Source organism: Astatotilapia calliptera, chromosome 2 (genome assembly GCF_900246225.1).
Source record: "Astatotilapia calliptera chromosome 2, fAstCal1.2, whole genome shotgun sequence".
Classification (NCBI taxonomy): domain Eukaryota; kingdom Metazoa; phylum Chordata; class Actinopteri; order Cichliformes; family Cichlidae; genus Astatotilapia; species Astatotilapia calliptera.
The window spans coordinates 28,000,655-28,278,134 of NC_039303.1; the positions used below are offsets into that span (position 1 = coordinate 28,000,655).

The 277,480-nt window shown below is 40.5% G+C and overlaps 5 protein-coding genes and 1 long non-coding RNA gene across 10 annotated transcripts; all 6 read right to left on the reverse strand.

Moving 5' to 3' along the window:
* Nucleotides 1-550: 550 nt before the first annotated feature.
* Nucleotides 551-18,442, reverse strand: gfpt2 (glutamine-fructose-6-phosphate transaminase 2). Its single transcript, XM_026192167.1, has 19 exons — nt 18,315-18,442; nt 17,200-17,307; nt 14,561-14,668; nt 14,225-14,350; nt 12,764-12,822; nt 12,205-12,339; nt 11,128-11,189; nt 9,191-9,270; nt 5,782-5,899; nt 5,514-5,677; nt 5,160-5,255; nt 4,776-4,873; nt 4,486-4,606; nt 4,138-4,295; nt 3,854-3,968; nt 3,604-3,731; nt 1,982-2,149; nt 1,654-1,815; nt 551-711 (listed from the first exon to the last, which is right to left on the reverse strand). The coding sequence occupies exons 1-19, from the start codon at nt 18,319-18,321 to the stop codon at nt 667-669; spliced, it is 2,058 nt and encodes a 685-aa protein (XP_026047952.1). The 5' UTR covers nt 18,322-18,442; the 3' UTR covers nt 551-666.
* A 7,727-nt stretch (nt 18,443-26,169) lies between these two features.
* kiaa1191 (KIAA1191 ortholog) lies at nt 26,170-36,409 on the reverse strand. Its single transcript, XM_026192180.1, has 8 exons — nt 36,186-36,409; nt 33,937-34,058; nt 33,619-33,803; nt 33,326-33,437; nt 32,991-33,118; nt 29,753-29,892; nt 29,455-29,630; nt 26,170-27,364 (listed from the first exon to the last, which is right to left on the reverse strand). Exons 2-8 carry the CDS (start codon nt 33,962-33,964, stop codon nt 27,159-27,161), a joined length of 975 nt encoding a protein of 324 aa, XP_026047965.1. The 5' UTR covers nt 33,965-34,058; nt 36,186-36,409; the 3' UTR covers nt 26,170-27,158.
* A 3,616-nt stretch (nt 36,410-40,025) lies between these two features.
* Nucleotides 40,026-41,222, reverse strand: LOC113029375 (C-X-C motif chemokine 10-like). The gene is made up of 4 exons (XM_026180218.1): nt 41,047-41,222; nt 40,810-40,930; nt 40,500-40,577; nt 40,026-40,334 (listed from the first exon to the last, which is right to left on the reverse strand). The coding sequence occupies exons 1-4, from the start codon at nt 41,108-41,110 to the stop codon at nt 40,277-40,279; spliced, it is 321 nt and encodes a 106-aa protein (XP_026036003.1). The 5' UTR covers nt 41,111-41,222; the 3' UTR covers nt 40,026-40,276.
* An 8,906-nt stretch (nt 41,223-50,128) lies between these two features.
* LOC113029384 (uncharacterized) lies at nt 50,129-52,441 on the reverse strand. Its single transcript, XM_026180228.1, has 2 exons — nt 52,212-52,441; nt 50,129-51,217 (listed from the first exon to the last, which is right to left on the reverse strand). Exon 2 carries the CDS (start codon nt 51,213-51,215, stop codon nt 50,448-50,450), a length of 768 nt encoding a protein of 255 aa, XP_026036013.1. The 5' UTR covers nt 51,216-51,217; nt 52,212-52,441; the 3' UTR covers nt 50,129-50,447.
* A 7,917-nt stretch (nt 52,442-60,358) lies between these two features.
* Nucleotides 60,359-199,326, reverse strand: LOC113036107 (A disintegrin and metalloproteinase with thrombospondin motifs 2-like). 5 transcript variants are annotated; one of them, XM_026192216.1, is made up of 24 exons: nt 199,094-199,326; nt 197,089-197,495; nt 140,209-140,383; nt 95,472-95,677; nt 82,245-82,328; nt 80,397-80,553; nt 79,450-79,555; nt 79,031-79,174; nt 76,997-77,129; nt 76,280-76,312; nt 75,067-75,180; nt 74,803-74,948; nt 74,448-74,623; nt 71,545-71,678; nt 71,340-71,463; nt 70,752-70,832; nt 70,494-70,657; nt 70,198-70,354; nt 69,979-70,114; nt 69,595-69,802; nt 69,358-69,487; nt 67,529-67,615; nt 63,249-64,317; nt 60,359-63,188 (listed from the first exon to the last, which is right to left on the reverse strand). In XM_026192216.1, the coding sequence occupies exons 1-24, from the start codon at nt 199,179-199,181 to the stop codon at nt 62,732-62,734; spliced, it is 4,716 nt and encodes a 1,571-aa protein (XP_026048001.1). In that variant the 5' UTR covers nt 199,182-199,326; the 3' UTR covers nt 60,359-62,731. The 5 variants fall into 5 exon arrangements, with proteins under 5 accessions (XP_026048001.1, XP_026047986.1, XP_026047977.1 ...); XM_026192201.1 differs by having other exon boundaries at nt 60,359-64,317; nt 76,280-76,309; XM_026192192.1 differs by having other exon boundaries at nt 60,359-64,317.
* Nucleotides 199,327-260,862: 61,536 nt separating this feature from the next.
* Nucleotides 260,863-262,722, reverse strand: LOC113029388 (uncharacterized). Its single transcript, XR_003273402.1, has 2 exons — nt 262,275-262,722; nt 260,863-261,351 (listed from the first exon to the last, which is right to left on the reverse strand). It is a non-coding gene; the product is annotated as an uncharacterized LOC113029388 (long non-coding RNA).
* Nucleotides 262,723-277,480: the final 14,758 nt, after the last annotated feature.

Sequence of the window (277,480 nt, forward strand, 5' to 3'; positions counted from 1 at the left end):
TTCTGTGAAACAGAACAGAAAGATGACATATTTTATATTAAGATGAAATTAAAAAACAAAAACAAAAAAAAAACAAAGTTATGGGTTACTGGCCCACCAGGCACAGTGATTTTATGACTTTTCATGATATTGCAGCCTAGAGGTATGCAGCCCCCGGTTGACATACGAAACTCATAAAATAGAAATTCTGAATCAATCACCTCATGATTGTGTACATTCATAATGCACATTTGGTCCCCGTATTGCACAACTGTAAACACTTCAGTATACCATTTCAATGCTAAACTTCTTACACGGTTTTGGCTCATCTCGTGACTAGAAAAAGGCACAGCAGCTGTGTGAATGTCGTTTTCATAGATTGTTCTGCAAGGCCTCATCAAGTGATACCACGGCCATTCTTCAGCAGTGTATTGGTCTGATTTCACATTTGGCTTTTTTTTCTTTTACAAGTTCATTGTACAATAGACAATACCCCTCTCTCCTCCCCCCAATTCAACACACACACACACACACACACACACACACACACACACACACACACACACACACACACACACACACACACACACACACACACACACACACACACTTAATGTTTGATTGCACTATTGCACTGTTAATCTCCTAAAGAGCTGTCTCTCCTCTCCAGGGCTTTGTGAACTGTAATTATTCCACTGTCACAGACTTGGCCAGGTTTCTGGGAAAGTCAACCTTTAAAAAAAAAACAAAACAAAAGAAAAGAAAGTTTGTTATAACACATTCTCCATGATCAATTTAGCAGCACTGTATAACTTTTTTTTTGATAACACATTTCCCAACTCATTATATTAGTGTACATGGTAAAACAATTGCATCCTGGTAAAGATGTGCCATAATAAGGATTTGGCTATAAATGTTATACATTGTACATTGTTGTGATCATGGACTGTAAATAAAGAGTTCACAATTCTGACAGATAAAGTCTGTTTGCACTGTGGTGAGTAGGGAACATGAGCTGCCTTCTTAGTAAAGTAAAGCATTCACAAGGAAAGAAAAGATGAATAGACACAAGCAGAACCAGAGACATGGACAAAGCATTGGTATTCATGGGCACCACTATCCCTAAAGCGTATGTACAAGCTTAGAAGAACACATGCTGGCTGCCATTACTGTCTTTTTCAAGGAAATCTTTTTCAAGGCCAAATTCTGCACATGTTCGAGTGCCATGACTGTACCATTAGATTTAAGTTTTGTAATCAGTTTAAATCAGTTTTAAATCAGACAACTAGATGAAGTATCTTAGTGTGTTAGTGTGGAATTGAAATGAATGTGTGACAACATCAAATCCACATGCAAATAGATTCCACTGCAAGCATTTGAAAACCAAACAACAGAAGCACACATTACATTCATAATTAGCTGCTCTTAGCATTGGGTGAATTTGAACAAAATCAATATTGCTATAAATCTCATATTAACATCAATATGTGATTACTGAGGTATTACAGACATCGCAGTGACTGTGCATGTGCTTGTGTTTTGCTAAAACGATGCCCATTATTAGTCTTTATGGATATCTATTATATATCTAAATATGAGGATTTGGTCATGATGATTTCTTTATTCCCAGGACTCTTGTCAATAATCAAACCAACGGTTGCATTGAATACTTACATCATATCCTCGGAGGACAGCCAAGTGAAATGACATAAGCTGCAAAGGGATGACGCTGAGGATACCCTGCAGGCAGTCCACAGTTTGCGGCAGTTCGATGGTCTGGTAGGCATTCTTAGTCAACTCAGTGTCATCCTGGCAACAGATGATGATGGGCCGACCCTGATGAAAACAGACATCGAGAGGGCAAGAATATTAACATCAGTCTGTCTGTCCACTCATTTCTGTTGTACTTGGGACTTTCAAAATTTAGTATTTGTGTCTGTTTGTCGTACTTTGAGTGTGTGCCTTGGGTGGATGTGTAAGATGTGTTTTGTTAAAGACCTACTGATCTGGCGGTGACTTGCTGCAGAGCATTCTGGCATTTTGTGTAGCAGGCGTCCCTCATGATGATCATGATGACTGGCATGTGTTTGTCAACGAGTGCAAGAGGACCGTGCTTCAGCTCCCCAGCTAGGATGCCCTCCGAGTGCATGTAAGTGATCTCCTTAATTTTCTGCATCAGAATAAGAATAGTAAAACTTGCTTAGGATGAAGATTAATAGTAAGAATGAAGACAAATTACAGCACAGCCTACATTCCTTGCATGGTATGAAAGCTGTGTGAGCAGCTTTTTCTCATGCGATTTCAACTTAATTATATTCTTTCCTTAAACTTGTTTGGATTATATGATAGTTAGACATCTTCTGTTCTGCGTGTGTGCTCTTTTCAAGGACAATACTGTTGCCCATCAGCTACATGCTTACACTCTTTGTATCAGGGACCAGCTGATGATACTGAAGCAAGCCCACACAGCTATCAGCTCAACAACAAATATCCCAGAAATCAGAAGGACATGCAGATGCAACGTCGCCTCGGCAATGAAAGAAATCTGAGAGTGGCAAATAAGATGTTAGGGTGTTCATGTCAGGTGACAGGAAGGAGATTAAAAACATCTAAAACACTCAGTGAATCATAGACGAGGGAACACCATGGCACAGACGCTGCAGAGCCAGAAAGGCATGTGGATTGTCCATGGCTACAAGGGGTGGCTGTAGCTCAGGTGCATGGCAGAGCAGGTCAGCCACTAACCAGAAGGCTGGTGGTTCGATCCCAGGCTGCTCCAGTCTGCATGCTAAATATCCTTGGGCAAGATACTCACCCCATGTTGCTCTCCGATGCATCCATCAGAGTGTGAATGTGTATGAATGTTGGATACTTAGCACTTAAGACCTTAGAAGAAGTGCTTGTGTGAATGGGTGTGATTGGGTGAATGAATTAGTTGTATAAAGCGCTTTGAGTGCTCAGACACAGTAGAAAAGCGCTATATAAGAACCAGTCCATTTACAAGGCCGGAAGTCGAAATGTAGATGGGGACATCAACAGAGCCAGTGCTGAATGATTTCTTCAACAGATCCTGGACGCAGTCACCTACTGACTACTTTTATAAGCTATTCCTTCATCGTAAATGTCACAGTGTTGATGACGTTTCCTGAGCCTTTGATGATTAGACGTTTTTTCTGTGTTGTGATAAATTAGAGCAAAGGCTTGACGGTGCATGATACGAAAAACCTCAGTAAACTTGTTCAAACTCGGCTGAGTCTTGTGGGTGGAATTGGACCGTCTACATGTAGTAGCAGAGAGGAAGCTGTTGTCAAAACTCCTCTGCATCATAGACAATGTTCCCTTCCCTCTACACAGCGTTGTGGTTAGCCAGAGGTGCACATTCAGCCAGAGACTAATAATGACTAAATGCTCCACTGAACATCACTCCTATGGCCATCTAGTTACATAACTTCTTTTAGTGTTGCCATTTGATTGTTTATAATTTTGTTAGTCATTATTTAGTATAGCTTTTATTTCAGGAACTGTTACAAAACAATTTCCCTGTAAGGATTATATAACATGTCCTGATTCCTAATTCCACTGTACTCATTTTACGACTGATATTATGGCTTTTTTGTAACTCACCAGTGCCCCCTCAAGGCAGGTGGCATAGTTGAAACCTCGACCCATAACCAAAAGAGACCTTTGCTGATACAGTTCATTGGCAATGGCCTTGATCTTCTCATCCAGGGACAACACCTTCTTTATCAGTTCTAAGAGAGTAAAAGAACGATGAGTGAACGATGCATTAATGTTGTTTAGCTTGAATCTCCACATCTAAATACTTATTTTGAATCCACAGAGGCCTTTTTGTAAGATTTGTTGGGGTACTGACCAGGTAGCATCTTGAGGCTGTTGATGATCTCTTCTCTTCTCTTCTGTAGGGAGAGTCTGTCCTCACTCATCATCAAGCCAAACATAATGAGTGAGACAAACTGACTGGTGTAAGCCTGTGTAAGACACACACACACACACAGAAACACTTTATAAGCCCCCCTGTGCTGAACAATGAGGAAGAACCCACCAATTTAGAATCGACTCAGGGAGGAGCAGCCATCTGCCACAACCGGTTGGGGGTAAAACCAGTCGAGACAAGTATAGACCATAAACCAGCCATACCTTTGTGCTAGCCACTCCTATCTCGGGCCCAGCATTTATGTGGACTCCACAGTCGGTTTCTCTGCAGATAGAGCTGCCAACAGTGTTCGTTACACCAACTGTCAGAGCTCCCCGTTCTTTGCAGTAGCGCAGTGCCATCAAAGTGTCTGCTGTCTCTCCTAAGGAGCACAGAGAATGAAAACATATGTTCATAAACCACAACAATGTTCCTGTTTCAGGAAAAAATGAAAAAGGCACTGAACGTGGATAGGTGTCACACAGGAAATTACAGTGTAAATAAAGCTTTTCTTTCTAAAGCCACTTTTAGGAAAGTGAAGATAAAAAAGTGCTATTGTGCAACATTATCACCTGACTGGCTGATAAAGAAGCAAACATCATCTCTGAAAACAGGTGTGATACGGTCCAGGAAGTCGCTGGCCAGCTCCACCATGACAGGCAATTCCGTCAGCTCCTCGAGGATCTGTCTGGTCTGTAGAGCAAGTGAGTAAAAACAGAGGATTAATTAACACTGCTACACTCTATCCATACAATAATTTAATTCTTTGAACTCGTCTGTTACTAATGATTGCCTTCTTTACTGCAAAATGCCATCATCAAGCATATACAAGCTAAAATAATGATGTAACTGCTGTACTCACAGCCACCGCAGCGTGGAAACTCGTGCCACAGCCGATCATGATTAGCCGTCTGCAACGCTTTATTTCTTTCAGGTGGTCCTTCAACCCTCCGAGAACAACTGAGAGAACAGAACGTGAAACAGTTAGACCTACTGATCACTCACTGCATCACAACTAATGTCTGTCATACACTTTAGTGCCCAGTCATCATGTGTTTACCGCCTGCAGTTATTAAATAGTGCATTTTAGGAGGTAAATAAGGCTCATAAAAACACGTTTTTTGCTGTAGCGATCATAACATACATGTTTTTATATCTGAGAGTCATTTTTTTTTTAATTCCCAGTTATATTAGAGGGTAGTGGGACATGCTAGAACATAGGACTGGCTATCAGTTCACTTGTCACCTTTTTTGGTGTCAAAACAAATGCGGCCCCTCATCGTGTTGACTACTGACTCCGGCTGCTCAAAGATCTCCTTCTGCATGAAGGCATCAAAGTTTCCTGCAAAGGACAACAGGGGCATACATTACCATCACATTCTCTGACACACTGTGACATGCTGAATGCTTTCCTAACAAGAAGTGAGACAGAAAATAAGGATGCACGGAGTTAGTCTTGTGGCTTTGTTTGCACGCATTCAGCCAGCAGAGGGCGAGCATGTGTAACTGTTGACTTAAATCTGCTGCACTGCATGCACAGTACTTGCAATTTGAAATTAGCTACCTAAGAGCCACAAAGTAATTTCAAATAGTTTCTGACCTTTCATGATCTGCTTCAGCTCCATCTGTAGGGTCATGATAGCTCTGACTGGGTCTTCACCGGCCTGCCGGTTCATTCTGTGGATGGAGAGTTTCCCTCCGGTCACTACTGCTATGTCATCATCCTCCATGTACAACACCTTGTTGGTGTGCTCAATGATGGCACTGTGGGTAGACAGAAAAGGTCATTTGGGGAAAAGAAATGAATGAGTAATATAAATTAGTAATATTATGTTTTTGCATTTTGAGTCACATAGAAGAGGCCTCACCTGGCGTCAGAAGCAAAATAGAACTCCACAGCCCTGCCATCCCCCACAGAGTTGATGGCGCTGGAGCTGTCAGCTCGGTTGCGACTGTTCTTCTCATGGACTTCCTCCTTGTGTTGAGCTGCAGGTCAGAAGTCAAAAATCAAGGTTCAGTGACATGCTGCTGTTTTTGCCATTTAGTCTTTTTACTAATTGTAGTCAACATACCCAGCCATTTATCCTTGTTGTTATTACTTATTAAGTTTCAAGCAAGTTCCTCTTACGACTAGACTTATCTTGGATTTTGTTTGCTTCTGTGCAAAGAATGGCTTACTTAATAATATCTTGGATTTTATTCCTGTATCCTTGGAGTTTGTTTCACTGTATTTCCTTTGTTTATTCATTTGTGGTTTGCACGTTTGCCTAATACACAAAAGTTGTCCTGTTTGATTACAGGGAGGAGACATAAATCCCTCTGGGGCTATGTCAGGAAGGGCATCTGGTGTTAAAAAAAAAAAAAAATCTGCCAAAGCAAACATGTGGAGCTACCTGCTGTGACGACCCCATTGTGAAAAAGGGAGCAGCTGAAAGTCGCTTTTATTCAGCAAACATTACATTCTCAGCATTAGAAACCTGCACATTGCAAAGTCGAGGAGTGGCTTTGCAGCTCAAAAAGATACTGTTTTTTTTTTTTATCGCAAATCAAAAGATTCAAAAGTATGCAGAGAAACAAAAAAACAAACAAAACCCCCACAAATTTGCTGAGGGTTGCTGAAGCCCCACACAAAGTGTTTATGCAGGGTGAAAGAGTGGTTTCCATCTGTGAAGTCTTATTGTGTACCTAAGACTGGGTTATTTGCAGAGGCAAACCATCCTCCTCCTCACATTATACACATACTCTGAATCTACTCAGAGTATGCATTCATGCCTCTACAAACAAATCAGCCTATAATTTGTTAATTTCCAAGTATACCTGACTTTTTTACTCATATCTGTCTGTTACTTTTCTAAGATGAAGAGGGGCTTGCTAAGGCTGGGACGTTTTCTAATTCTGACAAGGCTTGAAACTAAAAAAGAGAAATTTTATACATTTAATGTGAACAACAGACGAAGTGAAACACCGATTTTGTACTTAATATGTCTGGTTAATAAATTACTCTTTGCCTGTTAGCTAATCTGGGGATTTAAATTTGAGTCACTAAATTCAGAAAATATCTTATATGTAATGGTATATTTAAATAAATGACCCAAAAAGGACTTATCACGCCATTTTTGAGGTCATTTAAAACACGACACTAAGCTTTTCAGTGCCTGCCCTGGAAGTACCTCTGCCTTGAACTTTGGATGCCTTCATTAACAACCGCAGATAGATAAGATACTGCGGACACAGTCTACAGAAAGAAAGAAAGAACACCAGCAGGGCGGTGTGATCGTAGCAGCTGAGGATTTCTTTGTAAGATTCAATATCTGGACATTTAAAAAAGATACTTCAAGTTTTAGATTTTAGACATTCAAACTGTGATCAGTTTGTAACACCTCACTACATTTTCCTCTTCGTTCCCTCCACTATCTGCAGGTTCTGTGGGTGAAGGGCTGTGTGAATTTGTGCCAAGCAATCACTATAAACCAATGTAGCCACCTGAATCATCATGCCAATTTAAATTCAAACTCATGCCTGGCTACACCAAAATGCAGTTTGCTATAGCCAGGCAAGTAATACCAGTTCAGCACGCTTCTCCATCTCTCATTCAGCAGCAATGACTGGGAGTGTCTAAATGAGATCAGCAGTGGTTTTTAACAAATCCCTGTTGTGGTTTGACAACGCCTGACAAAAGCTTTATCAGGATCACTTTATTCAAAATGGGATTATTATTCAAACTACAGTCATTTATATTTAGCTCTGTATCCAGGATCTCCCTGCTCTTTCGTGTGCCGCTGTGGAAAGCACGAGGTGGGGAGAGCAGGAACAGCAGCAGCAGCAGCAGCAGGACCCACTCACAGAACAGAGGCAGTCACAATAATGAAGCCAGAAATAGTGAGAATACCATGAAATTGAGGAGTTGGGGTGGAGGTGCGTCTGCAAAGCAGCTTGCAGAGGCTGCAACTGTATATAGCCCCAAAATATATTAAATAGCACAGCACGTATGAGAATTGCAAATGAGAAAGATCCACATCAGCTGATCTGATGTGGATTAGCTGACCTGATATGGCCGGCTGAGCTTCACTCCACAGCCTGGCAGAACTCACGCTCAGATTAAACATCGGTGTTATTCTTACTCATGGAGCATAGGGACTAGTGGTCAGCCTTCCCGCTGCTCTCACTGGACTGGGGTTTTTTAACAGTGGACACTCTATCATGTGAATACGCCACTAGAGTCAGTGAATGCACCAGGGTGGGTGGTTTCAAAAAGTTTGGACCCAAACTGGGGAAGTCTCGAATTTTGTTAAACTAAATGTTTCTCAAGATGTCATTCAATTTCCAAAACACCACTGCCTTTAAAACTTGACACAAAGTTTCCCTATTACACTGTAAGAAATGTTTTATTTTATTATTACTTTACAGTAAAAAGTGGAAAGCTGGTATTACTTTGACAGTAGCTGGGAAAATTATTTTGAGAGTGTGGGGTTGTTTCTGTAGGCTATACATGAACCAATCTCTATACCTTCTTTAAACATAAACATAGGCGTTGTATCTTAATTTGACTCTGTCCCAAATACACCATCCTGCTGCTATAAATACTAACTAGTGCATCTTATTAGTGGCTAAGAGCAAGGCCGAACAAATATTTGCTCCAGTATGAGTTTGCTCAGAATGACAGTGCCAAACTGTCACAGAAAGCATTAAAAACGTATGAGCTCAGAATATTTATACAGGTTTAGCTAAATTAAATTGGACTGACTAACCTTGGGACTGAGAAACACACATAAGTAAGAAAATGCTGCTAATGGTTTGGGTTTTCACCTCATCCTTAAATGAGCATTTAAACTTGGTACTAGAAACATGAAGAAAAAACATTTTCAAGCTTTAAATTGGTAAGAATTTTACCACACAGTTCTTAAGATGCTTCTTAAGCAGTGATGAAATAGCGTTGCTTAAAAAAAAAGGCGGGGGGATATTTATATTTTAAACTTCACAGCTCTGTTATAAGAAAGCAAATTGCTTCAGGGGGACTGTCCCAGTCAGTTGAAACTTCCTTGAACAATAAAACTACAACTGCTTCCTTATAGGGGTCAGATATCCATATGATAACCAGCAGGAGTGAGATCATGTTAGATAATTTAACAGAGCGTTTATCTTGACATTCCAAATATTTCATCATGTCCCACTTTTCTATCGTGCAGTAAATCTTCATATCTACAGTTAGACTCTAGGACGGGCAGGTTTAGGGTGCAGTGTAAGTGAATATGGCACTAAAAGAGGAATAGAGCTCACCACTGTTGTACTGCACGGGGATGTGCTCGGTCAGCAGCTCATGCTCACTTCGCACACCGATGACCATAGGACTTCCTCTCCTGCCAAGATAAGGGGTGGGGGGGGGGGGGGGGGGGGGGGGAGAGAGATGGGAGAAAGATTAGGTTTCACATTCATCGTCTGCTTTGCAGGACATGTCCTGACATTCTTTACTATAATACTTCTAAACAAAGCAAAATATTAAAGAAATCTTTTTGTTTGTTCTTGCTTATACTACTGCACATTCAGTGTGTTCAACATTAGTCCTCCATATTTTGTACATATTTCCAAGACTGCTTGACTGTTCCTGGAACAAGTCACTGGGTCCGCATTGGCCGTTGATGCCATGTGGACGTCTCTTATTGGCTCAGGAGGCAGAGAAAGTGTAAACATGTATCACAGGTGGGGGAGGAAGGTGTGAGGATGCCAAGCTTAAAACAGGAGACACCTTTACACGCACTTTAGTGATCGCAGTGCAAACAGTGTGTCAACACAAAACCACTTCATTGTGAGTTAAGAAGCCGTATTCTAAAGGCCTCTCCTTACTTCTCCTCCTTCTCTTGTCTGCATCTTTTCTCTCTGCTTCGCATGTCTCTGGGGCTTTGCTGATGTAAGCACGATGGTTGTTTTAAGAGGCGTGGGGCTTGAAAATGGAGGATTGCAAACAGAAACATGTGGTGGCCATCCAGTACAATATTGTAGTTTCGCCAAAGAAGGGAGAGATGGGAAGAAGTGAAATCAACGGAGAGCCTTATCATGATAACGATGTTTAAAGGACCACTTTGGCTTGTTTACACTAAACCACACCAAGCACACTCTAGTGTGTATGGCATGCAAGCATAGCAGAATCAGAGGGGTGTGACGTCTAACACAACAGCATCTGCATGGAATGGTGCTGGATCTACTTTCGGATTTGGTTAGATTCAGAGTGTTACAACTTCCTCTCCAGGCTGAAAGGCACAACAATAAAGTGCCTGTTACAGAGACCGGTGAGGCAGAAAAATGGCGCAATGCTACACCTTCAACAGGGTATGACAGGGACTTGTATTAAATAAAAGACACGAGTGGAAATGGCAGAACAAAGTCCCAGAAAGCAAAGCCGAGGTTGTGAGAGTAAAAGTTTCGCTGTGAAGGTCATCCATGATGGCAAAGGGTGGGTGGTGTCTAGCATCACTAGATAATTGAAAACATTCCCCTTTTCCCTCTGTCTTGGCAGACAATGCTGATTGTTAAACATGTAAACCACAAAAATACATCGAGTACGGCCAATGACATGCGTTATACTGATATCGGCTTTTAGAACGCAGGCGACAGCTGAGACAGCAGAGATTCATCTTAAATTCATCTTAAAAACACGGTGAGATTTTACGCCCACCTCTCATTTTGCCGCCCTCCTCATTTCTCTCTTCCTTCTTAACTTACTCCAGTGCGCTGCCTTTTCCCTGATCTCTGGCAGGGTCACTGAACCAGGAAAGGTATGAATAAACTGATGAGAAACAATTAACCTGGAGTTTCATGCGACCCAGCCAAATTTCCTGGAGCTGAAACGCGAACCCCTCATTGTTAATAAATTACAGAGAAGGTGGCCCAGGGCCAGGGGCCCAGAAGGGGGGGGAGGCTCTCAATTCAGTCTCTGGTCCTAAGATGCAGGTTGTACTCACACATAGCCGAACAAGAATTTCCTCAGCGCATATATCCACTATTATAAACAAAGGAAGTTCCAGAGTCCTGTCATAGTAAATGTAAGCTCAGATAAGCCACAACACATAAATCTAAGGAGCCTCCTAAAATCATATTGTATTGCTTTATTGTGGTAACAACAGGAATGAGTCACTCCCAGTGAGTCTGGTTCATATTCCTGGGCGGTATGTGTGAAAGACAGTGTGTGACTGAGTGTGCGTCAGAGCGTGCATACTAACCTGGTTGCCACGGCCTCTCCGGGGAAATGACGGCTTTTAAACACGAGAGCAAAGGCCCCCTCCTATAACACAGGAAAAAAGCAATGGGAAAAAAGAATTCAGTTAAGCTTGATGAAATAATTCAGTCCAATAAATGATGAAGAAACGAAGGGTGAAGAAGAAGGATAATAATAATAATATCAAAATAAAATAAAAAGAAACATCTCAAAAAGTTAACGTAAAGTCAATTAACCATTCCAGGAAAGTGTGGGACCTTTGAGAGACACAGAGCACAAACAAATGTTTCTCCTGGCCCTACGGGTTTTAAACATGTGTGTGCGCATGTGCGTTTGTATGTGTTGGAGGGGGGATGTTAAGGTGCAAGGTGGTGGGTGTGCGTGTGGAAACTGGGGGGGTTAAAAGAAAAGAGACCCCTATTGTACAAGATCAGCTGTGTTTCGAAAGGACTGACTTCAAGTCTGCCTGTGGTGGTTATTGAAGCCAAACTGGCTGAGTGTGTGGCTGTGGTGGTGAAATATGGGGTGGGGGTTGAAGGATGGGTGGGTGGATAGTGGGTAAGCAAGCATTCAGTAGAGGGCGAAGGGATGGTGTCATGATCCGGGATTTGTTTAGTGGGCATCTCAACCGTCTGGTTCCCATTACTCAGAATGGCCGCCTATACTTCCTCTGTTCTTCTACCCTGCGACTGTGACATTAAAGCGTTACTCACATGATTAAAAACTGACGTTTTTTATTTCATTTTATTTTTTCCCTTTTTTCTGTGACTAATGATGTCACTGATGATGCTGTCCAGGCGGTTGCCATAGCATGTGTGTTTGTAATGGAGCGTGTTTTTTAATGGACAGGAAATCTAAGCAGTTTCACAACAAGTAAAATAAGTACATGAGTGTATGACTGTCACGGATACACTTTATGACATTCAGTGACAGTCTTTTAGCCTTCATGGTTACCAGCAAACTCGCTGTAAAACTTTTCCACTGCTTAAACTGAAGCAAAAACTGGAGAAGAAAGCAAAAGAGTGCATCTGTGAAGCCATGAAGTAGGCCATTGTGCATTGCTGCTATGAGAGCAACTCACCAGCTGTTTAATCACCCTCTCTACTAGCTTGGAGAAAGTGATGCTGTCATTCTCTCTGTTGTCATAAACATATTTGATCAGCTTCGGGATCACCTCTGTGTCTGTCTCTGACTCAAACTCGTAACCTTTGTTGATCTGAGGAAGGCAAAAAAAAAGAAGTTAATATTAATTTAATCCACACTGTTGAACTGTTTCTGTATTAAAAGCATTTAATGAATCTTCCAGCAACACACGCATGCTCAGTAGCTCAGAAACCTCAAAAGAATTAATGTGGAACAGATTAAAGTTTTGACTTAAGACTGAAGTCCATATTTTCTTTATGTAGACGAAAATTAGAAGAAAAATCCAATCAGATTTGTAACATCTAGTATCTTAATACATACATATATATATTTTCTTTTATTTGCTTAAGTGATGTGACAAATTGACTACCAAACCCATCTACATCCACAATAACAGTGTTATAATCAATGGAACAAATGGCAATGACAATAAGGCCTTTAGCATAGGAAGTGCGTTTACGTCAAGAGGATTATTTTCTAATGAGATGATTACGTACCAGGTACTTCTTCAGCTCTTTGTAGTTGGTAATGATGCCGTTATGGATGACGACAAACTCTGAGAAAGACAACAAGAGTGAAAAGATTATAGAAGCTATGTACCCGCTGCACCTTTAGGACAACAATGTTAAGTATGCGCTTAGGCAAGTTTAACACAAAGCACTGGATTTAACAGATACTCAACACTACTATCAATACAAGGTGGACAATTTAAAAGAGTACGAACAAGTGCAAAAACATATATTATCATAATGATAACAACATAATAAGACTGCTATATTTTTTTGCAAACTAATTTTGAGTCAGTTTTGTAATTTTCTGTCACACTAATTCTGATGAGCATGTTCTAAAGCCAAGGTACATAACTGACACACCTGTAAACGTGGCACACTTAGGACAAACGTTTTGGTTTCAGTTCATGAATAGAAGGCGTGCCTGTGCACTAAAAAGGTAGGCAGCATGGTAATTTGTTGGGCATGGATGTTAAAGCAGTAGTTGGAAGAATTCTGAGGGAATTTGAAAACAGATAGTCCTCAACTCATCGTTCTAAGCAACTCTGACCAAATAAGCAAAGAGGGCATTTGCATGTGCTTCACATGGAAAGGAGAAAAAAGTGAGCCAGCGCAGAGTTCTGACGTCACCCTGGACGTGAACCCAACTTCTTCCATGTGAAAGTCTCTCGTCAACCCTCTACAACAGAGATGCCAAACTCATTTCACATATGTACAGCTCACTTTGCTTTAATGCAGGCCGACAGAGTCAAAGATATTTAACCTCCTGAGATCCGAGCTCTTTCATGGCATGCACCTAATTTTGGTTTCTGAGAAAAATTAGATCAACATATGAGGACATTCGTTTAAAATGTTGATAGAAAAGTGTCAGTATAATGTCCTCATAAGTGGATATCAGCCCCTTGTAGAGAAAAATTAGGTATTTTGGTCTAGACATCCCAAAATGTGATGTTCACATATGTGGACGCCAGGTCCTAGGAGGTTAATGAAACATTTAATCCCCGACAAGTTTTAATATAAAAAAGACAGTAATCTCATTTTTTAAATTATAGAGATGTAAAATTAGCAAAAAAGATGTGGTAGATCATTGCCCAGGCTGGCCTGTATTTGTAAAACGCAGTTTTAGTTAAATCACCGGATTATTTTTTCCATAGTAGGTAGTGAAAAACAGGAACTTTATTATTTTGTGTTGTGTGAATGGCATTAGGGAGCTCTTTATTGGTAGGAAAAAATGCAAAAGTTACATTAATTATTCGTACACCTGTGTAGACTTTCTTGCTCTTTATTCTATTTAGCTGATTTGATCTAAAAAGATCATGTAAAAGTAAAAACCAGCCCCAAAGAGGAGCAAGATGCTAATTATTAACATGCAGTTATTATGGATTTGTTTTTCAGTGACTTGCTGTCTATGAGGATCCCATAAATATATACTTTGTGAGTACATCTTACCATTATCCTTATCAGAGCGATGAGGATGGCTGTTGAGAGCGCTCGGCTCTCCGTGGGTGGCCCATCGGGTGTGAGCGATGCCAAAGTGTGTGCACAGTTCTTCATCAAGGTTCAGCGAGTCCTTCTCTGGACAAGCAAAAACACAAAACCAGCCCTGTTACTGACATGACAAGAATTCAGATGATTTTTAAGCTTGACAAATGCTAAAGTTTTTTTCAGAATTCCTTCAATTGTTTTGTACTTTTAAAGAGGACGATGAGAAGGTTTTTGAGCTAATCAGAACCAAGTGAACAGACACAGAAACCCCCCCCCCCCCCCCCCCCCCGAGAAACCTACTGTAAAGCTCCTCGTCCAGAGCCTTGACCTTCCCTGTCTTCTTGATTAAACAGATGCTGTTATTGTTTCGGTCACTTGTTGTCTTGCTAGGGCCATCCACAGCAATACCTGGTAACAGGGAGAGAGGGTGGAGGTGAGGTGTTAACTCATTTTTTCAAACAAAAAGGCAGCAAACAGTAAAGTGTCAAAATGCTGTGCTCACTATAACAATAATGCTCACCACAAAAAGACATGAAAGATTTTGAACATGAGTTGCAGCAAGATAAGTTAGGACAATCAAAGCAACTTGAGATACAATACGTTATTATAGGAGGTACTATTTCTGATTTTGCATGTGCGTGTTTGTTTTACAATGACCTTCTGATTCTGTTGCTTCATCCTGCTCTAACAGGATGAACAAATACGAGCATGTGTTTGTATGGGTGTGCTTTTTGTATGGGATACTATAGAAAGGCTCTGAGTTAGATGTCACTGTCAAAAGATCATATTGTTTTCCAGCCCAACTATCCCAAACATGACATGTTTCTCTTTAATGAAGGTACTGCGGCTTCGGATCATGCTTACAGACGACAATAAAATTTAATGACGAAATTTCCTGTTGACTTAGTGGTTTGATGTGTAGCAGGAAGTGGAGGAGGAGCTCAATCAAACTGTAGAAAAGTGTTGGGGCAGGAAGGCAGAAAGAAAAACACACCTTTGGAAACTGGTGGTATTCCTGTGAGGGCTGCTATGATATGCCAGGTGAGGGGGAAATGGTTTTGATGGAAATCACTGTAAAGAGTCCCAGAAAGTCGATTCTGTTCATCTGGATGTAGCATTTTCAGATGAACAGAATCGACTTTCTGGGATTTCTTTCTCTGGGTGATTGAGCATGTATCGAGACACCGGAAAGAGTGGATCGTTCCCGATGCCAAACTTGGAAAATCTTTCTTAGGAATTTGGAAGGTTGAAATAAATTTGAACGATTAAAAGGCAAAAGATTTTATTTAAGCAGTGCCTGAGTAAATGGTGATACTTTCATTTTGGTTTTTAGAAGTCAGGAGAAGTTAATCTTCATCACTGTCACTGCAGGCGCAATGCTTTTTGTACTTAAAGGCTTCATGCTTATGTAAATGAAAACATTTCATGATGTTATTAAGTAAAATATAATATGCATCTGTGTGCTTATAGAAGAACATTTGATTGCGATAGGAGAGCTAGTCCACATACTCGGAGCTCACCCGTCCACAAGCAGCTCTAAGTGTTTACTGGGCAATAAAGTTGGGGGCGGTGAGCTGTAATAATAAAGTCTGTAGGAGATTAGTGCAGTACTAACAATGTTCATATCCTTGAGAAAGAGGACACAATGCAATATGATAATATTCCTCAGCTTTAAAACGAAACAATCACACAGTTGTCCCATCTCTCGAATTTCATAGTTGAATCAGAAATTATACCAAGACTCCTCATATGAAGGCGAATGTTGTTTTCTAGGACCTTACGTAAGTGATTAAACTTGCAGTGTCATTCAAAGAGTCTAAAAAATCTGCAGTCATATCAGTCTTCAAAACAACTAATAGGACCTTCAAGTAAAGCACAAGCAAGTAGGCTGGAAGATGAGGAAGAGGATCTTTCTGCTAAGTATGAGGCTTACTTAGTAGATAAAGGCTGTGTCTCAGAGGCCAGTTTGATCTTGGTAAATGCTAAATGGACTGATTCTTTTATAGTGCTTTCTGCTCTCCCAGAGCACTCAAAGTGCTTTAAGACAGTTTAAAAGAATCCAGTGGTAAACTGCACAAATACCACTTTTCCTCATCTTTGTGCAGCCTGTAAGTAGGTGAAGTCGTGTCAGATACTATTATGTGGAACCTGAGGCTTAAGTTGTTATTGTCTAAATAGGTTTCCTCTGGGGCTATAAAGGCAATATCGGAAGGATATTAGTGTTGGAGGGTCCATACTTTGTTTCTATCTTCTAAATTCAGAATGTGGTCCAGTGAGCTTATTTTTTAAAACAGAAGTTGACCCAGAGTGTTCCGAGATGTGTTTCTGTTGTGTTGACTCATTATTGTGGAATGTTAAAACCACAGTGGTTATTAAAATGTGTTCAGAATTTGCAAATTGATGATGATCTATCTTTTAAACCACGATGCACTGCTTTCTCCTACAGCTGCCTTTAGAGGTTGAGAGGATGGGTACTGGTATCCGCCATACTGGCGCTGTATTTACCTGGTATAGGAATGATAGCAAAATGAATGACACCACTACCAGCTAGAAATGTATGTAGGTCAAATATGCTTTTAGAAGGAAAGCTGTGCTGACACGTAACTTATATCACTTTGCTAAGAGTTACAGGTATCGAATGCTACACTGGTTCTTCTATACTTGAGAGTATTTCATTTCTAAGTTAGCCTACATGTGCTGGAAGCGGTTCAGTGGATAAGACTGTGCCTTTATAGAGATCACAGTATTCACTGCGTGCCTGCAAATATTATAAACAAGGGTTCAAGAGCAAATCCTGATATATTTAGTTAGTGTTTATGAATTGAATTCTGTGAAATGTTTCCTTGATTTCATACAGGGGAACTAAAAGCATCTGTGGTGCGTGTGTATACGTGTGTGGGTGTGGGAGTGTGTGCTAACTGTGAAGTTAAGTGTCTCACCTGCTGAATCGTACCCTCTGTACTCCAGTCTCTGCAGTCCCTTCACCAGCGTCTCAAATATCTCCTTTCTGGTGCGAGGCACTTGGTAATTCAGGTAGGCAAAGATCCCTTTTAGAGAAACAGAAACAGAACCGGAATCTTCTGAGAGGCTCAATGCTGCAGTCAGAGTTGAAACTGCTGTCAAAGTTCATTTAGTTTAGACAATTTATTAGGAATACTTCTTGCAAACAGCATCAAGAAACACACAGTGGATAGAAAACATTACTTGGTGAGTTTCATTAATAGGTCATTAATAAAGAAGATAAAGCTGCAATAAAGATTCACTATGACCTTCATCAAACTTAAGCTGCTCTACTTGATATGAGCAACTACAGGAAGAATAATCATCAGAGGATCTTTATTTTTGCGACAACGAGTCTGTAAGTAAAATGTAGTATAAGGACTTGTTGTAAGGTTTAGGGCATATGTCCTCTGAAGTGGTGGAAACACGACTGCGTGTGTGTCTTTGCAGGAATGTTCCGGGCAGCTCTACTCCCGCAGGCACACAGCTGGCCATTGACGGACAAACATTGCACGCAGTGTTGTAGCAGCCAGGTAGAGAGGGTAAAGTAAAACTCCTGCAATATCGGCCTCTTCCTTGCAGGCTCGGGGTGAGGCCGGAGAACTGTTAAACATTTACTTCAGACTGTAAACGCTATTCTTTAAGAGCAATAAAATAATAAAAAAAAGTATTACACCTCAACCTTCCCGGGACAAAAGCGGGTCGCTGTGAATGAAACAGACCGATCTTTTGACAGTTGGATGACTGGTCTAACTGCTCTGACCTGTCCCTCACACCCGTGAGTAAAAACACTGACACGTAGCAGCTGAGTCTGAAACTTTTCAGGAATCCACACAGAGTCGAAAACAGAGCTCAAACTACACAAAGTTCAAAGTGACTACATAAAACCTTGACAAAATGACACGTCCGCCAGTATCTTGCTTTGTAACTTGCATTTAAATCATCGGTAGTTTCACTGGCCACTGTCCATCAAAGCGACTCCCGTGAGTAATTGCCGCAACCTTTCCAACATCTTTCTAAAAAAAAAAGGCAAATTTACGAAGATAAGTCTTACCGCACATGGTTCAAGTTTCGTCCTCACGGCTCCGCTGAAAAATGAAAGAGAACGTTTGTAATTTCCCGATCGAAGTGATGCTTCTACCGCTTCTACATTAAATCCAGACGGACTGCGCTCTCCAGTTCACTCCCCCTCTCTATTTAACTACTGAATCCTGGAGAGGCGGCTGCCGCACCTCCTCTAACACCTCCCCCGTTGCCTGCTCTGTTAACCCCGTCCTGGTGTCGGACGCAGGTGTTCACTACTTCATCAGTCGAAAGATGGATGAACTTGGTTTTATCCCAACCCACCTGCCAGCGTCAGCCGGACTCAGGAGTTTGTAGACTTTGACCACAGTGTGAATAATAATAATGGCTTTTCTCTTTAGTTATGCATTTGGGTAAGGTGGGGCCCTGCCTTCTCTAATTCAGCTTCAACAGTTTTCACGGCACTTCTGGTTCTGAATGAAGAATCAGGCCTTCGCCATCACTGAAGCATGCAGGCTTTAAAAAAATCTATTTGTTAATCTATTTAAATGGAAAAACGATTCGATTTAAATCCAGACTCAACATTTTAAACAGGGATCCGTTTATAACCACGCATTACTCTAAAATGACGTCTAGTTTTCTGTACTTATCCCCGAATTAGCAGAAACTCAGGAATCAATCGGCACAGTTCGTGATAACGAGGTGTTTGAAAAACTTGCATTAAGGACCATTGTGTAAGGGTGTCTACTTAAAAGAAGCAAAAATAGAACATTATCAGGAATGGTGATTCATTCATTCAGTAATATGGCATGTCAGGAATGTTGTCTACATGCTTCAGAGATCACTGTTTTTTTCTTTAGCTGTTATGAGTGTGTTAGCGTCCATTGCTTCTTTGTAAAACAACTTTTACTTCTTCAAGCGCTAAAGCTGCAGGTTTCCTTACATTTCTTCCCTTGTAGGTGTAAACCTTGCTTTCTTGGATTCCTTAGAGACCTTGTGGTCAGTGTATTCGGACTGGACTTGCAGTCCTAATCCTGCTGATTGCATATCCTACAGTTGGAATAGTGTAATAGTTAAACAGTAACACTCCAGTATTTATAGCCAGTGTCATAGCTAATCATCCATTCAGTGACTTAAGCTACCTTAATGCGTTTTCCTGATGAACCTGCATTTGTAGTGAAAGGTGACAAGTTGAGTTCTTCAGAAATGTCCAGGAGTGGCTGTCTTTTGAAATGTCAATAAAGCTTTATATTTTTCTGCACTTAATGTTACAAATAATGTACGGAATAATCAAGATTAACAAAACAAAACAAAACAAAACAAAACAAAACAAAACAAAACAAAACAAAACAAAACAAAACAAAACAAAACAAAACAAAACAAAACAAAACAAAACAAAACAAAACAAAACCAGTTGCTATCCCAGGGCATATTTACATCAGTTATCCATAATTATGTAATTTCTTGCAGAAACTGAGATTTTAGCACATAGCCAGGCTGAGACGATGTCGTGTAGAAGTATCAGCATCTTGCCCAAAGATACTTCAGCATGCAGACTGGAGCAGCCAGGAGAAACTACCAACCTTTCAATTAGTAGATGACCTGCTCTACCTCCTGAGTCATCCTGAGTCACAGGCGCTCCAGCAGCTCAGCTTGTTAATAAACTTAGCATTTTTAAAAATTGTTGATAAAACTCTTTTTAGATTAAAAGTTGCATTGGTAACAAGAAGCATTCAGTTTTCAACGAATAAATCATCAAGTTAAGCCAGAAGACCTTGGTGGATGAATGACAACGCTATCAAAAACATAGCCTCCATGGTGTGGGCTGTTAAATTGTAATCATATGGAAAAAAAATGACTGTTTATTTGGTGGGAAAATAATTCTTTGTGAATAGATCCCCACTTCCATGAGTATGTGAATAGTTCCTGTTGTGTTATGTGGCCAGAAAAGCAATTTTTCTAGTCCCTGTCATAAAAATATACTTTGATGAGTTCTTGCAACTGTGTAGTGACCATCTGGTGAAATGGTAAACGCTCTGATTTCTAAAGTCTTAAAAAAAATAAAAAAAATAAAAAAATAAACTCATTTCACAACTGCCCAATAATTCAGTTTTATTTCTTATACTGTAACTTTAACCCCTATCAGTTTTATAGTTCCTACTGCTTCTAGTTTTCTGTGGTGCAAAGGTCCTCCAAGTGCTCTGAACTGACTCCAAGGCAACATTAATTGTTAATGAAGACAATAAATGAAACGACTGACAGGTTTATGTCGATTTATGTACGATGTTATTTAGACAGAGAGGCAGATATGAACTTATCTGTGCCCCGGCATGTAACTTGGTTGCATACGTATCAAAAGACACGGAGTAGGTAGTGTGCATGTGTCCACCCAGTTAAATTAAAATCCCAGACTCAGAGAAGTATGAAAAAGGGTGTTCCTGTGTTCCTTCTGACCACATCATATCCACAGTCCATGGCTACTTTTAAGGAATGTGTGACGGTCTGGCCAAGTCACACGCCTCGCTTCGCTTTTTCCAAACCCCATCAGCCCACACTGAGGGAGAACTATTTTGAAAATGGTGTTTAATTGAAGCCTATTGCGTACAATCCTCTTCCCTTTTTTTTGTACTCTCTGCCAGCTCATGTCAAGGTGTTCTGCTGTAGAAGTTTGTGAGTGAGAATCAGTGACAAGAGCCAAAGAACCACATTCCTCCCCTGGCTTAAGGGATTAATAAGTATAATTGTCTGTGCGATTTGACACGGTTATCCAATGAGATTCACCCCAAAGATCAAAGGTTCTTTAATGACTACAACGATGTAAAATGATGGGCTCAAAGAGAGGTTTGGCCCCAGCTTCAGTCAAGCTTTAATTCATTTTCACATTGAGGGTTTGAACCAATAACCCTTTAACTTATATTTGTCTAGTTAGTCAGTCTTTGATTTATTGATATTTCACTGGTGATTAATACCATCTAACTCTCTAAGTGCCAGAAATATTCATTAGGCCACACCCACATAAACCTAATAGCCATAAAAAAAATACCATAACCTTATAACCATATAAAAACAATAGTAAAACAACAATCATAAATTATTAACTGAACCTGTCTGGTAGAAAATGCATGATATGCAATGTTGGCAACAGTTCTTGTAATTTATAGTGTAATATTAATGAAGTTTGTGTAAACATTAGTAATGATAACACCTATATCAAGGTGATGATAACACCTGGTCAGTAGCCAACTCACATAGATAAACGAAAACGAAGACGCATCAAGCTTTGGAGTAGATTATATAAGGAAACACTGAAGCATGGGTGGAGTGATTGAGATTATAAAATATGATGTACTTTGGTCAATTGCACAATACGTGTCTTGGGTATTAAATTCTTCATTTATATCAGGAGATCCAATAAATGATTCATCTCTACTTTTATATGTTTTGCTTTGACACGCGAACACACACAGCAGGGGCTTCGTGGAAATGCTTAAAGTGTGCCAGACATCGTCACACTCTCCGGGCATTTACAGGCTCTGAATGAATGTTTGAGGTCTGAGTACATTAACCGGATGTGGTTCTTGTGTATTGACCAGCTAAGTCTGACTGTTTCAGACACAGTTTGTAGGGGATTCTCCCCTCACATCTGTTTCGAGTTAGATCGCGGAGGCCAGTACAGGAGAGCCTAACAATCTTTGTGGGGGATGGCAGGAAAATGACTATTGAACTGCACAGAAGAGACCAACAGCATGAGGGCCTGAGGCTGGAAGCTGGCTTATAGGAAACAGGTAGCAACTTTAGATCCCTCTTTCTTTGATTTGTTTTCCGTGAAAGCACAAAGAACACAAAGAAAGAAAAAAGCCATATATATATATATGTGTGTGTGTGTGTGTGTGTGTGTGTGTGTGTGTGTGTGTGTGTGTGTGTGTGTGTGTGTGTGTATAAAACCCAGAAGAACTGCATGCCTTAAATTTGTGTACTGTGCTTTACACTGCGTACAAACAGCAATACCATTATCTTTTATACTGCCTTAGATAAGTAGTGCAGTAAACGGAGAGTCTTTTGGCAATACAGAGGTAATTCAGCTCTCTGCTGGAACCAATATTGGATCTTGATAGTTTAAGAGGGAAGTGATCCAAGATCAAAGCCTATCAAGAAGAGACAAAGCTACTAAAATCAGATACCATACAAATTTTGCACATTTAGCTTTGAATACATTTACAAAAATCACAGCTGCAAAGCATTTGTTACTCAGACACTTGCGTTTTGTCTTTTGTGGGGGGCTCTTTGGGAACACAGAGACGCAGCAAGGGGTCATGTCTTCACGATTTCTGAGGAATAGAAAACTGTTATTGCATAACACAAGCACAGTGATCTGATTTGTACGCAACCCACATCTATGGTAATAGCCATACAAGTTTAACCCTATCCAAGAGTTGTGGACATGATTGATATTTATTTTCACAGGATACCTGAGGACAACCTGAGGGTCTGATCAAGTCCCGGTGGTCAACACCCAACCTCACCAGCCCCTATCTCTATCTCTCACTCACTCAGCTTGGTGGGTTCACCTCTGGGCCAGCTCACTGTAAATCAGTCCCAGATGTGACTCTGGAGACAGATGGCGTAGCGTACGACACAGACAACACCCAACAAACGTCAAACAGACCCCCCCCCCCCCCCCCCCACCCACTTTGTCTCAAAAATCCCTCCTTACATTTCGTCACCAGCTCTGTGAACAGCTACATTACCCCTGCAAAATGACACATTACTTATCACCATTATTAATAGTTAGACGGATAAGTGGCAGTATATATACAGTGGAAGCTACAGTATAAATGAAATGTAACACCAGTAATAAAAACTTCTATGACGTGGTAATACCTCAAAACTTTTAGTAATGCACCATAAGATTTTTTTCTCAAGAACTTCAGTGAAGAACATTTTAAGTACAGCTGAAATAGAAAACACATGCTTTATGCCTTAATTCCTCTGTCTAGGTCACGTATCAACAGCCCAACAGTGTTTCATTACAAAATCCTTCCATTTGAGAGCATGTGCTTAAAAGGATTTCCCAGAATCTCACCGGAGTCAACCTGACATAAAGTGCATCTACCACTCCTACACGTATTAGATAAAAGTTCACCTAATCTTTCTCCAGGCTGACCTTTATGCACATTTAAACGTTAACAATGTTGTCCGGGTATACATAAACTTGCATTACTGGAGGTAGGCGATCTTCCAAAAAAACAAACCAAAAAAAAAAACAAACCCTGGCGTGGTTTCTTGTATCTCTCCATGTCGAGATAGTATAGAGGCCGGGGTGGTGAATCTTAAGTTCTGGAGTGTGTGGAGGCAGTTTTGCCAGACGAATTTTTCGAAAATAGATGAGTCGTGATTGTTTTTGTTTTGCTTTGTGGTTGCCATTGCACATCTCTGAGTAAATTAAATGATTTTCGCGTGATCAGGGCAGAAGTCGAGCAACAGCGTCAGGGTGAGGGGGCTGCTCGACTGACTAACGTCATGTCGGACCCAGTGAGAAAGCCATCTGTGTTATGTCATGACTGCTGAGGCACTCCACCCTCTTCTCTGTTTCCCCATTTCCCCGTGTCTTTCTTTTTCCCTTCCAGACTCCCCCCACCCACGGCTTGTCTTGCCTTTGCTGTATTGCTGTGTGTTCTTGGTTTAGTGTTACAGACACGGTTATTGTGTCAGCTGTTTATGTATTGTATTGCACATCTCTAAACAAATGTGGCTTAAGACTGAAAAGGCTGACTAGCTCCACCTCGGTTTGTAGTTTTTCCAAACTCTTGCACCTAACCCTGTGTTCTTGTGTCCCCTCTGCCACCACCCCCACATTTTGTTTTGCTTTTAGTGGTTGACCACCTTTAGGTTTTTGACTATCAGCTTTCTGTCCTCACTTGTCTTTCTTATTCGATTTACAAGCCTGTTCTTGAGCACCACCTGGAAACCACATGTGAATTGTTTACAGCCTTTCATTAAGCTGAGGAGTGCTCCAGTTAAAAGCTCCAGCTAAAGTGTGAATTACCTCAAACAGAGCATTGTTAACACCTAAATTACAGCACTAAAGCCAAAGTAAGACACTGTATTTCTGTTGGTAGCCAAAATATTATTGAAATGCTGTGAATTTCAACCCTGCATACTATTCTTATTAAAAATAGAAGGTCCGTCCTTTAATAAATCTTCAACATGAACATACAGGACATTTTTCTGTTGTTTCACTCCCTCTCTCTCCTACACACACACAACATACCGGACATTAACCACCAACTACTGAGAACTTTAACAAGGTAAAGTCTTCCATCACACGGTTGAGCTTTCAGGGGAAAAACTCTGTTTGCTTGCTGTAATATGACATGTTTGCTTTAATGTGGTAATAATAGCTTTGGAAATTGAAATTTGACAATTGTGTGGAACTGTCAACAGTAGCATTAGTGCAATAAAACCAGGCTCTGTGACTACGGGACAAGACTAAATCAGTGTGTGCACAGTAGATGACCGGAGACAACAATAACCTCCCTCTGGCTCCTCAAAGGCTTTTATGCTTGTGTGGTCAAATTCATTATCTCATTACATCCCACGAACTGATTACTACTACAGTGTAACTGCAGAATTTGTGCATCGCTTCTTAACTTTTAATGCAAAGTAGTCCGAGTAACATCACAGTGAAATTTGAGAGTCAAAGTGAGGAGGAAACTTACAGCGATCCCGTGAGCTCATGTTGAAGTTGTTGCTCCATCTTGTGGTGAAAAATTGTAGGTAAAACATTTGTGCCAAGTTGTTGCGCCACAGTTTATATCTTTATATCACTACAGTAATGACTGTAAATGGTGCAATAGCAAAGGAAATGATGAACAGGTTACAGTGCGTTTATGCATTTCACAATGGATAAATGGGTCATTCCAGAACTGGAGGACAATTTATGTTTCACAAATGCTAAAAAACATGAAGTTTTTTCAATGTAAATTTCAGTTTTATTTAAATGAACCACCAACAATGAGATGCTTGGCACAACTGTATCACCAGCACTCGAAGTAGTAACTATAAAAAAGGGAATATATTAAACCTTTGTAAGCTAAAAAAACAAAACAAAAAAACATTTAGACTAATTTCATAATTTTTATATTCTTACATTTTTTAATTTAAATGTCTTCTGTTCTTATCAGGGTTGACTGGATGCATTAGTTTTTTGTAGACTGACAAAAATACTTCTAATATATATTTGTAATGTTTGTTTAATAGGGTAACATTAGCATTTTTGTTGAAAAATGAAAGTATTTCACAGTAATGGACTGTGAAAGTTGAGGATGAGTATAGTACAACTAAATGTAGGAAACTTTAAATGCATCTTCTTTTAGTAGCATAGTAAGAGGGTTGCACTGTTTAGATATACTCTGTCTGAAAAAAAAATATAGAAAATATAAAGATAAGGACTCATCTCTGGTCTATCCATGAATTAGGACAACGTTTAACAATTATAAAAGACTTGTAGCAACAAAACCAAAAAGAAAACATTTTAAGTGTTATATTTGAATTGGTTATTAAGAAACTGGGACAAAAGAAAACTGCCACTTTAGATGCTCAAGAGCAGTTTCATATTTTAATCAATATTTTACATTTTTAGCACAATGCAAAGTACTACTCTAACTCTGGCAAATTGGTGAGACAAGCATACATAGATTCGTGACTCCTGTATTATTTTCAAATTCATGACTGGAATTCTGGCACTGAATGAGATGCATCTGGCTCGGAGCCTCTGAATCACTTCCTGTTTGAACAGAGCACTGAATATGAAATACCGGGAATAGCCGCCGCGGCCCCCCCCCCCTTTTTTTTTTTTTTTTTTTAAAGAAACAACCAAAAAAGAATTTAGTTCCATAATGAGATTTATTTACAGATGAAAGTGGGAGAGCTCCCTTGTGCATTTTATTAGCAGAATTCATCAGTTTCCCCCCCCAAACAAAACAGCAGGAAAATTCAGTCACACACACACACACACACACACACACGCAAAAAAAGTTGAAAAGTTGACAATGGCCACTTCAGTCCTACGTTTAAAAGAAGAAAATAAAAAGTGGCAAACCCAACAAACTGCACTACCTACAATTTAGAAACCTTGATTTAAAGCAGAATATACATATAAAAAAAAAAAGAAAAAAAGAAAAAACTTCAGGTCAGCAGGCACATGGTCACAGATGCTCTTACATATAATGAAAAAAAAACAAAAAGAGAAAAAAAAAAAAAAAGCTGAAATTTGATGCCAAAAGCACACCCATTGCAGCCTTAGGCACAATATCAGTCATATACCACGATACTCTGCATGCTGATGAAGAAAAGCACTACATAACTTTAAACCAAAAACTATTAAAGACAGGAACCTGAGATATAAATTGAATTATCTTGCTACTTTAGCATGATCAGCAGCAAGATATTTCAACGTTAATCTCAAGCCATCGCTGACAATGGAACGAGGACATCTAGGCGATGCATACCAACGCACCCATTACGTGACAAAGCAATAGGAAGCAGTACCAATGTTAGGGTTACAAATGAAGTTACTCCATTTGTTGCATTATTTGGCTAATAAGATAGAACGAGAGGAGGGGGCATAGACAGCAGACAGCAACTGATCTGAATCTGTGAGCTGGGGAGGAGAAGCAGTGCAGTCTGCTGCTAGTTAGCTAATACTGTAGGTACTATGGGCCCTCATTCCCCCCAGCTTGAGTGAAATTGCATGGAGGCAGAGGGAACAGAGGTAGACAGGGAGGCAAATGTGGAACAAGAGGACAGACAAAAAAAACAAAACAAAACAAACATTGAGAATGTGGAATCGGAGGAATAGCTACATAGCTGGTCTTCAGAAGCCCGATGGTGTCAAAACATTCATGTCCCGAGGTTTGAGTTTATGCGGCCGTGGGTTTTGCCGCTTGGCTTCAATGTCTGAGATTTCAATCTTGGGTGGCATAAATTTTGTAGGGTCATCAACCTTGAGGTTGACCTGGGTGTTGGTGCCATCCATGGTTGAGGATTTCTGCAGACCAAAATAAGATTGCAGAGACAAACCTGCAGGAGAGAGGTGTGGTAGATGATGCCATTAATTACTTAAGAGCTGCAAAGAGAAACACACAGCATCACTGGTGTACCGTGTGAAATTTCCCTGAAATATTCCACCTACATGCCGTTATAGCTTCTATAAGAAAACTTTTAAATTGCACCTTATTCTGCATTTAACCATGTAAAGCCTGAACCACGAAATAATTGCCAGAAAATTCTTCTTTAAAAAACAAAACAAAAAACTGGAATGTTTATTGAACTTTCTGACAAACTCAAGGTCTCAAAAAGGTCTAGTCTTTTACAGGGTTAAAATATGCATGTTACTAGGGCTGAACGATATATCGCATTTGCGATAATATCGCGACATGATCAAGTGCAATTTTCTAACCGCAAAGGCTGCGATTATACTCTGGACATGTCCAAATTCATGGGCTGCATCCTCCTGAGGCCGCATTTGTAGACCGATTACGTCACAGCGACGCGCCGAAGGCTGTCCAAATTACTACCATATCCCAGAATTCATAGCGCGGCCCAGCCAAACTCCAGTTTCCAGCAATGGCGGCCGCTACTAAGTTTTAAAATTACTCATACTAATCTTTCTGGGTCACAAAATAAACTTTTAACATATTTTCAGGCGAGAAAGTAGTTGTGTAAACATCAAATATCTGCTCGGTTTATCAAGATATCCCATATTTGCAAAAGTGCTTCGCCGTTTTCAGAGGCGTCTGCTACCCACCAGCTCGATAGCTAGCCGGGAGCTCGAGGGTTACTGATGCGGCCGAGAACGGCACAACTCCCGGCACATCATTTTCAGATCACCGCGGAGTTTCGCTGCTCGGGTTAAACGTAATATATAAGTCACTTAGACAACCTAAAAATGTTATTTTTGGGCTTTTTTCAGTGTTTTGTTTGTTCGTGAGTAAATCGGTTTGGCTGAGATTAAAGTTATTAGATTAGATAAAATAAAACTTTATTAATCCCCCGGGTGGGTTCCTCCTTGGTTTTCACACAGCTGACTAAACGTCAAACAGAAAACTTATTAAACAGAAGTATGAGACAGTCGAGAATTTACACCAGTGTCTGGTTATATTTTCGATAGCAAGAAGCAGACGGCCGAGTTTATTAAACTCCACCGAGACAGCGGTGACGCTAATCAGAACTAGACCGTCCAATTTCACGCCTTTGTGTGTGTGTTTATACAATTGCTATTATGTTTGCACTTTATGTGTAATGTTACTGACTGCAGAGATCAGTAAGATGTGTGTATTTTTTATTTATTAGTTTTATTTATTTAATATTATTTTTTAATTGAATGACTGTCTAGTAGTTCACAGATGTCGAAAAACTGAGTGTGGTAAAGCCACTGATTTTTTTTATATATATTTCTGCAATCTGCACATTGTACTGACTTTCATTTTAATGTTTACATTAGGGTTCCTTGTCAGCACTTTATGCTCAGATGTTTGTAAGCTAAAAATAAACTATTGTGTATGTTCAAATATACTGTTGTGATTGAAGAAGTTAAATAAAAATGTCAGTCATCAATTCATGCATCACCTCATGTCATCATAACAGAGGTCTGTCTTCCAGGAAAGAACAGTTTAAAATTAATGTAATATAGTATTGGCCATACTATATGATGTATTGCTTGTCTTTGTTTAATAATACAGAAGACAAAGACCTTAAAAAAAATAATCGCATATCGCATCGCAATCGCAATATTGGGGCAAAAAAAAAATCGCAATTAGATCATTTTCCATAATCGTTCAGCCCTACATGTTACAGTGAAAACAAGCTATGTTATCACATGTGATTAGGATCACATTTTCTGTTTTGGTTTCTGTGATGCGAGGCCTGTCTTTGTAAACAGTTCTGCAGGTTGTGGTTTCAACATGGCTGTGGTATGACTAGAAGGAAGTAGTTTCAAATGCTATCAATTTACAAACTTTTTTCTCCCCCAAAAATAAAAGGGAGGGTCAGTGCAGTTTCTTTTGATGTAAGGTTCAGGGGTATGACAATTCACCCTATTCGCAGAGTATCGGCATAGAAATGCTAAAAGACTGAAGATACAGAAACAGGCGTGAGCACAAATCTTTTACCTGTGCTGGTTTCAGAGCCAGGATCAGTGGGGGACTTCTGTACCACAGATCGGATTCCGAAGAAACTCCACCTATCACCTCCTCCTCCTTCATTTCCTCCCATGTCTGTGCTTGGGTTGGGACTGTGGGTCTCAGGTGCAGCAAGGAAAGGTGCAGGACTCAGATGAAACCAGTTCCTGTATTCCCATTACCCAAGAACAACATGAACATACAGCCAATTGGAAATTGTACAAATGTATAAATATAAGGGGGTTTCTTTGCTGAATGACAACTGGCTTTACAACAGTACAGTTCCTACCTGCGATGAACACTCGGTGAAGAGTAGGGACTAACGCAGGGGGTGATGTTGGGAGTAACAGAAGGGGTGCCACTTGGGGTGGTTGATGCTGATGTTGTAAGCCTGTCCTCCTTAAAGTTTCCACTTGGCATTCTCAACTTCTGCACAGCAAGAAAAACAAAAACAGTTTAAAAAAAAAAAAAAGTCACAAGCTCCCATCTGCTCCACTGTCAGTGTAAATTTATTAAACAGTTTTAATCTTCCCACATGTGTCTGGCCAGCACAAAAGCACAAACAGTGCTGTTTTGTTTCCCCCGTGACCCTGTTTGTAAGTTTGTTGTTTTATGATCTTTTGTTAATCTGTCAGTGAAACAACTAATTGTATTTACAGAGCAAACATCCCTAAATACGCAATGCACAAGGTCAACACTGTTTTACTTGGTTTGCAGATCGAAAAATAGGACGTCACAGGTTCTCAGAGCCTATTGCCATTGACTACGTTATGCAGGTGGGAACACAGATCAAAGGTTAGAAACAAAGTGTGCAAAAATTACTCATCTTAATTTATCATTAAACAGCAGTAAACACATTAAGAACCACAGAACTGTTACGCACCAAATTAAGCTTTCATTACATAACTTCGACTTTTTCACAAAATTGATTGAAATCCCTGAAACACCTACGAAAAACAACAAATCCATGTTAATGTATTTGTCAATCATCAGTCGTCTTCAGTTTTAGTACAGAGTAAACAAAAGCTACTTTTTGACTAAAGGCAAAAAAACCCCAAAAACAAATCCAAGTTCCACTATACTTGCCATCAGACTTAAATTGAGTTCATGACTAATCTCTTGAAAAACATTTTCAGTGCCCAGTTTCCATTCGGTATGGGCATATTCCCAATCATATGGCAAATGCCCTTCCAAGCTCATATCTCCATTGTGCATGAGGTCCTGCTTTCTACTCTGGGTAGAGTCCATTTTGCAAATGAAGAGCGCAAAGCAACGTAGTGGCCTTTTAAACACATTACTTGGGTCAGTAACCTAGTTCGTCACTACTTGAACCCGACTGGCCCTCAGCCAGAACGATCAACATGGAGGTCATAACAACAGCCTGCCACATGCAAACAATTCTGTATAGCTTATAAAGTGTCAGAAAGCTGAAATAAAAAATAAAAAAAATAAAAAAAAGAGTAAAGACATACAAAAACCACAAATACACTAACACAGCAAAAAAAAATAAATACACATATCGCACGGAAAACCTCTGGTAGTCGATTTGTTCCTCGTGTGTATATAAAACAAGACAAAACCCATTTATTACAGTTACGTAATAAATAAAACGCTTTTCAAATAACACCACCTAAAGTGGAATCTGTGTGAAATCTGGTTTCAATACAGATACAAGAGTTTAAAAAAAAATAATGTCAGCACCAGTCTGTGCCTCGGTCATTTCTTAGCGTTAGGCCTCATGATAGTAAAATGATGATAGTGCGGGGCAAACAGAGTAATTATCCAAGTTATATATTTACATCACGCTCACTTAGCAAGTGCGAAGGGCTTCCCAAGCCCCTAAAGTTACCCTTTCAGGTTATTTTATTTACCTGAAGCTTCCACTCACGGTAAGCAACACGGCCTTTAAATGTCTGCTGGTTTCTAGTTAGCCAGTGCTAACCAAGGCCAAGAACCACACAATGGTTAACTAATTTAACCCATCAATACGCAAACCATCATCCCCTCCTTTGTATTGCGAGATTCACGGTAGTTGATATATGCCGATCATTTATTTTTATTGTTCCGAATAAATACGTTTGTTTGAATGCTAGCTTCGCTAACGGCGTACAACACCTTCGACCTGACTGTCGTCAACTAAAGCAGCGACGTCTGACTAACCTTTTTATGATAACTTTTCGTTGACGCCTCGGTCCGACAATTTCTTTCACTTTGTCCATAATTTCCAGTTTAACTGACGATTATTTTTCACAAAAACGACGACGATACAGTCTATGCAGCAAAGTAGGCCTTTTCTGGTTTTGGTAGGAGCTCTGTGATTGGTCCGTCTCGGGGAACAGGAAAAAGGAAGGGGTTTGGTTTGTGCAGGGGCGTTGCTTGGCAACAATACTGCAAGAACTACAGCCTATGGAGCCAGCGCAGAGCTCATTACGTAATTTGTTTATCAAGACGTTTTGCCATGTTAACAATATGTTGTTATGTAATTAGAAGTGCACATATCAAGTTTCTTTAAGTAAAAGTTTACTTAGCTTACCTTACTAAGTGATCTTTACACGTTAATGATATTCAGTAACTTTGTGAGGTCAATAAGAATTAGGTCAGTAAATAGTAAATTTGAGGACCTGTAGGTGGGTGGCTAGTTGTGGTGAGGGATATATATTGTCCTCTTCTTTCTAAAAACTAATTGCTCATGCATGTATGAAAACTAAAATCCAGCCGATAATTCATACAAAGTAGATGTTAACATTTAACATGGGCAGCACGGTGGCACGGTGGTTAGCACTGTTGCCGCACAGCAAGAAGCTCCTGAGTTCAATTCCAACATCAGGTCTTTCTGTGTGGAGTTTGCATGTTCTCCCCGTGTTTGCGTGGGTTCTCTCCGGGTACTCCGGCTTCCTCCCACCGTCCAAAGACATGCAGCTTGTGGGGATAGGTTAATTGATTAATCCAAATTGTCACTAGGTGTGAATGTGAGTGTGAATGGTTGTCTGTCCCTATGTGTTAGCCCTGCGACAGACTGGCGACCTGTCCAGGGTGTACCCCGCCTTTCGCCCTATGACAGCTGGGATAGGCTCCAGCGCCCCCCGCGACCCTGAAAAGGATAAGCGAATGGAAGCGGATGGATGGAACATTTAACATATACTTCTTAATTATGCTAATCGGGGGAAAGACAGTCATTGCAAGCTATTAAAAAACTAGGTCTCTAATTTTCATGATAATCTGCCCCAGAGTAGGTCACTTTCACAGCATAAATTACTATGGTGATCTGCATTTGGAAGAAAACCCAGGATTAACTCTGCAGTTACCCAAATAAGATGAAATCCTGCCTTGTAGCACAGGCTTTAAATATATATCTGAGCCAGTCCATCAACTTAATTTGATAAGGGTCAGATTTATGATGTGTTTTTTTTTAATGTACTCTTTTTAATAATAATAACAACAACCTTCTGACAAATGACATTTAGGTGTGCATTTTCTTTTGAGTTCATTGTTACTTGCGGTCAGTGATTAAAACTGTTAATACTCACCGGCAGTGTGACATCACCTCGTCTGTGAATGTGGGTCTCTTCAGCAGAAAGGCCCTTGTGAGGGTAATAACCAGACTCTGTTAGTCCAGCCTGGTGCTCAAACTCCTCAAGGCTCTTGTGGGATTCCTCTGAGAGATTATGGGAACATTGCAGACAACTAGTCAGTGTGTTTAAGGTGCTGCACTCCAGCATAGCTCCACTAACACTCTTAAGATTGTTTAAGTGGGAGCCAAGTCGTTCTGAGCATCATAATTCATGTAGTGGACAGTGGCCTTGTTAAGTAACTCTATATTTTTAAATAAAGTTGTTTAGTGAAGTTGCTTTCGTGGACTTACTGATCCTTAGCGAGCTCATTAAAGTGGTGGCTTTGGCTTTCACCACAGGCCCAGGAGACTTGGCTGATGGTGCTCCCTCAACGCTCAGTAACTTCTCACCACTCTTCCCTTCCTAGTCACACAAATCCTAAGTGTTAGGCTGCACTTACAAACTATTAGAAATGGAGCAAATCAGAAGTGCACGCACCTAACATTCAAGAAGCATTTACACGCAACTAATACAAGGATCATTTTGTTCCGGTAACCAATTCAAAACAACGTGGGTTAGAAAATAAGGGTAAACACGGGAGCACCTCAGTTTTCCTGAACCTGTTCTGTGGGATAACAGGTTCTTTCCACAGGATGTTGACAGTCAAGTCAGAAGGTGGGGAATGCATAGGGCCATCCATGTTCTCATCATAGCTGATATTGTGTCGTTGTATTCCAATTGGAGATGATAATGCACCCATGAGGCAGGACGGCGTGCCGGACTCAAGTACTGAAATGAAGGAAAAGGACACATTACTGTGTAAATAAACAAACAAATAAACAAGAGAAAAAACTTCTGTTATCAGTACAAGATAATCACTTGTCTCACAGTTTAACTCTGCCATATCTCAAATCTTGTTTACCTGGAATGTCTCCCCGTCCTGAGGCCATTATGTTCTGAGCAGCTGACTGCAGGAAACGGTGGGGTCTGACAGCTTGGCCGTTAACCTGACACTCAGCTTGATGCTGGACTCAGATCTGACCACTTCATCACATGACACCAGACACGGAAAGTTATTAGGCTCACAGAAACGAATGTAAAACACTGCTCACTAATGTCATTTCTTTTACCTGGGGAAGAAGGTAGGCCTACACATGTACTCTATGCATATGTTTAACAACATGATTATGGGTAAGTGCAAAAAATAAACACAACAGACATTAATTACTGAACACAGTGCAAGATGTCCTGACCTGCCTTAAATAGAAATACAGAGTCTGATTACAGCAGCGCCATTAATATCAGTCACACATAAATTTCTGCTGATAGCAGAGGAGTACAGCAGAGGTGGCCAAATTTACCCAAATGTCGATAGTACTGGTATCAGATTAATACTAGCGTGACAAGATTGACACTTTTTTCTATCATTTAAGTTCAGTATTCAGCCCAATGAATAATTTCAAAAGATTTTTAATACAGTTCTAACACATCAAAGCATCAGAAGCTGACCCAAAGTGTTTAGAGACAGGAATATTTACATTTCAGGTAAAAAATAAATAAATAAAAAAACAGTTTTGAAAATGTTAGGTATTTTAGTACCATGGTAGCATTTACTGGATATTGTTTTATAGTGACATTATGCAGGAAAACTCTGTCATTCAATAAGGCCCCTTTGTTTCAGTGTTTTTCTCTTTGACCCAAGAATTGATGTGTGAGAATCACAGGCTGGTACAAGGTTGAAATACCACAGAGATCACTCCCTCAGCTACATTAGTTTCTTAATCTTTTAGACGCCTGTTGAAGGCCAAATGGTTTGTTTCAGATTTCACTAATGAAAGAACTCTTTATTTTGTGCCTTGAAAATATGTCGCTGAGATAATCACAATTGTAGCTGAATTGATAAACTACACAAAGGATGCTTCTTCACCCAAGGGCAGGAAGACGCTGCCTTATCTTGGTCTGTACTGGTTTAAACTGATAAATCTGCTGTCTCATGAATTTTACCCTCTATATAAACTGTTGTACTTGTGAATAAAGTTGAGTCACTTTGGGAAGACAATCTAAAGCAGTCTCTGTTTTCTTGTTCTCCCAAGCTGCTCCCGAGCTCGTACTAACACGCTGAATGGCATGCTTGAATATTACTTGAGAATATATTTGACTGTGTTACAGACTAAGGGACATTCTCTGCTGATAGGTGAAGGTACATTCTCTGCTGATAGACGTCCACGCCTCGAAGGAAGTCGATCCACGGATTAGGCCCTGGAAACCGTTTCCTTCAGAAAATATATGAAAAGTTGAAAGGTATGCTTTTATTTTGCTAAATCATTATTTTGGAAAGAAAAAAAGCACAGTGAGTATGTAGTGAATGTTAAAATGTGTTTAGAAATCGCAGAATAATGATGATCCCTTTCATAAATCATGACACAACTACAACATATTCGGCATCGGTATTGACACTTTATATAGTGTATTTTCTTGGTAGCAGATTGATATCACAATCTGTAGTATCGCACAACACTACAACACAACCGAGCTCTGGATTAAACAAAGAAATGACACTTTTTCATTTCCGTCTGACAGCTGATCCACAGTTAGTTAGTTCCCTATTCAGTCGAATAAAACCACACTCAATCTTGTTTAGCTCCCAATCGCCGTGATCTGAGCTCACGTTCCAGCTGAATGCGCTCTTAAATGAACTCAGAATGTGACATGTTTCTCATACATATTGCAGCAGAATTCAGATTTTGCAGACACGGGTCGGTGGTGTTTAGTAGTCCGGTCTACTTTCCAGACAGCTGACATCGTGCTGTTCACGTCGGCGCTCATGGAAGCCAGATACAGTGACTTGCAAAAAGAAAAAAGAAAAAAACGCACACACCCCTCCCCCGAAAGAAAAGAAGTCATGGGGATGTTTGACTCGTGTCGGTGTAGGATTTAAAAAAAAACGCAAACTAGCTGTAATGAATGAGGAATGACACATGACTCACGCTGCAGTGTTTTCCGAGAAAAATACATGTATGTAAAAACAGAGAAGCCCATTCAAACCACTTTAAAATGATGTGATTTGCAATAGGCTATACATTTAGTCTGTATATACATACAAGATCTACATTTTAGGTTGTCCAGAATTTGCACGATCCCTTCATCGTATATTTAAAACTTAAAACTCACCCGTGAAGAATTCTCTCACTGTCCCTCTGAAATTACTCCACAGCTGCAGTGATTTCGTTGCCACTGTCGCGCCGATTTGGGATAACGAACAAAAAGATATTGTTTGTTTGTTCGCCGGCTAGTTTATCCATGACTTTTGGACATGCAAACAGAGTCCATATGCCCACGTCACGGTGAACGTACCTCCTTGGCAGCAGCCTAAGCCGCCGCGGAGGGATCCGCTGAAACTTGACTCAGTATGTTTTGGTGTGGTGCAATAGATCAAGATCGTTACTGTGTATATTTTATCACCTCATAACAATCCTGAATGTTATACTTCAAAGCTGAGGCGATAAGGCAGGTTTGCTTGAATCTGCAGTGAATTCCTAATCCCCATTCATTCTTATCATTTAAAACTTTAGATCTTTTTTATTTTTAAACTTTAGCGTTTTACATAAGAGGAGTTGCAGTAATGGTGAAGTTTAAAGGGTTATCTGCAAAGATTAGACTTGATCAGTGTGATCAGCGTTGTGGGCCTTGTAAGATCCTGGCCTTTTATTTAAAAGGAACTGCAGTTTAAGACTTGGTTTCAAAGCTAAGGTTAGACTGAGGTCTAGCCGTGGTAAAAGCATTGGTAGATGGCTAAGGTCACCCTTGGGTTCAGGGAATGCACATGCAAATTATGTGGATGAGGGTGTGGTGGATAGCAGCCTATAGGACTCTGGAAAGTTCAGCCACCCCTGTCAGTGAGGACATTGCTGACTGCTGACTGGACCCTGTAATCCCAGTCTGTTTGCAGCTTCAGTGTCATGTGTACTATTTGATGCCAGACTTTAACTTCTTAATTTCAATGCTTGGCAATCTGCTTGAAAGTGTGCAACCACTTCCACAAATATCCCAGAGGTGAAGCTGTTCTGAATGGAGGGTTGGGTTGCAAGTCTTCTGAGTCAGCATCTTGGACTGTTCAGCATTTACAAGAAACATTTTGTAATAGTTATTGCAACAGAAATGGGTCATCACAGCTGACGCTGAAAGCACACACACACACACACACACACACACACACACACACACACACACACACACACACACACACACACACACACACACACACACACACACACACAAAGCTCTCACGGTTTTGAATAGTCAATGTGAAAGTTGATGTACTGTCTACTTGTGGTTTCTCCAGGAGAGAAATTCATACTATATTTTACATTTTTTATATGTAATATTCTAATTGGACTAGCTGTTGTGATTGCAGGAAAGGGAACCAAGTGCAGGAATCTGAAAGAGGAAGAAATAAGTTTTCAAAGACAGTAAGACAGGACTATTTATACACACATGTCAGGAGGTTGAAAACAGGAGGATAAACAGACACAAGGTCATCACACAGGTGAAGACAATGGCAACGAGCTAGGAGGTGAAATAAAATTAAACATGAAACACAGAAGACAAATTATTACAAAACTAAAATGGGACATGAATAAGAATAAGAAATGCTTACACATGAATAAACTTAACATGGGAGGAGGACAAAGTGGAATACAGAGAGTAAGATCCTGAAGGGACTAATTAAATATATAAGCAAAACGTATAAATAAAGCATAACTAGAACAGGACTAAAAAATAAATGAAAATCATCTCATGGGTCAAATTAATACAATTCAGAATTAGAGGGAACATTCATGCTCCATTCTTTGGTCTCATACCTTCATATTTCTAGAATATCATTTTTTTCAGCAACTCAAACCTGCTTAAAATCAACCGTCTTGTTTGTTTGTTTGATTTTGTCTCCTTTAGCCTCTACCTCTTGTTATGTATAGCAGGATTGTGTGTGTGACTGGCTGTGCTGTGCTATTTGCATGTGCTAAATGTTGCCACTGTGTTTCATTATGTTAAAAGACTAATTCAAGTGGAAAATTCTATAATATTTTTTCCATTTCCCTGAGACATATTTTAGTAATTTTTAGCTGATTATTTTTGCACTGATGTGCAATATCAAGCCATTTTCTTTAAAAATACTACAAATGACATGAAAGTCTGATCAGTTTTTAGTCAAATTAATATTCAAATTCAATCACTACTGCAAGAATTCAAAAGAGAATCTCATAGATTGTAAGTAAAGTTAGAAGCAACTGATTATCCATCCATTCGCTTCCGCTTATCCTTTTCAGGGTCGCGGGGGGCACTGGAGCCTATCCCAGCTGTCATAGGGCGAGAGGCAGGGTACACCCTGGACAGGTCGCCAGTCTGTCACAGGGCTAACACACAGGGACAGACAACCATTCGCACTCACATTCATTCGCACATTCACACCTAGTGACAATTTGGATTATCCAATTAACCTATCCCCACAAGCTGCATGTCTTTGGATGGTGGGAGGAAGCCGGAGTACCCGGAGAGAACCCACGCAAACACGGGGAGAACATGCAAACTCCACACAGAAAGACTGATGTTGGAATTGAACTCAGGACCTTCTTGCTGTGCGGCAACAGTGCTAACCACTGTGCCACCGTGCTGCCGCAACTGGATGGATGGATGGCAACTGATTATATGGACGATTTTTAATTTTTATACTTTGCATTACCAGCGCTGGTCCACAAGATAGCACTATTGGTGTAGCATATGAACAGTTACAGCCCTTAAAGAGAAAGCGCACACTTGAGTTTTAATCCTTTCATGCTGTTTGGGTCAAATTTGACCCATTTTCAATTTCAACAGATGTAAAAACAACTGAAATTCTTTTCTTTTAGTCACAGGAATTTGATGACTGAAGTGACTGAAAATACACACACAAAAAAAAAAAAAAAAAAAAAAAAATATATATATATATATATATATATATATATATTGTATAATATATATATATATTTACACTGGTGTAAAGATGATTCAAATTTTTATATACCGTGGCTGTTCAGAATCAAATTTGACCCATACATACTTCATACTGAATATTAAATCCACCAGCGTGGGTCAAAATAAGGTAAATGTTGGTTTTTGGGAATACTGAAATTGTGAGACTGCACATACACCGTCTGCATGTTTTTTTTATGGGACAGGCCTGTCAGAACTCTGTCGCAACGCAAGTGCTCTAACTGCAAGTCACATTTTTTTAACCATACATTAATACACTCCAAAAATAATTCTGCCCAGAAATACTGACTTTAACTCATTTATTTACATATAAGTTTCCCCATTTAATGTTACTACATAAATAAAATGTAATATGTTACATTTTGGTTGCATTTTGCTTAATTGTTACTTTTAAGGATGAAGAACCTTTTATATTTGAGTGTACAGTGTTTTATTCTGTACAATTCAAACACTTTAACCACTTCATGTAATTTAGAACCACGAGTTTACCTAATACGCATGTCTTTGGATGATGGGAGGAAGCTGGAGTACCCAGAGAAAACCCACCCAGGCACTGGGAGGAGCTGCCAACTCCACACAGAAAGACCCCAGCTGAGGTTCACACTATGAAACCTCTTACTGTAAGAGGAAAGTCTTAATCATTCTGCCACTGTGCCATTTTAATAAGTGTGGAAAACACATGTGCACGTCCCACACATGCAAGACTGTTTTGAATGCGCAGACTGTTTTGCAATAATGCAGCACTTTGTAATGTTTTGTGTTTGAGGTGTTTATTAATGTTGAATTGATATTATTAATTATAGAGGATAGCTGCACATATGCTACTCTCTTCTTGCTCGCTGACCTCTGACACAGTAATTAATGATTAATCATCAGTTTATTAACGTCAACTAGGCTGTTTATACATTCTAAAGAGATCAGTAGTTCAAATGTTTGTATAGACACAAAATCCTACTGGCATGAAATATGAGGAAACAAATCTTTAAGAGCTAATAATTTTATTAAAAAAATATCAAGAAGTACAAAGAGACATTCATCTATTTACAAAAACACAGAAGAATAAAAACAGGATACAACGGAGTGGACATAAAATATAAGCACATATAAAAAAATTAAATAAAAAAAACTACAATCATTTCATGTCCATGTTTTTTTTTTTTTGTCAAGGTGACTTTGTTGAGAGTTCAGAGGTCATATGAGGTGCTTTTTCTTTCAGAGAGCTTAAAAGACAATTACATGGCAGCTGTGGAGGGTTCCACTGGGGAGGAAGTGGTCTTGTGCTTTTTATCCCTAAATTCACAAAAAACAAACAAACAGTGCACTCATTAGGAAAAAAATGTCATTTATTACTTTATTTCTATAAACTGAAGCGATTCACTAATAATCTAACATTATTATTTAGACAATCAGAGTACTGGATGTAAAACTTGGATGAGTGTGGTGAAGTGTACTCACATGATTTTAGTCAGGAGCCTTTTCACGTTTCTTTGCTCGGGGTTCAAGCAATAGCGGAGGCCACTGTTCAAGGTAACACTGTTGAAATAGAAAATAGAGGTAAGTTCAATTTAAATGGAAAAGCTAAGGATCCTACAAGTATTTTTCTAAAATCATTATCTACCTTAAAAAGGTATTTTTAGTTAGGATGCATTTAATTTGCACTGTCGTGCAATTTCTTGTGTGATGCTTTATTAAAGCTTAGCAAATCTTCATGTTGAATTTATCAAAAGTAATAATGAAAAAAAAAGTCATATTAAAAAAAACTTACACAATCTCCACTTTGTTGCAGAAGATGGTTGCTGGGTAGATCTGTATGTCCTTTATGTCAGTCTTCATGCCGTTAAGATTCCTGACACGGTGACACAGACACTGCTGTCCTGATTGTTTGACTAGAAAAGAAGGCAATGAAAAAGAAATTAATATTTGACGTGCACAAATTCAAGTTTGCGTAATTTCAACCAAGAATCTAAATCATCTAAAAGGACAAATAAAGAAAGAAACTTACGTTGGGCCTGGGAGATGCAGACCATGACAGCCAGGAGCAGAAACGCTTTGATGAGGGTTGACATTGCTGGTTTCAAGATGACACTGGTGCTGAAAACGTGCAGCAAAGATAATAATGAAGCCAGAGAGAGTCTTGCAACAATTAAAGACTGATTGTTGACAGGAGTGCTGTGAGGAGTCGACTCAGAGTGGGCTCTTAAATACTTACTTTGGCTGCATACGTAATCTTTCCTGTGACAAAGGGAAATTTTTGACAGTGGAAAGTGAAACTCAAAAATGCCACAAAATCGAAAAAGCCAACCCTCCAACCCCCCCACTCCTTCTCAGCTCTGTGTCTGGTGGTACAACATTTTGACATTTTGTGGTAATATGATAGATTACAATAGAACATTAAACCTTTTTGCATAACAATTACAAGTTCTCACACATATGAACTTGTATTCTGAATGTTTGTGTGAACAGGCAAAGACACAAGGACATTTATTTCTTAAACATTTTGCATAATGAATTAATTTTGATAAAAACAAAACAAAAAACAAAACAAAACAAAAAAACCCCACATCAACCATCAAAACATTTAGGTCATGTGAGAAATGAAACCTTTCTAACCTGTGAGAAATAAAAGGAAAAACACTTGGGCCATGTTAAATATTCATATGGCACCAAATAAGTGCATTTAGGATTGTAGACATGATTCAAACAGAACATCAGAATGAGGAAGCAAGGTAATTTAGGAGTTATAATGTCACATGTTTGCTGGTGCCTGTTGTGCTGATTTGAGTATTTTAGAAACTGCTAATCTACCGGGATTTTCCTGAGCAACAATCTCAAGGGTTTACAGAGAACGGCCTGAAAAACAGAAAATATCCAGTGAGCAGCAGTTCTCTGTGGGATAATTCCTTGTTGACGCCAGAAGTCAGAGGAGAATGATTTAGTCGCGTCGAGGTGATACAAGGCAACAGCAACTCATTTAACCACTTGTTACAATCAAGGTATGAAGAAGAGCATTTGTTGTGAATACACAACACACTGAACCTCAAAGCAGATGAGCTACAGCAGCAGAAGACCACAAGAAGTGACACTCATGTCAGCTAACAACAGGAACCTGAAGCTTAAAATTTACATGGACTCACCAAAATTGCATAACATAAGATGGAAAAACATTGACTGGTCTGATGAGTCAACATGTAGGTGATAGGGTCAGAAAGAACATGGGCACATGGATCCATCCAGCTCTGCGTCAACAGTTCAGGCTGGTGGTGGTTTAATGATGTAGGGAATCTTTTCCCGGCACTATTTGGGCCCCTCGGTATCAGTTGAGCAGTGTAACAAAACTCAAATCATCTCACATCAGTTTCTTGAACATTGCAGTGAGTGCACCGTACTCAAATGGCCTCCTCATCTGTCAGATGTCAGTCCAGTAGATCATCATGGATGTGTAGCTGGCAAATCTACAGCACCCGTGTGATGCTGTCGTGTTAATTTATGGACCAAAATCTGTGGGGAATTTTTTTGCAATGTGTTGAATGCAAACAATTACGGCTGTAATTGCTGAAGGTAGAATGAGGTCCTAGTAAGGTATATCTAACTAAGTAAGCTGTGAGTTTAAACTTAATGCAGAAAAGATAATACATTATAGAGCCCATTGCTGGAAAATAAGAGTTCTCAGGGGTATCAGTTGTCTCTAGAAGACTTAATGTGAGCAAACTGTCAAATATCCCAGAGCTGTAGCCATTCTAAATGGAGGGATAAAGTCATCTAAGTTACTGTGTTGGACTAAGCAGCTTTTACAGGAAACATTTAGTTGCAGTTATTGCAACACATCGGCGTTGCAGCGGATATTGAAAGCTCACACACACATGCTGTAGGTAAAATAAGCTCTCAAGGCCTTGGCTAACAAACTAGAAAGCTGCCACTATTTAGATGTACTGGCTATGGTTTTGTGAGAGCTGAAAATTATTTTGAATTTCATGTTCTTTATATCAAATTCATAATAGACTGAAAAAAAATATATATATAAAAAATGGGGGCAGATTAAAGGGTTTCAGAGTTAAAAAAAACGACAACTTCTGCTTCCATTAAACATACAGTTCACATACACGTGCATTTTCCACAATGCACCATTTCATATAATCCTAACATTTGCTTAAAAAAAAAGCTTACCTGCTTTATTCCTATAACTTTTTTAAAGTTATGTTTTATTTTATGTTTTTAACTTTCTGCCCAAAAAATAATAATGGATTTAACCTCCTTCATATCAAGCTTTGTGGAATTTTTAAATGAAATTATTTAATTGAATAAACCAGAAAAAATATATATCTGAGCTAAATAGGGAGCAGATGCACAAATAAAGTGAAACAAACTTTTTCTTTAATTATATCATTTTATTAATGTTCAAACATCAGAAAAATGTAATATTCCAACTATCACATGATAATACAATAAAAATCCTTCTCTTTTTATTGCTATCATAACAAAGGCAGATATTTGAACAACTTACACAACATGTGGGCTTTTTCTTTCTTTCTTTCTTTTTTTTATTTTGCAACACGAGGGCTTGATGTTACATGCATCAGTGGTTTGACACCTTTAGCATTCTCATCTCCAAATGAGAAAGGTGTGAGTGCTCGGAAAAACACGCAGCTTTGTTTTATTTCTTTCCATTTGTAGTAAGCGGTAGTTGTACATTTGTGACATTTCTGGTGTGAATAAATCGGTAATCTCTGACTTATCTGACTATCTGCCTTCTGTCTTTGGTTTGATGGTGACACACCAGATAAAATCTGATCAGATCTGATAAGAAAAGCCACCAAGATCAAAGCCTTGAGCAAATATGGTTTCAAAAGAAAGCTTCGGAGTTTCAGTTTTATTTCCCTTTTCATTTGACGCTTGGCAAACTGAAATTCAATCAACTTTTATTTTCTTCTTTTTTTTTATAACCTATTTTCAGCTGCAAGAAGGTCAGAAAGCCAGAATGAAACAGAAAGTGATGTAATAAGAAGAATTCACATTAGTTTCCTGTAAAAGCTGTGATGTAGAGAACCAGCAGCTTAAAAAAATGAGGAAAGGAGGATGAAACTAGTGTTTATAGTATTAATCAAAGGGGTTATGTCTCTAAAATGTCAACTCTGAGGACTTCAGAAACATGTTTGGCATTCACCCAAACTACAAAACATCTCGTTTGCAGCCATGCAGAAGGTTTTGGTTTGACTTACTGCAACTTCTGACATATCTGTCTACGTCTGGAATGATGTGGGTGATGTCCCGTGATGGTGGGCTGCTGCAATCCAAATCATTCACATCGATTTCAATACTTAAGTGTGAAAATCTGTTTTTGGGGGCAGAAATGATGGTTCAAGCACTGTAATGTTTAATTTAAAATTTAATACAATTTTAAAAGGGCTTTCTGAGAGGTTGCATGCAAAAAGAACTTTAAAAAACAAAAATCATTGGATTCGAAGATTAAATGTAAAATATTAAACCAAAGATTCAAACAAATGTCAAAGTGGAGGCATGCTATTTTAAGACACGGGGATCTTCCCTTCCAATAAAAAGCGAGAATGGGGACTTTTTTTCTTGCGGTGCCAGACTGAACACCAGTAGTCGCTTGGTCAGCAAGTGTGACCTCTCTAAAACGACACAGAAGCGCTTATAACGTGTAGAAAACTATAAATCAAATCAAAACCTGCTCTCACAGAGAGATTTAGAAATCACGCTTTTTTATTCAGTGCTTCCAACGCAGATTAACTGTATTTCTGTGCACTTAGCACGCTTGAATATTTTATATGTACTTTTTGTTAATATTTAATGGCTTTTCCCATTTGTGGGTACAGCTTGTTCTTTCAGATATTCTGGCACAGGGACAAAAATGTGGTGCAACTGCAGTCCAACGGAGAGCGGTGGAACAGATATGGCCAGGAACATAAATGGAAAGTGGCTTTTCCCCCTCCCTATTAGCCCTAATGGTAGTGGGGTTAAAGTGAGTTTGTGTATATAAGGGGATTGCCAACCTTACATATTAAGACTATATTTCCTTTTTGTGAGGATGTGTGCCGCTTTACTTGTGGTGAATACCACAATGTGTGACCCCGTATAGGAATAAACCAACAGGAACTAGCAACATCAGCAGAGTCTCTTCCTGTACAAATTTTCTAGACAAGCCCAGTGTGGTTGCACTTCTCATTTCATTTAAAAAGTGATATTTCTTAGTAGGAGTGGAGGTATGATGAAATACAAAGCGACTAAACAATATTTCTTGTTGTGGAAAAGGAAAGAGGAAACAATTTAAAGGGATTTTCAAATTTTTTATGCACATAAGTCATGCAGACTCCAACTCAAAGGCTTTGAATTAAAAAACTACAACTTTATAAAAGCTGTTGCTTCAGGCTTTGTTGTTTAGATCGTGATCTAAACTCATAAGGTTGAGAAGATGTAAACGAAAGTTTTCACAAGAGTTTATGTAGCCAGGTGAAAGTACACAATGGTACAACTTGACACTTCCATAGGAAATAAGATGCACTCAAGCCATTCATCATAAGCAAGTGCAGGCACACCTATAAAAGCGGACATTTTGAAAGTTTGCTGCTCTGAAGCATTCAGGTTTGGATTCAAAGAACAAAGAAAATAAGAAAGAAAAGTTAATGACAGCATAATTTAAGAAAAAGTGAACAAGTACGGCTTGTTTGGAAAGATTGCCTGGAAAAGACTGTTCTCTCTAAAAATCACACGGCAGCGTGGCCAAAGTTCGCCAAGTAGCATCTGAACAAACAACAAGAGTTCTGGAACAATGGATAGATGGATCTGGATAGATGAAACCAATAAAACCAAAGTGCAGACGTTGGGTGATAATGCACCGCACCACGTCTGCTACAAAACAAACGCATAACAGCACAAACACCTCGTACCAGCTGTCAGGCACGGTGGTGGAGGGGTGATGATTTGGGCTTGTTTTGCAGCCACAGGGATCTTGCTGTGATTGAATTGACCATGAAATCCTTGTATGCTAAAGTTTTATAGAGTCAAATGTGAGGTCATCCGTCTGACAGGCAAAGCTTGGGTGAAATTGGGTCACACAACAAGCCTATGATGCTCAAAACAGCACTGGATACCAACCCTCCCACCCTCCACCCCCACTCCTCAGCTCTGTGGCTGGTGGTACAACATTTTGACATTTTGTGGTAATATGATACATTACAAGAGAACATTAAACCTTTTTGCATAACAATTAAAAATTCTCACAGAGATGAACTTGTATGCTGAATGTTTGTGTGAACAGGCAAAGACACATGGACATTTATTTCTTAAACATTTTGCATAATGAATTAATTTTGATAAAAACAAAACAAAAAGCTGACTGAAAAAGAAAAGAATTGGAGTGCTCCAATGGCCCAGGCAAAAGCTAGACCTCAACCTGACTGAAATATTTCGGAGAGGCCTCAAGAGAGCTGTGCATGAACAAATGCCGACAAACCTCAATGAACTTAAGAAGCACTGTAAAGAGAGGGCATTGAAATTCCTCAGCAATGTGACAGACGAATCTTTCAAAAGTCATACCGAAAACCCGTGTCAACTTGTTGCTGTTAAATGTGTTCAACGAGCTGTTGAATCATGGGGAGTTTTTCACGAGTCTCGCAAAGAATCCTGTGAAAAGTTTCACATGTGTATGTGTGGTTCCCAAGTGTGGTGAACTTTTTTCACAACATGGTTAAGATGCTTCCTTATTTTTTAATTGTTTATGGATCAGTGGTACTATATAGTTGAAATATGTAGTAGAAAACAGTTTAGATAAGGAAGAGTTACCTTAGTCCATCCATTCATCCATTCGCTTTGGCTTATCCTTATCAGGGTCGCGGTGGTTGGGTGGGTGGGGGAGCTAGGGTGAAAGGCGGGGTACATCCTGGACAAATCACCAGTGTGTTGCAGGGCTAACAGGCTGCTGACCTGTTAACATAGTGTGCCTAAAAAACAAAACAAAACCTTAGTAAATTACTAAGGTATATTTATACTGCTCAAAAACAAGGGAAATTAAGGGAACACTAAAATCACACACTGGGTCTTGACAGTTGAAAATCTTTACTGAAACACTTGCTACGAAGAAAATAATTTAATATGATTTTGAAAACTAAAATCAGCAACCCTTTGAGGGACGGTCTGAAATATACACCAAAAATCTAAATAATAATAACAATTATTAATAATTTACTAGTAGTCAACTGTCAGTTTGATGCAAATAGATCTCATCTTCCTGTTGAGGTAAGTGTGAAATGCAGCTAAGAATATTTTCCTGCAACCACCACATCTTTCTCCCTCTTAACGCTGACACATCTTTTCTTTTCTTTATGGTTTTTATGGTGTTTTTCTTTTTTTTTCTTCCTTTATTGGCTGAAAGAATTCTTCAGTTATAATAACATTATAATAACGTTGTATCAACACCAGGGAAAGTACATGATACTGCATGTGCAACACTGAACATAGAAATCTAACACACACACTAAGCATTATATACAGCAAATATATATTTGATTAAAACATATCTCATTCTCAGGGTACTTGTGGTTCTCCCCCCAACAAATCTCTTCTTCTTTTACTTAAGCAATAATAAGAAGTGGCAACAGTAATAATAATGTGTATGCTAATCTTGCTGCAAATAAGGTTTCCCATACTACCAGTAAGTCCCAAACTCTATTAAAAAAATCTGATATTTGGTTTAAAAGCCATTGCTTTCAGAGAAATAAATAACCTTACAATCAGCAACTTTTTTGGCATTATTTTGCTCATATAAATATTGCGTACGGAAGAACTAAAATGATTTACTTCCTCCAGTCACAATAATCATATTCGGTACTCATAGTCACTGCTGCTACTTTCTAGTAACCCCGATTGATCAACAGAAGAAAAAACGCTCTGTGGAGCGTTTTCATTATGTGTTTTTACATTTTTACACATAATGTAAAAACACATAATGTGTTTTAAAGTACTTTCTTCAGCACTGTTCAAAAGTCTTGAGCCAACTAGTTTCCATACACGTTTTGTTAGGAAAATAGCAAATATAATATATAAGGCAAAAACTGAGTTTTTACAATTCTAATGAGCTTGAAAATTAATATTTCTTACGATCAACTTCAACACAGGCTGAACTGTCAGAAAAGCTTTCTTCTAATTTCTTTAATTACTAGGACCTTCAGAACTCTTCTGCCTTTTGTTCTCTTCTATGTCTATAAACACATCACATTGCCACACTGCTTCAAAGGTCTACAACTTCTAAAACACCCTCAGGAAGCCTGAGAAATATGACTCGAAACCACTTTAAAGCTTGGAAGGAAAATACGGTATAAGGAGACAAGACGCCCTCAGACGTCTGCCAGGCAAGCTCGCTCTCCTCATTTACGTCATTATTGTATTTTCTATACATTCATTTTGTTTTTTTTTATTCTTTTTAAAGATGCTTTAAGCAGATTGTAGTTCAGCAAAAACAAATGCAAAGTGCAGGCCTTTACTTGACATAGGTTTGAGTACCATTATTTTTTGTATTTTTTTTTTTTTATCTATATGGATATAGTACAGGTATAGAACTCATTAAATGTTTAGTAAAATTTATTTGGAATATTAATGATAAACATCAAGTGAAAAAAATGTTTTCATCAGAAATTTAATTTGTTTTTTAAGCATGTATAAGCAGTATACAAACAATGTAGTATATCTACATACTTATGCAGGAACATTGTATTTTATTGTGTTTAAATTGTAACCTGTTATTATAATGTACATATTAAAGTCATAATAAAGTAACATGATATTTAGAATCCACAAATATGATTCCCTATATGCTGACATGTTGTCAATACAAACAGTGAAATAAGAAACATAGTTTCAAGTAGCTCTATATAGAATTATTACTACTTTTACACTTAGATCAGTCTATTGACCTTCAAGGAGAGGTCAGAGGTCAGATAAGACATGCTATTATAGATCCTTATACAGCTCATCAGTCTTGTAAGAATCTAAATTTTTAAGTTATAAGGCATTTTTTCAATTTTGGATCAATAAATTATTAAGCTGACCTTGAAGACCTTGGTGGTTGTAAGCCAGGTTTGAATGGATTGTTAATATGACTCCTATCTACACCCCTATAAAGTCTTTCATTCAAAACTTTTTGAGTTTAGTTAAGTTTAGTTACAGGCAGAATGATGACATGAGCGCACACAACCAAAAACATAACCTTCTTGAGTTAATAATGAGTAGCTGGAGACTTTTTGCACAGTGCAGTACACTAATGAAGGGGGGGGGGGGGGGGGGGTTGCTTGGTTTAGGGGAACTGACCCTCTGCCCCTGACCTCAAACAATGGCGTATTATTCTACTTTATAGTCGCCTTTTAACTTAAGTTACAGATGGTGTATGTATTAAATATCAACACCCTGGCCTTGAAAGCATACAGCCTTCTTTGGATCCAACCTTGGACTCAAGTCCAAAACATTCGGTTGTTAGTACAGTTATGACTTTGTCTTTGACCCTTAAATCCCTAAACTGATAGTCTTTGAAAATAATTATTTACCATACAGAGAGTAAGAACGGCTTACAGGAGATTTACTGTTATAAAATGTCCAATGAATCAGTTATGCAAAGTGTTTTCTTGAGTAGTAATGATAGAAGCCTGCCCTCTAGTGTCTCTTATTTAGTAGAACAGCCATGGCCTGTTAAGTTTTTTCTGCACACGCCTCATTGAACCGTTTTATTCTACATGCAGATCATTTGTGCTTTGGAATGTGAAAATGTATTAGTGTGGCATTGCGTCCTTCAGCGTCACCTTTTCCAGTTATACCTTACTGCATGCATCGTTGTTGCTGTCGTACCAGTGCAGCAATAAATAACCAGCATCTTGCATGTTGAGGTTCACCGGTGCCATCTTTGCTCTGCCCGTGTCTCTCCACACTTGTGTTTACCAGTGCAGGATCCCATGACAGTTACCATAGAAACTTCGGCGCCTGGCACCAGCAGAGCCAAGAGTGGAGTTCATTTCTGAAGGGTCTCCGTGTGCAGGAAAATAAAGCCTGCAGCTGAGGGGAAAAGCACGTTTCACACGATCTGAGAGAGAGTATCAAAAGACTGCTTTATTTCTTCATGTCATTTACAAACACTGGAAGATATTAAAAAGGACATTACAGAATTGCTCATTTTCATGGTTTGTTATGATCACTGGCATACATTAAGAGCAGAAAGGTTGTAATAGTGAATATTAACACTGATATAATGTTACAGATGGACAATTGTAGTAGTCTTTACTTGTCTCTGTATCTTTTCAAATGTGTATTTCTATGTGTCTCCTAATGTCAATGTCTCATGCACTGACACAAAAGATTAGAATAATTTACTGGAGAATGTCACATTGACTGTCCATTTACATGCTACACCTCAGCAATGGCAGGAAGCATACAGGCTCGAGTGCGTGCCTCCCTCCATGCCAGCCTGCAGTCAGAGATCCACTGAGAGATGAGGGACTGTTTGATGGCTGGATTCAGCCTCTCTCCCTCTGCCTTTCTGCAAGCTATGCTGGCCTCTGACCTGGCCAAGGTGTGTTTTGGGGAGATGTTTGGAACTGAAGTGTCAGTTTTGCTGTTTAATTCAGAGCAACTGCTCTTATGTTGTTGTGGGAAATCTGGATTTGAACCAAGGGCAATGCTGTGGGCTCGCACGCACACTCTGCTCTCCCATACGCTGCCGTGCTGCCTCATAAACCTCCCCTCGACAAATGCTCTCCTCCTACCTCCTGAGAGGGTAGAGAAGCTGTTCTGGTGTCCATAAATATACTCAAGAGGGTCAGAGTTGCCAAACTTCAGCTGTCTGTTTAGTTCTTTCCCCTCTGCCTGCTGCGCATCAGCAGCACGTGCCTCCTCTTTCGAGTTGTATTCAATCCACGATGGCCTCAGCTTCTGCTGCGCAGTGTCCTGCTGCTGTGTGTGGAAAGTGTCCGGGGAAACATCCCGGCTGGGAAAAGTGGGGTGGGCCAGGTGGCAGATGGAGAGGAGGTAGTCCTCCGATGACAAAGCCTGGCAGTGACCAGAATTATGGAGCGTGTTGGCTTCGTTCAAATCTCTAACCGTCTCCTCGCTGCCCTCTCTGATTGTGGGCAGTGTCAGTCTCCTCTTGGAGAGCAGTCTGGACCGCGGCCGCATAGCTGAGAGAAAGACAAGACGGGAGAGGTCTCATTTAGATGGGGAAAAAAACTGTGTAATGTGAAATACTGCATCCAAGTCTCAAAAAAGCAGAATCCTTTAGGAAAATATAATCACCATTTGGAAAACTGGATATTTTGATAGATGTGACACATTCCTGATAGGGTCAGATGCAGCGTATGCAATCTTACTTCCTAGTTTACAAAGTGAGAGCCCTGTTTGTGTGTGTCATTTATGTCGAAACTTGCAATATGTGTCTCCACACGATACAAATAAAAAGATTAATCTGTGCACTATTATCTCACGAACTGACTTATAACTTCTGGAGTTAATTTCTCATTCGTACACACTGTTGTGTTGCATTGTATTTGCAAAAATTTTTCCTCAGTTTCTTTTGAAAAGCCTCTTGTTTAATCACCTCATCAGTCTAATGTGTTTTTCTAATGACATAATGTGCATCTGGACATTGCTCACATTGCCCGAAGCTCCCAAAACACAACCGACTACAACTGCTGGCTGTATCGATAAAACCAGGTAAACATAGAAGCCTCTCCTCTCCCTTCCCTTCATTTCAGGCACCGTGCGCTGCTTACTCTGGAGTTGTGTGTGTTGACCGTTCAATATACAAACAATCCCAGTGAGAGGCTGCACACACAGATGACTGTTTTGTGGGATCTCAGACACATAAAGCCTCAAACTGTTTCAGAGTGTGGAGCGCCGAGTTGTTATAACCCAGAGCGTAGCCAACAATATATGCTTGTATTGACCTCATGACAAAAATAGCGCAAGCCAAACCAAAATGCCAGCCTCTCCCAGTTTCTTCCAAGGTGTAACCACTGCTAAATATAGACCACACCTTCTGTATACAACAGCTAAAAATGGTTCCACGGCGGCAGCTCGAGGCTGAAGCACAAAACAGGCACTCTGTGTGTGTGTTCGTCATGCATTCTCAGGAATAATGTAAAGGTTTTCTGCTCAATTTGCCTTCACACTCACCTTTACGGATGATCTTTGTTGAGTCCACCGAATCTTTTCTTGTCTCTTCTCCTGGTGCAGCTTTAAATAGCAGCCTGCATCCGTCGCTCTCGTCCTCTCTTTTTTTTGTCTCCTCAATTTTAGTTACGATCCTCTGTTTTCATCTGCTGCTGCTTGTTAATTGTGCTGTGAAGCTTCAACTGTCTCTGACCAGAGGCAGAGGCAGAATGCAGGTTTATCTTCTCCTCACATCCCCCCTCCCTCTCCTCCACCTCATCCTCCTCCTCCCTCTCTCTCTTGCTCCCTCTCTCTCTCGCTTACTTTTGGTTTGCCCTCCTTCCCTGCTTCTAAAAATAGACACACCATCCATTTCCTCAGCCCCAGCACTGTCTCTGGCTGACTGTTTTGATGGAGCGAGAAAAACAGATGCAGAAGAAATAGGGAAGAGGAAGGAGACTCAGACACAGATGTAGCAAAGGAGGGGTGATGAGAGAGAGAGAGAGAGAGAGAGGGAGAGAGGAAGAGAAGAAAACAACAAAACAAACAAACAAAGTGGAGACAGGTTTATTTTTTCCACATTTTTTTTCATCTTATAAGACGCCATTTCTAAAAATGTCTCATTGTAAATGAACACAGTCAGCCACTGTAATTTTGGTAAAATGTGCCAAAATGAATGATTCCTTCTAAAAACAAAAATGGAAAAAGGACTGCAGAGCTGTAAACATGTTGTGTAAAGTTTGTGACATACATCATGCAGATAATCTGATCAGATGGGTACGTTTGCTCTGTGTATGCATGTGTGTGTGTTTATGCGTGTGCGTGTGTGTGCACATAATGCAAACAACACATTGCAGTGATCATGGGAGCACTGACTTATGGAAACCCGTCTCATGATTCACATGAGTCAACAGTTCCCCTCTGCAGATACATTTCTGACTCTTTAGACCTTTAAAAATTGAAATGCTTTTTACACCTGATTGAGTTTTCATAGACCGTGTTTTATTGTGTTATTATGTTTTATTATGTTTCATTAATACTCAGTGGCATGCACTAGCAGACTGCAGTTTACAGAAACAAAGACTCAGAGCCCACCAGGAAACAGTCTGAATTTCTGGTTAAAAACACATTTAGACACTCGTCCAAAAACACTTTAGCTTGTCTTAAACTGGACTATTTGAAAAAAAGAGCATTTCGAGGATTTGGAGCAGACATAAAGAGAGTTACGTAAACAAAAACAGTGCCTCCTCTGCAGTTCGTGGTAAACGGGGCTGCTATTTGTCACTTGGGTAAAGACTTCAAAACTGGGTCGCAGGTGGTGGGACAATACTTTTCATTTCTCCTAATCAGACTTTCATTGCTGCTAAAATTGAATTGATTTCCTTTTAATCTAGAAGCCTCTTTTATAGTTTATTTGGGTCGTTCATCTTAAACGATAATATTCTGCTGGGCAAACTTCTTGCTTGTAAAGAGGATTCAGTTTTTGTCGGTCAGTTGTGGCCATCTTCCTGATGTACTTCAAGATATTTATTGTCTCATCCTGGACTGTGGTTCTGACACACCAGTCCTCGGCTTTCCTCCTTACCGTACAGTCTCAGGGTGCTGGATTTGGGGTGAACCCTTCTATGCATGGTCAGAAGCTTCCTTATCTTGATATCTTTAGCTTCTCCTCCTTTGGCCAGCTTATTATCCCAGCAGGGTGTCTGATCCCTGGCAGGGCATGGGAGTTGATGAGCAGGATTTTGTTCTTCCCATTCAGTTTACTCCTCAGGACCCAGGTGGTGCACAGGTTGGTGAGTCTGGTTTTGTAGTCTCCAGGGATGGATCTATCTACCAGGAGCTGGTGTTTCACCCCTCTGGTATTCCTACAAATTCTTTGCTCGTGTATTAAATCATGTGCCTCTTCATCTTATCTGCTATGATATCTGTCTTTCTGGTATATCTCTTCAATCGACTGGCTAAGGCTGTAAACGTTAGTGTGGCAGTTTCCAATGCCTCAGGTATAAGCAGCTTGTACTTCTTAGGCGTCACTTTCTTCATTGCATGTTTCTGCAACTCTGATAGTTGTCCCTCTCTGCCACCTTGATCTTGGCCTCTACTATCCTTCTCCATGGAGGCCACTGCTTCTTCTGGCTGTTTATCTTTTTGCCAAGCATCTCTGTGATCACTGCTGCCATGGTGTAGATCAGCTAGTTGGTTTTGGTGATGGTCGCATTATGGATTGTCCATAATGCCGCATTCACATCTTCTAGTAGACCTTCGGAAGGTACTTCACTTTGTCTTGGTAAGTGGATACAGAGGGTCCAAGTTTCCACCTTCGTCATGATCCTGCATTTCAGGTCAGCTCGTCTTGCACTCAGTGCTCCTTCTTTCGTATCTCCCCCGCGACCTGACGTTCTGGCTTTCCCTTGCCGTAGCATTTGTGTTGTATCTCATCAATCTCCAGTTGTGATAGCAGTTCTTTCTTCCGAATGTTGGAACACTAAGCTAGTAGTTGTTTCGTCGTCAGTCTGGATGTCGGGTATTGAAAATTCCATAGGTCACACCTCCTCTTCATGTAACCTCTTCCGTTGGGGTTACTTTTGTAGTAGCATTCCAACAGCCCTGTTCTCATCTCTTGCCACCTTGTGCCTTCTTCTTCCAGTAGCCCACTTCTCATCGCCTGACGAGGACCTTCAATTATCTCTCTCTCACTCACACTTGACAAACCAACATGTATTTAAACAACAATATACCCTTGTGTTTGGGGGAAACACTTCCCCCCTTACAGTATTGATGACTGCACGTGTGTGTGAGGGCGTGTGCTGGAGGCAGCGTGACCTATAATGTATAAAATGAGTCACACATCTGCCTATATCAGCCTATAGAAAGATTTCTGTCTTTTTATAGACCTCTAATGAACTAGTCACAAGAAACTAAATTTGCTTCACACACACATGCACACAATGGTGCCTGGCTTGCCTCAGTTACATCACTCAGACTGTTTAATACAAACAGGCACCACACTGACTGCACAAGTTGATGCTTATTTTGCTAATGACAAACACTAGGCACATAAATGACCGAGCTAGTTCTTACAAAAACAGCAGCAAGCAAATTTCTGAAAGAAACAACAAACAAAAGATTATTTTAAGCAACAGCTGTGATGATATCTGTAGCTCTATGTGTGTTTACAGGGAAATAGCTGACTTATCAAGAGCATACCAGAGGCTATTATTCTCAAGCTCCCACTTTCTGATAGCTTTCAACTGTACATGAGCATAATATGATATGATTTGTGTAGTGTAGAACTGGGGTCGCTGTAGCTCAGGAGGTCGAGCAGGTCACCTATTAATCCAGAGGTTGGTGGTTCAACCCAAACCTCAATGCCAAATATCTTTGGGCAAGATGCTAACCCTCAGTTGCTCTCTGATGCCTCTATTGGAGTGTGAATGTTAGATAGTAAGCACTTACATAGAACGAGCATAGAAAAAAGTACTTGGATGAATGAGGCAAGTTGTATAAAGCGCTTGGAGTGCTCAGTTTGAGCAGAAGAGCGCAATATAGGGACCAGTCCTATTCAACATTCAGAACAACTTCCAATTAGCAGCTACATCATGATATTTTTGGATAACAAAATTCAAACTTAAGACAGCTACCTTGTTAGTTAGTCCAAAAATCCAAAATGTAAAATCAACCGCCCATTTCTTTCTCCAAGCTTTACAAAAATTTTGAATTACTTTTTGTGTTTTTTAACCAACATTTGTTAAAGGTTGTGGTTATGATTGCTAAAACCCATGGGCTTTTTACTTACTCTAAAATCTTTTTACAATACAGCTTTGTGCTTTTTAATAAATGTCATTTTAAAAAAAGCAGATCCGTATCTACCACAGTATTAAAGTTTAATACTTATTCATTCAAAAAAGTGAATTGTTCATTCATCTAACAGTTTATATGCAGCTTACAACACCGTGTGACTGGTTACAGATAATGTCAGCACTGTCACAACGCTGCAAGTCTGGACTTTTAAAGCTGATGTAAAACACATCTATTCAGTCTTGTTTTATGCATATCTTCTCACCATCATTAGCCCCATATTTACAACCACTTGTGTATTCACTAAGAATTAGACAGTCACAGGAGGATGGCTGTGTTTTGCGGCTGAAGGGAGCTTGAATGTGCTGCCTGAGGGATTCTTGGAAATGGTTGGATACAGCAGTTGTCCTCTGAAGGGCAGAGAGTGCAATTTTCCACAGAAAGATGATTATTTCCAAGAAAACGTTGTTTGCAAATTATTGAGAAAAAGAAATCAAATTATAGGGAGTGGACAAAATAACAAGAGGAGAGAAATAACACGTGTATAATGCGTACATCATTCTGCATACAAGCTGTCCGGTTTGAAAATGCATATTTATGTGGATGACTGTAATCTAATCAAATTCATGGTTCACAATTAACTGAAGTCTTACTTAATTAAATTTTCTTGTGTGGTGTTTTCTGTGATTTGCATTTTTTATTCACCACTTGTGATCTGTGGAGTACATTACTGAGTATACAGCACTGTAATGAGCCAGGACTGCTGTCATTTACTAGCTAGTCCCAAAGCCATGAGTCAGTTTTAAAAAAGAATCCACATAAAATATAACAAACAAACAATAACCAGGCTCAGTACACCATGAGACATATTTGTTCATGTCGCCAAATAATATAGATTTGGACCTCGAGAGGCTTTTTTGCTTGAAGCAAGACTTGCTTTGCCTTTAGTTCTTTTTCTTTATCACAAAATCTAAAGCGCTCTGCTGTTTTACAGAGGCCTTGTCAAGCTAAGGTCAGTCATATTTTTACTAGTGCTGGTTCAGATCCTGCTTAAACATTTGCTCAAACTCAAAAAAACCAAACACATCCTTCAGGAAACCTGTTTGGAAATAAAGGCTGTTGCTTTTCCAAACAGGAAATGTTGCCTACAGATACCCTCAAGGTGTCTTCTTAAAAATCCCAGGCGGTTTACACATGTTTATGTTGTTTCTCTTCATAAACATGTAATTCTGGGCTTCATCTTGCTCACTTAGTTTGTTCTTTATCTGGTTAACTGAAGTGTTCCCGGAACTCGCCCATCTGCTTTTCCCCGTCTCATTATGAACTCCTCTTCTGCACCTGTAAAGCTGCTAGTTTCTGGGAAAGATTCTGTTTGCACATGTGGTTTGTGTGCGTGTGGACCACAGCTGATTTGATTCCTCCTGAATGAAAGATTCAACGACCTTCTTTATCGATCGTACCAACATGGGTCAAACCGGGTCAGTTAGACAGTCTTAACGTTCTTTTGTTCAATAAATTTCCAAGTCTTACAGAAAACATTGAACTTAAGAACCATTTTGGTCTTACAGGGGCTATCCAGGATTACTTTCTGAAGAAATGGCAGGCTATAAGTTATAAGACCAAACTTGTCAAATTGATGTAAAAGCAACAACAAAAAAAAGTCATATGTTTGGTTCACAATTAATAGGCTGCGTGAACATGTTACACCATGCTAGGAGAAAAATGCTGACTTTTAAATGTCATATACTTGGAATAGATCCCATATGTTTTACTCTATTGAAGTGGTTTTGATTTCTGGAGGACTATTGATTGACTATTGAGTTCAGGAACGCCTTTCAACATAGACTTTCATTTGTGAATCATTTTGATCCAAAAATTTACTGGTGTGAGCAAATGAATAAATTTCATTATGCCATTGAATGTGGCAAATATTGACATTCCACTGTAAATTAATATTTCTCTTCTTTTCAGACCTGAGGAGGGCAACAACTGAGCCTACGAGGATACAAATATTACACTTAACAGCATTGCAAGCACACACTGTGCTTTTTGTTTCTCTCCAAGTGGCACAAAATGAAATCTGACAGCCAGCGTTGCTGACCACGCAGCCTTAATTTGATGCACATGCTCATGTGAAGCATTTATGAGTAAATTTAATATTCTGATGACAGATACAATGGAACAATGGAAATGACTGTAGCAAGAGTCGCGTGGGCACTTTATGATAGACTGTACAAGCCAGGTTTGAAAAACTCAGAAACAGAACAGAGGGAGCATGTAAATGAACGTTTGTACCGTAGTGAAGTTTGAACTTTGTTTTCTAAATCTGAGTATGTGCTCGATGGTATTATGGTTGCAGAATTTGCAAATGTTTCCCCCGAGAATTGTGTAAGTGTGTCTCAGTCCAGGTGTCTGTAATGTGATTAGAAACTCTGGATGCACACTGAGATTTCTAAATGTGTTGATTATTCTGCAAAATGTTTTCTCGGAATCTTGTTGCGTAATCATATTTTGACGTGTGTAGAAAAAGAAAAATCTCCCAATCCGTATTTCCAAGTATGTAGAGATTTTTCGGTGCGTAGAATGAATAAATATAAAGTACTGAGGCACAGTGCACACTAAGTGGGGTGGGGTCACAAATATGCGTAAACATTTGCAGCTCAACAAATGCATTTTGTCAGTGTATATTTTCAAATTTGTTCACACATTAGATTTTTTTCATGGACGTACATTTCTGCACCGACATATTCTGAAAATTTCCAAATTATTTCACAAAGATTATTAAGGACACAGTGGTTGAGACACAGTTTCACAGCTCTTCAGATACATTTGCAAATATCGCTAGAGTAATACTTCCTCATATAAGCTATTTATTTAAAAACAATTTTTACTGTCAATAAGACAGAGCAAATAAGTAAAAATGTGAATAAATAAATGTGAAGCCTAAAAAGTTCACTTTAATTGCTTATCTCTGTTACAAAATGTCATGCATAGCAGCTGTTTTATTAGCTTGGCCTGTGCACCCAGTACAGTATAGACCATATGAAATTTATAGTGATCAAAGTAAAACCCATATGACATAAGAGAGTCATGAATCTTAATTACAAAAAAGGAAAAAGAAAAAGGAAAGGTAATTCATGTCCTGGGCTAAATGTTGTATACAAGGTTGCCAGAGGTTGCCAAAGTCAAATATCTTGTAAAGTTCAGGTCAGTTTATTTCCTGGTCATGCTACACCAACACTTTTACCATGATTACTTAGATTTTGTCCATCTAAACTTTGTCTAAGCACCAAGTATTCACCAATGTCCCTCATCAAACTGTCATACTGTAGCTTTACTTACACAGGTAACACCCTGATTGTAATAACATGTAATAACATTTGTCTTGATGCATGCTCAATTATACAGGTAAGAAATACCAAAAGGTTGATTCTGTTCATCTGGACGTAGCGTTTTCAATGGGAGAAACGTTTCGTAACTCATCCAATGACTACTTCAGTCTCACCTGACCTTAACCTTATAAACAGTACATTTTCATAATAACTGAAGCCAACCCACTGAATGAACAATGGGCTGTGATGTCAGTTCTTTGATATTTAATATGAAATTGCTATTATCACTGATCAAAGACCACTGATCAATGATCAATACACCTACAGGCCAGTGGACACCCTTTCAATGATGAGGATGTACACATTCTAGACAGGGAGGAACGCTGCTTTGAGGGCGGAGTCGAGGAGGCCATTTACGTGAAAAGGGACAGACTATCTCTGAATCGAGGAGGGGGCCTAAGGGTACATCTTTTGCCATCTAACAGTGCTGTGATTGCAGTCATTCCCCAGCTCTCTGTGAATGGTACTCATGGCCATTAATCAACAGTCATGACAATTTGCATATTAATGATCAAGGAACTGACCTCACAGCCCATTGCTCATTCAGCTGTGCTAGTTTCAGTTATTGTGCAAATGTACTGTTTATAAGATTGGGGAAACCTGCAGTCAGCTGAGACTGAAGAAGTCACTCAGATGAGTGACGAAATGTTTCTCCCACTGAAAACGCTATGTCCAGATGAACAGAATCAGACCTTTGGGATGGAATAACATTACATCAAAAATCATGGCCCTAACATTATCAGATTTTGTTGTCATAAAGAAAAGCAAGAGAAATGTTAGTGCAATGTTGAGAGGAATTAGCTTCTATGTTTTGTATGTGTACCTGGTGCCAGGTATTGCAATTTTAAAAAGGAATATTAATAGATTAAAGGACAGCTTGTAATAATTCTGATGGCTACTCACAAATAGCTGAGTCCATGGCTGGTTTGTGTGTCCGTATTGTCATGTGCCACAATAACAAAAATCACGCTTGTGATTGCAAAATACCACAGGCACTTAGTCTTTAATAAATAGTAAACATTAACTTCTGTTTCATATATACATGTATTGTACAAGAAGACTTGTAGATGCAGTTGCCGCACATTAAATGCACAAACAAAACCTTTTATACAAAAAAAAAATAAAGATAACAAACTGGCCTTCAAAGTTTTTCTTTGGATAGAGATACCATAAAAAGCCTTGCATACTTTCCTTTTAAATTTTTGTAGTTTTCCTATAGAAATAAATGCATGAGGGACATCGCTTTTAGCAGCCGTGACAAACAAAGCACCCTTGAATGTAAAAATGTTTTAATAAAAATGCGTATTTTTTCTTTTTCTCTGGTTATTTTTTTGTACTGCTTACCTTAATGACATATTATAATTTACTATTTAAGCACCAAGTATTTGGCAATGTCCCTCATCAAACTGTCATACTGTAGCTTTACTTCCTGAGAGATAAGTAACTGCTCTGGAAATGACAACAGAATCCAACCAGTGTAAACTTTTGCAATTTAGTTTGCAGTTAAGTGAAATAGAAGCTAAATGTCTGCTTTGCGTATTGGCCACTCAACTGAAATGTATTCATATTTGTACTGTGCAAACTGCAGTCCTGGGCTGTAATCTGAAATGGGATGAAAATTTGGATTCTAGGTGGTAGATTTTGTTGCCGTGCGAGTGTCAGTACCACTGTCATTTTTTAAAATCTACATTATCACTGAATTCTTAAGCAAAACAAAGGGTGGTTTAGGGAAATAAAAGCCGAGCTTTGTAAAGTGCTGTAATCCTGGATGTACATTTTTTTTAATTCCTTCTGCTTCTCTTTATTGTGTGTGCACAGGCAAGGCGATTTGCAGCAATCGGTACCCTAAAGGGCTTTACTCAAAGCAACTGTGCAAACATTTGACTGATATGACAGCTTTTTTTTTCTTTCTTTTTTTGGTGGAACTACCCATTAGAAAGCATTGTGGCAGATAAGCGGTGTTTTCAGACAAAGTGTTCATCTCTATAAGAGAAATGATAAGGCTTGGTTTATTGTACTGCGTGGCCTCTCTTCATCCTCAAGAGAAAGTTTCGCTTCTCCTTTAGGAGCTCCTGAATGCGTTTGTTCCTGGTTCTTTCTCTAAGGTTGATCCGATGCTTTGGGATCAAGTTGTTCTGAGAGATGTCGCTCTCCGAGTTGATGACCCTGCTGTAAAAAACATCGATCGAGTTGTCTTCACTGTTTTTCTCAGCACTTCGTGGAGGTCTTAGAGTGGAGATGGTGGTGGTGAGGGTTGTTGGGTTTGCATTTGTGGTGGGAGGTGAGGCAGTACCTGTGTTTGAAGATGTTGTGTCAACAGGTATATTCGCAGGGATGTACTCCGCCTGATCCAGCCAGGATGAAGAGCTTAGCTCTGTCATGTCATCTCCATTTATGATTGGGAATGCCATGGTGAGGCTGTCCTCTATCACCATGGTGTTACTGACCACGCCCACATTTCTGTAGGACACGGTGATGTCATCACCACTGGGATTGCTACCATTGTCTTCTGAAGAGGGAGGGAGAGTAGTTGTGTAATAACGTGTTTTCTTCTTTGGATAAGTCTTTACCACCTTAAATCTACTCTTATCAACTTTGGCTTTTAAGTTTACGCCACTTTTGCTATAGGACACTGTAATGGCATCACTACTGGGATTGTTATCACTGGGGACTGAAACATCGACGCTTTTAGTCACTGGCACAGTGATGTAAGGCATGGCTTCATTGGGCGTGGTGATATCCTCGACAAAACTGTTTTCAGTTGGTATTACGAGATCATCAAAAGTACTTAGTGTTGTTGTTCCAGCATTTGCACTGTCATCATACCACGATTGAGTTTGATCTGTAGCTTCCATGCTATTACTGACATATGGGGCATTGATTCTTGATTTAGGGAAAAGGGAGATCATTGCTGTACCAGTAATGCTTGAAGAAATAGTAGAAGAAAGATCCTCTATTGGGTGCTGCCCACTTGAATAGGGAGGGAAAGTAGTTATGTAATAATGTGTTTTCTTTTTTGGATAAGTCTTTACCACCTTAAATCTACTCTTGTTAACCTTGGGCTTTGTTAATACGTTTGTGCCGCTTTTAGTGTAAGACACTGTGATGTCACCACCATCGCGATTGTTGCTACTGGTAACTGAAACGTCAACGCTTTTAGTCACTGGGACATCTATGTAAGGCACGGCTTCCCTGGGCATTGTGACATCCTCGACCAAACTATTTTCAGTGGGTATTACGAGATCATCGAAAGTACTGGGTGTTGTTGGTCCAGTATTTGTGCTGTCATGGTACCAACATGGAGTTTCATTTGTAACTTCTACGTTATTAATGTTGTATGGCACATTGATTTTTGACTCAGGGAAAAGGGAAGCTTATCGTTGTACAGGTAATGCTGGAAGAAATAGTAGAAAAAAAGTCCTCTGTTGGTGGTTGCTTGGTTGAAGGAGGAGTAGTTGTGTAATGATGTTTTTTCTTTTTTGGAAAAGTCTTTACCACCTTAAATATATTCTGATTAACTTTTGCCTGTGAGTTTAAGCCACTTTTGGGTGCTGGTTTTGGGTTCTTTGGTGGCTTGTGCTTTGTAACTTTTATCTTTGGTTCAGTTTTCTTTTGAGTATTGGAATTTGGTGGAGCATCTTTTTTAGGGGAAGGTTTAATTTTTTCCCCTGGAGTCTTTTTGGGGGGTTTATTTGCTGAAGTTGCCTTTTTGGGAGCAGTGCTTGATGAAGTAGTCTTTTTCACTGGAGTAGTGTTTGGTGGAGTAGTCTTTTTTGGAGACGTGATAGCAGGAATAATCTTTTTGAGGGTAGCGTTTGATGGAGTAGTCTTTTTGGGAGCATTGTTTGATGGGATAATCTTTTTGGGAGAAGATTTTGATGGAGTAGTCTTTTTTGGAGAAGTGGTCAATGGAGTATTCTTTTTAAGAGTAGTTTTTACTGGAGTAGTCTTTTTGGGAACATTCTTTGATGGAGTAGTCTTTTTCGGAGTAGTGCTCGATGGAGTAGTCTTTTTTGGAGTAGTGCTCGATGGAGTAGTCTTTTTTGGAGTAGTGCTCGATGGAGTAGTCTTTTTCGGAGTAGTGCTCGATGGAGTAGTCTTTTTTGGAGTAGTGCTCGATGGAGTAGTCTTTTTCGGAGTAGTGCTCGATGGAGTAGTCTTTTTCGGAGAAGTGTTTCCTGAGGTAACCTTTTTTGGAGTACTGTATGACTTCTTCTTGGGATTGAGCTTTGGTATAGAGGGTTTTCCTGGAATGCTTTTCGGGGTCGTATTCTTTTTTGGATTCTGCTTTGTTGGACTCATCTTTTTCAAGGTTTTCTTTGGCGGAATAGTCTTCTTAGGCTTGGAGTTCTGTAGGATGTCTGTCTTTTTACTGTTTTCTGCTGGCTGGGTCATTGGCAGAGTGGTTGTTGTTGTGTCCGTTTTCAAACCAAATGTTACTGGTGTATTTGTAGATGTGTGCACCAGATTTTCAGTGCTGTTGTTTATGTCTGGAGGAGGCAAAGGTAGAGGATATGTAGTAACACTGCGAATGGTTGTGGACTCCCTGGTGATTGCTATGGAAGAAGTTGTAGGGTAAACAGGGGCCCTGGTGGTAGCCGGTGAATGAATGGTAATCATTTGTGCGGTACTCAGTGGGGTGGCATGAGGAGCTGTAGGGGAAGATGTAGGAGGATGAGCAGTAGACGGTGAACTAATGGTAGAAACTGATGTGATGACAGCTTTGGAGGGTTGTAAGGTGGTGAAGCCAGAGCTTGGGATGCTTGTGGTTGGAGGAGATGTAACTGTGATGGATGTGGCTCTGGGGGTGGAGCTGGGGACAGGCACTATGTTAGGGACATTGCTGCAGGATTCGCAGCATATGCGCTGGTAGTCCGGTAGAGAGCAGTAGCGTTTCAGCACCTCCATGCGACAGAAGACAGACCGGTCTCCATGACAACGGCCTGTAAACAAAAAAACAGAAAGCTGAACAGAGAGGTAGAAGCTACGATAATATGTGTGTGTGAGATTGCTCTATGCTAAAGAACGTGAACAAAACTATATTGTTACAAATTGGCATTACTCTCATGTTACGCAGACATAAATCCATGCACATGTGAGTGAAAGTACATGTTGGTTTCACGCTGTTAGAAGTACAGTAGTAAAGCCAGACCACTAGCAGAGGATGCAGGAAGGAGAAAAAAGGAGAAAAATCCACACATCAAGAGCATTGATGAGATTCATCCAGAGCAACTGAAATGGGAAAATAAGGGTCGCCAGTCTTGTGTTGCACCTATAAGAGATCAGGATTTTTCATCTAATTCTGCTTCTGCTCATGTGTTTCTTCATTTTTTTCAGACGTGCAACATTTTCAGTTCAATATTAAGTCTACCACTTGACTTGTACCCTTTTTGTACCATGCCAGTCAAAAATAACTACTTTCTTATTGCAGTATATACCAATCTGACAAAAAAAATCTAACCAGTGAACATTCCCATTAGGAGAAAGATCACACTTTTTAAAACGATTTTTATTGATACAACTTTGCTTTTGAGAATGACAGGAACTGAAACAATGAGATGTACGCCCCGCCCTCCCCTCTCAATATATAGATATATTTTTTTTCTTAAGAAAAATAATTCAACTGTATCGAAAGTTACAAGTTCACAGTCACTTTGGTAAAACACTTGATTACTTGGAAATCAACCAGTCAATCTGTTTATCGATTGAAGAAGAAAAAGAAAACAAAAGAAAACAAACAAAGATGAAATACATAAATGATATTTGCTGCTTAAATAAAACACATAATTTTCATGTTGATGTAAAAACTGGAATGGCACATTAAGTGTCATATGAAACATTTACAAAACATTAATAAAATTTCCCTGATAAATCAAAGTGCATATAGACGCAGTGCACGTAGTCCATCTGAATGTTTCTTCAACGTTAGCCAAACGTTAGCCAGCCCCACGCAGCAGGCCAGTGAAGCCACGAAACAGTTACCCATAGTATAGAATATTATAGAAGAAGATAACAGTCATGAACATTATTAAATACAGTCAACACCAATGTTATATACAGTATCGCACTGCTAGGTCTGGCTTGGTCTCATACAGTCCAACTCCAGCAGAAGGAAACCTTGGATAGCTCGCTACATAGTCACAACAGAAATATGTGTTCACAATACAATGACAAGTCTGAAGTGTTTTTTTCTTTCTTTTTTCTTTTTCTTTTTTCTAGATGCCACATGTGTCAATACCCTAGGCCCTTGGAAACCCTTCCCAGTAGTCGGACATTGGTCCAACATCATCTTGGTAGGTTTGATGGTTGGCGGGTGTGAGTTTGTTACGTTGGTTTGAAGCTGCCTCTATTCCGAGTGAAACTTTGAATGAGTAAAGCCATCTCTTTCACAGATAAATGCCATTACATTCAATCCAAGATAAGGCATTGTTCATGTTTTCAATGTTCACCAAAATAAAATGAGATCATCGGACGCTCTAAAATCAAAGTTTATGAGGTATTTCTGTATCTGATCGCAATGTGTAAAAGCCCAAATGATGAAGCACCCTCTCTCTCTCTCACACACACACACACACACACACACACACACACACACACACACACACACACACACACACACACACACAACACGCAACGATTAAGGACGCTCATTCATCTAACGCATACATCCTCCCAAACACACATGCACAAAGACGCGCACCCACACACACACCAGTGCACTCACGCACGGATTGATACAAACACACAGGTGATGGACGCAAATGTGCATGACAAAACGTGATCCTGGCCGTAAAGAAAACGAGAAGCAACAGTAAACCACTGATCCATCTGAGAAAATGGAGAGGCAAATAACTGACCAAGTCCTGCATAATATAGGTCTAACCCTTTCCCCCAAAACACTTTACCTTTATTAAATATTCATCTGTATTCATGTAAAATCAATAAAAAAATACACATAACAGTCAAGGATCTAAGCGATCAATAGCAGTCCAAAGATTTTAGGCAAATAAGCTACAGCTTATTCATGGTAAAACATTATTAATATTATTGTTACTCATATAGATTTATATTTATAGTTATATATAAATACAAATATATTTATAGATGTATTTGTTTAAAGTCTGCAAGCACAAATAAGCTGCATTTATTGAACTTTTGTATAACAGTCAAAGAGAGGATGGCTGATGATGAGGTGAAATGGGAAGCAACCTCAATTGGTCAAACTACCCTGTTTTTTTTTTTCTTTCTTCTTTTTTCTTTTCTTTTCTTTTTCTTTTTTTTTGTGTCGTCACCTCAGAAGACCCTCCCACAAAAATCAAAAGGTTTACTGACTTCACTTCCTGCTTCTGTGCTGAGTTCCTGTCAATCTGAGAATGGAACGTGGGATGAGACACCACTCTCATCCCCAAATGGAACCAATATGTCAGATGAGCACTTTAGCAAAGATGTCCTCAGATCACATTCACAGTAAAGCTTTCATATTATATATATATGTATATATATATTTTTTTTCTATATAGATATTTATACCTTTTCTGTTTATTTTGACACCTGTTTCTCCCCCACATTGACAATGCGCTACAAAAAGAAAAAAGCGCAGCTGCATGATAGCACGCAGCTAGCTCGCGCAAATCACGGCCGCCGAATGCAGAGGGGGGGGGGGTCCCCTCGCACGTGAACGGCTCTTCGACACATCTCAGGAGATGCCAATGAAAACTTGTTCGCCTTGCCACTACGAAATCCTTTTCACATCAAATTTTTTGTTCATCTTTTGAGTTTTCGACTGGCCAGCGGTTACAACACAATGCTCCACAAAGGAGACAGAGAGAGAGAGAGTTAGAGAGAGAGAGAGAGCAAGAGAGAACCAACTAGCACACGCAGGAGCCAGAGACCTCCCCCAGTCAGAGCCGTCTCAGACACAGAGAGAGAGAGACAACATCCCCCCCACCCAAAAGAGAAGCGAAAGCTTTTGCCGCTCGCTCACGGGCGTGGCACAGGCACAAGGCTTGGGGCAGGGGGCGGGTCAGGGGGCCAGCCGGGGCCGGCCCTGCAGGGACAGGAGGACAGAAATGGGCAGGGCCCAGCAGAGGACAGACATGCAGCTGCAGCTGCTGCTGTGGAGGCCAGGCTGGGAACTATAGAGGGAGGTTTTACGTGAGGAGATCTTCGGGAAGTTGGGGTTGGGGCGTGACAGCCACTGGATCAAAATGTTGCCGTTCTTGTTGAGGTCTGGTGGGCCCTCTGCAGAGAAACATGGAGAGAGGCATGGAAACATTAAGAACGACTATAAGGGAACATGAGCAATATGTAACAATTTTTCATCCTTATCCTTTTAATTCTTTTAGCATCCATCACACCTAGCTTCTACACTGATGCCAGGGGCTAAATCTAGTTTAGTTTTATCTGTTTATTAAATATATTACGCCTCCAGAATGTGTCTCTGACATTTCAGCTGAAGCTACGACTAAAATCGGTTCAGTTTGAACTGACATATTTACATGCAATGACAGCGACCTTGTGACAATTTATTACATGGTCGCGACACATAATGTGTTGAAATTATATGTGTATTATCATGCCAACAATACCAGCTGAAGGCCAATTTCAAGCTTTACCAAATTACCTGTTGGTGACATGAGCAGAATCTCCATACTCAGATTACATGGCGCTTGTGTAATGGTGGCTCAAAGCAAGGCAAGAACAGGACTCTCACACTGTGGACTATTGCCCCTGTTATGCTGCCACTTTGTTAGATATTTATGACTTTCTATTTATTTATTTCTTACTTTTTTAATCTTGATTTGGTTAGTCAAGCAGTTTTACTTCATCTTTAGTTACATTTTTAGGCAAGTAGCTGGTTAGGAGGAGAATGCTGTCACAGAAATAACTGCATGTAAAACTTAAAAAAAGAAACATGGTGTTGTGGTAACCATAGGCACTATACAAAAGATGGACACAGCCCCTCACTGATTTGTGGAATACCCTTAGTGTTACCATCTTGGTTTTTTAAAAACGGAATGTAATCTATTTCCAATTCTGCATGTTCTACATGGAGAGAAACAAAATATATCTATAGCACCACTTCATTATGTACATCTTTTCAACTGCTCATTAATGCAAGTATCAGTTCAATGCATTTATGCATGTACACATGGTCAAAACCAGTGAGCAGTAGTTCTCTGAGAGAAAATGCTTTGTTGATGCCTTTTGACTGCTTTAAAGTGATAGCAAGGTAACAGTAACTCCAATGAACACTTGTTACAACCAAGGTATGCAATGAATACCTCTCAATGCATAACACATTAAATCTAGCAAAAGGGCTACAGCAGCAGAAGACCACACTGGGTGCTTCCACAAGTCACACAGTCTCACCAAAACTGGACAACAGAAGACTGAAAAAACATCAAACATGGCTGGTTTGTTGAGTTTCAATTTTTGTTGAAGGATTCAGATGGTAGGGTCAAATGTTAGTGTAAACAACATGAAAGCATGGATCCATCCGTCTTATATCACTTTTCAGGTGTGGCGACACCACAGCCAGTTTGAGTATTATTACTAACCATGACCATCCCTTTATGACAGCAGTGTACCCATTCTCTGATGGCTGCTTCCAGCAAAATACCGTGCCATATTACAAAGCTAAAATAATCTCAAACTGGTTTCTTGGATATATTAATGAGTACACTGTGCTCAATAGTTCTCCACAGTTACCAGATATCAATCGAATACAGCACCTGTGGGATGTGGCGGAATGAGGAGATCACATCATGGAACTGTGTGATGCTGCCATGTCATTATGGCCCAAAATCCCTGAGAAATGTTTCCAGCAACTTGCTGAATCTGTGCCATGAAGAACTAAGACAGCTCTGAAAGCAAAAAGGGGCTCAAACCAAGTTCTAGCAAGGTGTACCTAATGAAGTGAGTACCCTGGACATTTTAAACCTATAAAAAATACTCACAGGGTGGGCTCGCACAACACTTACTGGAACACGGTGTCAGGCGACAAACTCTTATGGTGTCTGGCTTACTGTCGAGACACAGGCCGATGGTGTTGTCCCTGGTGTGACACAAAGCCTGTCTCTGCTGGGTCCCATTACCACATGTCACTGAGCACTAGGGATACAAAAAATAAACACACAATGCAAAAAAATCATCACAAACTACTTACAAAATGTGAATAAAGTGCAAGCATCTTGAAGGCTCTAGTTTAGCCCACATACCTGTGACCACGGTCCAACTCTCCACTGGGTGGGGCAGGGAAATCGGTTGCAGGATCTGCGCGACTCTGGTCGGTTGTCGTTGCAGTGTTTGTTGTGGATAGCACGTGTTGTGTTGTCATCCGAAAGCTGGACGCAGCTCACCGATCGGACTTGCATGCCCGTCTTTCCACATGGCTTGCTGCAGTTCTGCCACTCGCCCGTCACCCAGCTGGAGAATATATGACAGCAAAGAGAGGAAAGAGCATCGAGGGACATCAAAACATATCGACCACAAAGGAGAACAAAGGGCGACCTGAATGCAGAAAAAGTTGCTTTAATCCGAGTGTGGATTCCTACTGTAAGTCACATTTTCACAGATGTTGTGCTTCTCATGTGAATACATACATGGGAGGAGGGCAGGCCTTCTGGTTGCAGTCCCTCATGTCACCTCTCGGTTTCATGTTGGACTTGTTACAGAACCTTTTATGAACCATCTTGCTGTCGACTTTTCTTCTGCAGCCGTATCGCAGGTACTGCTTTCCTAAAAAAGGGTGGAAAATCGGACATCATATAAGTCAAAGAAACAACGGTTTCACTGTGAGAATTTTCTTTGTTCTACTGTACCTCCACCACAAGGCCTGGAGCAGTAAGACCATTTCTTTGGGGCCCATTCATAAGCGCTGTCCTCCACTAGCATGTTGTTCTGAATTCCAGAGTCAGAGTCTGTTCTCATCAAGTACTTGTACGACAAATTCACATCCTCATCCCCGTGTAATTTCATCTAAAATCCGACAGATCATCATAAAATTAATGAAGGAATCAAGATAATGCATAATTTCAACCACAAAATGTGATATTATGAGATTATTATGAAATTTAGGTAACTATAGATTCAATTTTAAAGTCATGTTGTTGCACACCATGATCAGAACTCCATGTCTGAGAGGCCCGGTTGACTGAAGGGTCTCCTTGTCATTGTCATTCTCATATTCCCACTCCACCCCCTTCTCTATGACCGAGTAGGATTCTGGCTTCTCCATGTCCCCGTTTATGAAGAACTGTCCTGATGCCACATTTTTCACCACTGCAGATGGGAGAAAAATTGACAACACTGCAACGAGCAAATCTACATTCCAGTATCTGGCACGGAAGAAAAAAGAAGCTCGAATTTAAAATACCTAGAGTGTGCGAGGTGGCTTTCAGCTCTTGGATCAGTAAGTGCCTCGTTCCTCGGGGGATTTCGAGAACTTTAAAGAACCCTGAAATAAAACAGACATCTGGTTTGTGCCAAAAAGTCAATTTTACTGTTTCATACCAAAGAACTGCACCAAAGCCAGTAAAGCTCCCTTTCTAATTTCAATTAAATACCCTTGCGCACTACTGAAAATCCCTTCAGTCGTGATTATTTTCATCCAGGGAAAACATCTGATTCTGAGAATTTCGCTGTTATAACATGTAACTCTCCCAACACCAAGGGTTAGATAATACTGTCATAAATATTAGGTTATGAAGTGATTGTTGACGTAACTTCTTGGCAATGCTCAAATGGAAACATGTGAGCTTGGATTTTTACTGAGGTTTGCGGCAATTTTAAAACCTTGCTCTAGAGGGCGATGTTTAACCAAAAGATAAAATAAAAACAGAGAGTCCAGTCAAATGTTTATACTATGCTTACCAGAATGACAGCTGGCTGCTAGACTGGTAGGACTGAGTCAAGTCTCCTCTATGAAACAAATTAAGGGTTATTCAGTGTGTTAGTGGGTTACCTTGTTTCTTGGCGTTACGTGAGATGGTGTCTTTGAAGATTTTGCAGCTGGAGTTGTCACCTCCACACACTCCACAGTTGTCCTCCTGCTCCGAGGAGCCGACCACTCCGTCGCATCCCACTTTCTGTTAATAAAGAAACTTAGAATTTGACACATGCTGATCTCAGCACGTGTGCGGCTGTCTTTCCACGCGCATGCCCCTCACCTTACACTCCGCACCCACGCAGACACTGTGTGGGTCCTTGTATGAGCACCGCGTACCATCCAGGACCACTGTCTCCGTGAAGACTGCGGTTCTGGTCTCCTTGGACTGACAATGCAGGTAGCAGCGTTTGCTAGCTGGAAAGCGGACAAAAATGAACATAGAGAATGAAAACCACTATCCAAGTGATTGTCACAGAGTCACCCCTGTGGTCTGACTAGAAGATTTCATGTTTACAACCGACATGCGATTATTTTTATGCTCTGAATAAGCTCTCTGTGAGTCAGCACGACACTTTGTCTCATTGTGTCTGTCTGAGTGAGTCATACTACAACTGCACGAGCCCCCAGAGATGAAGCCTGGCAGATAGTCCGAGTGCGAACGAACACTCCTACTTCATCACATTTATTACAGATGGCTACAATCCAGAGACCTTGTCTTTTGGACCGTTGACACTAATAAACAGGTGGGAGACACGCAACAAAACTGCTCAGTTCGATCACGTGGAGAAAACACAATCTTGTCAGGTTGGACTGAGAATGCACAAACAATGTACAAAATCCCTCCTCAGTGTTCTAAGTCTTTTGCTGCTCTGTGGCAGTTGACACATGCACACACATTACAGTGGAGAAGAAGAACTACAGAGGCTAAACAACAAAATATATAACCTCTATTTTCTGGTTCTTATTTGAGGAATCACCAGTCTAAGCAGACATGCCTAGACCTAGGTCTCCCCAGCTACCTCCTTCACTTCTTCTGGGGGGACACTGAGCCAGCTGAGAGACATAATATGTCCAACATGTGGGGCCTGCTCCCAATTAGATATACCCACAACACTGCACCTAGGAGGCATCCCAGTCAGATGCTTGAACTACTTCAACTGCTTCCTTTGAATGTGGATGAGCAGTGGTGGCTTTACACTGAATCCCTATTTATGCACTGTGAAATGCACTACACACAGGTACACACACACACACACACACAGGTCTTTATCACCAGCTTCCACATTTATTTATAGTTTTCCCAGGTTATGATATGAACACAGTCTGACAGCTGTCGGTCCCAGCTGATTTCCCTCGTACTCCGCTCCTCTCTGTCTCACTATAAAAAGGGAAGGAAACCATTATCAGTCCAAATCGCCATCAGCTGTTCTCACCGGCATCTCCAGCACCACCCCGTTGAGCCCACTGCACCACTCCTCCCCTGCAGCCGCGCCCGGGACCACACCTCCGCCACATGCACCAAACTCTTTACCCCATCTCTAAGAGTGAGCCCAGTCGCCCTTCACAGGAAGCACATTTCCACTGCTTGTATCCACAATCTCCCTCTTTTGTTCACTTCTAGCAGGTCATGGCCATAGATCAGGGGTAGGCAACTCCAGGCCTCGAGTGCCGGTGTCCCTGCAGGTTTTAGATCTCACCCTGGGTCAACACACCTGAATCACATGATTAGTTCATTATCAGGCCTCTGGAGAACTTCAAGACATGTTGAGAAGGTAATTTATCCATTTAAATCAGCTGTGATGGATCAAGGACACATCTAAAACCTGCAGGGACACCGGCCCTCGTGGACTGGGATTGGGGACCCCTGATGTAGACTGATGTAATGGCCCACACCTCTTAATCCTTGAAATCAGGCGTTTGCCATTTCAGCAGTATAAAATGAAGCCCATAACTATGCAGTCTACCTTCACAAACATTTGAGAAAGAATCAGTTGTTGTAATGAACTAAATGGTATTGAGGATGGTACTGTAATAGGATGCCACCGTTGCAACAATTTAGTTCTTGAAATTTCTTCCTAACTTCAGACATACTGTTCAACTATGTACAATAATACATGCAAAAGCAAAAACACTCCGAATTATATATAGTGTTATATTTTAGATCATTTCAAAAGATATTTTGGATTCAGGTATTTTTTTCAGTTTGACATTGCAAGTATTAGAGTTAAGGTTAGCACATATGATGACTTAAACCTCAGAGGGTTAACACAAGAGATAAATATAGGTGAGGTTCTATTCATATAGACTGATAAACTATAGAAGAGAAACTAGAAGTTCACATTCAGAGCAGACACTGTACTTTGTCAGAGTCACAGTACACACACTTCTGGAGATGTCAAGCTATGAATTGAATTCAGTTAAACCTCAGTTTTTTTTCCCTCTCATAGAAGCATGTGTACATTAACACGCATGCAAACACGAGCGCACACATCGAAAAGTAATTTGAGATGGTAAAAGCTTTGCTGAAAAATTTGCCATTTGGAAATAATAAAAATGAAGAAAAACAATTTAGCAAAGCCTTCTTAGCTGATTTTGAGTAGCGTGACCTCTGTGTAGATAAAGAGACAGCTCAGCACTTTTCTCGAGGGTTGCCCTTTAGTTGGACGATAATTTAATATGTATCAGGAAGGCAGTGACATCTCAACTCAGAGGCAAGGGTGGAGCTTCACACTCACACAGTGTAGTGTCAAAGGTTTGGAATATTAATTGGATAAATTTAGGTTTGGGTTCTTTGTGAATATGAGAGTTTGTCCACATGTGCCAAATGTATGGATGCAGAAAAAGTTGGAGGAGGAGTTTAAATGACATCAGCAAAAGGGTGGAGAAAAAGAAGACACTGAGTTCATAGAAAAATGGTTTTAAAGTTGTGGCTTTTTACTTTTTTTTTGTGGGAGGGCGTAGCCATACTTCAAAGCTGCACCCACTGCCAGATGTCACTGATGATAGAAAAACACAACCTATATATATATATATAAACGCTCCACAACCCAACCACATTCAAGACTGTGCTTCCTTCTGTTGTTGGCTTTCATTTATATTTATGACTTCCACAGTATATCATCACTTAAGGTTTGTCTGGTTCATATCTCCACCCCAATACATTGTTTGCACGTGCATACTCACGGTCTGGGTGTTCATAAGGCAGCCAGTGGTGCTTGTTGGTGTAGATTTCAGACGGAAGGGCCCAAGCGTGGCACTGCTCTTCTCTTGGATCGCTGTAAATATCCTCACACTCGTTGGTGTTGCACATCTGGAATTGGGAATCCTCCCCCACGCATTTCCGGCCTCCGTTGTGCGGTCTGGGGGAGTGGCAGGTCAGAGAGGACGGGAATATTTTGCTCTAGATTATGTTTTACCTCTGAAACCTTAATCATTCACATTTTTTAATCATTTTTATAAGTGGCTCCTCTATCAGGAGTGACACAATACCTAAAAGTGATATTTGTTTTTATACATGCAGTGGTAAAGAGTTTCCTACCTTGGATTATTACAGCTGCGTGTGCGAAACTGTACTCCTCCACCACAGGTGCGCGAACACTGGCCAAACTCGCTCCATGCACCCCAGTTTCCATCTTGCCTCATGAGGTCGGGGGTCAGCCAGATGCAGTGACCTCTATAGCAATGCTGCAACAGTCCAAGCGCATAAGTTACCAATTGGAAATGTTGTACAATAAAACACATTTTCTTTGGCTTCCAGTAGCATTGCACTACACTTTATTGTACTAAAGCAGTGTATAAATACCTTCCCTTCCCCACACATGGTTCCATCAATGGGCGGCCCTTTCTTAGTCTTGCAGAAGAATGGATTGTCTGGGTGGCTACACCACAGCTGCTTGCATGGTTCAAATGTGCGATACTGTGGGACACAGAGAGAAACCCATTCTCATAGCTGAAAGCTCCAACTTCCAACACACGCTACTAGGATGAGATTAAACACTGAATAACGGAAGCACAAGTAGAGATGGGAGGAGAGATATCACAACAACAATAGCCACAACAATAGTATTATATCCAACACTAACAACACCAAACCTGTGCTGAGTCACTGCACTGTACATTATGCTCCACTGAGAGATACACAGCCATTCATGCAAACTAAACCAATGGATGTGTGTTTGCGTGAGAGAGACAAGACTCTCATAATGAGACAGCCTAGAGTTAAGAATGTCACCGCGGAGGGCAGAGGGCAAAAGGTTTCAAAAGCCATAGAGTGAGGTCTCAGTGACCTCTAAAAATGCCCCTGGACACAGATCAAGTCCAAATTCTCCTTCTTGTCTGATATGAGCCACAGATGAGGATATCAACCAACCAAACCGAAGTGAAGTCCAGTGTCTGAGGGGCGGTGCCCTCCTCCCTCCAAAGGCTTTTCTACCCACCATGACCCCAGTGGACCTTTACAGGTCTTAGTGTGAGTCACAGTCAGTGGGTAGACTGCGGTAGGTAATCAGCAGTAAGATCAGACTGGAGGATCCTAAAAGCTGAGGAGAAAACATGGAAAAACAGCCTCTGTTCTGGCTAGGCCCTTTCCCCTTGGATGGGAAAGGCATCTTTCCAACCTTTTCCGCTCGTTTAAGTCGCGAGAGTGCCAATATAATGAGGCTCTTCCTGCCAGGGCTGCAGTGATTTAACACAGATTTTGCAGAAGAGGACTCGGGATATGGTACTGTTCAACTGCTGGATTGCACCACAGCCAACCAATGAACCAGTAGCTTCACAGTTGTTTTGAAAGATTTTAGCGCCACTTTGAAGCATTTTAGAATCCTGCAGACTAACATCCAACGTTAACATCCAAACTATGACAATGGGTAGGACAGATAAACAAAGTACAGTAAAAAGAAAAAAAAATTGAAAATAAGGAGCAACATTACAAACAGTTACAACTTCAAATAGAAAAAGAAAGTCTGAGAAAATAAAAGACGAGGCCACATGTCTTCCAGGAGATGGGGTAACCTTACCTGCGTTCCTGCCTGCCCCGCCTTTTGTAGCTGAGGGGAATGAGTTTGACAAGAGAATAGAGGGTAATCTAGCAAGGTGTGCAAAGCCCCTGAACAAGCTGTCAGTCAAATAAGCAACAGCCTCCCAACAGCGTGCCACAGTGGCTTCACAGTCATAGAGCGGGTGAGGGTGACTGGGGTAAAAAGGCCTGGCAAGATGCTGCAGCTGGGTGAAGCTTTTCGTGTTTACAAAGAGCTGCTTGTGAGAGTTTCATGTAAAGGCACTGTGGTATCAAGGCATATGTAGTGTTATTATAAACAAATAAATAGTTGATTGCTATTTAACATTAACAACAGAAAAGAAGTATCTATCAAAACCAATTACCTGCTTTTAAGTAAGATGTCAATCCCACCAGAGGCCGGGAGAGGAAACAGAGGACATCAGAAGAACGTGAATAGCTGTGTATGAGTGACTCTCATTTCATTACAGTGTGGCCCTTGGTTAGTAAGGAAAACCTTCAGAGCTTAAGGGGTCACATAAAAAGTACATATGCCACAGTGAAATTCAGCAAACTGAACTGAATTAACTGATACAAGCAATTCAAAGCGAGCGAGAGGATAAAGCAATGCAAAGTTTGCAGAGGATGCCATTGTTGTGTTAGCGGAGTTTTCAGGTGTCCGTAAGCTAGCGACTGTATGCTAGTAAAGAGACTGTTTAGGACTACGCTGGTCTCTTACCGCGGTGCACGTCGTGTAGCCCACGCCAAAGTCAAAGCGGCACTGCTCGTTCATGGAGTAATGCAAACCAGGAAGTTGAGGCAGCGATGGCCAGTTGTGGTCAAAAGGGTCATCACGAAGACAGTCATAGGAACTGAAAGAAGAGTTTAAAAACGTGTTCATCTTTATTTTCTTTTTTCTTTTCTATGTACACTCTCGTCTGGCATTCTTTAGCCGTAAAACGAAGACTGGGACTAATATCATATTCTAGTATTAATAAATTAACAATTAAATGGTGTTATCACAATTTGGCAGACTTTAGTTTTCTCCCATTCTAATGACTTGAGCATGTACATCTGCTCACTGGATCACTTTCGCTCCACCAACCGGTTGCAGCAGATGGCACCCCTCCCTGAGGCTGGTTCTGCTGGAGGTTTCTTCCTGTTAAAAATGAGTTTTTCCTTCCCACTGTTGCCAAGCGCTTGCTCAAAGGGGGCCATTTGATTGTTTTGTCAATCAAAACGATCAAATGACGCTACAGCCATGGGGGTTTTCTCTCCACGATTGTAGTTTCTTTACAATATAAAGCACCTTGAGGTGACTGTTGTAGTGATTTGTTGCTATATAAATAAAATTGAATCGATAAAGTGGAATAAAACAGCAACTCTTCAATTTCAGTTTAATTTCGGGGAAGTAGAAAAATCTGGTGAGCAAAGACTGGTGTTGGCATGGCCCAACAATGTCTGCGGGTTTAAATGTGCTGTTGGGTGGCACGATGGCATGCGCCACATCGTATTCAAGCGATGTCTGAGGTGCTCTGTGCGTGACAGCTTCTTCCAATCCTCACCCGATGTGCTGCCTTCTCACTTGAACACTGGATTTTTCTACTAAAAGCTACTGTTTGATTTCTGAGGTGTGGCCAGAGTTCCAGCTCTCATCACCAGCAATGATCCCAAACATTAGAAGTGGATCAGTTTCACGCAGATGTTTCCTCTCTGTGTAATTTGAGGTCTACGATGAAAATCACAGAGCGCACATGCAAGTAATCAAAAAGGGACACTGAGGGAGTGAACTGGAAGAAGCAGCCACAGTGGAAGCAGTGAAGCTTTGCCCGAGAGAGAGGCATATAAAGGGAGATCAGTGATGAAACATTAGCAGAAACAAACAGTTTAATTGGTTCAGTGTGATTTTAGCACGACTTGTAGATTTCCATGCTGTCAAAGCACCTAAAAAGTGATGCAAAGAAGTAATCAAGTGCCTTTAGAAGTTTAGGATATCGCTAGTCTTTATATGTGTGAACATCATGGACGACATAATTTTATAGGATATTTGTACTTTGTAAAGTACAGAGTGTATCAAAAAGAATCATCTCATTCCAAAAGGCTATATCATTTAAAGCAGGGGTGGAGGAACTTCAGGCTTCAAGGGACGGTGTCCTACAGGTTTCAGATGTGTCCTTGATCCAACACAGCTGATTTAAATGGCTTGAAGTTCTCCAGAGGCCTGGTAATGAACCAATCATTTGATTCAGGTGTGTTGACCCAGGGTAGTATCTAAAACCCGCAGGACACTGGCCCTAGAGGCCTGGAGTTCCCCATCCTGACTTAAAGAAATGGAATTTTAAAACACATGAATGAATGCAAAGTTTTACATATAAAAAACTTACAATGTTTACAAGTGTTTAATATGCCCCCCTCCACACCCATAAGACAGTCAAACCTGTCCCATACATTTGTGAGCATGCAGCCGCTGATGTTGTTAGGCTACCTATCAGCAGGAAAGGAGGAAACTCACAAATCTGCTCTTTCTAGCAGTACATGTTTCCGTTGTTAACACTGAATGTTTGCAGAGTTAGAGCGCTTTGAAATCGGCTGATTCGGTTTGATACGCCCTGTATATTTTTTATTCAAACCTAATCTTAAAGACAGCACAGACTGGCAATATCCATGCATCAGCTGGATCCAAATCATACCGATGCCAGCACTGACCTTTAAAAAGCCCATAAATCAAATACTTCTGTACGTGGGGTTGCATGTGTATGTGTCTGTGTCTCACTGAAGGTATCGTCCCAGCTCCTGCATGCTACATTTGGACCACTGAAAGCGGTGGAAAGCAGCTTGCACCAGAGGAGCCATGATGCTGCCCAAGTGCACCTCGTCTCCGCAGCGGTTTCCCTGGCCATCATGCTCCATCCCCAGCCTACACAAGAGCGAGAGAAAGAAAAAAAATGAGACATCAAGAGAGAAGTAAAGGGAAAAAAGATGAACCAGTGGAGACAGATTGGGAACGTGTGGGAGTTAAAGAACATGAAACAAAGGCGGGAGGCAGTGTTAATTCACTCAACAGATATTTACTGAAGTGGACCAGCGATCTAAAGCTGTAATGCATCAATCCAGTTCTTCAAGTGACTGCTTTGTTTTCTTTTGTTGTGCCAAGTTAGCAGGCTCGAACCATCATCACGGCAACGCACTTACACATGTCCGGTCTCGTGTGCCACCACAAAGGCGGAGGAGAAACCGTCCTCGTGGTTCAGGGTGCAGCTCCTAACCGGGTGGCACATGCCTGTCACCGGAGCATAACCTTAGCGACAAGGAAGAGAGAGAAAAACTTGAAATATTTATAGACACACTAAAAGATTTATAGACGCTCAAACAATGATAGAGACAAAGCGTTACAATTTTGGACAGTCAAAAGACAATCTGTGACACCGCTCAGTCAGTCAAAAGTAGTGTTTAACCTCACACTAATCTATTACATTACATGAATTTTCACAAGAATTTTACTTATCAAGCTCATAATCACACTGGAACATTTCTGGTCAGTCACCAAAGTCATACTGAAATACACTGATTGGTGAGATGAAACCAAAGACACACTTACCTCTCACCCCAATGTCTGACTGCTATATAAAGATATATATGATGCATGATCCACACACCCAGAAAGAAAACTGTGTCACCCACATAAGAACAAATGTGTTTGGATTTGTGTATCTGATCCTAACCCTAAACCGTCCCCTCCCACCTCTGCGTATGCTAATCTCTTGCTCCCTGTGAGCTTTTCTGTCCTGAAATGCCTTTAATTGTGACTCTGTGGCTGGCCCTTCTCTGTTTATTGATTTTCTGCTGCTTAAGGATGAGCCCAAGGGCAGCTGAAGGGCTTCTGGATAGCTAGGCCACTGCCTTTAGAGGCCTCTCCCCTGGGCCTGACTGTTAGCCTGTACTCTGCTGCACAGAAAAACCACCAACCACCAAAGCCACAGCAGCACTACGCAGCTATATGAGAGAAAGGCAGAAAGAGGAGAGATTTCTCTGAATGATGGATTTTATTTTGTCAGGGGAGCAAATGCATTTGATTTGGATACATGTACCATTATGCTAAACACATTATGAAAGCTGATTGTGTACATGTCTTTAAGTACCCTGCATTCCCGTGGGGCCAAATTCCTGCCGTGTGAGGAAGATGGCGTGGTCGTGATACTCGGCATCCCCTGTGTCTTGCTTCTGTTGCAGAAAGGCCCAGCGACACACGTTCTCCAGACTCTGGGATGGGTTTCCAAGTTCAATCAGGCTCATGGACTGGAAAGACATTCACACGCAAAGGTAAAATAAGAAGAGGGATCAAAAAAATAATGTTTCTAGTTCTGAAACATTATCCTCCTCAGCCCTGTAGAGGGCAGTGTCACAATGTTATATATTGTCAGCATATCTTGTAAATTGCTGATGTGTACAACAAAAATACACACACACACACACACACACATACACTCAGGGGGAAGGACAGTACTTACAAAATAATAAATGAACTCTGAATTGATAATTTCAGTCATGAACATGAACTAGAACAAAAGCAGCCTGCTAACGAGCTATGCACTAGTAGTCAAAAACATGCCCAATTACAAAATATTTACTTACAGTTACTTGCATAATGCCAACACCCACACAAACATCCAGATGCTTGCAGTTGCTTCCACTCACCTTCACCTCACACGCTCTTTCTCATTAGGATCTCTGCTTATCTACACCCCGCCCCCTTCGAAGCTTTCCATGTCTGCCTTTGCCTCTTTTCTACATTCGCTCTCTGTTTTCACGCATGCACAATGCACAGCTGAGAGAGCGCGCGCGGTGTGAGTGAGTTGCACTGAAGACATATGGCCTGCCTCTGTACACATGATGAAGTGTGAAGCCTGCACGCTGCGTAAACGCCCCGTTAGACAACGCACGGTACACCTATGTGGTTCCTCATGTTCATCAGTTGCTCGTGAGTGTGTTTTGGGGGTATTTTTAATGATCTTTCAAAATGTGTTTGCAATGGTGTGTCGTGTGTAAATGTTGTGTTGGAGTGTGTGAAGTGTGGGAGTGTGAGTGCGCCCGCATTCAGGGTCACACAGCCAATCTGCAGGCTGTCTGGGTGCAGCTCTGTTGCCACGGTAATTGGGAATGATGGACAGCCGGAGCTTTGGCTGAAGCTGCATAGGGGCTGGCCCAGAATGACCAATGTAGTGCGGTGTGTGTGTGTGTGTTTGCACGCGTGTGTGGCGCTCGTGCGTGTGCGAGTGTGTGTTTCCAGAGTTCTACTGGGACTGTGGACATGTAGAGAGAAGAGAGGAAGAGATAAGGCTACAGCAGCGTAAGTATATCACAGAGCACCTATCCAGCAATAAAATCACTTGTATCATCTGTTGTGGTAATCCCTGCCCTACTCCATTTCTGCCATGTCTTGCTTTATCGCTCTTTTTCCTCTCTTCCACTTTTCTCTCTTCCTCTTTTCAGCACAGATGTGCAGATAGTGTTACAGTCAAGAAGAAAAGGATGCCCCCACCCCACCCCGCCACCCATTGTCCAGTCTCTCTCTCTTTATGAATGAGGGAGGGCTATCATTGATTGTTTATCTTTGCCTGGACTTCCCATGATTCTGTGCTGCAACCCACTGGGAAGGAGGCTGATTGCATAACGGGAAGAGCTTCTGTATGTGCTTTGGTGCTGAACTGTGAAGGCGTGCAACTTGAAAACACTCCCTTGGGATGCTGAATGCTTTTAGTTCCTCTTTTGCTCAGTCCACTGGAATAACAGGCTCTGGGCATCAGCGTGTGCTGATGAGTATGTGGGTGTGTCTGTGTGTTTGTTTATGACACTGTATGTATGACTTTGCCATGCTTTCTATAGGTACTTAAAGCGACTGTAGCAAAATAGAGAGACGAGGCGTTCACTTTCCAGGAACTGCATCCCAGTTGGTATTTCAGCAGAACTCGTGTAGTTTCAGGTCTTACCTTGCCGTAGCCCAGCATGATAATCCGCACCAGAACCACATTGATTTTTGCTCCTAAAGAACTGTCATGGTAGATGTCATTCACCTGGAATCATACACCGAAACACAAGGGAAAAAACAGCGTCAGTAGAAGAAATCAACCCTTTATAGAACACTTTAATATAACCTAAAAACAAACTCTGAGGTGTAACAAAGAACTTGGTTGATTGTAAAATAATTTGTCTGCGGTTGAAAATTTTAACAATTTTTCAAAGTTTCAAACAAGTTAACATTTTCATCAAAATGCTTATTTGCTGTCTTGGTAAGAATTGTCAGGGTGTCACTGAACAGTCACAACAGTTTTAAAGGTGTTGATGCTTTGGGATACACTCACTCGGTTCAGTGAATGCATCCCTACGGCTGTGCTGGATTCCCAACTGTGAGCTTATATTTGTATGAGTTTGGTACTAACACAGAAGGTCAAGTGGGATGTCCACCAATTAGAAGGTCGGTAGTTCAATTCTTTAATGTGCATGTCGAGTTATCCTGGGGCAACAGTATCCAAAGTATCCTTGGACACAGTACCCCAAGTGTCCCCGAGGACATCCATCAGATTGTCACAATGTGAATGGGTGAATGAGGCTTGTAATAAGAAAAATGCTTCGAATTACTGCATTTGCAAAATATAAAACATCTTCATTCAGTGAGCGTCTCCTCACAGGTGATTCCCTTCTTTTCAAAACAGTAATGCATATTTATGTACACATGACCTGAAGCCCAATACTTGTCTTTATAAAACAAAGCTATATGTGAAAACACAAATCAGACATTCAACAGTGGATAACTTCCTAACTCCTTTGTGCAACATCCATACTGTATGTTGCACATCTGAGAATAGCACAGGTGATGAAATAACAGCAAATGAGATGGCATCATGTGCCCTGCCTTGTGCTCGCTCTATACGGCTTCCTCTCCTATCCCAGGGTATTTCCAGTAATGCGAATGTAGACTAAATGTGGACTGCGAGCTTCTACTGTGTGTTACATGTGAAAAAAAGAACAACTTCAGAGAATTTTCCAACCTGATTCTTCCACCGTTTTCTGGAGGCTGTGTGTAAAAACAGCTATGCATACCTGCAATCCACGATTGGTCCATTCAGAACATGCATGCTTTAATCGAGGATTGCACTAGTCTAACTAATAAAGGATGTAAGAGTGAGCAATAATCGTATTTCGGATAAAAATTATTTCCTGTTACACTTTCAATACACTTCAGGCTGCTTGCGAACGGCTAAGATGCGCAGCTGCACTGGCCACCTGGCTGTCGGTTGGCTCCCCAAAGGCAGAAAACTTTATTCTATAGCGACATCTCGAAATATGGCATCTTCACAGGAAGCGTCCCTCAAGGTGCTCTCTCCCAGCTACAGCCATGTTCACTGGAACTCATGTGAAGCTGTTTTGGATGCTATTATTAGTAATGATCTGTCCCACTGCTGCTTTTTTACCCTTCATCTGTAAAAGGCTGATGGGGTATTGTTGATACATTGCCGGGCAGACGGGCAGCACTTACACCTACGTTTGTGAACGTGATAACTCGAGAACGGGATGACGTAGGGAGCTTTAAATCGATATTATAGATGCATCTACTAAAAATCTCGGACAAGTTCCAATCTCAGTGACCTTGACTTGAAGGTAAAGTTGTGCATGGGATAACTTGGGCACGTGGCAATGTAGGATTCTCAAATTAGTCTGTCTACCAGGAGGTAGGTAGCACTTTTTACACTGCAGTGTTTATGTCAAACCAAGAAACTGATAAAAGTTAAGTTTTCTTTTGGTTCATTTTACCATAAGGCAGACTGTTGTACTATTATGCTGCCTACAGATTGAGGTTTAGCACTATTTTGCTGAAATAAGCAAGATGCTGAAATCTACACTTTACACTCTACACTTTAATCACATCTTGACTGTTTTACTTTAAAGTCTGCTGTGGTGGTGTACAGAAGCAAAATTACATATAAATGCCATGTTTCACACAGCAGTGAAGCCCTCATCATCCTTAATTTGCAAGACTCTCCCTCTCTGGGATGGGAAGACTCTCTGCCTCTCTATCTCTCTTTTAACCCATCAAGTTGCTAAATAGTTGTGAGATGTTCCACCAGGTATTTTGCTGCCCATGCCCCAATTTTTCTAAACATGCTGCAGACATCAGTTCTGCGTTATTTACATTTTACTTACATTTGGAAAGTGGTTTGTGCCTCCAAAGAGCATATAGTGGCTTGCAAAAGTATTCGGCCCCCCTGAACTTTTCCACATTTTGTCACATTACAGCCACAAACATGAATCAAGTTTATTGGAATTCCACGTGAAAGACCAATACAAAGTGGTGTACATGTGAGAACTGGAACGAAAAACATCCATGATTCCAATTGCAGCAAAAGGTGGTTCTACAAAGTATTGACTCAGGGGGCTGAATAATTACGCACACCCCACTTTGCAGTTATTTATTTGTAAAAAATGTTTGAAATCATGTATGGTTTTTGTTCCGCTTCTCACGTGTACACCACTTTGTGTTGGTCTTTCACGTGGAATTCCAATAAAATGATTCATGTTTGTGGCTGTAATGTGACAAAATGTGGAAAAGTTCAAGGGGACCAAATACTTTTGCAAGCCACTGTATTTTTACCTTCTGCTTTATAACAGGGTTTTGATCTAGATGACCTGTAGATATTTTGGAAAAGTAGAAGTAAGTGAAAGAGAATTAACGCCTAAAATCTGTTGTTTTTAACCGCTACACATGCTTATGTTCTTATGCAGTCTTAATTAATTTATGAAGTCTCCTATGACCTACAAGTCATAAGCTACAAGTGACAATTATGTGACAGCACAGTGTTATAGTGGTCCTCAATGATGGCACACAACAAGAGGGGTTTTAGTTTAAACCTACTCTGGGGTTTGTACAGTCTCCCTCTTTCTCTGTGGTTTCTTTCCAGACTCTCCAGCTTTCACCCACAAAGACATGCATGTTAGGCTATGGTGTGAATGTGACCATGAATGGGTCTATGTCTTTTTATGTTGGGCCTACAATAGACCTACGACTCTGGGTGTATCCCGCCTCTTGCCCTGTGACAGATGGGATAGGCTCCAGCTCGCACTCGGATGGATGGGTAATTATAGATTACAAAGCTGATATAAAAAGTGCTTCATTAGAAAGTTGTAAAAAGGATATATTTATTAACTAAAGAGTGAAACAAACAAAATAAATAAATAACTAATAAAGATATGACTTTTTATAACAGGAGCTCAACAAAAAGATAGAGGAGAGTGAGTCGAAATTTAGAAGGGATGGGTAAAGCATGTAGAGGCTGGTTAGGGAACTCAGTATCCCATGACCATGGATGGACGACAGATGAGAAAGATGCAAAGGATGGGAAGAGCCATAATACAAGAAAACAAGGTAATCTGTGGCAAAGTAGATGCAGAAAGCTCTCTTCTGTCTCTCTCTCTCACACACACACATACACAAAGCCACCGAGAGAGAGGTAAATTGGCACTGGAGTTGAGACCTGCTGTCCTCAGTGGCTGTGCGTGGTGCCTAATGAGGCAAAGGGATGTAAAAACAGACAGCCATAATGAGATGGCTGATGGACATGCTGTGGAGAAGGAGAAACACACACAAATGCATGCACGCACGCACGCACGCACGCACGCACGCACACACACACACACACACACGGAAAGAGAGAGAGACTAGGAACAAAACTGTAGACACATCCAGCGAGCGAAAGCTATGTGAAAGAGTTAAGGAATGCTATGAATAGAGACAGTGAGGCAGACGGAAAGAAGACCAGAAGCTGAGCGTAGAGGGGAGAAGCAGCAAAGGTTTAAGGGAAGAAAAGAGGAAAAGCTTGGAAAGCATTTTTACGTAGAGTTGTGTGAGAAGATTTTTTTATCTTTTTAAGGGAAAAAAAGAAGGAGAATCCATGAGTGAGCTAATGCTTTTCCTTTTTTCTTTTTTTTTTTTTTACATATGGAGAGTAAAGTTGGAAATTCCAGCATCTTGTTCGGAAAAATCCAGCGGCCTCATTCTTGAAGTCTGACTAGCAACTTGTTATCCACAAACTGTCTGGAATTTATTTACTTCATCACGTCAAAGCACAAGCATGTCTGCTACCTAAAGCAGTAAGAGCTTTACAACATGTTCTGAAACCTCAAAATAAAGTCATGTTTGGCTTTCACTGTTGCATTTATGTCATCTGGGACATCTGTTAGCTGCCAGCAGTCTGAAGTAACTTTCTAATGGAGGGAAATGTTATTATGGTAACATCAGCAGCTTTCAGTGCAAGAAGTATTTTGCATGAAGAAAATCACATGTTGAAAGCATCGGTGGTAAGTGAAAATAATGCAGGCTGTAATTAATCTGAGAAACTGACTGCAAATTTTTGTTTGACCTTTAAGTGGGAATGGAGACAGAGCATTGCTTATAGACAAGAAGGTAATACTTGGTGATTTGATCATAGGGAACTGAGCACTACTAAAAGTGCTGGATGTGTATTTTGTGAATTCACCTACCAGCAAAAATTGGCTTTCACTAGTAAAGTAGCAAGACCACCAACAGAGTGTAGCCCAGCTAGAAAAATAGTAAAAACTAATGTTTGATGTTCTAATAATTCAAATAAACATTTTTGGTTAACTGAGAGATACATGAATTAGATGACCTGTGTTGTTTTTCTATGAGTCCCTACTGCTGCCCCACTGCAGTCACCACTGTGTTCATGTTACAGCATCAAAAATACATAAGTAACTAAGGTTTATATAGAGAGAGAGGTTTTCAAGAACAAAAGTCACAAATTGCTTTTCAATACTGAACAAGATACAACAATTAAAAGGGTATAAAATGATAGAACTAAATAAAGGCTAGTCTGCACAAGTGGATCTTAAGTTTCTTTTTAAAGATATCAAAAGTGTCCACAGATCTTAGGTCAGCTTGATGGCCGGAATCTTACAGTCGCCTTTTGTTTTAAACCTAGATCTAGGTACAGCCAACAAGGACTGATCAGAAAACCTCAGAGATCTAGACGTTACGTATTGATGTATTACCTTATCTATATATCGAAGCACCTGACTGTGGAAGGATGTGAAATTGATCACCAAAAGTTTAAATTGAACCCTAAACTTTATGGCAGTAAGGAATACAGAATGAGTATTATATGGAACTTTTAGGGGACCTGGTGATAAGCCTCATAGCAGCATTAGGGTTCAGTTGTAAGCAATCCAGGGATGATTTGCTCAAGAAAAGATACAATGAATAATAATAATAAAGTCTTGACGAAATAAATGCATGTATAACTATCTATCTCTATTTCACATTAAATTACAATATATTTAAAATGGGCATTGCTCTGCAGATCATTGAAAACAAGCAAGCATAGGTGAGCCAACATGCTTTTCAAAGCTGAACATCATTCTTAGATATCTGCGCCATTTGTGTGAGTCGAGCACATGTGTTGAGGCTAAAAGTGATTGTGCTGTAGGGATGGGTATCGAAATCCGGTTCTTTTTTTCCCACTGTTTCAATTCCTTAGAATTGTTTGGCATTTTTGATTCCCTGGCTGGCTCAGATGATGGCAGTTCTCGCTGCAGTCTACCGGTAGCGTCTCCTTTCAGGCCAAGTTTGTGGTAAAAGGCTTGCACCCATTTGCCACAGCAGATGCCCCCAATTTTCAGTAAGTGAATGTGTTTAATTGTAGGCAGGGACATTACTGGATATTCTTGTGTAATTGCTACAGAATAATTTATGTTATACTTTGTTATTGCTACAGAAGAATATTTATTTTATTATTTTACATTTACAATTTTTTTTCTTGTTCAAAGAGAAGATATAAAACAAAGTTCTAAGCTAATTAGTGTTCTCCTTTTTTAAAAATAAGAATCGATAAGAGAATCGATAAAGAATCGAATCGTTAAACAGAATCAAAAATGGAATCGGAATCGTGAGAATCTTATCAATACCCATCCCTATTGTTCTGTATTGTTTGTTGTCCAGAACGTGCTCAGTGGTGAGTGAGACAGTATATTTTTAGGAGTTGTGTAACAGAAAAATCAGCTAGCCATTAAGCTAACAGCCACAATATAAAATGCCATAGACTTATGCTAGCATCACTAGCATGTCGTGTGTGTGGGAAACATGGCTAGCAAGCAGCAGTTCTTGTACTTTGAAACTATGTGAGTCAATTCTGTTACTGTTAAAAGTTACTTTGGTTATGTAAGATTATCTTGATGCATTTCCAAGCATTTCCATATGCATTTCCAGAATTATTCCCTTCAGTTTCCGGCTTTAAAATAAAGTGATACATCTCAGGATGTTTATCGTGATATAATTACATTTATCCTTCAGCTAAACCAGTCGCCATGATTTACTCTGTGTTAGACTTAGTACCCAGCCAAGGAAATAGTGGAACCAGAGTGACAATATGGGAAAATACTGAATTACGACTAAAGGTAAGTAACAGAAGGAACAGAACATGCTTCAATATGAAAAACAGCACAGCAACTTGAGCTAAATCTCTCACCATTATAAGGTGATGCGTTGTTTAATTCAAAACAAGGCATCGTATGCTGTAAATGTGTTCTACCAGACAAATGTAATGATGGTATAAGGTCTAATTTAAGTACAAAATAGCATCCGATTTCAATAATACTAACGCGTAAGTAAATTCTCTCTCTATTTATTGCTGGATTCTGAATAGATGGAAAGAATGCAATGTGGGACACAGTGGGAAGACGAGGAAAAGTTCTCTTCGGGCGACCTTGAGTACGGTTACACTACACAGGTTTGTTGTTGTCTCTGCTTAACCCAGTCTCAGATGGTGTGTGAGTGTGTGTGTGTGTTTGTGTGAGAGAGAGGGTGACACAGAGAGACTAAATGTGTGCCACTGCAGTTTTCATCTTTCCTCCTTTCTGTTTTCCTGTGTGTGTTTACTTACTGGTAATTCTGCTCATTTGAGAATATATGTGTCAGTCCCTTGTTATCTTTGCAGGTTGAAGCATATGCCTGGGGGTGACATATGTACTCTGCAGGTTGTGCGCTGTGTTTGTTTAAGATGGACATAAACACTTTGGTCACTTTTCCCTGGGCCTGATCTCCAGCCTGTTTCCTTGACAACTGTTATGCCAATTAGGGGAAGTTGACTTCCAGGCGACCCTGATGCTCTAATGAGACATGCATGCACACATGCACAGGGGCAGTGTAGTGTCCTTTCGGTGCCAACTTTGGCTTTATGTGTCCTCTTACACACTTATCTCACAGATGGTAAAGGCTGGAGGACAGATATGGCACAGCAGACCGTAATCCAAAACACTCCCACATATTTGCCGAGATACGCTTATCCACTCACACGCACGGTCCCTGTGCCGCTCGCTGTCTTCTGACATTCTGAAAGGGCCACACTAGGTGTCATTCCTTATAACCAAGCCTATACATGCAAATCCAAGACAGCTTGTGTATTAACTACTACAGGCTCAGAGGTCAACAATGCACAAAGTCATCACTATCACATATTTACTGCAGCGAGAGATGACACTAAAATGAAAGGAGCACAAGAATAAGTGTGAAGGCATGACCAAACTTAATCATCAAAAATTACAGCAGTACATATTTCAAATTCAAATTAATTGTGTTGATTTGTTTGTTTGTGCTCATCATAATTGGGAATATAGGCCAGTTTTATTTATGTGTACAAACAACTCATGTAAAACAAAACCAAAACTTAACCCTAACCCTAACTTGCATGTTTGTTCAACTGCTGTCACCTCATTCACAGGTTCACACCTGCATTTAGTGTTACAATGACAGACTACGAATGCCTTCATAAGGACTTTAATACATTTAAGCCAGTATTTTTGCAGTGCTTCGTACTCGAATTTCATGTGTTTAAAGAAGCTCATCTTGGAAAATGGATTTCACTTATTAGGCGGTACGATTTTACAGAGATACATTTTGGAAATATGCCTTAAAAACATTCTCAGCTGCTGATGAGACAGAACTGAGTCATCAAATAAAATTTGGCTGAAGTGCTACATAAATTAGATAAGGCTTTAGACAGCTTCGCTACATCTTTTTTCATCGACACACATGGGAATATTTAAAAACTGAAACCCAGGATTTGAGTTCTCAGTCTCACAATGCTCCTTACACATTTGTGACACTTCTCGCTAACAAGGTGTCTATTATTACCTGGACTACATCTCCTTTCCCAGCTCTTCCTGCCACCTATTAATATGAGTTTTCACTGCCTCTAGGAGCTTTGGTAAAGACAAAAGTGAAAGATCTGCACCACTTTCCAGACAGCTCTTATAGACAGGATCTTTATCATAGTGGAGGCATAAAACTGTAGACGAAACGCGCATCAGCATCAGCGTGCCTCATCAAAATTATATATGCACATGCATGTTTGCACACACACACATACGCACCTCCATTAGCAGACTATTTTGGAGAGTGTAATTAAGACTTTGTAGCACCTCTGCAAAGGTCTCCCTTAATGGGTGAGAGGAAAAGGCATATAGACAAATCACCGTTGGCAACAAAGTGTATCACCACTGCCGCAAGAAGATTACCGTACCAGTGCCACAGCACAACACATTCATTGTGATATTAAGTAATTGCTTAATATTGCAATAAGCTCATTGATTCACCGCTCTGACTGTCATTATTTATGATTAGCGGATGTACTACCTTGAAGACTTGAAGTGCTGCATGGTTGATGATATGCACTGTCGAACAAAGCACTGGAGTGAAAGCTACACCACAGTCTGTGCTAGAGAAGCTAGCCATGTGTACTCTAAGGAGCTTGGAAAGAAAAGCGTCTGGACTTCTTTCCAAGCTCCTTAGACTACGATGACCTGGATGACTGAGAACCTTCACAGACATGTGTACCCTCATACTGTAGTTCTGCAGTCAGTATTGGGAATGTTTAACGTCCAATGCCCTATTTAAGTCTTGTCTGTGCATCGTCCTCACTGTTACAATTGTTACCCTCAGTGTCCTTATCTGAGCCCTCTACCCCATCTGCCTACTTTTACACTCACTTGTTCCCTGGACCTATTCTGGAACTGAATATTCCTCACTACACTCACTTTGTTTGTCCCACAAAAAGCAATGTATGGGTGGGTTGATACAAAAAATGGTCCTCAGCTATAGTTTTGATACAAATACAAACAAATAACAGACTCTTGATACTTTTACTAAATAACAAAGGCAAAGCAGTTCCCAGCTTTCAACATTTGGCCATAACCCATGCATTCAACTATTTATTCATCCATTCTCGTAATTTTTTTAATGTATAGAGGATGAAAAGGGTGCAAGACTATCACAGCTAACACAGAGAGACTAGACTCCACATGTAAGACCAATTTAGAATTACCAGTTAACCCTCAGGCATGTCTGTGGACACCTAGAACCTTCCTTGTGTTAACCCTCTCAAGGCAGGCGTTGCAGATTTGCAACAGTTAAAAGCTAACAACCTGATTACCCCACATACATATTTTATGCAGTATAGTCTAATGTCCATCATACATGTATTCATTCACGCATACATGCATGCAAAAGTCTATATGAACGTTTGAAGGCTTTAATGAGCATATCGCTTCAGAATCTCATATTTTTATACCATCCAAAATGAACAAAAAAAGTCAGTATCAGCCGTACTGGCAACAAATGTGAAGCATTATATTGCATACGAGCATCTAGCAGGTTTTAGATATCTGCGAGTGATTGATACAGTAATAAGAAGAAATCATTTCCAAAGTGTAAGCCAGCAGCTGCAAGTTCTTACAGAGTTGTATTGCATCTGTAAAACCATCCAAATGTCCTGGTAAAACATATACTTGTGTTACACTTTTAAAAGTAATGTGTGTGTTTTTCTAGGCGGCAATGATTGGGTGAATTTCATAGATGTTTCAAAATTTTAGTTGCTTAACCTTTACCTAACTGAGGAATGTGTAAGATTTAGGAGGATCTCTCAGTAGAAATTGATATTGCAGTATAGTAGTCTATACATAATTTTGTTTTAATTAGTGTCCTGTATAACCACTATAAGTTAATGTTTATTCTTTTAGCTTTAAATGATACATTTAAACAGACAAACCAAGCACTGGGTCAAAGAAGATCTCAGAAAGGTTTGGGGGAGTAAGGGGTATTTGCTAAGTTGCTGCCAGATGCCACAGAATCCCACAAATTGGTCTTTGAGATCATGCTCACACTAGGCGTGGTTGCCTTCCACTGTGCTTGTGTGTGACTGTCCTCTTGCTGACCAGCACTCAAATTAGTGTTCTAGGCTTGATGTGCTTGAGTTTTTCAGTTTTGATCGGTTTTAACCCGTACTCTTGTGAAAGGAGCAACTCAACTGCTCTCCCCCTCTTGCTCACAAAACTGGATATCTGCGTTGAGGTTTCTCATGTGATGAGGGTAAAACATGTATTCCCTGACTGGTTGACAGTGGTTTTTGGACATTGTTGGCTGTGGTTGATTGAAACTGGTTGCAAAGAACGTGCTGCTCCTATTGACTGCTTTGGTTGCTAACAGACTGCTGCAGTTCCCTGTAGGTCTTTCTGTTTGTCTGCAAATACTTGCTAGCCCACAAATATAACTACTAGCCATTGGTTGCAAATGAAAATGGAGAAGGTTTGCCTGACATATAGCCAAAATCCCAACTTTTATTTTGAAGGCAAGCCTTCCATTTCTGGTTTGCGTTGCACTTTTCAGGGTTTCTTTATAAGTCAGAGAGCAGCTGCACCAATGTTTGTCCACCACTTCCATTTAAACTGCAAATGCAGCAATATACTAGCAACTAGTTGGGGAATACCACCTGGTAACAGGTCGTTCCCACTGGATCACTAACTGGTCTGTAGGCCTGCGTGACTGGGACTTTACCAAGCATTTTGCCAGTGACCATCAACCTCCAGCAATCACAACCGGTCATAGAATACTCATTTTTCTCTCTCAACTGGTGGTTTTCAGATGGTTGCAGACCAATCTCTAGGCCTATGTGACTGAGGCTTTAGCCACATGACCCTACACTGTTGCCATCGCCATCAAACCTTCAAAATGGCAGACAAGTTAACAGCACATGGTTAGGTCACATGTTTGCAAAACCTCAACTGAAGAAAAGCACTCTTGCATAGCATTCTCGATTATTTAATACCGAGATGTCGAGAAAGCACTCAGGTTTCATGCTTGGGCACAGTGTTGCCAGCATTTTAGATTGTGCATCTGTAAGAATGAGAGGGTCTGCTTGACTCGAATTGACGACCGTTTTGTTGTTAAGACACCTGTTCTTATGACCAGGGCATTGTCTCCTGAAACGTGCAGTGTATCTTCACACTAAAAACTAACAATTCAGATTTTATGAACTTGAAGTCCATCGCCTAAAATTTAAATGAGTTCCTACGAAAAAAGAAAGAAAAAATTAAGAGAAAATAAAGAAAGAAAACGCTGTTATTTTAAACAATAGCCTCTTGCACTAAAACACAAGCGAGCTGCTTATCGTTTAAAGGTGGCTGTACAACAGATGTTGTGAATAAATGTCTTTTGTTGGGTGAACTGAATGTTTTAAAGCGAACACGTGTTTAAGGAAAGTAGAGGTTTGCATAGTTTCAAAGCAGCTCTTAGTTTCAGCCTCTGTTTTAGCTCGAATATAAAGACAATATGGAGCTAATATTAATTTATGAAAACTCTCATCAAGTTGTTTTTACTAACTGCTCAGTATTAAGCACTACACTAATGCAATAACTCCCAATCCTACTTATAATTACCATTAGTTAGCATTTCTGGCAAGAAGTATCCTCTACATATCTCTGCTTATCATAAATTTACCTCCAGTATGTCTTCCAATAAACCCGTGCTTTCACTCCTATCATACTGAGATTTTTTTCCCCCACACCATTGAGGATTTTTTGCCATAAACTACCCAAGTCAGGGAGGAGTAAACCAAGGAGCAACACTGCTGGGAACCTGGGAGAGTGCGAGGAAGGAAAAATAGAGAAAGCAAGAAAGAGCGAGGGAGAATCAGACAGAGCACACCCATCCTGAAGTGAGCAAAGCAAACTTTCAAGAAGAAAGTCGCCCAGATGCCACGCGTGGGAGGCAAAACCTTATTTATTTATTTCTGTTTATCTGGCTGTCAGTAATTTATTCTGAATGCGCTGTTTAAAATACTCCTTCTCCCTCTGTTTCTCTCTCTCTACCCCACAGATGAGAGGGGGGCTGTGACAGGGCTGCGCATTCCCTTCTCCTATATTGTCTAACAAATATCTAAAAGGGGAGGCAGAGAGCACAGCGGCACTTGTTCTTTCTCAAGCGCTGAACTTAGACAAAGAGGTGTGGAAGGATTTGTTGCACCTGCATAACAGTCGGAGATTGGTTCCTTGCGCGGTGGGTCGCGGTAAAACAAAAAGCAAACAGGAGCGCACACAGAAAACAGATGCGCACGCACGCACATCTACGAATGCATGCAAACGGCACGCTCAACGCAGGTTTCATTTGCAAAGATTAAAGTCTGCAGTGTGTTCAGTGTCGGACCAACACACAAAAACATGTGCACACAAACACACACACACACGTAACAACACCTGGGTGTGTAAATGCTAAGTGTTGTTGTGGCCTGAAGCATGCTACCTGCTGTTTTTGCATCTCTCTTTCTCCTTTTCTCTCTCTCTCTATTTCTTTTTCTCTCTTATGCACACACACACTCACAATGAGTGATGACATGACACAAAGCCTGATGAAACGATATGTAGGAGCTCCTTCAGCAGAGAGGGCTCACCTTACACACACACACTCATGCACAAATGAAATCTCATCATATTCAGATAGAGAAGACAGGATTACCCGCGGCTGATTGCTGGATGAGAACATGTAGGAAGGGAATTGAATCCCATTCAGTTGGTGGGTGTGTGCTACCCGTTTTCTTTGACCTCTGTGTGACTTACTTTCTATTCAGCTCAAATGAAACAATTTCCCCATTTGATGATTTCATTTTGGGGCATCTGGAAATCTCTGTATGACCTGTGTACATTAATGTGACGCTTGAAATATGTCCGATTTCAGTCCTTTAATTAACCCCAGATGATGTTCGTTTATGTGGGAAATGCCTAATTCAATCATGCATCATTTTACCTGACATATATTCATTCACTCCTCTGTCTGTCTGCTTTTGTTAGTGTGTTTACCCCTTTGTTAGCTATCGACTTACAATGTTCATAAGTGTGAGAAGGTACTTTTGAACATGCTCCTTCCCGTGAAACTGGACCACTGAGTCGTCTACGCCCAGCAGCACCTCGATGTTGTAGGCTCTGTCAGAGGTCTGTCTGCGCATTCGCCCTGCTCGCGTGTGGTTGATGCTCTGCTCCACACCACGGTACAGAGACTCCAGATCCATCAGGCCACCAAGATCTGCGCCTAGAAACAGAAGGCACATCAATACGGTGTTGTGAAAAACTAACATACATCATGGTTTGCTTTTTGGCTGATTTTGCTTACAGCCTTTTAAAGAAGCCTCTACTCCAGTCCTACAATAGCACTTTCAGTGTTTCAACATAAACAGCAATATTAGAGTTTGTACAATTCTAGTGAGCTTGAAAGTCAGTATTTGCAAAGACCACTTTATTCTTCAACATAGTCCGAACTCGCTTAGAAACGCTGTCTTGAAGATTTTTAAGTAGTATTAAAGTCTTCAACCTTCAGGCTCTGTGGAGGCCAATACATGACTGATAGTGGTCCATTGTGTGCTTTTCTATCCAGCTATGCTTTTACTGTGTTGGCAGTGTATTTGGGATTATTGTCATGCTGAAAAATGATGCAGTTGCCAATCACATCCTTTTTTGTATTTTATAATTCCATCAATTTTGACAAGATGTTCCCTTCCCAAGACTGTGAACATTTCTGATGAGTCTTCAGTGAACAGCAGCTGGATAAGGTGAAGAGCCAGATGGATCTCTCAGGTCTTGTGCAATGTCTTTGCTAAAAAATTTTTAGACACTTTTCATCTGCTGTAGATAGATTTTTATGCCTGCCACCTCTTCTTCACTTCGCCCAGTTTCCTTAAAATTTTGAATGGCACACTGCACACCATCCTGAGTTGAGTCAGGTTAACTTGTTTGCTTTTTTTTGCTCCAAAAATCCAATTTTATGCCCGTTAAACTGTCATGTCCAGCATTTTTTTAGGTTAAACTAAGAAACTGAATTAAATTCTTTTGCAGCAGGCTGCTTGTCACAAAGGGTCCAAAAATACAATTTAAAACAGGTTCTTGGCTAAGATGTCAGTTATGTGTAGACACTGATTCATCCCTTGAGTTAGTTGCATTTTTTGTGCTATGTGTTATGCGACTAGAAAACAAACAAAGAAAAAAAAATCCCCTGAAAACGTCTTGATTCACGCTCAATCATCCAGATAAGGACATCCCATGAAGTCGATTCTGTTTATCTGGATGTCACATTTTCAGCGGGAGAAACGTTTCATGACTCATCCAAGTGACTTCTTCAGTCTTAGCTGACTGCAGGTTTCCCCAACATAAAAATGGTCAAGTACAAGGACTGGACTGAAAATGAGTGAAAAAGCAGCATTTGTCCTTCTTAAAGCCTGGAGAATTATTGGTCAAGACCACTTTTAAAAAATACAAGAAAGTCTGGCTCCTTGGAAGCAAAATATAAAGAAATGAGGGGGTGGTTCAAGACTTTTGCACAGTACTGTATGTACACTCCTTAAAATCTGCTCAGCTCAGCTGGTGTGTGCCTGCTTCTGCCTGCTACACTTTTGTAAACACAATATGCTTACTGTCTGTGTGCTGTTCGTGTTCACATCCATATGCACGTGTACTTATCTGTGCACTCGCATGTTGATGTCTGTATGTCTGTCTCTCATTTCCTTTCCAAGACACCAGTTGATAGACTCGAGCATGTGCGTCCCTTGTAGCTGGTGGTAACGGTGCAGCTATCCTTCACAGATCCTTTCCTAATCAACCAAATATTTCTACTCCCATCTGAATAAAAGGAACAGATGGTGCTTGCTAAACACATGGATTAAGACAGCTCCCTTACACAAGGGGTTGCCCACCCTGCACTCTTCTTGGCTTGCTATATGCTCGAAAAAAATGCAAATCGCACCAGAAACTGAATTTAAGGTTATGCTGTCAAAGAAGATGCAACATAAAGCAGCCCTGATTTGTTCAGATCGCTAATTACATCCAGGTATGTCGGGCTAAGCGCTGTGTTTTGAGTCTTTTTGGATAAACTCCAATCCTGCCTCAAAAAAAAAAGAAGAAGAAGAAAGCTTTTATTAAGTTTGAAATGTCAGATCTGATCATCTTTCTTCCTCCATTTTAAGTGAGGCAGACTCAGTGAGGCTACAGAAGATAAACTGTCCTGTCTCCAGAGCCAAGGCCATCCTTCCCTAACGCGCTGTCCTTCTTCACACAACCCAACCCCGGTCTCCTTTTCTCTTTCATCCTCCTCGTATATGCGAGCATCGCGCAGCCTTGCTCGTAAGGAAGCCATGGAAGGCCAAGCCGTGCAGTCTGGAACATGTGGTCTCAGTGGATTCAACAAAGCGCTATTCTCACTGACTCCAGCCAAGGCCTCCCACAGCCAAGGATGACACATAGCACAACTCAAAGAGTGGCGTGTGTGCGTAAGAGAGAGTGTTTACAGGTGTGTGTGTGTGTGTGTGTGTGTGTGTGTGTGTGTGTGTGTGTGTGTGTGTGTGAGCGCTCTGTGGACAAACATTTCCAATTGGGCAATAAATCATTGTGCCAACAGGCACTTTAATTTAGTTGAAACTGGGCTGCATGGTTGAGAAACTGTAATAGCTGTACAGTTTGTGACTGTAGACACAGGCATAGACATCTTTATTCATATTCAGAACATGCATTTGTTACCATCAGTTAAAAAGGGGGGAAATGCAGATGTCTCCATAATGTTACCAATAGGGGCAGGTCTTATTTTTCCTTACAAACAAAATATAATGTGAATTTTGCACTCATATAGTTACTTTGAGACAAGTGTAAGCACCCCCGCCATACATGGTAAAGCTCTGGTTCTGTGTGCACGCCAGCAGCTTGATGAAACCAGAAGGGGAAAAGATGAAGACATTTTTCTTGTGTCAAAGCTAATTTCTAAACCACCAGGTTACATTTTTCCGTTTACTTGGAGAAGCGTACTTTGCTAACTTCTCCTTCTTTGGACAGCTAACTTCAGCAGTCGCCATCTGCCTCCATCTCCAGCATCCTCCTCTGTCACGCCATCCCTCTCTATGCCCTCCTTAACTACATCAATGAATCTCCTTTGTGGTCTTTTCTCTCCTGTCTGGCAGCTCCATATTCAGCATCCTTTGTCCAGTATACCCACTATTCCTCCTCTGCAAATGTCCAAACCATCTCATCCTCGCCTCTCTAAGTTTGTCTCCAAACCCCTCAACCTGAGCTGTCCCTCTTATATTCTCATTTCTAATCTTGTCCATTCTGCTCAATCAGGAAGCTTACTAACCAGTCTTAAGATAGCTTTCTGTCAGCTTCAGTAGCATACTTGAAACGTTTGCTGCATGAGTCCCAAAATATGTACCCAAAAACATACAAGTGGCATGTTTTGAATTTTCATTTTCGAGCAGAAATTAACAGAAGTCTTCATGATGCGAGCATAAGCTATTAAAGCTTAGGGATTGTCTAAATTAATCAAAATGCCTACATGATTAGATGCCATGTGCACACTTAGAGTAAAAAACAAACAAACAAAAACAAAACAAATAAACCGAAAAAACACCCACAAAAGAAAACAGAAAAGAAAAGCCTGCTTGTGTGCATCAGGAACGATAACATTAAACTGGAAAAGATCTACAGCGGTGCAGAACGCCTGAGAGCCTGCCTGCTTCATATTCCAATTATTGTCACCTGGTGCCTAATTTTGTTTTTTTTGTGTGTTGTGTTGTCTTGTACATCACAATGCAGAAATAATGCTGATGCAGAAATAGCAAAAACGTGTGCATAAAAATCCCCCCGACTTGCAGGAAATGAAGTATTTGATGCTAAAAACATCCTGTGGGAGGACCCCTAGATTGCATTCAGCTTCATTGGGAGGTGCTGCATACGAATCTCCATTCAACATGTGCCACAAGGGGTGCAGCTGGACTGCCGCTGCTTGGACACATATGGTGCTGAGTAGAGGGGGGAAAAAAGAAAAAGGAAGCAAAACAAGACGGAGATAAAGGGAAGACGAGGCGAGAGAAAGAGAGATCTGCCACCTTGTCTCCCAATCAGCAAGGGGCATTCTGATTTCCCACTCCCTCTTATGCAACGTTTCCAAGACAACGGGCTCATGGGTAAAACAATAACCACGTGGTTAACATTGGCTCCTGAGTTGCTAACAGAATTAATCTGAAAGTCTGACTATTATCCCATATCTGCCCACATTCCAGTGAGTGACAGAATACAAGCAGAGAAACAGGAGGTGGGGGGCAAAGACAGGCAGCATTATCCGGAAAGAATTAAAAGATTTTTTTTTTGTCTTTCCACACATACTTTTGTTCTGTTTCATAGCACATTTCACACAGACACTGAGCATTTCTTCTCCTTGTTAGCAGTGGAAGCTGAACTTAAGGCGGTGTACTTTTCACAACAACCCTTGGCTCTTCCTCGTTATAGCTGCCTTTAACGAGGCTGATGTCACAACCACACCATCTGCTTCTAAAGACAGGTCCAGATATTTTTACCTTTTGCTTATGTAATGTTAAGGGAAAAAAGTACAGGAACAAAAAAAAAAGTATTGTGTTCTCACTTTTAGTTCTGTGTCGCCACAAAATTGCAGTACCTTGAAAACAGTGAGTACAACAGTGCAGGGACATTGCATAACACCGGACCACAACTGTACGGAGAGTGGATGAGAGAAATAACTCAAAGTGACAAAAGCAGAGTGGCGAACAATAAATGACTAAACCAAACAAGGTTGACTTTTTAAACCTGTTGTTTCATCCCACTTCTGTCCTTGCTTACTCTTGCTGCAACACTATGTTTCTCTCTCTTGCTTCAGCTGTTTAGGAGCAAGATTTTCAGAGAAAAGCGTGGAGGAATAAACTGCAGGAGAGATCAAGGGAGGTGGTAAGAGAGGTGAGATGTAGAGCTGAGGGGGTGTGATGGATGGATGAGAGGGAGAGCAAGAGAGAGATGAGACCAGAAGGACCTTGGCTGTTGTGAGTTCCGCTTCAAGTTCCTGCAGTGATGGAGAAATTCGCTCTCTTCAAGAGCAACAACCTGTCTTGAGTCTGTCTGTGTGACTGCAGGCGAAGCGTCGGGGTGCACTGCTGTGTTTCTCACAGCTTACAGCAGGCATTAGCCTCTGAAGCCAAACGGTTAACACTATCAACCTGTGTATAGGGATCTGATCGTAACAATGCTTTTACTGTCCTTTACACAGTGTCAGGCTGAACCCTAACTATCCTCCTCCTCCTACACGCACACAAACACACACACACTCCTTCATTTGTTTTCTACCTGCGGCTCTCCTCTTTCTGATGTGCCTACCCATTATTAGTGCTCATTTACATTCTCACACTACCGTCAGTGTTCCTGTACGCCATACCTCCATGCCCCCAACTGTCACATGCACACCTCTCAACCTAAACACAAGCTTCCCCACACACACACACACACACACACACACACACACACACACACACACGCACGCACCCACACAGAGCTCTTGCTCTCCCAGTGTTTTTATTCAGGTGGGGTATAGACCGTGGCCTTATTAGGAGACAAAGGTTCTTTGTCTTTCAACCTTTGCAAAATGTCAAGAATGTCTAGGTGCCCACTGCCCGGGGCTGGGGTGGGGAGTGGAGGGGGGGGGGGGGGAGTGTTGGTGAGGGGAGGTGAGAGATCCAGTCCAGCGGTGACTACAAGCCACAACAAGAGAGGGCGTGAATGGTGATGATAATTCAGGTCAAGCCACATTTTACTACAGAGCAGCGGCCTTTGGTTTAAAAGCAGCTGGGTGTGACGCATCACTCTGATGGAACTGACCTATAATGGTCACTCTGGCCAGGTTAGAGATAGATGTGGATGACAGAGGGAGAGAAAGAGTGCATTTGGATTATATTGCATGTTATGGACCAGACAAAGAGCGATTCAGAAGACCCTTATGAAAAGGATATCGAGGGAACAGTTTACCCTGCCCGGGATAGGGTTACCGGGGCCCCGCCCTGGAGCCAGGCCCGGGGAGGGTGCCCGAGGGCGAGCGTCTGGTGGCCGGGCCTTAGTCCATGGGGCCTGGTCGGACACAGCCCGAAGAGGAGACATGGGCCCATCCTCCCGCAGGCCCACCACCCGCAGGAGGCGCCATAGGGGTCGGGTGCATTGTGTGCCAGGTGGCGGCCAGGAGCGGAGGCCCTGGCGGACTGACCCCCGGCTGCCAAGACTGGCAATAGGGACATGGAATGTCACCTCTCTGGTGGGGAAGGAGCCTGAGTTAGTGCGTGAGGTTGAGAGGTACCGGCTAGATATAGTCGGGCTCACCTCTACGCATGGCTTGGGCTCTGGAACCAGTCTCCTGGAGAGGGGCTGGACTCTGTCTCAGTCTGGAGTTGCCCCTGGTGAGAGGCGGCTGGCTGGAGTGGGTATTCTAATATCCCCTCGGCTTGCTGCCGGTACGTTGGGATTTTTCCCGGTGGACGAGAGGGTTTGTTCCCTGTGCCTTAGGGTCGGGGAACGGGTCCTGACTGTCATCTGCGCTTATGCGCCGAGTGGCAGTTCAGAGTACCCAGCCTTCTTAGAGTCCCTGGGGGGGGAGTGGGGGGTGCTGGAGGGTGCTCCACCTTGAGACTCTGTTGTCCTGCTGGGAGACTTCAATGTTCAATGCTCACGTGGGTAACGACAGCGAGACCTGGAGGGGGGTGATTGGGAGGAACGGCCTCCCTGATCTGAACCCGAGCGGTGCTTTGTTATTGGACTTCTGTGCTAATCACAGTTTGGCCATAACGAACACCCTGTTCGAACATAAGAGTGTCCATAAGTGCACGTGGCACCAGGACGCTCTAGGCCGTAGGTCGATGATCGATTTTGTAATCGTATCACCAGACCTGCAACCATATGTTCTGGACACTCGGGTAAAGAGAGGGGCTGAGCTGTCAACTGATCACCACCTGGTGGTGAGTTGGATAAGGTGGCGGGGGAGGACGCTGGACAGACCTGGTGCACCTAAATGCGTAGTGAGGGTGTGCTGGGAACGTCTAGCACAGGCCCCAGTCCGCGAGATCTTCAACGCACACCTCCGGCAGAGCTTCAACAGCATTCCGAGGGAGACTGGGGACATTGAGTCCGAATGGACCATGTTCAGCGTCTCCATTGCCGAAGGTGCTGCATTGAGCTGCGGCCGCAAGGTGGTTGGTGCCTGCCGTGGTGGTAATCCCCGAACCAAATGGTGGACACCAGAGGTGAAGGGAGCCACCAGGCTGAAGAAGGAGTCCTATCGGGCTTGGTTAGCCTGTGGGACTCCGGAGGCAGCCGACAGGTATCGACAGGCCAAGCGGAATGCGGCTCGGGCAGTGGCTGAAGCAAAAACTCGGGTGTGGGAGGAGTTCGGAGAGGCCATGGAAAAAGACTTTCGGACTGCCTCGAAGAGATTCTGGCAAACCGTCAGGCGTCTCAGGAGGGGAAAGCGGTGCTCTACCTGCACTGTGTATAGTGCTGGCGGAGCGCTGCTGACGTCGACTGAGAAAATTGTCAGGCGGTGGAAGGAATACTTCGAGGACCTCCTTAATCCCACTGACACGTCTTCCGAGGAGGAAGCAGAGTCTGGGGATGAGGGGAATGATCCGCCAATTTCCAGGGGCGAGGTCACTGAGGCAGTTAAACAACTCCTTGGTGGCAGAGCCCCTGGTGTTGATGGGGTCCGCCCCCGAGTTCCTGAAGGCTCTGGACGTTGTAGGGCTGTCCTGGTTGACATGCCTCTGCAATGGTATTCCCCCGGATAAGCTGGAGGAGGTGGCTGGGGAGAGGGAGGTCTGGGCCTCTTTGCTTAGGCTGCTGCCCCCGCGACCCGGCCTCGGATAAAGCGGATGAAGATGGATGGATGGGTTATGGATGTATTAGAGCTACGGCATGGTGGCTTTCTGAAACCAACACTTTTTCAGACCTGAGCTTGAGCACATTCCTCTGCCTCTTCATTCTATCTGAAGTTCCCAGGTGGAACACTTGGAGTGCCTCCAACCCTGACTTATAATCTAAGATGGTGCCAGTGCATCTAAACATTAATAAATAAACATTAATAAATAGTTCCTAACTTTTTCTCCCCCCATTGGCCAATTTACACATGCTCTTTAAATGACAGTAACTTTGTTATTTTTTGTGCTAGAGACAAAATTCAAAAGGTTTCAGAAAGAAGAAAAGGTCATCTTTACTGGGGATATTATTATCAATGTGTCATGGTAACAGAAAGCATTCGCAAGGTACTGCTGTCTGAACACAGGCAGAAAAATCAGGGCTAAGGCCAAAAAGTAAAATGGGAAGCAGCACCTTCAGATTTCAGGAACCAGCTCCCAGTTAGGAGGTGGGAGGCATACACCCTCTCTACTTTTAACCAGACGTGTTAACCTTAACCCTGTGTGATTCAGAGCATTTTTGAGTTTGTATGTATTATTTTACATTGCTTAGCAGTATCATTATCATATCATAAAATATCTCAAAAGCTTCTGTGCCATATACAGTAAGATGGGTCCACAGCATAGAGAACATAAGCTTGGTTATTTTGTTAGCTTTGATCTCTTTTTGTGGCGTAGGACTGCATCTAACTGTCAATAAAATCCACACATCTACACTGGTAAGATTATGTATTTGTGAGTTGCTAAATAGGCCGTACGCAGAGCACCGACCAGGCTCTATCCATGAGCATGCTGCTGACTTTACTACTGGAACACATGCAAATTGGGAATCATGTCACTCCCAGCTCTTAACGCATCATCTGGGTCTCTTCTTTTTCATTTGGTTTGGCAAACAATCTTTAATCACAAAAACGTGAAACAGCATCAATACGTTTAAGGAGAGAGTGCTCGGTGTTTAAACAGCTATCACGTGTGTCCACTGAGAACAGCCACAAGCTTCCCAGTTCTTCTAAATTTCCCTCTAAGTCGAGTCTTACAGTCTTACTTTAAAGTCTTTCATGACTTTAAAGAAAAGCCTTAGAAAATAAGGTTGGTGTTAAGTGTCTATGGCTGCTAAATTACAAAAGATTATGCGACTTAAATCCACTCCCATTTTTTTCTTTATTAGGTATGGGGAGTCCTGGAGGATAGAAGCCATAGCTTTTAGGGAAACTGATTGTTTTATTGTTTCGCGGAGAACTCTTGATAATTTTGCTGCTTTGTTTCAGTTCTTAGAGTGAAAAAGTGCTCATATTAAACACGGAAGCGAGCATTATACCAACAACATGTGGCTCTGTCTACGCAAACAATTTGTCCCTCAGGAGTGGTTCAAATCTTTATGTGTGCTTTAGTTATTTTTCAAACACAGTGCTTATTTACGAGTAGCAAACAGCAGGAGGGGAGATGCTAAACTCATTAGTCCTTACCTGAGTTCAAGGCTGCTTGTCCAGAGGGAGGCACAGACATCCACACACACGTCAACTAATTTGCTTACAGACACGTCTTGGTTGCATAGCTCAGGGCACAAATATTTTGTCTCCTCAGTGACAGCTTTATGCATTGTCAAGGTGATGAATCGCTCGGACAGTGGACTGTTAATACTGCTGCTAGCATCTGGGCAGGTAGCAACATGTCATGCTGTCCCAAACAATGTCCCTATACTGAATGCTCATTATACCTAAGCTGCCATATGACAGCTGCAAATGCTAGAGAGAGAGGATCACATAGTGAACCACAGTCCCCCGTAATTACGCCGCTGTTAATTATTTAGGTTGGCAATCAGCAATCTAATTTTACATGGACAGTTCCCTGAAGATCATAATAATTATTCATACATCAAGTACTGAACTTGGCCTAGTAATTAATAACTGCTTTAGGTTAGGGCTGTTTATTTTCAACCGGGAATTTCGATCATGCTGATTAGATGTTTTGAGTGGTTGAGCCTTGGCTGTGATTCCCACATCCAAACACCCATAACATTCAGTTTGTTGAATTTCATTTATCCGTGTTCCACGAAGTGGACTAAAGGGTCTTTTTTTATTTAATTTTTTTTTATTATCATTGCACGAAGAAGCTTTTATTATTAGCAGGTGAGTGGGTTACCTATACTCGCTGCTGCTGTGTGGATTTCTGGTGGTTCAGGAGACAAAGCAACCTTTAGCTCTGCCTTCTTACATAACCGTCTGTCTGTCAGAAGCACACAGGGCCGCTGGCTGCCTGGGAGGTGCTGCGGTGCACGCCGATCCCCCCCGTGTCCTCCTGTACCGTGGTTTCATTAGTGGAGCTGAGCCTTTCCTTCATAAACTCTATAATGTATGCAGCACCTACACATTCATAAATCAGAGCATCCAAATGAAATAAGCCTCGCTGAGGTTTGAACCTGACATAATTCATAGTCAGAACGGTTCGATCGCAAATGTGCCAAAAACTTCAATGGCAGCATTTCAAGCCGTGAGGACGTCCATAATTGCGGGAAAGACGAGCAGTCCGCGTGAACATTGCAAACAGATCTCAAAACAAATTAATGCAATCACTGTCATCCACTGAAGAAATATTGCTGGCAAAGATAAATCATGTCCCCCAAACTCTTTCTCTTCGCTCTGTGGTTGGATGCATGGAGCTCAATGTAAACGGGAGAGCTTTAGTGTTCAATAAGAGAGTAAAGCCAAGCTTATATAGGGCTTACCGGTCTCTTTCGGTCTGAAACTGACCTGTTTGAGTGCCTGTCTGCCTGTCCTTCTCTGCGTCTGCCTACATCAGTCTCAGGACATTTATAAAGGTCTGTTATGAAATCACAAAAAAAAAAGGGAGGAAAACAACCACAACCACCACAGGCCGGCAATGATACACAACGGCGCCAGTATGTAGATGACAGCATTTGCAGACCAGTTGTTTAGCTTCATCTCTTATTACTGTTTTATCACGCGTCACTGCCTGAAAAGGTGTACAGCTATAGATCTGTCTTACTGGGAATCATGGTGCACAGCAAGAAGACAAAGAGAGAGAGAGACTGACAGTAAAGTGCAAGGTCCATCTAACAGAGTAACAATAAATCTCAGCATCCCTTCAAGCCAGCAGGAGGGTGTCTCCCGCTGGATGGTTGCCTATCTCACTATCTGCTAATCCCCATCATATATCCTCTTTATCAACCCTATAATTACCAAATGGAACTGCTAAATTATTTCAATGTGTTTAAATGCAACGAGTGGTAACAGCAGCTTATAGAACAAAAGGTTTAATGCAATTTAAAATGGCATGAATTGAAGTGAAACAACTTTTGAAAAAATGTACTTTTCCTGGTTATAATAATTGGTATATTTGGTCACTTGTGGGTAGTTTAACAAGCTGTAAACAGAGAGTGACATTTTAACACCTTAAAATATGTAAATGTAGGGAACAGTGGCCCCATTTCCACATCGCAGCACAGGCATTAATTTGAAGAATCCGATATAAACACCAGCGAGTCGCTAACTTTGCCCTTCTGCTGTTTGGGCAGCTAGTGTAAAGCAGCTTTATCAAAGCTTTTGGGTTTTTTTTGTGTTTTTTTATTTTGCAGCTAAAAACTGCTGCCTGCTGTGGCTGAAAACAATGTGGTGGAAAGTGACGAAGGAGAACAAAACAGTGAAATTGTGGGCTTAAAAACAAAACAGTGAGTTAGGAACTGACAGCATCTGCAGAGTTGGGTCATAATTATCATTGAGAGCAAGTGTATATAAACAAAGTTACCCAAGGCTAAGTTTAAGCTCTGCGTTTGCAGTGATGCTGTGGCTTTCACTTGTGCTGTTGATTTTCCTTTACTGTCCTTTCACCTCTGCCTACTTTTAAATTGCATTCATCAAGGCTTTCAGTGGGTTGTTTGCTGCCTCCCTCATCCACGCAGTGTCTTGCCTTGTCCTGCCCTCAAAGAACAGCCAACACCAGCCACCTGAGACACAGCACCACTTACGAAAGGACAGCCAGGCAAAATCTGTCAGCCTGAGCACTGAAGGGATGGATGGAGTGGGGGAGGTCTTGGAGAGGGGGAGTGGAGACAAGGAGGAGGAAAAATTACTGAAATAAAGGCAAGAGAGACAAGAAGAAAAAGTAATATGATATCAGTGAACTGGGCTACCAGTAGTAGGAGTAGATACTAAATTCTCAAGATGAGAAATCAAACATGAAAGCTTGGCTTGCAGTTGTAACGTGCCTCCAAAGTCTGGAAACATTCTCTCAGTATTGCATCTGTAATGCTATCTCAACTCACTAGCCACTTTGTTAGGTACAGCTGTTCAATTGTTTGTCAATACAAATCACTAATCAGCAAACCACATAGCAACAACTCAGTCTATTTAGGTATTTACACACAGTCAAGATGACCTGCAGAAAACAGCATCTCCACACACACACACACACACACACACACACACACACACACACACACACACACACACACACACACACACACACACACACACAAGAAAAAGCAAAAATTAAAAAGAGTCAAATGTATGCATCTAACCTTACTCCACAACAAGATTACTTCTGATTGGATCACTTCCAAACTTAATTAGTTCTGATTGGATCTTGTCTCTCCAGAATATTTTCATCTCGCTTTTATTTGCTGACGAAAGTGTCAGTACATTTCATCATAGTTTTTGACATCATGCATTAGTTTTTACTTAGTGATGTTTTTGGTAGAAAAAGAAGGTCATTAACGAAAAATATGATGAAAACTACAGGTCACCTCCTGACACAAGTAAGGTGTTTCTAATAAAGTGTCCAGTAGGGGTGGGGGAAAAAATCGATACTGTGTAGTATCGTGATATTTTGTTTGCTAATAATGTATCGATACAGGGACAGCAGAAATCGATATTTTGTTACAAACAATTTTTTCTCTGAAGTCAACATGCTCTGGAGTCAGAGCATGTTGACTTCACAGCATGTTGATCCTTTTTCTGAGCAAGAATCCTGACATTCCTTCACTGTCCAAATGTGTTTAACTTTTTTTTTTTGGCAGCAATAAACATGACAGTTTACTTATTTTAATTTAAGACATGTTTAATTTTAATTAAGTTTAAAACTTTTTTATTTAATGTAAAATTATATTTTTTTAAATTTACTTTCAAATTCTTCAGTTGCTGAAGGGGCTGCATAGTTTTCATAAATTGCATAGTTCAGAATAGCTATAATTGTACCAGATGGTTGCATTCAGTTAAGTTGGACTAGACTGTAATACAAACCGTTCAAGTTTGTCAACAATAAAACTGACTGAAATGAGAGAAAGACTGAGTGTGAGACTTTGATATTAGATGAAATGAATATTGATAAAGTTTACCTTTATGTGCAGAATTTAAATATCGCAAAATATTTTAAAAAATCGCAATAATATCGTATCGTGCGTTAAGTATTGTGATAATATCGTATTGCGAGTTGTATGGTGATTCCCACCTCTAGTGTCCAGTGAGTGTAGGCACTGGACGATATTACTGTATTGTCATTTTAAACTTCAGTTAGATATTCAGGCTTCATTCATGCTTTAAGAGGCAAAAGCAGAGGGCAGCATGACTGGTACACATATTCCCCAGAGCCACAGATTAAGAGGAAGAAAAAAAGTTTTTGTAGACTTTATTTTTTTCACATTTTCTTTAAATAGACAGATATATTTAAGAGACTTTACATCATTTGCTTTTTTTCAGCAGTTCTATGTTAGAATGCAGTATTTTCATTTAGTTAATTAGCACCATTTAGCACCTTTGGCAGCTTGTAAAGTCAGCTGGTTTGTAAAGGTTTTCTAAAACAGGCTGCTGTAAAGCAAACACAGTACCGTCTGTACACTGCAAATGCAGAGCTCAAGACATGCTACGACACAAATGGACAAAGCATGCATGGCAAAGCATCAAACAAGATGCATGTAATGTGCGACGTATTTATCCCCTTAATCTAAAGTTAATACGTCTCTGAGATTATCTCCGCATCTCTATAGCCTCATGTCCTTTTTGGTTTTTATCCGATTTATTGTCAGTTTTTATTTCTAGCGTCCTGTTTACACCTGGATGAACTGACGAGGTGATCACGGGTTGGAGCGGCGAACACCCGCAGGGAAAGTACGTGGAAACAGTAAACAAATACTAATGCAGCAGCTCACATGTGTGATTGGCCTCCATAAAAACCAAATGAGCAGACGGGTTACAGGTGTCATTAGGCCTGCTGACTGACGACCACCCCCGAGTGTTTCCTCTAGCTTTCTCTTCCTCTTTGCATTCTTTCTCTCTCCTGTTTCCTTAATTCCCTCATTTATTCATTAAATGTACCTTTGGAAGTGCTTCGAAAGGTTAGCTGTAGAGCGCGAATGGGTGAGAGAAAGGGAAAGTCTATCTAAAGGTGTGAGACAATATGTATGCAAATGTTCTCTCCGAGCAGCTCGCCAGCAGAGCGAGCGCATGCCTGCCACGGGGCAGCTGAATGAGAATTTATCATCCAATATATCCTCATCATAAATGATAAAAAAAAACACATTTGCCAGGCTGTAAGATGGCTATAGACCATCTCTACGCCAGCTCCCTAAACAGAGTAGTAAATCAGCACAAATTACATTGTAATGTTTTGAAGAATTAAGGCATGAAGCCCTTGAATGCACCAAAGACTTGGACATAAGGAGGTGAACACACAAAAATAATAATTAAAAAAAAAAAAACAGAAAGAAAAAAAAAGTCTTTTGGCATTTAAAAAAAACACACTAAGAAATATTACTGCCTAGTGGGCCTACAAACACACAGACGGAGTTCTTTTCAATTGCACAAGACTCGAGCCAGACGGGGGAGAATTAATAAGGCTCTACAGAGTATCGGTGTTACTAAATTGGCGGTGTTTCATAACAAAGTCTTTCAGAGCAGATATCAATTAGAAACAATTAAAAGAACCATTCATCATTTTAACAAAGCGGGCTCCATACAGGGAGCAGCGCTACAAGAGAAGCTGATCAAACATAATAAAGAATCCTGTTTCAACAGAGCTCCATAACGGAGATTTATGTTGATAGAACTGATGTGTTTTTTAAATTTATTTATTTTTATTTTTTTGCAAAGATCCCACCTCCGACTGGCTCCACTGGACAGAACTGTGCTTGTCTATCAAACAAACACATGGCTACTGAAGCAGATTCTGTGCAGAAATATTGACAACACACACGCACGCAAAAACAAATTTAAAATTCAAGCGGGGAAGGAACTTCCCAGTAAAACACACAAACATGTCCATCCTTAGGGCATGCCAGTGCAGCCCGCGTGTGGGTATGAAGCTTTTTACCAGTCTATCTGTGTGCGCTCGGTTGATTGACAAACAGTTTCCTTCTTTCCTGGAAAACCCTCACAAAGGCTTCCCATATCAATATCCAGATTATCTTTGCTTTGTTGGAAACCAAAGTAGATATGATCTTAATGCAAAGATGCACTGGGGGAAAGCAGGCCATACACAGTGGCACACAGTGCGACGACAACCCTCCGAGCCTCCAGGCTCACTAATCAGTGCAGTGTCTTCCGTGCAAATGTAACTCTATACCCAAGCAGGGAGGATAGAGGAGCTACCAGCATGGCCTCCTCTGCCTCTCTGTCCTAATGAAGCTCCAGGTAATCAAATCACTGCACACACAGGCTGATGGCCAATAAACGAACATTTGGGTGCTCCTAATGGGAGCATGACAACGTTTTTACATTTTCAAATGACTTCTTTCTTTTTTCTGAGTCTACTTATCTACTTATGACCATGATATTGCACATTAGCAAATTTGTTTAATATGCCCAATGTGTCATTTATCTCTGCATGCCCGTTAAAGCACTAAAATATTGCAATAAGCCTCGTCTGCTGGGGGGTTCCCATGATGCACTGTTTCTTCTTCACGCACCTCTTTTCACTCACTATATGTTTAATCATTAGTTACTATCTCTCTCTTTCACAGTGTGTCTTTAGCCGTGTCTCTGTCCCCTTAACCCCAACCTGTCATGACAGATAAGCCTAAGCCTTGTTATGCTGCAGATTTCTTAATTAATTGAGTTGTTCTGACTGGTTTCCAACTGGGTGGCCAGTATGCCATAACCCTAGATGCCCCTTTTCACTGTCTAAGTGATATGGACAGCTGCATGGCACAAACTGTTCTCCAGTTAAATACATGAATACAATGAAATCCAAAATCTTATAATGAAACCATCCAAACTTGGACCCCTTACATGCAAACAAGAAGCAAGCTGCCAGAAACTTTGGGGTGTTTTTCAACTCATCCCTAACCTTTTAACAATCACAAAAGTTAACAGTAAAAGGAGCAAAAATGAAACCAATATTTGCAGCCAGGCTTTTGTTTTCCTTCAGCTAGAATACTGCAACTCTCTTCTTTCTGGTCACTCTCTCCTCTCCAGCTGGTTCAAAATGCAGCAGCTCAGCTTCTTACTGGTATTAGCAGACGGCATCATATTACCCCGATCCTGGCTCATCTCATTTGGCTCTCTGTACGCTTTAGAATTGATCTTTAAACTTTACTCGTCACTTTTAAAGCATGTTGCGGTCTGGCTCCAAGCAACATGGCAGATACGATGGCTCCACATGAGCCTTAGATCCTCAAATGCCTCCCTCCAAAATCAAGGCTCAAGTCTTGAGGTGACCATCGGGGCCTCTTGGAATTGGAAGAATCTGCCTGAGGAAGTAAAGCTCGCAACATCTATCACGTCTTTCAAATCACTTGTAAAAGCACATTTTTATGAACTTTCTTTAGAGCAATGCCAGTTCTCTCTTTTTTCTCCTTCTTAATTGTTTGTGCCTCTCTTTTTTTAATTGTCTCATGTATTTTTATGCACTGTTTTCTTGCGTTTTAACTTCTCTTTAACTTTATTCAGTTTTATTTATGGCCATAAGCTCTGGCTCGTTATCTCATTATCAAGTGAAAAAATGTAAAGTCAAACTAAAGCTCAGTGAATCTTTTCAAATTGTCAAACACTAGTCAAACTGCTAAAATTAATGGCATTGGTTGCTGGGAAATATCCATCATTCTGCTCTTGTTCTTTCCTGTTGTGACAAGTCTAGGTTTAAATGTTAAAAAAAAAGTGGGGAAGAAAAGAATGAAAAAAATGTGCTTTGGATACCATAGAATAGAACAACAAAGAAAATCTGTGTGCAGGTAAATATAGCTCTAAACCCACATGATATTTTAAATCATGGGTGTCAAACATAAGGCCCAGGTGCCAGAATCGGCCCAGTGCACACTTCAATGCAGCCCACTGGATTTGGAAAATGTAGAGTAGGGCATAAATATTAGAGAGTTTTGCAGCTTTTCCTACTGATAAAAGCCTTCCCCGTGGCCATTCATACTACACCAAAGTAATTACTATATTTTTCAGACTATAAGACCGAAAAAATACGGCCTTATAATCCAAATCCTTTAATTTTCTTAAAAATCGATAGTGCACCGTATAATCCTTGTGTATTAATTCTGGTTGTGCTTACTGACCTCGAACTGATTTTATGTGCTACATGGCGCTCAAAAATCTGTCAAAATGTTTTAGTATGACTTTGGTAAGCTACAAAGTTACATCGCTTGATGGATTGTTGGAGCAGTACGGCTACTGTAGTCAGGAGCTTCGCGGAGGAAAGTAGTGACATGGACAATGACAAGAGGGATCCGGGCATGCTTGATGCCGAAATCGCCCAACCGTTAAACTCAGACACTGAACATGAAGAATTTGATGGATTTGTGGAAAAGGAATGAACTGAAAAAGTGAGTGTATTGTTCTGTTTTTTTGTGTTACAACTGAACAGTGTTGAGAATTATTGTGAATGAGTTGAATAAAGTTTGACTTATCTGACTGTTTTGCTTCGCTTAATGCGCCTTATAATCCAGTGCCTTATAATCTGAAAATTATGGTAAGTATTAGACAGTAAAATCCATTTTTTTTCACCATCTAATATAGAAATGTGTCTTTTTTTTATGGGTGCAAAATTTAAAAAAAAAAGAAAAGTGCCTTTTCTGTGAATTAACAAAAATCTGCTTTTTAATGAATATATTACAAGACAGCCTAGGCAATAATCTACTTTAATTTTTTTAATGCAATTTTTCACATTTATATCTTATAATTTAAAGAGTCGTGCCGACAGATCTTTCTTTAATACAGCAACATTTCTATGTCACGTAATGCTGATATGTTATGACGATGTAAATATTTTTTTAAAAATGTAAACAGTTAAACTTCTTTACTTTGATAGAATGGGGAGTTTCACTGGTCTGGCCTATTTAAGATGAAATTGGGATATATGTGGCTGACAGTGTAAAATGAGTTTGACATCCCTCTTTTAAATGATCAAGGATACATCAATTAAGCCTGTTTGTAGTGGCTGAAGTGGATGTGTATCTCAGTTGTCAAGCAGCACTCTGTCATGCGCATTTACATAGCTCGCTCTCGTGCCTCCAAACACACTCTCTCAATTTGGGGATCTATTTAAGCTGGGAAATTTCCTCTCTCCTTCTGACATGTCAGTACTGCAGACCTGAATCCTTATTTCAAACTCTCTGACACTCGAGCATTCACCTGTAGGCTCCAGGAGGATGTTTTCTCATCACTCTAGTGATGGTGCCTATAGATGCCAAACTCTAACTAGATTGTGATCCTATAATAAATGAGAGCTGTGTGACTGAAAGTATAAGGTAATGTGGCAGATTGCTATTATGATGATGATTTGAAATGTTTTTGCAGACAAATGACTGCGTTTGATTAACAGGCTGTGAAGAATCACTAGAACCACATCAGCAGCTGGGATGATACCGTGCATGAGGTTTGCATAAAGTTTTGTCAAACTCCTTCTGACGAACAGATTGTGTGATAGCCGAGTGTAAATTTTAAAACATACTCTCGATTCTGTAAATATTTTGTGTGGTTAGGTTTCCAGAATGATGTTTCCTCAGGGCTGGGCAGTTGATTGAATTTTATTTTCAATAAAATATAAGCTATCCAAGCTAAAACACTTAGTGTGCCACAGCCCATTTCACAATGATCATCTAGCTTTGCTGTTGTTATAAATCCAGCACAGCCCTTCAGGGCACCGTGCTTTCGCCTGTCCCTAAATGGCCCGACTCTCTCCCTGCCTGGCCCTCGCCTGGTAAGATTAGCTCAAGCCAAGAGAGCAAAAAGAGAGCATTTGATCAGGAATTTTAACTTTAATTTTCACATTTATTAATTTGAGGAAAGTCACATCTGAATCACACACGCACCATATCATAAAGAATTCAAGATTAACTAATTACCTTTCAATCAGCGCGTTAACAGTGATTAAATCAGAAAAAAGCTCAGCGTTATCCGAGCACACGTGCTGGCAGGTGTACAGAAGCTGCTCAGCTGCTGTGTGTTCTCCAGCTTGATTAAATAATGAGAGATTATAATACGCACGCACACAAAAACAACGTTCCCTGTCCTCCCAATCTAGGAACTGGCAGTAAGACCTGTCTCATTCTCCTCGCTCAGCAGAGCAAGTAATATCAACTAATCCTAGACACAGAAAGACACTGTGGGGCTGAGAGCAGGACAGAGAATACATGATAAAGCTAATGTCATTATTTAGTTTTTGTACTGAAGCCCTTTCTTCAGCCATTCAAACTTTTAGCCTCAGACCCCAGGATTCTGCAAGCCTGTGGGTTTAAGGAAATGTGTGATTTTTCTGTATGTGTGTGAGTGCTTTGTTACCAGTGCATACCCAGTGTGACACCATGCAAAGAGTCGCAATCCCCAACAGTGTTCATTTAGAAGAGTTCACATTGGCAGCACAGACACACACACGTGCGCGCGCACACACACGCACAGAGGAAGCTCCCAGGCCTATCCTATCCACTGTGATGTAATGAGATATCTGCTGTTTCCCATTTGAGCCTCTTTATCCTCCACAGAACAGAAACAACTGATGGAGATGGGATGGGGATGGGAGAGGATAGAAACTAAAGTGAACGAAGCAAAATCAGATTCCTCTGCTTCTCTCTTTTCTCTCTCTCTCTGTTTAAGGCAGTAATATGTCTCCATCTATGTCTATAGTATTGTAATGGGTGGGTCTCACTACCCTGCCTGAGGAAATTGCTTTATAGTCCCTCTGCCCTCCTCTATATGTGGACACACACATGCACAAACAGACCCCACACACTCTCATGGCAGTAGCCCCAGTGACACTGCTTAAATATTAATGACCTGATTCTCTCTCATTAATAATAGCTGCAGTGCTGATTACTCTGTGAATACCACTGAGTGTGTGTGTGTGTGTGTATACACATGGAAGTATGCCTACTCACAGTGCGTGAGCCAAGTATTTGTTCTGCCTGTCACTGGCATATTATACTGTGAATGACTCCAAAATGATCACTGACATTGCATTACTGAGGTAAATTAAATATTATTAAATTACATAACACCGGGGATGTTAAAGGTTAATGTACGATGATAAATCCATTGTAATTTATGTCAGCGTTGGTGTTTGTGTTTTGCAAAGGACAAAAGAGCAGAAGTGTGGCCGGAGGATGCAGGGATGATATGAAGAGACGTGCACAGACACAAGGGAAAGAATTTAACGTGGTGAAACAACGTGCACACACACGCACACACAAATAAATACAATTGCAAATGCAAAGACATACAGAAACACTCACACAGACTAGCATTCGCTCAGTTAAGCCATGCATGAGTCGTGTGCGATGCAGCTGGCTTAAGCTAGCTTAGTACCAGACACAACACACACACACACACACACACACACACACACACACACACACACACACACACACACACACACACACACACAAAGGCAAAGGGAAAGCAAGAGTAGACATCAGAATCCAGTGGGTTGTAATGGAGAGCTGTCCTATCCTCTGCTAAGAATAGCAAGGGCTAGCCATGAAAAGGAAGAGAAAGTAAGGCTGCAGATAAAAAGGGGAGTGTGACACCAGGAGCTGTGTGTCCTTTAGGAATGATGAGTCAGGGGAATTACAGTGGCACACATGTCAAATAAAAAGAAACCCAAAAATGACATATTCACTAACAAATGATTTTTTGCTTGTGATATGCTGGCTTAAGATAAAATACAACTACAGGCATCGCTTTTGCAAGAAAAGGGCAGCGTACTAATGCCTCAGCAGCATGAGGTGCGCGCACACACTCTCTCACACACATTGCGTGTGTTCGTACTTGAGAGTCTCAAACACCTGAAAAATTCACATTTCTCATTTCCCTGATGAATTACACTGAGCTGTATTTAGACAGGAGGAAAGAAAGTGCTAAACAAGAAGAAGAAGGAAGGTACTGTGTGTTTGTTAGGGTTGTAACACAGTCACAGGTCAGCTGAATGTGGGTCTAGATTTAAAGGATCCACATGCAGTGTTGTCTCAACAATCCATGTAACAATTGTTCACCCCCTGCCGGTGACTGATGCCTTCAGGGGTCGGTGCATTGGTGGTTCTTGGTGTCCGGGGCTGGGCGCTCAGGTATGTACCAGCTCACTCCCGGTGGCTACTTGGCAGGGCCTGGCGCCTGTTGCTCGGTCAGCCCTCTTCTGGGGCGCGGGGGGCCCTCGGGCCTCCGGCCTCCGGGCCTGCGGCTCGGTTCACTCTGGCACAGCTGGCTTCTGGCAGAGCCGGCGGGCACGCCGGTGCAGCCCCCTCTAGCTTCTGCTCGGTGGCTACTGGGTGACCCCTCGTCTGGGGATCCTCAGCCCTCCCCATGAGGGTGGCACGGATGCCCCTCCGGTGGTCCTCCTTGGGCTCTCGCACTCTGGGGCCTCTGGATGTCTGGGGCCTGGATCTCCTCCATGCCTGCTTCATGCCCTGGGGACAGGGCTATGGCTCTCTACATCCTCTTGCAGACCATTACATGTGGAAACCATTTGAATACAAGCGCGCTGATCCACACAGGTGTGCACACGGGTGTTCACTGCTCGTAGACTTAAATTACACCTTTCTTGGCTGCTACTTCAAAGCACATTGTGCGCTGTCTGTCCTGCGTGCTGCACAACAACATTGAATATTTAGTATTTACTGCTGTTTACACTTAGCTAGATTAATGCGATGGTGTTGTGTTTAGTATGTTGCTTTGTTTTGTTTGTTTTTTTGCTTGTTTTCTATTCTTTCTCTCTCAACAGGTGATCCAGGAGATTTTTTTTCCCTTTCTCACTGTCCCTCTCCCCTTCTGTTTTTCTTTTCCTTCCTCTTTCTTTCTCCCTTTCCTATCCCTCACTCATGTCTGTCCCGTCTGTAACAACTGAAAATAAAATAAAATAAATAATAAAAACAAAGGTCGATCAAATGGACCAATACGGCATTGTCATGATGATCCATTTGGCAAAATAAATCCATTGGGTATCCTTGTTGGTCTTCAGACAACAATTCTGACGGCTAAAGAACCAAATGGGACAGGCAAAAAAAAAACCCCAAAACCCCCCCCCCCCCCAAAAAACCCCAAAAAAACCCCCCAAAAAACAAAAAACCCCAAATTGTTTTAGTATCCTGCTCCTCTTCTTCTTCTTTTTTCTCCTCTCCTCCCACTTGACTGACATCTTCCTCACTACCCAGTGCAACCCTAACCCCCCCCCCCCCAGGCACAAGTCAGACTTTAACACCCAACCTGCTGCCCACCCACCCCAGGACATTCTGGCCCTGGCTGTCGTTGCCTGCACTGTCTGTCTCTAGCTGATGGAAATCATCTTATTAGAGCTGTGCTAATGTCTGCTCTGGATTCCTGGGACACTCCGGCTGCCCCTATTTTAATTGGCTGCCTCTATTAATATTTCATTCGTTTAAATACAGCACGCCACCTTTCACTCTGCTGCCCGTGACCCCGCTGGTGGCTCCTCGCTATGTCAGACTGGGAATATTGATAGGGGAAAATTGTTTTAACAGTGACACACCGCATTATTGCTTTGGATATTTTGTGAGCTGCATAGTTTAAGTTTGCTTTGTGAACGCCTGAGTGAAATTAATTTGTTGTGGAACTGATTTGGAACTGGAATCGATCAGTTATGGCAAAAAGACACAGTAATTGAAAGCGGATGAGAAATGTTTGTGTAGCTTTCTACTTGATATGTCACAGAACTTCATACACTCGTTAAGTCTTGATTCCCTTGTTAGGGTTTGTAAGAGAGTCGACGTGTCATTTGGAGTCAGCTAATGAAACTACAGAGCAAAGAAATGCTATAAAGAAGGTATCAAAGTTCTTCCAGCTGCTGTTTTCTATCATCCATAATGTCACTATTAAAAAGCACTAAGAGGAGCTGTGGAAATCAAGGCAAAACCTGGAAGACCAAGAAAAGTTTAAAATAAAACTGTGGTTCTGGCAGAATGAAATGTTAAACCCCAGCACGACTGCAAAAGATCTGCAGGACCAGATGAAACTGAAATTTTGTTTTTTTTGGTGAACTGATCTAAACTGTACTTCAAAATGTATTTATAGGGACATGTTAGACACACAGGCTTTGAGACTGGTCTGCAACCACGTGGCAACAACTGCTCACCAGGAAAAAAGTGTATCCTGTGACTGGTGGTGAGTGGTTGCTGGCAGTCGCTGTGAAACTGACTGGTAAAGTCACAGTCACACAGGCCTAGAGATCAGTGAGTGACCCCCCCCCCCCCCCCCCCCCTCCGTTAGGGAGCGATCGCGAGGAAAAAGTGTGTTTTCTGCAACTGTTGCCGGTAGTTTGCATTAGAATGTGGACTTATCTGCAAACACTCGCAAACTATTCACCAAGTGTGAAAAACTGTTCACCTTCAAAGTAAAAGCTGCACATTTTGAAATGTGTTGGTTGCAGCAATAAGGCACAGCTTTTATTTTGAAGCTGAACATTTTCTGTGTCCAGTTTGTGTCACACTTTTCAAGTTTCAATGTAAAATAGAGGTGACCATGTCAATAATAAGGAGGTTTTCAGTGCAGTACCATATACTTGTATGTATGATTTCACCTGGTAACAGCCACCAGCCTTCAGCAGCCGCTCACAAACTCGTTGGGGAATGTACATCTTTTTCATAGCAACTGTTTGTTTCCAGGGGCTCAGCGACCGGTCTCTAAACACTTCATTGGTGTGACTGAGGTTTTATTTATTTTCCAGTTTTCAGTTTCAGAAGCTACTCAATAAGTATGGTGAGAAGGAGTAACTGACATTTTAATTTTATGTGTGCTACAGAACGCAATCTTGCTTAATTTTATTTTTTGCAGAATAAGCCCAACAAATATCTAAGTGAGACGCATGCTCACTCTGTACTTGCTGAAAAAATGCAGGTGAGCACATTGCTCACTCAGGAATGCACAGATACACACACATACGTGCAAACACAAATGCACAAAGAGCCTGGGGCTACCACCAGGACAGAAGTGCAGCTGGAAGAAGGAAAGGAGGAAACACAACAAGTGGAATAAGTTAGGATTTGTGACATGAAAAGTGAAGAGAAAGAAGAGAAGAGGTAAAACAAATGAATGTAACTGTTGTTTTAGTTCACAATCCTTCATCGACTCGTTACATTTAACAATTATTTTCTCACCTTCTGTTGTTTTTCCGGTATTGTGGTTGATATTTTTTGACAACAGCAACTCTGGGCTTCCCTGGCGCTGAATCAGGAATCCTCCACACACCTTCTATAAGGATTAAGTACTCTATCTGTAGAGTGCCAGAGAGTCTGATGTGCATTCCCTGTGTAATTTTGCGGTTTATAGTTAAGCAGGTATTTTCTGCTCGAGGTGAAATTCAGTCAGCAGGGTCTTTACTGTAAATTGAGGTGGTTGCATTATTCACCATATATTTGTTGGTTTGTTTGTTTATAGAAAGAGTTCTAATACATTTATTATATAAAGCCATTCATGACCCAGAAAATGTCTCATAAATTGATGTCACCTGAGTCAGGTTCAAAAAAATAGTCACCCTGTGGTGATAGTTAAGAAAGGAACAGACCTATGTAGAGATGCACCATACTGACTCCTTTGGCCCCAAATATTACAGTTTTCAGCTGATTCAGTCTGTGCCAGTTAAAAAAAACACCACACTTCAACAGTGCAATGCAAACTTAACGTCATATCCTGTTATTATCAGTGCAAAAAGTTTGAAAAACTGCTACTAATAACTTGGTTAAAGATTCTGCTGTAATGATTTTGCTTTATTCCAGTGCCATGATGATAAATGATAGTGTTTTTAGTATGAGTATTTATTATTAGTATTAGTATCTAGTATTCTTCTCAAAGAGAAACTTGAGAAATCAATACTTAAATCACATAAATCCCACGATCCCATGTTCATTCATTATTTTAGTGTAACATCAGTGTTTTAATTTTATTTGATGCTATTGTAATGTTAGGTGTGTAATATTAGTTCAAGGCTATACTTCGCAGGCTCTAAGCAATTAGCAGCTAATTTAATTGCATTCAATTAAAAGCAAAACACTTTAGACACACTGGACCGGGTAAGCAAAAACAGCTGTAATGAATTTCAACTCTTCAACAAAGTAATAAACCAAGTAAAGTTATCAATACCAAACTACTGTCTGCTGTTCTTAGTCCATAAAAGTTCAGTATTTGGAAAAAGCTGAGGATTTCCCACATTACTTGGAGCCTATAAGAGCTAGCATTCAAACTTGCCATTGCATTAGATTTTATTTGACAGTCCTAAAAGTGAAAATGCAAGCACAGGTAGGATTATAATGTGACAGCCATGGCAGCAAGGAGTCAGTCCGCACATGTGTGTATGTGAATAATGGCAGCTCCTGCGGCCTTCAACACCCATCTGTCATACGTCAACTAAGCTCTGCACTGCTGCCATCTCAATCAGCTGACATAATGTTCCACACACACACTTTCTCTGTCTCTCCCTTTTACACGCATTATTTTGACAGCGTGCCACCGTGAGTGTGAGTGGCGAGAGAAACACACACTGTGTCCCCACAGCGTTCCCTGATTAACGAGATGGTTTGTTCTCTTCCTCAGACATCGGCCAATCAGGCACGAGGACACAAATCTCTCCCCACTGGTGATACTGAAGGCCACCGGCCACTATTTATTGGCAATCTCAGCCCTAACTGCCCAGACAGAGAGAGCAACACGCTTGCACAGGCAGACACCACCAACGTGTCTGTCTGTGTGTGTTTTTCATGTGCTCCAAGTCAAATTTGCTACAGGAAATATGATGGCAGGCATATAATAAATATAAGTATTACAACGATGAAATAACAGCTTGAAAAACCCCCCACAAAAAAATACAAATACACAGCAACATACATGGAGGAATCTCCTCATTTTTGTTTGTGTTGGTGTTTGAATAGAGTGCAGGTATTAAAGCTGCAAATCACCACATCAAGGCTGTGATTAAAGCAGATTAGGCCTTATAATGGTGTTTAATTAGTCCCAAAACTCATGCACATCAAAATCAGGGGCATGCACATGATATGAGCACACACACCAGTATTTGTAAGCATTTGTGTTTTATGTAGATGTGATGTTGCAAGAATGCATGAGGCCAGCATAAGGACAAATGGACCTTCTACACTATGCATCTGCAATTCATTAAAAAAAACAATGGTTTATTTGAACTTAACAGTTTCCACAGTGATGGTTAGAGGCTGGCTAACATATTGGCTAATATTAGCTATTTGCTGTTAGCCACTGCACTATGAAACGGCTAACACATTAACCTAAAACGCAAAGGATCATTGGTTTGAGACCATGGAAAGATACAAATCCCTCAAAGGATGCATCAGGAAACATCCGCGGTGTGGTGACTCCTCTCCCTCACTGCCCAACCGGTCATGGCAGATGGCTGCCCCTCCCTGAGCTTGGTTCTGCCGGAGGTTTCATCCTGTTAAAAGGGAGTTTTTCCTTCCCACTGTCACAAAGTACTTGCTCATAAGTTGTAAAAGTTTTCTTCAGAATACTTATGCTTACAGTATAACTCACCTTGAGATGACTATGGTTGTGATCTGTCCCTATAATGAATAAACATGAATTGAAATTAAATAACTGTGCAACTGAAAGACACTATATACTGACCAAATATTATCAACATCTATAAAGACCAATAAAGGATAAGTGAAAATTTAACAAATTAAGAAGAGATGAGAGAAAACAATGTTTGCAAGTGTTATGAGTTTTTACATTATACAGTTTGTCCACCAGAGGACAAACTTCGCTGTTTTAAAACCACATTCCACAATAAAGTTAAATTCGATTCAATTCAATTTTATTGATATAGCACCAAATCACAACAACAGTTGCTTCAAAGCGCTTTATACTCTAAGGTAAACCCTACAATAATACATACAGAGAAAAAAACCCCAACAATCATATGACCCCCTATGAGCAAGCACTTTGGCGACAGTGGGAAGGAAAAACTCCCTTTTAACAGGAAGAAACCTCCAGCAGAACCGAGCTCAGTGAGGGGCGGCCATCTGCTGCGACCTTGGGGTGAGAGAAGGAAAACAGGATAAAGACATGCTGTGGAAGAGAGAGACAGAGATTAATAACAAGTGTGATCCAGCAGAGAGGTCTATTAACACATAGTGAGTGAGAAAGATGACTGAAAAGGAAATACTCAATGCATCATGGGAATCCCCCAGCAGTCTACACTAGTGATGGGAATTCTGGCTCTTTTTAGAGAACCGGCTCTTTCGGCTCAACCCACTAAAAAGAGCCAGCTCTTTCAGCTCCCAACCGGCTCTTCAGGTTGTTTTGTTGCTTTAATTAATTTATTATCAACAACAATATACAAAAAGGAATTACTAATGTAAAAAAACATGGTTTTTAGTATATGTTTACATATAAATATATATGGTGGCCCCTAGAGACAAAGCACGTACAAACTCCAAAACACATTGCTAGCGTTAACTGAACTTCCAAAACAGAGCTACCTAGATCACTTAAATTATATAATTGAAAGCATGTGTGTATTGTTTGTGTATTTATACACAAGCACTCACATATATTCAAATAATTAAAAAAAAATTTTCATTTACCTGTTACTACCACACACCAAATCCGGTCGTTGGTACTTCCTGGCTTGTGTAGCCACTAGGTAACAAAAGCTCAACACTGCCCATAGCATCCTGAAGCACTTCCGTTGTGTTTTGGAGTTTGTACTTGTTTTGGAGGTTTCACATGCTTTGGAATTTGTATGTGCTTCAGAATTTGTATGTGTTTTGGAATTTGCATTTATGTTGGAGTTTTTACGTACTTCGGAGTTTGTACGTGTTTTAGAGTTTGCACGTGCTTTCTGAATCCTTTATCATCTGCAACTGAAAATAGTTGTGGATGATTACTATACCTTTCTAATGTGATGTTCTTGTCCTTGGCTCTATTTTCTCTCCCTTTCCCTCCGCTCTGTTCCTACCTACCACCCCTCCCCCCTCTGCTCAGCGCAAGCACAAGGCTCGCGTGCGGAGTGAAGCGGAAAAAAAGTGCGAAAGAGAGGGTGAGAGAAAGAGAGAGAGAAAAAAACGCTTCCAATAAGGAGTTGGTTCGCGTCGTTCACAAAGATTCGGCTCTAAGAGCCATTTCGTTCGCAACCGACACATCACTAGTCGACACCTATTGCAGCATAACTAAGGGAGGATTCAGGGTCACCTGGTCCAGCCCTAACTATATGCTTTAGCGAAAAGGAAAGTTTTAAGCCTAATCTTAAAAGTAGAGATAGTGCCTGTCTCTTGAATCCAAACTGGAAGCTGGTTGATGTAACATCACTGAAAAGTCTTTTAATGACAGGCGAACAGCTAGCTAGCTAGCTAACAACAAAGTAAGAGTAAATACATGCAATTGAAGTAAAATTAACCAAACAAATAAATAAAAAGTAAAAATCAGCTTGATGCAAGATGATTTCATGAATTATTAGATGAAATATTGCCTTTTTGTTAACCTCTGGGCTTAATTGGAAGGATTATTGAAAGGAAGGATTGGTGCTGTAGAACTTCAGCTAAACATTAGTAATTGCCTTGTTTATCTGTTTTCACAGTAAAAATAACCCATGTAGAGAGGTTGTGACAGTGTCACAGCTTTTGCCAAAGACATATTCCTGTTTTGTTTGCTGAAATCTGAAAACAGCTCCTCATGGCAGTCTTTTTCTTTTTTTTCTTTTCCTGAAAGCACTTGACAGCTTTGTTTGTGAAACATTTAATTGTGTTCCCATCAGTTATTTTAAGAAGATGTTGATTGTTTACAGCCTTTCTTTGTTTAATGGCCCCTAACATCATATCTCAGTGACTAAATTACAGATAATCCTGCCATGAACTACAGCTTTAGAACCCAGGCAATGTAGCATCTTTGCATCTCTCCTTCACTTCACTTATCTACTCATGATCCTGTTTCTATTTTAAAACCTTTGCAATCTAGTTCAAGTCAAAAAACAATAAACAGCATACGTAAGACATGTACACTGTAAGACAGATCCTAAATATACATAAGTGATAAACTACCAGAGGACTTATTAGAGAGGAAGTCTGCAAGCCACTGCACTCTTGTGATATTGACACCATATCACATGCATAGCGACACAGTGGGAAGAAATGTGGAAGAAAAGCGAGAAGTGAACTTGGCCCAAATTCTGAACTGTCGTGCATGTGAGTCATGCTGAATATTGCATAGTCAGAACTGCTGTGATGGCAAACATGGCTCAAAGTTATTTCGGCATGCAAGCTAGAGGACAATTATTATAAGGGAAGAGGGAGAAGCGGGGAAGGAGTGAGAACATTAATGAATAGATAAACTGCAAGATTTAAATCTGTAAGAGTTAAATCCGATTTTAAAAATCTTTATTTTGCTTGAAAATGTTAATAGCCATCAGATGCATTTATTTTAACTCTGAGTGGCATGCTGACTGTATAACACTAAGACTTAAGTAAATATTAATTAGGTAAATAGTTATGTTTTTAAAAAAAACGCACTCCAATTATATACTCGGCCCCTGAAAGTCACATTCACCTGGCCATTTGCTACCCCAGCTCCATCTCCCCAAAAAACTAAAATCCTGAAGCCTCCCAACCCCAAAAACAAATTCAAATCCATACACTGTTTTCTATTGTCCAGGATGGACACTGCCTTTTGCTCTATGTCACCTGGGATAGACTGTCCTGCAACCCTGAATATAATACAGTAAGAGGTCAGAAAAATGGATGGATGGATGGATTTAAGCTTTTTGGATTTAGATCAGAAACCCAAACAAAATAATTCATTTGATTTTATTCATTATTTGTCTTTCAAATACAATTTTTCTTTCAATATAGTGTTGTATCCCTTTTGGGGGTCTTTAGAGGTGTGACGGCGCATAAGCTGGAAGGCTAAGAAACAGAAGACAGCAAAAGAGAGAGACAGATGGTTGAAAGTCAGGAAGAACATGCTGAGAAACAGAGGTCAAAAGGAGAATGCATGGGTACAGAAAAGTTAGCTGTGCTGAATGAGCAGAATAAGCACAGAAAATACATAGAAGCCTAAATAGTGCCAAAAAACTGGGGTTTATCAGACTGCCTGGGAATACTTTCAGAAATCTCCCAGAGTTCTGAGCAATGGTGAAGTCTGGAGAAAGTGAGGGATCACAGGGGGATTGTGGGTAATATGCCAAGGAAGCGAACTAACTTTTCTCTGGTGTCAGCACATCTTCTGTGGAGACTGATCTATCTCCCTCTCATTGCTACAGGATGACACACATGGCAGGAGAGGTAGAGTCTACACATAAGCTGCTTTTTGACAACACACACCCATACGCACAAGCAAAGAGCGCCACACTCATGACATGCCAGCTTGCTCTGTAATTCTCTCAGTGTGATTGTGACCACAGCTGCAGAGGAGTATTACATAAAAGCAAAGACCTTCAGTAGTTCAACTGACTGCACAAACCACTGCTTTATTTATGGCCATTAGACACTCCGCAGTTGGAACAAACTGAAATGTTTTAACACATCAAACTGACCCTGATATGATTTTTAAAGGTTTTACTTATTGGTTATCATCATTGCTCCTACACAGAAAAGTCTGGATTGTCTGCACAATGAAGTACGTTTGATTTAATGTAATGCCCAATGACAAATGATCTCATTAGTTTTCTTCACCACAACAAGGAGACATTTATCTTGAACATATCTAAAAACGGAAAACAATATGCAGATTCAGTGTTATGTATTTCATGTCCAACTACATAAAAGTTTCTTATGACCTCTCCTTTTTGAATTGCCTGAAAAACATTTTTTCTTCTCTTCCTGACATATAATTTTTCATTTATATGTTTAAAGTAACAAGTCTTGCAGACTTCAAATTAAAGTGGACATCGCAAAATCAATTATTTTGCTTTTCAACAAAATATTATGCCCCATAAAACACCAGAAAACTTTCCAAAGAAAGTAAAAGCATGGCTGAATGTGCTTTTTTAAAAACTTTTTTTTCAGCTCACAATGACATCAGAAGAGCATCATACTACCACCTCCAGCTAGAACAGAACCTTTGCCAAAGCCTAAGACCTCACGAACACACTTTGCATGATATGGGACTGAGACCATTCAAGTAAAAGTTGCACCTTTTAAAATGAGTTACTTTTCAACAATAAGGCATTTCAGAAAGCATGAGTTTCCCGTAAAAGTAAATGTTTTCCATTTCTGGTTTGCACTGGACTTTTTCACGTGTATTACCACCCAATGTCTTCCATGCAAACTATAGGCAGCTGCAGCTAGGGTTGCCAACCGTCCCTTAAAATACGGAATCGTCCCGTATTTCGAAACAAAAGTACACGTCCCGTATTGAGCTAATAAGGGACGCACTTTGTCCCGTAATACAGTGAGAATCAAAAGTAGTCTATAAATGTTTATGGAATTAACGCTTTGTTTGAAAACATAATTCCCAGCCCCTCTCCTGCTTTGTGACCAATGAGCTGACAGCACACTTATGACAATTCGAGTATGACAATTCAGATTACCGCTCATCTCATTGGTCGAGGAAAGGTCGCTTACGGAGAAAATACCGGAAGACAACAGATGACCACAACAAGAAGCATGGCCAACAGGGAAACAAACGCCGTCACTGCAGTGCAAGTCTCGGACGACAGTACACCTAAAGCTGGGCAGACACTGTGCGATTTTTTCAGTCGCGTTATTCAGCTCCTGCTCAAACTGCACGATTGACTCGCAGGGGTTAGAAGTTGGTAGGTCACGATGCAGGTCTCACACTATACCGCCCGATGCTCTGATGCGACCTGAGTGCTCACACTGTGCCTCCATAACATGAAGGTTATAACAGACAATCTGTCGCTCGCTCTCTGTCTCTCACTCACACAGACACACCACCACCATCAACTTTGCTAAATTGCTAATGAAAAACATGATCAGGCAGCTGTGATTTAGCAGCGATGTAGATCCAACTATTTTCACGGTTGTTGTGGTCGTGATAATTTTGTGAGGCCACATCGAAAAGGCTCGGATGAGCTTTCCAAAGTTCTACAAGTTGTGCCTCCATCGCTTGTGTCCAGATCACACGCTGCACAGCCGTGCTGCTCCGTCTTTTTCACGGCGTTTACGTGTTTGCGCGCGAGCAGTGTGAGCGGCTCACGAGCGATTGATGATCGGGAGCTGGTCGTGAGGTGTTAATCACTTCTCGTTACCCCACGTATACTACACGATGAAGGCCAAAATCGGTCCGATCACTCAAAAATCGGCTCAAAATGGGCCTAAAACCGCACAGTGTGAGCCCAGCGTTAGAGCAGCAATGTTTGTTCCCCTCAGAGAAAGGGAAGAATGGGAAAAGGAAAACACCTGGCTGGAAAAAGTTAATATGGGCATGTGCAGTGAATATCAGCGCTATGTGGCCAGAAGTGTGATAATATAATTTATTTTGTGTAATAAACGACTGCAAGAATAGATGATTACAACAAATAGATGACTAATACATAAAAGTAATACATAGATGAATAATGATGATGAGTTAAGATGCGTAATCATGGGAACAAGCGGGTTTTCAAACGGGAGCAGCTGATTAGCATTAGAAAAGCTGAAATAATACCTCAACTGAAGCCAATTGTACTAAATGCACTAAATGTGCACTGTTACAAGAATATTTTTCTTTCTATTGTTTTCTATTATTTTAAGTTAAGCAGGACACAGTTCTTTTAAAGAAAGATTTACTTATATTCTCAAAAGTTAAGCATGACAGGCTTCTGTTTAAGAAAGAGACCTGTTTTATGTGTTAATGTTGTCATTTTGAGCTAAAAATAAATGGCTAAATGATCATTTGTTTCACATGTGTTCATATCACAAAGAATACACATCTACTTAAATCAAATTCAAGTCAAAGGGTTAAAAAAAATAATTTCACACACAAAAAAAGAGCTAGAAAATTCACCACACTGGGAAGGGTGAAGACAACTGGGTCGCCCGGCCCTGGCCACGAGGTGTCCCTTATTTATTTTTCAGGGAGTTGGCAACCCTAGGTGCAGCAATCAAAAACAATTTTTGGATGTGGCACCCTGTTTGCAACCAATTTCACCTTGCGACAACTAGAAACCTCCAGGAACCCTTTTCCGGGGTCGCTGTCCAATCTGTGGGCCTAATCTTAGATGATATTTGGTAACCATGATGCTAGCTAGAAAGGTACAGCCTCGTTCTGGAATGGGTGTGGCAAGCAGCAACTCATTTGCATTTAAAGCAACAGATGCTAGAGCAGACTTAAAAGCTAGGGATGTACAGATATCCTGGAAGTATTTGTATTATGAGCTGAGATTTCAATGATTCTCGGGAAATGTGAGTCTAAAATGAACCTGTTGTAAAATAACTGTGAAAAAGCCAGTCTTCATTGCAGAATACGTAATGCTGGTGTTTGAACACACGAACCACTAATGAAGGTAGCGCATTAATTATATTTTTGCAGTATTATGAAAAAAGTGTTTATAGCAACATTTTGCCAATGTAAACAGAACATTTTATACTGCTGCATCTTCTCATTAACAGACTAATTAACAAAGATATGTGTTCGCTTGTCTGTGTCTAATCTGCAGTTTTTGTCACTTCCTGTTTCCCACGCTGTCAAACCGAGTGCTCTTCTCATTATTCTGATAATCATCTTGCCAGACTAATGTAAGTCAATCAGTATCTTTAAAATGCAGCTCAGTTCTGTCATTCACGCACCTTATCCCAGACGCTCAGAAAGCCTCATCCAAGTTATCATCGTCCATTTGCTCCAATATCAGCGTCAAAACTCTGGAGGTCAGTGATCTCTCGTTATTGAAATAAAGTAGTCACAGGAAATGCAGTGTCCTAGTAAGTGAGCAGTCAGAAACTCTTTCTCAAAAAGTTATTTCTTAAAGACAACAATGTTAATAAGAGGAAAAACTGTAAAACTCAATCTTAAATTCATAATTTAAAACAGAAATTATGTTTTATCCGAATAGCAGATTAGTTCATTATCAATTTTTAACTTTTTAATTTCACATTTCTACTTAATTGTGACCAGTTGCATTATAGATAAATAACAATGCATTACTTGGCCTTTCATCCACCCTCATAGTGACTAAATTGTGATGCTGCAGTCCTATTACAAAAAGGGTTTGCAGAGCCTGAGTTGCAGAGTTTGTCTCCTACAGTACCACTACTGTATTACTGTAATTGCTCCACACAAGCACATATGATTAAAAGTCAGGGATCAGCGGTATATCAACCACAAAATGACCCATCTGGATTTGACGGTCACTCCGGGTCAGTGGGTGCAGTAAACGGAATAACAAAACGGGTATTTTCATCTCCTTCTAAGCTCTAATCGGGCCTTGTTTTCTCCTCCTTCTCTTCATCCTCTCATCTCTACGCACTCGCCGCTTTTGTTCGAGCTAAATCTGAACACATCAGACTAATGCTACAAGACGTATCAGCCGGCTCGGTGGAAGAAAAGACACAGGAAGAAAGGGATGATTGATGATTCCCCTTCCCCTCCCTCATCTTTCTTCATGACATTGAAAAAAAAAAAAAGGCACTGATTACAAAAAAAAAAAAAAAGGAGACTTAAATACTATGTTAACCATCAGCGAGTTTTCCCAGAGTCATAACTGCATGCGTCTATCTTCGATACTTGCATTATAGCCTTTGTGGAATGAACAGGCACAGAGCTGCGCTTTATTCAATTAAAGTCCCTAGGGGGCGCAGCGGCAAATGAACTGCAGCCTAACAAACTTCCACCACTACACATCACCCTGCTAATCAGGCAAAGGCAACAAAGCACACACTCTCTGACATTTTCAATCTCGCTGCATTGATATCTGAGCTTTACTGCTATCGTGCAAACAGAAACACACAAACTCAAAAAAATAAAATGCTTAATTTACACAAGCCACAAACAGAAACAAAATATGTGGTTTGACTTTATTACCAGTAAATTAAGAAACTTAGTTGAAGGCAACTATATCAATAACACTAACCTTTCAGCGTTATCATATATCACCATGTGAGTTGGCTGTAATATCAGGTGAAGTACGCGCACACACACACACACACACACACACACACACACACACACACACACACACACACACACACACACACACACACACACACACAGAGAGAATAAAGTCTAAAGAACTGTGTATTTTAAATATCACATGCTGCATATCTAAAAAAAAAAAAACTAAACAAAAGAACAAACCCCTTCTCTACACACTCACTAATAATTTTGCTTTTGAGGAACATGTTTACTCGTGCTTGTAAGCGCTACACACAGGATGGGGAATCTGCTGTAATAGCGCTGAATGCATCTCTGTCTCCACAGGGATGAAAGCCTCATTCACATGAGAGGCTCCATTAACCTCCGAATCAGCTGCTTCGGTATTACATCCTCTTCACACAAACATTCCTGCATTAACCTACACGGTTTTTCAATGAATGGTTTCTCATCCTGTGCGCCATTATATTGCAATTTGAAGTCCCCGTACACCCACACAGGCACTTTAAGTTATTTTGGCTGATTATAGTTAATCTCACACTTATGCTGGGTTGAACTGCAATGGAAGTCAGTAATAAACTTGGAGTAGTTATCCAGGTTATTTGGTTCCAAGCTGCCTTGCCATAACAGATTCAAGTGAATAGAAATTATCCTGGGAGGAACCATAATCAGGAAAAATAACTTTTTATTTATTTTATTTATTTATTTGTACCGGAGCCATGTAGAAGGTTTAACCCTTGGAAACAATGTCAAAATTCTGCCAAGGCGCAGAATTTTTAGGAATGGCAGCGGATCTGGCGCTTCTCTGAGGTGTGCCAGATTTAACACAGCGTGTGTGTGACTGTGTGTGTATGTGCATGTTTGCAGCACTGTGACAGTAGTGGGAGGAAGGAAGTCACACACCATCTCATCTTCCTTGAGCGTCTGTCCCTTAGGTTGGCTGGTTATATAACTGATGTCAAGACAGAACGCTGGCCACCTCTAGGGAGGTATGTGGCACGAAATTGTAGTTACACAGTACCTGCTGCCTTGTGCCAGCCCTGTGATGAAGCCTGCACAGGTAGAAATAATGTATCTTATTGTATTAGCCTTGCACACTTTCAGTCCAATTTATTACTTTCGTCAATTAGATCAATATTATACCACATTTAAATCTGAAGCAATAAACCTATCTTTGTTTTTATTTATTTTGTCTTTAAGTATATTTTATACCTGACTAAGGCTTAACAGCTGTATGATGTACTTTCAATGCCTGAATAAGTTGTAAACATGCTATATAAATACACCAGATGTGGGTATGCGTCCTCAGTAAGGCTTTGCTCTGTCCTTCACACAGTTTCCCACCACAGTGGGAGAGTTTCTGTACAGGCTGTGTTTTTAATATTCAGCGCTGTCTGACTTCCAGCCCTCCTCGTCTGCTCTGTGCTCTTGACGCAATTTCTGTATTTTTAGCATAATAGAGAGGAGATCCCTTTCTTGGACACTCGTTGGATACTTCGGAAACAGGATGGCGCACGTCTTCTAGAATCACAGCTAGAATGTCTATCTCTCTATCTATCTAAATCTAAGCTAAACATCTAAGCTGTGATCTTTTCAATATTGCACTTCATTTACAATTTAATTGACGGTGCTGAAAAAAACAAAAACCCAAAGAGAACCCTTTTGAAGAAAATCCAGTTAAAAGGCCGCACATTTAACTGTGCCGTCGAATTTCACCATCAAGGGCAAGGCTCTGAATATTTGAACACCACACCAGAGGCAGTGCAGAGGCTCAGAAAGGTGCTAATCTTGTCAGAGCACTATGATCACCATGATTATAGTGACACTCTCTCAATCACTAGGCCTGTAATAACGCTCTACCCCTTCATCCCTGTAAGGCTTCCCTTCTCTTCCACCTCACTCACTCTCTCTTTGTCTTGCAGGCAGACAGGCACCCACGCACAGACACATGCGCACACATGCACACAAACACACAAACACACAGACAGACTGTGTGTGCATGGGTCAGTGCGGCACCGGTGGCTGCAGACTGGAACAGAGGTCGGCCGCACCCTGCTATTATCCCCAGAGACCTGTTCAGTTTAAAGGCAGTGCTGTGGCGCACTGAGTGACAGCTCAATGGAAGGCCCGCTGGGAGCTTACAAGCAGGTGAGGAGTCAGACAAACCAGAGGGAGAACACACACAGAGGGACATAGTGCAGGCACACCGGCAAATACACACCTACACACCGGCAGACACATAAACATCAATGCTCCTAGTTGGCTGTGAGTTAAACAGGCAAGGGATAAAACTGTCAAATGCAGTGGGAAGCACACATACATGCAGGGACACATGACTACACAAACACACACATGCTGAGTATGGTAATAAGGCAGTCATGTTCTTCAGGGATGGAGCCAGTGGCCACAGAGAGAGAGAGAGAGAGAGAGGAAGCAGCTGGCTGTTAAAATACTTCCCCTCCTAGCACTGTAATTTCCTCCCAGAGGCACACCTGGCCAACACTCATTCACACATACGTACTGTATGCGCGTGTGTGCTTTGTGTATGTTTGCGCACAGTGCATGCATGCATGTGTGTTTTCGCATCTGCGTATGTGTTTCTTCTTTAGTTCTGCTTGACTGCGCGCGCCTGTGTGTGTGAGTGTGTGTTTATGCTGTCACTAATGTTCACGGCTGATTCAAAGTGGATCCCTGCTGCCCAATATAACACCCATATTATTATACAGCATTACAAGTTATTACAAACACGAGGCTCATGTTACAGAGGCAGCTATTGGCACAAAATCTGAGACTAGTATCTTTTTTGGAAAAAAAGAAAAGAAAAGCCTGCAAAACTATTGTTAGAAAATTTGGGTATAAATAAAAAACTCTTAATTCAATGGTTTTCCATTTACAGCTCTCTATATTTATTTTGGACAGCTAGCTTTAGTTTTGCCCCTATTTAAAAACAGTGAGGTTTTTAAATTAATAATTTTTGCTGCCAACTTTGGGGTTTCCCTGCTTTAGATGCCCAGCCTTGGAAAATGACTTTGTTTACACAGGTTACATATGGTAAAGGTTCTCCTCTAGAACCGCTTCTTCCAGAGCTAAAAACACCAGCCTTAAGACAAAGGTCAGACAGCTCAGTTTCATTCAGCTAAAGCTCAGAGAGCCATTTTATTCAAGGGTGAATGGAAAGACAGTGCTGGAATGGGATTATGTTGCTTCAGGGAACTGGGCCAGATAATGCAAATTGACAGAAGTATTAATCTGCCAGTTAAAAGTGAGATGGGCGATGTTTCGAGGGACCCGATTGTGCAAGTGCAATGTACTGTGTCTGTTAAGCTTTGATTGTAGGAAATTTGTTGTCTGTTAACATGCTGTGATTAGGCAATCAGAACAGTTGGAAATTAATCGCTATAAACAGATAGATGCATATGAATATGTAGAATCTGTAGGCAAGGGACACATGTTTGGTACTAGATGTTCTGGTTTATTTTGGTAGTTTGAGCAATTCTGGTTGTGAGCTGGTAGAGAGAGACTAAGGAAGAAAACGGTGGCTGTGGCTCAGGTGGTTGAGTGGGTCAACTATCAGTCGGTAGATCCATCCCTGATTCCTCCGTGTGCTAAAGTATCCTTGGCCAGTTGCCCCAGTTGTGACAGTGCAGGTACTTCAACTTCCTCCATCAGGTCAAAGACAACAATTAAGTTAAGCTGACTTAGGTTGATCCTAAACTGGCTGAAGGTAAGAATGTAAGCGTGAATGGTCTGACATCATTAACCATTTCTGTGTCCAAAGGTTCCTTTGGTTCCCCAAAATGAAACAAACACTGAAGCTCGAGAGTTAAGAATTCTCCAAATTCTTACAGCTCCAATAAAATGATCAGTGTGGCTGTTCTCCCAGATGTTGCAATAAAATCTAGCATCCAAGCACCCATAAAAGAGGCTTTACAAGGGTTTAGCAGAGTTAGAAATTAGCAGGAACTTAACTCATTAGTTTCCATCTAAAGGTGCTGACTTGTTCTAAAATAAATAAATACATAAAATGTACAGCTCTCCTATCACTTTGAACGCAAATAAAGACACAAAACTTAACAACAGGAATGCTTGGAGAGTTTTGAACTTGGGCTAGCTAACGTATAATAATGTGCTATCTGCTATGCTAGCTACAATGTTGCTACCTGCTATGCTAGCTACAATTCTATGCTTAGGCTAATATAAACACAATATAAGAACGATGTAAAACTAGGGTTACATTTTTCCCTCAATAAAAGTTTAGGGTCATCAATGAACAGAGATAAAAAAAACATCATACAGCAGGAAGAACTGAAATGGAGCAAATCTCACCAGATAACACCGGAGATCATCCCACAACATGAGATTAGTCATAAATTTCTCCATGGTTTGGATTACGCACTGTGAGAAAGTTGTGGTCTTAGCAAATTATCAACAGTGTTAAGTGTTCAAATATTTGGTGTTTCAGACACCGTCAGCCCTGTGGTTACACAATGAGTTTTTAAGGATTTAGCTTAAACACATGCTTCACAGGAACGGCTTCTGTTTTTAGGGGCTTGTTTTTATTAAATAAAATAAGACATAAATCATGACAACATGTTAAAAAGACAAAAGCCTTAATGAACTGAGTAATAGCTTGGAGCCAGAGGGTTGGTATGGACTTATACAAGCAGATGGGGAAAAGTTTAAAAATGGGACTTTGGTTGTGTGGAAGTCGTTTTTTTTTCTCTTCATGCATTTAAAGCTTGTGGTCTGAAACAAAGGGGTTAAAAATGACTCAAGCAAGAGAGAATGTGACCTTCCCAGCATTTCACGTAGCTATTTGGGATTTCCATCAAGAGGCACGCCATAATGCAAAGTGTCTGCTGGGGCCCCGGTTACACGCTGAAGATGAGTTCAGGCCATTTATGAGTTGCGTGTGCTCACATCTCTAAGTGCTTAGTCATGAGTCGCCTCTTAAAACCCTTGCACCATATGACTATCCATGTGTCACACCGGCAGACGGAGAGGTGGGGGCAACAGTGGTGGAGGGGATGCAGTTTAAGGAAATAAAAAAGGAGTAAAGTGAGAGAGTTAGGCAAAGAAAGATATACAGAGAGAGAGCGGGACCCGAGGGAGCCTCCTTCATTTTCTGGATGTGGGAGGCAGACATTAAGCTACAGTGACTAGCACTACTGGCCTCTGTCTGACCCTCTCCAACTTCCTCTTAGCTCAGGCCAAGACTGACACGTCATCGTATCGGCGCTGTGCAACGTGGCGCACACGAACAACACAACAGCACCAATCTAACAACAGCTCACATCAGCCCTGAACGTTAAAGCGGATTAGGGTACAGCACAAAACATGCGAGAACACAGAGAATATCACCGCCTGCGGGGTAAAACAAATGTAGGCTTTGTATGCATGTATAAAGCCCCGTGTAGCTGCCACAGCCCTTCGCCCGGTGTCAGCCCACCAGCTAATTGCAGGCATTTCCCCCCAAGGTTGCAGGGAGCCTTTCTGCCTTGAGAACAAAATATCAACCTTGGGAACGAAATGTCAGGGAAAACACAAGAGCTGCAATGAATTACATTTATATTATGTATATAAGTACAAAATAAAACCAAATGATACCACGCAAACAGAATGTTAGAGCAATGCATCATCTAAAGCAATAGATCCGATGTAATTAAGTAATAATGCAGGATACAGTAGCATTAATAAAGAATATTTATGTGAGATTCAGGCACATGTAAAAGAGTTTGTGAAGAGCGTTATGGGGAAAAAGCCCTCCAGTAGTCCATCTGTTTGGGCATGTCTCAGCGCCCTGGACAAACACTGCAGTAGCACTAAAACACATGCTTGCATGCATGCAGCTGGAGGAACACATGCACAGACAGTCCTGCCTCCAAAGACTAAACATTCAACTACAGCCTTATAGGCTGGCCTCTGGAATTTGTCTGGGGCATAAAGTAAGCAAAGCAAAGTCAAACTCTGTATAAGAGAGCAGACGATTAAGGAAAATTAGCTGAACAGAAGGGCACTGACCAAAAACCAGATAAAATGAGATAAAATGAAATTACTGGGGAGGAAGAAATGCCTTATTAAAAGATGGGGCTCTGCCCGCCCAGCAGTAAAAAAAAAAAAGAAGACAAATACGGCAATCCTTTGCTTTTTTATTGCCCCAGCAATTAATTGACAAATGTGTCACATTAATAATAAAGCTCGCTCTCTCCACTTTGGACATTGATTTACACCTTCCTCAGCTTATGGTGTAAGAAAGTGATCAATCTCACTCCTTCTTCATCTCCCTCTCTCTTTCTTGAGCTCCACTATTACCTTGCTAAATATAACTTCCTTCCCTCTGTCTTTAGCCAGGAAATGAGTCCAGCATTCAATATCTGGCTGTGAATTACACAAGCCTGGCATAGGAGATCTTCAGAAATGATTGATCTATTATTAATTAATTTGCTAATGTCCTCGATTGATCTACAGGTGGGGAGTGATTGTCTGGGAAAGAGAATATGAGGGGGATACAAGAGGAAAGTAAAAAGAAGAAGAAGAAGAAGAAAGAATTGATTTCTTTTTAACCTGAGGAAGGTGGAGAGAAGAAGAATCTGTGTGTAAGATCTATACTGCATTTCTTGTATAGCGCTGAGCGATATGATGCAACAACTGGAAGGTAAACCTTGTGTTTACATAATGTTGTGGTCTAGAATAGCTAGGACAAAAATGATAAAAAGGAAAAAAGAGAGAGAAACAAAGAGAGCGATCCACATCAAATGCTACTGGGAGCAGCACATGCCTGCTCGTCTGTCTGTCTGTCAGTCTGTCTGTCCGCTTAGCCTTGAAAATCCCAGCACTCAAAGCCAGACGACCACAGAACTCATGCCCACGCCACACACGCACACAGACACAAACGCGCACACACACACACAAACGGGCTCGCACAGTAGCCTGTTCTATCCTACGCTATTGATCTGCACCCCACTCTTCATTAGAAAGAAAGATTCAAAGGCAAGAAGGAGCAGTGAGACGTGTTGTGTGTGCCTATGTGTAAGGCTAAGTGTAAACGTATGATCAAGGGAGTTGTGTAAGCTGTGTGTGGTTGTATATGTATGTGATTCCATAAAGTTTTTCTTTCTTTCTTTCGTTTTTGTAAACCCATATGCATGTGTGCATGTATGTATGTGGATGTACTGCCAGGTATCAGTAACAGTGGGAGCAGATCTGTGTTACTCTAATGCAGTCTGTCCTCACTGGGTGTTCCTATGGAAACTCTCTCTCTCTCTCTCTGTATATTATTAGACATTCTTGAGTCAACTGCTCAGAATAGGAAGACACAGATCTCATCTATTGCAATGCATTCAGTATAAAGTCCTTCAGCTCACACCTGAACTGCGCGGCAGCTTAATTTCCTTGAAATTATTTTCACTTTTGCGATCGTGGGAGATACTGACTCTTGAACTGGTCAGTTTATTAACTTGTAGACATCAGATCAATGAGAGCAACTGGAGGGTCACGTCTACTGACTCGGGCCTGAGGCGTGCAGAGCAATAGCGGCGCTCTATTTTCTGGTAATTTTTCGATTTTTGTTTGATTAATTCTTTTAGTAATAGCACAAAACAAGAAGGCCTTGTGAAAAAAATACTCACATACCTCCAAACAAAACAAAAACAAACAAATTTAATACTAGTAGGTTTTTGTAACATGTAACAGACTAATTAGTCCAGTTCTTTTTTGCAGACTTTTTGCAGTTCCTTTGATTTAGATCTGCTAAATAACAAACAGTATTTCTCACACGACGTTAAAGAAAGAAGCTTTCCCAGCAGATTCTGACAATAATGCGTGCTTTACATTTGCTTTAGTCAGTATATGAATGACTAACTATAAACAGGTGTGTTTATTGAACCTTTTTACAATTAAAATAAATAAATAAATAATCTGAATCAATTTGTATATTTGTTTCTATTTGTTTAGTTTATGTTAGCATATAAGGAGGTTAGGATTATGGCTTGATGATGTAGACCTTTCAAAAACTCATGTATCTAAAACCTTCAGCTCTTTTGAATAGTATTGTATCTGTGGTTGAGAGCAAACTCAGTGAGATTGGAAAAATTTCAAGCTAGATTCAAGGTCAACAACAACAGAGCACGACACGGCAGTGGAAAGAGTGAAGTTTCCACAACGATCTATGTAAATATGAGTTAACACAAGCTAGTTTACTCCAACTGCAGGTACCAAGCTGGGATCAGTGGGAAGGTTGCATCAGTAAAGGTTTTTTAAACCCAACCCCCACATGAACCATCATCTTTTTTGCATTATTTTATTGCTAAATAAGGTTGACCACTCATCAACCTTTAAAAAGAAACCTTTTTGCATCTAAATGTGTTTGAAAATTTAATATGGTTGAAGGTCATTGTCAAACAACATATTAATAGCATTCTTCTGAGTGGTCAAATGACCATGAACAAAGAGCAACACACTGCCAAGGTACACAGACTAGTATTACCAGAATAAACATGTTTATAGCATTTATGTACAGCTATGCGTAAATTATGTTTCTCATGTAATCACAGGGTTATTGTGTTGCACATTGAGCCTCCGGACAGCCAAAGCACCGCAGCTGTGCAATGTTCAACTCCACCGATTGATGGAGTTCAAACAATTTAAGACTAACTTCTTCTTTTAGTTGCTGCATTGTCTGGCAATAAATTTACATTTATATCATAATATTCAGAATATTGAGTATTTGACTATATACTCATCTTCCCTTCCTCTAATTCGTGAGCTGACACAACATGGGAAACTTTTATATTTTGCTCGCCAAAATGACATCCATACCTGTTGTTTCAGTTTATTGATTTCATCTGTAGAGTGGAAAATGGAGGCAATCGCGACGAGAAACAAAAGACTTAAGCCAAGGCAGCTGTCAATTATTAAGGGAGCCAAGGCAGTGCAGGAACACAGAGGGTGGTACCTCACCAGTCACACATGTGTGTCTCCATATGTTACTCCTTCCTCACTGGAAAATTAGTGCAGTGACAAGATGTGTTTGAGGGTGTGTAGGTGTAATCTTTTTGACAGTGAGGCACGCTCGCACTGTGACTCACTGTCTTTGCACACAATAGTTTGATATGATTATATAACAAGGTGAGCGTTAGGGAAGAGTTTATTTAATGGGAGAACAGCTTGGGTTGTGCTTCAGCATATATTGTTGAGAACATAACCATGGCACAACTAACACTTGCACGACTTATCCAGGTTTAAAATTTAGTGTGAATGACCTGCACTTAAGTTGGAAGTCAGTGTTACTGAATAACTTCCACGTGTGGCTAGCTCCGATATAAAAAGAGAGGAGAGTGTAGAGCTGAATCGTGCCTAAAGAGCTTCAAAAGTAGAGGACAGTGCGATGAGAACTACAGACTAACCTCTGGAGTGGTAGTCGTTCGCTGCGCTGCTGATGGGCACTTTCTTAACGGCTGAAGAGCGATAGACGATGTGTGTCCTTCCTCCTCCCCCCTCCTCCTCCTCTTCTATCACTCCATCGCCCCTCTCGACTGGCTCGATAAAAAACTCCTCTCTCTCTGTCTTGATCATACCGGCCTGAAAAAGAAACATGACTCATTATATCATAGTAATACTTATCAGTCGCTAACATGACACCCAGCTTCTCCTCATCCAATATGTGCCTCCATCCCTCACCTCCCTGATAATTTAAAGAAAGAATCGAAGGAGAAGAGAAGGGGAGAGCGGTGATCCCTCCTGGGGCCCCCGCAGAGGTCCAGAGTGACACCTGGCATCTCAAATGGCCAACACAAGAGCAGGAGATGAGACTGTCCCACTCCCATCCTCCGCTAACACATCCTGTCAGGTAATTCCCCACATCCCTTGTGCACACACTCACACAACACACATCAGCCATGCTCACTGGGAATGTGCATGTGAACAGGGGTGAGGAAGAAGAGGTGGTGGCAAGTAAAGAAGAATACCCACAAAACACACACACACACACACACAAAAGGGGGTTGCGTACACATACATGGGGAAAACAGGCACTAGGAAAATTGCCCGTCACTCTCTGTTATTCCATCTGTCTGTTTAAGACAACTGGTAATTACCAAGGCAACGCACTGCTGTAGAGGAAAGAGAACACACAGAGAGGATTGCGAAGCTTTTGAGAGGAAGAGAGCAAAAGAAAGAGGGTGATAAATGAAGGGAAAACATTGATACGATCAGCATGTGCCTGTCGGCTTTTCTCTCCGCTCTGACAGGAGAAGGAAAATATGACGAACAAGCTGAAGACAGGAAAGTGAGCTGATGATAGAAAAAAAACATGCGTTACAGATGAATGAGGAATAAATAGCTGCGTGTGTACTGTACTGCATAGAGATTAGCTGAAGCAGGTGGAGTCAGAAGCCTTACAATGATACCAACACCTCAAATAAAAACAGGCAGTCTATTAAGCTCTGATAATGTCTGGGGGCGTGGTCAACATGATCTCTTAAAAAGCAGACCCCAAATGCATGTCCCCCTGCAACACAGTGCCAAATTTAAATGCAAAGTATGCCCACAACTGTTACACAATAAAGGCTTATTGAGAAAAGAAGGCTTTTAATCCAATACAAGGGTTTTTAATATGAACAGTTTATATGAAGTGTATTGTAGCGAGTTCCAAGGTTTTTAGTGAAACTCCTGGACAAGCATGCTATCTCATAATAACCTATGTGTTTGTTCCATTGTAAAACTCAAGACTCAAGACACATTGCAGTCCAACTGATATAGGATTTGATGATTTTATAATCTGATATATACCTGAGTGCCTAATATGGTAAATATGAAAGGTTACAAAGGTCGATCAAGATGTCATTAGATCAATGGAATGAGTACATGACTTAAATAATTAGGCTGGCTCTTCAATGAATGTGCCATGCTACCTTTAAAAAATGGTGCTAGTTTGGTTTTATATCCAATATAAGATACTGGACCTTTAGAGCAGCGGTCCCCAACCCCCGGGCCTCGGACCGGTATCGGTCCGTGAGTCGTTTGGTACCGGGCCGCGAGAGTTGAGGCTCAGGTGTGAAATGTATGGTTTTCAGGGTTTTTATCGGTTTTCAGTGTTATTTTGTTATCGTTTTTATCGTTAACTCGGTTTTCTTGGGTCTTTTCACGTGTGTTATGAATAAATCTTCTTTTTTTCGATACTGGTACTAGTTTTATTTTGTTGTATTTATCCGCGACACCTTAAAGGCCGGTCCGTGAAAATAATGTCGGGCATAAACCGGTCCGTGGCGCAAAAAAGGTTGGGGACCGCTGATGTAGAGGGACCTCGAAATCCCTCAGTCATAACCAAAAATTAAAATAAGCTTTGTCTGTTTATTTGCTTGGTGTGTTTATTTATGTATTTGGAGAAATTCAAAGCATTTCTGTTTTTGCTTGAGTTTTTCTAGGACATTAGATCATTTTCTTGTGATTTAGTGGACAAATACACACGAATGATGAATTTAGTTAATGCGATGTACAGTGTGTTTTTTGCCACTGCGCTGTATGAATACAACTGATTAGACTTCATGCTGTGTGAGAAAAAAGTAAAATAACACATGCACTACATTTGTCATTATTTCTTTTTCTTATTCAGTGCAGTCTTTAAAAAATCCATTTTATTGGCTACATCTGTATCAGTAATGTCTCTATAGTAGAGTACAGGGAGTCTAAATGCATCAAATCTAAAGAAATATGCTTGGTGGAAAAAAGTATGCGTAGTACTTATTGACTTTTCTATCAGAAATGGAGAATATGAATTTGTATGCTCCTAGTATTCCTCAGAGAGGCTGATTTGAAAGGATATTAGCAAAAGTTGCCCCTTAGAAATTAAAAGGTGCTCTTATTCTTGCTCTCTTCGTTCCTTCCTCTGTCTGCCTCTCTCCTTCACCCTGCCAGTCTGATGCTTTAGTCCCAGAAGGATGTTGACAAGTCACTGACCTGCCTCCCCTTTTCTCTTTTTCTCTTTCTCTTTTCTCGGCTCTCTCTTCCCATCCCTCTATTTTTTCGAGCTATGGTGCAGCATTCTGATTGGATCTGATGGATCTGCGATGGTGCATGCCTTCCCACTCTAGAATACCAAGCAGATGTGAGAGGAGAGCCGTGTCAAAGAAAAAAAGATGACATGTAGGACTGGGAGACATGCTTAGATCAACCAGAGCCCGCATAGTGGGGGTGGAGGGTCAGAGAGAGGAAAATGAGTGTGATCATATAAGAACTGGAGAAAAGCTTTGAGAAAGTGATGTAAATAGACACTATAATAGAATGAACAGTGAAAAGCACTGTCTTTATCTCCTCTAAATCATGGACACCCAAGTCCAAGCCAAGGGGATTAAAGGGAGGCTTGTCCAAATGCTTTGTCCGGATGAAGCAAAAGTTCAGATACAGAGTCATCAAAGCAGAGTCATTCAAAGACACAACTGAAAACCATGTTTGTATGTAGGCAACCTGGACTCTGCTAGCTTTGCTACTCAATTAAGTCTCTCTTATTTGAAATTTCCTTTATTGGTCTTCATGAAAAAATGAGGTGTGTTACTGTTTGTCTCCCTGTTGTGAGAAAAGCTTCAACTATAACACTTGCTATTAGAAACGGAAGCAGCGATTTTCATTTACACAGGGATCATTTTGTTTAACTCCCATGAAAGAAAACAGGAAGAGCATCAGCACATAATTCAGTTTTGTCAATTTCCATAAAACTCACAAATGCTCACAAGTGTAATTTTTAAAACTTTGTAGTCGTAACCTCTGAAGTCTAATGACTTCAAACCACGCTGCTTTGGCAGTCGTTGCTTTCACGTAAAATCTTTCCCGCTTGAATCACACCGATACGCTTAATGGTGAAAGCTGCAAAGAAACGTATCCTTGACTGACACTGCACTACTTTGACTAAGGAGAGTGATTTCTGCTAATTCGATGATCCTTGCAGTGAGTGTTGTGCAATCTGATGGCTCTGCATGACGTGTGGCATTTGGCTGATGGGTAACTTCAATAATAGTGCACAAAAATGTTGTCTCCATTTAAAGAACACTGTTTGCAAATGTCTGTATTCCTCTAAAATTATGTAACATCAGAAACACACATTAAAATGATGTCATCTGGTGATCCGTAAAATCTCAAGCTTCCTGCCAAGTGGATATTCAGCTGCTTTTATGAATTTTTTTCATTTCCTTTGTAATTGCTGTAGCTTAAAAAATCATCGCCCTATAACTAGTTTTGCCTGTTCGGGGACTGCTCTAGGCTCAGCTGCCTTGCTAGCTGCTGTTCTCTTATTACGGTAAATTCATTGTGCTCCTTTGGGTGATGAGCCTCACGTTTTATTAAGTTTGACATGTTAAAATTTAGCTTATTAGCTTCCCTCCCCTCATGAGGCACTTAACTCTAACAGAATCACTCTCTACATTTCATCATCATCTAAAAACCTTTTATAATCTGTATATTAGATCACACACATAAAGCAGCCTTGGGTTTGGGTGAAAAGGTTGGGAATGATCGTGAATTTCACAAGGAGGATTAATATCTTTTTCATCATATGAATGTAAATATATATTTATATATTCACTTTATGATAGCCGTATGTGATAGGGCTGTGTATAGCTGTAGTCCTGGTAGAGTGCCTGTTGGCTGGGGTTCTCTCAAGTGAACGAGATTAAGACTTCACTTTGGTTCTGATCAACAACCAGTGTAGAGCATTGGGACTTCTTAGGTTTCTTTGGTGGGGTATATATATTTTTTATCTGATATAAAAATGTCAAATTGCAAGAAGCAGCATTTACATCCCCTAGTGAACACAACAATGAGACGAGCCCAGGCATGTCTGAGAGCAAGAGCAGTGTGTCAGCTTTTGATGATGATTTAATACCTATAAAGGGAGCTACTCCACAAATTGAAGCGCACTATACTTCGCAAAATATGTACGAAATTTATTCTGACACAATTTTCACCACTTGAGGCAAAAAGATGCTTTCAAGTAAAAGTAGTCTACAAAGGAGGAGATATTAGCAGCTGGTGACGTGCAACCAAAATGCAAACATATGACTTTAAGTGTTGCTGGAGCACTCGTTAATTACATAGTGAGTGCTTATGCACAGTTGATAGATATAATGCGGTGTCACTAATATTATAGTGAGGGTGTGATGGGAGTGTCTGGCAAAGGCAAACCTTCACCTCCTGCAAAACTTCAGCAACATTCCAAGCGAGTCTGGATGCTTCATATTCCCCAATATAACTCGAAAAACTAGATCATGGACAACACAGGTAAAGTTGGCCACCATCCTTAAGAAGCCTTATCAAAATTGGTCAAACCTGTGGGACTCTTGAGAGAACTTACAAGTACTAATGGGCTAAGCAGAATGTGGTTTTGGTGGCTACCAAGGCAAGAACCAGTGTGATGGGATTTCAGTGTGGTTTGAAACAAGAGAAATTCTGTCAGAAAACTCAGAGGGGTGAAGCAGCTTTTAGGCAAAAATGTGTGTGGTGGGAGTGGAAGGAATATTTTGAGGATCTCCTGAATTCCAGTGGCATGCCGTACTTCCATAGAGGAAGCAGAGAACTATCTGAGTTATTCATTAGCTGTTCGGCGGCTGAGGACAGATGAGATCCACCCTGTTTGTCAAAGCTCTCGATTTTACGGCATTGTCTTGATTAGCATGTCTCTGCAATATTGTACTGTCTTATTCTGTCAATGTGTAATAGTTTAGATTGCCACATGTTAATGTGAGTTATCGTTTGCATACAGTGTTGTGAATTTAGTCTGCCATAATGGTTGATAGCTAACTGTCAAAAAAAACAGGCAGGCTGCTGCCATGCTGTCCTTGCTGTTGTTTGACCTCTTTGCAAAGGTCATTGTGTGCACTGTAATTTATTTTAGATTTTTGCAAGAATCTGGATCTAGGGTCTGAGATAGATAGTAACTGATCATCCTGGAAAAATGGACCACATTGTCTTTAAAGGTGAGACATCTGAAATAAATTGCTATCATTTTGAAAAAAAAAATATAGAAACAAATAAAAAGTTAAATCCAAAAAAAGGAAAACTGCTTGTTTCTCCAGGTTCACATCTGGTTTAGAGATTAGTTATTACAGAGCCAAGTAAACGCTGTGTTCTCGGAACACAGTATTTTCTCAGGGAGAAAGTAAATTGAGAACAGGGTCCTCCAAAGGTTTCCTGCTGTTGTGACTACTTTTGCCAGGTTTGAGTAAGAGATAATCTGGATTCACGGTGGCAAACGTGTCTATTGTAGAGATTAGCACACCAGACATATAAACCTACGTAGTTCTAAACAACAAGTCCAGTAAAGAAAACCCCAATGAAAAATGGGTGCCATGTCTCCAAATGTGGGGAAGGAAAAACATGGAGACGGGGCTCTATTATTCATGTTTGGGTAAAACATGAGACAGCTAATGGAGCTGGAAGAAATAAAGATCAAATAAAAGAGGCAAAAGCCAAGAAAAAAATAAAAATGAAACATTTTATTGAAATTGAAAAGTACCTGAAGGCATTAAATGTGTAGAAATCTGACACAGAGTCCAAGGACAGAAGGAAAATTAAGGGAAAGGGCTCAGCAGAACAGTAAAGGGGATACGAATGAAACAGTTAAATCTGACCCTTCCAGCCATTCTCTGACCACAGCCCACCACTGAAGGTTTCACATCAACAAGCCTGAGAAAGCACAACCACCTTCATGTCAGAGTTTTTTCCCCGATATCCCACCAAACAGTGAGACCCTCCAATTCCGATTCATATGCATCAGTGGACAGCCCCTGCTCGACCTTTGACTCCTAACTAAGGAAAAAAAAATTCTAGTGAATATCCTACATGAGACATCAGCAGACAACATCATGACTCGGATGATGATGACAATAAGGCGTACAGGGAGGTCATTTCAGCCCCGTGTAAGGTCAGACATCATGTCATCTTGACAATCTCCTCAAAAAATGGACAAAGAGCTCTGCATAGCAGCTCTAACCATGTACCAGTCTAGCCAAGCTACAGCCTTTGTGCCAGAAGCCCTGACAGCAACCATGTACAAAGCTCCTGCTTGATGCGTGCTATCTTTAACAATTAAGCGATGGGACGATATGACCCAGACATGTGTTTCAAGTGCTATCAGAAAGGACATTGGGCTACAGACTGCCTTAGCAGGGACAACACTGAGAGACATGCAACTACTCTGACTCAGCTGATGGTTGCAGTAGACCAGGGGTGTCAAACTCAAATACACAGTGGGCCAAAGTTCAAAACTGGAACAAAGTCACGGGCTAACATTAATATTTATTGAAAAAAAAAATCTTCCTCTAGATATAAGAATGAATCTTTTCTTATGGACTCAAACAAGTTTTGCTGAAAAACTGAATATGGAACAAGCAAAGCTTAATACTAAACGATATATATATTAGCTGTATAATACCAGTAGGCCAGCTCTAATAGTAATTTGGCATGTCTTCGCGGGCCAAATGTAATTAGGCTGCGGGCCAAATTTGGCCCGCGGGCCAGAGTTTGACACCTATGCAGTAGACGGTGCTACACCTACAACACACACAGGTGATAGCATACACACCCTATGCTCACGCTTAGTAACACACGCTATTCCCTACCAAACCAAAAGCTTCAAACTCCTCCACAGGTTAGTGGCACCTGTGTCTCGTCTGTTAGAGGGTGAAGAGAAGTGGTAAGAAAAAAACTTATGTGTAATGATGAATGAAGGAAATTGAAACTTCAAACATTTTTGCTGTCTGCCTGATGCCATGATATAATGTGTTGTTTGGGTATTTGAACCCCTGAAGGCCTCACTGTAATTAAACTTGAAGGGTTTGAGCCTGACCCCCACATTTTCAGGCCTGATCAGCTTTAATCAATAGAAGCTGTCAGGTGGTAACATAAGTGACCTACTTTTGGTAGATGCTGGGAAATGTACACCACACACACCAAGGTACTGTGGCTTTATTTTTAAAGCCACAGTACCTTGTATTATTTTAACACTTTATTTTTAAGGTGTTAAAATAATACAACAATAACAAAGACAAAAACACGATCAAACAAGGCAAAACATAATGAAAAAAATTAATTTAATAATGGGTCTTCCTTTTCCCCCCATTAATATAGTTAGCTAAAACCAAACTGAAAATGTAAAATCTCAATTTAGCTAATTAAAAGAAGAATAAAAAGCTAATATATATATATATATATATATATATATATATATATATATATATATGTATATGTATGTATGCGTGTGTGTTTATAAGCAGCAAAAGCAAAACTGAAAAGAACAACCACTTCTAGAAAGTAATTGAAACTAAACTGAATCGTAAAATCTTGATCCTTTGCACTGAACCTCACGTGTCTCTATAGATATCGATAGTGACTTCAAGAAACAATGCCACAGAGAATTTATGACCACACACTTGTTCATGTCAAAACATAAATGTGCATTTAACAAACACATAGTTTAACATGTTTGATGTATAAAATCTGTTCCTCAAGAGACAGATAGGAAGATTTTGGCCCTCACTCTGTTTTGGTCAAATATAGTGAACTTTCACTTGGCGTGGCAGACATCGCTTTCAAGTGCTGCAGTGTTTTAAATGATGCTGTGTTGCTACCTGTTGCAGGGGAAGGGGAAAACAACTCAACCTGATATGTCAGTGTCTTGGATATCTTGTTTGGGAGGCCCCTTAGAGATGGATTGGGTCCCACCAACCGCTGTGAAAGTGGGATATTGCAAATCTTCATCTTCTGTGCTATCCCAAATTTACAGACAGATGAAGGATGGCCTAGCCACCTCAACCTGACAACCAACAAGTGCAGACAGTTTACTCCCTCTGGGTTAGGGTTACTGCAATACTACAGGAAGTTTAAAGACAGTGACTCTGAAATAGGCATCTGAGACTGTCGTCCTTGGTTTTACTTTTCAAGAAGAGAGTAGAGTCCACCCATGCTAAACTTTCAGTAAATGACCTAAGAGACAGCCAGTGACACTGAAGAATACAGTTACTTGAGATATGACCTTCTAGGAAATATATTAGAGGGTCACCCAGGCAACTGGAGCTTCAGCGTGTACATGGCTTTAGCCTTTGAGGTTATTTCGTGAGCTTATTCAAAGCTAAAGTCTTTCTTGGTTGGTTTGGGAACACTTTTAAGTCTCCCAGAAGGGCTGGAGGAGGTCCCTAAGGAAAAGGAGGTCTAGACTGCTATTGCAGTCTGGAACCTGGATCTCAGTAAGCAGGAGAGAAAGTAGATGAGGAGCCACAACCAAGATTTTTACATCTTCTTAGTATAATGATCGTAGCCTTAAGTATGTAAATATGCCTGTATATACCCAATCTCCTCCTTAACTGGTGGGCGAATCTCAAAGGAACTTTACACAAACATCGTCGTGCATACAGTGATCATGAACATGTATTATAAATCCCAGTTCTACTGATTTTCATATTTATCATCGCCCTGTGAATGCATCCATTTGCATTTGTTTGTCATGTCATGTTCAGTGTATGTCACCCATACGTAACTTCATGGTCACCAAAATTTGTATCCACACTCAAAACGATGCCAAAATTATACTTTTTTTTAAAAGAGTGAAACAAATGCAGCTTAAACTTAGCTTAAACAACCGCCAGTGAATTGCCATTCTAATCGACTATCAAGTATGAAAACATTAGCACATAGAATGCGCCACATATTCACTTCTGGCTCACACTCAAACAATCATTCATGTTCACAACTCAGCAAACTGTGCTGTATATAATGGGTTTTCATTACTCTCACGACAACTGAGACAGTGACACTAACCACAACCCTCCCTCTGAGACCCTGATGTCCATCTGAAGAATCCAAATGCGGATCCTAAACTGAGTCTCACTTTACATCTGGGGGATATTTGAAACCACACTGAGCTCTATTTGAAGATGTGAAGGTAGTAACTTGAGTCCAGGGTAAGTGTCATGAGGAGGACATGAGACAGTAGAGTAGCAGAAAAGCCGTGTTGGAGTGGAGGAGTGGATGTTGTGGTGAGGATCAAAGTCACACCCGGTTGGGACCCTCCAGCTCAGTCCAGTGGCAGTCATTGTGTGTGTATGCGTATGTTTGATCTGGTGTCACTATATGTGTATGTGTGTGTGTGTGTGTGTGTGTGTGTGTTTGATCTGATTCATAACCCTGCTACTGCTGGCTTACTTCACACACAGTTGCACACATGCATCCACAGGCAGGCGGAGCAGGCACAGTCACACAAACCCAAACACACATCTTCGCACAAATATAGCTTTGATAGTGACTCACTCTCACTGTGTAACCCTCCATTCATTCACCCTTTGAGTCATGAGATAATCAGTGTCATACAATAGTAAAGCTGATTTGGAAAATTAGAGACACTTCAGAGAGACAGATTAAGAGGAGACGTCATCGCAAACATTAATACTGTTTTAATTACTCGCATCAGCAGCAAATTATAGCTTTTGGCTCAGCGAAAACAAGCTCTGAAAAAAAAAAAGATTTGTATTGTGGACTATAAATACGGCTCTGGAAATAATGTAAATTTATATAACTCGAACCCAGCCTTTAGTGACGGTAAATATAAAAGAAACTGGAAAAATGTACCGCTTGACTCTCACTGGGGAGAGATGGAGAGCAAAAGCAGCAGAAAACTTCAGATTAGGACAGATTCATTAAGTGAATTAAACTGTTTTCTTAATGTTGTCAGGAGTGAGGCATTTTCCCAATTATGTTAATCCGGGATATGGAAGCAGGATGAGGAGAATAAATCTGACACAGCAGAAAAAAACATGAATCTAAACACATTAAACGCATAAAGAGAGTCAGGCCTTGTTGTACTTAAACTTTCTGAAAGCTTTTCTACTTCAGCTCCCACACACTCATAGGATGACCGAGTGTGTGTGTGTGTGTGTGTGTGTGTGTGTGTGTGTGTGTGTGTGTGTGTGGTGTGAGCCAGATGCCAGTGTGATTTAAGCCAGAGAGGACTTAGTGACACTGCCTCATCCCTGTCACCCTGCTCAGCTCATTACATAGAGTGGTCTCTAAAAATGGCCACTAAAAACAGAAGAAAAAAACCTGCAAGCACTCACCTACACACTCTCTCTCTCTCACACACACACACACACACGCACGCACACACACACACACACGTCGCAGCTCTGTCCCAGTCGCCCTTATATGTCTTCTTTCTGCACCTCATTTCTAAATTGTGCATTTTTGACCTACATTTCAGATCACCCTATCTCTATGTTTCTCCCTTACACACACACACACATGCACACACTAGGGGTCATTTCAGGTTTAAAATTTTCACTCAGGCCGACACAAATTAAAGATCTACAAACACAAATTGCATAAAACAAATTGAAAAAAAAGCAAAAAAACAAAGCAGTCAAAGGAAGAGGATGAGACACGAGTATACAGGAAAAGCCCTCTGTGAGTCCCCTACAACACCACTCTGGGGCTTTACTCTTCCCCATTGATGCACTTATGGAATTTTCTGTTTCTGGCCAATCAGCTCTCTTTCCTGTGTCCCCTTCCCCCCCCTTTTTTTTTTTTTTTTAACTTCTGCTATTGCATCTGCAATGATTTCAAACAGTTCTGTAAGCATTCCATTCTACTTTCCTCCATTTCTTTCCATTAAGTAAGTGGGGAAGGCCTCCGATGGGTGAGAGTGAAGACCCAGGTGCTGGAAAAGGACAAAAGCAGAGTGCAGCACGTATTATTTTAACAGACTAATAATAGCAGTAGTAAGCCAAACTTAGTTAGCCTGACAGCACGATCTGTGGAAATTTTGGTTCGGGGTCAAAGCTTTGACACAGACAGAAACACAGTTGCTGACAGTCTGGCAGTTAGACCTAGCCAGACAGACAGTTTGGAGCTGCCTCACTGTCCCGTTGTCTCTCTCCCTATTCCTGTTGTTATTCATTAGGACAGAAGCTCCCTCCCCCTGCTGTCTATCCAAACAGAGATTATGAATCAGCAGTACAGGCAAGAGGACAAGTGTAGACAGAATAAAAAGAGGAGCCAAAACAACAGAAATATGTGTTAACCAGCTGGGTAAAGGTGTTTCTTTCTGCTAAAAATGAGACAATTTAAAAGTGACAGGTGAGAATTAAGTGTGACATTGCGGATGGTCTAGAGAAAGACTTGAGGGAAATTATGGGTCAATGAATAGTCACTGAAGAACACATATAAGAGATAATTTAAAAACCTAATCACAATTAGCTCAAAACTGGAATAAATCAACTGATTCAATTATCAGAAGCAGCCATACTTGGTCTCTACTGTTGTCTGTGTGGCTCAGGTATTAGCAGAGGGCCTGTAATTCCTGAACAGAGTGTCAGGTTTGACTTGAAGAGCCAGAGGCTCCATAACATAAAGCTACTCTAATCTCACAGGAAGGTTTATTCTAATCATGAACAACTGTGTGGAGAGGAGCTGATTTACAACACTGTCCCAACAATGACAAAACAATGCTGTTAAGAAAAACTCAGAACTCCAAACAAACCCTGGGGCGCTGTAACAGAGATGGTCTCTGAGGAAATGCACGCCTATAGGGCTTCGTGTTTGTTTTCACCTTGGCAATTTTCATTATATCCAGTGTACATTAGGAGTTAAGTGAAAAACTATTAGAACAAATTCAAGAACTTTGCAGGGTGAAAATATTAAAGGTGTTGAGTTAATTTTGCAAGACACATGTGATGTGGATGCTGGAGGCTACGAACACAGACATATATAAACATATATAAGACAAAATTAAATGATATGCAAATCTGTTACCTCATATTTTACTCAGAACAGAATACAGAAAACACATTGAATGTTTATGTGAGAAAATGCGCCATTTTAAAAAATATATATATTAGCTCTGAATTTAGTGGTAGCAATATTTCTCAAAAAAGTTGTAACAGACCAATAAAAAGCTGGGAAAGTATGTGATGCTAAAAAGATATTTTGCAGCTACGTTTTTTTAATTGGCAACAGGTCCGTAAGATGAATAGACAGGCAGAGTTAACAGTGAAGATGGGCAGAGGTTCACTAATATAAAAAAATATGTTCCTATGAATTATGGAATTATTTGAATATCTTATGATATACAGTACACAATCATCAAAAGATTCAGAGAATCTGGAAAAATCTGGGCTGTCTGATGGAACTACATTCATAATTCCTCCAGAAATCACTTTGTTGGGGGGAATTTGGTTGTTGATAGGACATAGGTTTGAGTCCTTTATTTATAAGTGTACAACTGTATCAAAGTTAGGGATGGGTACCGATAAACGGTAGTAACCAGACCGAAAAGCAGCGCACATTTCGGTGCTTTATTTTTTTTTTCCTGAGATGTCATACACTTTGGATTTTAGCCAATCATTTTACCTTTCCAAGGATAGTAGGCGGGCCCAGGTACGTACGTTCTTTTAGAGCAGAGCTACAGATTAAAAATGCCCAAGGCGAAGCGGTCAAAAGCCTGGCTTTACTTCACAGCAAAAGATGCAAACTCAGCAGCCTGCAACAAGTGCTTTAAGCTGATACTGTGCAAAGGAGATAATGCCTCGAATCTGATGAAACCTGGCGATGCATAGCGTTTTTTTTAAAGCCGAGAAATGTACTGTATTTGATAGCTTGCTGCAAGACCGAGCACCGAGCACATCTACTGCCGGTGTAGTAAATCTCCATTAGCGAGTTAGCGTGGATCGCCCCGTGCGTGAGCTGGACAGTGCTTATCATTTTGCAGAAAAAAGAGACTGCTAAAAATAAAAACATAAGAGGTTTTTGGACAAAGTTTGTGTTCTCCATTCTTTAAGCACCGGTTCGAGCACCGTTTAAGCACCGGCACCATGTCAAAAGGACCAATTTGTCACCGGTATCAGATAAAACCTAAACGATACCCATCCCTAATCAAAGTATTGGCGACTTTCAAGCCTTTGAGTCGCCGAGCAGCTGAATAGGGGAATAATGTTGACGCGCCCGCTGTTTAAAACGTTAGTCAAAGTTCCAAGTTAAAACTCCTTTATTTGTTATCAAATCCTTAAAATCCGTAGAAAAACAGTGATCAAAAACATTCCAAGCTTGAGCGGTCAGCAAAAGTCGACTTCCCCCATCACCCACTCATTCACAAAATTTCCCTCGGGCCGTGAACAGGTGATATAGCAATCACTATTACTGACACCACGTGACCCAAAGCTACGCCTATCCATAACACAAAGTATCTTGTTAACACTTAACTGTTAATTACACTCCCAAAAAGTTGATTCTTTTCATCTGGTCATAGCAGTTTCAGTGGGAGAAACGTTTTGTCATTCATCCAAGTGACTTCTTCAGTCTCAGCTGACTGCAGGTTTCCCCAACCTTATAAACAGAACATTTGCATAATGACTGAAACCAGCACCACTGAATGAACAATGGGCTGGGAAGTTACTTTTGGGGATTTACTTACCTGGATAATTGAGCGTGCATCAAGATGTTAATTACACTGTATTTACTGTTTATAAACCGTTTTAATGCAGTGTAAATCAGCTACAAGGGCATTTAAATGTTCATATGAGAAAAAAATGAAACTTTAAATCACTTCTTTCATAAAGAATTCAACAGATGTTTACAGTCTATTTATATACACTAACAAATTAATGCAAGGATAAAAGTAAATGCATTAACAAACCTATGGCGTGAGTTATGCATGTAACAGATTACACTTAAAGCATTGATGCTGGCAAACGAGTCGACAATGACCTCTGCAAGGTGAAAAAAGACTAAGATGTGAATAAAAAGCTGTGGAACAAGATATTAAGTGACCTTGCTGAGATAATTTTATAAAGTGTCAATAAATCTGTCATTGTTCCAAAATTGTTTGTTTTTTTGGCATGAAAAACTGATCTGCGGAAATAATTTGAAACACAAAGTCCACAATTAATTGTGCAGTCCAGCTGATTTGTAGGGAACAGGGCTGACACACATTTTAATGGACTGAAGGTTAATCTTTACAGATCTTTAGCCTTTGTGTGCTCCCAGCCTTTCCTGTGCTCATGCCAGCAAACACTCTTAATGATACACACACACACACACACACACACACACACACACACACACACACACACAAAGCTCCAGCCAAGTACCCATCAATCCTTCTCACTGCCCAAGCCCTGCCATCGATCAGTGAGTATGTGTGTGTGCGCGCGCGACTGTGTCTGCATTCTTCTTTTGGTGTGTTCACAGTTTTGTGCGTGGTCGTACAGATTGATAAATGACCCCGATTAGTGGCAACTGACCGCTCTATGATTGCAATCTAAGTGTAGCGGAACAGCTGTTCTCGGGGCAGTGTTGTCTAGAGCAGTCTGCGATTAATACAACAGCACTTTAATGAATTACAAATCAACCACAGGCCTCGGATCTGCTGGCCGGTAATACGTACACAGCTCCACCTGTGAATTTTGAGGTCTGTGGCAAAACCATGACATATTGTGTTATACAAGCATCCCAGAACCAACTAGAACCAACCAAATAAAACAGCAAGAAAATTCAGTTTTTTTCACATCTCTCCATATTCTGTCCGTATTACAGTTGTTTGTATAAGCTGTCAGCTGGGGTTGTTGGAATGTTTGTATGAAGACTTGAAGACTTCAAAGTGGCTTTTTTCCCACTCCTATCTTGTCTTTTCCAGGTAAGCCTTCTCACTATTTTTCTTTCAGTGTCACTGTTCTTTCCTGACCCATTGGCCTCTCCCTGATGCCTAAAATCACCTACAAACACACACTGTGACACTTCCACACACGCACATAGACACTCCGATTAACGCCCATCCTCAACCTTATCTCTACTCTATCTCTTTATCTTCACATCTATTGGGTATACCTGTAACCTAGCAACAGAGCTGAGCAAAGACCCACCCCTACCTGCTCACTGCGCTGACTCCTAGCCCTAACAGCCAATCAAACCGTGTCAGGGCAGCAACAAGAGCCAATCAAATTTCTGCTATAACTGGGAGTTGCCCCTTGCTCTCCACCCTTTTGACCCCACATGCAGGAGTATGCATGTCCATGCAATGCATGCTTACGCATTACACAGAAGGAGAGGTCTATAAAGACCACAGAGACCACAGCATTGGGCTCTGTGTTGATTATGTGAACCAGTACTTTACTAAAGAGGAAAATAAAATGTGTGATTGCAGAATTCTTGATGAACGACTGCAAGAGTAGTCTTCCAGACTAAGACATATAAACTGCTCAGTACATGCACAGAATACACTGTGAATAAAATGTTAGGTAGACTGCTTTTCATACCGAATTTTCTCTGCAAGGCCTGCTCCTTTTCTACTCTTTTTTTTTCCGCCTCTCTTGGCTACTGACATTACAAACTAATAAAAAAATACCCTCTTTGCTGTCGTGTCTCTTTGACCACTGCTGAATACTTCTTGATTTATTTCTCTAGATGAATCAATGCGCGCTCCTGCTGTACTATTGTGGTGCAAAATCAACATGTACCCGTCCAAAGCCATCGGTGTCGCTATGTGGCCAGAAAACATGAACACCTACTTTGTTCAAAGCACATTTTATTTTTCCACCCTAACACTGCGTTATTTCCTTCAGAACCCTTTTGTATTGACATGCCCATACTTCCTCTTTGTAGGATAGACTATAGTATTTTCTTTTTTGCAATAAAATCAATACCCAGATACAATACACCTGAAAGCTGAAACTAAAAGACACAAACTGCGGGCTTAAAAAACCTGACAAACAGCATCGACAGTGCAGGAACAAATGGTCTACAGATGTGTCCCACCCACATTATTCTACGGATCCCAAAGTACCCCTGGTATATAATCAATATTAAGTGCAAAACCTTAAAAATATGTAAGTTAAATTTTAACATTCAGAGCTTATAAAGCTTATTTATATGTACAGATCTATATTTACATTCCTTTTCCCCAGTTGCAGATAATGCTATAATGATCAATTGCTTTCTTAATGTCAATCAAGCACTCATCAACAGTAAACTTACACTCTGACTTGGTGCTCTTCTTTTGGAAGTTTTGCTTGAAATCCACCTTTATATCCGTCTTATCCTTTGGTCCTTATCTTTGAGTTTTAGCTCAGTTCTTGCTGTGTCACATCAAGCACTTTGTAAACAGTGTTTTAAATGAACATATTTAATGCATGCAGGGTTTTTTTTCCTTGGCTTATCTTTCCTTCTTTGATCTCTCTATCCGCCTGTCCTGTGTCATCGCCTCGTCGCCTCTCTCTTCTTGTATTTTTGCATTTCTGCTCCTTTCCTGGAATCTGTCACAACTAATGCGAGTGGATGGGAGGAAGGTGGCGTGCGAGGGAGAAGATCTACCTTTGAATCGTTACAGCACTCCCTTGCACTGTGTCAATGGGGAGGAAGGGGAGGGGGAATCAAAACTGAAAATTTTTAAATTTAATCAGCCTCTAGTCGGATAGATGGAAGATGGGAAAGTAGACAGGGGGAAACGAGATGCTGGTCCGAACAAATACACACAACTGCTATTGCAAATATTCCCTTTCACATGGGCCCAGACTTGATGCACATACTGGAAAGCTGATCTATTCACTCTACTCACAGACAAATGGTCTTCAACTAGCATTTCAAAAATTCCAGGTATGCCGTCCATCGTAGCTCTACCTGACCTATTGCTTGTTCGTGTGTGCCTATAGATTTGCATGTAAGTGTAGGAGGAAGGTATAAGGCAAAGCTGCCATATTGAGACCAGCTGTAGGGTTATTTATTAATGCAATTCAGTCTGTCATACCTTTTTTCCCATCCTAAATTTCCATATCTTATTTCAAGAATACCCTCATAGTTGATTATGTTGAAACAGTGAGCTACAGATGCTGTTGGTATACTTTATGTACAATCGAACAGTTTATGGTGTACCACTCATTTTAGATATTCAATGCCTATTACTGCACCTCAAGACTTATAGATAATTTCTCCCCCTGCATAAAAAAATCAGTTTTTGATTATTTAGACTGATGATTTTTCAAGTCCAACCTGGTATGAGTATGTTAGTGCTTCTTCTCCAGATGCAACTTTGGAATCTGAAAAGTGAACCTTATGTGGAAATGGCTTAAACCTGATTTTTTTTTTTTTTTTTTTTTTTACGATTATGTGTTTGCAAAAAGACATCAGTGGCTGGTTTCAAGTCTTGCTGTATACAACACAAGCTTTACTTTTGTAAATTATGGTCCCCATCAGTGTCCAGAAGAATGTTAAAGCAGGGCATTCATTAGGGTGGGGCCACCTTGTTATTGAGAAGTTGCCACTGTATGACTGGATTCACAGTCACCGTGCACCACCCGTGTTTGTGATGTGGTTTCACAAAGCTAAGACGGAGATGGTGAAAACAGCAAAAAAAAATGCAAACCAGTAGGTGACATCATGGTGGCTATGCCCATCTATTTACAGTCTATGCATGTTTTTGTGTCCAGCATTCCTGTACTACAACAACTTCACGTTCAGCACATTTAAAATTTTACAGTTATGGTGGTGTCAAAACTGTTAAACTGTTTTAAATTTTACATTTTTGAAAAGGAAAAAAATTATAAAACACACTTCTCGCTAAGCAGAACTGCGTCTCAGTGATAGATGAAAAGTTACCATCAAGGTCTGGTTCTTACTTGATAAAGTGGTTGTGAACTGTCTTATTTTATTCATGCTAACGATCAGGTTTGCCTCCCTGCCAGACTGTGTTAGTACAATTTAAATTACTCATCACATACTGCAGACTGGTCCAAAAAGCTTTCCCCCCCAGAGACACTCATCAGGAAAGAGTCTCTTGAAAATTTGATCAATTTTGTCTGGTAACATTAAAAAAACTGTAGAAGAGCTATATGATTTTTTTTGTTTTTATCCCTTTAATGTGTGTGAAGAGCCAACAAGAAATCAGACAGCTCGGCTGGAGTCTTATTCACGTATGCGCTCTACCAGCTCAACTGTGATGAATGCTAATGCTCGTCCTCACAGGCCTAAAACTGGGGAAGCAAAAAACAGAACATCCAGATACTTAAAAGTGGAAGTTTGGAAATTCTTTTGGCCATATGTGCCACAAGCAGCTTTCATTTGAATGAATAAGGCGACATCTTGTAATCCAGTATCCAGCTGTCCTTGTTAAATCCCTGAGATTTAAACATATTAAATCTGTTCCTTACATTTTATTTGTGTATTTGTTCTTGGACAGGCTAACCAAGTTGGAGCATCTCTCTTATTACAGCTCTACACACTATGACAAGCTTATAATATTATTATTACTAAGGGAAGAGAACAAAAATGGGAATTCTTAACTAAAAACTTTTCCCTGACTATCCATTGATCTAAAATGTAATCACTGAATTGCACCATACAGTGAAAGGCAGCGATGTGATTAATTTCTTAAGTCTGTGTATTATGTTTCTCAAACTGTTTTGACTTAATAATACATTTTTTGCATTTTTTTTTCCTGTAAAGTCCCTACTTCCTGTAAGCTGCCACACATCAAAGTCCACTACACCATATTTCATAAATTTCTCATCAAGTCTTCCAGGCATATGCCTCTGAGGTGTCAGTGCTACCACCAGAGGGCAACACTGTGGCGTTCTGGGTCCATAGGAACTCAGTGGGCAGCAAGGTCTGCGAGGTCTGTCTGGTGGGCAGAACAGAGAGAGCAAGACAGAGACGAGGGGAAGAGGCAGAATGTGTGTGGGAGAGAAAAAACACTAAACAGAAGGTGAGGCGAGACAACTGAGTGGGGGGCCATGAGACTGAGATGTACTCAGAAGGAGTGTGTGTGTGTTTATGTGTGTGAACATGAGGCTTATGTATGAGATCTTGCATAAGCTCAGGTGTCAGCAGGTGCGTGAAAGCACTAATACGAAGCCGTGCATTGGCATCTGTGTGCGCGCATGTGTATGCGTGTGCATTTGTGTGCCTAAAGACAATACCACTCCCTCATTACCCTGTTTCCTCCAGTCCAGCACTAATGAGGAGCCTCACCATCACTGTGGTAATCAAGGTCAAGCCTAGGCCAAAACACAGAATCAGACACACCAGGCAGACGCACACTTTGTGGAGCCAGTGAGGAAGTGATTGTGTATGCACAGCCACAATTAGCAACACATTTACAATAAATAGCCATTTTATATAGCTTTATTTCACAAACGAGAAAGGAAGGCAAAAGCAAGAGGCAAAAGGGTGGAGTTCTATAAGCCTCCCATGTGATCCCAACAGTTGCTAAGAAAGGATGTGGGTGTGATGTTATGTCCCCCCTGTCTTCGCTTCCTCCTTTTTTTTGTGAGTTGAAGACAGAGAGACAGGCAGAACATGAGGGAGAGGATGCATGATCGAACACAGGTGGAGTCAGGTAGAAAAAGTGGAAAAAGCAAAGCAGCATAAGGATGAGAAGGGGGGGAAAAGGGGGAGGAGGGAGGGAAAAGCAGGGTGATATACAGGGGTATAAGGCTTGGAGGGGGGGTTGGGGTGGAGGGAGTAATTAAATGAAAAGAGCAAGACTTAGCTCTTTAGTCTCATCCCTCAAGACCAGCCTGACACTGCTCCAGCTAGCTAATGTCATAGCAACAGGGAGAAGGAAAGTCTAATGGGTGCGGCACAGAGAAAACGAGTAAAAAGCAGGTACAGGCGAGAAAGAGGAGGTAAGGGAGGAGAAACTGAGTGATGAAGGATGTAATGTTTGGAGGAAGGTAGGAAAAAGAAGGAAAGGAAGACACCCTGGAACTAAGGAAGACACAAACACTGTACAGTCAAGGACAGAAACATTGGTCTGTTGGGAAGGATATGAAAAAGATGAAGACATGAAGAAAAAAGGAAGAAAAAACAACAGGAGTGGAGGAAGCCACAAAGAGTGAGAGGGGTGGCAAACAGCCAGAGGAATAAAAGCCATGCCGTCCCTTTTCTCGCTGTCCATATGAATTCCCCACTCACTTCTTCTGTTGTGCAGCTGTACCTGTGTTTTCCATTGTTTCTATATCTAATCTTCTCCTCTGAATAATTAACTAGACCATCAATAATTCAGCTTTAATTAGCAAAGAAACATCAGACAGATGTGAACTTCACTGCATCATAGTGCAAATAAAATACAAGCAAAACACACACGGTGGGGCTTCAGTCTAAAATAGGAGAGGCAGATATAAATTATAAGCAAGAGATGGGTTAAAACTAATACAGTTGTGAAACCTGAAATGAGAAAATGTTGTTTGAAAGTTGTCATATTTACAGGATCATGTGGTTCAGACTGCAGTACTGACTGGAATCCTATTCCAAGTTTTACTGCGCGAATATTTGAGAGAAATTAAAAGTTTTTCTTACAAAAGTTTAAAATAACAAAGTGCATTTCATACTTTGTAACAGGAAGTGCCTGTATACTGCATGGTCACTTAGACCAATTGTATTCCACATTGCCTTATCAGCAGTTATTGTTTCCTTTATGAGCACAGAACAGTTGAACTTATTAAGCTGTTCTAAACAAACAATCAAGCTGCCTGAAAAGGGAAGCGAATAATCATTTTAGTCCATTCTTGTTTTGGCTTTCCTTTAAAAGCTGCAAGGTAACCAGCCATAGCAGATCTGGAGTCTGGACCTGTGGGCCACTAAAGCAGCTGAGGCATCCCAAATGGATAGAATCACACACTATAAAAAAAAAAAACTTTGTAAAAATATCAAGGGTTGCAGTTTCAATTCAACTTGGACCAATGGATGCCCACAAGTGACAGACCAGATCATAAAAATGTGCTTATCAATGCAGGGCTACTCTAAGCCAGAAAAACACAAAACGAAAATGTTAACACACACAACCTCAACCCTCCAGGAATGTGGCTTAGCAAAAAAACAGCTGTTGGCATACTGGCCAAAATATTGGACATTTTAGATACAGAGTTAAAATTGTTCAAATCTTATCTCTTATATCACATCTAATTCACTATCTAATGCATCTAATTCTTTCCCACTGTCCTTTGGTGTCCCACAGGGCTCAGTTCTGGGTCTTCATTTCATGCCTGCTGTTAGTTTTAAAATAAATTGCAAATTACTTACTGTTGAAATGTTATTATTATTTTAAATATGAATGACTACAATAAAAGACTGCTAATAAGATATGATCCATTTGACTTTCCCTTGATGGCCTTTACATCATCTTATTTATCTCAACCAGCATCAACTCCAGTAAATCTGCCCTGGAGTGCTTGTAAGCAATGCAGAATGCAAACAACTGCTGGATCCCATGGTTCCATGCATGCCCAAGCTGGTGGTCAACTGACTAACAGCAATGTGGTAATGAGAGATCATCAAATTTTGAAGACATTCAGTTTCTTCAACCAACAATGGGCGAAATAACTGTTTTAAGGCAACCAATTGAAGTGACTGGCAATGAGAGTGAAGGGTATCACTAGCTGAATTATGAGGGAGTGTTAGATACATTACCTAGGCAACCAGATTCTTGACTGTGCAATAGCAAACAGCTGTCAACTAGAAAGAGTTCAAGACATGGGGTGATCAAGCTTTTAAGGCGGTGACGCCTGACCTGCGAAATTCTCTGCTTCCACTTTCAGGTTTGCTAGTTCCACTGACATTTAAAACAGCAAAGGACATGTTTGTTTATTTGGTGATTTGCCTACAACAAAAACCCTTTATTCATTGTTTTTTTTCTCCTAATTATGATACATTTAAATATTTGTATAAATTCGCTGTTCTTTTAATTTCATATTCTTTTCTCCTCTTATACTTCTTTTTCTTTGTGTCATTACTACCTGTGAAAAGCACTATAAATTTTGATCGCTTACCTTAAAACATTTTTCTAATACACAAATTATATATATGTTAAAAGAAAGGTTTGTCATTCTACAGAATCTATGGTAATGGTTTGAACAGTGAGCCACACATTCAGAGACATCCCACAACAGCATCTATGTGGTACTGACAGACGACCAGCTATTGCCAAAACAACTTGTTTCCTGCCTGTATCTAACGCCTGTGTACATCTGTGAAGGATTTATGGTGTGTGTGTGTGTGTGTGTGTGTGTGTGTGTGTGTGTGTGTGTGTGTGTGTGTGTGTGTGTGTGTGTGTGTGTGTGTGTTGCAGCCCAAATAGAGAGTACACCAATAAGATCTGCCTCTGGATCGATCGGACTCAGACTGTGCATGAGTTGACAGGCCGGGCTTGTTGTTTTTTGATTGATCCAGACTCTGTGTTATGTGGGTGGGTGTTCTAAGTCTATGTGTGCCTACAAAATACTAAGAAAAGTATATAAAATGATCCCTCTATACCTTTATACAACTACACAAATGATGCATCTTATTATTTACAAAAAATTGGAATGAACAAACTAGTGCTTAAGCATCAAACCCAGTGTTAAAATGTGCAACTTTAGACCAAAGATAAAGATGTAGCTATTGGCATAGCTAATTCCTCTACATCAACAACTGTGCATGTATTTTCTATAGTAACTCACTCATGGAAGTTGTACCGAGGCTTAGTAAGGACACTCTAATGTGGGGATTGTAATTTAAAGGTAGCTTTAAATTCTGCCTCGACCCCATATCATTTTTGCTATTTTTTTTTATGTTAAAAACATCAAATAATAGCTGATATCTCTATGATGGACGCCTGATATGAATAAAAAAATATAAATGTAGGCAGACTAGAGATGAGATTAAAGGGAAAAGGAGGGAAATAAAGTTGGGAAAAACAAAAGAGGTAACGGATAAAGCAGAGTGGCAGAAGCAGCAGGTTAGCACTAATGGTCAATGACATGTTAGCGCTGTGGCTGGGCTTAGCACAAGCGTGTGCACTGCTGAAATATTTACACGGCTTACAGAACCAGAGGCTCATTCACTTCAAATCAGCTGGAGCAGAGAGGGAGAGCAAGCCGGGCCACTTTCCTCCCTCTTTGCTGCACTGTAGCAGCACACGTAGTTCAAATGGATGGAGACTTTTTGTTTTACTTATTCATTTTTGCCCCTGTGTGTTGGACCTTTGCTTCAGTTTGATAACGGGCAAAAAGATGGTTTAAAGATGAGGAAGTAGAAAGACAAACTTGTTTCTTCCTGTTGGCTTCCCCACTGTTATCCTATTCTTTAGCTTGACCCTGTGTACACTGTGTGTCTTTCTTCCTTTTTTTATTTCCCTGTTAATTCTTTTGCAGTGTTCTGTGCTTTTGGACTTGGACTATTCTCTAGGACATCTTGTTCTCTACATCCCTCCCATCTCTCTTCCACACGCATATTTTTAATATCTCTCAGTCTATATTAAAAGAACTATGAGGATGACTGACAAGCTGCAATCAACTTTGATTTCAACATTTCATGCAGGCCTGCCTGCACCACAGTGTGTGTGTGTGTGTATGTTAATGTCCCTCTGCATGCGTATGTGATCCTACGACGGTGTGTGAAACGGAAAAATCCAAGCTCCTCGGTGTGTCTTTCGGGAGCTTGTCAGCTTCAAAGACAGGGGTCAAACCAACAGGCACCTGACACAGGCTAACTTCGCTTGCTGCTGCCATGACAACAGAAAACAAAACAAATTAAAACATACTGTATTTTCATAATGGCAGTTCTGTCTCTCTCCCTGTTCTCACTCACGTTCTCTCCCTCATGCTGTACAGATGACTGGAGAGGATTCAGGAAGAGAGAGACAAAAATCTGTCACTTGCATTCTCTCCTGTGAAATTTTCACTCTCCCTCTGTAGTAGTGTTTTTGCTTTCTGCTGTAAATGATTGAACTTATTCACCTTTTTCCTCTATGTTTTTTTTTTGTGCTTTCTGGAAGCCTGAGGTGGACATGCCTGGAAGCGAAATTCCTCCTGATCAACTCTGACAGCTCCAGTTTAATATTTCACCACTGGACGGGCACAGTTACGCATAGCCATATTGTACACATGCAGGGCATGCACAGAAGTGTTTAAATGCAAAGTCCGGTCACGCTGATGATAAAAAAGAGGCAGCGGGACTCCTCCAGGAGAACTTTCAGAGTCTTACCTAAGTGACGGCTTCTTGGCGGTACCCACAGGCTTTAACATGGTGGTTGCTGATGGCAGTGCTAATGACAAGTTATGTTTTCAGGCAAAGCTGCATGAGGTTGTCCATTATCCTTCTCCCTACTGGCCTCTTCTCTCATTCCCTCCCACTCTCCCCATCTCCCTCACTCCTGTTCTTTCTCTCACTTTTCTTTTTAATTACCTGATGTCTCCTCTTCTGGCCCAGACGCCAATAGAGATGTGAGCAGCACCGCCTGCACTGAACTGTCTGTGTACATCTGATCTCTGATCTTTCCTCTGTCTGACTGTGTATATGAGTGTGTGTGTGTTTCCCTAAGTGGGCCTATTTTGTGTGTATCTAGACACAACCTGTCTGCACTGTCTGTCTGTGAATATGATTGTTTTACAAGCTTTAATATAATGTGGACATACATCTTTTTGATGAAATGTATTGTTTTATCGCTCATTGATCTTTTGGCAGAAAGAAAATAAGCCCTATGAATGATTAACAAATATAAAAAAAACAATGCATTTATTCATTTTTTAAATGTTTTAATTTAACCCTGCCTCTCGCCCTATGAGATTGGCCTTAGCCCCTCCATCACCCTGAAATGGATACGTGGAAGAGAATGGGCAGATGGTTTTAATTTACATTAAGGGTAAGAAATATGAAATAATATGAAACAATATATATATATGTTCTTTTTATAATATTCAGATTCCTTGAGATGCACTAGTATGTGAGCATGATGTCAGGCTATTATCATAATTTAACTCAAAGTACCATCATGCCTAAATACTGCCACAAAGCTCCTAACATATACTTCTATGCTGAATGCACAAAGTAGGCACCCCATCACTCCACCACAGGTATGCCTTATTTGCTGACCATTGTATAGAGAGGCTATTATAATTACAAAATTAGGGTGGGAGGTCAAGGATGATGTCGAACTCTTAGAAACTCGCACAAACTCACCTATGATCCAATTGGCTTTGATGGGTTAAAGCCACTGACAGCCAAAGCGAATGACACTGAGGATTGTTTTAACGTGAAGGGACTCCTCGCATACATGTAGCACCCAAATAAATATTGTTGCAGACAAAAAAAACTGCTCAGGAGAGGGTCAAGGAGTATAAAAAAGGCCCCAAGAAGTTTAACTGTTCCTATTTAACATTGCATCCACTGGATCTGCTGAAACAAGCCCAATACATGGTGGTCCTAGACCACAATTTAAAGGACCAAAAGGATCTGCCATTATGCGAGTGTCACTCACCAAAGCTAGGACACTTGCTATTATACTGTGTCTGTGCTCCAAAGGGGACAGAACTGTGTGTGGAGGCCTACCTACTTATTAGACAGGTTATTGTTGTGGCTGATTGTCGTTTCTGAAAACGATGGTACGAGTTGTTTCCATAATCAATCTGTCTAACCTCATTATTGTTTAAGCTTTTGACCTACCAACATTTAGGAAATAGTGAAAAATGTCCTGCTCAATCTCCCAGGACCCAAGATGACATTTAAATATCTTTTTTTTTATTTTTTGTCAAGAAAGTCAACAAACTTGTTCTCATTAAACGAATGCATGCTTCAAATCACTCTTTTAAGATTTTGCACTTCAAATGCAAACAGACTGATCCGACATATTAGGCTCCCTGCTGGTGAGTAAATCTGCTTGCGCTCTCTGCACCAACAAGGGTTTACGTCACAAAAAATAGACAAAGTACAAGAGGGATTAGAATAAATAAAACAAAGTGGAAGCGACAAGGGGGAGACAAATGACAATGAGAACACAAAACATAGTTTGGAAGGTTCTGGGAAGATGATCATAAAGTGATTCAGTTAAGCTGTCGGGACAGCACTATAGAACCTACACAGGCGGGAATCAGAGGAAGTGACACTGAGGCACAAACGGATTTTGGTTATCTGTCAGTCCTTCTTCTCCACTCGGTAGATCAGAACAAGGCTTTCTGTGTGTGCCATACACTTTTCTTTTCTGAATATCCAGGTTTTTGTACACTTTTCTGTTTCCTGTGACTGATCTCTCCAGGATGTCCCTTCTCTCTCCTGAAGTCAAGCTCAGGTTTCCCATCTGCGACATGTGTGAGGACAGAGACGGCTTGTTGCACTTCAAACAAAACCGAAAGGCCCCCGGCACCCTTGGCGCTGCTGCAGAGACGACTGGATACCGAGACGGGAAGTCACCTGCCAATGGGGTCATCTGCATTCGTGTGTTTGTGTGTCTGTGTATGTGTTTGGCAAGGATATAAGAGCTTTCATTCCTCTTGTCATGCTGGCACAAACAAGTCTACATGAGGAGGGCTTTACATTGTGGTTTTTGAAAGAAAGTTTTTCTTTTGGCACCAAATATTTACCCCCTGTAGGCCTGAAAGATTTTTTTCCAAGTCATTCTTCATTTAATCATTTTGTGATCATGTTTATTACAGAAAAGTGCCAAATATATGTTGTTTACAGCTTCACTAAAGCTAGAGATGTTTACAAGCAGATGTTTATAAGTGTAAGTTCTGCCAAGAGTACTTTAGTCAAAGTAGGACTGTTAATTTCATACGCAGCAATGGCTCTGCTGTGGGACATGTGAGTACACAGAAAGCTTAATGACAGGGAGAACAGCAGCAAGACCCCCTCACAGAGCAGGCAACAGTGCCAGCAGATCCTACACTGACTAAGCTGGATATAACGTGAATAGCCTGAAATGGTGCTGGCTAGGGTGGAGGTGTGTTTGCAAAGTGGCTTGCAGAGGCAGGAGCAATAGCATGCAGGCTTAAATAGCACGCTGCTTATGGAATATGACAATAGGATCCACAGAAACGTGTCATCAGCTGATATGAGCTGGCATCTAGAGCAGCTGATCTGCTAGGATGGCTGGCTCAGCTTAACGCAGCGACCTGCCAGAATTAAAACTACGCTGAATTTCTGAACAAATCAAGGGTGTAGTCTGAAAATAGATAATAATTTAAACATGCTGCAGTCAAATAAAAGCAATTAAATACATTTTTTCTTCATCATTTCTGGATCAACAGGAGTTTTCCTCATTGCCCAATTCCTGATAAATTGGGCAATGAGTTCCATGGATAGAAAGTCCATCGTCTCAGTTTAATCCTAAAGCAAAGCTCAAGATTGTGTTCTGGTTTTATTTCTATATGAATAAAATTAGTGTCATACTGGATAACTAATACACTGAAGCATCATCTCAGCACTATATAAGATTATAAGTCCTCCACCAGCAATCCCCAAAAGGAGAAAGAAAGAAAAAGAAAACACAGACCCCTAAAACATGCCACATTGAGAGAAATTTCCACATCAGACCAAGTTTTAACAAGAAAAATAAATCCAGAGAAAAGGACGGGAGAAAATCAGATCTGGAGTTCCAAAGGGAGCATTTGAAAATTGAACTATTTAGCCCTCTGACAAAGTCAAACAGAATCCGTGTTTACAGTGTGGAGGTTAGACAAGATCCTCTGAGGTCTTAAAGCTTTGAAAGCACATCTATGAGCTCTGTTTTTTAAAACATTCTAGGTGTGTAACGGGCAGGGATAAATGGCACTATAGGGACAGCCAAACTACATTTCTCGGTAAGAGGATGGTTACCTTTAAAGTAAGCACTAAAATCAGTAAATAGCACAGAAAACTACTGCACTGGGTGAAAAGCCAAACTAAGGCTGCACATTCTAAACTGTGTATGTCTATAGGATTGCCCTTTGTTTTGTGGTCCAACCTTAAAGTCAGAACAGCTTTTTTTTTAACAGTTATGTTAGACAGTCAGACACTTCAGTAAGGGAACCTTTTCAACCACTAAATATGAAACTCAATTCATTTAGGCATGTAGCCATAGTACAGATGACCTTCTCGAGTCCAGAACTGAGCATCAGAATATAGAAAAAAGGTGATGTGATTTGAATGTGGCATGGCTATTGGTGCCAGATAGGCAAGGATTTTCCCACAAACCAACCTGTTGGGTTTACAGAGAAAATATACAATGAGTGGTAGTTCCTTGGGCAAAAATACCTGGGCATTCTCTTCCGACCGCACGAGGAGAATGGCCAGAATGCAAGAAGACTGCACCAGGTGCCATTCCTGCCAGCTATGAACAATGAGTCCAAACAAAATTAGGCAACAATTGGCCCAAGGACACCAATATTGAACGAAAAAAACATTACCTGCTCTGATGAGTCTTTAACTCTGCTACAACATTAAGATGGTCACAATTTAGCAAAAACCACATGGAAGCAATGGATCCATCCTTCTTGGTATCAGTGGCTGCTGGCAGTGGTACAACAATCTGAGCATTGTTTAAAATGCCACAACTTATTTGAAAATTGTTTCTGACCATGTTCCCTCTTTATGACTACAGTTTACCTGCTTGCAGCATGATACCGTGTCATGTTGCAAAGCTCAGATCATCTCTCACTGGTTTCTTGAACATAACAATGAGTTCACTGTATTCAAATGGCCTCCACAGTCAACAGATCTCAATCCAATAGAGCGCCTTTGGGATGTGGTGAAACAGGAAATCCATATCTTGGATGTGCAGCCAACAAATCTGCAGGAACTGCGTAATACTATCATGTCAGTGTAGACTAAAATCTCTCAGGAATGTTTCCATCACTTTGTTGAATCTATGCCACGAACAATTGAGACAGTTCTGAAGGAAAAAGAGGGCCCAACTCAAAATCAAAGCATCCAGTGAGTACAGCGTTCAAATTAATGAGAAGATAATCACGCAAACTGGGTATCCTCTCTTACCTTAGGCTAAAACTCAAACAGCTTAATATTACAAGATGTTGTATTGAGTGGCTAGACTTGATACAGTCTGATGACTGATGGCTGCACTGATTAAAATAGAACGCTTGTGATTATCAAGAACATGAGGGAAAATGAAAGCGACAGATAGAATGAAAGACTGAGTGAGATGAGAGAATAAAATACTCCATTACTGTCAGCATATTATGCACCACACCAGAGTAATGATTATGAATGGGCCAATAAAAAACATGGCTAAAAATACTTTTTTATTGCTCCTCAATAGGGATTAGAAACTTGATATTTTGAGTTAGTTTTACAACACGGAAGCTCTGATGACATAAGTTGTTCGAATAGTAACTTCTGTAAATACAGTAGGTAGATGCAAACACAAAACTGCTTTACTGAATTTTCGCTTGACCCTTTGCCTCAATGTTCCTGTGTTCGTCACGCAAAAAACCCCAAATGCACATTGAAGGTCAACTCGTCTTTATGTCACAAACCTTGTGCCACTCGGTGAATAGAAGCCATAAGAACTGTGCACAGCAGGCAAGATCCTAGAGAGAACAGAGTACAGAGATGTCTTTTGAAAAGCATAACATCATCTATCAGCTGGAATCTTGTTCAATCTGTATGGAGGAGATGCTTCAAGACGTGTCAAGGAAAGCTTAGTGGTAATGCTATTGATATTTCTGCAAGCTGTAAGGTTACAGAGAGCTGCTTTCAAATGAAACCGCCCGCTTTGAAGAGACACGACTATTTAGACACTGAGAAGGGCGGCATAAACACAAAGCTCTGCTCACAGATACACAGTGAAAACATAAGCTGTGTAGCAGTTTTCATGGTTAATTTTCAATGGTTTACAAGGGTCCACAGATCATACACCTAATGTTTCAGTGAATTATAACAACATCGGTGCACTCAGAACATAACCACTCCTCGTTGTCATGGTAACACACAGGGTCAGTAGGTCAGGAATATGTGCGGTTTTGCATTTTAGTGATTTCAGGCATTTATGTCACACACACATAACGCGCACACAGACTGCATGTCGGCATTTATCCAGCAGTCACCATGACCTCTCTCATTAGCCGGAATTAGCCTAATAATTCCTGGACAGGCGAGGGAAAGCTACTAAAACTGGGAAAACTGCCACATCCCCTCAAATTTCCTCACACTTCTTTAACCCTCACTGGGTCAGGAGAGGGCCTAGCGAGACAGACTAGGCCTCAGGGGATTGATGTGAAGAGTGGAGATGGGAGCTGCCACAGGAACCACAGGAAAAAATTCTGTGTATGGCGAAGAAGTAGAGCATAACTTGATCTTTCCACTCTCATTCCCTCTTTTCATATGCATGCACTGCACCTTATCTGCAGCACACACAAGTAGCTGAGGATTCAACTCTTTAACAAAGATGATCATGGCTTTCCTGTGTGTTAGCTGGGATGCATTAAACTGGAAAATATATATTGTGTTTATTGTATTTGTAAAGGTGGGACTGATACTTATTGTGTCTGCTTGAGCAAATGAAACATACAGTAAATCAATGACAACTTTAAAAAGTCATTTAAAGCACTGTACACTGATATGAAGGGTCAGGATATTCAATAAGAGAAACCTGAGAATGTCTAACTTTAATCTAACACCAGGATCAACATTTCTGATATGACACATTTGAAACTAGGACAAAAATTATGGTTCAAAAGCTGCTCTATGGTTCACAGTAGAGCTGTCTGTCTCTGCTCATATTCCTCTGTTACACTGGACTCACTGGATAGAAGCCTCACCAAATTATATTTCACCTCCATGGGATGAAAGTGCAGGGTTGATTCCTACCTAAGCAAAGCAAAGCCTCAGTATTTGGTGAAATCCAAAGCAAAGCAATGATAAACAGCATTTTATTTGGAAGAGATGGGTGGAAAATTATATTCTTATTCAGAGATTTGTTCTGTGCTGCTGTACTTAAATTATAGTATAAAGTATACAGTGTATAATCATTGACTTGGTTGAAAAGATTCTGCTTCCTGCTGTAAATGGAGTTCATAAATGGTTCAAGGCTCACTTTCATACTTTGATAATATAATATGTGTGCAGTTTGTGTTCTAGCTGAAGCTACAGTGGGGGGAATATTTATCTGATCTCCTGCTGAATTTGTAAGTTCGCACACTTACAAAGAAATGTAATTTTCCATGGTAGTTTCATTTTAATGGACAGAAACAGAATATCAACCAAAAATGAAAGTTGTGACTTGATTTGCATGCATTGAGTCATATAAGTATTTAATACCTTACAACCCATCCAGAATTATGACTCCCACTATACCCATGTGGCACACAGATTACAATCAATCAATCAATTACAGATACTTTTTTTTATCTCAACCCATTATGTATATAAAACACACCTGTCCACAGAATCAGTTCCTTCCACTTCAACCTCTCCACCACCCAGACACAACCAAAGAGCTGTCAAAGGACATCACAGTCAAGACTGTAGACCTGCACATCACTGGAATAGGCTGACAAAAGCTGACACCTATTGGTGTAATTATTTGGAAATAGAAGAAACATAAAATCCCCTTCAGTCCTGAGCGCCATGTGAGATCTTGCATTATGGGGTGGGGGGAGTGACCATGAAGTGGTGGATCACCCCAAAACTACATGTGAGGAGCTTGTTAATGATCTTTAGGCAGTTGGGACCACAGTCACCAAGAGCACCAATGGTAACACACTACGCTGTAATGAATTGAAATCTTGCTCTGGCCGCAAGGTCCCTCTGCTCAAAAAGGCACATGCACAGACCCATCTCCCAGCGAACATGTAAATGATTCAGAGAAGGCTTGGGTGAAAGTGCTGTGGCCAGATGAAACCAAAATTGAGCTCTTTGGCATCAACTCATCCCGCTGTGTTTGGAGGAAGAGAAATGCTGAGTATGACCCAAAGACACCAACCCTACATCAAACATGCAGGTGGAAACATTATGCTTTGGGGTTGTTTTTTGGCTAAGAGTAGAAGATGACTTCCGCATTGTATTGTAAAATATTGGATGAGAAGCTCCTTACCTCATCCAAAATACCGAAGACGGATCATTGGTAGGTCCTCAAGCATGACAGTGACACAAAACATACTACATCTCAACCCCTCCTGAGATGTGTGCAAACCCATCTTACATGCTTTCCAACAAGTGTTTCTCCACCAATTACTAAGTCATCTTACACTTATCAAAATGTGGACATTAGGACATTAGGATTTTGTTGTTATGCACATGTGAGCCGATATATAATTCAAAATAAAAATTGCACATCATTAAAAACAGAGAAAAAAGAAAAAACTTGCACTTAAAATCACTTAAAAGCCAGAAATGTTCCCATGCAAACTTACATCTGACAAACAGCACAGAAAAAACATGTTGTCTGGCAAACATTTATGCTTGTATCAATATAGATTTTATGACTCAAAACAACAAGTTTGTAGTGTAACCCAGAAAGTCTGAAGAGAAGAATGAATCATGTTCAATAGTAAACAGCAGTTAAAGAAGGTGGGTAGCAGCTGTCCTCTATGACAAATGCCTCATGTTAAGCCCTGCCTGCCAACTATATTCATTACAGTCTTGTCAAAATCACAGAGCAGTTGGTTAATTTAAATTAACCAGCAATCCAGAGACTTCATTGGCAACAGCAAATTAGGTAACTATGTTTGATACACCCCCTGAGCTTCAAGTCTTTCTTGCAGTGTTGGGATTCTGTAAGATTATTCATTTTGTATAACCTAAATGGATTTGGTAGGTTGTACTATTGTGTGTGTGTGTGTGTGTGTGTGTGTGTGTGTGTGTGTGTGTGTGTGTGTGTGTGTGTGTGTCCTGGATCCAGTCACATCTAGCAAACACATATGAGTGTAAAAATGTGCTTTTTTTTGTATATACAAGTCAGCCACAACATAAAAAGCACTGACAGGTGTGTACAAAACTAATCATCAGTTGATCATCTCACTACAATGCATGTTCTGGTGGGACACCCTTGGCTTCTAGTACCCATTTGACACATACCTCATTGTTATGAGTGGTTTTGAACCAACCCCCTCATATAGACGGCCCTTCCCAGTGGAAGGGCATCTAAAAGTGCACAAGGAATACAATAAAGAGCCTAAGCTTTTCACCCAACTCTGTCCTGGATTTTAGCACTGCTGTGTCACTCACTAATGTTGGAAGTAGGGGATGAAAGAATACACTGCTCAGGTTTCCCGAGACTGGGTGTAACACATTTATACTTCCAAGATCCCAACTTGGATCTGTGGAGACCCACCCCAAATTAACCAATGTATCCACTATCAACTTCTCACAGGACACAGGACAAATACAGAGGTCAAATGTCCATGTCCCTATACAAAGCAGAGCTGTTCCAGAGACTCAAGGGGCCTGTACAATATTGGACACGTGGTTATGTTGTGTGTGTACTGGCACCCATAGTAATTTTGGTGCATTAGCATAAAAAATTCAAGGTTGTATGACATTCTCAACAACAAAAAAAGAAGCAGCACATAGCTATGATCACCATGTTTTGCTTGGACCTGGAGAAATAATGTGCAAGCGCAGCTGTGCTTTTGCAGAAAAAAAACCAAACTATTAGCATAGTTTAGATGCCATTTCCAACAAGCCATTCTGCTAGCACGGTCTCAAGTGGCCAACTAACTACAAATTTGCACACAGGTCCACACTCACTCCTTCACCATGCTGCGTCAAAGAATATTTTCACCCGCACTAATGCAGTGCAGACACATAGCTGCACATGCATACACACCTTGCAGTCAGAATGGTGATAAATCGTTAAGAAAATGAAAAGGGGAAGGAGTAATCTGACACCTCCAGTGCTGGGCAACCAGTAATTAAAACCCTTCATTATGTCAAATATTTGATTATGAAGAACTGGGGATGTTGGGCGGGTGGGCCTAGTAATGACCGCTTTCTCTTAGGGGAGGGTGATAAGAGATGGAAGGAGTAGTGGCGGTAGTGGAGAAGGAAAATGTAAATAAAGCACGACTGTCATAATACACAGAACTTTGTAACCGGTGACTGTTCTTCACACCTCCTCCCCACTTTTCCCCGTGTCTCTGGAAAGTGTCTTTGTGTTGTTGTAGTGAGTCAAAAACGCTGGCCGCAGCACATTGCTAATGTGTTGATGAAGGCAGTCCAGGCCAAGGGAGTCTCTCTCCTGTGGAAGACAGACAGTGTGCGTGTTCGACAGACGAGTGAACATCACTGGCCTCCGCCTCAACCCTCTCTGGGAAGCTGCTAGCTTGAGCCTGCAACTGCATCCCCTCCACTCTGCTATTCCTTGTACGTTAGCCTGTGATAACATGGAAGGGAGGGATTTATGCACATTAAAAGGCAAGAACATGTAGGAGCGTGCAGGATTAGCACAAAGTAGGAAAAGCAAAAGCGACTTAATTTCATTCTTTACTTTCACACGCTGTCTTAACAGCACTGAAAAAGCAAATGGTTTCGGCTTTAGGAGCTAAAATTGTGCTAAACATTACACTAAATTACATTAAAATTCCTATTAATTTACTGTGCATCAGAGGGGTACTATTTTCAACTTGAATCTGCAGTTTGCACTACATAGTTGCAAATGCTAATTTTTTTCTCTATTGATTATCTTATTATCCACTCCTTATAGCCTAGCAATTCCAGAATTAGTGGCCACGCTGAGGATGTCCAGCTGTACTTCTCTGGAGATACAATGTACAAAACTGTTGATTAAGCACAGCTATTCAACCATAAATCACATACAAAGGGACCACAGCGTTCTCACAGGCAGGCCCACAGGGAGAGACACGAGCACACTACAGTTTATACAGCAGAAGTACTATAAAGAAACACTTAACATCTTCTCTCATGAGCTGCAAGCTTCCACAATTAATTAATAAGATGTTTATGCAATGGTGTACCTGAACTTAGATGCTCCTGTTTCATATTTCACAGCTTTCCCTCGATCTCTCCCCCTTCCCCTTTCGTGTGCGTGTGTGTGTGTGTGTGTGTGTGTGTGTGTGTGTGGCTGCTCGAATGCCAGTGCCATCATCAAAGGATATGTCAAAATGAAGGCACTGGCAGGGGCTGCTATCAGGATCTCAGACAAGCACACACATAAACATGCATACGCACACACACTGCTCCAGCTATGCTTTCATATCACGCCCTGGCAACGCCCACTGACTGCAGCATATCTCCACCGGTATCACCAAGGTTACCAGCGGTAGCCAGGGATACCATCGGAGCCGCCTGTGAAAATGTAGAATATGGGTGTGGCCAAAGTCTAGTTTGTCAACGCTCACATGTACGTGTCAATAAAAAAATAAAAAATAAAAAAACTGCCACTATGAAGGACACAATTTTATGCTCCTTGAAACCTTATAAACTGTGTGGTTTCAAAGTTGGATAGTTAACGTTTCATGTTCTTAGTCTTAAACAAAAAAAACAGGCTGGACATAAAATAACTTACATCTAAAGTGCATCCAATATGCAAACCTTGTGTTTGCTGAGCCATCCAGAATCAATCACAGTCTCGTTTTGTTTTGTTTTTTTTTCTTTTTCCTTATGCAGAGAAGAAGCTGATTCCTTTCCAAATCTCACTTAGCACTTTACCCTTAACAGTTCTCAGCTTGCCATCTTTGCCGCAATCTTAATACAGCAACATGTTATTAAGAACCCAGGTGCTGTTTGATCCGTCGGACCTCAGCTTGTTATATTCCACCTCTTTGCACACCTCTGCATCCATAATAACACGTGCATGCTCAGTTCTGACAAACATTTCACATGCATCACTTACACTGGGGTGAATGTATTAGTCAGTGAGTTAGTTAGCTGATGCGATATCTTCAAGGACCCGCGATTAAAAATTGGTGTTTCCATGACAAAGGAGGGCCTCCGCCAGCACCCGTGCATTCATGGCACTCACACACAAATTGAGAAACAATATTCCCAGACATGCTCCGAGCTTCACTTTCTTTGCCTGGAGAGGTGTGTTTGCATGTGTGTGCGTTTGTGTCAGTGCAAGAGAGAGAGAGAGAAAATTTGTGTCCATTTATATTTAAAAAAATGGAGGGTTTTTTTAAAGGTATAATTTTAAGTATACAGTTATACGCAATTGAATATAAATCTGTGTGTACTTGTCATTTTAGTAAAAAGTGATCCTGGAGACATCAACTGGAGCTCGCACTATGACAGAGGCAAATTCTGGCAAATGTTTATATGACTGTCTGTCTCTTTTGTCAGTCTGAGGCCAAACAAAGCAACGGCATTGCAACTGTGAAGTTTAGTTTGACAAGACCAGACTTGAAAAAGACACACAATAACAGAAACAGTAGTGTGGACTCACAAAACTAACTAAAATTAAATAAACACAAGCAACATGTCCTAAGTTTTTGTCAGTTTGGTCAGATTTATTATACCAACCTGCCTGATGAGGATTTGGTGTTTCTGTTTATTGTGACTGTGATATATAAATGATTAATTTGTTGCAAGTGAAAAATCCCCCCAGAAAAATCAAGGTGAAACAACAGAAGTCAAACTGAAATACAAACAACACAGATCTCAGATCAGACCACATCAGAGAAGTTAGACTCTACAGCGGTTTTCACCAGGAGCGCAGTTTGCTACAATGACATGGACAGAGGCATCGCCGAACAATACCGCCCTTACTTGCTGTGTATTTATAAAATATAAAGTAGTAATTACATGTAGTACATGCTGAAGGACGCTGGCGTGATCCCATGGTAAGATGGTCTCTATTTTTTTTTTTTAACTCACATCATAATTATAAATAGATATGAATTCCTGCAGGTGAGATTAACATGCACTTAGAGCTGTCAGAATCTCAGAGCTCTCTCTTTATTTCCATATTTTGTGTGGTGTGAAGTAACAAAAACAGAAGACACCAGCGGCAGAGCGAGATCATTTTTGTAGGGCTGATCTGGCTCAGACCATTCTCCTAGCAGCCAAAGCCATCATAAGGAGATTTTTGGTGCAGTACTGTATATATTTCATCTTGTGACCACCAGCAACCGTTCCCGACCTGCATTTTTCACTAGCAACCAGAAGTTGCTGTAGGGGTTACTATCTAAAGATATTCAACAAGAATTAATGAGGCACTGAAACTTCATTGTGTCATCTATTTGCTTAAACCAGGGGTGTCAAACACAAGGCCGGGGCGCCAGAATCAGCTCAGCAAAGATCCCAAACCGACCCACAAGATGGAAAATGTGAAGGAGAAGATTGTTTCCTACTGATAAACACTAAAAATAATTTAATTATAGATAAACAATGACAATTAAAACACAAAAAAAGGTGTTTTTTTATCTACTTTCTACTATAAAAATTTCAATTTCTTGCATTTACTGCAGCAAAGTTTCTTTATTGCGTAGAAAAAGTGAGATGTGCTGTTAAAATTGAATTTCCTTTTCTTATATTAAATAGGATAAAATGTGTTGTGAAACATCTTAAAACTGACAGAGACGGGAGTTTTGCTGGTTCAGCCCACTGCAGTATGAAGTGGCCTGTATGCATGCGGCCCTCAATGTAAAATGAGCTTGACATCCTTGATTTAAAGCATATTATGATATTTGCAGTTTGTTGGGGATAAATAACTGCAGCCATTGTATAGTTTATCTGAGTTTGTGCATTCATATCTTGACTTTAAAGACTGCATCTTCAGCTATGAACGACAATATCTGGTGGCAAAACACGTGCAAATTATGAGTGTGGACGAGCCCTGATTATGGTGGTCGTGCTGCTCAATTTATACGATTTTTGAAAGGACAACAAGTAAGAACAGTGTTTTCATATTAGCCTAAAGATTCATGAAGATCCCTCTTATGCGTAGTACTAGTAGTAACATCTCAATTTTTAATACACTGCCCTACAAAACTGGTGTTTAATTAGATAATAACTTTTCCAGTTATTATTTAGTTATTATTTCCAGGTATTGCCTTATTAAACACCGTAATGTTATCGAGTAATTAAAACTTGCCTACCAGCTAAATCTCCTCAGTAAATTTTTCTCAGTAAAAGAACAGGTAGAGTCACACCCTCCACTACATAAAGAGTGTCTATGCAAGCACACAATAGGAGCAAGGGAAAGGAGCTAAGGACATTCAGCGCGCATACATTATACTATATGTTGTATCACATATAATGTGGTGTGAAGAAGTGTTTGCCCCCTTCCTGATTTCCTATTGTTTTTTGTTTCAAATCATCAAAGAAATTTAAATATTAGACAAAGATAACAGAACTAAACACAAACTGCAGTTTCTAAATTAAAGTGTTTACTATTACAAGGGAAAAAAAACTTTGACTTATCTACATAGGATTCCAAAATCTGCTCTACAGGCTCAGGGTAATATAACAGATAATCCCAAATCTATAAACAGCACACATGCACTGACACATACAGAAAGGGGGAAAAAAGGAAAAACATTTATACAGCATCTCCTCAGAGAAAACTCCAGCAAAATAAAAGATGTGGCAAGCTATCAAACTGACAATCACTGGGGAATCCCACCACTTTCAAACAAATAAATATGTGCTTGTGCACCAGTAAACCCTCCGACGTGTACTATCTCACAAAAACACACACACAATTTCACAGGCGCATTGACATACATGTGAAACACTGTTTTCCTGAGCAGCTGGGTACAGTAGACACAGTAAATTTGCCCCATTTGAGCTAAAACTGAGATTTCATCTAAAGGGGAAGCACCACGCTCCTCTATTGCCCGCAATTACTGGGGTCTGGAAGCAGAGTCAACAGCCACAGTTTTATAGAATCGCATTGTCTAGGAGGGAATCAGCCCCTTTTCACTTCTGGTTTGAGCTAAGCGCTGCTGGTCTGGGCTTCAGCAAAAGACACTTAAAGCTATCATATTCTGAAAGAGAGCAAAAAATGACTTGAGCTCCTTTTGGAAAAGGTTTTTATGCAATTTGCTGAGAGACATCCTCTGCGTTCTTTTTCATGTAATACTTTCTCAGAGATCAAACAGACACCTGAATCCTAAGAACACACACAGGCTCGTGCTTGCTACTTCACATGGTAGGGAGAAAGCCTATACGTTCAGTTTGTTTGCAATTTTCTTGTGTGTTTGTGTGGTTCATGCGGGCCATTTTTGTTCTCTGCAAGCTCCCTCGTATTGCCATTATACATCACAGCAGAGCACCAGCGAATGGTTGTGTCAAAAAGGCTGCCTTCCTCTCCGCCATATCTCATAGTTACCTCCTCTAACCAAATTACCCCCAACCCCTGCTTCACCCGCCCCCTCATCCGTTAGACACTGAGAGATGAGTTTCAGAAAACAGCTGCCTAAAAAAAGACAGCAGCCATGTCCAGTCGCATCTCAGAAGAAATGAGAATAAATGAATAAATTCCACAAAGAAAGATCCCAGCTTTTCTGCAGAAGCTCAAAACCCATTTAGAAGAAGAGTGATATTTTCCTGTTGCTTATCAATTTTACTACCATTTACTATAACATTTATAGCCAGTTTGTGAATGCTTTTACGATCACTGAAAATCCTCCTGCACACAGGGAAGCATGAAGCAGCGCCTTTGTTCAAAGTAAACAGAGAAATGCAAGCAAAGTTTCCCACTGTAACGCAGAGGAAAAGCCTGCCTGTTCATTCATGAACGCTTTAAGAATCAACAATCTGTTGAGAAAACAGGTGGAGACCACAATGCATTTTGATCTCTGCGCCATCTGATGTCAATGTGAATATCGTAATATATCACTTTAGTGAATCTTCCTTTAATTCAATCCAAAATGCTGCAAATTCTTACTGGATCAAATGCTATATGGGACATCAGAATGTGAACATCTGGGGCCAATCATACATCTGATTGATACAATACATCGGTTAAAATAAAAACAGAAAATACACTTGAATGCACTGTTTTCAAAATATTCTTGGAAATAATTCATGGAGACTGACCATTATATTTGCAGAAGCACATATTTGCCAAAAATATCAGTATCAGGATTTATTTTGGCCGATAAAACCAATTTAAAAAGTAAAGAAGAGATAAGAAACACCCTTCAATAATATAATAAATGCTGATGTTGCATAGGTTGGCCACCAGAGGGAGCTTTGCAACACCTGTTTGCACCACAGAGTAATCCACGATGATTTTGAAACTATATAGTCATTTTATCATAGTAAAGATGTGTAAATAACTACATATATCACATGTTATTGAAATCTATGTTATATATGTCTGAAAGGAAAAATAATTGGCTAATATATCGGATTTATAACTCACTAAATACCGTTATTGATACCGGCCTTAAAATTCTGGGTTTACTAAATAGTTTTTTCACCTTTATCCAAAAATGACGAATGTCATACCAGGTTTCTGTCCTAACTGTCTTTAAGTGAACAATGCAACTTTAAAGCTGACAGTGTACTATATTTCTCATGCAGAGCTTGAGAGTGACATGATAAACTGGGCTCACTGGTAACATTAGCAGGTAGAGTACTCAGTGTAAGGCAACAACAGCTTGTGGCTCAGCCGGGGCTATGACCTCTACACACTGTAGTGGGAGGGAGGGAGGAAGACGTGAAGAGGCCAAAAGAGAGATAATGATGGATGGCCAGGGGAGAAAAGAGAAACAGCAAGAAAAAGAAAAGTGCATCAGACAAAGCAGGCTTCAGTTCAAAACATCAGCCTTATCTGAACACCTTTACCTGCCTTTGTCATGCTCTAAACACCTCAGCATATCCTCACACACATGATTAGTTAGAGGTTATTTAGTTGAATTAACGCTTTTAACTGTGAGACTGCACTTTCAAAGACATGAGCACAGCTGCCAATAATTGTGCTGATATATTAAATACAGAAAAAGCAAAAGGAAAGAAAACAAACAAAAAAAAAAGACTTACAAAGCCGCCATCAAGCTCTGAAACACTGACAACATGAAAACACACTTGTTTTGCATCCTTTTTCTGCCCCAGTGTCAAACTTCTAAAGGTCTACACAAAAATTTGGCCACTTTAATTCGTAAAGACTATTTTTTTTTTTATCTTTAACTAGACCGATACGGTGGAAAACACTTGGAAATGACACACAGTAGCTTATCTTACAAAGACATGTAGTAAATACAAAATTTACAACTATGGTGCAACATTTTCAACCCTTTAAGCAGTTTAGAAGAAGTCTTTTTGAGCTATGCCAAGACTTTGTTATACAAAAAAATGAAAAATTTACCTTAATGTTAGCACTTACAACGAGCCAGATCATATAAAAAAAAAATGCAGGATTTCAGTGTAATTTTGAATAGGATTCATTCCAAAGCACAGATTTTAGCTTTTTAAATCACAAAGATCAGCTCACTAGGTACTTCGAACTTTATATTAGCTCAGCAACTAAACAAGCAGCGCAAATACAGTCTACACATGCTGCATTTTTACCTGCAAATGATCCCAGTGCATCTGACAACTGACCGCGGAGCTCACTCCTACAGGAAAGCGTTCGGCTCAGTTGGCACAAAGCCAACACGCCCAAACAACAAAAGGCACAAAAAATATGAGTGGCTTTAGGAAATTACATTTGGCCAAAAATATATGACACACAGTGGAAAACTCTATGGCGATTATGATTGATTCCAAACTCTTGACCAGAAAAAAACTCAGCTGACAGAAGAACTGTACTGCAAATACAGCCGAAATATGAGGAAGCATGTTTCCCAAAATTACTGAATAAATGTAATCTCAAGCACTTTATCTGCAGCACCGCTATTTGCTCGAACAGTAAATCTAGTGTGTGCAGCCCTCTGTTTTACTATTTATTGATCAAATCTTATTCGTGGGATTTGTAACTGAATAGATGTTAATCCTTATTCATTCTTCCTCAGCGGGTACTTCACAAATACTCGTATGTATTTTTTTTTTCTTTTTCTTTTTTCAGCTGGTGATAAATAAAGAGCTAGGTTGGGGGAATAAAAACACAGGGGTGAATGATGGCTTCATGCTGTCACACGCCAGCAAAAAGGACAGAGAAGAGGGTCCTATCACATCGCATCACAGTCAGCTGCAGCCACACCCGCCCTCAGAGCATAAACCCTGCTGCTGAGCAAGGACAGGAGAGGTGAGGAGGGTGGTATCCCCTTCTGTTATCCTCCTTCTTCTATTAGTCTCAACTCTCCAAAATGTCTTATTTCAGCTGTATCTCATTGCTCATCCAGCTTGCCTGTCATCCAGCCATTTCCCTCCCCTCTTCGCATGCTGCAAGTCTCCCAGATTTGGCCATGACAGGGATTTGTGGGGTGGATCCCAGTCTCAGGACAGCGCTTGCAGAGTATAGTTTGGTTGGCGGTTTGTGTGTGAGTAGGAGTGGGTGAAATGGAAAGATAGAAAGAGGATTAGAAATGAACTGTGGAGATAGAGCACAACCTGACAATAAGTCCCTTCTCCCCAGTGTGTCTGTAGTTGAGTGTCAGCTTGTGTGAAAGAGAGAGGCGAAGGATTAGCTTGTGAGAAAGGAATCATTTCCCTTTGTATTCCAAGTGATGCTGTCAATCACTGCACTGTAAAAAGGAGCACTCACTGTGTGTGTGTGTGTGTGTGTGTGTGTGTGTGTGTGTGTGTGTGTGTGTGTGTGTGTGTGTGTGTGTGTGTGTGTGTGTGTGTGCGTGTGTGCGTGTGTGAGAGAGAGAAAGCGAGAGAGGGAATAGGTTGGTAGCTAAAAGAATGTTTTGGATATGGCCATAAAAAAAACCAATAGTCATAGTCTGACAGCAGAGCTATTTTAGCATTTATCTTTTGCTCCTTCATTTCCATTTGATATAGTTAATACACCTTGTGACTAAATGGCACCATGCATTTCAAAAATAAATAGCGACATTGCAGTAAAGGAGACCTGTGCAGCACTTACACAAATGCAAACATAAATGGTGGACTAGGAAATTGTTTAACCTCATTCTTTATTGATCACTGATGGGATTTTCTTTCCCCTTTCCACAGAGGCCAGGGGTAAGGGCTGGCTATGAAAGGAGCTTGACGTGTGGGGGTTGACGGACACTTCAGCCGAGCAGATTTGTTTTAATCTGATGATCATATTCAATATACTGACAATCGTTTAAATTTAAAGTAACTGATCGGGATATAAGCTTTCTAGCTGTAAACATTTCAAAAAAGCAGAATTTAATTGATTTATGATGACAGGGTTTTTAAAAATATACTATCTGCTTGCAGTTTAACCAGTTCTTTTATCTAGTGCTCAAAAAAATTAAGGGAAGTTATTTTTTGGTGTAATTTTAAATCCAGCCTTCATGAGTTTTTCCTGGTAGTTTGAAGGTTCTGCACTGTATCTTAGCTGTTTCTAGGACTGTGCTCTTCTGGACAGAGGCCTCTAATGTTGTGGCTGGAATCTGCTGAAGCCAGTCTTCCAGTATTTGGGTTAAAGATCCTAATGCTCCTTTACCACTGGGACCACCTTGGACGTTAACTTTCACATTCACTCCAGTTGTTCCTTGAGCCCCTGGTACGTCTCTGTTGTCTTGTGCTCCTTATTCCTGATGTTGCTGTCTGCTGGGATTGCCACAGTTACAGATGTGGTTTCACCACTATGTCTGCTTGGTTGGCCAGTAGCTACTTGGCTGTCTGGAGCTTGAAGTCTCACGGGACTTCAGTGCTTGTCACATTTAGCCCCCTTTGATGGTGTCTCCCATCATAAATTGGGGAATTCTAGTCTGTATGCAGCACAGATGTTTGTGTACACTGTCCCAGCGACTTGATTGTGCCTTTCAGTGTTTGTGGTCCCAGTCTGCATCATATATCTTGCTACTGTATGCAGGACTGTCTCTGGGGCCCCGTTACATAGTCTGCAATTTGGGTCCTGTTGGTTGTTGGTAGACTTCTGCCTCTGTGGATTTGGTGTTTAGGCGCTGTTCTTTCTCTGCCATGAAATGAGCCTCTGTGCTGTCCTTTAGGCCGACATTTTCTATCCACTGGCAGGATATCTTGATGTCAGCCACTGACCTTTGTACATCTTTAGCATGGTTCCCACTTGTTTGTGGGATACCCAGATACTTGAAGCTCTCCTGTATACCTGCTACTCTGCCTTCTGGTAACTCCACACCCTCAGTCCAGATTACATTTTCTCTCTTTGCAACCCTTAGGCTACACTTATCCAGTTCAAATCACATTCCAAAGTCCTGGTGAGATGGATCAGTGACTTAGTGCCTCAATCATTCCTTTGCATATAGCTTGATGTTATCTACTGTATGTACAGGAGACCACTTATGGTCACTTTACTCCTGAATCTATATCTATATTCACATTTGGGCTTACGAGGCTGAGGCCTAAATATCAGGGACAGTGCATCACGTTGGTATATTCCATACTTGATGGCAACTTGTGCACTTGCCTTGTAATTGTCCTCTAGTGATGTCCCACTGAGTTTCTGATAAATATTATTAGTGCACTATTAACCTTGTACAGTGCCAAGGACTCCAATATTCATGTGTGAGGCATTCAGTTGTAGGCGTTCTTGAGGTCAGTCTAGGCGGTGCTCAGGTGGACTGCCTGGTTTTAAAGTCCTTGCATATGCTTTATCGACCAGGACCTTGTGGTTTGGCCTTCTGGCACTTTAGACCCCATGCCTTTCTGAGCTATGCCTATGTCTTGACTCATGTCTACTCAGCTTGGTTGCTGCAATTGCCGAGGGGAACTTCCATCTTGTGGAGAGGCAGATAATTGGCCAGTAGTTTGATGGTGTCGTACCCTGGATCAAGATTGTTCTACTCTGTGTTAGCCAGTATAGATAACTACCTACTGTTAGCAGCCCTGTTATTTGTGCTGCCAGGTAATCATGGAGTGCTTCTTTAAGATTCTTTAGCCAGTAGGTGTGGAGCTTGTCAGGTGCTGTCCAGCTCTTCAAAGATTTATTGTTGGATGTCTGGCTTTGTGATGTTGACTGGCTCTTGCTCTAGGAGGTTGCTGTGGTCTGCTCTGTGTGATGCATCTTTCTGTCAGATGTTTTTCTAGTAATGCCTGGTTTCAGCTCTGGGTACGTCTGTTCTTGTGCTATTTTTCCCTTGTAGCTGAGCGATGGATGATCGGAAAACAGGCAATTTACTCTTTTGGCCTCTGCTTCTCTGGTCTATCACTTTAGCCAAGTGGCCAGAGCTGCAAATCTTTCTTTTTTTAGAGCCTCAGTTATGAACATCTTCTTGCACCTCCTTTTCATCCAGGACCTACTTCTCAGGACACCTTTCTGCACATCATTTACCCAAGTAATATCCTTGATTTTGGATTCCAGCCCTATATTCTTAATGGGGGGCTTCCTCTATGCATAATCATATACTATTATTAATGTGTCAGTGGCATATACAGTTCAGTAAATAATTCTTTGATCTCCTGCAGAATTTGTAAGCTTGCGCTTACAAAGAAATGATCAATCACTATCTTTTATGGCAGTCTAATTTTAATGGGGAGCACCAACCAAAAATCCAGAAAAAAAAGCACATCAGATTTTGGCCAAGATCTTCATCCTCAGCTTATGCCAAACATCAGAATTCTTTGAGTCAAAGAGCGTGACTCAAATAACCACTCATTGCAGTCAAGGTTTGTGTGTTTGAGAAGAGCATCTCTTATCTCTTCATGTTGAACCTTGAAGTAGATGGCCTACAGCAGCAGAGCACCACGCTGGGTGCCACTCCTGTCAGCTAGAAACAGGAAACTGAGGTTACATTTCTCATGGACTTGCCAAAACCGGACAACAGACTCTGCCTTATGTCAGTGCTTCGGGGTGCTAGTGGTGGTGTAATGGTGTGGAGGGATATTTTATTGGCCCACTCTGGGCCTCATTGTACCAACTTAGCATTGTTTACATGATGTGTTATCTAACAAGATAACACATCATGTCACAAAGCTAAGATTCACTCTAATTGGTTTCTTAAACATGACAGTGAGTTCACTGAACTCACATGGCCTTCACAGCTTCCAGATCTCAATCCAACAGAGCACCTTTGAGATGTGGCAGTTTTATAATATAATGCAAGTAAAAAAAATAAACTAATAATAATAATAATAATAATAATAGTAAATAAAAATAAACAATAGGGCGTTGGGGGAGAATTTTTCTGAGATTAGAGTCAGAAACTTATGAGAAGAAAGAAAACAATGAATGGGTGGAAGGATTTTGCTTGATACACAATCCATAAAAAATGCACTCTACCTCATCAACAGTGACTCCATTTGTCATTCCCTGTTTGAATTAGTGGGTTTAATTTCACTGAATCATTTATATTATTTTTCTTGGAAATGTTAAATATGAGAGTACGTTTGACTTTTCTTTCCTTGGTAATTTTTTAATTTTGTTTTTAGCCATGAACTTACCTGTTTAAGCTCGAATAATACTCATGAGTAATGACAAAGTATTGCTTTTCTCTCACATTCTCTGCCTTGCTCTGTATTATCTGTATTGATAATAATAATAATAACAATAATAATAATGATGATGACGCTTTTGTTGTTATTCCATCTCAGATGTTGTTTAAACTTCTTTTTAATCCTATTAAAACCTACAGCAGCTGTTGATAAGGTACATGACCCTGTCCCTGATTCAGAGGATGCATTCAGCCTAACAATGCAGTTGCCAAATCTCACACAGTGCTTTACATGGTCAAGGTCATCTCAAAGTCTCCATTACATCTTGGCAAACAGATTACATAATTGTAAGGCAGTATCCAAAGCTTTCCCTGTACATGTTGGCAGATGATCAGTCACAGTGATCAAAGCACTAGATGTGTTTCTTTGTTTTTGCTGCTCCACTCCAGCCCCCACAGAGTCAGTTATTAGAATACAATATATTATTATATAATATATTACATATGCTGGTACTGTAACAATTCCCGAGATCCTCATACACTGGCAAAAAACCCCAAACCTAACATGCTGGGAGAGAAAAAGTGATTATTTTTCTCTTGCAGAAAACAAAAACAGGAAGCCTTAGTAAGATGAGGAGGGTGTGAGTTTCTGTTTTGAGGTGCGATTCTTGCCGCTTAGCTGCCTGCTGCACCAAGCAAAATGTTTTTTGAACTGTAGATACTGTATGCCGACAGAGATGCAGACAGATAGACAAGATCTGTTTCGTTAAGGAACATGCAAACTGAAAACCAAAATGAGAAGGCACAATCCAACTAATACAAGCAGGCTGGCAGAAAACGCACACGCACGGACAGGAACTGTAAACATATATTATCTATGCTCGGTCAGAGTGTGTGAGCTTCTGGATGCAAGTAAGTGACCTCGGATTAGTCGAAACAATAAAAAGCCACAATTCTTCAAGTTAATTAAGACAGCCCCGTTCTCTATTCCTTCTTTCAGAGCACTGAGCAGGTGGTGATGGTTATGTCGTCGCTGTTGTTCTTGTTCAGGTTTGCGCACATTAAGATTCTGTTGAGCTGTGCTTCCCCCCCACCCCCGAGTTACTCTCATTTTCCTCCCTCCCCCACACTCCCTCCTGTCTGTCTCTTTCTCGCTCGCTCTCTCCCTCTCTCTCATGTTGTGTTTTGTTTGTGAGGATTATGTGGGGAAAACTTCCAGACAAGTGGAAGCTTTAAGACTACAAAGCCACCTGTGTGGTGGCTGGGAGGTAAAACAGTGTGGCCGCTGGAGACTTGGGTCAGGTCAATCAGGGGAGGCAGGCAGAAGGCTTGTTAAGATGCTGAAACAAGTAAAGGATGTCTCGTCCTGTTTCCAAGATCCTCCTCGGAGGCTGCTGGGACCTACAGAACTGCCGATGTGGCCAACATCGATCAGCTTCCTGCAGCCTGTGGGGCTGGCTGGCTAACTGAATGTCTGTCAAGCTGATGGTGGCTGTCCAGCAGGCAAGAAAACATTTCCAAAAATGCTCATTTCTTCTGAATTGCATTTTTTATTATTCATTTTTATTGTGCTTTCACTTAGCTCGTCTTAACTTGATGGTCAGAATTCAATTTAGTTTTATCCCTGCATTTTTCTCCTCGTTGTAAGAAACTGGGCGTGACAGGCTTAATTTGTTTATCTTGATCCTGAAATGCTCTTTGCTCAGTCAAGTGGTACAACTCTGGATCATTGTCACTGCCTGAAATGACATGCCTGATTGCTGACAGCCTATCCCAGCTGTCATAAGGTGAGAGAAGCGGTCACCCTGGACAGGTCGCCAGCCCAGGGCACATAATGGAAACAGGAAATCCCAATACCATTAGCCATATTGGTTCTGGCTCCAGGAGGCTTCACTCTTGCACTGCAGCCCTGAACTTCACCTGGACTTACCTGGCGGCGGCGCATGTGAGAACACAAATGTCTGAGGCAATTTCTAACTGGCAAACTCACTAATGCAAAGTCCAGATCATGTTGTATTGCTTCAAAGAGGGAATAGCACAGCAAATTTTTCAGAGACACAAAACTCTATGTATAGAGTTTGCAGAACAATATGATAATAAAAGTTAGAAAACAGGTTTCACCAGAGCAACTAATGAACTTATGCTATGATAATATATATTATGGATACACTTGTGATTTTTATTATGATAACTCCTGTTTTGGGTCTGTGAACATCTACCTTGTGAATCAGTGGAACAGTTCTGCTTCGGCTGTTGAGTTATGGCAGCTAAACTTTACCCTTAAAAAAATTCTCCCATAGATTTCCACTCGGGATTCACTGAGTGCCTCGTCTCTCTCTTAAAATGTCTCCAACGAAGTGCCTTATTTCATCCCCACTGCCACGTCATTTGAGCTTATTTTACCAGGTTTCGGCATATAAAAATAACTCTCTGTAATCATGACATCACAGAGGTGATTCCCTTAAAAATCACCTGGGGTTCCACTGCGTTATTTTCCTCGGTGAATCCTGTTATTTCAACCACTCGAACAAACCTAGAGCTCCGAGGCAGCCAGCGCTCTGTGAATGACAGAGAGTGAGGGGAAAGGACGGCAAGGGGGCTGGTTAAGTGCACTGAGTGAGTGGCAGTAATCACAGCTCTGGTAAAAGCACTCATTTGCTCTGTGTTGCATTCCTCAGAATGGGCCTCCTCTCCATCTGATTCTAGCTCTCTTTCCCTCTGCTTCTCTCTCGATCTGATAATAGCTCTAGATTGAGTAATTGTGTGTTTGAGTAGCGCTACACTGTAGGGTGGAAACCTGCAATCAGATACTGAGAACACAGTTCTCTCTCTCTCTGTCTCTTCATTCATACCATGCCTCAGCAGTCTGGCCTCTCCACACCCAGCCCTCCCTTCAGCCCTGCAGTTCCTGCAGGGCTCACCCCTATGCTTCGTTTTTTTTCTCCCTCTCTTTCTACACACAGCTTAGTCTACACAGCCAGCGAGGGCCGGGGTCAATAACAGCTGTGCGCCGTGCTGTAATTGATGTCATCATTTCAATTTGAGCTGATTACAGTTGAGAGCTGCTTATCGTGTGACCCGGGGTGGAATAACATGCTGTAGGGCCCAGCGAGCTGTCACGCCTGACCAAGCTTAACTGCTGGACTGGATGGATGGATGAGTTGGCTCAGCCCAGGGCTTCCTTCTCTATTGACTTCTAATGCAGAGGTAATGACTGAGTGCATTACAGGGGCATGGCTGGCGCAAGTGTCTGTGTCGCTGGCATTTAATAGTTCTGGGGCTATTATTGTGATAGGCCTTCCCCTCTGTCAACACTCTCTCACATGATTACCCCTCAGTTGGCACAGAGCTGGATGCATGTGAGTGTGTACTCCCATACTGTATGCATGTGTGTATGTGTGTATGTGTGTGTGTGTGTGTGTGTGTGTGTGTGTGTGTGTGTGTTTAGAAGCTAAAACTTTACCATCTTTAATACTTAAGGTAGAACAGTAACAACGTCAGTTGCATTGAATTAATACAATGATGTATTTTTTCATAGTATGTAGTATTTGCAAGGAATGTGCCAACTCCAAGCATCCACCCACAGAAAATAAATAAATAAAACACCTGTCAGTGCTTTGGCATTTCTCCTTGCAGTTCATATCTGAGTCTTTTCAATGAAAACGCCAAAATAACACTGCCGCCTTCCGGCATTCCTGCTGTGTACTAATAACACACATGAACAGACTGCGGCACACAGCCACGCATAAATGCGGCACATTAGAATCTAGAAAGGGCTACGCCTTCAGGACGAATTATCTGCTAATATAATTATAGCCACTTTATGAAAATACTACACATAAAATATCTTCTAGTTAGTAAGATCTTGAGCTTGCTGTTAACACAAACAGCGGGCACTGCCCTTAACCCCCAACACCACTTGTGCGATCAACACTTAGGAGCAGAGCTGCTGCTAAAAACAGACAAAGCCCGCTCACTAAAGGAACACTGCCTCTTACTGTCTCCTTCCTTTTTGCCGGAGCTCTGAATCTGTGGGTGTTGGGGAGCCACATTCTTTTTCTTTCTCTTTCTCTGTCATTTCCCTGACTCTTTTAATACCTTCATTAGGAGGGCTCTCCTGTTTGCTGCTACCGCTGCTGGCCAAAAAACACGAGACAGAGAGAGAAGTGAGGGGTGGAGACAATAAGAGAAATGTGTGCAGTAGTTTTTGTCATGCAAAGAGGTAAAGATGGTTCAGATTTAAAAAAAATTTTTTTTTTCATTTTACCATTTGCTTGAGCATTTGACTGAATTGCAAAGGTGTGTTTTCTGTTGTGTTTATGAGGACCGACAAGGTATGCAACATATATCCTATCTGTGGAAATGTGGGTTCTGTTATCCAGGTGTGTATCCACCTTGATTTTAGGAGAAAAAGCCAAGATGACAGGTAACTCACTTCCTCTGTTAAAGCCTTTAGGATCGCTTCTCATACTCCCAGATTTTTGGCCTACCCAGACCCTCTGTTCCCACAGTAGACTATAGCTGACACCCCATTTGTCACAACATGCTGATTACCTGAAGCAGAAAGCCTCAAACTGGAGATAAATATCTGCATTTGCCACGCTGCAGTCGCAGATTATATTTGTCTGCTAGTAGGACAAAGCATTCATCTCTCAATCTACCACAGTTTAAACATTATTCAAGCATTATCTGCTTTGTGACACGATTTGCTGCACAGTCTTGACATTACGGTTGGAGCTCTACCTGTAAACGGCTGTCTAAATATTCCACCGGGAATACTGACATATTTCTGATGGAATATGTCGATATTCCAGGTGGGGTATGTGGATATTTCACACTTTCAGTCATTTTACTCCATCATCTCCTGTCTGTCCATAATTTTTTTTTTCTCTCTCCCTTCTTTTTATAAGATTCTTCTTGTCTTTACAAGCTTTCTCTTTAGTTGTTGTGTGTTCGCATTTATGCGTGCCAAACTTTAAAGTTTAGAATGAACTGCTGCAGTGTAATCCTTGACCATTTCAGCCTGTGTGGCCACTTGAAAGACAGGGCCACTTCAAACTTAATAGTGTGCATAGAGCGCTCGCTCTGATTATTTGGTCTCATAAGCGGAGCTCATCGAAAGCAGAATTTTATAAAAACTTAAAGAAAAGCATTACTAGGAAAGAAAAATTAATTTATATGATGTACAAGCCTCCCAAGTGTAAATTACTGCATCTCTGGCTGACAGTTTACAAAGCTACCCTGTGTCAGTCCTCAGAATCTCAAGGTGAGAACGTTTTAATGGATAATTTTGTAATCCTCGATGTCCTATAACTGCAGGGGAAAAGGAGGTCCTCTGACCCTTGACCTTCCACAATCAGGCCAACACAGTCACAAACACGGCAGGAAAGCCACAAGTATGGCCAATCACTCTCACACATACACATAGACATTAACATGTCTCTATATGGAGTTCCAGTTTCTCACAGTTCATTTGTGTCTCAGAAAGTGTAAGAAAACTCCAGATTTTTGTTGTACAGTTTTTCATAAAACCGCTTTTATCTAAGCAAGTGTTTCTTCCTATTAAGGTCAAAGCTGAACCGTAAGCTCAGAGTGAGAGAGTTTTGTTTTTTGTTAAATAATGATGACAAAATCTTAAATATCCATTTAGCACTTTCTTAACCACTTATCCAAATAAAGCGGAGCGGGCTGAAGCCTATCCCAGCTGTGCTAACACTGGACAGATTGCCAGACAATCACAAAGCTACTATGAAAGCATAGACACACCATTCACAACTACAGCCAATTTAGAATTGCCAGCTAACCTCATTGAGGCAACCAGAGCACCCGGAGAAAACCCGCATAGGCAGAGAGAGAAGATGCACCTCCTGCTCCGAGTGCCAACCACGGCACCACCTCGCCTTCAAATTTGAAATGTAAAGTAAGCAGCAGTCCCCAATATGTCCCTCTATCTTTGCAACAGCACAGCCAAAAAAAATCCTGGAACAATTCTTCTGAACCTCCAAACTCAAATACCGAATAAAGCCTTTCTGACATGGCTGCAGTCGGAGGGTTTTCCACTCATGCTGCTGCATACGTTAATCAGATAAAATCAAGACTGTGATTCTCTGAATTGTCAGATTTTCCTCCTCTAACAGGGATTATATTTGAAGACACAACATTTTCAAAGTCAAACAGGTAAACCAATAACCTGGCGCTTACATAGCCAGCATACACAAAAGCATGACCCTGAAACCACAACAATTATGAAGGGAATTATTTTATAAACCTTTTGCTTTTTTTTTTTTACATGAAAAAATAAATAAATAAATATATATATATATATATATATTTGAGAATTTCAAAGTTAAAAGAGCATTGTGCAAAGAAATGAAGAAATGAAGCTTGATGTTTTTACAGCACCATAGTTGTATTTAAATTTCATTTAGAATGACAAATGCATGCATGCACACACACACACACTGCTCAGTTCTCACCATCTATGGTATTCTGCCCCATTTTTGCCTTTAAAAGAATTTAAGAGGTTATTATTATTATTATTGTTAGCTTTGGTTTAAGTTGTATTTTTTCATTTAAACACTACCTTTTCCTTTTTGTAATCGCTCTTCCCTTACCACACTCCTGGGTCATAGCCAGCTAAAGGTTCTTGGTTGTGAATGACAACAGAGGGCAGAAGACACTCTAACCAGGTGTCTGGGTCAATAAAAAAAGAAAGCGGAGGTATTATTTGGTATTTATTTATTTATTGTCATTGTCAAGAACAATGAAATAGCTGGGAAAAGATGTCCTGCGCGGCTCTTCTGGCTTTAAAAAAGACGGATGTGGGCACAGCTAGGCAGAACTTGGCTGTATTTCTTGGCATGGGAGATAGGTTGTAAGAATTGATTAGTAATGATGTGAGTTGTTCAAGGGCAGAGAGAAACAAATTAAATCTAAGCAGACAGCCTCACGTGATTATTAAAAAGGCTTTTTCTTCTCTTTTTCTTTTGACTCTTTCACGTGTTACCTACAACGCTGACATCAATACTGCAAAAGAAGATACAATTTTTAAACGATTCTTAAGCCTGTCTTGAGAAGTCTTTTCATTTAGTTTTATACTCCAAAACACTTTGTGTCATTACTTGAGGGCTAAAATATATTTTAGTGCATTTCAAATCTATGTATGTTTTATATTTTATGTATACTGCTTACATTCTTGAGTTAATGTGTAACTGAAAAGCAACAGGACATAAAAGTGGACGGATATTATTTTTTAGTGAGGAGACTGACAGACAGATATGCGGATACTGAACATATCACAGACAATGCGTATGAAATACTGCAATATAATATCCACTTTTGGTGACAAAAAATATTATTCAACTTATTTATGATTATGCTGAGTCTCTCATATCACTTGATTATGATAAGAGAAAGTTCTTGGGCTGGTTTAATACCTAAAAGGTCCACACAGACGTGAGGGGCAGCACACAAATGCTCTAGTCTTTCCTTACATGCTGAAGAAGAAGAAGGATGCCCACAAGCACAGGAAAAAGTACACATGGCACAGCAGAAACTACATGAGGAAGATGGTGACTAGTGCTGATGCCCCAATTCACTGGCAAGAAAAGGCAGTAAGAGTCAGCTATGTAAGTATTTTGCATTGTTACCCTGAAATAGACATTAGAAAAGATGTTCATGCAGGATAATTAGATATAATGGCTTAAACTAATGTAATGAAATAAGGTTGGTTTAACGTTAGCGGGCTACTCAGCAACAATCCCAGCATTTCTGTCTGTGTCCTGTTAACAAAATGTAACGTTAAGCTGTCGAATAAGCAGTCTGCCACCACAATGTCGGTGATGTAAGATGAATAATCAAATTAGTGTTCATCTAAAATCACCAAAATTAGTAAATTGGTGTGAAACTGGATATTCAGAATTGTGTACTTCTTCTGGTATCTGTACCAACGACTAAATTTCTGGTATGATGACGTCCCTGTGAGTTACTACTGTTTATAATACCAGTGGAGTGTTCAGGAATTCATCCATGCAGATTAGGGATTTTTCTAGTGACTAATTTATTAGTCGTTTAAACAATAGAAAAAAATGTGACTAGTTGACTAGTCTAAAAGACAGAAAACTGTCAGACTGAGCAAACTTTAAATGGAGGTAGTTGCACACTAAAGGAACCTGTGTAGTTTGTATTTAGGATATATAGATATATATATATACGATTAAAGATGTTCCTCGTGAATCAGATCATGTTTAAAATGTTACTGAAACGTGCTAACTCACTATAGCAGTGCTAGCAGCAGTAGCTGTGGTTTATCTCATGTTAGCAGCCACACGTCGGTACGGAATATGGTTACATGCCCCTTTAGCTGCTTGATTATATCCCGGTTTATCCTGATACACCATACAGCTGATCCTATTTTACATCGAACACTGCAAAGAGCCCAAACAACAGCACTGTTAGTACAGATGTCGCCTTTTTCCTTTCCTTTCCTCTAACTTCACTTCAGACAAAGTGAGTGAGAGATGCTTGTTTTATGCAGGTGTAGCGCAAAGGCAGTCCACCTATACCTGCAGAGAGTGTTTTCTGTCAATGTGGGCAGTGTCACAAGTATGTGGTACAACCAGTTTGTGGTCCACTCTTGGTCTGTTCACCAGCCGCGAAGAAGAGCGACGTTATAACATGCAAAGATCTGAAACCGAGTGTTCAAAACACTTAAAAGTGTCCACTGCAGCCACTCTCTGTGCTTTTCATGCTGTATTTTTGATTTTTTCATCACTCCCTTCACTTTTCTGCTCCACTTTTTAACCACTCAGCATTCCACCAACACATAGGTTATCCATGCCCAGCAACATGCAACTGGTATTTTGAAGGACTACAAGGAAGTACGTTTGCAGAAACCCATCTCCATGTCCACACAGAGACACGTATGCAAACAGACACATTTGTGGGACCATAAATTGCACTAGACGGACCTGCCATGGTCTAGTTGACTATCACATCCTGAATGTGGATAACATGGGATTTTGTTCCCCATTTCTTACTATGGACAGATCAAGATTATATCAAAAAAAAAAAATCTAAATCCATGCACACAAGTAGCATGTTTAAATAAAAGAAAGCAGTGCGCTCAACAAACCAATGATCAGCACTGGCTGATCTGTTATGTGTAACCAGCTACACTGCGACAGTAATCTTTATTAGAAATTGCCAAAAGGCTCTGAAATGACAGTCTGGAGCAAGCAGCAACAGCAGTGAGTTGCCGCTGGCTGGTGTCAAGCTAAGTGGGCATGTCAGGCCTATGCTGTCCTGGCACCTTGCCTGCTCTCTCAGTTGCTCGCTCAGTCCCTAGTGTCCCCAACCCTAAACGGATCCAGTTGCTGTTGCTCAGCTCCAGCGGGGGGCCGATCTGGCTGACTAACAAACCCTTTTTTCTAATGAGGAAAACTCCTCCCCAAATCTCATCAGCGCCTGTGCAAACCCCCATGTGCATATTTCCTCATATTTGCTTGCCTATTTTCTTCCGCCCCGAGGCATATCTTTCACACTTGTCCATTCCACCTCTTCCCCGAGCACCGGTCTCCATCTTTCTGCGTCGTCTCATTTCGGTTCCTGTGCACAGTTTTCACACCGTCTATATCTCACTTCTCTCCCTTACTGACAGCCATTCACCAACTGTTTGCCGTCTCCTTTCTTTTTTCTCTATTCATCATCAGCTCTATTAAAAGCATTTACAATTTGAGCTCTTTGAGCAACTGTTGTGCAACCAAAATATTTTGTGGTGGCTATTTAAATTTGAATGCTGTTGTAGTGTTAGCAACTTGTCCACACCTTCTGTATCTATGTATTACAAGCCTGCTAAATGCTATTTTAATAGCTGAAGTAGTGATAAATAAAGAGGTTATCTTTGAAACATCAGTAATCCCTCCTTTTCCTCTTTGCATGACTAAACTAAAAGAGGCAAGAGGACAGAGGGATGAAAACATGACTCAGGCTTTTCTCAGGGCAGACCTAGTGTTGAAGCTTGTTTAGAGGACACCAGGCAGAGCAGGATGGTTGACCCCACGAGTGCTTGTGAGGATCAAATCTTTTATGATCAGCTCTATCCATTCCCTTGTGTCTCCTTGTGTCATTTTGTCCACAGACAACTTTTCAGTCACGAGAGAAGAGCACAGGTCACACACTTACCAGGCCATCACAATTGCTGATCGCCACAGTGGCTCCTGGCCTGTCTGTGATGTCACCCACATACAAGCATTCATCGTGCAATGGCTCAGAGTACCGGATGCTGTCGTTGTCATCATGCCACTCCATCTTGGCTCCGGGTGCAACCAGCCTGGCATTGTGGCGCAGACGTAAGTGGAACTCCCGGCCGAAGATGGTGACGTTGTAGTAAAGCCTCTCCTGAGGGGGCACAGCTCCTCTTGGTCCTTCCCACTCATCATTGCCTTCTCCTACCTCCCTCCTCCGGCGCCTACGGGACTGCCCTCCTGCCATGCTGCCAGCCGAGACGGCGTGTGACAAGAAGCGGCCCTCTGCGTCCACACTGATCGGCCTAACCAGTCCATACTCCCCCAGGATGTGCTGCAGGGAGTCTAGGAAAAGGACAGGTAAGTTGGGTGGGAGGGAGGAAGGGAATGAGACAAGAGAAGGTGAAAGATGGTAAAATGCACAAATGTGGGAGGCAGTCAAGAGGGAGAAGTAGAAAATTAAAAAAAACAGCACAAAGAGGAGGGTACGTCATGGGTGAATAATGGGGGATAAATAGTGGGGAAAATCAGGAGTCATGGGAATGGAAAAAAAGAGGTGGGGGGAGGAAAAAAGGGATTAGGAAAATGTCAAGTTTGGCAAGGAATTATTTATTCCTTATTCCAAGCTGCGGTAAGGGTAGCACAGTGATAAATAAAAAGTGAAATCAGTAACCTTTCACACACACACACACACACACACACACACACACACACACACACACACACACACACACACACAGCCCCACCCATGAACCTAGAGGCGACCCCCGTGCTCGGCAGTTTGCGTTTGGAAACGGCAGCCTCAGCAGTGCACGCTGCGCTCCTGACACCTTCTGTTGCCCTTCCACCATCAACGGGAAAGTCAGTACAAGATCAAGGTGCTAATTGCTGCTTTATCACGCTGTTATATCACCCACAACCTGCTCAAACCGAGAATAAACAGAAAACCTCTATTAAAAACAACAACAACAAAACTGATCCAGTGGCTCAGATCCCCCCCCCCTCAGCCGCTTCTTATCAATATGAACTGAAATGCATCTGTAACCACTGTTCCCATGATCATCAATATCTATGATTAAGTGATTATATTTAAACTGTTCGTACAGATAAGTATAAGACACACGTTTTTAACTGATATCAAATGACGATTTCTAAGATTAGAAAGCTCTTTCTCTTTTAGTGACATGTGACACTGACGTTACAGGTGCAACCTCGCAGCGCTCATACACTAACACATAGCCTGCACACACTGAGCCAAGGCCACTTTATGGTGTCAATGCCATTACACAGTCAAACAGTATGTTGCTGTCACCTTGTATATGGTCCCCGGATGCAGATCCACTTCTTTCTTTCTTTATTTTAATATTTAAGTATCCACCTATAACATCTAATTCATAAAGTTTGCAAACCGATAAAAGCCAAACACACAGTGTAAACATTTCTTCATCCTCCATGTTGGAGGAATGATTTGATAATAGTGTGATCAATAGGCTGACATCCGACTCCAGCGTCCTGTGACAGATCGATAGATGCGACAGCGGCCGAATCGGATAATGTTAGGCTACTTCCCTGCGAAATCCGACAGTAAACCGGTGCATCAGATGCCCTCTTACACCCCAGATAAAATTATACCCTGGACAGGGGGGGCAAATCACAACACTGCTTGCACCGCTGAGGGACCTTCGGAAAGTCCCTTTAAGCACCACAGCAGGACACGGGCTACAGAAGTTGCAAATGCGCACCACAATATCATTTGCAACAAAACTGCAAAAGCGTGGCAAAAATGAAACACAAGCAAGAAGCAGGACAGTGCCTCCCCGCTACGATGAGCTTCCACACTTCCAGTGAGCGCGCGAGAGCCCCCGCGCAGCCCAGCTGATAAGATATGATCAGATAAGAAGAACAACGTAAACACTGACCACGCTCAAGTGGACTCCACTCACCAACGCTACTGGCGATGTAAAGGCCGCTGGTGTGCAGCAGAAAGGCCGGTAGAATAATTAGGACAGTATATCCTGTTGAGAAACCCATGGCAGCTCCGAACTGCGCAGGTGAGAGAGTGGGACTCCGGGCTCCAGTGTGGTGAAGTTCCCCGCCTGGCGCGACCAGCCACGCCACGACAGCAACAGCACAGCAGCCCGCAACTAGACTGCCAAGTGCACCGGGAGAGACGGAGCTCTCCTCCCCTCTCTCTCTCTCTCTCTTTCTCTCTCTCTCCTCCTCCTCTCCGTCGAGGTCTCTCACTCTCGCTCGCTCACTCTTCTTCGCGCCCTCTCTCACTCAACTCTTCTCTTTCCGCTCTGTCTCTCCTTCTTTCTCCCAACTTCTCTCTTGAATTCTGCGTGCTCCCACTTTTTTTCTATTTCTCTTACCTCTGACAACTCTCTGAAACTACACACACACGCACACACAGAGACCGGCCGCCGGGAGTGTCTCCTCTGTGTGATAAGTGAGGATATGTGAGAGCGGTGGCTGTGCTGCGGCTGCACTGATGGACCGACAGACAGCTTCTTTTTTTTTTTTTAAAGAAAAGAAAGAAAAGAAAGAAAGAAATGCGCTTCATGGTACATCAAGCGCATGTCACAAACCCGAAGCATTGATTCTTATTTTTTATTTTTTACACTTAGACACCCTTTCCGGGACCATAACTGCTGTTAAACCCTGCACTCCACCGCACTCCGACGAGCTGCGAACCTCTTTGTAAACTTTGAATATTCCGTTAAGCTTTCTTGTTTTCAGTACGCAGCAGCGCCCCGCGTGGTGTGCTGGTAGAAATGCACTGAGTTTTGCAGGGCCCAAGGGTCCAATTTACAGCCAGCGAAAAAAAGAAGAAGAAGAAAAAAGAAAAGAGAGAAAAGAGAAGCCTTATAGCCATAACCTGCATTGCCCTCATTTAGCACATCATTTACCCTCGTTGACCACTAATCTTCAACTGTTGTAAACAGAAATAAGATGCATGACGTGAACTACAGAAACGAGGCAAACCATTTTTATTTCAAATTCCTTTTTTTCCCTTTTAAGAATAACATTAAGGAGAGGTAAATAAATAAATCTTTAAAATAACATCAAAATCAATTAATTTAATCTGCTGAGTCGCAAAATAAGCTTTTTTATAAAAAAAATTTTTTAAGGCAGCAGATTTATTTATAGTCTTTAGTTTCTATTCATTTTTATTCTTGTGCCAAGATTTTCAAAGCAACAAAAAGCGATCAAAGAGTTCCAAAGATGCAAAACACTGTTTACTTAGTTCCAAATACTGCAAAACACATCAGATTGAAGTGCAAAACAATCAGCGTAATTATAATTGACCGTTCCTCCATGACATCATTAGTTTTAAAATATGATCATCTGACTAATATATGTCCTCCTCAATGCGGTCAAACAGCTTCTAACCTCAAGGGCATGGATTTTGGGGTGTGCTGTGGTGTCCTGCACTGGGATGTTGGCAGCAGATCCTTTGGGTCTTGTGGGACGGCTTCCCGCAGATGCTCGATCAAATTGGGATCTGGGGAGTTTGGAGTCTGGATCAATGCCTCGGGCTCTTTGTCATTTTCCTCAAGCTGTGCATGCCTGGGCTTTTTTTCCCCATATTCCAGCTTCACGCTGCACTTGAACGAGATGGCACAAGTTATTCATTTCACCTTTCAGCGCTTTTGCTGTTGTGGATGATCGTCTAGGTGTGTGTTTTGAGGAGGCTACAGTGATCCTGAGCAGGTGTTAAAAAATGGAATAATTGTGAAAAAAAGAATTACACCAAAGATCAACCAATAAATAAATAATACATCCTAGTTCTTAACTGACTTAACAGACAGTTACTTGTGGGACTCTCAGTACACACAGCTGATTTTTCTTTGTGGAACAGAAAAACATATAGAGGAAAACAGATTTTTACAGAGGTAAAATAATCGGCCTGGATTGCTCTTGGAGTTAAGCCTGTACAGCTGCTTAAAGGTTACACATAACTTCAAATGACAGTATTAATCGTCCAATAGCAGAGATTTCCCACCTGTCTAACAGTAACCCTGTCAGTTGAGAAGGTGCTACTTGCTAGTTTGGAACAGATCTACTGTCCAACAATAAAATACCCCAAACAATCCTAACAATCAGTAGCCTAACCACCAGTTAAGGTAGAGGCTTTCTTTCGCTGAGCCCCTCAGGCTGATCCAATAAAGCATCGTGCATAATTAGATGATGGTATTAATTACTCTTTCTGCAGAAGCTCAGTCAGTGTAGTGCTGCTTGGTTGCAACCTAGAGGCAGACAGTTTATGTCAGGTAAATAATGGGAAGCCACAGGCAACTGAAAATTGTACATTTTTAACTTTTAAAAAAGTTAATTGTCTGAGTGGCCTTGCTATTAGCGTCTAAAAATGTAGGTTAATTAAAATAGCTGTTTTCCTGTTGTAACATTTTTTTTATTATAATATTTCAGATAAAAGGTTCTGTTTAAAACTGCTGTGAATCTGCTGCAGCTCTGCTCTAAATATATTGTTACCAAGGTTTTCTTAAATGCGCTTCATTGAGGAAATATACTCAGTATAAAGTAAGTCGACTTATATGATTTTGTGCCTTACCACAAATCTGAAATACGAATGATTCGTCTTCAGCTTTCTTTTTATACTTAACACATATATCACTGAGCCTCTGGCACTGGAGTGAAGTTCACTCTTGATGATTAATAAGTGCTGAACACAGAGCTGTATGGGTCAAATTCTATTAATGATACTGTAATTTCCAATCATTACAAATCGTGATATGAATTGACTTATACGCTTTTTCAGTTTTCCTTGGAGACACTTTGTTCGCTGTAAATTTCGGATGACTACAACATTCGAAAAAGTCACAGCTGCCTGACAAAACTGTCAGCTTCACAAATAAAGTTGCTTACTGTGAGCATTTTAGCATTCTAATTAGTATTTAGATCAAAGCAGTGCTGTGCAAATAGCCTCACAGATCTGCTACAGTGGCTTTTAGACTCTGATTTCTACAAAGATCTGGTAGCTAATTCCACACGCCACTGTGTGTGTGTCTGTGTGTGCTTATGTGTGTCAGCTTTAAACAAAAAGGCTTAAAGAAAGGAATTTGTTTACGTATCTCCAAGATTATCAGAGGAATCTTGTTACCGATTAGTACGATGTACCGTGTCAGTCATAATTTGCCCAAATTTGGCTTTTCCCAGTATAGTAAAGGTGGTAATATACACTCACCAGACACTTTGAAACGTGCACTTTGCTAGTACTGGACTGTACTGGACCTATTTTTGCCTTCAGAACTGCTTTAATTCTTCATGGCACAGATTTAAGAAGATTGTGGAAGTATTCCTCAAAGATTTTGGTTCATATTGATATGATGGCATCACACAGTTGCTGCAAATCTGTCGGCTGCACATCCGTGATGCAAGTCTCCTGCTCCAACACATCTCAAAGTTACTCTACTGGATCCTGTTGGGGTTTTAGTGATCATGGAGGCCAATGAAATACTCAATGGTACGTTCAAGAAACTAATCTGAGATGATTTGAGCAGCATTTTCCAATCTTCTGTTGCTCAATTTTAGTGAGGCTGTTTGAACTGTATCCTCAGTTTCCTGTTCTCAGCTGACAGAAGTGGCACACTATGTGGTCTTCTGCTGCTGTTGCTCTGCTCCAGTGCTGGATGTGCTGTGCATTCAGAGATGCTTTTCCGCATACCTTGGTTGTAAAGAATGATAATTTGAGTTACTGTTTCCTTATGAGCTCAAAGCAGTCTAGCCGTTCTCCTCTGACCTATGAGATCAACAAGGCATCAGAGCACTTCCACTCACTGGATATTTTTATCTCTTTCAGACCATTTTCTGTAAACCCCAGAGATGGTTTTGTGGGAAAAACCCAGTATGAGCAGTTTGTGAAATACTCAGACCAGCCTATCTGGCACCAACAATCATACCACAGTCACAGTCGCATAAATCACCTTTTTCTCAATTCTGATGCTCGGTTTGAACTTGTTAACTATGTCTACATATCTAAACTCAATATGTTGCTATTATGTGATTGTCTGATTTAATATTTGCATTAAGCAGCAGTTGAACGGGTGCATCTAACAAAATGTCCAGTGAGTGAAGACCCAAGACGATTCTTTGGTTTGTTCCTTTGGAATCATGAGAAACAGAATTCTTTATTAATCCCAGGAAATTATGTGGTCACAGTTGCCCTATGATAGTAAATAACTAAACTAAAATAAATTATACAATATATTAAAAAGTTTCAAAATATAACAAAATAGTTCTAATTAAAATATCCCACCATTTTACACAAATTAAATATATCTAGAAATCTGGAAGACTGCTGATGAATGTCCACATAGTCACTGCCTTTGGTTCTGTTTGTGGTTTCCATGCTGTCTGAACTAGATTTTCTTATATTCCGTGTCTTTAGTTACACTGTAAAGAAGCAACTTCAAAATGATTATTCTAAAAAATAAAAATAAGAATAAAAAAGCTGAGCTAAACCAAAATGAATCTAAGGCCACCTCATATGTGTAAATGTTATTTTCTGAGCCTGAGAAATAGTGATGTAGGAAGAAACAGAAAAAGTAATGTTAACATTTCAGTGTCTTGCCGACATAGTCATGCAGTGCACTGCTTGAAATAATTAGGAAATAGTTTACTTTTGGCAGGACTGCTCACCCTGTCAACAGGATCAGTTAATGAGCAAAATTCATTGGGTAAGTTATTGTTATATGTAACATTGAAATGGTGTGTGTTTCAGGTATGTTTCCTTATTATAATTACATCACAATATTAAAGATTTTTGTACGAGTATTCTGTACTGTTTCTATGTGAATAAAACATAATAAAGTGATGGCCATAAATGTACAGAAACGCCACTGAGGGTAGGAGAAAGGGCGGAGAGCAAGGATGAACAGGAGAGACAAAAAACAAATAACAAAACAAAACAAAAAATATGAAAAGGATTTTAAAGAAAACATCAAGGACACACGCACAAAAGCAAAAAAAACCTTGTTACATCAAAAAGAAAAGCCAACAAAAAGTAACATGAGACATGTTAAGGTCAAAAAAGAGAAAGGATAGAGTAAGAGAAGAATAATGCAGACAGGGGGACGTATCTGGGCCAGCATGAAAGCACGCACATGTAAACACAGTCCAATTATACCTGGAGGTCTTCGCCATACAAACACACAGTGACCCTCTGCTGAGAGAGAAAGAGTGCGACTGTGTCAGTGTGTGTGTGTGTATTGCGCAGTGAGAGGTCATCTTTCACCAAGCATCACGGTTACACCTTGGTTCGCAGTGCCTGGATCTTCACAAGCCTGTTTGGGTACAGGGGAACACAGATGCACACACACAAAAATACCTCTTTTTCAGGAAAAAGCCACGCCCTGCTTTGCCTCGAGTTCCCACCATAACAACGCACATGTAAGCGTTCCCGATCTACACACCCTGCATGCCAGTCTGTGACCAGTGGACACCCTGCCTCCATATGAACACTTATGCCGTTACCCGCATATACCCACCACCCTTCACACCATCTCCTCCCACCCCTCGCTCCTGGTTACTTTGCTGTTGCCATGGAGATACCAAGCCCTGCACCTTGAAAAGTGCACTTCGAAGGAGTCGAGGAGAGACAGACAATAATATCCCTATTTCCAGACAAACAGACACACACACGAGCGCACAAACTCTTGTGTTTGTGGAGGTTATTATAACTAGGTTTGGCGGTGCCGGGGTTTGTGTGTGTGTGTGTGTGTGTGCAGGCCTATGTTTGTGTGTTTTTATGGGAGGTGGGTGTTCAGATGTCCATTGCCTGTGCATGTGCAAACAGATTGCGAGTGGAGAAATAGAGCTACATGGTCAGACGAGACAAGTGGAGAAAATCTGTTGTGTTCTCAACATGTTGCACTGTTTCAGGGCTTCATGCGTTTAATATAGATTTTAATTACAAATTGTTATATTAGATTACCCCTTCAAGTGTCTATCCCCCACTTTAATGAATTATGGTTATCCCCGGGTACTGGCATTCAAGTGAATCCTTACTAGATTATTAATACTACATAAAATCATTTAAAAATATATTCTGGTTTTTGCTCAAATTTGTGTTTTAGCAACTTGATTATGCTGCATGTGTTAAGGGCTATACTGAGTGAGCATATGCTGAAAAGTGTCCTGCAGGGCCACCATTGCCAGTCTCTCCAATGACTCCTGCTGTCCTAGCAAGGTCAGGCAGCAGGCCACCATGTGTCAGCATTTATTAGCATATCTTATGAATGCAAGGACAGGTGTTTCCAGCGTCTCAAAGAGGTTACATGATGAGACATCAAAGCCCCATGACAGCACATCAAGTCAAAGCCATGAACTCGGACACAGGTGTCTCCTGAAAGTCGATTGTCATAACTCTACATGGAAATTAATGTGTGATTGTATGCATTTGTGTATAAAAAGGCAGGTGTTAACAATGTATTGCACGTGTAAATACACTGGCTATCATATAAGTTCTCATAGCTTATAGTTGCATTTCATGTGTAGACTATGAGGAATATAATGGGTTATTGATGAACCCCAAAAGCCCAGAAGAAAATGAAAACTCACATCAATGATTTGATTTGCTTTGGTGCCACAGTTTGTCTGTACAAATACGCAGTGGAAGTAAAAAGGAAGTAAAAAAAAAAGACTGCACAGTCCTGTGGAAAACTAGCTACAGCCTTACTGCTTCCGCAGGATTTGAGAGGATAAGTAGGATCCAGGTGCTGCCCATCAAAACCGCTTGATTAACTGATTCTCAGCAAGTGTGACCAGCTTTTAAAAGCACAAGTTCTGACAGGTTGCTGGTCTCAAAAATTGAACTCTTCACAGGTGTGGCTGTCCTAGAAAATTCTCGCCAAGGTCACACCAGGCAATGCTCAGAGAAACTGCAAAAAACCCAATGACGGCCATTGTTTTTTGGACCACAGTGGAGATGTACACACATGATGTGTATTTTCTTTACATGACTGCATAGATCATCACAGCTGAGGCGCCGATCAAAGCTGTAATATAGCTTGTGCATTTATCATCAATAGTGTTTTTATCAGTCATGGCACCAATTATGCCAGATACAACATAAAAGCATGAGCTTGGGTTTGAGGCTGGATTCTCCATCACCATGATAGACATCTCAAAATGGGCCTGTGCCAAGCTTGACTTCATTGCCTACCTGAAATAACCCTTTGCACGGTTCAGCCAATGAGGGTGTCTACATTCAACACACAACAAAAAACCTATGGTATAGTAGGATTAAATGCAAAATATTTAGAGAACACTAAAGTGGTCAGTGGTGGATACACCAATACAGCTCATACTCTTTCCTAAGATTTTTTCCTTCAAATTTTTATGCTTCAACACTAAAGCAAACTGACTGATTTTGTCAATACCTTTCACAATGCCAATCCACTGCAGGACCTTCTTCAGGTGTGTGTTTAGTTTGGCAAATACACACAAGGGCATGCACGCACAAACACACACATGCAAGCCTTTGCTATCATGCACCATATGTTATCTAAGCTCTCAGTGGGTGCCTGTGGCCTATTTCCCTTTACTGCCCTTAACTGATCAGATAACTGATCGCTGTGGAACTGGAGCATGGAGGTGCCTTTTGTTTTTCAACTAATATCCAGCTCCTATCTCTGTGTGTGTTTTACTAACATTACAGCATTGTTACGTAAAAAAAAGAAAAGTTTGTTTTTTTATTTAAATATGCAAAAAAAAAAAACCTAAAGAAAATAATTCTTAATAGCTGATGGGGAAATGTTTTGTTTTGTTTTCAGTACTTTATCAGCCCTAAATTAATATTTCTTAATCTTCATCCCACATAAGAAGATTAGGAGGATTTTTTTTTCTGGATAATTTTAATCTTTGCCTAGACCTGGCTTGTGCCAGTGACCAGGGCAATAGGAAACTCGAAATGGGCCTGGATGATCGAGGGCAGTCTGGCTTTTAATTCCAACAGTGCCTCATCCCACACAGAGGGAGCCATGCCAGAAGAGACAGATTCTGCTCCCTGACCTCAGTGGCACAGTGGTCACTGATTTTATCCTGACCACAGGAAGCTCAATGTCCTGCCCAAGAATGAGTACTATTGTAGTACTATAATTATCCATGGGAGTTTGTATGTGTTTGTGAGATTTAGGAAAGAAAGAAAAGGGGGGGGGGGGGGGGGGGAGTCAAGAAAGAAGGAAAAAGAAAGAAAAATCCATGGCATGGAAAAAAAAGGCATTGAAATGTTTGGATTGGGTTCTTTTTTTAAGGCTCCTATGACAGGATCAGGTCATCGAGTAGACAAGGGTGATATGCTGGAAGACAAAGGCTGAAAATCTTCCCCTGTTCTGTAGCTCGAAGTCTGACAGCTGTGGAATCTTTGTTACTCAGTAAATCACTAACTGTTTAACTGCTTGCCTGTTTTCTCAGTTACTGTTTGTCCTTCCCTTTTAGCAACAGGCACTCCACCTGCTTTACCGCCTGTCAGAACATTTGATCATCCCCACCCCTTCACTCAGCTCCCCTGTATAGAAATATCAATATTCAGAATTCGCTCTGCAGCCAGATTGCCATTGTGTGTTTACTTTAACACTGCAAGCTTATTTCCTACCTCTGTGCCTGTCTGATTACCTGATCTGACATTTTATTTGCCTCTGTCTCGGTTTCAGTTCCCTGTCTATAAGTAAGAACTTAGCTGATTGCCAGTCTGAGCCTTTTCGTGTTTTTGCTTAAGCTGTGATAGTAAATGGAGGCTAAAAAGTGTACTTTGTATGAATTTTATAACCGACAATAGCAGCCCTAAATGGCAAATCCAGTGGAAGATGGTAATTAAGTCACCCAATATAGCCAATAGCACTTTAATTTATGCTGTTTTACCCATTTCTGTACAAGAAAGAAGAAAATGCCAATTTCCAGCACCATAAACAGTCTTTTTTTCAAAACTGTGCCAAACAAATTATTTGGATAAAATTGATCTTTTTTTTTAACTTATAAAATCTATTTCCAACTTGCCACAAGAGTTATTTTCTCCCCATGGTTAATTATATTTATTATATTTCAGTATTCAAAAACATATCTGCAACCCAACTAACGCCTGTGCTTAGAGAGCCCTGTAGGCCTCACAAATTTATCTGCAATTTGCAGGGCAGTCATTTATGTAAATTTGTGCTTGTAGCATTTTTTCTCTGCAATTAAGCCATGCTTGCAAATCCCCTCTGTAGAACAGGCCAGTGTGATCATTCTGGACTCAAAAGCTCGGGTTCAGAGTTTGATGGGAAAATAGTTAATTGTTATTGGTCTCTTCAAACAGTAGTTTGAGGTTTAAAGTATTCCTTCAGAGGATTTAAAGAAAATAACGTTGACACGAGCTGCATTTAGTTACCTGTTTCAGTGTGAAGGAGTGTTTATAGAAAGAATGTCTTGGCTAGCATTTCTGTAAAGTGGACAAAGCAATTTTTGGCCACAATGCTGCTGCTAAGATGGGATATTCCCTCAGAGGAACATCTAGCTCTCTAAAAAATAAGAGTTATGATTGCATGGTCACACATGTACACACACACACACACACACACACACACACACACACACACACACACACACACACACACACACACACACACACACACACACACAGGCATGCATGCGTACTGTAGGTACATTATCAGATCTGCAGAAAGCAAGAGGCCAAGAAGGCCTTTCTTCTCCTCTTGTGCATAGTGTGAGTTCGGGGTCGAGGCTGGTGCAGTCACATCCTGCTCTAATGGTGCAACATTGGCATTACAGTCTCATGAGAATAGGATGATGCAGTATTGTTCCATTATTGTGGTGGATTTTTTCAGTGATGCTGTGGACTCTATTACTTCTTACTTCCTGTTAATCAAATGCTTAGTTTATATCAACATATAGGGTGTCAGCCAGTTTTAATCATAATCCAGATAATGGAGTGTGTGAAGGTGTTAACAAACGAGATGCTTTGGAAGTTGTATTGAAGGAGTCTGCTGATCCTGCTTGAATCCACGATTTGTTTAGTGTTTAAAAATAAAATGCAGAGAGGAGTCACAGAATGATCCGCATTAACCATTGTTTTCTTTCTTAATGAAAATTACTAAAAAAAATAATAAAAAAAGGTCATTTCAATTCTTGATAAAGTCTGAACGCTCTGTGACACATGCAAATATAGACAATAGTTATGCATTAGAGTGTGAGCTGTGTGTAAAACAAGCAGGACTGGTGGGTGTTCCCTGTTGTCTTAACTCCAGTTGCAGTTTCAGCAGGGCCAGCGGTCCGAGATCAAAGGATAAACGATTTAGGGTGTCAGGGTGAGCACTGGAAGTGGCTGGCTGACAAATTAGGGCATCGGTAAGGAGAAAAAGACAGAGAAAAGGCGACTATCTATGTAATGACAGAAAGAGCAAGAGATGTGGAGGAAAAAGGAAAAAAAAACAATATAGGGGAGGCAGAGTGGCCAGTTGAAATATGTGAGGGTGGTGCAGGACATGTATAAGGGCAGTGAGACAGTGGTGAGCTGTGCACCAGGAGACAGATGGGTTCAAGGTGGAGATGGGATTATATCAGGGATCATATCTGAGCTCCTTCTTTTTTTGATGTTGGACAGGTTGGCAGAAGAGATCAGACAGGACTCTCCTTGGACTATGGTGTTTGCAGATGACACTGATCTGTAGTGAGAGTACGAAACAGGTGGAAGAGAGCCTGGGGAGGTGGAGGTATGCTGTGGAGAGAAGAGGAATAAAAGTCAATAGAAGCAAGACAGAATACATGTCTGTGAATCAGAGGGTGACGTGCAAGGAGAAGAGGCAGTGAAAGTGGATGATTTTTAATACCTGGATAAACCATTCAAAGCAATGGACAGTGCACAAGGGAGCACAGGTAGGATGATGTGAGCGAAAGTGTCAGGGGTGATTTGTAACACATTTTGTAAGCATAGCTGCAAGAGCAAAACGCAAGGTTTAAAAGATGGTAGTGAGACCTTATGTATGGTTTGAGACAGTGTTACTGAGAAAAAGACAGGAGGCCAAGGTTGAGATGGAATAGTTGGAAACGATAACAAATTGGGAATGCCGACGATGAGCAAGATTAGAAATCAGTACATCAGAGGGACAGCTCAGGTTGAGAGAGTTTGGAGGCAATGTTAAAGAAGCAAAGAGATGGTTTGGACACGCGCAGAGAAGGGATCGTGGATATAGTGGGCAAAAGATGTTGAATACCGAGTTGCCAGGCAGGAGGACAAGAGGAAGACCTCAGAGGAGATTTTAATGATGTAGTGAAGGAGGATGTGCAGAGAGTTGGTGTGACAGAGAATGGCAGAAGGCAGATGATTTGCTGTGGGGACCCCTAAAGGAGGCAACTGAAAGACAGTTAGTACCTTTCATTTGAGCAGATTATGAAAAAAAAATGTTTCTAGAAAAGGTTTGTTCACTTTATTATGAATGATCGCGAATGAAAAGTAAGCTGTGTTATTCTGATGTTTCCAATCACGTTTAACTCAAAATATTATGTATTTAGATTATTCACTTGTTTGGCCAAGAGTTAGCTTCCATGCTTTATCCACGTGAGTACATTAGAGCTTTACTGATGAAGTGCCTATCAAACCATAAGAGTAAGCGCACATTTGTATTTTGGTTCTCTTAGCATCACGAGCCACATTTTTAAAGTGAAGTCATAAAAGAAGAATGACCACTCTCTTCTTCCAGCGGATATTTATAGTGTCTCAAAAGACTAATAACTTCCACCAGGACCAGACACCCACCACATGGAATACATCAGAACGGATTCCGATCTCCACAATTATGATATTCTGACAAACACACGCACTCACTACAACAAACACAATTGTACAGAAACCAACTATCTGTTCTTTTCTGCTATTTTAAGTATGCAAAACATGGCAAGAGTGGGAAGAAAAAGACCTTAGAAGAGGAAGAAGACAAGTCATATCAAGTCCAACCACAATTAAAAAAATTGGAAGACAGCAAGCTATCAGAGCGTGGTGAACAACTCGATGTTCCAATCCATATTTGTCTCCGTATTATAAATACTTATCCCTGGATTAACACAGCTAAATGTAAAATGTGTCATACTATTATTGCTTTGATAGTAAAACATAATCACTGCTCTAATCCTAATTAAGCTTGTGGCATGTTTTGATAGCATTTCAAAATAGTAGGACACTCACATTACACATTGAGCCATATTTTGAATACCAGAGAAGAACATTTCATAAGGACAATCAAACACAGTGATGCTGGTGTTCACCACACAGAGCCACAAGAGAGGAGGACCAGAGCTGAAAAGTTCCTTAGAGTTGATTAAATGTGTTTTTCAGTCATTACATATATTCGGTTTTAACTACAATATCTTACATTAAACTCGAACAAAGTTCCACCAACAAGCAAACAACAACAAATAAAAATAAACAAGTGTTATAGGTGCATGATTCATACAGGACTGATGGATAAACACTACGCCAAAGTAAAGCAGAGCTTATCCTCATTGCGCAGTGGTGTCCAAATCAAGGCATCTGGGCCTTTTTCCATTCATACCAATGCTACTAATATTTACGCTTCACTTTTGTTTTTCATAGCTCTTTTCATTTATTTTGAGTGTGCTGTTTAATATTTTCACATTAACACTGGATTGAGTATTAATTTCATGTGAATAGAGTAGCTCCCAACAATAATAACAGAGCAAATTACCAGCCAATTCTGCAGCTCCCCTCAGATCTGCGTTCCAACACCCAGACTACAAAACTATTTAGTATGTCAGAATAAGATTTAGTATGCCTTCAGTAGGCCACACCTGGCCTCTTGCTCTGAAGTCTGTTTCTTATCTTACTAAACCGACTGAGTCGGACTACAAGTGCTGCTGTTTGATGTTTGCAATACAACAGAGAGATGATTCTGATGTGTAAGAAACATCAGGTATTTACATTAAAAACACGCTTTTATACAGCATTCTGATTCAAAGTTATTTATTAGATGAATTAGCTGTTACGCTCTTTTTTAAAAAGGGGAGAAGAAGGAAGAAGGAGTGCAGTTTTTCCTGCCATACTGTCCCAATGCAAGTTTTTACATGACGAAATAATGTAGGTCTTGATTGATGGGTTTATATATCTAGAAAGAAGTTTACAGCAGAAATTTTCTTTTAAATTACTGAGAATCATAGTTTTATTAAATAGCTCTATATAGCATTAGTATCACTTTAACCTTCAGATCAATCTATCAACCCTGAAAAGAGGTCAGAGGTCAAATGTGACATGATATTTTACTACGACGATACACAGGACAATTGTAAAAATCACTGTTTTCGAATTATAAGGGTTTTTGTCCATTTTCAATCAATAAATCATTAAGCTGACCTTGATGACTCAATTATTAATGGACTGTTAACATGACCCCTACAAAGTTTTATTAGAATTCATTCACTTTAACTGACATAATGAAAGAATGACACGCACACAGGTGAACACTGCCAAAAAAAGAATCCTTCAGAGGTAAGAATATTCATCAAAGGATTTACTTTAACAGAGCGGTGAAACAGTCCCTGTCTTTACTCTTTAAGTTGCCCTTTTAATACACAGAGCTACTAATTAAACTCAGATGTTGTACCAGGTGCGTGGGTTTTCTTTTTCTTTTTTTTTTAGCATTACTCAACCTTTCCAATCTTTTTTTGGTGAGGTCTTTTTTCCATATCCTTTGAACACATTAAATTCCAACTGAGCATGAAGTTAAAAAACAACAAAAAAAAACACATTTAAATGATTGTTTTGATTAATTAAAAAAAAAAGTATCTATTATCCCCTCATTTTGTAAACTCAGTTGTACAAACAGCTAAAAACACTATCATACAATCATATGAGTTGTACATTTTCTTTCACAAGTCGGTAACTTTGTGTGATTGACATAAAACTTCACTTCAAAAAAATCACTACCACAACCATTTTCTTCACTTTATATAAATCATTTCTAAAAACAATGCGATGCTTTATATCCCTTTTGCAGCGTGGCGTGTTTCCTGAGTGTGTGCATATCCTCTGCAGCACAGAAACGCACCCCAACACAATTTAATTTGGTTTAATCTCAGCCCTTCCACTGGGAACGCAACATATAATTAAACTTTATGGAACTGCCCCGCAGCTCATGCGGAGAAGCAGATTGTCTCACATACACCGACTCACTGAGGATGCAAAATAATTTGTGTCGATGCATAATCAAATCATTATATAACTTACGATTTCAAATTCAACACCTAAAATAAATATTGGTAAATCCTGAGGACACGCGGTTCATAAATGAACAAACTGCATGACTAATCGTATAAACCTATAATACATCTTTCCATTACATCAAAGTGCATGGATTTCATTGATTTGATTCTGCGCTTCATTATTTTTCAATGTATGTGGGAAACCACTGAGGATGCAATAACACCAGTTATTAGAACAGTACACAGAAATTGGTTCTGAATAGTTTTTATCTAACTCTCATCCTGTCTGTGCATAGCGCTTGAGTGTTACATTGCACTTTTTTTTTTTTAGTATATAACATGGTGATCTGTCTTGCTGGATCAGGCTTAGCAAGGTAGATTTTTATTGGACTTTCCATGGAAAAGGAGAGGTAATGCCCCAGTGAAACTGGGCTCTGGGTCTTAAGGCATCACCTCTGAGATGGAGAACGATCAACTGTGCACAGACATGTGGATCAAATGTTGTGTAACCTGTAGATGCACATGTGCTGCACCACGAGCAGATTCCAAACACATGAGAGAAAAAGCTGCTTTATACATTTCATCCACCACTTGGAGACTCGTACCGAGTAGCTGGTGTGTTTTCTGCAGCTTAGGGGAAAGCCAGGGGTGTTTTGTTGATGCATCTTTCTGTATCTACCTTGTATGTGGAACAAAGGCCTGCTCCCCCGAGACCTCCCACATATCCCACTCCTCTTCTTCCCTGACCTAATTTACCTGATTGATTTCCACCCAGCTGGCCACTTGTGTAACAAGAACAATTCTGAGGCGTTTTCCTGCACATGTGTACGGTCAAGCTGATTTAGGTTAAGGTTTAAAGTTCCTCTTTTACCCGAGCCTTGTAAAGTATAAAGTACATCACGAGGTAAGACGTGTGTTCCTCTCTTTTTCCCACTTCTCTTCTATTTTGACTGATTTTTTGTCGAATGTTTTGCTACTTTCTTGAAAATCCAGCCAGCATAAATTACCTTTGACAGCTGACAGTGCAGTACAACAACATCTTCTGCAGAGATGTTACGAATTCAACAGATTTTGTAGACAAGTCAATTTCCCAAGCAACATGACTCTTTCTCTTCTTCTCCAAGTAACATTAGTGCAGTTCATCTGGGTCCCACATACACATGCATACACACACAATAACAGAGTGTACTGCCAGTACTTCTTCTAACACTCCCTCCATGTCCCCCTGGCCTTGCAAAGTCTGTTTCTCACACGACCACACTATTAATAAATTCTCTTTTCCTTGCCTTCTCTGTCACTCCTATTTGCTCCACCCCTGGCTTTCAGGCAATTCCCAAATAATACCGACACATTTTTAACATAATGTTAATTTATTGCTTTTGCTTCAGGCAGAATTTGGAAGTCACACATGAAGTTTAAGCTGCACTGCACTGACTAGGTGAGAAAAGCATAGAGACATAAAGATTTTGAGTAATCGCATTTTAGGTTTAGGAACTGATTGAACTTTTGACCTCCGCGAGAAAGTCTGAGACATATGAGCACATCTGCTGTGTGAGGACTCAAAACATTACTTCATTGCAGGTAAAGTGAAAGCAAGGCAATCAGCACTGTTTCTGTGTTTGACAAAGCATAATAAGTGATTCAAAAGAAAGAGTTATCACTGAGGTTTTTCAATTGTGGGAGAAGAGGAACCTGCCCAACAGTGTGGCCTGAAATACTGCATGCAAGATGAATTTAAGTAAGTGTCTGCACTATACTCACCAAAAAGTTTTACGATCCCGGATTTCTCTAATATACGTCTAATGGTGCAAGAAAACCTGGAAATTGAAGTAAAAATACACATTTTACAAGAGGTTAAACCTTTCACATAAAAAGGAGGAAATCCAGATAAGGAGTATTTGTAACGTCGTCCTGTGTGGGGTGTTTGCACAACTACAGCAAGTAAGGTCAAGTTTAAGGCCAAAAGTCTATCTGTGTAAAACGCTCACAAAGGATCATTTCCGTGTTGGTTTGTTCTTCCCCAAAGGTTTGTTGATGTGGTGATCTGTTTAAACCGTGTATGTTTGTTTGACCGTTCATGTTTCTTACCAAGTAATAATGTTTTATAGCAAAGTCAGTTTTCAGATTTCAGCAATAAAATGTTTTGAATGTTTCAGTTTTTCTCATGCATTTTCTGAAAGCATTGCTCAGTTTGTTAAAACTTCAAATACAAATGTGAACACTCAGAGACATGAACCTCAGAAATTTCCATTAAAGACTTCATTCAAAACATGGTGCTTTAAATTTAAATTTCTGAATAACACACACACATAAAACAACAATTACTTAACAGACATTTGTAAAACAAAAACAAAAAAACAGTACAGAAAATGGGTTTTTTGTTTGTTTGTGTTACACTATGCTTTACACATCGTAATCTGATGTATAGCGAGTATATTGAGACCAAATACAAAGCAAATAGGGGAGAATTTCAGCTTCTGTGAAAGCCTGCGCTGAGATTGTCACATGAACCCACAGTTCATGTGACACAAATGATAATCAGAAGTGGAAGGCTAGCTTACTGTTGCTGTTTGTGGGCAGCTGGAGCTATTTAATTTAACTTCACTTTTAAATAAAGACAACAAAAACAAAGAGTTCTTGGAGAAAAATAAGTTAACTTTTCAATGATCTGAAAAATCTCATTATAAATGTAGTTCTTTTATTGGCTCTTGTGGGACAATATTTTAATATTTGTCCATATTTACATATTTACAGTCTGAGCACATCAGAAGGTTTGATAGTTACAAAGTAAACAAACAAGAACATGAGAATATATTTTATATTTTACAATATAGCTCTAGAAACACAGCTGGATTTGTTAAGTGTGAACACTTCAACACAACCAATAACAGAAGATGATTACTTACACTTTCTTATTTCTGTATGCTACAGTGTTACTTAAATGGAGACTGGCTGAAATCCATCCAACCATCAATCCATTTCCTTGCACTTATCCAGTTCCCAGACATTGCAGTTAAAAGGCAAGGTAAACCCTTGACAGGCGGCCAATCCCTTACAGGGTCATCACAGAGAGGCGGACAACTATTCACACTCGCACCTACCATCAATTTGGAATCACCAGTTAACCTAGCAAGCATGTCATTGGACTGTTGGGGGAAGCTGGATTACCTGGAGAGAACTCATGAGCTGAAAGTCATTGGAGACAGTTGTTTGACTAGCTCATACACTTGGATCATCCTCACCCTTCTCCTGACTCACTCCTACTTTCTGTATCTGCAAATACAGTGGAGTCAGTAAAGTCATAACATAAAATGATGACGTTGAAATGTTTGCTTACTGAAGCACATGTCTATGTCTTTCTGTCCAAAGGCTTTAGCCACATCAGAGTTTTGCAGGGCAATCAGTGGTACTAAAAAGAAACTAATTAGTTTAACTGGCAACAGGTCAACAACATGAGCATCTTAGACAGATGAAGATGGCCACAGGTACACCAATCTGCAAAAAACAAACAACTGGATCTACAAATTGAGGAACAATTTCAAAACAAAATTGTGAAAACCCCATTTTCCACAGTACATAATAAAATCAAAAGATTCCTAGAATTTGGAGAAATCTTGTAAGGGGAGTAGGCAGAAAGTCAATATTGGATTCCTGTGATCGTTGTGCCCTCAGGCAGCAGGATTCATGAGTCAGGAACACTCCCAGAAATCACTGTCTGCAAACACAGTTCATAAATGCAGGTTCGAACTCTGCAACCTGCAAAGAAGAAGTCCTTTTGGGAACATGATCTAGAAACTCCACGGTCTTCTCTGAGCGAAAGCTCATTTAAAATAGACTGATATTACTGAAAACTGTTCTGTGGTCAGACAAATTGAAATTTGAAATTATTTTCTAAAAACACGGCCACCACTCGGGATTAAAGAGGAGGGGAACCGGGGTTTATTATGAGCACTCAGTTTTAAAGCCTGCATTTCACTAGTTGGGCCCGTGTCCTCATTTGAGGTTTGACAGCGTTTTAGTAGATAAAGGTGAATGGCTTGGACGTGAATTGAGCTGCGGTATGGGCAAGGCCTCGAAGGGGACTAGCGGCGGCTCCCTGGCCTGGCAGATCCCCATGTACTAAATAGAAGTGAAGAAGTTAAAGAATTGAAAATGGGAGAGAGAGAGAGGGGCACATAAACGAAAACCAACAGCTTGTAGAGCTGGGGGAACATATATAGATGAGAACCAAAAGGAGCGTGTTGGGAGACGTGGTCCCTCTCCTGAAATTCAGACAGTTTATCTCGAACTCTGATGGTATGGGGTGCATTGGTGCCTATTGAATTAGCAGCTTGGACATCTAGAAAGGCATAGTCAGTACTGAAGGATACATGCAGGTATTTGTGCAACATATGCCTTTGTCTTGCATATTTCTGCAAGACAATGCTAAACCACATCTATTACAATAGCATGGCCTCATAGTAGAAGTTTCAGCAAGTGAAAACTTCTCTTGTTAAAAGCAGAGGGGATGCTTATTTACATTTTACACAGCATCCCAACCTTTTGTAAATTGGGTTTTGGGGTTAGACTGCAAGTATTAGATGATAGTTCTTGGCTGCCCAAAGAAACCAAAACTGCAGTGTCTTTGAATTCAGTTGACTCAAATGGCAGGATATAGTTGTTTAATCTTTGTAAGACATGGGCGCAGTTAATTTACAGAAGCGAATCACACTTTATAACAATTTGCTCCATGTCTTGATGATCAGAGTCATAGTGGGATGATACTATTTTAAAGGGCCATGTGGCTTTACCTGTCCTTTTAAAAGCTTACCATCATTTTCTTTTATTTATTTGTTGTGATTTTGTGGCAATATCTTTGCAAGTCCTAAGTTGATGTCATCAAGTTTCAAAAAGGGAAATGTTATATCATTGTTCTGGATCACTTACTGGCCATACATGGTTAAAAATGAACAAGCTCAATGTTCAGTGCCCTTCCATTTAAAGTTAAATGACTTCAAACTAATTTTAACTTGCCATTAATGAACTGTTTTACTCCGTTTTGTATTGCAGCTGGACATTGATTAAATGTAATATAGTAATAGTGATACAATGATATTGGCCCCATGTGCTCCAGATGAATGTTTTCTGGGCACACAAACAGGCTGTGAGTCAGGTTGGGAGGAAGAATTCACAGCTAAACAAACGTAGGCCACCAGCCAGGCCAACCCACTCTACTGGCAGTCATGCATGGACATGAGATCACACACACACACCTTAGCACACACAGACTATAAACTTGGAGCATGCACATACTTAATAGTTTAAGACCGTGGTGCTCAATCACTACACACATATCACCGCTGCTCTTCCCCATGTCTACTGATACTCGGGTAATATTTTCTTTTTCACTCTCAATCTTCCTGATTCACCATTTGATAAATCTGGCCCTGACGCTGTTGTTATCTTCATCTCTTTGAATGGCTTTTTCTCCAGCTACTGCACTTATCGTGTTAGGCGAGAAATCAACAGCATTTCCACCAAGATATAATCCTTTTTACAGTGTGAACATACTGCTTAAAGTCAGAAGTACCTCACAAGAAGAACAAACAGAATAATGGAGGGTCATAGAGTTCCCTAGCTATCATTTCACCACCCCCAACATCATCAGTAAAGAAGGGCAAAGAACACATTTATCTCACAGGCTATTATAGATCTTATTACTCTCTCCTTTTTTATTCCAGCCTACTTACAACATAAATACAGGCCATCTATTTAACAGGATTAGGGGATACGGCTGCTTTCCACATGACCAGGCCAAAAGCTCCACACAGAAATCCTTGGTTATCTCATAGCCTTAGGCTAATACTTGTGCTAACTGCTAACACCTTCATCTACAGAAAGAAAAGACAAGGGCTGCTCAGATAGAAGTGATCCAAGCCAGTGGGCCTCTAGCCTGGGTGATTTATCTCATCCTCTGCCTGCTGCTTGGGGAAAGTGGGAAAGGAGCATGTGGCCTGCACAGAGTGTGGCAGAAGTGCCTCATAGCACTGTTGTTGTCTCAAACCGGGTTCATTTAAAGAGCACAAAAACAAGCCAATGAGCTGTTTTTCCATGCAAACAACATTTGATTCATTTTTACATGAAGTGTTTTTTTAAAACACCTCCTCCAAATATAACATTAAATAAATCTGTGTTTAAATCAAACTTTGGCTTCAGATCATGCACTCTGCCAGAACAGTTAAAAACATATTCACAGTAAAAACTGTACTGAAGTTGTCACGCTGGCAGCCTCAAAAAACACTCTACTTGTTTGTGGGTTTAATGTTGCAAATCACAACTGACAATAACGACATTCACAGACAAGACTGGAACTCCAGTATGCTCACTGAACGTCTGCCATTTCTCATCCTGCATGTTTTTTCAATGGAGTGGGATCCATTTTAGCTTTGCTGTTGTTGCCACTGTGAAAGGACTGTAACCCTGGTAATAAAGCTTAACCTTGCATTGTATAATTAGCGCTGGGAAAATGTTTATTCTAACCCAAACACTGTTCTTTTCCATATCCTAATTGACAAATTTCTCCCCAAACCAAAGTAAACACTTTGTTTGCTTTGCTTGTCAGCTGTTCTGTCTAACTAGAGCCTTTTAAAGGGATACTGAGAGGTCCTGAGGGGTGCTAGGATCATGATGGTTATGATGACACAGAATGTGCCGATTTCCACCAACTGTTGGTATTAACCTTCAACTCAACAAACCAACCTCTTAAACATCTTATATTAGTCTCACCAGACCAGTAGCAACAAGTGTGAGCAATTCTGGGCTACTGGTTGGCTTAACTCTACCTGCAAAAGGTTTTGTTTAAGGGATGGAAATTAGAAAATACTCTTACAAGGATGCAAATTAGTCCATGGCCATTATGACATATGACCTAATCTGAACAGGACTGGTGACAACCCCTAAAAAGTCTAACGATATAGTGTCAGGTTTCAGACTTGTTGAGATCAGTCCCACGCTCGACGCCATCTGACTATTTTACGAAAACTCCATATGAAACATAGTCATGCTTGTTACTAGTCTGCAGTTCTCTATATTTTCATGTAGGGGGTGTGGAAGAGGGCATAGTCTCACAGCAGAAAAGAACGAGATGCTCCATCCCTGACATTATAAAAGATCAAGGAGCTCTAAAAGGTCGCCGTTGCCATATTCTCATTCTCAGTGGTATTGACACTTGGTATTTCTCTGATCTTTTGTTCTAATTAAAAAAAAGAAAGAAAGAAAAACAGTTGCCACGGCTGCAATTGAAGCGTGTTTGTGAGCTGTGAGTTGGTCGTTGTCTACGTTGCATTTTTTTTTAATGCGTGTATACAGTATGTGTGTGTTTGCATGCGTACACTTACACTAGGGCAACAAGACATTGGAATGGACTATTTCAATTTGTATCATGAAATCAATTCCAAGAAAATCTATTTTTGCTCTCAGTTCAGAAGGTAATAATGCAGACTAGAGAAAAATACACTTTGTGATTAACAGTCAGAGATCGGCGAGGCACTGACAGCAGCAGCAGCTTTGTTCTGATGTGCAGCCTTGTCCCACTTTTAGAGTTAATTGACAAAGACAACAAGTAAACAAATAGAGGCATGGCAGGAGATGGCCTTGTCAACTTTAAATTCACACATCTTTTAATAATACCTTGCTAGCATTAATGTGCGTCTTTGTGGTATAATGCCTTCCATGTTACTGTTTACTGTCCGCCCACTAGTCACAGTTGGTTTACCATGTCTGATGACGACGTTTTTGTGCAGCCACAGGTGCTGGCAACTCTTTGAACACCATGCAACAACTCAAAATCCACCTTAAAATAACTGTCAGTGAAGAAATCGATACTTAGGAGCACGCAAGGAGTTTCGGGAGAAAAAAAAATCAGAATGAACACAAAATCTAATGTAAGCTGGGTCCTTCTGTCCGCAGCACAGCTTTAGAGAGATGAGACAGTGTAGACATGTTTAGCTCATGATGCAGCATGCCAGTGAGACAAACCCATGTAAACTGGAACTCTTTTTATTATTAGCTTGTTTTTAAAGAGAGGATGTTACAGCCTGAAAATATTACAATCCCGGTGAGAGGATGAGGTAAGATGTAAGCACCAGCATGTCCTGGCACAAGTTCTTCCCATGTGTGTGGAATCGAAAGGGCACTGAGTTTTGATGGACCAGTGTTTGCTTTATAGCAAGTTTGGGCAGAGTGAATCAATTTTAAATCATGCTTTTTATTTGTTTTTAATGTCTCTGTAAAGCACTTTGAATCACCTTGTTGTTGAATTGTGCTATATAAATAAACTTGCCTTGCCTTGCCTTGAAGACACGGTGAATATCCCAACAGTGACTTACCACTGTAGGGGAAACGACTTTGAATTGATAGTTACTTAAAAAAAACACTTTGCAGTGTGATACGAAATGGCTGGAAAATCCTACCACTCACTTGACTTTATTGCAAAAAGTGCAAAATTCACATATAAACGATAGAATAAAGAAAATCGACCCTACTATTCAGTGTGAAGTGCAGGAATGTCAGGTTTGATTTTGTATACAGTGTCCATCAGTCAGGCATCTGCCTTCCAGGTGGCCCAAGCAGGATTACTCAATCAGCCACGTATGCAAGAATTTCTCTCGGCGTGTGTCGATAAATAGCAATAATCAATACACTGATCATGTTGTTGCTATGTGAGCACAGATCAATGAAGGCAGCCACCCCTACACATAGGTGCTCCGTGGCGGTGGCGGTGCCTTCACAGCACTCAAGATGAGAAACAGACTGGAGCTTTTCAGAGATGGAGAAGCAAATTTGTGTGTAGTGTCAACATTTAAACAAAACAAAAAAAAATGGAGACAAAGTAGATCAACCATGTGAATCACTGATAGCCACTGCCCAACATAAACCACTGTGTTAATCACGTGTGGTTCAGTACTCCCAAACACGGGAAAGCATCCGCTACATACACACTGATAACTGGCGAGTTCAATTCAAGTTCAGTGAGAACTTCTGAAAACAAAAAACCCACACCAGCAGACATGTCTTTCACTCTGAAGGAGTAACGTTAAATCAACATAATCACTTAAACACCGCAAGCATCAACAACATATTCTCCATAAGTTAGATCTTTGACAGGTAACACATAAATCCACGAGGAACCCCTTTACTTCTTGAGAGGATGTATCATGGAAACAAATGGAGAAAAATGAGATGGAGACAGAAGGATGGATATTCAAACAAATGAGCTGGTAAATCCTCCATTATTTCCTATATAGGTTCCATATCCCTAAAAACTGGGGTAGATCCAGAGTTTTTTACCAGTTCAGTGCCCTTATGTTAGCACTCTCTCGAACATATGTACTCATCACTAGACAGATCACGACTGTCTTGTGGCATCAAAGCACGAAAGTACTTGGCAGCTGGAAGTGTCAAGAAAAATACACAAACACACCACACATGGCCTACTGTATACTTTAACATCTGTCTCGCCATACAGCTGCTGTCTTTCTGTGGCTTCAGTAGTTTTTAAATAAATGAATTTTCCAAATGGAAAAATGTTTCCAATGTTAAACGCTCCACCTTCACGTACTATGTTTAGATTGCATCCATCTAACCATAAATCTATATGATATGACACATTCTCTGAACCTTTTTTTTTTAAGTATAATTTATAATAGTCACAGTGACTTTCAACCAAAATCACCATGGTTCTGTTTACACTGAAATAGGTAGTTACAAGATTAGATTTTTATTTATCTTAGAACTTTAACACAGTTTTTTATTGTTACTGTTAATGTTACAAAAATTTAACCATGGGTACATAAAGAAAATTCAGCAGTGCTATATAATATGGCACACAACTAATGGTGAGATCCTACCAGATTTAAAGTGGAATTTCTTAAAATTAGACTGTAATTAGATTTATGTACCAAATAAATGCACTATTCAAGTGTCCTCTTTTATTACACATAAAAATGTAATAAGGATAGTTCTCCTTTTTCTGCTTACTCAACAAGTACCATCAAATTGTGCCGGACGTAGGCCCATGTGATCTTCTAATGATGGATCCAAGCCTAACTTGATTTTCGCTTTCACAAACACTGTTCAGCTAACAAGCAGAACTTCAAAGGACTGTAAGAAAACTACAAAAAACTGAATTGACATAAATTAAGAATAATTGGTTTTGTATTAATATGTAAACCCAAAATTGAACATGACAGAAATAACCAAAAATTATTCTTGCTACCTACGAACAATTTTACTTATATATTTTTTATTTGGAAAGTTTGTGATTTTTTTGTAATTTACATTTTTTTTGCTTATTTGCTCTCTTTTTTTCTGTTATTCTTTATTTTCTTTTATGATGAAAGTGAATGTGAGCAGGAGGAGGAAAATTCCCCGTCACTATTGTATCTACATAAAAAAAAAAAGAAGTGAAAATTTTTAAACATACATCCCTGTAAAAACATATTCATTTTACTCTTCTATTGGTAAGTATTTATTGTGAATTATAGGTAAATTAAATTCAGAGGAGTTACACCCTCAGTCACAGTCAGTATTATACAGTGCTACCCAAAATTAGATTGATCTTGACAGAATGCTGACATACTTAAAAGTAACACTTAAAAGAGATTTAAAAGCCTTTGTTTGTGTAAGCTAAGCTTGCTCAGGAATTTGGTGACCAAAGAAAATGCACTTACCTTTGATGTGTTTATCCCAAGCAGAGAGTATAATAATGAAGCATCCACATCAAATGCTGTGGGATTTAATTACACATCAGCTTCACCTTCTCTGACATCCCACTGTGCACTCATTTCTAAATATCAAGAAACATGAAAAATGGGTAATAAAAACTAATAGATCGGAACTGATAGAGTTGTGTCTGTTGCTGTAATTTTCACAGCATGAGGCGGCAAGTATTAAATTATTGTTACTGGCTGACATCCATATGCCAATAACAGATTGGCAGGCTAGAATTAGAGATGGGGCCCATCCCAGTGAGAGGCAGGTTGCCTGCCAGACACACCTAACTCTAACGCCAAATGACCCCTGGCCCATTATACTGCTGCAAAATGAAAAAGGTTAAAAAAAAGTGAAAAGTATTTAAGAATAGAACCACCAAAGGTGAGTGTAGGGGTTCGCTACTGTGTATGTGCGTATATACATAGATACTACAGTGCAGGTGTAGATTTGACAGTTCCTTGATAACTCACTGTCTGTGCAATCGCTGATATCCGTTTGGATTATAAAGACAAACTAGGGTTGAGTGTTTTTGTAAATACTTCTCATTCTCAATGTAATACTCTCCAGCTGTAAAAACACTGGCTCAGTGCTGATGCTCGTTCATCACAGCTCAACTGCTGCCAAGATACACTGGGAAGAGCTCAAAACCCATGCAGTACATGAGTACATAAAAGTCCATACGCAGTGTTCACATGACTGCATGCACCCTTACAGTTATTGTATGAAATCACCACAAAATGGATTGAGATCTTAAAAACAGCTTAAGCTTCACATCAGCCTCTGGTAAGTCTTTAATCTCACTAACACTGTTATCTACCAGACTACTGTATCTCTCTGGAGAAGAAAAGAAAAGTTAGAGTTTATTAAATTTTTGTTCTTAATTTCATGAACTTTGTTGAATGTGTAACTTTCTTGAATTGCTGCCATCGAAAGCAGTGTGACAATGATTCAGGGGGTATAATGGCTAAAGGTGAGATCAAAAAGGTCTTTATGGTCATAGTTCCCCCCCCCCCAAAAGTTTACATTAAATACTGCATGTCAAGGTCTGCAGACCATGTGGAGTGGAAAGTAGCAGACCTAAATGCAGATGAACGAAACGTGGAAACGGAACTGGCCAAAAAACAGAATATGACCCAAACATGAAAAACTAGATAAATGAGAAACTAATCACAATAAAGCTAAACTGGAAAAACTAAATACACAAAAACCAGGAACAATGGGAAATACATGAATACCTGAGACACAGGAGGAGAGCACAGCTGGGAGTAATCACACACAACGAGACCGGGAGAAAGCAAAACTGAAAACACTAACATAGGACATGAGACCTTCAAAGTAAAACAGGAAACATGAGAACATGAGAAGCACAGACATGAAAACACAACTTGACTAGATGTAACACAAGGAAGACAGCGGCGGCGCAGAGACAGAAACCTAAAGACCAGGAACTATAAACAACAGTGAGAATCAAAATGATGAAAAACAATAAATCCAAGAATATAACTTAATCAAAAAACACAAAACACTGGGTGCCAGACCCAGTACGTGACACTGTAGCTATTGTAACCAGATTAGATGCTACTAGCATATTCGCTGATCTTCTCAGTGACAACGTCCTTTCAACCATTACATTAGAGTGGTGAGATTCATCTGCCTGACAATTCAACAAAGCAGACATATGACATTTAAAGGCTTAAAATGCCAAAAAAATAAATAATAATAATAACTGTAATGGTCAATGGCCATTATACAAATATATGTACACTCCAAGGACTAATTATCCACACAAACACAGTGTACACAAGTACTTATTTAGTATACAATCTCACACACACACACAAAGCAAATGAAAATTCCTGGCTGTCTGTGTCGGCTGCCAATAATGTATTCGACAGCACACCCCCAATATTTACCAAGCTCTCTGTGTCTGCCGTCTCCTTAAAGGTGAAGACACCTCAAAATGTCTCTGAAGATCACCAGCTGGAGTAGACTTTTAATGTACAATGGGGAACACAGCATCACAACGCACACAATGTGACACGATTAATGAACATATCGCTATATAAACTGTAAGGGAAAACAGAAAAGGCAAACAAATGATGTAGCCGGATGCTGGATGATCTTTCAGTAATAGCAGTGGCCTATCCAGGACTCCCTCAGCCAACAGGGAAACATCAAGGATTGAAAGAAATGGGCAGAGTGATGCAGAGACACCTGAGGCCTGCACTACTAAGCAGGATTAGGTAACTTCAGGTTTAACTCCGTGCTTTCAAGAGGTTACAAAAGGCAGTTTATGTCATTCTTCAGCACATTGCCATGGTAACTTATGCTGTGGACCTAACCTGCAGCTTATATTTCGAAAAGGAGATCATCCTGTACAAAACTACCTTCTGATGACCAATCTGCTCACTGGAAAATAGATTCATCATTCCTGGTAAAACCCTTATTTTGCAGATTATAAAAATAGGAGAGTATGTTTTAGAGGCCATCTTTTACTGATGACCATCAATAGAACCTAGAAACCTTATTCATTGCATTTTGCCCTGCTGGCTACAAAACATTTCGAAACTATGAGACTAACGGGATTTATTGTTGTAATGTTACCTTAAATCTAGCAACTGCGGATCTTATATATAATTTGCAAGTCACACAGTTTGAGAAAGAAAGAAGGAGGCAAAAGCTTTCATGCATTTATGCAATATAATGCTTTCAACTGCCGTGAGCTTCCGTTGCTTTAGCATGGTGATACTGATAGGTTTACTAGCTTTACAGCAGGCATAGTTTTTGCCCAAATTTCCATTCTGGTTTTAAATAGACCTTATTTGGGCCATATTTGCACTTCTGCACTTTAAAGAACCCATTTTATTACAGGACATCTCCTATAAATCACACTCACACACTACGGATGTGGCTACAGCAGCACTGTTGAATTCGCCCAGTGTGCAGGTGCTGATCACTAAATTGTGCATTACATGAAACCAGATAACAAAATTGTTATTATTATGGGCATGTTAAACGTCCCCTACAATTCAGGAGTTTTTCATAGCTTTTGAATGTGGAATGTTCACAGTAATATTGACACTATTTTTAAAATGTTTTAAATGTGTAGCAGAAGTCCATTCATATGTGTTGATTTGGGGAAATTCCTGATTAAGCAAGGTCTAGCTGTGGGGATGATTAAAATCAAATCAAATCAAATTCAAATTTTATTTGTCACGTACACAGTCATACACAGTACGATATGTAGTGAAATGCTTGGACAACTGCTCGTGACCTAAAGAAAACAAAAAAGGAAAAGGCTATGAATAAGATAGGAAATAAATATGAAAAATTAAAAAGGGTAAATTTAACTAGGAAGGAATAAAATATAAATTAAGGTTAAAAATGAAATAACTGTACAACACAAATTAGAATGAAGGGTAAATTTAACAATTAACAACATTATCCAAGTTCAAATTTTATTCGGCACATGCAGTGGCAGGTTGCCCTGCAGTGGAATGAACCCGTCCCCCGACTTTACACACACAACACAGACATCACATGGGGATACAAGTCAGAGAACGGTTGCATTACAGAAAAAACACTGAAATGTACACTACAATGGGAAAGTACAAGAGGAAAAAAAGAGACCTCTACTCATGCTGGGCGATAGGAGGACAGCATGAGAACAGGAAACAAAAAAAACTCCTCTGCACAGAAAGCACATAAATGTCCACAGTACAACATTATAGAGCACGTGACCAGCAACAGGGTTGGATAGGGGATAAGAAGTAATCCCAGGCAACACAGCAGCCATCCTTTTTTTTTTTTTTTTTTTTTTTTTTTCTAAATGACATCAGAAACAGCAGTATGCGACATTACGTGATGGCAGAGCTTCAGTTCATCCTTTGTCATTTTTTTTTTTTTTTTTTTTTTTTTTTAATAAATACGACAGGGGGAATGAATGAGAGAGAGAGGGGGAGAGAAAGAAAGAAAACCAAAGGGGAGAAGAGACGGTGAGAAGGGGGGGGAAGAGAGAGAAAAAAAAAACCTCCTGGGTCACCTGTATGGAGAAAAAACAAACAAACAAACAAACAAACAAAAACAAACAGAGGAGACAGCAAACAACAAAGAGCAACATAATAATAGAGAAAACAAAGCACCATCACAATAAACTAGCTAGTCATAGATATCAGTATTTACTAAGTAATAAACGATATTGTGCAGCACGCAAGATAGACAGCGCCCAGTGTGCTTTGAGGCAGCAGCCAAGAAAGCTTTAGTCCGCGTCTGTGAATACCCATGTGTGCATACCTGTGTGGATCAGCATGCTTGCATTCCAAAGGTTTCTCCATGTAATGATCTGCTAGGGAGTGTGGGGGGGCCACAGCCCCGTCCTCCAGGGTGTGAAGCGGGTATGGAGGAGATCAAAACTCCAGACATCCAGAGGCCCCCAGAACACAAGAGACCATGGAAGACCAACAGAGGGGCAGCCGCGCCACTGTCCCAGTAAGAGCTGAGGAGAGTCCCAGATGAGGGCTCGCCCAGCAGCCGCGGAGCAGAAGTCAGGGGGAGTTGCAGTGACGCGCCCGTGAGCTCCGCCGGCCCCCAGCTGCGCCTGAGTGACCGAGCCCTAGGCCGAGAGGCCGGGGGCACCCCACCTCCAAAGGGGCCCGAGCGAGCCCCAGGCCCCAGGCCCCGACAAGCGGCCGCCAAGGAGTGAGCCGGTGTGCACCCGGACGCCCACCCCCAGACACAAAGAACCACCAACACACCGACACCTGAGGGAGTCCGCCACCGGCAGGGGAAGTGGTGGTGGGTGGAGATAGGCCTCCAAACCTTGGAGGGCCTGAGGTGTCCCCAGAGAGGTGGCGTCTGATACCCAACCTGACATATAGACACAGACATACAGGCACACACAGACACAAACATCCATTCCCACCCTCATGCTCTCATATGCACTCACTCCACACTTAACCAACGTGGAGACAGACATAAAGAGACGCTGTACACACAATCACACTCCCCAAGCGTACTCTACAAACCGGGTCTAGGTACCCTTGCCCCTGGAGGGGGGAATTGCACCCAGACCCAGGTGGTGTTACCCTTTTCCCTGCGGTGGGGAGAGGCAGACCACCCCGACTCCGCAGCAGCAGGGAGGCCCCACACCCCAGACCGCAGTCGGACGGCCAACTCCTCCTACTAGCCCTCCCGCTCCAGCAGGCCGCAGAGAATGCCATCCTGCCACTGCGACGTCTCTCCAGCGCGGGCCCAGACCCACCTCGTGCTCCCAGGAGGCAACAAGCATCGAAGGCGTTGGAAGGGGATGGGGGATGTGTGAATGCTTTTCAGTGTAAATGTATGTGTGTGCGTGTCCATAGTTAAGCTGAGACAGTGTCCTTCGCCCTACCAGGCTAAGTAAACAGTCTGCCAGCCAACCCAGGTGGCCTTGCATAGAGTGGGAAGAACAGTCAAAACACAGTCGTTATCAGGGAGTTTTTGTTCGGCTCCAGCCTTGAGCCCACAGCTGGCGCCGAAGAGATATCCGCATTATGATGTTGATTTTTCTTTTATGCGAACAACTCATGAGAATTTCAAAGCTGTTCTTTAACACTCCGACACTGGTCTCTCAATCTCCCGTTTGAGAGCCGCGAGCTTCTCCATGATGTTATCAAACTTGCACTCCGTGGTCTTGTCATTCTTGTGCTCAGAGAACTCACGACTGCAGTGAGCTGCTCCACGATGTGATCCAACTTTCGCTCAGAGGTGTTATTCTGAGTATTCACAGCAGCCGTAAGCTTCTCCAAGATCTTAACCATGCTGCACTCAGTGAGCCCATTCTGAGAAGTTGCGCCTCGTCCCATCATTTCAATCCCAGCGGGCAGCCTCGTGGGGGTTTGAACAGCCGGTTCCGTTTTCTTAATTCTCCGACAAGCCAGGGCCAAGCCAGCTCCGATCAGCAAGAACCCTGTTATCATGGTTCCGAATAGGTAGATACAGTGGGGCAAAAAAGTATTTAGTCAGCCATCGATTGTGCAAGTTCCCCCACTTAAAACGATGACAGAGGTCAGTAATTTGCACCAGAGGTACACTTCAACTGTGAGAGACAGAATGTGAAAAAAAAATCCATGAATCCACATGGTAGGATTTGTAAAGAATTTATTCGTAAATCAGGGTGGAAAATAAGTATTTGGTCAATAACAAAAATACAACTCAATACTTTGTAACATAACCTTTGTTGGCAATAACAGAGGTCAAACGTTTACTATAGGTCTTTACCAGGTTTGCACACACAGTAGCTGGTATTTTGGCCCATTCCTCCATGCAGATCTTCTCGAGAGCAGTGATGTTTTGGGGCTGTCGCCGAGCAACACGGACTTTCAACTCCCGCCACAGATTTTCTATGGGGTTGAGGTCTGGAGACTGGCTAGGCCACTCCAGGACTTTCAAATGCTTCTTACGGAGCCACTCCTTTGTTGCCCGGGCGGTGTGTTTTGGATCATTGTCATGTTGGAAGACCCAGCCTCGTTTCATCTTCAAAGTTCTCACTGATGGAAGGAGGTTTTGGCTCAAAATCTCACAATACATGGCCCCATTCATTCTGTCCTTAACACGGATCAGTCGTCCTGTCCCCTTGGCAGAAAAACAGCCCCATAGCATGATGTTTCCACCCCCATGCTTCACAGTAGGTATGGTGTTCTTGGGATGCAACTCAGTATTCTTCTTCCTCCAAACACGACGAGTTGAGTTTATACCAAAAAGTTCTACTTTGGTTTCATCTGACCACATGACATTCTCCCAATCCTCTGCTGTATCATCCATGTGCTCTCTGGCAAACTTCAGACGGGCCTGGACATGCACTGGCTTCAGCAGCGGAACACGTCTGGCACTGCGGGATTTGATTCCCTGCCGTTGTAGTGTGTTACTGATGGTGACCTTTGTTACTTTGGTCCCAGCTCTCTGCAGGTCATTCACCAGGTCCCCCCGTGTGGTTCTGGGATCTTTGCTCACCGTTCTCATGATCATTTTGACCCCACGGGATGAGATCTTGCGTGGAGCCCCAGATCGAGGGAGATTATCAGTGGTCTTGTATGTCTTCCATTTTCTGATGATTGCTCACACAGTTGATTTTTCCACACCAAGCTGCTTGCCTATTGTAGATTCACTCTTCCCAGTCTGGTGCAGGTCTACAATACTTTTCCTGGTGTCCTTCGAAAGCTCTTTGGTCTTGGCCATGGCGGAGTTTGGAGTCTGACTGTTTGAGGCTGTGGACAGGTGTCTTTTATACAGATGATGAGTTCAAACAGGTGCCATTCATACAGGTAACGAGTGGGGGACAGAAAAGCTTCTTACAGAAGACGTTACAGGTCTGTGAGAGCCAGAGATTTTCCTTGTTTGAGGTGACCAAATACTTATTTTTCACCCTAATTTACGAATAAATTCTTTACAAATCCTACCATGTGAATTCATGGATTTTTTTTTCACATTCTGTCTCTCACAGTTGAAGTGTACCTCTGGTGCAAATTACTGACCTCTGTCATCATTTTAAGTGGGGGAACTTGCACAATCGGTGGCTGACTAAATACTTTTTTGCCCCACTGTATATCTTCAGCGTCCTCGATCGACAGTCCCGCCAGGCACACGACCCTCCATTTCTGCCACCCGTCCATCGTGTATCCGGCAGGGAAAGTCCCTCCAGGGTACTCGGGCTCTCCCGAGCCCAGACTTCTCGTTGAGAAAAGGGTGTCAAGAGAGACCATTCAGAGACCAGTTGATCAAATCCCTAATTCTCTTTTAGGTTTTAGAGAACGGACTGTGAGAGAGTGTTCCAGGGAAAGTAATACACACGAGACAAGACAAGGACACAAGAGGCTAAGCAGGGAAGATAAGGGGAAGGAGGAGAGGAGAAAAGTGCGACTGCCTTCGCCGAGAGCCAAACGATTTATTTGAATTGATTTCCTTACATTAGTAATTTGAATTTTAAAATATTCACTTCAGTTTTTGAGTCCTACAAATATATATATATATATATATATATATATATATATATATATATATATATATATATATATATATGTCCAAATATGTTGCAGTAGTAACATATTTGGACATATATATATATATATATATATATATAATATATATATATATATATATATATATATATATATATATATATATATATATATATATATATATATATATAATATATATAAATCTTTAGATATTCCAGAAGAAGGGATATTTGGACTTTTGCCCAAAATAACAGCTCTGATGGTGCTAGACTCATCCACTCTGTGGCTGCTTTATTCCCACCGACTTCAATTTAGAAACTGTGAATCTAGCAGTATTCACTGCTGGGCCATGTGCGAAAATTACACACAGCCCCTTTCTCAATTTGATGACACATGTATCGGTCCCGCTGCTAGCGGTTTAATAAAGTCATTGACAAAGAGCCAGCATGAGACAGTGTCTGAAAGCAGTTTCAAGAGTTGTGTGAGAGTTGGCAGCAGTCTGATACTGAAGGAGATAGAGATGATCTCCCGCAGGGTGTGATTTAGACAGGAGGCGGAACTGAGCTCTGGTGGGCTGTGACCCATTTAACCCCTGGAAGTGACGCTGCTGTTCTTTCACAGTTAATATCAGGGGTCTATTTAATAGGCATTAATTATACAGGTTTGAAACTTTTTACATACACTATATTGCCAAAAGAAGTCACTCACTCATCCAAACCATCAAATTCAGGTGTTTTAGTCACTTCCATGGCCGCAGGTGTATAAAATCAAGCACCTGAGCAAGAAGACTGCTTCTACAAACATCTGTGAAAGAATGCGTCGCGCTCAGCAGCTCAGTGAATTCTAGCGTGGTGCCGTGATACAGTGCGATATCACCTGTGCAACAAGAGAAAATTTTCTTAATGCTAAATATTCCACAGTCAAATGTTAGTGGTATTATAACAAAGTGGAAGCTATTGGGATGGAAACTCAATCATGAAGCAGCATCACAGAGTGGTGTAAATGGATGCTGAGATGCATAGTGTGCACAGGTCACCGACTTTCTGCAGAGTCAATAAATGGACTGGCTCTTATGTAGTGCTTTTCTACTCTACACAACTTGCCTCAATCACCTAAGCACTTTTTTCAATGCTCTAAGGGCTTTCTATTTAACATTCATACTCTGTTGGATGCATGGAGTGCAACTTGGGGCTAGTACCTTCCCAAGGATATTTAGTATTCATATTGGGGATTGAACCACAAACCTTCCTGTTAGTAGGTGACCTGCTCAACCACCTGAGCTACAGCCACCCAGAATAAACAGTCAGTCTCTACAAACATCCAAACTGCATGTGGCCTTCAGATTAGTGCAAGAACAGTGTGTACAGAGCTTCATGGAATGAGTTCCCATGACTGATCAGCTGCATGGCAGCCTTAAATCACCAAACACAAAGCAAAGTGTCAGATGCAGTGGTATAAAGCTCACCGCTACTGGACTCTGAGCAGTGGAGACATTCAATGGAGTGACGAATCATGCTTCTTTGTCTGGCAATCCAATGGACAACTCTGGGTTTGGTGGTTATCAGGGAGACAGTACTTGTCTGACTGCATTGTGTAAAGTGTAAAATTTGGTGGAGGGGGATTATGGTATTTCAGGAGTTGGGCTCGGCCCCTTAGGCTACGTTCACACTGCAGGCGAAAGCGCATCAAATCCGATTTTTTTGACCCTATGCGACCCATTTCCGATCATGCTATGACAGTGTGAACGGCGCAAATCCGATATTTTCAAATCCGATCTGTGTCACTTTCGTATGTGGTACTGAATCCAATACATATCCGATGTTTTAGAAAGCGACTGCTGTTTGAACGGTCAAGTCGCATTAAATCCGCCTTTTACGTCACCGACACAAGACTGAAGCCAATTATCAGCGCCAGAGAAGCGCCCGAGAAGACATCGCGAACGCTTCCTGGCCATCCAGTGTAGATGTCAGTGAAACTGTTGGGAAGACAACGTAAACATTTTATTTGTACTGTATAATCTGCAGATTCTGACAGAAATCTACAGCTATCCTTTGAAGCACCGCTCCTCTCTTAAACGGCAATAAGGATCATTATTAGTTTATCTACATTATTATGTAAATAACAAAATAACTTAAAGCAAAAATTGGGAAACGTGAAGTCCGAAGTCTTTATATTAAGGGCCATCAGTCAAACAATACTGTTTGCTCTGGGTCTAAACAGAGCGCGTTGTGTGTGACATCTTCTTTTGCGCATGCGGGCCGCTTTGAGCGTTCACACTAGAGAGCGTTTGCTGTCGCATTTTATTTGTAGTGTGAACGAGCAGATAAAAAAATCGGATTTGATCAAAAAATCGGAATTGAGCATTAAGACCTGCAGTGTGAACGTAGCCTTAGTTTCAATGAAAATAAGGCTACATTCATGCTCCCAACTTTGTGGGAACAGTTTGTGGATGGCTCCTTCCTGGTCCACCATTACCGTGCACCAGGTCCATAAAGGTCCACAAAGACATGGATGAGCGGGTTTGGTGCAGACGAACTTGCCTGGCCTGCACAAGGTCCTGACCTAAACCTGATAGAAATATTTTTCGGAATTCAGAGACTGCAAGCCAGGCCACATCCAACATCACTGTCTGCACTCACAAATGTGTTTCTGAAAAAAACACTCCCATAAACTCACCAAAACTTTGTGGAAAGCCAAAAGAGTTGAAGCTTTTATAGCTGTTATTGTTGTGAAGGCATATTCAACCCTATCGATTAGGAATAGGCTGTCAGCAAGTTCATATGCATGTGAAAGCAGACGAGCAAATACTTTTGGTAATATGTGTATATCACCTATAATGAATTTAGGTCACTAGGACCACTATAGTAGAGAGATTGTTATAATGTTATCTGTGGATGTTTGTGTTTGGTGTTATGGCTCAGTGAGTATTATATAAGATTTGCAAACTCGTTGTATAAAGGGAGCTGTGAAAGCTGAGCTATCAGCTGATGTGGACTGGCATTGATATGATTTCAACTGAGAACTGAGATTGTGGCTCCTGTGGACTGACATTATTATCAATTAAATGAACTTAAGCATAATTTCAGCAAAGGTTATTATCAACTGTTTGTTCTCATATTAGGTCATTATGGCTATCATGGGGAAAATCTGCATGGATGTGCAAACCTGTCTCAGGATGGGTTCTGATAAAATTCACTGGCTACAGTAAAAATGCATAAAGAAAAATCACACTGGGGCCTTTGTTGAAACGAAAATATCATTCTATGAAGCTGAAGATCCGGATCACTTCTCTTCTCTCCTTTCAATAATTCAATTGCAGCTGTTAATTAGATACCACTGTGGTCCACTTGTTGTCTCAGCTGCCAATTAGGGAGCAGCCCATGCGTAAATGAGGGAACAGTGTGGTGAGGTCACAGCTCCCCTCGATTAGGTGGCTTTCCTTACAGATGAAGGGGCAGTGCCTTAGAAGGGAACGAGGGGGGAAGAAACAAGCAGTTTGGTGACTGTCCAACCAAAAGTTATGCAACACTCATTGATTGAGGACTGTAAACATACAGCAGAAGTCACTTACCCTACCTGAAGTAAGTGTTCTCCCCGTCTGGAGACGAAAAGCTAGGTGTGTGTGGGGTCTCCTCTCCAGACATCCCTAACGATTTAGAGAGTAAATGATCCGCAGTGAAGACGGCTCACACAGTTGGACTTGGCTTCTGCAGGATGCATTTGCTGCACAACAGATGCAGAGAAGCTTCTGTCAGTTTCACTAGATTTACTTCAAAGGGCAAATACAGTTCTTTTAGCATCTGTTTGAGGCGGTTCGACTGTAGTTCGGGACATTATGTACTAAGTCAACATGAAAGGACTGCAGGTGTCATCAGGTGGGGAGAAATCTTCCAAGTATTAACCCTCTCAGGCTCAAATTAAACTTTTTGTTGCTAATGCACAACCAAGTCCTGCAACCAAGTTTTTTCTTTACTTCTGAGTAAAAAAAAAAAACTCATAAAATATGTATGTGGGGTAATCAGGTTGTTAGTTTTTAACTGTTGCAAATCGGCAACGCCTGCCTCGAGAGGGTTAAGACTGTGTTAGCCAGCAGTGGTCATTAATGTTCGATGAGAACCATTTTCCCTTTATCCAGTACTTTGGGTTGATTTACTCTATTACTAATTTATAATAATAACTGAATATCAGCTTACAATTAAAGGAGCAACAAAATTCTTTAATTCAAGATGCACAAAAAAAAATACTGGCAGGAAACATAGGAAAATCCATTCTGCTCACTGGACAGTATTTATCTTACTTATCAACAGAGGAATGCTATGATTATGCAAGTTTAGGTGAGTAGCAGGAAATGTTATACATATTATTCTTTCCTTTTCATTTCTTTTTCTAGAGTGTGCCGGGTAAATACAAACAGATTTTCTTCCCCTTTGTGAAACAGTAGATGCTGCTACTGAGAACAAGGTGAATCTACCCCCAAGCAAAAAACACAACCTGATACACATGCATATTAATCAACTCTTTGTACTTCTATCTTTCTAAGGCATTTCCAGACACAATGTGTTCCCTTTTCCATTACCCAAATGTTAACTATCCCAGTTAACATAAACTAATTATACCATGCGTCTTAAAGCTTTGGGAAAGCTTTTTGAAGGCGTAGAGTAAGAAGAAGGAGTAGAGAAAGACAAGACGAAATGTCCTCACATTTATGTAACGCCTTCATTTCATATGTCAAGAACTCTAAAAGTCATAAAGATAGTCATAAAAATGTATACATAAAGACACATGCACATTTTAGTTATAGAACAAAACTGTTGCCTAATATGCCAACAGACTCCAACAGAAACAAAATGATACTGGTGATATTAATATTATTTTGATATATTATTATATTTTTATTAATATTATTACTTTTACAGGATTTTGAGGCAAAGTGGCTTCCTAAAGATGTCCAACATGACAAGATAAAAAGAATATACCGGTAAGCCTTCCAAGCACTCCTCGTTATCGTCCCTGACCACGAAACACTGCATGACTTTTAATTTCACAACTTTTCCACCTCTTCCATCATAACATTTTTTCTTGTCTGCATACTGACTTCTTTATAAGAACCTGTAAGTATTCCAAGCTCCTTGATTTGTGGTTCAAAAAACACCAACTCTTGTAGTTAAGCTTTGAGGTTCTGTTTTTTATTGAGAAACTGTGGCTTCATATTGACATTCAGGTGCACACATGCATGTGTGTGTGTACATTATTAATATGTAAACACACTAACTCACTTTGGCCCCAGGCCATTATCTGAGGCAGGTCCAAGCAAAGGTCTCAGGGTTATTAGAATGTCATTTCTCTGTTTTTGGAAGGGGATCAGATTTCCAATTTCTCTCGACCTCACTCCTCTGTACCTCCCCTTGGGCTCAACAGCAAATGAACAAGGTCGCCATGGTAAAACAGGCCCCGCCCACTGTCTGATCTGCCTCAGGCATCCCAGTGGTAGAGTTTATCCAATCTATGTGGAGCTAAAGTGCAATAAACAGCGCATCACGGTGTGATTAGTTTTATGTCTGTTACCATAAAATAACAGTGAGGATTTAGAACATTTTGCCACATGCTGGAACTTTTTCAGCAACAGCTGGAGAGCTGTGCTGCTTCATTTGAGGTTTCGGCGAGAGAAAGTGAGAGACATGTTTGTGGTAAATGGAGAGTCTCTCACCTTCATGTTTTGTGTGAAATAGTCTCGGTTTTTTAGCACCCCCTCATAGCACCTCAATTCACACATTGACCCCTTTTTCAAACCACTGTTGACAACCACATAACCCTGTAATAGAGGGTGTCAGGAGCAATCTGGAGACATTGCTCTCTGGGAGGGCCCCCTCTGATATGTCCCACTCAGGACATATTTTGTTTTACAACAGATGAAAAACTTGCTGCCACTGTCTCGTCTTGCTGTTACAGGATTTATTTTATTCTCTCCTTCTTTACCCTCTTTCAGTTTAATAATCATATCTAGGTAGTTATGAGGAAGTATCCAATATCAGATAGATATATCAAGTTCATTAGGTCTGAAGTGCAACACCAAACTAATGTTTGGATGCTTTCAGGGTTTTTAATATTATTATTATTTATGCTGCTGCTTATATGCTTTTGGAACTGTTATTAGTACATGTTTAATATTCAATATGACAGATAAACTATAGCACACAGAGACAGGGTAGACTGATTCAAGATCACAAATGTTATTTGTGATAAATTTCAGTAAATGTTATGGCTCATCAGACAACTGCAAATGTGCAAATTACACAGGGTCTACATAAATATTGTAGCGGGAGCAGATAGTAAGCATGGTAGCAGCTAAAATGCTCTCTATATCTACACAGAAGAAATTCGGGCATTGAAATAAGCTGCTGGTTACTTATAGAAGCACCCAGAGCCCAATATACAATCTCTCTAGTTAAATGAGCGACACACTGGAAAACAAACTTGAAGCACTGAACTGTTGCACTGTGACTGCTGACAGCTGGATTGACAGATGGATCTCCAAGATGACAGTTTGGATCACCATCCACAGGTCCCTTCCTGCAGGATGTTTTGTGGGACAATATTGGGGTCATTTACAGGCCCAACTTTAGCTACATCTGAAGAGATCTGGCTTTTTTTTTTTTTTTTGGCTTTTGCTGTGTGTAAAATGTGTTTGGGCAGCTAGCAAGTTTATTGATTTTATCTCATAAGTTGTTGATTTGTAGTCCTATTATCAGTCTTTCTGTCCTGCCATAACACAGCAGCAAGTAGACCCAAGACAATCTTTTTATGGACTGTAAATGCAGATATGGGGACATTCTTTTTACACTCACTAGCCCAGGGGTGGGCAATCTCAGTCCACAAGGGCCGGTGTCCCTGCAGGTTTTAGATGTGTCCTTGAACCAACACAGCTGATTTAAATGGATAAATTAGCTCCTCAACATGTCCTGAAGTTCTCCAGAGGCCTGGTAACAAACTAATCATGTGATTCAGGTGTGTTGACCCAAGGTGAGATCTAAAACCTGCAGGGACACCAGCCCTCGTGGACTGAGATTGCCCACCCCTGCTCTAGCCTCTTCATTTGGTGCACCTGTTCAACTGAACATTAAAACAAATATGCAATCAGCCAGTCACAGAACAGCAAATTAAAGTAGAAGATGTTGATGTTCTAACTGAACAAGAAATTGAAACTGACCATCAGAATGGCTGGACTATTTTGACCTGACAGGAAGTTAATAGAAACTCAAGTAACCGCTCGTTACAACAAAGGCATGCAGAAGAGCATCTCTGAACAGATGGGCTACTACAGCAGCAGAAAACAACACCAGGTGTAATTCTCAGCTAAGTGGATGCTGAGGCTATAATTCACACAGGCCAAAGTTAGAAAACAGAAGATTACAAAAATGTTGGTCGGTCAAATGAATCTAAAATTCTGTTGCAACATTCAGACAGAATGTGGCACAGACAAAAAGGTCTCAAGCTGCTGGTGGTGTAATAGTGTGGTGGATCATTTTTTGCACATTTTGGGTCCATTAGTGCCAACTTGTTTTTTCTGACCATTGTCATTTTTTCAGTGTACCCATCTTCTTCCAACAGGATAACATGCCATGTCAGAGAGCTCAAACCATCTCAAACTGGTTTGTTTTTGATGTGGTTAAAGGTAATTGGACACATGCAGAGTGTTCTCATTCTAAACTCCATATTCCTCCAACTCTGTTCACCATCCTTGCCCAAACTGGTTCCGTCTTTAAAATTAACAACGCTGATTTGTAAAAGACTTCGGCTATTAATTTTCAAATAGCACATTTAGTTTTCACTGTTATCCCACATTCTCTTTTAGCATAATCATCTTATTATTTCATTCAACGTTGCTTGAATTTGTGTCTTTAATCCTGAATAATATTTATTTTCATAGAGTAAATAAGTCTGTGTAACCATTTGTGAAGCATGGACACGTGGTTTTTTGATTTGTGGTTTTACATATATTTTGGCATGACATATAGTCTGGTTGGTATTAAATATATAGCCCACCTTTTCCCACATTAGCAAGATATGACAAATCTGAAATGAACCCCATAAAAAACTAAACTCAAAGAAGCCTGCACTCTTTACAAAGGACAGGGAAGTGGTGTGCTTCATAAATGCATCCCTTTTTATACATGGATTTGATTTAATTTGAGGCTTTGAAATTAGGGTTTAGGTTTAATAGCCTTTTATCCCATCTGCTGCCAGTATAATCCTCTTTTAAATTGAATCCAGAGTTTTTGTTGACAGTGAAAAGTTTGGAGTGCAGCTGAAGGTAATTTATTGATTGCTGCACTTATCACCTGAAATATAATTCAGCCCAAGACTTTATTTGCCTATAATGTCTCTATGCACTGAAAAACATTATCATTTAGTTTGTAATATAAAATGTATTTCTAATTTGTTTTATAGCACAAAAATAATCAAATAATAGTATAAATGCTTGAAGCATGAATATCAGTTTGCAGCAAATATGCTATGTAACTAATATCTGGTCACATAAACAAGATGATACTGACTGTCTGTCTGTCTGTCTGTTAGTCGGTCGGTCAGGCATGCAGCAAAAGAATAAACAGCATGAGCACAGACAGTTTAAGTACACTGCTGCTGAGATGAGATTAGTACATAATGCAAGTGTAGCACATGGGTGGCCTGAAGTCACCCATGGCTTTATATTTGTGGCCAGCATCGGTTACTTCTGATTGTTTTCTAGTACCTTAAAAAGTGTTAGAGCAGTGTAAACACAAATAATGAAGTGGTTGTCATAATGATCAGCTTGCTTAACTCTTGGTTAGATTATACACCAGATGATTCATATATTTCTTTATCACAACACTCATGAATATTGTGATGCTTTGGATGTCAGACTTAGCAAAAAGTCAGTTGCACATCTTCAGCTTGCAAAGTTACCTCAGTATGTTTTCAAGGAACTGAGAAAAAAAGTTTTTTACAGCAATCAAGTTCCAAAGCAGCAGATGGATGCTAATCTGGTATAAAGGGACGAGAATTCATATCACAGCCACTGGGTTGCATTGATTCTTTGAAAAGACTGCAGAAAGCTGCGGTAGGCAGAAATGTAGAGAAAAGATAATTAAAAAAGAAATTAGTAGAAAGAAAAGTTTTCCCATATATGCTCAGAACCCTTCCCACCGGATGAATATGGGTCTATATATACATATCCACAAAAAAGGAACACTTTGAAAACACAGCACATCTCAATAAAACATCATGCTGGATGTCTATATTGATATGGACTGGTTAATGTGTTAGGAATGAAAGGATGTCACATTGTTTAATGGAACTGAAAATTATCAACTGAAATCAAAAATACCCCAAAAATCAAAGTGAAAAAATGATGCAGCAGTCTAGTTTGTTTTGCTGAAATGTCATTGCAGCAACTCAGAATGGTACTAGTTTGTGTGGCCTCCACGTGCTTGTGTGCATGTCTGGCAGCATCAGGGGATGCTGAGACAACAGGGCAGGGGGATCTCATTCCAGATGAGGACCAGGGTATCACCGAGCTCCTAGAGAGTTTGAGGTGACACCTGGTGACATCAGATGGACCAAAACATAATGTCCCAGAGGTATTCTGCTGGATTTCAGTCAGGTGACTGTGGATGCTAGTCAGTGGTATCAATTCGCTTATCCTCCAGGAACTGCCTGCATACTCTTGCAACACGAGGCCGGGCATTGTCACCTCTTACAGCCTTCACACAGCATAGCTGCATATATGGTCTCATACACACACACACACACACTGCTTGCACACTTCTCTTTGGAACATTTCATTGTGGTTAATCGACCTCTGGCCCACTAAGAGGATGATGGCAGGCATTAGAGGAAAGCAGAGAAATACCTGGGCGGGCCAGGTCATTAGAACACCACCACTCATATTGGAAGTTTGTAATACCTCATCCACATGAATTAGAATGGACTTGCATAAGCCAAGCTGTCTCTAAGAGGTGCCAGAGGGTCACACACCACGTTGCATTTGTGCACAGATCCTATGAATGCACAGACTGAAGGGTGCATGCAGAAACATACAAGCAATGCCTCTCTACAAGTTCCTGCAGCCTTTAAGGATTAAGAATCCTTTCTTTCCACTATCCCAAAATGTGCCTCAACTGTGGCAGCTGGAACACAGATGTGTATGCCATCGCTTGTTTGAACTCAGTTTAATTCAATTAAAATGTATTGTCATGATATTTTAATTGAATAAATATGTTACTGAATACATGAAAAACTGAAAAGTATTAAATGTGTATTTGAAGTATTTGGACAAAATGTCTGTATAATTTTGTGTGCTTTGAAGCTGTGATTATTTTTTTTTAGACTTTTAGTTTAGTTTAAAGAAAATTTCAGCAGTGCCATGTTGTCCAATGTTACTCTATTTCATTGTTTCAATGGTGATGTTTTGCACAGTATGGAGGGTACTGTGACAGTAAACACAGTTCTTGGTTTTGAAATAAGGGAAGGCACAAAGCTGATGTGTTATTGTGTTATACATACTTACGTAAACACTAAAGCGGAAATTTAAGTACATTCGATGGAAATTATATTTTTGCAACTTTTTTTTAGTATGTGAATCTCATCTTATTCAAATATTGAAGCAATAAAGATAATATACTTATGTGGGGCAGGCAGGTTTACAGTACTTTTGCTCCCTAAGGCTAAGATTGCCCCCTTTAGCAGAGACACACTACTGTCCACCACTCTCTGTGCATGGCTTTCTAGCACCCCTTTGCCTAAAAACCCATTTAGCTACAAAATACTGCAATTAATGTCTACCTCAGACATTGTTGTATCTACAAAATGACATTTGCATCTTTTGTTTGAGTAAATACCCTTTATAAACTGGGATTATTTTAAAGAGAATGATAGATGTTTAGTTGCTCATGTATGAAATATGTTCAATAGTTTCATTTAATAGTTATTTGTAACTGATCAAATATATTAAAAAGATTTACAAAAAATGAAAAAAAGTACTCATCATGCAATACTTACACAGGTAATAATGGCACGTAGATATAACATGGAAAGTAAGAAAGAAAGAAATCCTTTTTAAAAAAAACAATGTTTTCTGTCTGTTCTTTCCCTTTTTACCTGATTACTGTTCTAGTTTTAGATCTTTGATAAAGTAGTTTAAATTTTTGTTCCACTGTGTACAGAGAAAACAACATTCACTGTACTTTAGCATAAGTAGATCTCTTTCTCTCCTATGGCAGAAATCAAGTCTCACCGCACCACTTGTCTTACAGATGAGTGAGATATAGCCCAACAGCCCTTTAATCTGCATTCCAAAACTCACCCCAACTATTTTATTGCCAAGATACCGCTCCGTATACCTGGAACGTATCTTCTGCATAGTAAGACATGCATTATAAAGGCCCATAAAATCCTATTTTTGCCTCTTTGTTTTCCCAGAAGAAGCTGTAATAAAAGTCAAAGCTTTTCTGTCTTCTGTAAAACAGGAAAAAAGGAAGTGTAGAGTATCCCCAGCGGCACAGAGGTTGTGACCAAGTGTTGTATGATGGCTGTCCCCTTTCTGTGCCTGTCCTCTTTACAAGCTTTACCTAAAGCTTCTACTGACAGACATCAGCTATGTTGTGTATATGTCGTGTGTGTGTGTTCCCCCAAGTGGAAATTTACAGATCACTATATTATGCAAAATGTGCTACACATCCTGAACCACTGCTGGCAGATGGATTATTATTTACAACACAGTTAATGTACCCTCATGGTGAAAATAAATGTGTGTGGTGGTGTTAAGTGTTAAGGTGGTACAGCTTATAGCTTATGCAACATAAATGAATAAAGCATGCTTAAAAACTCACCTGCTAAATTCTGGGCTTTTAGCTAGCATGGATAACTGCCCCTTCTAAAGTTCATGAACTCAAACAAGAAACCTAAAGTTAATGTTTCACTACTGTTGATTGCATATGCATAAAAAGTCATTAAATATATAAATTAATTTGGGGTGTGAAATCCTGACAAGCTGGTGTCTTCTATGCAAACTATGTGTAACTGTGGCAATCTGCTAGTGACCAAAGCAACTGAAAAGAGGTTAGCACTGCATTCCTCTGTGTGACAACTTTACCTGGTCTGCAACCTCCAAGACCCATTGCCAACTACTGTGGGAATATACAATCTCTAGTAACCAGAGGTTATCAGACACCCTAGATCTATGTGGTAGAGATGTCAGGCTGAAGGATATTGAAAGTGTGCAACTTGTGTTACAGTTTAATTAAGCTGGATGATTCAGAAAGCTTTTGAGTAATATGTGAACTTCTGACCACAATGGTAAAAGCTGAAGTACTGATACAATTTCCTACTCAAGTAAAAGCAAAAACAGCACAGGCTATGAAATGTATTATAACAAGTGAAAAGTAGCTCTTTGGAGGAAATTTCTGCCAGTTATTTTGTGCAAAGCTAACTAATCGTTTTTATTAACATAATAATGAAATAAAATTAAGGGAATATCAACTCTATTTTAAACTAAATTCAAATTATAATGAATGTTCTCGGCTTGAACATCTGTTGCGTAGAACAGGAGCAGAGAAAACAGAGGGAATTTTTAAAAAAATGACTTTATTTGCTGTTGCCTGCATTGTAACTGTAGCTCATTGTAACTAGAGTTAGGGGTTAAAGTGGGGTTTGGCATATGTGTCTCTAGTGTATTAAAAAAACAACAACACTAATTTCTATTGTGAGCTTCAGTGTATTTTTTGTGAGCTAAGCTGTGCTGCTGCTCTGAGGTTTACTGTTCTCCACTCATCAAGATATAAGCAGATATTGTATGAGCTTCCACAGAAACAGTTTGCATGTTTGATGATAAATGTTTAGCTGTTATAAATGCTGAACTTTAAATTATCTGCCACTTAAAAAAAATGTTGGCCTCTTTATGTTCACTCCTCATTGATATCGCCAGCTAATGCAGGTGCTGAAATGCTGAGTACAATTTGACATCTGCACAAAAACACAACTCTAGAGGAGTCTAACTCATTTTAACCCGGATGTAATTCTATAAATGATGAATAAATTACATGTTTTTTCTTTTCTTCTTCTTCTTGTTGTCTACCATAAAAACCAGTAATCCCAGCAATGCACCACTAGGATAACATTTCATGTGTTATTGTTCCCTCCATTTAGCTTCAAATCAGCTTGACGTTTAAAGGCATGCAGCGACAGGATACAGTAACTGCCTCCAGATGTGTTAAGCCTAAAATAACAAGCCTGCTTTGAAAAAAACATAAGAAGTGGAAAGTAGGGATGTTTGTGTAAAATACAGACGGTAAAAGTAAAAGAACGTTGACTCAAAAATAAATACTAAATAAAATATGACTTAAGTTCTACTTAAGTACAGTAAGTACATTTTTCTACTTCAAAACTCACAGTGCTGGAGTGTTTATCTATTTGTAAACACAAACTCACACATAGTTAGATATTAAGTTAATCAATTAAACAAAACCTAATATCTAATTATATAAATTAAAAAGACATAGTTGCTTTAATAAGGACATAGATACAATTCCATTAAGACGACATGCTGAAAAAAAATGTAGTAGGCATGCACATACATGCGCGCACGTATATTTTCCACATCTCAACCTCTTGTGGCGTGATGGTGAATTAAAGGGGGGAGCTATGAGTCAGTTTCCCTTTAATTAATAACTGTGTCTGTTATTATAAAAAACCACACTCATCTTTAGCAGGGAGGAGAGAGGACGTGCTTCCTTTATATATCATAAAACCAGGGAGGGTGGCAAAGGAGAAGTTTGACATGCGAACCAGCCGTCGGTTAGCAGCCGTTTAATAGTAGCAGAGGTTATATATCTTTTTATGCGGTTGTGTGTTTCTAGCAAGTCTACACACTTCCGATGCATTTTGCATGTATCTGTGTGTATGGGGTTATCGGGACTCAAGTCTAATAACAACCTTGATACTGTTCTCACAGAGGCCTCTGAAGTTGCTTCCACTCCATCAAGTCAGTGTGTGGTTGCCTGGCAACCGAGGGTCCGGTGTTCCCGAGCGACGTTGTTTGTTCCCTGCGAATGATCCGCCAGAGAGAGGGAAGATGGGCGGAGGTGAGGATGAGAGTAGGAAAGACACAAATTGGTAAATGGAAGACGCAGCCTCGAGGGGCCCTGAATCAATGCCTGAGCAAACACGCTCCGTCTGTCTCTCTCAGCCAGACGCCATCTTTCTCCCCGGTTGTTCAGCTTCACTGCCTTGTCTTGCTCACGCTGACCCTTTTTCTTACAGATACTCTTTTATTCAGTTTTGACTGTTTTACATACACTTTGTCAACTAATTAAATCCGATTTTTACTTTAAAATGTTCCTAATTTCCTTTGAATTATTCAGCATTTTGTCTTACCCCACAGGCTATTGTCTCTTTTTCTCTTCTTCCCCACTTCCAACCACATCTTTTCTATTCCTGACCCATTAATTAAACTACATTAAAAAAAAGGGTATTTTTGTATTTTGACTTGATAAGGCAAATGGTTTTAATGCTCTTAAAAGACACACTCATCTATTGGCTGATCTTTCTAGTTAGGTAGAACCAACTAGATTTTTATAACAGCAACATTTTTTGAGAATGCTGACTGAGTTTTTTGTTTGTTTGTTTTTAATCCAAAAAGCATCGGTATAACTTCAATGGTTTTCTGCTTTCTTGTTTACTTTTTCCTCACAGAAAGAAATTTGAGATTATAAAAAACTGGGACATTTTGCAACCTAGTTTTTATTTTGTTCCTTCAGACATCTGTGCCACTTTTGCTTAGCAGTATATATAAATGCAAAAACCGCAGGCAGCCCACAGACTGATGCTTGTCATCAGCTCAAGCTGGTGGCTGAGCAGCAGAGAGACCTGTCAGTCTGCTGACTTGTGTCTTCAAAGACAAGGCAAACCATTTTCTATATTTTTATTATTATCTAATCATAAAATGGTCCAAAAATACTCCAGCAACTGCATTTGCATGAGTAATTTGGGTAAAACTTACACCATTAGAGGAACTATTCTAGTTGGATTTTACGGTACACGGCCCTGTTCATTGGCTCTTCAATGCAGTGAAGTCATCCTGTATCCTTAGCAGAAAAACAGCCCCATAGCATAATGATTCCACCCTCGTGCTTGACTGTTGAGATGCTTTTCTTTGGGCTCCACTTAATCAGACCACAGCAGCATTTAGATGTTCACTGGCAAAGTTAAGATAGACCTGTACATGTGCCTGCTTGAGCAGGTTGACATTGAGGGTGCTGCAAGATTTCAGTCCATTACAGCATAGTGTGCTACTAATGTTGTCCCTGGTGACGGTGGTCCCAGTTGCCTTCAGATCATTAACAAGCATAATCACACCAATAGCTGTCAGCACTTCACCAATGTTTTTTGCGGATGGTCTTCCAGCCCTTTCTAGTGTTGTGTAGGTCTACAGTCTTGTCTCTGACATCCTTTGACTGCTTGACTGTAATCTGTGTGCCACATAGAAAAACATAGAGCCGTGGCTGGGTTTTAGTGGACAAAATACTGAATATATACTGTATATAAATGTTATATTTCACTTAACAAATAAATGCAATGAATGCAAATCAACGTCCAACTTTTATGCCATGTGTTTTTGTGGAGTTTTGATTGATATTTCGTCTTTCTCCATTAAGTTAAAATACCGTAAAACTTAATGAAAATGTAATTTCTTTAGAAGTGAGCAAACTTACAAATTCAGCAGTGGATGAAAAAAAATCTTCCCTCCAATATATGATATGGCCAAGATGGACACCATCACATTTCATGCATGTTACTAGTAGAGATGGGCGATCCGATATTACGTATCGGTATCGGTCCGATACTGACCTAAATTACTGGATCAGATATCGGAGAAAAAAAAAAAGTAATCCGATCAATTAAATATCAAAAAAAGCACCTCACAAAACTTGCAACATGGCATAACTCGGCTCATAACCGTAGCACGTTGGAGCAGTATGCATCATGTGATAGAGCGGCTGTGTGTATTTGTAGCCTTGCTACCAAACCAGCATTTCATCTCCGATGAAGTTATCCCAGAGAGAAGTAAAGCAAGTGTGTAAGCTCATCTCTGAATGTTTGTAAAGCATTCCCACATTAAACTTAAAAACCGATATATGGAGCGACTGCCTCTTCTCTCTCTCTCTCTCTCCTGCTGCTACTTCAATCCTGAAACTGATTAATGATCAGCTGATCGGCTTTTCTGTCGCGACTCCGTCTCTCTTGTTTGTTTTTGGCCCAATTCTCGCCAGAAAGAGGAAACCAGCGGCTAAACAACAGCAGCACATTTAAGCTTGATAATCTGTTGTTAGAATTTATTTAATATTACTTTCTACTCCAGGATCTTTTTCTACGTAGCTGACGGCTGGTAACGGTGCAGGGGCGGATCTAGCAAAGTTTAGCCAGGGGGGCCGATAGGGCATTAACAGGGAAAAGGGGGCACAAAGACATACTTTTCTTTCCCTATTAGTTAGGCTGCTTAATATTTCTGCTAAGTACTCTTTAAAATACCAAAATAGGGAGGATTGAGTAGGTTTAAGTTTATCAGATTGATCAGTATTGCTGAACTATGAAATATTTTGGGTGCAGTGTATTTTTTACATACAGGTATAACAGAATAGCTTTAGTGTTGTTGTTTATTTAAACTTGAGTATGAACTTATACAAAATGCAGCAATATATTAAAAAAACAGTTTTATTGATTAAAAAACACACTATATCGGATTCATATCGGTATCGGCAGATATCCAAATTTATGATATCGGTATTGGTATCGGACATAAAAAAGTGGTATCGTGCCATCTCTAGTTACTAGAGACCGGCCACATATGTAGTGCGCCTTATAAATTACCCTTAAATTAAAATCACAAATAGCTCATGCGATCGTCTTGTCTCCAGACAGCTTACAACAAGCTGGCTAAACAACAACAACAGCAACAATTAGCTATAACCTAACATTAGTGTCCTAAAACAGTCATACGTTTTCCTCTGATAAACATTTTGATTACATTCTTACTTATGAGACTCATATGAGTTTTTCCACTAAGTGTTTGAGTCCAACAGAATTACATCCACTTCAAAAAAAGGTTTAATTCATGCCAGCTAACATCAGCAAAAAAAAACCCCAGCTTTTACAGCCAGAAAAGTTCAGGATCTCCTCAGCAACTCACCTCAGTCTCACTGTCATTGGACAGATGTGAGCTTCACCCACTCATATCAAACTCATTTGGAATGGAAACATATTGACAGCTGAGGTAAACATCCTACACTCAGGCGGAGTTGGTTGTCCTACGGCGGCCACTGTATTTAGGCTCATGCACTTGAACTGACAGGGTTAAGAAAGCAAATTTGATTGACTGCAATCTGCAATCTACTGACATCTGGTGGTGAGATTGTAACCACTGTAACTTTAAGCAATGTTTGTGTAGCCTCTCTAAATATCTTTTCCTATTCCGTTGTGTATATACAACATTTCTAAGAGATTAGCAGGAATGTCTGAAAGTATGTTTATGTAGGTTATAGTTATAGTGTGTGTGCATGTATGCCTTTGTTTGTGTGTGTGGTGAACCACGGGAAGAACAGCAGAAGTAGAAATATGCTGTTAACTGGAATCCTAGCAAAGAAAATAAAACCACTAGATGGTAATGTGGGCTACTGCACTGCACATATTAAAGCTAAAAATGAAGGTCGCTTTAAAGGAAATTGCTTACAATTGACTGGAGTAAGACATTACATTACTTATAGATCACTTTCTTCTCTTATGGGGTGAATATTGTTGACAGAACCTTGTGAAAAATTATAAGCACTAAATGAGTAAGTACAACACATTTATATTCTATTTGTTTGGAAGTTTATCATCAACTTTGATTAATTTTTTTATATTTTTAAATATTACTTTATATATAATATTTACTTTAAACCACACATCCAACAAGATCAGCTCATACTTCTTATGAGTGTCCCTTGTGGCGCTGCACTGCAGTGAATTTGCTTAACATGAGCAATATTTCTCATACAGTGTGCAATGTAAGGGAATAAAGTTAGGCTCTGCTGACTTTCACAAGCTGAACCAAAATAACTGTGGCTTGACCAAATCCTTCCACAGGCCAGCCTGTGACAACAACAATCCAAACAGATTCGTTCTGTGTGAAGCATTATGTGGAAAATTTGAAGATCAAGTCTTGGTTTTCATTTTGAGGTCTGGAAGCGCTATGACATCAGTGCATATCTTTGTAACTTGGTGGAATCTTGGATTTATTGTTTAGCAAGCTGACATTTGGGTAAATGTTATGAAAGCCTCATATTTAACTAAGTAGTCTTTCTCTACGGGATTGTGCATTAATGGTTCCTGACAGATTTTGCTACACAAAGGTTGAGAGAAAATCAATTTACTGAAGTTTGTCCCAAAAGACTCAGGTTCAAAGCAAACACTGAATGCACACTGAAGCGTGAGAGTCTACCTGGCCTTTTCTGCTTCAGTTCAGCTTACTACATCACTGGGACCTAACCATCTAGGTGGCCAGAACACACAGCTAGGCAGGCATTAAGCTTCACAAAGGACACGATGTACTCAGCACCATTTCTTGTTCTTTTCCTCCTTTTTTGCCCTTTCCCCCTTCGTTAACCTAATTATATCTGTCCTTCTTTCCCCTCCCTTGCACTGCAGTGCTGGCGTTCTCGCCGCAGTAATGACACGGTGTGATCTCCACAGAGTCCCTAGCCAGCGAACTGGGGTCACATATGTTGTATATCATCTCCTGAACACTTCCATATGGAAGCATGCCACCCATGCCAAGATCTGACACAAACAAAGTGCCTCTGCTGGAGCAGGGAAAGAAACTAAGATGGAGATACTGAGCGAAATAGCTGGGTGAAACAGAATAAGCAATAAGAAAAACACAGTGAGAAGGGTGGACAAAGAAGAAGAAAGGAAGAGTGAAGAAATAAATAAAGAAGCACTGAGTGTGAGGGAAAGGAGAAAGCAGAGGAACAGCTTATTAAAACTAAAACAGGGAGAGTGTGAGTATGATGGAAAAGAATGCATACCAGAACTACTTTTTCCCTGTCTGGCTGTTGACTTAGGCAGACAGAGGCAGTCATAAACAGGAAAGCTTTCAATGATGAAGCACCATGCTGCTACTGCAGGTCTCTATCTCCCCATCACTCTTTTAGAAATATATTTTTTCTCTTTTTTAAAAAAAATCTCAGGCCTTACTGGTTACAATAGAAACTGAAAACCAAAGCTGTCACAAAAAAGTCATGCTTCTCACCTTCTTATGTAAGTGGACCCGCACTGAATGACTTTGCCGATAAAAGGCTCAAAACACAGTTTTTAAATTTGACTTCAAGGTTGTCTCCTCATGAATTCCTGCACAAATCTCAGCTCTCCTGGAAATCCTCTTCTGATCTCTTTGCACTGAACAATGAAGTCCCAAGAAAGTAAAATCCAGCAAGCCGGTGATATGTTGAGTGACACAGAGTTATTGTACCTCAAAAAAACTTTTTGATTTGCACTACAAACATGCTCCTGATTACCCTCCTGATCCTGACCTGATGACCTTTCTTTGGTATAACTAGTGATAATCTTCAACAGGAAAGGGGGTCCATTTGACACAAAAGTTGATATTATTCGTGATATTGATATATAAGGTGTCAGAAAATGATTTCTAGGGAAATGGAGCAGTAACCCTGGAAAGTAACTCAATAGGATACCTTGAAGGGACATATTTATTTTGCATTTTATGGACAGAGATGTGAAGTATTTATATATATAATACAGAATAATATATACATATATAAATATTAATATTAGACTCAAATGCTTTCTGTCGCTAAATGCTCACCAGCTATGTGCCATCTTCCTGTTTATCATTTAGTAGTTGGCTGGTAGCAGGAGACCTTTATGTTAGCTGCTTTAGTTAATGAGTTAAGAATAGAGTTGGATGAAGTAAGAACTGAAAGACATTGAAATACACGGTAACCCTAGTGAAGTGCAGTGTTGGGTCATCATCTCCTTCCATTTTATCCACTGTTAAGAAAAAAATCTGGATTTCTAAAGTAAATTAAGAAACTGGAGAAGACTGTTAATTAAGTTAACCCGAGTAATTTACTAAATAAAATCTGTCTGAAAAAGGGAAGTAACCTAAAGGACTCAAAAAGCAATACATGTTGCCATGATCGAAAGAAACTCAAGAAAATATGACAAACAAAGTCATTGACATCGATCGGTCAGAAAACGGAGAGCCATTATCTACAAATGGAAAAAAAAAATCCATTGCGTCCTGGAGGTGCACTGATGACTCTTCCAGGAGGTCACAAAAGAATCAAGAACCACATCTAAACAACTGCAGGCCTCACTTGCTTCAGTTAAGGTCAGAGTTCATGTTTAGTAAGAAGAATCTGTTCAAAAATGGCCTCCATGGGAGAGTTCCAAGGAGAAAACTGCAGATGACCAGAAAGAACACAAAGACTCATTTTACATTTGCCAAAAAAACGTCTTGATCCTCAAGGGGAAATAATCTGTGGACTGGTGATGCAAATGTTGAACTCTGTGTAAAGTTTGAACCCCTTTACACCTGGTCTAAAACTAACCCAGGGTCTAATACAATGAACATTATACCAACAGTTAACATGGTCGGGGTAGTGTGATGGTCTGGAGATTCTTTGTTGCTTCAGGTCCTGGACAACTTGTTGTAATTGATGGAACCATGAAACCCATCCACATGTCAAAGCATTGACCATATGACTGATGTCAGCAGTGTTGATAGAAAGGCCCAAACACACCTTCCTAATGTGACAACTATAGGACCTCTCCTTCCATGATCAGGATATAAGAAGTGTGCAACATCTGGGGGAAAGTGATAGTTCAAGCTAGCGTTTGGTAGAATACGCTATGTGCAAGTTTCATTAAAATTTAACGAATACCAAAAATCTATGAGGAGCATTAATATTGTGGACAGTGAGTCCTTTGCCTGGATGAGCTAATGAAAGCAAAACAGTTTTAGTAAAAGTATGTGAGTAAGTCCCTTAAGAAAATACAACCATGCATAGTGATTCAAAAAAGGTGGAATTTAATGAATGCAACTTTTTGGGAGACATACATTATATAACATACACACGAAAGCATGCACATCATACACATCCTCTAACAATGCACTAATAGTTTGGTATACCCTGAGCTAAAGACAAATGAAGGAAGGACAAGACCGAAGGAGACAAACAAGTTGGTTGCCATGCAGACATGTGTGGAGGTTGTGAGGACGCTGTTCTCCCACTAATCAGCCTATCGCCCAGACAACATCAAGTTATATTCACTTTTTATGGCAACAGCCTGACAACAGTTAGCTGCTCCTTTAGGGGTAACATATGGCATGGAGTGTTATTGGGGAGGGGGGGCAGCCTGTGCATAGTGTGTAAACTTAGAGGGCATGCAAAGGAGACCTGCACACAATACATGGACTCATTTCCAAATAAACACAACTGTGGCAACTCTTTGTAAGGGAAACCCTGAGCAAATACATTAATGAACTGCACAAACAGAAGCTTATACTGTTGTAATTTTTTTAATACATGCCAAACATAAATACATCAACTGAGTATTTTACAGCTGCAATATATTAGGTTTTGGTCACTTAGGATGTGGAACAAGAAGAAGTATTTATTCACAAAAATGTAGAAAATGCAATTTTTATTCAAATGTAACGCTGGATTGAGCAAATATGACAAGTTGTACCACAAAAACAAAAATATCAGCAGACAGTCTAATCCAAATAGAACAAAATTCCAGATGGTATTCTAATTATATCTCAGAAAATTGTTTCTTTTTCATTTTTGAGACCCACTTTGTTGGCAAGCACATTGCCCTGGAGGAGTTTTAGCATCTTACAGGTTAAGTTTAAAATATACTAAGAGGTATTAAAAACAAATTACAATTATTGCAGCATTCATTCTGGTGGTCAGCATGCCAACTGCCTGAGCACTGCTTGTATTAGGGTTAGAGTCTTATATCAGAGTACCAATCGAGCCATGTGAAATTAGCTTAGTTGTTATTCCTAATGAATTTTTGCCACATTTATTTGTATATATGAAAAATTTAATGTCTGTACTTTTGACAGATTCGGGTTCTTTTCTATGGCAAAACAAAAAGAACAGTGAAATCTTCATCAACAGACCATTTAAAAAATCATCCTAAAAAGTAAACGATATTAATCTAAAATGTCACAGCAATCGTTTTATATGTCCAACATAAGATTTTTAGGCAAATCAGAGGTAATTGAGTCCAAAAGGTTCTAAAAATGTAATTATTTGTGATGGAGTGACTATGTCATTCTTATTTCCCATCTGGTTAGGTTTGGATGAACATGCATGTCTTTGCACTGCTGATTTCTGCTTAAAAATAAGTACATAATATTCAATGGGATTTTGAATGTAACCTACCAGAGTCTGACGCCCACATGTCTGTGAGGGACAGCAGACGAGTGATCACAGAGAGATGTGATCCTCCTCACACTCCACAAGACAAAAACAGCACAGTCAGACAGTGCTAAAAATGAGATATTGTGTTGCCATTACCCATTATGAAGTGATGAAGACGTACTGTGAAAAACTGCAAATATATCCCTTTTTTTAAACTTTTCCAGTCTAATTTTCCTCTGGAATATCAGGTTGGTAAACACTGTTCGCATCACTCTTGGTATTTAGATAGAGTTGTTCATGTTTTGTGATGAGGCTGAAGTCAGGACAGTCTGGTGTCCTAATCAGGGACCATATTGAAGTATGTCTGTGTTTGTGTCTGTTCTGGTATGCGAGGCAGCCAAACACGTGGTGCACACGCGCTCTCACACACACAAGCAAACGTACAAACACAGCATGCTCTGCAGATGTAATCCGCAGCCGGCAAACAGGCAAATGCCGTCATGTGCCATGTTTTGTCTCGTATACTTCAAGTTTTATTAAAAAAAATTATATGAAAAACAAAATGCTTGTGATTGCGTGACACCCTGTTAGTGTCAAAGAACAAGAATCCGTGTTGGAGGAGGATAATGGGAGCACAGTGGACGATCCAAGGAACACTCAGTTGCACACATACCTGTCCTTGAATTCTCTGTTCCTTCACCACAGGTTTCCATGGAAACCAGGGAAAAGCAAGGTGTGTGTGTGTGTGTGTGTGTGTGTGTGTGTGCGTGTGTGTGTGTGTGTGTGTGTGTGTGTGTATGCGCATGTACGAGAAACAGAGAACAAGAGAGGGAGTTTGCAGGTAAGAAACTGCTCGCACCTTACAGAGCTCACTCCATTTTTAACACCTGGTTGTTCCCATTAAAATTTAAGCATGGAGTGATTTTTAATGATAAAAGAACGCTTGAGGTAAAAGGCTGCAACTATAGTGGTGTAAAATTCAGAGGGAAATTAATGTGAGGACATATAGCTATGCAACAGCCGAATGTATTATGAAAAGTTGCTAAACAGTAAACACCTCTGGGGAAGACCTCGTGTGATCCAAGTCAACAGCTTTACCCTTGACACCAAAGTCAAAGATCAAGCACATACTCATCGGGCTCATTCTCAGGCAGCACTCATCAGCCGCAGCAATACCAATGATGTATTTACAAGTGGCAGACAGAGAAGTCCCAGTGAATTTTTAATGATAGTTCTGTTTGAAATTTCGAACAAGCTCAAATTGATTCATGATTTTTTAATGGGGCCTGTGGAAGCTTCCGAGATTGCTGATTGTTTCTCTCCCCATGAGCAAACATCCACGTCGTGAGGAAAAAAGGAGGACATGACACAGACAAATTTCCTGCATTTTCCTCCCCACGCGCTCAACACAGATTTTAAAAAGGCCACCTCTTGTCTTGATATTATTGCATGTAACTTGACGGGAGAGAGTTAAGGCTTCTGGAGAGCTTTTTGTCGCTCATTTAAAACTCTGTGTGCCTGAGCTTGGCTTTGGAGTTGGAGGACTGGAAAAAAATAATCTTGAAGAGGTCAAACTAAAAGTGTTTTGGGGAAAAAAAACAAGATTCCCAGGCCTTCAGCTAAATGAATGTCCCGTTAGTGATCTCGCATTTAGAAGGGTTACAGTCTGGCACCATTAATGTCTTATACATATGGTGCTATTGTTGGATCAATTAGCTTAACTTGGGAAACAGCTATTCAGGGATTTTAAATACACAAATAAGCTCATGACTCAATATGCAAACCAATGGGGTTCCACACCCCCTTCATCTGATGGGCATTTATATCTGATAGGCAGGTACTGTCAGATGAGTTCATTTTTCCTGTGTTACAGCCTAGCATTGCTTCCAGTGACAGCATGGAGATACTTGCTCAGTAATAAGAAAATAATGACATCCCACAGCTGCTTACACCTTCACCACATCCTTTTTTCCTTCTCATGCCTGCGACACCTTCACAGTGCAGATGTCAAAGTGGCGTTCGTGGTACTTCAGCATCCAGCTAGCACTACAGAAGCAGAGCGAGCATGTACGGGGTAGCATTTTGGGGTTGTTTTTAAGTGGCAGGTAATTTCAAATGCAGCTTTTTAAACAGTGCAACAAATATCAGCAGACATATAAACGGTTTTTGCAGAGTTTGTCACAAAATTTGTCTGTGAGCTGTGTTTCCCAGGGCAGAAAAAATAAAAGATGATTGTGCAACACTGAGAGAAAGTATGGAAGACAGCCAGGAGAGGAAGGTCAGAGATGCTCCACAAGTGACATGATAAACTGGAAGTCTTACATGTCACGTATTAACTAATTTTACAGTTTTACAATGAACTATGGGATCTTTGTTTGATGTTTTGCGGAATTATGTTTTTGTGAAACATCTTGCTACGCTAATGTTGTGTTATTCAAAGGTTGCATGAAAATGCCAGGACATTTAGTGCAGGCTACGCTGGTCAGTTTGCAGTATTGTGGAAAAATTTACAGCAATACACTATGTGGTGTTCATGTTAGTTTACTCAGCGGTAGCACACATCAATTTAAATTCAAAGTGATGATGCTGATTTGCTTCACTCACAGCATTCTTGCTTTCATGCCGGCTTCAGTATTGTCTAGTTTTCAGATATCCAAGCGTATCCAAGTGGATACTGCAGAGGTGGTCTCCACTCTGGTGGCCTCGGGATTTTATCTTTGCTTTTTGCAGGTGATGTGGTTCAGTTGGTTTCATAAGTTGACCTCGAGGAGTGAGATTTAACATCTCCAAGTCCAAGACAATGCATCTCAACTGGAAAAGGGTGGAGTACCCACTACAAGTTTGGGACAAATTGATGCCCTTAGTGGGGGAGTTTAAGTATCTAATGGGCATGACAGAAGTATTAGGTTAAATCTGTTGTGGTAATTAGAGAGCTGAACATAAAAGCAAATTTGGCAATTTACTGGCCTGTCTATGTTCCTACTCTGACTTATGGTCACAAATGTCAGTAGTGACTGAAAGAACAATGTTGTGGATACAAGTGGCAGATATTAATTTCCTTTGAAGAGTGGCTGGCCTCTCCCTTAGAGATAGGGTGAGGAGCTTGGTCAGTTGAGAGGGACGTGGAGTAGAACCGCTACTGCTCCACATCGAAAGGAGCCAGTTAAGGTGGTTCTGGCATTTCCTACCTGAAGAAGGACCGGGTGCAGACCAAGGACTCGTTGGAGAGATTCTATCCCTCGGCTGGCTTAAGCATAAAGTTGTTGAATCCCTGGATGAGCTAGAAGAGGTGGCAGGGGTGAGGGAAGTCTGGGGTTCTCTGTTTAGACCGCTCTTCCACAACCTGAATCTAGATAAGTGGTAGAAAATGGATAGATGGCTAATTATAATTTATGTTTTTGATGCTTTATTGATTCCACAAGAAATGTTTGTGATACAGCTGCATGATAAAAAGTAAGAATATTACAGTGTACAATAAATTTAAAAAAAATAACACAGTTAAAATCAAAGTGCCACAGCTATCTGGTAAAGGCCTTATACTATGAGATAGTGCAGGAATGTAAATATTTACAGTGATTTAAAAAAAAAGAAAAACAGAGAAAAGAAGAAGTTAGTTAAAAACAGTAAGACTGACATTTTATTTGGTTTGTTTTTTTAAATTTGGTGTTATTTCCAATCACTTCTGTTCTGAGAATTACGTTTGCTTTAAAACTTATAGTTGGAATTTATAGCTTACAGACAGAGCACTGTTTGGCTCACACAATGCTTAGCCTTTTACCCTACAAGATAGCTATGAGAAGTACTAGCTGGAATTTTTAATTTACTATTAATAGCTTAATGGTGGCTGATGTTGTGAGGTAGCTCTTTCTAAAGCATAATATATAAAAATTCAAACTAAAATTCTATTGGAAGCTGGAGTGGGTTGTTGTATTGCTCAAGGTCTCACTATTTTATGGGTGCCAGGTAAAGTTCAGGCTCAGCGGATTCTCAAGTAGCATGATGACCTGCTGAACAACCGGCTGTATAAAGAAAGCTGTATGTTAAAGTTCAGAACTGGATCATTATATCTGCTGTAACACGTGTGTTTTAACGTGTCTTTTCCTTTGTTTTGTTTTTTGTTTGTTTTTTTCATTAAACCTATATAGAGACTGATCCATGTGACAATTACACATGTTTATGTTGATTACTCTAGCTTTTACTTACAATGTCGGATAGAAAGTTACATAAAATTTGTTACTGTAACAGATGCAACATATTTTTGCCTGTGTGTTTTGGGAGCTCGGTTCTGTTGCCAGTATCTCAGTAGAACATCTGTGCATGCCTGTCAGCACAGGGAAGCTTTCACATCTTTTCTGTTTCGGGTCCCATGGCTGAGAATTTTCACTGCTTTCCAAGTTTCGCTGCTTATTTAGGTGAAAGATTCAGATTAGATTAATCTGGAATAAAAGTCTTTAGCCAGTTAGCAAAGTAATATTGTTATTTTATGAAAAATATTAACATTTTATTTCATCCCACTAAGGTAGAATTCGTTGCTTACTGTGGGTCATGCTAATTCCATACTCTTCAGCTGTGTTGAAAAGAAAACACAGAAATTAACCAATTAAAAAAAGACTTTTTGATTAATGCAACAGGGATATCCAGTTTGGGACAACAAACATAAAGTGATCTGGCCAAAGTGTTAAACTGTCTTCCATGTTCAGTGTGCATTATTCTCTTACACTGAATAAGAAAAAGAAATATTTCTCTAAATGAGGTAACACTATTTTACAGAGTATTACAAACTTAGCCTTTTTAGTTTCTTATCATTGGTTGCATTTGTTGAAATTGAATGCAGAAAGCCTAAAGAAGCCAAACGATAATTCTATTTAAGCTGATTAATTTGATTCATCAGAAAGTCAGACCGATGCTGTAAATCTCAGTTGTGCGTTCTCTCCATGGTCTTGACATCTGGGTACAACATGGAAGAAAACTGGAGTTATATTTTTTTTGGGGTATGCATCACTGACCAGCTTCCATTCAGTGCATGAGCCATCAGACAAATTTTCTGGAGTACTGTCTGGAGCTTGTGCTCCATATGCATTGCTTCGTGTGACTCTTGCGTTCCCTGATAGTTTTAGTTGTAGAGCCATATTAGTGCGAAGCATCCCAAGATGAAATAAAAAGTAATTATCCTTTCAACCTACTTTTTTCTTTTTTTTAATGAACACATAATGGCAGAGACATATTCAGCAGAAATCGAAATATAATCCTCACAGATCCCTTGCTGCCAACCTCATTACCTTATTTAAATATCGGAGCTTCTCTGTAAAGAGAAGGAATGCAATGCAAGATAATCTTCAGAAATTGTCAGGTCAGATTTCCTGATGCTATTTTGCCTAGAAACTAACCGTTTGTTTGTTTAAAAAAATGCCCATAAGGTCACCGGAGAAAGACTTTACCATTCAGGTCTTAGCCTTGCTCTATCCGGCGCTAATAAATCATGAGCTGGTAAAGTGAGGCTGCAGCTACTGCTTTGTGGATAAGGTTCAGGTGTCCATCCCTTCCCCTCCCCTGCCCACACTTAATTTATATTATAGGTGTAAAGCAGTGTCTGCTCAGCTAAAGGTCTCCTCCAAAACCCTCACGGCCACAGTTCTCCCTGGCATGAAATAATTTATGAACAAAGTTGCCAGGTTTTATGAGACAAGAGTGTCAAGTTTGTGATAGCTTTATCTATTCTGGACACGGACTCTGACTGTCTAAAATATAGATCAAAGACTGTGCTGTGGGTATAGATTAAGAGAATGTGGTGTAGAAAAATAATTTACAAAAACAATATTGCCTCAGTAGTTCGGCTCTGTATTTGTGCAGGAATAAAATCTTGGCGCATATAAAACACAAAACAAAAATATCTGTTAACAACAGAACAGCGCTATTGTGAAAGTCTGACATTCGGGAGGGGTGTTACCTCTTTTCACGTAAAGAAGACGTAAAGAAGACACCGAGCCTGGGGGGTGATCATTAGACCGGGAAAGAACCACGATCCATCTATCTGTGCCGTTTGAAGCAGCCTGACAGAGCTGAGATCTCTCTTCTCTGCCTCTCAATGTCACACTAACCCTCTGTCCCTGATGCATTTTCTTTTCTTTTTGTCTCATCCCATTCTCCCACTCATGCCTCCTCATCCCTTTTCAGTCAGGCTATTTGTCCACATGGCTTTTTATTTTTCCACATCTCTATTTCTACAGTATATCTGAAGGCAAGCCACATAAAAGACCTCCCTAAATTGGATTGGAGATGAATATTGGTGAGGTTTTATTGATAACAATAACAGTATGGATTCTACTTGTAGGACATATTCTTTATTGACCTTCATTGACTTCTGTAAGGGTGCAGAGTAACAGAGTAAATAAAGGTGCAAGTATGCCTGCATTGATAGGAAAACTGGTAAGCTTGGAGGCTTGCAATTCCTATAGAATGGACAATTTGGATCTTAACTTGAACCAATTCCCAGTTCTCAGACCTATACAGTGTGGGTTAGCAGAGGCCGCATACAATATACAATCCTGGCAGATATTTGTTGTCTTTCTGTAGAGGAGGTCAATACCATTACGCTGCTTAGAGATTTCCATCATCCTCCACTCTGACTCTGAGCTCTGCATCGTCTCTCTTTCAACTTCTTGGAGGTCAGAGGGACGGAGATACAGAGAGAGCCCTCTCAGTGTTCGCTGGCATTTCTGCTCCATGGATGAGCGGCGACAGGAAGGAAGGCTGCCATTTCTGCAAGAACAGGCGCGGGGGTCAAACTGATAGACTGGATTCTGACAACAAACACTCACCAGGTGCCGGTTAAAGAGATGGCAGGGCAGCAAGTACAGGTGCCCTCACTGGTTGTGTAACAGGAGAAGGTATAGTTCAAAGTCTCCCACCGCTTACACAACAGACTCTGACCACCTCTCTGCCGTCTGCCACTGTGTTACACAGGCTCTGTGGACTGCTGCGTGGCCATGTTCCTTTTCTATAGAAAATTTGCTTCTTTCACCAGTTTCTGCCTTCCGCTTTAATAATTTGTCTACGACCACTCAGTGTCACCAAAATAATATTTTACTGGCTGAAAATCTAATCAGAATAGAGTACAACACTACAAAATTCCAAATTTCTCCATATTACCTATAACAAATTGTGACACAAGAGACTGTATTGAGAAATTAAAAAGACTTGCATCACATCCACAAAGCATCTATTTTTGTGTCTGCTGGAAAGAATTCCAAACAGGTCCACGCTCATAGCTTTGCCACATGAGTGACAACAGGTTGATGGATGGTTTGAAAGGTGAATCAAGGTGACTACCAAATGAGTATGAAATCAGAGTAAGATGCCCGCATGTTTCTGCTGTTTTAATCCTTTACCTGGTTTTGTGACAACAAAGCTATCATGTGATCTCTGGCACGGGACACAAAACCGCCTTTCCCAGAACTCTCAGGGGCTCACACACCAGCTGCATCATTATCTCTTCTCAACTCTGTTCTTCTACTCCGTTTGTCTCTCGCAGTAATTCCTTCTCTCAGCAAATTCTTGACAAACATGGTTTAACGCATTGATAATGTTCTCTGCTTCAACAAAAATTGCTAATCTTTACCTCAGCATCAGAAATGGAGTGGAGGGAAGGTTAAACATAGTCTTTTCTGACTGTAACGACCAACCTTTCCTTGCATGGAGAGTGGTTTTGTAATGAAACAGTTGTGGCTTAACACACACTCTTTCTGGTGGTAGGAGCTTGAACAGTGCTGTGGACAGTAGTGCTCGTGTTCCAGCAGTTTTCCAGCAGTTTTCCAATTCGATCTTTGGAATTTCCCATTGGCAGCCGGAGCTTTGGTGGTTCCTGGTTCCTGGGTTCTTCTCTCATGGTTCTTCTCTCATGGTTCTCAAGCTGGTCAGGTCTCGTGTTTGTATGCATCTTTTCCACTCATCTTTTGTCTCCTGAAGCAGTTGATTAAGGCCCACCAAACGGAGTGGAGCATCCTGTTCCTGCACTGCTTAGCACACACCTGTTTCACATGTACTCATCGTCGTGGCAGTACTTAAGGACCAGCTCCAGCCACTAATCACCACCAGATTGCCATCTTCGATTTTGGTAATTCAGCTCTCAGTGTTACCTCTGTGTTTCTCTAGTTACTCCAAAAATTTCCCCGAATATTCCCAAGTGTGCTCGCCCTCTGAAAGAAGCTTCTCCTTTGATTCCTTACTGGTGCCATTAGCCTTCAGAATCAATCACCATTAACCTATATTACCTGCCTGCAAGTCCACCCTCTAGTGTAATTACCTACCTTTGAAACCATGACCTGTGGTCCCTTTACAGCATTCTGTTTGGATCTCTCAAATTTCCCCCCCTGCTGTGTTAACTGATCATTGCTTCAAGACTTCTGGTTTGTAAATACAAATTTTAAAAGAACAGCACCATTGGTGTTTAGTTTGAGCTTTGAGCTGGCCTCACTTGCCATGACATTTTCCTAAACATAACCAATTAAGACAAGTTTGTGTCTTCTTATTGACCTTGCTAAAGTACTGACACATCCAAATAACTTGCAAGTTATTTGGATGTGTCTACAGTGCAAGTACAGAATCAGAATCAGAATCAGAAAGGGTTTTATTGCCAAATGTTGAGCGGGTTTACAACATTAGGAAAATGCTGAAAATACAGTTGTTTAAAGAATGATCTTGGGATCTGCAGTTCTAGAAATGGCTCCAAGAGACCCTCCCAGCATCTACAAATCTCCAATTATCCATTTTAATCTGGCAAAGAGAAACTACCAGTTGTAGTCAACTAGGATCACTGCTAACAAGAAGTCAATCGGCCTTGTACTCATCAAGTTAAAAGACATTGTATCAGTGTATGCAAACTTTTGAACAGAACTGTAGCATACAGGAATAAGGTTTGGCTGTACGTAAATTTTAGAGTTTTTAGTAAAGAAGGTGAGGACTAATTGGAAGCATCCTTTGCTAGCATGCTATACACACACAAGTCCCAACACCAGCATGGGAAATCCAGATTTCATGCTTGCGGCTTGAAACCTATGCATCGTTAAAGAGAATAATTATGATGAAAAGAGTGATTTAATCTGACCTGTTGGTGGAAACATTATTTATAATTCAACCGCCTCATTGCTGGCTCTGTGTTTGAGTTGTTATGGTATATGCAAGCATTCTCATTCCCATACAGGCAGCAGACATGAACTCATTGGCATATTTGCCTTGAGGACTGCTGCAAGACATAATGAGCCAAGTGAGTTAAGTACATGATAAAGCTAAAATGACTGCTTATAATGAAATGAAGAGATGACAGCAGCAACTGGCCACAGAGGAAGCTGGCAGTACCTCGGCTCTCAGATGTTGCTCTGCTCAATAGCGATCGATATTCAGACACAAATGCCCCCCAGATAGCAAGGAAACATTGAAACACTGTTGAGTCAATATCAGGCTGTGTCATTGAATCAACATTGAAGTGTGACGTTGACCTAACGTCACTCTTGCACCCGTTTTTAATGTTGAAACAACGTCAGGTTTTGATGTTGAATCAATGTTGAAACCTGACATTGATTCAACGTTGTATTTTCTAATACTGTTGACATTGAAACAATGTCAGATTCTGATATTGAAACACTGTTGAGCTATGATGTTGATTTTCCACCTCTTTCGCACAGTTGCTTTTTATTAAAACAACAGTTAAATCATGACTGGAAATCTACCTCTCTTTATAGGTATTTTAACCAATACTAAACTACTGCATGTTTCCATCAATACTTAAACCACCTAAACACATAATTGTACTTATTCCTCAAATTGGACACCCTTTATAAAAAACAAAAGTCTCACGATGTATCATGTCAATATTATTATCCTAAAATAAGAAAGCATTGCATGTGATGTAACAGAGAAAAAAAAATAAACAAAAAAAGGTCAATAGGCATATGTTTCGTTTGCTAAATACTTTATTAAAACACAGTTTTCTATTTACATTTATGTTTAACATAAATTTGTAATTTTTTACTTCGGGATGGGGATGCATGATGTGCGTCCTGCACCACCCAAACGATCTGGGGCGTACCGGAGCCATTTCTGCACTGCTTGTGCAAAGACAAACTCGGACATAGAGTTTGCCCCTAACTGCTGCGTCAGACCATCTAGGACAAAAATACACACACACACACACACACACACACACAAACAAAAAAAGTGAATTAGAGCACATGAATAAGCTCATGTTATAGCACATGATAAATACTTTTTTGCCCCACTGTAACTGTCTTCAGCGGGGAGAAAGTATGTAAACTCCTAGGCTGATAAACATGAAAGTCACCAGGCGTAAATCTACAAACTGCTGCATTTGATTCCCAAAGAGCTATGAGCGGAAAAAGTGATAAGTCTTAGCATAGTGTGCCGTGTATCCTTTAAAACAAAATAAACATGGGGTCCTTGGGCTGTACAAACTACAACCCGAGGACTAAACAAGCCAAAGACCAAAGACTCCATCTCCAGATTAACCGGACATGAAAGTCTTGTTATTAAGAAAGACAAAGTAATATAGCAAAAAAACGGTAAAACTTACCAAATATGCATTTGCAGAGCGCTGTATCTTTAAATGCCCTTTTTTGCTTTGTCTGGTCCTTGGTTTTTTTCCCTGCCCAGTTTAGTAACGAGGCCAGCTCGTTTGTAATGGCATAAGCCATTACACGGCGGACTCGCACCTCCAGTGTGGTCCCTCCAATCAAGGCAAGGCGTCTCACCTATAGACACATTTCAATAGATGGAATTAGCGTGTCTCATGTCTTAAATGTGTATGCAAGTGCTTGTGTGTTTAATCAACAGGCCGTTGTTATGTATTTAAATCACAGCTATTACACTTTATAGTTACAAAGTGTACATAAACTTTATATACTAACCATTGCCTTATTTGCCTCTATTGATTGAAGAGCTGCCTCTGCATTGTTTAGCTCCTCCATGTTGTGCAAGGGCAAATCCAGAGGCAGTACCCCAGCATCTACCGAATCATTGCAGCCGGTATTGCGGATGGCTCTGACCTCATCACGCAGTTCGTTCACAGCTCTCGTCAGGTCTGACAGCATAGTTAATATCTTTTGTGAGGTCGCATCTGTTTAAAAAAAAAAAAACAATTCTAGAAAGATTAATGGCTTAAGCAGTGAGAGGCAAAAAATTAATATATCCATAAGTGACGGTGTAACATTCTGCATTCAAGTACAAGTTGTTCTAACTCACATATATTTGATATTTGTATATGTAGCTTGCCATCATCAGTGCGTGAATTATGTGTGAATGGCTTTGGCATGTTCCTAGCAGCGTTTTCCTTCATTTCTGCCTTTACGTGTGGACGGGATTATTTTTTAAAACGAAAACGGAAAATCTCAGTTTTCAAAAATACCCGTGTACGTGTGGACGTAGCCTCAGTTTTCAGTTAATGAAAACACAGTTTACGTGTGGACAAAAGGTGCAAACGCAAGGTAGGTGAGCGTGCAACGTAAAGTTAGGTGAGCGTGCAACGTAAAGTTAGGTGAGCGTGCAACGTAAAGTTAGGTGAGCGTGCAACGTAAAGTTAGGTGAGCGTGCAACGTAAAGTCTGAATTGAGTGCGAATCGAAGCGGGTGCTCACCAATCATTAAAAGTAACAAAGTCATTGAACACATTTATACAGTTACCTTTACGTTTATCAATCATATATCACAGATTTACAATTTTTTTGTAGTACTATGCTAAAAAGCAACTACAGAGTGAAAGTCTGGGTCAAGCGCCGAGGCGACGGCAAGAACAAAGGAACCCTCGAAGCGTTAACGCTAGTTTTGTAAGGGAATATAACAGAAAAGTATGAAACGAAAATGTTTTCTTTGTTGATAGACTTTGTTCGCAGTGCAATTTACTTGTTGCCGGATTGTAATAGACACGATTTCGGGCTCCCACATTTTGTCCGAAACTGTACATTAACCAGTTTTTTTTTTTACTGTTATTCAAATGCGACCGTGGAAATAACGAATAGAAGAAAATTCATTCATTCTTACCTTATACTAATCGTGGTGCAGGCCAGTGCAGTGCATGAACTGATGCCTTCTCCGGTCAATTCCGCTGAGAGTAAATCGAATGTCCCGCTCTACTGTACAAGACAATGGTTACCTGGAGGGATGTACCACTGAGAGGGGTGCTATGGAATAGTCCAAGTGGTGGCAGCTTCAATTTCCCGCTCAACCATAAATCATTGGTTTTTCAACGTGATTGTTGTCACCTTGTCAACTATAAATAGATCAACAATCAACGATGACAGAACAACAGTGAATCAATGTTATTTCAATGTCAGTGTCAGGTTTCATCAGTATTTCAATGTTGTTTCAACATTGGTTTTGTGTTAACATTTCAATCCTGACGATTCTGATGGTTCAGATGGAAAATCAACATCTGTTCAATGTCTCCTTGCTATCTGGGCCTCCAACTAAACATACACACAGACACACAGCAGCTGCTGAAAGTCTCTATCTCCCATAATCAACTCATTTGTCTCTTGACTTCCCATTCCTTGCCAAAGCTGTCATCAAATAACAGTCCCTAATGCCTTTTTTTTGTTTCATATGCACATTTAGTTTAATCCTAGAATCTAACTGACACACTGGCTGGAAGATATTTTTAGTTTAACATACCCAAAACTGCAACGTAGGAATGAGCCTTGAGTTTACAATCTTATGTAGAAATTATACAGAGCTGCATATCTAATTCAGACATACATCAAAATGTAATCTGTAATTTATTATCAATAATTAGTTACACTATTTAGGACAAACTCTAAGTTGTGACCATTTTTCACTTTGTATGTCACTCTAAGCTCTTGTCCTACATTTCCCTTTACATTTTTAATCAGTTTCTAACCTTCCATTAGGTCCAGTTTTAAGTGTATACATGTACACACTGGCACTGTGGTCGGTATTCTGATATTTTTTCCATAAGAAATCTCTAGCTCGTTTTTTAAGATTGTTTGATCAGCCTGAGGAATATAAAGTACTTGCTCATAAATAAAAACGATAAATAATAAAGATACAGTACTGTGCAAAAGTCTTGAGCCACCCCTCATTCTTTACATCTTGCTAGGAAAGCAGGAAATAGGTACAACAATGGTTTTGAAATGTGTTTCTGAAAGGGACCACTAAGCCAGGTGGAGGATTCAAACTGAGGATCTTCTTGCTTTGAGGCAGTGTTTTTGCACCATTGCACCTTCATGCACACATTAGTTTTCTAATATTGTTACTCTTAAAAATCATGTATTAATGTGAGTTTGTCTGGCTGGATTACAGCGTAAGAGCTGCTTATTTCCACATTTTCACAAATGCAATTTTCAGGTAAATTCATGAAATAGTTTCAACCCAGATGCCCGTGTGTAAACAAGCAGTCTTTTGCACTTGTGAGTTCACGGACGGACAAGATGAGATGTGGATTTTCAGCACACACCAGGCTGTTTTTCTCCTGTCAAACTTTACTGACCCATCCAGCACACTTTCAACCCAGCACACGATGTTTTGAAAATGTGTCAGACGTACTTCCAAACTATGCCGATAACATCCGCACTCCACATGTGTGTTTGACTGGATCTGGGCTGAATTATTTTTACGCTTTACCGAACAAGTTCCACTTATTCCTCTGAGTGGGACTGGATCAGAAATCTTTCTTGTTTACATGTGAGTGTGAGGCAGATGGGTAAAACAACACAGACAGCAGCCTCTCTTAGAGATGTGCAAATTCAGCTTACCAACGGTACCTGCCACGCTCTGCATTCTCTTTATGCAGCTGCAAACCAGCTACACCACAAAAACATAAAACTAAATGCCAGGGATGTTCAGAATTTTAATAGTTCGACTGAGGCACGGCACAGAAACACAGTTCAACATAGATCCTCATTATCATCAGCGTGTGCAGGCATTTATATGTAGGTGCACAGCTGAAGACATAATAGTGAATGTGAGCTGCGTGGGTGTTTTAAGTTGTTTAGTATTTGCCAGAAAGTGTTTAGGGGCCCTCACTGTCTGAACAAACGACACTCCGAACTTTTGAACCCAAAGCCTGGATTAACAGCTGACCTGGGAGCAGCGGAGTCTGGGAAAGTATAATTAAGGTTGATTAAGGAACATTCCTGGGGTCTGTTTCTGCATGTTAAGTGAGCTGTGGAGGTTGCAAAAGACCCGGGTCCCTATCAAAGTTCATAGCTGAGAAGGAAATCTGAATCTTCATCACGAAAAATGCGACATGGCGCCACCTAGATGCAATCACGCACTGAAAAAGCATGCAGAGATATGTGAAAACTTACAGCCACACACACACACACATACACAAACTCCCTTATTGTGTAGTTGCACAGCAAAGTGAATGGAGAGGAAAACAGCTACGAATGTTCTAGAAAGCCAACCAGTCATTACAGCAATTATCCCTATGGCGTCCACAGTATAATTAGATGAACCATGCAGCACTGTACCTATAAATACTAGACTAAACAACAGTAAACAAAGGGACAACCGCAGCCAGCAACCTCTCACATTAGACTTCAGCTCCCTCCCACAAACCCTAACAGCAGCGGCATCAACAATAACCGTGGCAGCGCTGACAACAGCAGCAGCAGCAGCATAAATCAGCAATAGGATGCTCACAATTAAACATTGCTCAAGTCATTTATTACAGAAGCAGTCACAAAGGCACAAAGAAATGTTTTCTTGATTGAAACCACTGCCTTTTACAACATCATCAGCCCGCAGCTCTGCTCCCTTTCATTACAGTTTTCTCCATACCCTCATTGTTTCCCCTTTCCTGTACTCTCTCCATCTTAAAGCAAATGTGTGTCACTTTCGATCAGTCTGGTTTGGCAAAAGTACTGAAACGGGCCTGGAGATAAACTACGCCTGTGTTTCTGAGAGCTCAGGAAAGATCGCTGGTGAGCGAGCCGAGAGGGCAAAGTAGGTCAGAGAAAACAGGAGCGTCACGTCATGCGGGGTGGACCTATAACCGAACAGGTGTTTACCAGGCTAGTAAATAGCTCTGCGGTGTGACTACAACTATATTTACAACTTACTAACAAATAGCAATTTGAAAAACACCCAATTACCTGCCTTAGTCAGTCACATAAGCTACAATTCTGTTAACAGTATTTTGATCACTCCTCCATCTTTACCTGCTGCACCAATAGTAGCTTTCAGGTGAAGTTCAGGCCAAGAGTGAAGAAAATTAAAGTCTAGGATTGTTGTGCGGGGTGAATGCCAGTTACTCTCGCAGGCCAACATAAAGTCACACAGATATCTTTGTAGAAGTGTTGCTTTTTCCTCAAAACAAATAAGATTTCTCTCTCTCTTTGTGTTTTTGTGTGAGGAGGCAATGTACTGTGAATCACTACTAGCTTATACTACTTATTTGTTTAACCACGGTTCAGTAGCCTGCTCAGTGACGGACCCCTACTGTTAAGGTGTTTACTTCTGTCCCTGTTTTTTTTTGTTTTTTTCTTATTTCATGGAAGCTTTAAAAGTTGTACATTCTACTCTGCTGTACTTCATAAGTTTTTTTTTACGCTGCAGGTCTTAATGCTCAATTCAGATTTTTTGATCAAATCCGATTTTTTTTTGTCTGCTTGTTCACACTACAAATAAAATGCGACAGCAAACGTGCTCTATGAACCCTCAAAGTGGCCCGCATGCGCAAAAGAAGACGTCACACACAACGTGCTCTGTGTAGACCCAGACCAAACAGTATTGTTTGACTGATGGCCCTTAATATAAAGACTTGTTTCAGACTTTACGTTTCCCAATTTTGCTTTAAGTTATAAAGTTATTTTGTTATCTACATATGGCCTAATAATGATCCTTATTGCTGTTTTAGAGAAGAGCGGTGCTCCAAAGGATAGTTGCAGATTTCTGTCAGAATCTGCAGGTTATACAGTACAAATAAAATGTTCACGTTTCTCCAACATTGTCTTCCCAACAGTTTCACTGGATGGCCAGGAAGTGTTCACGATGTCTTCTCTGGCGCTGATAATTGGCGTCTGTCTTGTGTCAGTGACGTAAAAGATGAATTTAATGCAACTTGACCATTCAAACAGCAGTCGCTTTCTAAAACATCAGATATGCATTGCATTCAGTATCACATACGAAAGTGACCCAGGTCGGATTTGAAAATATAGGTGTGTTTTTCACACTGTCAAACCATGATCGGATATGGGTCGCACGGGGTCAAAAAAGATTTGATGCGCTTTCGCCTGCAGTGTGAATGTATCCTTAGATGTGTCCATCACAGCTGCATTTCTTGACGTTGTCCAGAATCACAGCTGATTTTAATGACTAAATTACCTCCTTAACATTTCTTGAAGTTGTCCAGAGGCCTGGTAGTGAACTAATCATTTGATTCACGTGTGTTATCTAAAACCTGCAGGACACCGGCTCTCGAGCCTGGAGTTGGCCACCCCTGGTTTAGGGGTCCATTAATGGTAAAGTTGGTTGATGTTAAATTCCTTTTTTTCAGTTTCTCTTTACTTTTTTGAAAGTCTAACTTCTTCTTTTTTTAATTACAGCTTCACAATCCTTTGGTAAATTTCAGCCATATTTTTTCCACACATGTCAGTGGATTCCTTTATAAAGGTACATTACATTGGCAGAGGTCTGCCCTGTTGTTCAGGTTAAAGTGCATATTTACAGAAACAATAACGTCTAAACGCTTCTTTAGACGACATTTTGAAGACTTAAAAACAAATACAGGGTACGGTCACAGAGACCCAAGGAAGTCAAGTGGAAAAGCTAGAACAATCAACTACTGGCGTTCCCACATTCTTGGAAGCAGAGAGAAGTTATTACCACTTTTAACACTTGCCAAAGAAGATTAAAAAAAATTCCCATGAGTAATTGCAATTTAACCATAATACACAACTGTTAAAGCAGTGATAATGAGCAGATCATTTCATATTTGACCTAATGTAACATCAACTATAAACAAACTAAGGAAACAACACATCACTCTGTATTGTTTTGAGAAAAGTCAGGGCATAAATTGCACTTTTATTTTGTTTCTCTTTTGTTTTTTGTTTGTTTCTTCATAAAATGCATGCTGTGAATTCCTGGCATGACTTCTCAGATGACAGCCTTGTGCTTTGGCTGTGTTCTTTGTGGATAATATATGTTGGTGGCAGGTTTGCTGCTGCTGAAGGGAATGCTCATGTGTGCGTTTTCAAGCAGGTGTGCTTGTTGGTTGGCGCATCCTCCATCTTAATTAGGTCTGTTCCACTTCTTAATGTCAGTGCTAATATTAATTTATTTAAACACTTTACCCACCATGTTACCTAATTTTACATTAGCACAGTGCAAACTAAGGTTGCATTATTTACCTGCCCACATCAGCGTTTAAATCTTAACATTTTAATCAAGTCATGTGGAGGTTTTGGGTTTTGCAGATAATAACTTCAATAAGGAGCCCAATAATGCTTGAAACAGTAAATTCAGCAGAACAGTATTATTTACATTGCAGCTGATTGCTGACGGTGTAAATTTCATAAATACTGTGCGGCAGAGCAAGCCTGCAGGAAGCATGCCTGAGCCGAGTGTCTGCCTTGTGCAGACATTTTATGATACCTTTTTATTGCCTATGACATAAACAGCACATGACATCTTAAAATATGTTTAAAAAAGGCTCGTCCCAAATCCTAACAATAAAACTCAGCAATGAGAAACAGCTGTTGGATGAGTCAAAATAAAAAAAAAAACTGGCAAAAGGAGGTGAACAAAACATAAAATATCATATTTGAACACAACTGTGTCTAACTAAGCTGCAGCAGGAGATGATGTTTACGTCTCTTGTCGGGTGAGTTTAACCCCATCGCACACTGACAGCAGGTGACTTTGGTTAATGCATTTCACATCTGCTCGACATGCCACCTGGCTACCCTCTAAAATGCCTTAAAACACACACGCACAAACACACAGAGAGAGCGAAGGAAAGAGAGAGTGTGTAAAACATTAGACAGAAATCTACTGAAAATTTCATTGGCATCCACTAATCTTTCATCATTCAACCCAGTCTCGGGGCAAGTCATGAAATAGTCAAGAAATGCAATCCATTTGTTAATGTACATGGACACAGATTGTCCTTTGTTTTTTTTAAGAGTCAGATTAACTTTGAAACTCATACATTTCAAATGGAAGTGTGTTTCACGTCATAACACTTTTTTTTTTCCTCGATTCTTCTAATGAGCATTCTCATCCATGCAACCTGGAAAAAAGGGGGATTGTAAAGAAATGATGAAAGTTCAGTTCTAACCCAAACCTGTAAAGAATGAAAACACAATTAAAACTGTGAATAAAATAATGGTTAAAAAAAAAAACAACAACACAAAAGAAAGTTAAAAGTCCCACGTGTCATATATGCCAACAGCTCCTACCTGCCAACTACTACAGACAACTGGAAGCATTCCAAGTGGTTTCCATGGTCACAAATAGGAAAAAAAATCCATGACTGTTTCACAAATTGATTTTTAGACTGGACATGTTTGCCCGTGCCCATGAACACAAATCAGTAGATTCAATTTTGTGAGTATTTCACAAGCTGATGTGAGACATGTAATGAAATGTATTTCAATTCAATTTCATGACGAGTTTGTAACAACTATTATCTCATGGGCACTTTATGTTATGAGGTCAGGTCACCTTATACTTTTCCACAATGCACTTTCAGACCTGCTGCAGCTGCTGATAGGCTTAAACAAGGTTCACTACCAGTACATTACAGTACAGTGATTTTCTCAGTAAAGTGATTGGGTAAAGTTCAGAAAATTGAATGGCAGCAAGTCATGCGGTCTGTATCAAGCTATAAAATATATCTTACTGTGCAGCAGCTAAAGCCAAAAAAGGCTTAATAAAATGTTTTTTTATGAAAAATGTTGGGTACTACTAAAAGTGCATCGGCAATGTTAAAGAAAATATTCACTTTTATAAGCAGAAATTTTGGTTTTGGAGATTTTAGGTTCAGTATTTAATATATAACAGTAAGATTCCAGCTAAAATCTTCAAAGATGCACCTTGCGTAATCTCCTTGTCTTCATACATATATCATTAACTAAAGTTGCTTCAACTGATTTCAAAACTGGCAGAGCTGTACTGTTGTTTAAAAAGGAGACAGCAATTTTGAAGTTCACTCTAGACTTGTATATTGCCAGTTGCATCCAAAATACTTAAGAACTTTTTCATGATCAGTGGCAAGATGCTATTATATAAATTTCAGACCAGGGTATTCAACTGATACTGCTCTCATATACTAAGATTTAATATGGATAGTGGTTTGATGTTGTATTGACTGACCTTCAAAAGGCTTTTGATCAGATCTTTCTATTGTAGAAGCAAAATTAAAAGCAATAGGGTTAGGTAATGTTTCTGTAACTTGCCTGAAATCCTATCTGTCAGAAAGAAACCGTATGTAGACTCAAACAATGGCTCCTGTAGGTCCCCTCTTGGAAATGTTAATTGTGGTGTACCACAAGGCTCTATTTTATGCCCATTGCTTTTTTTCCCCCATCTATGCTAATGCCACGTCTCAGGCTGTGTAATCAGTGAAAAAAATCCCAAGAATAATAAAATTGTGTCAGAAATTACAATATGTTAGCCTCTGGCTGGTATTAAAAGTAAACTACAACATTTAGATTCTTACGCTGGGGGGACGAAAGCATCCTTTTCATTAAAAGAAATGTAAAGGTTATGCTCTGCACTGATCTAACCAAACTGCATGTGAGTCATGGTTTAGCAACCTTCAGGAAAGAACCAATACCTAATCACAGACAGCTCAAAATAAATTTGTACCTTATATTCTTAATTATCCAAATCAGTAAAGTCTGGTGTTTAATAACTTCTGTAGACTAAAGTGGTCAAGTGTTCCAGTAGTGGTGGATCACTTATCTTTAAACCTCATGTATAATATTCATAGCAATACTTCTATCGTGGTTTGGAGACCTCTTTGCAGTCCCTCAGTTATTTTCCATATGTTACTCTTAGTGTTAAAACATAGAGACAAAAAGAAACTATGGAACGAATCATGCTTCTGTGTAAACATTCTGAATTTAGGCAAAATGTTAATTTTTTTTTCTTTTTTTTGCCTGTCCCATTTGGTTCTTTAGCCGTCAGAATTGTTGTCTGAAGACCAACAAGGATACCCAATGGATTTACTTTGCCAAATGGATCATCATGGCATTGGTCCATTTGATCGACCTTTGTTTTTATTATTTATTATATTTTATTTTCAGATGTTACAGATGGGACAGACGTGAGTGAGGGATAGGAAAGGGAGAGAGAAATGTTAATATTTTTGTTAATCACAATGAAGAGTGTTGCACAATCAACTCAGTATGTACTTTGTTACAGGCATAATGATGGTAATGGTTGTTATTTTAATGTTATGGTTAAATAATGTCTTTGAATTCTAGTTAGCCAGCTTGTGATTGTTTTTGTTTGTTTGTTTGTTTGTTTGTTTGTTTGTTTGTTTGTTTGTTTGTTTGTTTGTTTGTTTGTTTGTTTTAAACGTGCACTTTTTCTGTTGGGTTTTCTGTCATGTAAATCTTCCAAAAGATCCACAATGGAAATAAGCTGACCTTTATGATTAGTTTTTGACGATCCTTATTGTGGTATATTATTACATCCACAGTATCATGGTCTTTATTCATATATGTTTTAGTCTGTGATATTGTTTGGTTTGTGATATGCACTGGAAGTAAATAAAATTAATTAATCAGTCATTTAAAAAAATCCAAAATTCCTTCAATTACAGCTTACTACCCACAGTGTGTTGGTGAATTTGTCTGCAGAAACTCTGCCCTCCGCCTGTGCTTTCTAATTTTCTTCCTGTTTTTCTGCTGTGGGCAGAGTGGGTGAGTATCCCCCACAATGTCTATTTGCATGAACCCTATTATAAAGTGGCAACCATATTCCATTCTTTTAGCACCTCCTTCTTCCGTGCTTTCTGTCATGGATGAATAAAATGCAGATCAGTGTGCCTATTTGACCAGTGGAAAAGCTGAGGACACATAAAAACACAAAGAAAGGAGGCAACAGAGAACAAGATGTAGTGTGTATGCACTGAGCCACTTTACCACAGATTTGTGTGAAAGCGTTTATTTGTTCTTTAAAATGTTGCCTCCATGAAACAGTTCACTGCTTTGTTCATGCTAATGCCTCTTTCTCGTCATTAACTCTCCAGGTAGCTCAACCATAGCTGTTATCACTCTCTTGCGCTTGGTTATCCTGGAACACTGCACAAAGTTTAAATGTCTACACAGAAGTACAATTGTTTTATTATACCTTTAGGTTAGGTTATGATACAAGGCTTTTTTCACTTTAAAGTACAGATTTTTATCCAACGCTACTGCTGGTAACTCCCATCCCAGCATCCCTTCGAAAATAACTAAGTCACACCCTGTAGTTAAACAGGGTATTAAACACACACAGACACACACGCATGTGCTTTTTACACAGAAACAAATGAGCAGGTGTCATTACCTCCACAATAAAATGTTTTGGTCAAACATTTTCTCCAGATTATTTCATTTTCCTTGGTTTTCATTCAGCAACCATAGAACTCCTTTGTGATTTCCACTCACGCAAACTCTCAGGTCCAAGCACTGGCCAGGCTCTGTTAGGCCTGCGTCTGGTCTGGCACGCCAATGCTCAGCTGGACTCACGCAGATATACTTCATGTACTCATTTCTGGAGCTTTAAAACTCGAATCCACAACCATTCAACCCAAAGAAGTATTCTGAGAAAATGTTAGGAGGAGCTGGCTGCACATCACACGGCAACTGGCCCAGTAGTCATTCGTGAGCGTGTAAGTACACACACACACACACACACAGACTTAGACGCACCAGCAGGAATTTCAGAGGGAAAGGGAAACAGTAGGGGGGGGGGGGGGGGGGGGGGAGTAAGAACAACAGGGGCGAGACAGAAAGAGAGAGTACATGTGTAAGAAAGTGCAGAGCCTTTGAAATCATGCTGCCACGTCAACAACTTGAACTAATGTCCTCCTTCTGATGCACTAACACAGAAGAACACATTTGGCTAGCTGTCACTACCACGAATTCCACTTCTAACAAAAACTAGTTCATGACCTCGAGAACAAAAATTACCTCTTGGACAACCCTTAATGTTTTCTTCCAACTTCCTGACACCCATTTTAAACCGATTAAATCGACTGAATTAAGGCAACATGTTTAGAAAGCCTCTGGTTTCCATATGATAAGCAAGGTGAGAATGTTTTTTACTCTCACAGAGCATTTTGGGCTAAAAAAAATGATCCGTGTGGCTTTTTGCACACAACTTTTGCTGCATTAAAAGCATTTTATTAACTGTATAGAAGTGGGCATCTACTAACAACGCAACAAAAATACATTTACACTTATTTTATATTGTTTTGAGTGCAGGTTTGCCTGCATTTGTTAGTGGCTTTCTCAGATTTATTCTGCAACCATTTCATCATGTCCTCACCATTAAAAAGGGCTCAGACTCTTGAAGGTCTGTTAACTACAACTAATATAATGAACAACAAGTGAAGCAGACACAAGCGCAGTACTGAAAGTCCACAAAGTTCTGCAAAATCGAATTTCCCTGTGCAACCACAACAGTTTGAAAGAAAATGTTAATTTGTTTTTACAGTCAGTAAAGAAGCAAAACAGAAGCAGTGGATGTCACACTGATTACAGACTGGTTATGCAGCATTCTCAGCAACATTGCGGACTGTTCAAGGCATGCATGGAGTCATGAGGAAAGTTGCAATTATTGGAGTGTTGGACTGATTAATAACCCTGTTGTTTAAGAGTCAAAAACTAAATAAATGGCTTTAAACTTTAAATCCACAAGCC

What these genes read in the sequence shown, in the direction of transcription:
- gfpt2 (XM_026192167.1), bottom strand. An exon ending in TCTGGACGAGGAGCTTTACA is followed by an intron (nt 14,351 to 14,560) that starts GTAGGTTTCTCG and finishes TTGCTTGTCCAG; the next exon opens with AGAAGGACTCGCTGAACCTT. An exon ending in CAGCCTCAAGATGCTACCTG is followed by an intron (nt 3,732 to 3,853) that starts GTCAGTACCCCA and finishes TTACTCTCTTAG; the next exon opens with AACTGATAAAGAAGGTGTTG.
- kiaa1191 (XM_026192180.1), bottom strand. Translation starts at nt 33,964, where the DNA reads ATGGCCTCAGGACGGGGAGACATTCCAG. An exon ending in ACAGGTTCAGGAAAACTGAG is followed by an intron (nt 33,438 to 33,618) that starts GTGCTCCCGTGT and finishes TTGTGTGACTAG; the next exon opens with GAAGGGAAGAGTGGTGAGAA. An exon ending in TCACCGAGTGTTCATCGCAG is followed by an intron (nt 29,631 to 29,752) that starts GTAGGAACTGTA and finishes ATGGGAATACAG; the next exon opens with GAACTGGTTTCATCTGAGTC.
- LOC113029375 (XM_026180218.1), bottom strand. Translation starts at nt 41,110, where the DNA reads ATGTCAACCCTCATCAAAGCGTTTCTGCTCCTGGCTGTCATGGTCTGC. An exon ending in CTGCATCTCCCAGGCCCAAC is followed by an intron (nt 40,931 to 41,046) that starts GTAAGTTTCTTT and finishes CTTCTTTTCTAG; the next exon opens with TCAAACAATCAGGACAGCAG. An exon ending in AGGCTCCTGACTAAAATCAT is followed by an intron (nt 40,335 to 40,499) that starts GTGAGTACACTT and finishes TTGTGAATTTAG; the next exon opens with GGATAAAAAGCACAAGACCA.
- LOC113029384 (XM_026180228.1), bottom strand. Translation starts at nt 51,215, where the DNA reads ATGCGGCCGCGGTCCAGACTGCTCTCCAAGAGGAGACTGACACTGCCC.
- LOC113036107 (XM_026192192.1), bottom strand. Translation starts at nt 199,181, where the DNA reads ATGGGTTTCTCAACAGGATATACTGTCCTAATTATTCTACCGGCCTTT. An exon ending in GCGTGGGTGCGGAGTGTAAG is followed by an intron (nt 71,464 to 71,544) that starts GTGAGGGGCATG and finishes CTTTATTAACAG; the next exon opens with AAAGTGGGATGCGACGGAGT. An exon ending in AAGGCCTGCCCTCCTCCCAT is followed by an intron (nt 69,803 to 69,978) that starts GTATGTATTCAC and finishes TATATTCTCCAG; the next exon opens with CTGGGTGACGGGCGAGTGGC.